The sequence below is a fragment of the Peromyscus leucopus genome, chromosome 15, assembly GCF_004664715.2.
Source record: "Peromyscus leucopus breed LL Stock chromosome 15, UCI_PerLeu_2.1, whole genome shotgun sequence".
In the NCBI taxonomy this organism is placed as follows: domain Eukaryota; kingdom Metazoa; phylum Chordata; class Mammalia; order Rodentia; family Cricetidae; genus Peromyscus; species Peromyscus leucopus.
The window spans coordinates 29,036,207-29,324,564 of record NC_051076.1 but is presented as its reverse complement, the minus strand read 5'-3'; the positions used below and the strand labels follow the sequence as shown (position 1 = coordinate 29,324,564).

Below are 288,358 nucleotides of genomic sequence, written 5' to 3'. Positions count from 1 at the left end.
CCCGCTAAGGATACAGAGCCCCTCCTCCAAAGCTATCCTTATGCAGGGCCCAGGCTTTCTAGTTTCCACAGCTCAGGCCTACATAACTGTTAAAGCTTTGAATTTAGCCTGACTGTGCTCACCAGAGACCTAAGCATGCATACTTATGTCAGAAGGGCCAGTAACCAAAAATGTGCTAAAAAAATACTCCACAACAAAGATAATCTAGACAAAACCCAAAGGCGTAAGCCAAAGCCTGGGTTGTAGAGGGAGTGTGCCTATGAGGGACCATGATTAGAACTGGTCCATTGTACAGTTATACAAAGAAATCTTTTCTCTTTTATTAGCATTTCTTGAGTTTCTCTTTCTCCAAAAGTAAGTTAGTCAATAAATATCTGAAATGAAGTTTTGATAATAAGGGATTTACATTAAAAAAAAATAACTATGAGATACTTAGTGTCAAATACCAGGCCAAGAATTAGAAGACCTAAATTCAGAGTCCACTTTCTTTCTCCCTCTGCAGTGAGCAGATCTCAGTTTTCCATCCATCTCAGAGTCCTTCTCTATCAAAGAAAAGGATTAAGATGAATGACTTGAGGCTCTTAAGTCCAGTGCCACTTAACCAACCATATCCTAAGTCTGGAAGCCCAAAGCTATCTACCAATCTACAGACCAAGTTCACTATGTTTGTTTAAATTGCAGCCCAGTTGAATCTGCTCATTACTTATCTTAGTGTTTGGTGTTCATGATCTTGTTCTGCACAAATTCAGAAGTGATGTCTTCTGCAGGAGCCAATGCTGACATCAAGTGTCTCTGATATGATGCCATCACCAGTGGCATGCCTCCATATAGTGACCAGCAATTGGATCTGTGAAATCACCTCCATTCCTTCTTCAAAGGTTGCCTACAGGATTCTGCCTTGCTGCTGCAGTCACTCTGCTCCTGGTGTCTTGGGATGCCAATGAACCACAGATTTTAAGGAAATAGCATTCAGCCCTTCCTTTACCACACCGATTAAACTGAAGGGCTGGACATGATTTTTTTTTAATGGACTGGGCTGAATTTCCAGTTGCAATTGTGAGAATCTCTAATCTCCAACCCGGGCTGCATGTCCTTCAACACGACATGGCAGTGGCACTTTCTATCTTTAGAGTTCGTTATCTCTTACCTCACTTCATGGAAGCTCTTGAGCTCTTCAAAAGATCAGAAATCTCCTCAGGCCCACTCAATCAGTACAACACCTCTAAATCTGAGGGTGGTACAGTGTAGACTCAAGCAGAATTTTCTTAATAGTTAGGGAAACATAGCATGGCCTGTGATAAATATTCTCTTCTAGAACTCTGGAATATAATAACTTGTTAAGTATTTCTAAATAGGAAAATCAACAAACCAACTCACAATTCACCACTGTTGCTACTATTACCTAATTTAAAGTATCTGTCCTGGGCTTCTAATTTCATTAGGATTTACCTTAGAACTGAGAAGGTATTCCCCAGGATCCAAGAGGATTCTTTTTGATTACTCTCTTCTAATTAGCATCTCTTTCAGTACAAACTCTTGATGCCTCCACCCCAGGAGCACTAGACAACATCTCTGTGTCTTTAGATTAAAGAGATATTTATGAGACTCTCCTGGTCCCTTCTACTTTACCATATTCACCCCACTCACTCCCAACGTCTTCCCAACATGCTGCCATACTCACACACAAGCATATATTTGCTAATTATCAAGTGTGTAATTGTATGGTATAGCTGCTTCTGCCTGTTATATTCAGTGAATGTGTACATTATAGAGTAGTCTGCAGTGACTGGGAAAATTTGCTTGAGTACAGTGTATCCAAGAACATGTACTAGCAAAGAAGTTGGAACTAAGTAATAGAGGTCAGGAGCTGGAGGGACTTTGTTTATTGCAAAGATAAGGGTTTGACTTGGAACAAAATGTAGCCCAGTGAATGATGGAGGGAAGAACATGGGGCAATTATATTCAGGAGACTAATAGATTCCACTGTGACAGTATAGTACTGACCCAAAGAAAGCCTGAGTCAGAGACAAGGCAGGCACATGAAGGAGAAATCTCATAAGGAACCAAGTCAGGTGGGAAAGGAAAGGGGGTAAAGACATGACCCGTTTTTTCTCATGGTGGTACTTTAATTTTAAACCAATTGCCCTCAGATGCAAATATTGCCACTTGTCCCACTACATCATTTTCATCATCTTCCAGTGATAAGAATCTTGACTTTTATCTACACATGTAACTACTCAAGAAATAGACCATCTAGCTCCTATTGTCCCTAGGTATAGTCACACAATGAAGCTCAAAGTTATTCAAAGATGAGTGGAGCAACTTCCAGGTGCTGACTTTCAAAGTCATGTCTTCAGCTTTCTCTCCTGCCTCCTCCACTGGAATGAGGATGTAGTAGAGGTCATCACGGGCTGTGCAGACAAATACTGCCACCCGGGCTTTAGTTTTTCCCAGAAGCTGCTACCCTAGTTCAGAAATTTAAGTAGGAGAACTACTTACTTGACTAGTAATTTTATACCTCTGCTTTATGCAACTAAACCTGTATCCAAATTGCTATACCTTCCTAACTCATGGGCAGCAAACATTTTGAAAACAATAAAACTTAATTTAAAAATCTGATCCTGCTCAGTTTAGATTAGTGTCATATCTTAGCAGGATACAAGTGATCTGATACTGAAAATTGGAAACTTGGGGAGGGGGCTCCTTACGAAGGGTGAGGGAGGTAAGTATAGGAGGAGGAGGAAGGAGCATGAAGGAATAGCAGGATACAAGTGGTAGTCTGATAAGGGAAATGGCAAAGGAGGGCTCCTTAGGGAAGGGAGAGGAATGTAAATAAAGTATGGTTACACCTAGGTTGCAAATATCTTTAGTAAAAAATGCTTTTGATACCCCCAACACTCAAATATCACAACTCAGTAGCCTGTCTATTACAGAATATTGGTTGTTTACCCTGGTGATCATGTAGAGTCCAATATGGGGAGAATAGCATTGATAGCACAGGAAAAGGTCAAAATTCAACATACAGTTTCTACTGAATTCTATTTTTTTGCACCATTGTAATACAGAAAAATTATAAGCTCAACTTTAATTAGTAGAGGATCATTAGTACACATTTTAACACAAAGAGACTGTACACACAGATGTACAGACCACTGCATTTTAAGGCATCTTGATAAGTTATAGAAGTAAATGTAGCAGGCAGGGCCTATGAATTTAAATCCCACCAAGTCTTCCTGGTCAGTGAATGTCAGAGCTTCAAATAAGAAAGATTATTTTTTTCCCACAGAGAGAAGAGTCTTGAGCTCCTGGAGGATAACTCAAAAAGAATGAAAGAACAGATGTAAGAAGAGAGAGTTTACACTGTATATTGTGATTCTCATTGATCCTTCAGAAATCTATAAAGGGAAATAAACCCCAAAATGCCCTGAGATAAATACATCTCAGCGATCTGCTCAGAGATGAAGTTTTGTGTATGGGCTAGCAAAACAGTTGATGCCTAAGTCAGGAAGAAACAAAGGACAGAAAGAAACATGAGAGCTGTAGTCCCTAAGTAGTTACAGAAATCTGGGGTAATGGGTTATAGATTGGGTAGTCAGGAAGTAAAAGCATTATTATCTAGGTTCCTCTGGACAGATGACCTCAGTAGATAAATGGGTCACTGCCTAAGTGTAAGTGCTCTTACTATCATAATGGAAGCATGAAAAGTAGGTTGCCTTGGTTCTGAAGCAATGTGACCATGTAAGATCCTGACAGAAATACCTTGGACCCAGATAAAAGGGAAGAAGTAGGGCTTGGAGGAGCTAATGGAGCAAGTTTCTCAGCCTTTATAACATGCACATTTGAGAAAGAGGAGTCACTGTGGTACAGCTGCCCTGCACTTAGAGGCTGATTACTGACACTCCTGGCCTCTCCTTCCTGGATGTCAATATCCTCCCCCTGCACTCTAGTCATAGCAAACAAAACTGTCTCTAGATATTGTCAGAGGTTCTGGGATTGGAAAGGGCAGTATCACCCCTCAGCTGAAAAGCATTACAATGTAAATTTGGGGGTCACCACCAGGGTGATGAATGTTGAAACTATGAATCAGAATGGTCCTTTGGAGGAAAGGAAAATAATAATGCTACTTCTGGAAATTCCCACCATTTGGTCCAGGAAAATGGACTTGCTTAGAAAATGGACTCTCCATGACCTAGAGAATATTCCATATATTTACTTTATTAGGAATGTTAGGTGGATGAAGACACAGCTTACATAGAAAAAGTACTTGCCATGTAAGCATGGGGACCAGATTTTGGATTCCCAACACCCATGTAAAAAATCTAGGCAGACATGGTGTTCATCCATAATCCCAGAGCTCAGGAGATAGAGAGCAGATCTTCATGGGCAAGCTGGCTCGACAGACTAGCTGAATAGGTTAGATCTGGGTCAATCAAGAAACCCTGCCTTGGTAAATTAAGTGAAAAATGATATAAGGAGATACCCAAAATCTACCTCTAACCTCCACACATACATGCATGTAGATGTGCTCCTACATTCAAGTGAATATATACATATGCATATACAGACAAAAGCAACACACACACACACACACACACACACACACACACACACCACTTATAATGTTTTAAATAAGTTTACAATTTGGTGTTGCACTGTATTCTAGACAGTTTTTAGCCATACCCAGCCACACACACAGCCATAGGACAGGTCTGCTTATCTTTTGCTGTTCTTTCCATGGCCACATCTTTCAAGCCAATATGAGGTTCTCCTGCTGAACACCTCAATAGCCCTTCTGTTGTGGTTTGAATGTGATATATCCCTATGGGCTCATGTGTTTGAACACTTGGCCCCCAGTTGTTGGCACTGTCTGGGAAAGCTGTGGAACCTTTGGTTTAGAAGATGGAGTCTTGTTAGAGGACTTGAGTTACTGGGGGTGGCTCAGTTATTTGGTAGAGGGGACCCACTTTCTATTTTCTGTCTGCTCTCTGCTTCCTGACTGTCTTAGTTAGGGTTTCTGTTGCTGTGATGAAACACCATGACCAAAAGGAAGTTGTGGAGGAGAGGATTTATTTGCCCTACACTTCAACATTGCTGTTGAAAGAAGCTGGGACAGGAATTCAAACAGGGCATGAATCTGGAGGTAGGAGCTGATGCAAAGAACATGGAGGGGTGCTGCTTACTGGCTCCCCTCCCCCCCCTCCCCGCCCAGAGCTTGCTCAGCCTGCTTTCTTATAGAATACAGGACCACCAGCCCAGGCATGGCACCGCCCATCATGAGCTGGGCCTTCCCCCATTGATCACTAATTGAGAAAATGCCTCAAAACTGGATCTAATGGAGGCCTTTCCTCAACTGAGGCTCCTTCCTCTCTGATGACTCCAGCTTGTGTCAAGTTGACATAAAAAACAAGCCAGCAAAACTGACCCCTTGTAAATTTGACACACAAACATATCACTGTTAAGCCACAGCCCTTCCTTTCTTGTTCATTCCCAAGATCTCACATTGAAATCATAAATAATTTGAGAAGTCCCACAGTCTTTCCAAATTCAAACACATTAAAATTTCAGTGTCTTACCACAGTCCTGGTAGCTGTACCGGAGGCCAGAGTGGTCCTAGGGACCCCAGGGAAGACATGCCTGCTGAACCTCTTTAAGCCTGTCCAACAACCCCAGGCTTTATGCCCTCCTCTGGACCCCATATCCTGCCTACTACTTTGGAAGAAGTCTTTACCAGAGGCCAGGTGGGATCTAGGAACTCCAGGTAAGACACCACCCACCACCTTAAAACCCACCTAATAACCCCAGACTGGACCCTCTCCCCTGGGTTGGTTCCATACTAGGGCCCACAGCCCTGGCAGCCTTACAGGAGGCCAGGCTGATCCTAGGAACCCTAGGTAAGACACTGCCCACTGCCCACAAAACTCCTTTAAAGCCTGCCCACTAACTCCAGACTACACACACCCCCCTAACCCTGGCTCCATGTCCTAGTCTACAGCTTTGGAAGAAGACTTCTGCTTTATCAGAGGTCAGGCTGAATCTAGGGACCCTAGGTCTACAACTTCAGAAGAAAACTTCAGCTTTATTGGAGCACAGACTGGATCCAGGGACCCCATCACCGGCAGCTTTACTGGAGGCCAGGCTGGTCCTAGGGACCCCAGAGGCCAGACCAGATCTAGGGATCCCAATCTTCGCCCCTCCCCTGGGTTCCATATCATGATCAACAACTTTGGAAGAAGACTTTGCCTTTACCAGAGGCCAGGCCAGATCTAGGGAACCCTAGTGTTGCAGAATACTTAACTATGCAAAGATGTGTTGCATTTGTTTATGTTGCAGAATATTTATTTAACTATGTAAAGATGTGTTGCATTTATTTAATTATGTAAAGATGTGTTGCTGTTTTACCTTGCCTTCCTAAGGCACCTGATTGGTCTAAGAAAAAACTGAACAGCCAATAGCATGGGAGGAAGTACTGGCGGGACTTCCAGGCAGGGAGAGTAATTACGAGGAGAAATTTAGGGTTGGGGAAGAAAGACAGGAGACATCATGGAGACACCAAGGACCACCCAGATAGACACAGAGGAGGCAGGAAAGTAGCAGATACAAAATGAAAGAAAGGTAAAAAGCCCCAAGGCAAAACAGATGAATAGAAACAGATTAAATTAAGCTAAAAGAGTTAGTAGGACAAGCCTAAGCTGAGGCCACACATTCATAATAATAAGTCTCCCTGTCTTTATTTGGGAGCTAGTTGGGAGCCCAAAGAAAATTCCAACTACACCTTAGCCCCCCAAATCCCAGAAGGTACACCCTACTGGACCTGAAGACATTCTAGTCACCAGAACCCTTGGCCATTTAGGCCAGAAGACCAGAGAGGAAAGAGAAACCAAGGAACAAAACACCCATCTAACAAGGACAAATGCAGAAATTAACACCTAGAACCACAGCTGAATGTTAGGGAGAATTCAGGGAATCCTGCAGTAGAAGGGGAGAAAGGATTCTAGGAACCAGAAGAGTCAAGAACACCTCAAGAAAACTCACATAATCAACTAACCTGGACTCATAGGGGCTCACAGAGAGCTCACAGTGGACAGACAACCAGGGAGCTTATATCAGACTGACCTAGGCACTCTGCATATATATTACAGTTGTGTAGCTTGGTCCTCTTGTGGGAGTCCTAACAGTGGGCTGACAGAGGCTGTCTCTGACTCTTGTACAGGCTTTTGGGACCCTACTTCTTATACTGGGTTGCCTTGCCCAGCCTTAATACATGGGGAAGTTCTTAGTCTTACTGCAACTTGATATGCCATGTTTTACTGATACTCATGGGAGACCTGCCCTTTCCTAAGCAAAAATGGAGGAGGATGGATTGTGGGGTAGGAATGAAGGGGTGTGGTGGGGAGGAACTGGGAGGAAAGAAAAGAGGGGAAACTGCAGTCAGAATGTAAAATAAACAATTTTTTTTTTTTTAAAAAATCAGTCTCTTTAAAACCAGTCTCTTTTGAAAGTTCAAGTCTTTCATCTGTGTGCTCCATTAAAAATTAAAATTGAATAACTTCTTCAAGAGTGAAGATCTAGAGCACTGTCACAATTTGAACCAAGCAAAATCAAACTCCAGCAGTATAAACAACTCTATGTCCAATTATCTGGAATTCACTCACGATCTTCATTCCAACTGTCCAATGTCTGGGATCCACTCACCATCTTCTGGACTCCTCCAAAGGGCTTGGGTCACTTCCCCAGCTCCACCTTCTGCAGCACACACAGCTTGTCTTCTAGGTTCCAGCTGGCTCCACTCCATGGCTGCTGCTATTCTTGGTGGTCATCCCATGGTACTGGCATCTCCAAAATGCTAGGGTCCTCTGCTGCAACTGGGCTGCACTTTCACCAATGGCCTCTCATAGGCCCTCTTTGTAGTGTCAAGCCTCAAATTCACTGCATGATCTCTTCAGTCCTGGGTCTTCAACTGCCACTGAGACTGCACCTTCACCAATGGCCTCTCCTGGCATCTTAGAATGCCAAGCCTCAGCTGCTTTCCATGACCCCTTCATGCCTTCAAAACTAGTACCACCTGGGTGACTCTTATACATAACCAAGTCTGGCTGCCAGTGTGAGGTACAACCTTGACCACCTCTAGAAAACAGCTTCTCTGTGCTCTCAGGAAACAAATCTCAGAAGATTTCATCTCAGTAATGCTGGTCTCTTTTTAACCACAACTAATATCTTAGCTCCAGCTCACCACCATCAACTATCCAGGCAAAAAGTTTTGCTTTAGTAGTTCTGGTATCTTGTTAATCACAGCTGATTCTTCAGCCCCAGCTAACCAGAACCCCAGAATCTTGATTCAAAATAACAAATGGCCCTGATAGAGTCTTTAAACTTCCCTCTGAAACTTCACAAGCCAGGCCTCCAGTCTCTGTTCCCACAGAACATTCCACTGAGGTCTCAAAACTCAATGGCTTTTCCAGCCCAAAATTCCAAAGTCCTTCCACAGTCCTCTCCAAAACACGGTCGGGTCTGTCACAACAATACTCCACTATGCCAGTACCAACTTGTTTTAGTTAAGGTTTCTGTTGCTGCAATGAAACACCATGACAAAAAAGCAAGTTGGTAAGGAAAGGGTTTATTTGGCTTACACGTCCACATTGCTGTTCATCACTGAAGAAAGTCAGTATAGGAACTCAAACAGGGGAGGAAGTCAAACAGAGCTGATGCAGAGAACATGGAGGGGGTGCTGTTTACTGGCTTGCTCCCTTGGCTTGCTCACCCTGCTTTCTTATAGAACCCAGGACCACCAGCACAGGGATGGCAGTACCCACCATGAGCTGGGCCCTTCCCCCATTGATCACTAATTGAGAAAATGCCTTACAGCTGGATCTCATGGAGGCATTTCTTCAAAGGAGGCTCCTTCCCCTCCGATGACTCCAGCTTGTGTCAAGTTGACCCACAGAACCAGCCACATTGCTGAGGATGTGGTGTGATCTGTCATTTCACATTCCCACCGCCATGCCTTCCCTGCCATATATTCACTCATACTATGAGCTGAAGCAAAGCCTTCCTCCCTTAAGTCATAACAACATGAAAACGAATACTCCTTTCCTCCAACTGGATGATCACTCCATCTCATGGCAATTGCTTGTGTAACTGCCTTACATCCAAATGCATGAGAGAGAAAGCATATTAGCTTTACCTACCATTGTAACTCTAGCATCTAACCTCTGCCTGGTACCTAGGAGATGCTAAAAAAAAAAATCTGAATAAGTAACTTAACAGACAAACTAACCTAAGAGATTGTTGTAGTCACCTTCACTTTATAGGTAATGATTTAACTTGCAAACCTGTCTGTGCTCATGACTATTTCTCTACTTTCAATTGAAGGCATAGATTTTATCATCTGTTTATGAGTAAGGAAACTTACACTGAAAGATGAAGTAATTTTCTTCAAAAGACCAACGTCATATGACTAGTAGATAGCAAGTCAAGACTAAGGTCCTTGCTAATCTAATTTAAATTCCATTTCCTTTCCAAGATACTTTGGAGTGTCTTGTTTGTGTAACAGCATTTGGGAAGTGCACAGCTTCAGGAGCCGCAATTCTCCAAGAATACACTGTGAGCAGCACTTTTGGAGATTATCCATATAGGGGTCCTAGGCCTCCTACTCCTGCATCTCCGGGTCAGGTATAATCCCCACTGCAGAGAACCTGGGCTGTATTAAGTTCTACTCTGCTATCTAGATATGATTCACATTCCAATTAAAATTCTATCTGGATACACAGCTGAGTCCTTCTAGTGTATTCCCCTTCTCCAAACTTCCTCTTAACTGAAAATTGGATTGAAAAACAGCCTCAGAAAGGAAGAACAGGAAGTCTCTGTATTACTGGAAGACTATGTTCTCAAAGGTTATCCTAGCTGTTTTTGTGTGTTTTTTAATTTAGAATTTTTTTCCTTTCCGCTAAAAATATAAAAGCTTATAAGGAGTAAATAGGTTTCCAAGTTAGAGCACAGGAGATCATTTAACACATAGGCTGCATGAATGTCAATAAAAGCATCCTTTTATCCAGGCTTGTCAACAGTGGATAGAATGGTTTCCTACGAGGGGGAGAGACCCAGAAGCTATTTGGAAACTTTCTACCCCAACGTGGCTGGAGAAGCTGAATAAAGTCTAAGCAGAGTAGCTGGACGGTGGAGGCGCACGCCTTCAATCCCAGCACTCTGGAGGTAGAAGCAGGCAGATCTCTGAGTTCAAGGCCAGCCTGGTCTACAGAGCGAGTTCCAGGATGGCCAGGGCTACACGGAGAACCTTTGTCTTGGAAAAAGAAAAAAGTTTCAGCAGAGAATATACTCTGTATAGAGCTACTATCAGAGAGAGGCTTACCACTGACTTCTCTAAGGTCCACAGCATAGTTTCTCAAAGACAGTCTCCATAATATAATGGTCAAGGCCTCTGGGGTATTGCTTAGTGGTGAAGTGCTTTTATATTATGTGTGAAAGCCTGGCTTTTACTTCCATCAACATTACAAAGAAATAACAAAAAAAAATGTAATTGACCACACACCCAGAGCACTGCATGGCATGTCAATATCTAATTATCTAACATAACATTTTATATCAAAATGTATCCATTTGACGTGGGGGATGTGTGAGAATTTTATAAGGATTTCTCTTTTGAAGTTCATTTTCCTTGTAGGTCAGAAAGATATCCAAAGCATACTAAATCCAAAATAAAGATTAATTCTCTCCTTAAACTCTTAGCACTCTGGAAAAAAAATCTCCTCTTTCTTAAACCCTTCCCTTTGCACAAATTCTACACTATCCACTTTGTTCAAGCCCCAAACTGGAAAACTGGTCACTAACTGTTATTTGCCTTCGTCACTTACCCTTCACACCAAAACAATAATAAAGTTTTGTTTCTTCTGCATTACTTCAACTTCAACGTGACCAACTTAGATTATTAATATTACCCGGCATCACTGTTTCTCATCTAGATCATTAGAACAGCTTCTTCACTGGTCCATGGTTATTGTCACCCCCACCCTCCCTGCAGTGTTCTTGACGTTTCCTGATGCTCTAGTTTAGTGATGATCATTGGGATCTCGGTTCATAAAGCCAATGGGTCTAGTCTTGATTCATTGCAAGTGACCAGCTTTCAAGGTGGGGGGGGCACGCAATGGGCTATACATTTGGACATAGGTAACTTGGGTGCTGAAGCTGTTAACTCAACTGATGGAATGCTTCCCTAGCATGCACAAAGCCCTAGGTTCCATCCCTAACATGGCACAAACTGAGTGTGGTGGCCCAAGCTTGTAGTTCCACGTACTCTAGAGGTAGGTGCAGAAGGATCAGAAGTTCAAGGGAGTTTGAAGCTAGCCTGGCTTAGAGACTTGTCTATAAATAAGTAAATAAATTATATAATTTAAAAACCAAACACACCATTGTATTCAAATGTAGAATCATCTTCTAAATGCAATTTGACTACTGTCTTAGGTAGGGTTTTTAATGCTGTGAAGAGACACCATGACCATGGCAACTCTTATAAAAAGAAATATTTAATTAGGGCTGGCTTACAGTTTCAGAGGTTTAGTCCATCATCATCATAGGAGGCCATGGCAGCATGCAGGCAGACATGGTGCTGCAGAAGGAGCTGAGAGTTCTACATCTTGATCCACAGGCAGCAGAAGACTGTGTGTCACACTGAGCACAGCTTGAGCATAAGAGACCTCAAAGTCTGCCTCTACAGTGACACACTTCCTCCAACAAGGCCACACCTCCTAATAGTGCCACTCCCTATGGGCCAAGCATTCAAACACATGATTATATGGGGGCCGTACCTATGCAAACCTCCAAAACTACTATACTCAACTTTTGTAAGACTGTTTAGGAGAACCTGGTGAACAAGCATGTTATAATCAGAGAGCATTTGACTGGCAAGAAGAAGATTCTATGGAGCACACTGCCAGCTCACTATCTATTCTATTTTTTTTCCAAAGCTTGGTTCTTATTTATAATTCTTCCCTTTCCATTCTGATCCCTCTGCCAGGACCCTTCAGACAGGGCTCTTCAGACAAGACCCTTCACCCAGAATCTAGGCTCCCAACCTTATTTCTAATGTATCTCTGTGCTCTATTCATCCAGCTCAACATGAAGAAAAGGAGAAAAACTAGGTGGTTAGTTTAATTTCCAGCAACCCAATTTTCACCAAGTCTTATTAAATTAACAATCACTGGACTCCTGAGATATGTTCCTGTTTATAAAGATGGAAATTTTTATAGTTAAGGAAATCTTGCAAACTGTAATGTCTCCAAAACAGTGTGTGGTGTTTGGGGAGAAGAGAAATTCATCTATGCAGCTCCACTCTGTTTAGTAATCTGACCTAGAATTACCTGTGTTTTTCCATTTATCTTCTGTACCAAGGTGCTATGCTGTCTATAGCCTGCTTCCTACTACATTTTTCAGAAGTGAAATATAGTTTGAGCTACACTGTAGGAGCAATCACTTGCCTATACCAGCTGTTCACAGGCCAAATGTCAGCAAATAGTTAGTTTAAAAGGCTGAATTTCATGAAAAATGGCAGCCAAACCCTAACCGTGGTCTGTGCCCATGACACAGCGGCTTTGTATTCAGTGTGAGGAGCACTAAAAACAGCTTTTACTGCCTGGAATATTGGAATTTTCATTATCTTAACAGACACTTACCATAGGTGGCTGTCACAAGGACTTTGGTGAAAACTGGTTTTGAAAACATCTGGATGATCTGTAATATTCTAGAGTTATAGACTTCACTTAAAATAAAATATAAATAAATATAAATATATAAATATAAATGAAATATAAGGATACAGTGAGGCCTGTAGCCTGTATCATGATGAACAGAGGCTAAGGCTTGCTCTTCAAGTGCCACCATATGAAACCACGTTCGTTTGTTTTAAAATTCCCAGTTGCCTAATGTCAATTAGAATATTGTCACAGGGCAAAAAACACTCCAAAGGACAGAGGCTGCATCTTGAAGGAGTTTACAGAACAGGTTTTCTGAGCTCCAGTGTTCACTCGTGGCTGTTCATGTCCTGCAGTGGCTGTGGACATTGAATACAGAAGTTTGTTTACATTTTTTTCTTTCATTATCATCTTGGATTACAGTGATGCAGTTCACTTCAATCCCTTCCTGACCACTAGCCTCTATCATCTGTGACTGGCTTATAAATATTGTCTGCCCATCCACACACCCCAGCAAAGTCACAGCAACCGTGCTCTAGGGCAGCAGCACCCACTGTCACAGGCTAGAAGGCCACATGATTATGAGTCCACAGGGACTTGTCTGTGAAGGGACAGTAATTGAGAAACCAAGGGAAGGGAGTGGAAGGAGAGGGGGGGTAGGTGAAAGCAGAGGGCAGAACAGAGCTGGAAAGGAGACCAATGTGGGTAAAGTTTGAGGATAAGCTTTCTATGTGGCCAGAGTACAGAATGCTGCTAAGCTAGGAGCAAATTAAACAAAAGAGAATAGCCAGGAGACTGGTTGAATATTGGACCAGACCACACACAAGGCACGGGTTCAATCAGCCATCCCTGACTGGGGAATTTTAGTGGCATCTCTGTATGCAGTGGCTGTTCCTTCTGAGAAAGGAAATTTAGAGTGCCGTGTTTTATCACACACACACACACACACACACACACACACACACACACACACACACACATACACCACTCACATGCAAATCACTGGCAGAGAGCATGCACATGAGTACCTGCCAATCATACACAGAAGTATGAATCCTCCCTGCTTGTGCAATAACACAGCACTCCATCAAAGCTTGAAACTATCGAATCAATCCCCTCCACCCTCTGCCCACCATCCTCCATTCTCCATCCATCATCCACAGCAAGATTTTCACATTCTGAGATAGGCAGGTAGGTAGAGCATGTATTTTCTTAGCTTTTGCAATTATTTCTATATTTCAGCTCTATTGAATAATCACTCTTTGGCAGTCAAGGATCAAAATCTGCAGGGGTGAGATGGGAACAGTGAATTCATAACAAGACCCTCAAATATCTTGATAATCATTAAGTTTGGAATCAGAGGCTTCAGGGAGCACCTGGAGGTTTGCCTTTGAACATCTCTGAAAGATGTGGGACTGAGATAACCCACCTTCTCTCTTATGAGAGAGAAATGGAGCTTGGTCGTGCTTGGGGGTGTCCTGTGGGCCTCGGAAAGCAGTCCATCCATCCAAACGCCCCAGCAAGCTCAGGACAGCGCCATGCAGGCCCATGTGCCAAAGGAGAGGATGGGAGCGAGGAGGGAGGTGAGAGGAAGAGCGGGAGGGAAGTCGGACAGTAGGAAGGAGACAGAATGAATGGGGGAAAGCGTAAACAGTTCTCTTTATTCCTGTCAGCTCCTAACAGCACGCTTGCTTTGCACAGGTGGATGATTCAAGGGAAACTTGGACACGCGAATTTAAGTCTTATTTAAATTGGGATGGCAGCCCCTGGAAGATAGCTGGAAAATACTGTTGATCATAAATGGCTATGCTTGTGAGTACTGCATTCAAACCCAAATATTTGGCATCAAATATTTCAGCAATTTTTTTAAATTCAAAAACAGCGGGACTGGGGGTTATATCTCAGTGGTACAGTACTTCTGTACTTACTTCTGTACAATCCTCTTCTGAAAAAGAAATCAGATGCAAAATTTAACTCCATGTTTTATAAATACCCTATCAGCCTTAATAACAAACACAACCAAAACTTTTACCATCAGTGAAACTGAGAAGGATATTTCTACACACGGAAGGAAAGGAGCATATGAGACTTTGCATTAGAGGCTTGTTTCTTCAGTTAGCCACGGGGCACTGACCAGGATGTCACAGATTGGGGGAAATACATGACATGGGGACTTTTTGGTAATCAGTAGCAGTGTCCAATTAGAGTGCAGATGTCTATGCTTCAGAATGGTCCTGCTACAAACAGACGAGGAAATGTTTCCTGTGCAGAGGTTGAACTGGAAAGCATAAGGTATAGAAGAATGAAGGGAAGAGGAAGCAGGTGTCTTGGTTCTGCTAAAAGAAAAAGGGAGACTTGGGAGTCTCACGTGTCACATTCAGAGGTACGGACACTGGTAGAAAGTTGCAGGGTGTGGAAGGCATCCACTTTCAATCCATGAGAAAAACATTCCTGGCATAAGAATTATTACAGTCTACTTGCTGCTTAATGAACTGCAGATAATGTGTGTGCACGTACCTGTGTGGGCATATGTAAAATCTATTAAGTTATATAGCACTTGGTAGTTCATTGACAACAAATAATAAAGAGAGTCTGTGATGTAGGCGGGCATAATTATCTCCATTTAACAAACAAAAAACTGAAGCCCTGAGAGATTAGTGACTTGCTTAACAACACAAAACAATGGGGTTTAAGTCAAGGTTGAGACCAGCTCTCTTCACTCTTGGTCTTGTATTTTTCTACAAATCCATACTTTTGACTCAGTAGTGAACTAATACTATACTAAACCTTTTTAAATTTGGGGTATCAGCAAAGGACTGGAAGATCACATTATTCATGCCACAGCTTAGATATGGTTTGTCCCCCAAAGGTTCGTGTGTTGTAAAACTGGTGACCAATGTAGGAACGTTGAGAGGTGGTGGGAACATTCAGAAATGGACCTTAGTGGGAGGTGTCTTGGTCATGGAGGCACCACATCTTGAAAGGGTTGTTGTGTCTTTCTCCAGAGACTGGGTCAGTTTCCTCAAGACTCAATTATGCCTGGCAGGAGCGAGTTAGGTCTCCCAGGACCGGATTTGTTACAAGAAGTGGTCATTATTGTATTACATTACAAGTGAGCCAGCTTTCCTTTGTCTCTCACACGCGCTGTCCCTCCCCTCATGCTCAGCCCTCTTTCTGCTCCTCTGCCATCACATGATGCAGAGGGACATGGTCCCTCCCCGGAAGTGGAAGCAGAAGCCTGCCTTCAGTCTGCTAGCTAGAGTAAACTTCATCTCTTTATAATTTACCCAGTGTAGTATTGCATCACAGCAACCCAAACTAAGGCATCCCAGGAACCAACGCACAGGGAACGTTTGAGATTTCCTGGCTACACAGCAGGAGGAGGGCCCCCATGCTGCCATACTTTTGTGCATGCTGCTCCTCTTGCCTGGAACATCTTCAATCCTAAACTCCTTTCCGGTCCTCCCTACATCCCCATTTGACAGCCATCATGTCTTCCAAGACGCCTTCTTAGACCTCCAGTGCTGGGAATATGCCCTCCCTTTATAGTCTAGCAACTCCTAGGGCTCAGGTTCGTCACAGCATATACACACAACGTTGTAAATGGCTGTTTAGGGCTCCTATCTTCCCCTAGGTACAGCATGAGCTCCTAGAGACAGGAAATGTGCCTCGTTACTGATATCCTCTAATCTTGGTATAAGCCTTGGCACATATTCAATATTCAAAAATTATTCTTAGTTTGAATTTTCTGCATAACATTTGCTGGAAGAACGGCGTGTAAGCGACCAAGGCTAGAAACGAGATCTGCCTCCCACAGACAGGACCCCTGTACCTCGCACCAATCCTCTCTACTAAGCGCTAATCTCCTGAGTATGATTCATCACCAGAGCAACTGCCTGAGAAGGCTGTGCCCTTCTCTCACGGAGCCATAATAAAGGTTAGTTTACTTTAAGCAAATGGTGTTTTCTTTCCTCCCTTCTATTTTTTTTTTTACTAGCTATTTTTTTCCTTCTATTTACTTACCCAGTGGCGGTAAGAAAAGAGAAATGACTCCAATTTCTATTTAGATATTTGATATGCAGCATGTTTAGATAAGGAGAGCTATAAATTGCCAGGCAGGCACCATTTGGATACCCAGACTGAGTTCCTTCTATTTTAGATTTCAATATAGCAAAGGAAAGGAGTTGAGGGAAGAATGTGCATACCACATACAGATAGCTATATAGATATAATTTGAGTTTTTAAACCTAAAACTGTATTATTTCCAATCCAGTGTTTGAGTTCATGATCAGCACTATATATACACTGAAAGGAATGTACCTGGCATCACCAAAAAAAAAACAGGCAAATGGCAGCAGTCTCAGAATTCAATGCAGACAGCGCCGTTTGAGCCCTGGTTCTGACCCAACCACAAAGTGGCTATGTGAGCCTAAGAGAAGCGCCAGTTGCTCTGGACCTCTGTTCTGTCACTTGTAAGAGGAGTCCGGCATGGCTAAGACGTGCAAAGTCCAAGCCCACTTAAATCTGCAAGGAGTGGCTTTAACATGCCTGTGTGGTTTGCTTTGCACTGAGGGTGAATCACATGTCCAGTGGGCTATCCCATCTCTGTTGGAGACACGTGCTCTCCCTACCTGAAAATGTGTCCATTCTGTTTCCCATGTACCTATTCTGGAGACCTTTGGTTTTGTTTTGTTTTCTTTTTTCCTTCATGAAACTGAATATTTACATTTCATAAAAAGAAGCCAATTTAATCTGTTTTCAGCAATTTCTCAGCCATGAATAAACCTGCTATGCTCTGAACATCGCCTTGGCAAATGGGTAAATGAGATACTGCTGCTTGAAAGATGATCCCTTGGATTAATTGTATTTCTTGGCACATTTAAAATATTTGGTTCTCAAAATGGATTTCATTTGAGACATTTGATTTTGAAGCAGGTGTGGGCAAACACATGAAATTCAATCTAACTGACTTCCCAGGTTCCTCAGAAATTCTCATCCTCAGCTGACAGATACGCTGTACACACATCCAGACCTACATAGACATCAGGCACCTCACAAGCTTCGCTTCGCTTCACGCCCAGATTCATTGCTCAGAAATGGTCTTGGACCTTCCATTGTTGTCAGAATAGAGTTCAATTTCTCAGCTCTTCCTCTCTCCATCCTCAGCTCTCAACCTCCAGATAGCACTTCCCATGATGCTTTGTGTTACATTGAACTCACCCAAGCCCGATCCTTTCTTTGTATTCCCTTTGCTTTCCCCGCTCCCGTCATTCATATCGTCCCTTGCCCAGTGCCTCTAGCTCTTCACTTTGCAGACATTTAGATGGCATGATGTGCATCACCATGTCAGTCCAGTCTCTGGGATCGCTTGCAGTAAATCACGAACCTTGATTTCCTCACTCGTTCATGTTTTGTTCATTCACTCCTGGATGACTTGGTTGACCAAGTGTGGTTCTAGTTACACAGAGGAAACTTAGAGGAGAATAGCTGTAGAATTTGTAGGTACAGTACAAAATGTAAGTTTAGGCTTTTTGAAAAAAAAATAATAATTTCATGGTAGTTTTGGTACACATGATAAGCACAGGACCCTGGTAAGTACAGAGATAAGTACAAAGATTATATACCTTGGCTCAGGGAAGTCCATTGGTGTGACGTGGATAAGTAAAAACCACCTCTATGTGATGTTAAGTGCTGTGACATGCATAAGCAGAGGATGCTGGGGAAGTGGGCGTGGTTAAGAATGGCTCAACCTTTGCTGGGAAATAGAAGGTGGAAGGTGGTGAGAAAATCTTAAGAAGGAAGTAGCACCTAAATTCACTTGCATACTTTAAACTGAAGTGTGAAAATGTGGGGAGAAGAAAAGAGTAAGAATAAATCAAAACATGAAACAATGCCCAAAAAAAAAGAGGGAGAAAAAGGAGCTGAACACAATGTCCAAATTTCGAATATCCTTGAAGACTCTCAAACACTGAATCACAGAAATAAATGTACGCTTTGACCTAATACACACATTAAAACAAAACTTCACCAAAACACGTATGGTTTATTTTCTCTTTCATAGTGTTACCTAAGTCTATAACCCATAATATGAATGGCCCTGCTTTCAGGACTACCTAAAGTGCTACCTTCTTGCCAGGTCTCCCTAATCCTTTCAGACTTAAGCCACCTGGATTCCTGGGTGCATTTCTGCCAGCACTTAGATTCTGGTGCCCGTGTCATGCCTTATATCACTTAATGATGCTACAACTTGAAGGCAACCTCAGGTGCTTGGTGCCTACCAGCCTCTGCTAAATGCTGTGAGCAGTCTGTTGTCTTCCTCAGTCTTTACTCTGGCCTGCCATTTCTCACCAGTTTAACTACCTCATTCTTGCTAACGAGTTCAAGGAGAATCCTTGGTCTCAAATGAGTAGATCTTTTCCCACAGGGTAGGATGGTACATGGCACACAGGCACACAGCCATGGGGGAAAGGAGGCAGGATGGAGGCCAGCTTGAGCTATAAGGAAAAATTTTTGTCTAAAAAAAAAAAAAAATAGAAAGAAAGAAACAATCAGGCTCTAGGTACACCTCAGTACTGAAGTGCACGCTCACTTAAACCTGCTGGGAGAGGGAAAATCAGTTTTCTCCAATGGGATGACACTTGGGTATGTCAACCACTCCAGGACAGGCCTCATAATTGAACTCCACAGTGTGTGAGTGTGTGTGTGTGTGTGTGTGTGTGTGTGTGTGTGTGTGTGTGTAGGTGGACATTTCTGTCCCACCAACAACTTCCAAACACCCAACAGCCATTTCCCAAATAACTGACCAGAGGCTTAATATTACTTATAAATGCTCAGCAGGTAGCTCAGGCTTATTACTAACTAGATCTTACACTTAAGTTAACCCATAATTCTTATCTATGTTTAGTCATGTGACTTGGTAACTTTTCTCAGTGTGACATTCTCATCTTGCTTTCTCTGTGTCTGGCCGGTGACTCCTGAATCCACCCTTCTGAGTTTGGCTTCCTCACCTAACTTCCCGCCCAGCTACTGGCCTGTCAGCTCTTTATTAACCAATGACAGTAATACATATTCAAAGCATAAAAAAGGATTGTTCCAAGCCAGGCAGTGGTGGCGCACACCTTTAATCCCAGCACTCGGGAGGCAGAGCCAGGCGGATCTCTGTGAGTTCGAGGCCAGCCTGGGCTACCAAGTGAGTTCCAGGAAAAGGCGCAAAGCTACACAAAGAAACCCTGTCTCGAAAAACCAAAAAAAAAAAAAAAAAAAAAAGATTGTTCCATGGCATGTGTGTGCTTTTAATTTGGTTAGAGTTTGGTGGGGTTTTTCTGTTTTGTTTTTTAAAATGTAGTTTTATTTTGTTTTCTTGTTTGGGGGTTGTTTTATTGAGTGTTGGTTTGTTGTTTGTTTTGAGAAAGAACTCCAAGTTTGTTGAGGGAGGGGAGGGATTTGGAAGGTCTTGGAGAAGGGGAAGAATGTGATCAAAACATATTTAAATTTAAAATTTAAAAACTAAGCTTGGGCCGGGCGGTGGTGGCGCACGCCTTTAATCCCAGCACTCGGGAGGCAGAGCCAGGAGGATCTCTGTGAGTTCGAGGCCAGCCTGGGCTACCAAGTGAGTTCCAGGAAAGGCGCAAAGCTACACAGAGAAACCCTGTCTCGAAAAACCAAAAAAAAAAAAAAAAAAAAAAAAAAAAAAAAAAAAAAAAACTAAGCTTGGGGTATACCTCAGTGCTAAAGTACTTACCTACAATGTGCAAGGCCCTTGTCCTTGTCCTCAGTGCCACAAGCAACAACAAAATAGACCCCTTTCCTTGATATGTTCTGGAATTAATATCAAACCATTCTGATTCTTTGTCATCTTCTCTGTGCCTTCTATAGTCTAACATCAAATTCTAGTCAAGGTCTCATACTGTCAAATCGGTCTGTAGAACAGGCCTTAAATAAAAATAAATTGCTCTGACTTTGTGTTTGCAGGTCTTTTCATACTTCAGTGGTGGAAGCGGATTTAGGCTCTTTTTTGTAACCACTGTATTGCTGGAACTTTCACATGTATTTTATTATAAAGACTTTAAGTATACCTGTGAACCAAGAATCCCTGTTATTACCAGTTCCCATCTGATAAATGACCACAGACTTCAGTGTGTCTGACTCAAAGGTCACACTCTTTCCATTATGTTAATTAAATGACAGCAGTGACAGTCTGTGGTGAATAAAGGACCAGCTGGACACAACAGCCAGCAGGGCCACCCTGGGCATGAGTGTTGACTTACCCAAAGAAACCCCGCGGCAAAGCACAGCTCCTTGCTGCCTAGTTCAATGATGTTACACGATGACTTCCGGTCTCCCTTGCTAGCTTGCCACTGATTGTTTGCCCTGGTGCTTTCTCGGCGTCATTGGCCTATTTCCGAGTTTACACTGGATATAGAATGTCAAGTTCTGAAGGTTAGCCATCCCATTTCTGTCCTTTATCTGTTATTTTATGAACCCAGTCTTTTTTATTTCCTTTTTAGTGACAGGAGCAAAAAAAAATTCCTTTGCTTTCCCTGGGAGGCATGTATGTTAATGCAAGCTAGAACAAAGCCCACATGCGCTCAGAGACTTTGACATTGTCCCACTGGCTTATACCCATGTTTAGGGGAAAGAGGCCCAGTTTCCACCCCAGAGACCAAGTTTGTCTATTCCTGCATGATCAGGGGCAGAAATTGCTCTTCTGTGATTCCAGCCCATGAGTGTACTTAAGAGAGAAATATCCTACAGGGCCAGAGCGAAGGCTCAGCGATTAAGAGCACTAGCTGTTCTTGCAGAGGCCCTGGGTTCAATTCCCAGCACTCACAAGACAGTTCACAACTGTCTGTAACTCCAGTTGCAGGGGATCCGACACCCTCACATGGACATGCGTGCACACAAAACACCAATGCATATAAAATAAAAATTAATTTTTAAAAAAAGTAGCCTACGGAGTAAACCCAGGCTAATAAAAAGACTGTAATATGGAGAGAAGAAGAAGCTATGTCTAATTTATAGCAAGGAAATTGGTGCCAGAAGGTGGCATAGTGAGTGGAAAGAACTGGGCATCAGGAGGACTGGTTTCAACAACCACAGAAGGAGATATTTATGAAAGCGTTTTTGGAAGTTAGAATCACGACTCCTGACACTGAACAGCGACTTGAGAAATCAGGGACTTTAATGCCTGATTTGGGGAGCGAAGGCTCAGAGGTCCAGACAAAGAGTTACGACTGGCCCCGGCCAAGCCAGAGTTGCGGCTCATACCTTCGGGTAAGAGGATCAGGCAAGGAAATAATGGATATGGCCTCTAGATACTACCTACTGCTTGTAGCTAACACATCCCTGGTCATGCCTTTACCTATTAAGTTGAGGACACTGGTTAAAATAAGAATTGCATTGAATTAGAGTCTGGATATGTGCTCGGGCTATGAGTCTAAGGGAACCTGATGTTGATGAGATCCTTTCCAAGCTCTGGGATGAGAAGTGGTGTCTACCTCTTTATTGATCAAGATTTACACAGACCCGTGTCTTTTCCAGGCATTGTTTAACTCTGACAGGACCCAAGGTCCTACCAGACAATGCTGTGCTAGCACCAAACTTCACCTCTCTCCCCAGCAGGCATTGCTCAGCCATTGCCTCAGCAGACAGCAATTCCAATGTAGGAAAAAGAAAAATCCCATGGGACCATCTCCATTTGTGTGTTGCAATCTTCAGGAAGCCCAGACCAGCTTCTTCCACAGTTGTTGCTACCCTTACAGGTGCATGAGGTGCCGATCACTTATACCTGCTGTCTGGAATCAGAGAGCAAACAGGAAGTAGGATGGATCTATAAACCTTCAAGGCATACTAAAGGTTCCATAATCTTTCAAAATAGCACCATCAGATGGGGACCAAGAGTCCAGACACATGTGACTAATATGGGGCAGTTTACCATCAAACCCATCAAACCACATGTGCTTAAACTGAGCAAGTAAGTACTGTAATAACAAAGTCCACGTGAAGCTCATCCTGTTGCCTTGCTGCTGTTGTTTGGTTTTAGAGACAGGGTTTCAACACGCAGCTCATACTGGTCTTCAACCTGAGACATGCTCGTCTTACCTTCTCCAGTGCTGGGGTTCAGGTATGTGCCACCACGCCCTGCCCAGTAACTTTTTGTTTTGTTTTTAAATCAGAGGCCTCACAAATGATGCAAAAGATCTTGCATGGAGTTGAAGATATCACGTATCTTGAAAATGCCACCCCTAACAGCTAGCTGTCCCTCTCCTATTCCATGCCCTCGCTTCCTAAAAACACCTGCATGTGGGTAGGTGGAGTGGGGATAATTACACAAAGTTCACATATTCCCTTTCCTTCGTGACTTAGAAGCCTTTAGTCAAATGGGTTTCCATGATGTAAGATATGCAGAAAGGGCACTGAGTGCTCATCTTGGACCAAATATGAATTATTAATGGTGTGTTTGCTAAATAATTCATCAAATTCAGTGTAGCTTAAGGATTCTAATTCAGACAAAATACAGATGTACCCACCCTTTTCCTGTTTTTCACATTACTTTCTAATTTGTTTGGATTTCTTTAGTAAAATTTCAATAAAAACAACCGCCAGTTTACCCACTCAACAATTAGCCATGCCAAGGATTTTTCTGGTTTTCTAGAGACAGAGCAGTGAATAAAAGAGACAAAGCCATTAATAAATGTTTATTGTTCAAGGGATTTTGCTAGACATACTAAGATGTAGAGTTGCCCTGTTTCTGTCCTCAATGGGTGAAATAGATGAAAGCAATGTAAGATCCAGAGACTCATAAACAGCAAAGGGGGCATGCAAATCAGAGATGAGAGGAAATGTTTCAAAGGAAGGAGAAAAGAATTGACTGACTTGTGTTATATTGGGTAGGCAAATTACCAATGCTTGTGTACAGGCTTGATTTGGAAAATCTGCACAGAGTATGCAGACAGATGCTGATTAAATTGGGCAACTGATGAAGGCTTTGGGTATTGAATTTTCAATAAGCAAGTGAGTCATGGAAACACTCCTTTATGGTCATTTACATTGGAAATGTTGCTTTCCAAAGACAATCTATGGACTCAATTAAGCAGGGGGGTAATTCAGTAGATGGCCACCTTAAATCGATGAAAGCTGGAAACACTGGATTATAAATAAATCACCAGCCCTGTTTTCAGAAAACAACCAGTTCATCCATGTAAGAAAATTGAGAGGTTGGGGATTTGACACCAGAAAGCTCATAGAACTCAGGCTTAACTGGCAATCTAGTTATGAGACTGTGCAAGATTAGATAAGGAAGGGAATACGATGCAGGCCTGCTGTGTTGCAAAACTCTTGAGCATATCGTTTATAGGAATTTCCTATGTGAGTGACAGCTATAGTGCAATGTAAATGGTACCTCTGGATAAGTGCATCAGAGCACAGGGACCAGCAGTGAGGAATTCTGAGACCAGCAAACTTAACTGAAGAACGGGTCACTGGGAATAGCTTAATGCAAATGTAGTCTGGAGGCCAGATATGTTGAGTAGAGGTGGGCTTTTAATGAGATAGTGCAAGGGCTATGTAATGTGAGTCCCCCACAAATAACTGAGGGTTCTTTCCAGCCTCGTGTTGAAAGACTGGCTGTGTGCCGTACACGCAAATCATGAATACCTACCAAATCTAAAATATCTCCCAAACTATCCATTTTGAAAACTCAAATCTGGGTAGCAGATGTCAGTCAAGAGCTACCTGCTCCAAATGACACTGTGACAACTTAGAGCAGTTTTAGGTGTGGCCTTTTAGGAAATAAAGTAACTGAACGAGTTCAATTGTAATCACTTCAGAGATGCCCTAGAAAGAGGTCCGAGGCAGAGTGCTAGAGTCCTATCCATGCCTCCAATCAGCTTCTACTTTTTTTAAAACAAGATACAAATTTGGCAAACTGCTTTCCTTAGCTGGAAACCTGGGAAGGAAGCTAGTGGTCTTTACTACAGGATTTGAAGGAAAATTAATTGGACAGTACATCAAGAGTGCTAATCAGATTTTGTTACAACCTTGCTGTTCTAGAAATGTTAGGTGTTTTATGATCATTGGTCTTCTAAAAGGCATTTGAGTCTAAGTACCTGAACATGTGATGTTTAATCTTAATCATCTACTTCTTTAGACTCAGAAGCACCTAGAGGGCCAGCAGGGCACACACGTCAGGGGGTGTCTGCAATGGGCTTCCAGAGACCATTGCACCATCAGGTCTCTGATCTAATGAATGCACTAATCATTTATAGATTTATAGTAGATAATATTATTGAGAGGTAGTGAAAAGTAGGATGACCGATGTAGCTTAAGGAAACAAGTCATTAGGGGCCTGTCTGTTGGGGCTGAATCTCACCCTGGCCCTTTTTTTGTATTCCTTTTCCTCTGCCTGCTGGCCACCATCCTGTGAGCTGTCCTTCTCTACCTGGCCCTGTCCTTCATGATGGGCTGACACATCTGAAGCCGAGAGACAAGTAAATCTTTCCTGGTCGCACAGCTACACAAAAGCAACCAGTGCAGCAGTGTGAGTGTGGGTGCACATCCAGATGTTCATGTACATGGAGGTCATGTGCACACTCAAACCCAGGACATCCCCAAGATGCTCAGAAGCAAACGAGTAATGAGAGAGAGAGCCGACTAAGAAAAGAAGTCAACTAGTCATCACCCTGGACTTGATGTTCCTTACATCAGCACCCCAGTCTATATTTAAGTGAACATTTCTTTCCATAAGGTATTTCATACTGTTTTTTTAAAAAAAACACAGTTTTTTCTATATTAAATTGCTGGAATGTATGTCAAGTCAATATACATCACATGATCTCATGGTAACTGATACTCTATTCAGCCCTAAGGCTCAGTACCACCAAACCAAGGAATATGAAAGTCACTCCCCATACCCAGTGCAGTCTCAAACACCGCCTACTGCAATTTTGGAGTCTGTCTGTAGGTTTGCTGATGGTTTGGCTTCTCTGTTTAGTATTCAGAAAACATTAAGATGTATATTTCTGATGACTGTGAACTCAGCTCTGAGTAGTTATCCCTGAACAAGGATTTTAACCATGCCTACTACAATGTAATCGGGCTTTGCGATTTAGTGCCACTGAGCCTCGCCTTTATTATTAAAAGTTTTCATCTATGGTATTTAAAACAACTACCTTAACTCTGAAATGTTACATTGCTATTGTTCTTTAGCTAAAATATAGTATAATGGTTCTAAAAAAAAATGTTGCTTAAGGCAATGCTTCTCAACCTATGGGTTGTGACCCCCTTGGCAAACTTCTGTCTCCCAAAATATTTACAATTCATTACAGTAGAAAAATTACAGTTATGAAGTAGCAATGAAAATCATTTTTATGGTTGGGGGTCACCACAACATGAGGAACTGTATTAAAGGGTCACAGCATTAGGAAGGTTGAGAACCACTGGCTTAAAGGCATATGAAGAAAGGAGAACACACACACATGCACACGCATGCACACACACACACACACACACACACACACACACACAAGGAAATTATCAGGCAAAGCAATTCTTAAAAAAAAGAACAAGAAATATTCAGATTTATTTCTAGGGGGTGAGGTTTGAGCTTCTGGCATGGTAGTGTTGGCATTGGAATTTCAGAGTTAGTGACCAAAAACATGGAAGAAAAATGAAACAAAACAGGAGAATCGCACTGAGCAGGAGCTGACAGGAAATGGCGAACATTCCACCTGGGGAATCTCCAGTTAGAATGGTGCATAGGCCCAGAAGAAACACCACATTGCAAGTGAGAGACTTTTCACAGAAATGTAATGTGCAAAAAGCTCCCTCAGAGACCCAGACAGTCAACCATGTGGAAGGCACTGCTCACAGGTGTGAAGGATGTCTGCATGTTCTGGACCCAAAAGAGTAAGGATTTTAGGTCAAGGAAGGAGATACTAAGAGCAATGCTAAGGGCCAAATAGAGCCCTACTTTAACCTCTAATATTAATATTAGCAATTTGTGAATGTCTCAGGGAAAATGCTGTGTCTCTTTGGGCCACAAACCACAGCAGAGCTTTCTTGTGTTGTTTTAGGTTTAAGTTGTAATACTGTCAACCTAGAAAAACTGCCTAATAGCAGCCATATCAGAATTACAAGGGCTTCTTTTCTCTTTCTCCCTCATTCACTATTGAAGTACATTGGCTTACTCGCTGCAACCCCAGACCCTTTATCAGTACTTTTTGAAGTGAAAAGAGACTTCGTCCCCTCAACTTTCTGTATGAACTAAAAATAACAGCCACCACTACCCCCCGCCCATCTTTCCTCAGTCCTTCAACTACCTCAGTTAATGCAAACTCAAAATAACTCAAACTCAAAAACTATTGGCTTTGACAGTCATTTTGTCACTGCCCTCGGCTTCAGCTGGACTGGAGACCCTCGTGTCTGACCCACCTAGATTGTGTTCTGTTCATAGACACCAAGAAACCTGCTACAGGGAGTCAACTCTGAGATTGTGTTTACTGAGCTGACAGAGCATGTCCCGAGCTTATCCATCCATTTTTAAGGCTAAACACCCTTTTCTTTAGCAAAGAGCCATATGAAGGAGATTTAACCCAAAGGGACCAGAATGAAACTGCCTCTTATACAAGATGCACTGGAGTCTTTTTTTAAACATCTTCTTTCCTTCCTCTGAGTGAATCACAGTTATTTCAAAGAGAAATTTGTCAAGTGGCCCCATAACTATTTCTGCTTGGTGCCTGTGCGTGGCTACTCTCATTATCTGTCTAGGCCGTGTTTCTTGGGTGAATGCGTCTTTTTAAAAAAAATGCTGTGGTCTGTAGAGATAACGAGAGTCCTTACAGCCACTTCGATGGCGGGTCTCCCACCTCCGTTTCCAGCTATGTGCCTTCGAGAATGCTGCTTCATTTATTTCATGGCCTCAATGTCATCTCTGAAAAGAAAGGGAAGAAACTTCACAGGGTCTCTGAGAAAGTACTAAGCTGAAAAGTGGAGCGCTAAAACGCTATGTACTTTTCTGTAATTTAATTTAAAAATCTACATAGACATCCCTAGTCTGCTGAGAGGCAGAAACGTCACCAGCTTGGTGACCAACATCCAGCAACTGCCTCCGAGCCTCTCTGGTTTCTGGGGAGAGATTATGCAAAGCTTAGCCATGGGCCTGGTGTAGACCAGTGGAGTCAAAGGGAAGAGAAGGACCCAGCCTGAGTTCTGGGAAGGCCCACACTTGATGGTTTTGTGACTCATTATTGGGTCCATAAAGTCCCTGCTAACTCCCCTAGCACTGCTGATTCAGGATGCCTTGTGACTAGTGTCCTCTCTGAATGTTCCAGGGTCTTCTGCTGGTCCCTGTCACTCAATTTGTGGAACCCAGACAGGCAGGGCCACCCATAGCCCTGCATCAACCTTCCCCTCACCTGCTTCATGCTGACTTCATTTTTCGCTCCCATCTCGTGATGAGCAATGGAGATCCTCAGAGCTTTTCAGGTCCAAGACAGTAGACACTCCACACAGTTCATCCCCTCATGAAGTCCCATCTCCCCTGTCTCCAGCAAAATGTAGAGCCCTGGGTCCTCTCTGCAGATGGATCCTCCACCCTGGAATGAGAGTGCCTACTCATTCTTCGCTTTCTCTGGGGCTCTTGCTCCTTTGTCTTCTTCCATCACCTTTTCCCTTTTCCAATAAGTCTTCCGTGATGCCAGGCCTGAGAAACACATCTGACTCACTTTGCATTTTCTCTGCTACTTCTCAAAACTTAGGACTCTGAAATTCTGGGACTTTCTCTTCTTCCAGTATACCATTTATTAATGTTCATAAGGGAAAGCTACCCAAATAAGGAAGGATTGTAAGACCATTGGAAGTGCTATAAGAGGAAGAAAATATTTCAGAATTCTACTGTTCTCCATCGCTTTGAAATAATGTAGTGATAACCTCAATAGCAGTGGTAAACTGTTGGGCACTGCTTGCAAAAGCTCCTAATGGGAGACTATAGATAACTCTGGGTCCTCACAAGAAGTCAGTCAGAAAAAGGAAAACTGAAACATGGAATTCTACAATTAGAAAACCTTCAAGGGTGACTAATTCTCTCTTTGTTTCCAAGCTTTTTTCCACTAAGAATTCCCTAAAATTCTCTGAGGCAGCACTCTGATTTGAATGGTAATATGTACTGTCCATGCATGATTTCTTCTTTTAGTTAATAAATCTGAAATTCAGGGTGAGGCTGGACCGACTGGTACCACACATGAAGGAAATGCTGGCTGAAGTGTGCTGCCCAGGAAGCCTGAGAAAATGGTTTTCATTCCTGTCACACCCACTTGTGTGACCCCCATTCACTCACGGACCACCCCGTGCTCTCTCATAGAGGACCCTGAGCAACAGGGAGGGACCTTCCTGCTCCTCTTGCACCATGTAGCCTTCTTTCTGGAGCTAAGTCTTCCCATAACCATTCCCTTGGCTCGGTCCCCAGTCCCTCTCTCCCCTGTTTTACTTTAGGGGACTGTCATTAAAAGCAGGGACATCTCCCATCCTGACTCATATTCCTACTGACCTGGATCCCAGGTCAGGGTTCATTCTTAATCCAGAAAATTAATTAAGTTGCTACTCTTCTAGCACATGGCAGGCACACTTCAGTTTCAGAATTAATTAATTACTTAATTAATAACCCCAGTTGCAGTGTACGATTTCTAACTCTCCGTGTCTTATCTCACTGCATTTCTCAAGAATTCTCTTACCCTGGCCTTCTGCCTATCAAAATAGTCATCACAACAATTTTTCTGGCTTTGCTTTTAACAGAGACACCTCCTTCCATGCACGCTTGCACAGCTGATGTCACTCAACCGGCTTCCAGCATGAGGATTCGTGATGCTGTAGGAAGAGGCATGACTTTTTAAAGTTTAATTAAAGTCTGAGCTCACAGCCTAAATTCTCTACACCCGGCTTCCGTGATCACCACCCGATATTTAACCTCTCCAAACTCCTATTTCTTTATCTCCAGATGATTGATAACGGTATCAACTGCACAACATTGTCTTGAACATTTCAGAACCACATCTGTTCTGGCCTCTCTGCTGCCTGTCATCTGGAATGAAGACGATGTAATGCTTTCAAAATTAGCTGTTTATTGGCAAGAACAGTGCTAGAGAATGGGAAGCAGCCCAGCGTCCTCTATTCTAATCCCAGCTCTGCTTTAATTAGCTTGGTAGCTGGGGGAAATGTCTTCCGTTGGAGAAGTGGGTGGTGGGAAGAATTGATGTTTCAGATTCCTTATGTTTCCTTGCACGTGTAGGGGGTGTGGGTGGCCTCTTGCCTCCCTCCCACAGCTCACTCACTTTTGACCATGGATGTGCATGCCAATATGGCTCCTGTCTCCCTTGCCAAGGAGAAGGGGTCATGGTTCTGCTCTGTGTCCCCATGTGCACATTCTCCTCCATGGGACAAGACTGATGACTGGGTAAACTGACCTACCTACTCCTAAAAACTCGGTATCAAGAAGTTTGTCTGTTCACAGACACATAACACATTATACTATATTAGAATGTGTCTGCATGTTATCAGGGCTACTTGGACTCCGCCTGACTTGATCTTCATCTTATCTTTTTTTCAAATATTCAGAACTTGGAAAAGAAACAGAGAAAGGGTTCATCTGGACCTTTCTGGACTTCAGGCCAAGAGTTGGCTATGGTCATTTCTCATTTGAAACTTGTGATCTGAGAGAGATAATGAATGTCTGCCTCTCATGTGGTGGTCCATGGAGAGTGTTCAGCAAGGCAATGCTTTCACTTCCACATGCAGCAATATGGAGAGATGAGCTCACCTATTGAACTATTATTTGCTTTACAGCAGAGAAAAAAAAAACAAAGGCACACATTTTTTCCCCTGCAGTTCACATACACCTTCATCAACAGAGGACTCAAAAGCCAGCCCAAGGAGTGATTACCCTCTAATTAATTAAATTATTTACATGTCCCAATGTCTTAAAAGAACAGGGCTCTAGAAAAATTAATCTAGTTATAAGATATTCTCTTGTAAAAGGACATGAGATTCGAGATAGTTATCGATCTTATTTCTCATCTGAACAGATAATTCACTGAGGTGTTATTGACAACTGAAGAGACAGAAGTTGTGGGTCCCAAGTCATAGTGGCTAAAACTAACAGCAGCCACGAGAAATAAATTCTGAAGTTGTCCCCTTCTTTCATGCTTTATTCCGGCTGGCTCCTGTCATATGTGGTGACTTCTCTTCCTGCTGCGTTCATTCCTCTTACACATTTCCTTCATTTCCTTTTGACCACCTCACCAGTGACAAGCCTTTCCACACTCTGGAGTTCTCACCTCCACCTCCACACTCTGCTATTACTAGACTTTCTTTTTAATTAAACATATTTTAATTGATACATCAAATAAACATATTATAGATTATTGTGTGATGTTTCAAGGTGTTCATTTTTAAAATTTAGTTTGGGAGTTTTTTTTTGTTTTCTTTCTATTTTCCTTTTATTGAAAATAGGTTTGTTTTTTTTTCTCACATAATACATCCTGATTACAGTTTCTCCTCCACCTACTCTTCCCAGTTCCTCCCCACCCATCCCATCTGGATCCAACCCTTTTTTTGTCTCTCATTAGAAAACAAATAGGTTTCTAAGGGGTAATAATAAAATAAAATAAAATATGATAATATATTTTTAAAAACCTAATACATTGGAATAGGACAAAACAAACAAAAGGAAAAGAGACCAAGAAAGGGCACAAGAAAATGATATCAACTCAGAGACTAGACCCACTCATTCACATACTCAGAAATCCCATAACACTAAAATGGAAGCCATTATATGTACACAAAGAACCTGTAGGTCTAAAAGATAGATATAACTATATATAAAAATAATAAAAAAATAAGATATATATGTATATATAGAGAGAATATATCAGGTAAAATATCCTATATAAGGATATTTTATATATTATATATAATAAGATATGTATAAAATATCATATATATATTATAAGATATTTTTTTAAAAAAAGAAAAGGCCCTAAGATGGCATTATGAGACAAGGAATTTCCAAAGACACCACTGAGTTTGTTTTCTCTTGGCATCTATTTCTGGGCATGCATCCTACCCTCAAGAGTAGTTTGTTTCCCCAGCGAGACTCCCTTGGAGAAATTACATACATATCCTATTTGTCTGGGTTGCCTCACTCAGGATGATTTTTTTTTTCTAGTACCATCCATTTACCTGCAAATTTCATTTTTTAACAGTTGACTAATAGTACATGGTGTTAATGTACCACATTTTCTTTACTCATTCATCTGTTGAGGGACATTTAGGTTGTTCCTAATTTCTGGATATTATGAATAGAGTAGCAATGAACACGACTGAGCAAGTGTCTCTGTGGTAGGATGAAGTATCCTTTGGGTACATGCCCAAGAGTGGTATAGCTGGATCTTAAGACAGATCAAGCCCCATCTTCCTGAGGAACCGCCACACTGATTTCCATAGTGGCTGTACAAGTTTGCACTCCCACCAGCAATGAATGAGTGTTCATCGTATTCCACATCCTTGCCAGCATGAGCTGTCGTTTGTTTTGTTGATCTTAGCCATTTTGAAGGGTATGGATTGAAATCTCAAAGTAGTTTTGATTTTCATTGCCCTGATGGCTAAGGATGTTGAATATTTCTTTAAGTGTTTCTCAGCCATTTGAGATTCCTCTTTTGAGAATTCTCTGTTTAGAGTTGCAACCCATTTTAAAACTATTGTGTTTTCTTTATATCTAGGTTTTTGAGCTCTTTATTTATTTTGGGTATTAGCCCTCTACTGGATGTGTAGTTGATAAAAATCTTTTCCCATTCTGTAGGCCACTGCTTTGTTCAAATGACAATGTCCTTTGCCATGCAGCAGCTTTTCAGTTTCATGAGGTCCAGTTTATTAATTGTTAATCTTAGTGCCTCTGCTATTGGTGTTCTGTTCAGAAAGTCTTCTCATGTTCCAATGAGTTCAAAGCTATTCCCCACTTTCTCTTCTATCAGGTTCAGTGTATCTGGTTTTATGTTGAGGCCTTTGATCCATTTGGACTTGAGTTTTGTGCAGGGTGATAAGTATGGATTTATTTACATTATTCTACATGCACCTGTCCAGTTTGACCAGCACCATTTATTGAAGATGCTGTCTTTTTTCCAGTGTGTATTTCTGGCTTCTTTATCAAAAATCAGATGTTGGAAGGTGTGCGGATTTATGTCTGGGTCTTCAATTTGATTCTATTGATCGGTGAGTCTGTTTGTGTGCCAATGCCATGCTGTTTTTATTACTATAGTTTTGGAGTACAACTTGAACTCAGGAATGATGAGACTTCCAGCATTCTTTTTTTTTTATTTTTATTTTATTTTAATGTGCATTTGTGTTTTTGCCATGGGTGTCAGGGTCCCTTGAAACTGGAGTTACAGACAGGTGTGAGCTGCCATGTGGGTACTGGGAATTGAACTCGGGTCCTCTGGAAGAAGAGTCAGCACTCTTAACCTCTGAGCCATCTCTCCAGCCCCGACTTCCAGCATTCTTATTGTTCAGATTTTTTTAGCTATCCTAGGTTTTGTGTGTGTGTGTGTGTGTGTGTGTGTGTGTGTATTTACATATGAAGCTGAAAGTTGTCCTTTCAAGATCTGTGAAGAATTGTGTTGAATTTTGATAAGATTGCATTGAATCTGTAGATTGCTTTTAGTAGGACAGCCATTTTTACTATATCAATGCTACCAATCCATGAGCATGGAAGACCTTTTCATCTTCTGATATCTTCTCAAATTTCTTTCTTTGACATCTTAAAGTTTTTATCATCCAAGTCACTTGCATGGTTAGAGTCACCCTAAGATATTTTATATTATTTGAGGCTATTGTGAAAGGTACTGTTTCCCTGATTTCTTCTCAGCCCATTTGTCATTTGTATATAGGGCCACTACTTTTTTGTTTTTGTTTTGGGGTGTGTGTGTGTGTGTGTGTGTGTGTGTTAATTTTATATCCTGTTTCTTTGCTGAAAGTATCGACTGTAGGATTTACCTGAGCTTTGTTTTTAGTCATGTATACACATGTGTGTCTGTGTGTGGGTATGTGTACATGGTGTAGTTACCCACAGAAACCAGAAGAGGACATGATATCCCCTGGAGCTGGAGTTACAGGCAACTGTGAACTGCCTGCGCTGGGTGCTGAGAACCAAACTCAGGTCCTCTGAAAAAGCCCCAAGGTATGTGTGTTGATTAAATCTACCTCCTCTAACATTTATCAATTGGTTATCTTTTCTTACAGCTTTTTGAAATATACAGTATATTTCACTGTGCAACAGCACACAGGGTCCACTTACTCACATCTATCCGTAACTTTGTACCCACTGATAAGTCTCTCCCCCTCTTTTTTTATCCTTAATGTCCCCCATTCAGCCTCTCAGCACCTCTCAACTCCCATGAGATCAATATTTTCTGTTCCAAATAGAAACACAATTAAGTAGTACTTATCCTCCTGTGCCCAGCTTCCTTCACTTGACATAAAGATCTCTGGTTCCCTCCATGTTGACACAAATGGCAGCACTTCATTGCTGTGTGACTGAATAGTGTTCTGTGTGTATAATACCATGTTGTCTCTGCCGATGGCCATTTCAGTTGTTTCTTTTTTCTTTTTTTTTTCCCTTTTATTTGGGGAGGGGTTGTTTCAAGACAGGGTTTCTCTGTGTATCCCTGGCTGTCCTGGATCTCTCTCTGTAGACCAGGCTGACCTCAAACTCACAGAGATCCGCCTGCCTCAGCCCCCCGAGTGCTGGGATTAAAGGGGTGCACCACTACCGCCCAGCTGTTGTTTCTATTTTTTAACCCTTGGGAATAGTTTGTCAATGAACATGAAGTATAGATTTCTCTTCTGGTGGTGAGATATATAGACCATCTTCTGCGTGTCTTGTTTGAAAAATGTCTCTTTCAAGTCAGTTACCCAGTTTTAAAAATCAAGCTATTCTTCTTTTTTCCTTTTTTGCTATTGAAGTTTTTAAAGCTCTTTCTATTTCCTGGGTATTACATTATCACCAGATGTTCAATTGGCTGATGTTTTCTCCCACCATTCAGGTTGTCTGTTCTCTCGGTTGGCTTTTTTCCTTCACAGTGCACAAACATTTTAGTTTTAGTTTGACACAATCCTTGTCTGTTTTTCATTTCGTTTCCTGCCCTGTTGTGTCTTACTCAAAACATTCTCACCTATTCTAATGCCCTGAACTATTTCCTGTATGTATTTTCCTGTAGTAGTTTCACAGTTTCAAATAATAGATGTTAGTGTTTAAACTATTTGGAGTTGATGTTTGTAACTGTCAAAAGACTGTCTTTCATTTCATGCTTTGTGTCTGTGAATAGCCAATATTCACAGGACCCTTTATTGAATAGACAGTCCTTTCTTTGTCATAGGTCCTTGCACTTTTGTCAAAAACTGGTTGGCTCTAGTTCCATGGTTTATATGGAGACTCTCTGTTGATTTATGGATGTATATCTGTTTATCTGCCAGCAACTCACTGACTCGATCCCGACAGCTTTGTTATTTTTGCTCTAGATGGTTTTGGCTATTTGGCTGTTTTTGTGACTCCATACAAATTTTTTGATTTTTTTTTATAGTTCTGTGAAAAATGTCATTGGCATTTTGATATGGATTAAAGCAAATCTGCTAGGCGACCGTTCCACCACTGGGCTGCATCCCCAGCTTTCATTAAATTTGTAGATTGCTTTGGGTAGCAGGGACCTTTTACGAATATTGATTCTTCTACTTCATAAACACAGGGTGTTTTTTCACTTGTTTGTGTCTTCTTCAGTTTCTTTCACTAATGTCTTGCATTTCCATAAGAACTGTCATCTCATTGGTTAGATTTATTCCTAAGTGTTTTTTAACTGTTGCAAATGAGATTGCTTTCTTGATTTCTCTTTCAGACGCGTCACTGCCAGCAACACTACTGATGATTTTTATGCTGATTTTATATGCTGAAACTTTGCTGACTTTATTAACTCTGTCAGGCTTCTTTTGAGCCTTTGTGGTTGTTGATAGATCAGATGTGTCAGCTGACGACTACTTGACCCCTTCTTTTCTAGTTTGGGGGCTTTTTATTTCTGAATGGCCTGGCTAGGACTTGTAGCTCAATTCTGAAGAAAAGTCATTTTTAAAAAGCACCCTTCCTTTGTTCCCAATAGAATGAAATTTTCTAACTTTCCTCCATTCAGTGTGGTGTTAGTTATAGGGACTTTATATGTGCTCTTGTTAAATTCTATTTCTTCTGTATCTAATTCTATTCTGTTCCTTTTACATCTAATTTGTTCAGGGTTTTCATCATAAAGAGATGTTGAATTTTATCAAATGCTTTTGCTGCCTATATTTGGATGCTCATAATAATTTTGTATCATTCTGTTGGTGCATTGTATCACACATATGCAAAACATTAGTTAAGCCATAGATGTGTCCAAGAGATAAATCCCACTTGATCACAGTGAATAATCTTCTCACTAAGTTATTGAATTCAATTTGTTGATATTTTCCAGAGGACTTTTATATCTATTCCCATTCAGGATACTAACATATTGAATTCATTTCTTGCATTCTTGTTTGATTTTGATTTCTGAATAATGTCAACTCTATAGATGTATTGGAAGAATGCCTTCCTCTTTGCTTTTGTAAGAATAACTCAAAAGAATTAATATTGATTCTTTAAAATTGTATAGAATGTGGCAGTGAAGTCATCTGGTTCTGGGCTTTGCTTTGATGGAAACTGTTTTTTGCTATGGTTTCAATCTTCTTACTATTGATCTGTACAGATTTCTTTATGATTCAGTCTTTCTAATACTATTTCTGGCATGGATAATTGGACAATAGCATGTCTGTTACCCAAGGTTTCTATTGAATACCTCTCAATTGTTTTGGTGAAAGGAAGGGCGCTTCTGTTCTGAGTCTCCTCCAGATAATTCTTCCCTTCTATCTTGCAAAGCTCTACGTGAGCTATTTCTAGATTTAAAGTGTCCATCTGCTTCATCCCAGATTCTGATTCATAAGCCACCCTATTTCTACATCCTCCCTATGGGAAATCTGCTCTTAGTGGTGCATTTATCCAATAGAGAAACAGAGATACAAGGAAGGATGATGAGCCAAAGCATCAGAATCCTGGATATGAACATGACCATATCATGACAGTCAGTCTTCCTTGAGATGACAGCTAACTTCTCAGTTTAAATTTCTTTCATATAAAAATGTCACAGTAACACATCAACTTCAATTTGATTCAGCAATATAACAGGAAACCTAAACTAACAGTAGTCTAAATTGACATACACGCCTTAATCCTCATATAGATGTCTAGATAGGCAGTCCAGGAAAAGTTCCTTCTACCTCATTGCTCTACAATTCCCAATGTGCAGTTTGGCTTCTTTATGGAAGAGGGTTTCTCCCACCCCCATGTTTAGGTTATATCTGCCTTCTAGTTACAGATAGGAAAGAAAAAACAGAGAAATAAGTGGCCCTATATAGAGGCATCATTCAAAAGCCAAAAGCAAGAGAGTGGGAGCAGAGAAAATGGTAAAGAACATCCATGAACTCTTTCCTCCATGACAGAAATGCAAAACCAGCAAAGCTTTCAAATCACCTTTATCATGACTCTGGCAATGGACCAAAGGCTTGCCCAATCCAGGAAACATCTCATCAGAAGAGACAACAAAATTCCCAGGACAGCAATCACCTTGGTGTTTTAACTCTAGTCTCTTCCCCCTCTCTTCAGCTCCATGGTAGCTTTGAGAACTAGCAACGTGGCAGCCGCAGGAGACAGGAACACAGAGCTATGGCTCCTTTGAGGTCCCACGTATGTACCTAGGACTATTATTATTTGTCTTGCCTTGTGTTTCTCTAGAAGGTTCTTCATGAAAAGCTGTCTGTAGCTGACAAGACTCAGATGGATCCATCCAGGTGGGGGCAGGAAGCATTTTTCCTAGACTCTTTGATTAAACTCAATTATGGGCAATCATTTACCTCACAGCAATCTCAGACACTGAGTAATAATTATATCAATCAACAAAATAACCAAGAAACTCAAAATGGAAAGTTAGAGAATAAGATGTCAGTGGAGGCTTTGAAAATTTGACATCTTTTTAGGAATATAAAAAGCCACTTGCGTGTTGTCCTAGTTTGACCAATGGAACAATATAAATCTAAAACAATTTGTGTCTTTTTCTTGCTTTATGAAATCCACTGAGTTTGATCAGGGCTATCTTTGTGATCATGGGTTTAGGCATATCCACTGGAGCCTGATAGGTTCACCAGTGAGGACACAACTTAAATGAATGACTTCTCCTCTCCCAGAATCTATCTGTTGGCACCAATCCAGCAGGGAGAAGAAGAGCTTCCCCAGCGCATCCTCCATCCATGCCTAACTATTGAGGGCCAATTCTTGTGCAGACCCAGTGCACATGACAATAGGTGTTATTTTGTGATTTCTGTGGCTGCGTCCTACTCATAACGTAGGGTTTTGCCACCCTATTCCCTATCTCCTGGTTTATAGATATCCCCATCTTTCTTCTGCAATGTTCTTTGAGCCTTAGAGAGGGTGGTCTTGTTCAGGGCTGAGTATTTAACTGTGAATTATCCTCAGCACTTTGAATAGTCATGAGTCTCTGTGTTCACTGCCATTCCCTGGAAAGAGGGGCTTCTCTGATTATGGCTGAGAGCAGTATCTGTCTATGAATGTAAAAACAGATATTTAGAAGGTAGTTTACCATTGTCAATTTAGCTAAACAACAACAGTAGTAGATTTACCTCCTTGACTCAAGATATCCACAGACCTGGATTTTTGGTTTACAGCACCAGGCATGGATTCTCTTGTAGAGCAGGCCTCAAATTCAGAGAGTAGTTGGTTACTCCTATAGCAGTTACACCATTATTGCACAAATGTGCACATCTTGCCTAGCAGGTTAGCATTATACTTTGCAGGGTTCACAACTGGATAAGACTGTTGACGTTTTTTTTTTTTTTTTCTCCCCTGTCATCCTGAACAGCTCTTTCTGGTACTATGAAAGCTGCCCAACACAGAGAAAGCTTCCAGTTTGGTTCTGACTCAACTTCTTTATATCTTTAAGTCAAAGTATATGTTATCTTCAGCCATAGGATCTCATCAACTATTTCTGGTGAGCAACCAAGAAGAACGGCACAAGCTTGTACCATTTGGGGGTTGGCCTTCTGTAATCTTCTCAACTAACAACTCATAAGGAGGTATCCCACTCAAGGCACTATCATTTTTGCATTTTCCACTCTCGCATGGTATGTCCTCCCAAGCCCTTTTTATCATTATCATCATCACCATCATCATCATCATCACCACCACCACCACCACCACCATCATCAAAATCATTATCATATTTTTAACTGGGATAAAGGATACTATGTTTCTATATGGCTTTTTCATACATCTTTCAATTTGGCTAACTCTTCATCCCCACCCCTCTATCCCCATCATCCCTACCCCTCCTTGCTTAAACCTTCCCACCTAGTATTTCCCATGACTACTTTCACATTACCTATGTTGTCCTATTATCCTCTTTTCCTTAAGGTAGCTCCTCTCAGTGGCCTCTTTCTGGTTTCCTTGCTTCTACAGGTGTTCCAAATTGAACACTCAAAATTAAAGATTCAAAGCTAGAATCCACATATGAGAGAAATTATGTGGCATTTGTCTTCTGTGCCTGGTAAATGTCATTTAATATAATTTTCCCAATTCCATCCATTTACTTTCAAATCTTATAATTTTGTTTTAGTTTCAGACTCAATGGGTTAAGAGCTCAGACTCACCTTCATCCCAGATGCCATTGCAAGTGTAAGATCCCTTAGTTACCCAAAATTCCTTCTAAACAAGCTATAAATTTGTGTTTCTGTGTAATACCCATCCTTCAGTTTCAACAATTTGCAGAAAAAGTCACAGGACTCAATGTCATTAGTTAACCACAAAGAGGTAGTTCTAGAACAGCTGATTGGAAGGCAAACAAGATATGAAACTGGCAGCACAGACTCTCCATGCCCTCTGAGTACAACACCGCCCTAGACTTGTGGTCCGTCCCATCATTTAGAGCTTTTAAGAAAGTTTCATTCTACAGGCATGACTGACTAAGTCGCAGGCCATTGGTGATCAACAGCACCTCCCTCCTGCCTGGCTTTGAGGTGCATGGCTGAAATCTAAGTTCCTAATCAAGACTTGACTTTTCTATACCAACCCTCATTCTGAAGCTGTCTGACAGGCTGAGAGCAGACTCACCTCAGGAGAACAAGTAATATTCCTATCACTTGACTCACTCAGGATGTTCTAAGGATTTGAGGAACTCTGCTCCTGGAAGTCAATACAAACCCCAAGTAGCCCCCTTTCTATGCTTCAAGGACACCTTTTGTCAAGAAGAGATAATGTGTCCCCAAACATTCCTAACAGCACAATCCCAAAATGCAGAGCAAAATTCTGTAGCATGAATCTTAAAGAGTCGTATTAGTAAAAACAAACCTGGACCCAGGTATTGGGGTGAATGCTGGAAGATCAGAGAAGCAGAACAAGCCACAGCTTCCTCACCTCAACAGTTCCTCAGCTGATCCTGTTTCCTCAGACTGGAAGCCTCTCAGTCCTCATCCAGAATGAATCTCAGCTGAACTGTTGCTCAGAGTCTAAAAGCTTAACCAGGCTATAGTTCCGCAACCTCACACCTTAAATACCTTTCTGCCTCCTGCCATTACTTCCTGGGATTAAAGGCATGAGTCACCATGCTTGGTTGTTTCCAGTGTGGCCTTGAACTCACAGAGATCCAGGCGGATCTCTGCCTCTGGAATGCCAGAATTAAAGGTGTGTGCTACCACTGTGAAACCTCTATGTTTAATATTGTGGCTGTTCTATTCTCTGACCCCAGATAAGTTTATTAGAGTGTACAATATTTTGGGGAACACAATACCACCACAAAAATCACCAGAATCAAAGAGGGAAACAGATGACTGGACATAATATCTCACTTTCAATAACAGATTTAACAACCAGACATAAGATCAACAAAGAAGTAGAAGATTTAAACAGCTATGTAAACCAGTAAGACTAGTGTGTATCCATGAAGGCAGTAACTCCTCAGTAACAACAGACCATGCAGCCTTCTCAAGGGTATGCAGGACATCATCCAGGCAGGTCCTGAGTTAGCCAAAGAGGCAAAAATATCAAAAGATATAAGGAAATTTAAATCAAATAAGGCATAGTCTTTAGAATTAAATTTGGGGGACTCATGAGAGGTGAAAAATGAAACATGTAACATACTCTTAACTAACCACTAAATCACAGAAGAAATTATAAGGCAATATTCAATGGCTGCACCCATCATATTCTCATGTACCTCAGCAGTGAGTTGCATGGCCAGAACTCTGATGTATAGTGTTGCCATTAGTCTGCAAAGCTATCTGAAAAATGCAGCTTATGTTACTGTTGGGAAGCAAAGCAATAGAAATAGGAAGAGGTATATCAATCAACCTCTGCCACGTAGGATTTTGTGGAGAGCGAATACAATAACACGTAGCCAGACCTTTGCCATTTATAATGACAAAGGTGAGTCACTGCTGCTGCTCATCTGGTCAGGGTGGCCGACATTTCAGCTAGCTCCAAGGCTGACTAAACCTCTAATTGAACAAACATTAAAAAATAGTTTGTTGTATTGATTTCAACATTTGCTGGCTACCATTTCAACCTCAATTCAAGCACAGGAGCATGTTTCTCCACACGGCTGATGAGAATGTGCCTTTCTGAGAGCAAAAGACTTCAATGGTGGGAACTGCCAGACTACAAAAGAACTTTCACAGCCCTTAAGTGCTCTTGCTCTGTGTCAGATGGCCTTGCCTTGACTGAACATAGTTCCTCATTGTCCTGGAAGATTTTAAGTCTTTTTATGCTAAAGAGAAACAGTAAATATAGCAGCAGAGGACTGAATGAAAGTCCTCAGCCTTGATTTATAAATGCAGACAAAACATGCCTGGTGATACACGCCTATAGTCCTAGCACTCAGGAGGCAGAGGAGGGTGAGTTCAAGGAAGGTCATTGTGGGCTACGTAGCAAGAACCTGTGTCAAATATATATATATATATATATATGTGTGTGTATGTATGTATAATTCAGGCAGGGATTTTGAAAGTGTGCAGTCTTATCTTGGGTCTATTCCATAAGATACATACACAATAGCTTTCTCCAAATCTGGCATTCATGCAGCTCAGCTCTCAGAGGAAGCAAGAAACAGCTTGTGTGACGTCAGAGTGTAAAACTATTTCTATATATTGGAAAATTCAATACTTTCACATACTCCCCTCCAGGGTTTCCCATTAAGGTATCCTTATAAAACATAGCATGTCTCAGAATATCCTTGGTATTTGGCCCAGTTCATTCACCACAACTGAGAAATTTCTTCGGCATTCTATTTTATTGTAAAATTTTACATATCTTTAAAATATTGCTGTGCTAGTCTTTATAATAAAATTCCTTCTTTTTTCCCCTCCCTTCCCGCCCCCCTCTGCCACTGTATTACAGGTAGGTATCTTTCTCCCTCTCTCTCCACCTTATTTTTTTGAGACAGAGTCTCTCACTGAACTTGAAACTCATTGATTTGGCTAGAATGGCTAGACCACGAACTCCAGGGACCCACTTGTCTCTGCTCCCCCAGTGCTGGGATTACAGGGGTTATGGATGAGTGCCCCCATATCTGGCTTCTTTGTAGGTGCTGGGGTTCAAACTTAGGTCCTCGTGCTTGCACGGCGGCCACTTTACCAACTGGACCAACTCCCTACCTACCCTGCTTCAATTTACATGACTCCATATAATAAAGATGTTCTGGGAAAATCAGCGTCTACCACTTCCAGCTACGGGTTCACACCACCCTGCATGCCCCCCTGGAGAAGTCTGGGATAGTGCAATGCCAGAATCTTGCTTTCCAGATCCTCACCTGATACAAAGCCATTTTAAAAAACGCTGGGAAAGTGTGCCTGAGGACACTGTTATGGGCAGTTTCTCAGAGCTCACTGCTAATTATTGGGCTCAGCTCATCTGCTGTATTTTGTTGACTCACGTATCCCATGGTGCTTGGAACCATGGTGAGCACATTGGAGGTGTTCTACCAATATTTGTTGGATGACTAATATTGTCCCGGGATCTTGTTTATGAAATCTATTGTTCTAATAAATAATGTATCCCAAAATAAAATATTGAACAGGAGCTATTGGAGGAGGCGGGGGGGGGGGGCCGGTTAGTGCTAGCATGTACAAACAGCTAGCTCATCATTTGTGGAACTGGAAAATGGGCAGGCAGCATGCTGCACTCACTCTGCTCTTGACTGTGAGGATGGGGGGATCAGCTGCCTCGAGCTCTCTCTGAATTCTCTTCTGTGATGGGCTGTAACCTGGAATTCCACACATGGCTTAAAGACTCATCATTTGTGGCTGACAAGATGCTCGCTGTGCAGGCCCGGTGGCCTGAGTTCTACCCCCAGAATGTGCAGTAGAATGAGAGAACAAAATCCTTAAAGTTGTCCTCTGAACTCCACACATGTAGTGGCATCCGTGCACTCACAGTCATATGCAAACATTCACGCGCATACACACACACACACACACACACACACACACACATACACACACACATGATAAATAAAAATTTCTAAAGCAAAATCAAGGGATGTAAGATCCAGTGATATCTGTCTAAAATGAATGCTCACTCCTCTAGGCCTCGCTGACTTTCCTCGCAGGAGGAAACCATTTCCTCCACGGCCAGGGATACCAAAGAGATGGGCTCTGTTTCTGGGAGAAGTAAAATGATTATTTACCCAGCTTGATCCAAAAGGGTGTGGCATTGGAGCATCTCGCACCTCAGTGGGTCTACCTGGGGCTTTCCTCATTGCTCTGTGATGTCCAGCCCAGTGTAGACGCTGCTAACCCTGTGTGAGGATTACAGGGAGCTGAACTGTGCACATCCTAACTGACATCTCTTCCAAATGCAAAACACACACCAGACTTTGAAGGCTTTGCACAAAAAGAACAATGTAAAATATCGATATTTTCATATTGGTTTTATGATGAAAGAACAACATGGCCTTGTATTGTTCACATTTGTCCACTCTTTTCTGAAAAGTGAATTGGGCCCAACTAGCATCTAGAATTTCTGAATTTGATAGAAAACAATAAGTCATTTCAGGTTAATCCATTGACAAATAGCCTCTGGAAGGATTTTGAAAGGATCATAAGCAAATGAACTTTTCATAAATTAAATATATAAATAAGTATGTAGTATCCAACAGTCTAACAGACATGTCACTGTGACTGTTTTAGGGGAGAGCAGAGGATATGAGAATTAATCTAAAAGGAAATAAACTAAGACTCTATATTCATTACTTTTCTCATTATTACAACAAAATGTATGAGAAATGCAGCTTAAGACAGGAAGAGTTTCTTCCAGCTCAAAGTTCAAGGCTATAGCCCACGTGACCCGGAAGGCATGGCAACAGGAGCATGAGGCAGCTGGTCACGCTGAAGTTGGAAGGAGAGGAAAAGAACGATTGCTCAGTTTGCTTTCTCTTTTTACTCGGTCCTGGACAGAGCTTGTGGAGTGGTCAAAACCCATTCCAGATTCAGTTAAACCAGTCCCGAAACGCCTTCACAGATACGCCCAGAGGTTCTTCACCTCAGTGAGTCTAGAGCTGGCCAAGTTGACAGTCAATATGAGCCGTCACAGGACCCTTGCACAAAATGAAAATGGTGGCAAGTCATAAACTGAGGTTTGTCTAACCTTTTCTGCATGTGAGGTCCCAGAAATGAAGTTATCAATTTATAAAAATCAGTGTAGCTAGAGTTTTCCTGCCTGGCCCACAGTCAGGACAAATCTCTGTCATCCGCCAGTCCCACAGCCACTCAGACCCAACCAAGTAAACACAGAGACTTATACTGTTTAAACTGTTTGGCCTAATGGCTCAGACTTCTAGCTATCTAGTTCTTACATCTTAAATGAATCCATTTCTATAAATCTATACCTTGCCACATGGCTGGTGGCTTACCGGCATCTTCACATGCTGCTTGTCATGGTGGCGGCTGGCAGTGTCTCCCCCCCACTAAGCCTTCCACTTCCCAGAATTCTCCTCTCCCCTTGTCCCGCCTATGCTTCCTGCCTAGCCACTGGCCAATCAGTGTTTTATTTATTGACCAATCAGAGCAATTTGACATACAGACCATCCCACAGCAAATCAGTGGGCCGGATGGGCTCGGGGTAAGTGACAGAAAGCTGGAAGCAGAGATCCGAGGCTGGGAGCACCAGGAGAGACAAAATGGGTCAGGAAGATGACAGGCACTCTCGTCTTCTACAAGGTTGCAGATGATGAGCCTGAAGACCAAGCTAACACTTGTTTCACCTGGGGCCACAGGCTGCAGACATTCAGTCCTGGTCTTTGTTCATGAAACAGAGACACAAAAAAAAAAAAATCTTTCTCTGACTTTACATAATGAGACATCTCTGTGAGTTCGAGGCCAGCCTGGGCTACCAAGTGAGTCCCAGGAAAGGCGCAAAGCTACACAGAGAAACCCTGTCTCGAAAAAACAAAACAAAACAAAACAAAAAGAATGAACTTTATTTCACTGGTGGTACTGACCAGAACAAACAGCAATAAAAAGGAATGATTAAAACCACGTCAATCACAACCGGGCAGTGGTGGCGCACGCCTTTAATCCCAGCACTCGGGAGGCAGAGACAGGTGGATCTCTGTGAGTTCGAGGCCAGCCTGGGCTACAAAGCGAGATCCAGGAAAGGCGCAAAGCTACACAGAGAAACCCTGTCTCGAAAAACCAAAAAAAAAAAAAAAAAAAAAAAAAAAAAAAACCACGTCAATCACATTTATACCTGAGAGCGTACAGTGTGTACACAGTCCCCACCCCCCATCAGCTGTTACTCCAGGCACCTAATCCACTAACATTTTCTGTTGGCACTGAAACCATCAGAAGGTGACCATCTAAGCAGCCACTGACTTGCTTCAGAGTCTGGATGAAGGAGGTAGGTAGTCTCATCAGCACCATCTGCTAAGAATTTGCTCATTTGCAAGTTAACAAAAAAAGCAGTAAGATTACGTTGACAGTTTTGTTCTGATGTCCCGTGTTGTGAATGACAATACATCTTCCCAAAATTCACACCTTTAAGTCCTAACCCCCAGTGCCTAAGAACATGACCTTATTTGGAAACTGACTCTTTGCTGATGTGATTACATGAGGCCAAACCGCAGTAGAGTAACAGAAATCATTATTTTTTTAAGGAAATCTGGACACAGAACACACACACACACACACACACAGAGAGAGAGAGAGAGAGAGAGAGAGAGAGAGAGAGAGAGAGAGAGAGAGAGAGAGAGAATGTGATAATGGAGGAGGCAGTAGAGATGACAATTCCACAAGCCACAAGCCAGGGACTCTAAAAATTGACAGTGAGCCACTGGGCACTGGGAGAGATGCCCACGGAGTACATTCTTCCTCAGTGTCCTCAGAAGGGACAGACCCTGCCAACCCTGATCTCTGAACTCTGAAAAGCATGTGAAAATACATTCATTTGTCAAGCCTCCAAATCTATGATCCTTTATTACACTCTCCATAGAAAATGAACATTAGCCCATAACTTAAGCTAGTGAATAACAAAAAGTACCTTACACTGACAGTGAGATGTTGTAGGCTCTGCTTACAAACGAAGTCAGAAAATAGCTTGGCTCCATCAGCTACGAAGCTGAGAGAATATTGCATAACCTTCAGCACCTCGGTCTTTTCAACGGTAAAGTGGGTGTAATAATCATCTCACCTTGTAGAATGAAATTAGCTGATACTGCTCTAAACACACTGCCTGGCATATCCTCTGCACTCAAAAAATATTAGCTATTCTTGCTGACTAGGTACATTTTCGGTTATAAAACACTTTCTTGTGTTTTATTTTATCTTTCTTCAGATTCTGAGAGCAATGTGTTGTTACTTACATTTTATAGCTGGATTGTGAAGCTTACAGATTTAATGAGAAAGCTGGGTAGAACTGAGATCTGGATGTTGGGATCCCATTCGATCCACCTCCTATTTGTGTAACTTTGAACACGTTTTTTCTAACCCCTTCCACATGCCTGTTCTTCTGGACAAGATCTACACAGGGAACCCATAATCACAGGGGTCATTAGGCGCCTGTGTTAGAGCAATGCAATGTGAGGAAGACTGGCCAGCATTTTTTGTCTTGAAGATAAAGGAAAGAAGCCAGGTGCCAATAGCTGGAGTCTGGCCCTAGAAGCTGGAAAGGGGAAGCAAACTGGTTCTTTTGGAATTCTGAAGTCTGCAGAAAGGAAACTAGTTTCCCCTAAGAAATTGTACTATTACAGGACCAGCTTTGCATTCCTGACTTTCACAACAGTTAGATGACAAATCTGCAATGTTTAAGCCACCAAGTTGGTGACAATTTGCTATAATTTGCTACAATGCAAACTAATACATGCCTACTCATAGCTACATCTACACAACTCCACAAAGGACTTCTTCGTTCTCTCTCTCTCTCTCTCTCTCTCTCTCTCTCTCTCTCTCTCTCTCTCTCTCTCTCTCTCTGTGTGTGTGTGTGTGTGTGTGTGTGTGTGTGCGTGAGTGCGTGTCTGTCCGTCTGTCTGATCCTTCCAGTCAAGATTGCAGGGAATAGGAACAAATCTGACCAGCAGCTGGCTCCATCACTCTCCATTACCCCAAACTCCATTCATATGCTTAACATGGGACACATCTCCTCCACATAAGTAAACAATCCATTGTACATCTAAAGATCTGCCCCTGCCTCTTGCTGTCTCTCAGGGTCACTCTGGTGATATAAAACCAGGGGCGATTTTCTGCTTGTACCATACACTAGGATGACTTATCTGTCGTTGTTTCTTTGGTTCCCATAATCAATTAACACAAAAGAAATAGTTTTTCATAATAAACACTTATTCTACAAAAATTCTAGAGACCCAACGTTCTCAATGAACGAACCAGCCAGTTGCACTCTTTTGGAGGCCTTAAGGGACACTCCCTGCCTTCCTCTCTCCTACTTTGTAGTGGCTGTAGATGGTCCTGGGCATCCCCCAGCATCTTGATGCAACCCCCCTGCTCTGCCTCTCTCTTCAAATTGCCTTCTTCTTTGTGCCTCTATCTCCTCTTTTGTGTCTTGTAAGGACACACGTCATTGAATATAAAACCAACAAAGACAATCCAAGACCTTTGCTTCATGTTAAACCCACTCCCCATGAGCCAAATGCATCCTTTTCTTTCTCCTACCAAAGTGGCCATGAGGATGAACAGAACATGTGCGATGCAACAGCAGTGGGTGGCACGGAAGTCCATTTTCTCTGCCTCCTTGTGCCCCATCCCTATTTATACCCAACTGCCAACAAACCACTTACATACTAAAAGGCATTGCTGTAAGGTTCACCCAGCATTATGCTTTGAGAGGTTTGTCAATAGTGCAGCTCGCTGTGGACAATTCTGGCTGCCTGGTAACTTAATCTTACAGTCAGGTGTTTCATCTGTGCCAGGACCCAGTCGACTGCCAGGAGCTTTTTTCAAAAATGATGTCTAGTTCTGTGCTCTAAATGGCTTGACTCTATGCCAGAACCCTAGGCATCTATGTTGTGATTTTCTTATCAGAACTTGATAGAAACCATGCACACAACACAACTGCCTACTGTGGACACCTCCAGTACTACAGAGTCTGTAACATGATGTGACCCAAACAGGAGGACTGCTTGCTGATGCAGCTTGGATTGGTTGCTGAGACTTCTCCTGCTTGAGGATCCACTGGGAGCTGGCAGCCTTCCACATTGCGTGGTAAATAGGTCAGAGCATATTTTCAAGTGTGGAATATTCCACCTTAAAGATGTGGAGGAGCGTATGGGATGGAATGGTTCTGGCTTCATGGGGGGAAGATGGGAGATGCAAATGTTTGTCCTTGTTTAGGAATAATTATCTCACCATGACCAGACTCTTAGACTCCCAGAACCTCCTCTAATAGGGCAGCCTTGAATCTTTGCAGAGTTTATGTCCCATGTTCTAGGACATATTCATGCCCTCATCATACTTTCCACTTCTTCCTTATCTGATATGAACAAACTGTCATGGATAGACTTAGATAGTGTGATGTGCCATCCAATGCCCAGGTGGTCCTCATGCCTTTATAATTGAAGGTTACACACATAGCATGCCCAACACAAATCCTAAGTGCATACAATTGTCTATTCCATATAAATGGGAAATGCTTCTATTTTTATGCCAAGGCTGATAAGGAACCTGGTTGTCAGCTCAGTGGCTGTCTATCATGAGTACAAATTGTGGCAATCTGCTTTAGCATGGCAGATGCAATATAGCTGAGTTAGGGGTAGTCCACTGATATCCATTGAAATCCATCTGAATTCTGTAGAAAACAAACAATATTATTAAGGCTACCACCCACACATCCTTTATGCCCTCAGAGTGGCAGCCGTCCCTCCTAGAATCCAAGGTAGTATTGTCATGGGTGGGATAGAGGATATTTCAGGAGCTGTCACAGGACCATCAGCTCTCTTACGTGTCAGCTCTCATTCCACAGCTTAAAGAGCAAATGTGGGAATTCTGCTACAGGTGTGTCCATTCCAATAACATATAGGAAACTACTATCAAGAGGTCCCATAGACTTAGAGTAGGATTCCTTTCTCAACATTTTCTTCATGTGTCCCAATTCTAATAATGAGGTAAGGCATAAAGTGCTTGTGTATCTTTCTTTACCCAGACTCTGCACACATCTCAGGGGATAAAAGGCGGTTTTCATCAAGTCCAACAACCTGAATTTCATCCCCAGGATCCATATGGCGGAAAGAGAGAACCAATGTCCACAAGTTTTCCTCTGACTTCTACACATGTACTCTGCATGCACACCTCATACCCCGTAAATAAAAAAGTGTTAATAAAACTTATTTCATTTCATTGTTTTATGTATATGAATGTTTTTCCTGCATATATGTCTGTGTACTGTGTGCATACCTGGTGCCTGCAGAGGCCAGAAGAGGGTGTTGAATCCCCTGCAACTGGAGTTGCAGACAGCCTGTTGTAAACACCGTGTGGGTGCTGGGAACCAAATCCAGGTCCTCCGAAAGAGCAGCCAGTGTTCCTAACCACCGACCTGTCTTTCTATAGCCACTAGTTTTACTTTTGACATTGAAACTTTTTATTTTACTAAGCTTTCTTTCTTTGAACAAATTATCCAACTTTTTCTATGTAGCTGTTGATTTTTCTCTTTTACGTAAAGACCAATCAGTGTACCAACCAATGCTTTCTTTGGGAAGTTTTGTGAGTCATTTTTTATGTTTAAAGCTGTAAGCCATCTGTAATTCCAATTTTACTTTCACAGGAAGAACAAGGCACTCTTTTCAAGAGGCTTTCTAAAATATTCTGCATTCCATTAAGTCAGAAAGGAAAGGACCAGATATTCTTCCTAATTCTGCCCCCTTTTGCATAATAATTTCTATTATATTACAAATATAGCCTTTATGGTAGAAAATTTGGAAAATACAGGAAGGCAAAATACAGGAAGGCATAAGAAAGAAAACAAAAAACTATCAAAATAAATCCGCCAGTAAGAGATAATTACTGTGAATATGACAGTTTATTTTTGGCACATCTATATAACCTTTACTAAATCTGGAGTCATATTTTATATATACAATTGATTTGTGATTTTATTAGTTTATTATCAATTCAGCAGGTTGTAGGCGTCTGTCATTAAGGAATCTTTGAAAGCATAGTCTTAAAAGGCTATATAACATTTTACATGCATTATCATAATGGTAACTATGTCAACAATTTGGGAGTCGATCAATAAAAGAAATTAAGAAACCATAGGCTGCAGAGGTGGCTCAGCTGTTAAAAGCTAGGCTCACAACCAAAAATATAAGAAAGCAAAGATTCACACATATTGAAAGTATCTTCAAATAACTTCTAATATGTAATAATAATTTCCACATCTGCCAACTACATTTAAGAGCATTTGCCTCAAACTAGTTTTGTTCTTTCAATCTCTGCAACTTTGAGAGATGACAAATGGTTTATTGTTAAGAGCCCTTTAAATACCATGCGATTGCCTGGAAATATGTCTCTCCAGGGGTGTCCTAGGATTAAAGAAAAAATTTTAAAGTCCTCCAGCCCTCAAGTCTTCTAGTTTTGAGAAAACTACAAAACCAGTTTCCGGTGTCTACTTTTGAACAGAGAATGCAAAGAAAGAAATCCCCATGCCCATGCAGAGAGCTCCATTCTTTGGGTTACTGTCACCCAAAGAGGGTACATGTGTCCTGGTCTTATCTGTCTCTTGAGTAGGGAACCTAAGTTTAGATCCTCAGGATTAGCAGGGGATAACACAGAAGAGAGTTGAGGTTGGGGGACAGGAAGGAAAAGAAGATAGTGTGTGTGTGGCAGGGGGGTGGTCCTCACTCCTGGCTCTTCCTCACAATGGATCTAAAGGTGCACAAAGGCTAGAACTTAGCACAGGCTCCAGTTGAAATCTTGATGATTGATGTGGGAGGACACAGCCCGCTGTGGATGATGCCATCCTTGAGCAGGTGGTCATGGGATGTATAAGAAGGTAAACTGAGCAAGCTATGGAGAACAAGATGATAAGCAGCATTTCTCCGAGCTCTCTACATCTGTTCCTGCCTCTGAGTTCCTGCTTTGGGTTCCTGTCTTTCTTTTCATGAGAGATTCTAAACTGTAAAGTGAAATAAACTCTTGTCTCCCCATGTTGCTTTTGGTCATCGTAGGTAATGCAGCAGCAATAGAAAGCAAAGTGAGACAGTGACTCACTGGGCCAGTGGCCATTTATAAAGAAGGCAATTATGTCCACATAGAATACTGTAAGTGGACAGTCATGAGATGAAGCAGGATCAGGAGGGAATAAATGAAGGTCATTAAACCGTAGCTGTCTCCAGGCTTTTCTGGTGACTAGATTCTTCCCCCTAACTGATGATTAAAGAAGTCACTAAGATCACCGATCTCCCAGTTTTCATCTATAAACTAAAAGGAAGAAGACAGGATAATAAAATCACCACGTGTGGGCTTTGTATGTCCATAATTTCACAGATGAAAGACAAAAGTGTCAAGAAAAGTAAAGAAAATTGGCACAATTATAAACCTAGAAAATAAATGGCAGGATGTCAAAGCCGATATCTGATTGGCCCCTAAAGTTCTAGTCTCGTCTTGAGCAAATGGTTTAGTTTCTGAGTTCTCAGCCACCCCACACTTAGTGTGGAAGAAACAAAAGGAGTCCTGTGTAGCCCGGAGCAGCTCTCAAGCCCCAGGACATATGAGGGTGTTCGTAAACTTGATTACAGCGATGTCCTTCTGTTTGCAGAGTCATAACATGAGAGAGTGTGGCTCAACATTTAATTTAGCCCCACGATTACCTATTTATATCTCAGGAACCCGGCATGATCTATAAATAGAGGATAATAAAAACTTATTGTGAAACTTCATAAATGTAAATTAATACTTGTTACCTGTGTTCCAACAATGATCAACTATCCGGTTAAAATTATGTAAATCTGATCCAAGGACTACAGGAAAACTCTTGGAACAGGGAAGTAACAACATGGTCTCTGCCTGTTATGTCTGTCCTTTCATCCTTCAGTCCCCCCACCCACTGCGGTTCTCAGTTCTTCCCCCTCATTGAGGAAATCGCTAGATCTAGCAGCAAGTGTTTACAGTTGCTTTCTCTTTTTGTAGTCTCTGTCTGTCTGTCTGAATGTGTGTGTCTCTCTGTCCGTCTGTCTGTCCGAATGAATGAATGTATGTATGTATGTATGTGTGTCTGTGTTTCTGTGTCCCTGTATGTGTGTGTATGCATGTGTATATGTTCACATTAGTGGGTGACTTGGTGTGTCTTTCTCATCACCTTTTACTTTGGTTTTTGAGACAAGACCTCTTACTGAAGCTGGAGCTCACCCACTGGGCAAGACTAGCCAGCCAGCAAGCCTGGGGATCCTCCTGTCTCTAACTCCTGCTTCCCCTTCCCCGGTGCTGAGGTTGCAGGTATGCCCCTGGGGTGCTGGGGATGCAGGTGTGCCCCTGGGATGCTGGGGGTGCAGGTGTGCCCCTGGGGTGCTGGGGGTGCAGGTGTGCTCCTGGGGTGCTGGGGATGCAGGTGTGCTCCTGGGATGCTAGGGGTGCAGGTGTGCCCCTGGGGTGCTGGGGGTGCAGGTGTGCCCCTGGGATGCTGGGGGTGCAGGTGTGCTCCTGGGATGCTGAGGGTGCAGGTGTGCTCCTGGGGTGCTGAGGGTGCAGGTGTGCCCCTGGGGTGCTGGGGGTGCAGGTGTGCCCCTGGGGTGCTGGGGATCAAACTCAAGTCCTCATACTTGCACAGCAAGCTCTCTACAAAGTGAATCCATCTCCCCAGCCCCAGAGTTGGTGGTAAATGTTAAATACAGTGTCACCGGATATTTAGATCATTCATCCTCGACTCAGCCCAGACAGCGCAGCAGCAGAGGACAAGGGTGGGGCAGGGAACACGGGAACAGGGAAAGAAGCTGGGCTCTGTCCAAGTACTGACAAGGGCAGTACACTCAAATCAGCCGCCCGTGTGAGAGGAAAGGGGGACAGTAGGCTTTCTTGTCTCTAATGCCACACAAGGAAGTAGGATAGAGAAAACTCTGGAACAGTGGAAAACCCCTGGCCTTTCTGGCCTTTCTGGCTTTTCTGGCCTTTCTGGCCTTTCTGGCCTTTCTGGCCTTTCTGGCCTTGAGGCTTGAGATTTAATTCTGACTCTGTCACTCTCAACCTCAAACCTGAGGCGGATGACTCACCCCGTGCCCTTCATATTCTCACCTGTGAACGGGATGCTTACATGACCATTTTTAGGTATCTTTACATTGCTTGTGACTCTCTAGGATTCTAATATTTGGGATCTTAGCATGTGGATTAAAGATGATTCTGTCTATAACTAATTGATAAATAAGCAGGTATCTTTTCTTGTGAAATTTTATTTTTACTGTATGTGGATGAGTGTTTTGCATGCATGTCTGGGCATCATATGTGTTGTCTGCAAAGGCCAGAACGGATTGCCAGATCCCCTAGACCTCTAGTTATGAATGATTGTGAGCCTCCGTATGGATGCTGGGAATCGAACCTAGGTCCTCTGGAAGAGCATCCAGTGCTCTTAACTACAGAGCCATCTCTCCAGACCCCTAAAAGAAGAATATTTTCAAGACAAGCTTCAGAAGCAAACTTCCCTTTTTTCTGGTATTTGGACTGAATCTTTGCAGTCTGAGATTAAATCACTGTTGTTTATTTTTCCCTCACCTCCTACCAACCTGTGCATATCACTTCTACCACAGCATGGAGACCTCCTCAGACCCCATGCTTTTCTTCGCATCTCCCCTCACAAGTGGTCTCCTCTCTTCAATGGACAGTCGAATGAAACGGGCATGTGCTTTACTCTGACCTGAGGCAAAGCTCTGGGACAGCAGAGATGGTAGCATCTCACCTTGTACCTCACAGACCCAGTGGGACTTAAAGGGGTCTGTATCTGGAAGATTTCCTGTGTCCCTGCCGGCTGGCAGTCGCATCCCCCAAGTAAACACACAGAAGCTTATATTAATTAAAACTGCTCGGCCATTAGCTCAGGCTTTCCACTGACTAGCTCTTACATTTAAACTCAGCCAATTTCTATTAATCTCTATGTTGCCACATGTTCCGTGGCTTTACCTGTGCGCCATTACATGCTGCTCCCTGGACGGTGGTGGGCTGGCGTCTCCTGACTCAGCCTTCTAACCTTCCCACAATTCTCCTTGTTTGCTTATCCTCCCTATACTTCCTGCCTGGCTACTGGCCAATCAGCATTTTATTTATCAACCAATCAGAGCAACACATTGACAGCATGCAGAGCGATATCCACAGCATTTTTCCTTTTTTTTTAAAAAAAAAAAAAGAATATTTTTAACTTTAACATAGTAAAATTACATATAACAAAACAATTTTCAAGCAAGAATTTCAGTTATAATATCTAGTCTATTTTGTATTTTGTAAAATTAAAGAAAATACTTTATTTATCCTATATTTGTGAGTCTAAGGTTTTATATCTAACTTATCTCTTATCATACAGAGCAGTATCCACAGCAGGGATGCTGTGTGCAAAGGTGCATGCAGATTATAAAAGGGAGTGGTGGGGACAAGGGAAGACTTTCCATCAAGGCTTTTACTCTTGCTCAATGCATGCCCCACGGTTATTTAGCATTGATAGACATTTCCTTAAGTCAGAATCTTGCATCTAATAGGACTCTATACCTATTACTTTTTTATTCCTTTTTTTTTTTTAATCTCCTTTCCCTCTTACTATCTAAGAGTAAAATGCTTCTACCTTTGGCTAAAAAAGATGGTGGTGGCCATGTGGCTTTTCTGCTCATAATAACCCATGTTTATTTTTGTCATCTTCCAAGGCAAAGGCTGGTCTGAACAGGAATGGCTCCCATAGGCTCATATATTTGAATGCTTGGCCATTAGAAAGTGGCACTACATGAGAGGGATTAGAAGGTATGGCCTTGTTGAAAGAAGTGTGTCACTGAGGGTGAGCTTCAAGGTTTCAAAAGCCCAAGCCAGGCCCAGAGTCTCTCTCTCTTCCTGCTGCCTACAGATCCAGATATTGAACTCTCAGCCGCCATGTCTGCCTGCACACCGCCACGTGCCCTGCCTTGAGGATAATGGACTAATCCTCTGAGACTGTAAGCCAGCCCCAATTAAATGCTTTCTTTTGTAAGAGTTGTTGGTCATGGTGTCTCTTCACAGCAACAGAACGCTGACTAAGACTCTCCTTTAGATAAAAGGGTTCAGCTGCTCTTTCAATTGCCTAGGTACCATGTGGACTCATCATGGTTCCCGGGTCCATGAAAGGTATAGAAAGAACTAACTCAAGAAGAAACTGAGCACTCTATGCCTTAGCTTCTTCTGTAAAATAACATTGGTAGCAGCACCCTTCCTCCTCCATTACATTCCGACCATTACACAAGGCGATCCAGCTAACGTGCTTCTAAGAGTCTGCCGCGTCGCACAGTAATTACAGAGAACATTCGGTTGCTCTGCTCCAATGGTGGCGTTTTGAGAGAAGAAGACAGGAAATTGAATGGCACCGATGGTCCACAGGCCTCCTGGCTGCTCTGCAGTCTGTGCTGACAGTGGGCAAGCCACCCCTGAAGAAACAAGCATTCTCCAAAAAGTGGCTGGTACAATCAGTCTCCATGACGTGTGGTCATAATCTGAGTGGCTACCATGTCTCAAACCACTGCCACCCCCAACCCCTCTGAGACGGCACTCATCAACCTCCTCTTCCTCTTGGTAGTACCTGGGTCTCCCCGCTGGGCCTCTTCTTGCCCTGCCCAGCAGCTCCATTCACCGCTGTGAAAGGGCAGCTGTGGGGTGGGGGGGAGAGCGGGACTTGGCTTCTCTCCCAACATAAACCATTAGGCAAGCATTAACTTCTCTCTTAATGGGCAAAGCAACATGAAGCAGATGGAAGCCCAGACATGGGTCACTTTGCAGAGAGAGCCCAAGCTGTGGTGGGGTGGCAGTCCTCACTTACGATCTCAAAATTGAAACTTAATTGGCCATTAATGGAATTTATCTAATTAAAAATACTTGTAATTAAGCATGAAGAAGAAAAGAAGCCTCGATTGTGGATCCAGCGAAAATAGAACTACACTGAATATGGTCACTAAGCCCATACTGAAGAACATATTCAGTCATATGCTGTCTTCAGTCACACGATGCTTATGCCCACCACAAGAGAAAGTCTGCTGTTGTAGTACCCCACCCAACTCCTCAAGCTTTCCATTTCAACCCAGAAATTTCAATAGGTGAAATAAGTAAGTCCATAGCGTCCCCTGAGAAATACACACACACACACACACACACACACACAGGGAGGGGGAGAGGGGAGGGGGGATTAAAGAAATAGGCTCAGCTACTAAATAAACGTCCTTGTGTTCTAGAATAGCAAGTGGCAGAACCAAGGATTTATGGCTAACCTACCTCACCATTCCCCAGGTGAGGGCAATTGGAGGAATAAAATCTGATCAGCTGATGAGAGTACAAGGGAGCTATATAAGGTACAGATAAGCACATCAAACTTTGTCTCCTTGGATGTAGCAATCTTCAGTCCAAACATCACAGTATGATTCCTGCCCCTAATGTGAGCCTAAAACACAAGCTCGTTTGTTGCATGACACAGTAGACTGGTGACCAGTGCAGGCTTTGGGGCCAGAATGCATGAGCCATAGCTTGACCGGATTGTTTATGAACCATGTGACTTTTGGGCAAATTGCCTCTCCATAGGTCAGTTTTCCCACCTGTGAAGTGGGGAGAGTAATAGTCCTATAGGTTTGGGTTAATATATATAATGCTTCTGAACAGGGTCTAATGCATAATAAGCATTCATGTTAGCTGTGACTGTTCATCTGCCAAGGTTGACAAGTCCTTCTTCAGAGTCCCCTTCCCTGAGAGGTCCTCAAATCTGTGTGCTTGGTGGCATGTAGGGTTCCATCATCCATGGATATTCTCCCGGTGTAAACATGGGATTGACATGCTGATGTCATCCTGGGGGGCATGCTCTCCAGGAGTCTACAGAATCTTAATCATTTGTCTTTTGTGAGTTTGGCAGGAGAGTGAGCCATGTGCTGGGTATTTGGAACCCTGTCTCATACAGGACATTGTCCCCTGTCCTCTGCCACTTTCCAGATCCACAGATTCATAGCTTTCTTCTTATCACCTGCATCCCCTGACCAACGACTTCATCTACCCAGAATGACTGGGCCATTGCCCTATCCCCTTTGCCCATTCGGTCCTTATGTGGACAAGAAGAGAATGGTGTTGGTAGTTGCCTGAGCTGGGACAGAACAGCAGCCAGGCTGGCAGCACCAAAGGGACTTGGTGGATAACGATGGGAGGTGGTTTCTGGGAAGCAGTGAGTGGCTCTGGCCATGTCCCTGCAGAGGCTGTAATCCTTCGGTGTCCCTGCCCAGCAGTGTGTGGAGCACAGGGCCATTGGAGGACAGATTGGTCTTCCTGGTCTTTGGTGAAGATGAACATTTTCACTATAGACTGGCCTAGCACATCAGGCACTGAGCTCTGACACTTTCTCAGGACAGTTGCCCTTGGCAACATCAATTACTTCTACTACAGCTTCTTTGCATGATCATTTGCACGATCATCTATGATAATCTCAACAAGCCTGGGTCCTTGGATCTATCTGCAGCCATCTCATAATAGAAACATGTAAATCTGAAATCACAGGCACTCCATGTGGCTTTAGATTATTAAAATTCTGAAAAGGGGGCCACAGGGTTCTATCGCTTCAGGGTCCCACTGTGATATTAACAACAATGGCAAACAGATCCAAGAGCCACCGACCATCCCTTTTCTTCTACATCTGGAAACCATTAAGTGAACACACTACTTGGGGCAGTTTTGATAAAGGGAGTGCCAAGGAAATCAGGCCAAGATTCTTATTAATTCAATCAGCTCCATGGAGCCTTGGAACATTTTTGTGCAGTAGAATCATTTTCTACGAAGAAAATAGGCATAATTAAGGCCAACCTCTAGGTAATTTCTTTGACCTTAATGTCTGGTGGGCAGCCTGAGTACCATCATCGGACTCTGGAAAACAAATAAGACTTGAGATGTTATCTCATTAATTCCCAGCGCTCCTTAAATGTGTTTAGGATCTTGTTGGCTTTAGAATATAAGACAGCTCTGCCTAAAGATGCCAGTGACCCATCTGCCACCCCAGCAGGATGGGATAGATGAAGGGCTTTCTAAGAAACCATGAACTTTACTGAAAGCTGTAGCTAGAGTTTTCCTGCCTTGCCCACAGTCAGGACAAATCTTTGTTACCACCCAGTCCCACAGCCGCTCAGACTCAACCAAGTAAACACAGAGACTTACATTGCTTACAAACTGTATGGCCGTGGCAGGCTTCTTGCTAACTGTTCTTATAGCTTAAATTAATCCATTTCCATAAATCTATACCTTGCCACATGGCTGGTGGCTTACCGGTGTCTTCACATGCTGCTGGTCATGGCGGCAGCTGGCAGTGTCTCCTGCCTCAGCCTTCTGCTTCCCAGAATTCTCCTCTCTCCTTGTCCCACCTACTTCCTGCCTGGCCACTGGCCAATCAGTGTTTTATTTATTGACCAATCAGAGCAATTTGACATACAGACAGAAATTTGACATACACAGCAGAAAGCACCGTGATTTAACTAAACCATCCCATTTCATTTTCTACCGCTCCTTCCGGGAACTAAATATTATAATTAATTATTCTTTTTTATTTCTTTTCTGTGCTGGGAGCTTCAATATCCTTGTTGTCGTTGTTGTTCGGCTGGTTTATAATTTGCTTCTGTGGGTTTCACTTGTTGGTTTTGTTTTGTATTTTGGACTTCCTTGCTCTCTGTGGAAATTTCTCTGAAGCCGCCCACCCCGCCATAGAGCCAACCTCCGTAGTAGCTTACCTCAGCTTCTCTCCTCCTCTTCCTTATTCTCCTCTCCCACAGAGCTTGCTTGCCTTGGAATTTTTCTTTCAAAGGTCCAGAAAACTGTCCTTGACCTTCTGTCTGAGTCCATTTGCAAAATCATTTATTATTGAGATTAAGAGCTCCAAGAAAGGATGTAGATTTCTCCAGTAACATACAGCAAATCAGGAAAGGTTCCCCCCTCCCTGCCCCCAAATTTCTCATAACAATCACAGCATGATAAATGTGAACCCTGTCCCCAAACAGGGATCCCACCCACCAGTTTAAAAAAATTTTTTTTTCTGAAATTCATTTTATGTACAGGGAGGAATGGATGTGATTTATCATAATTCATCATAATGAGACTCCTCCCAAGGCAAGGGGCCGCGTGGGTTCCCCTTTGTGTTGCATTGCTGAATGGGGTGCCAGGCACAGGAGATCAACAGTTCCCATTGAAACGACACCACATAAGCCCCTGAGATAGCAGGGTCAGGTCAGCTCTCTCTCTAGCAGAACTGGACTTTGTGTGTGAATTTGGTCACGAAGCCCTCAGGCGCCTCAGGAAAAAACAGATCAGTGGGTCCCTTTGCTTACTCATCTGGAGCTTCCTGTGGCCCCTGGTATCAGTTAACCCTGCAGATCCACCCTTCTGGGTTGGATAAGGACGAGAATATGCAGACTACTAGCCTGTCAAAACTAACCCCCCAGGGAACAGAGGACTCAGCCAGCCGCTTCCTGGCTTCCTTTTCTACTCCCTTCCTCCCTGCGACTTTGAGAATGTTAAACACAACCCAACACTGACAGCCCAGCCCCGACCTCGACTGACATCAGAGACCAAAGTCCGATGATCAGAGATCCCTGCACTGTTCTGAACAGTTGGTCTGGCCACGCTGCCATTCGCTTCCAGAAAGTCTCTTGGCTTGAATCCATCTCTGGCCCATCAGAGGAAATGCACAGACCCACCTCCACTAATGCCCGGCTGGATTAGTCTTATCACTGCACTGTGATGAAACAGACAGCATTAATCTGATCTAGTCCGTTTAGGAGTAATCCCGAAATAGAAGCATGAAGGAGCAAGGTCCAAATAAAGTGGGGCCCTTTCCCAAGTCAATGGTAACTGTTGGGGATCATTCTTGGACCCTGATGGGGATCTATCTTCAGCAGACTCTTAAACAAAGAAAATATTTTCTTCCAAGGGACAACCTGGCCATAAGCTCTCCCAAGAAAGATTTGTTAAGATTTTTAATGACCTAGACATTAGTCTTAGAAAAAATGCAAGCCTATTTTTTGTTTCCCCAGTCTGGGTCACCACGGCTTGGCGGATCTATTGCCTCCAAGGGAAGCGCCCTACAAGACAGAAAACTCAGTTCTTGAGTTCTGGAGTGTGCTGCTCATTTTCATGCAGAAGAATTCCAATATTAAGAAAGCCTGAGGAGGAGAAGATGCAAATTCAGGCCAGAGAGCATTTACGGCATTCTGAGAACTGAAAATTTTTCCCATGCTGTACAGAGGAGTCCCATAGTGCCGGCTGCCATGGAGCATGGCCCCATACCACAGACTCTATCATACAGACACTGGTTAGAAATATACATTTCTGGGCCCGCTTCACAGCATTCTGATTCAATTAGTGCAGGCATGATCTAGAAAGCAAAAACTGTGGAAGACATCCCAGGCAATTAAAAGTATTTCTTAATTTATTTTTTGTGGGGAATGTTGGGGGCAACTTGAGAGGCTGGCCCTCTCCTTCCACCCTGTGAGTCCCAGGAAGCAATCTCAGGTCTTCATTCTCTGTGGCAGGTGCCTTTACCAGATGGACCATCCCACTGGCTGGCCCAATTTTTGGTTTGTTTTTATGAGAAAGGATCTCACATAGCCCAGGCTGGCCTCCAACTCACTATGTAACCCAGGACAACCTTGAAGTCCTCATCCTCCTGCCTGTACCCCTGGATGCTGGGATGCTGGGTATGCACCGCCATGCCTGGCATGCCTCCAAAATTGCAACCACCAAGCAGGGTTAGCAAATGATTCCCTCCTAAGTCTCTGATAACTCCCTGTAGCTGGTATTTGCTGCCATTTCAGTGTTTAGCCACACACCTTTCAAAGATTTTACAGGAAGGCTGATAAGATTTTATAGGAAAGCTGCTACAGCGACCTCTGGGTGCCATGGCCTGGGTTAAACAGCCATTCTGCCTGAGTCTGTGGGAGATGTAGGCTCAGAACCAGCAGATATTTTAAGTATCTGCTACTTATTTTTAAAAAGTAAAAATATCTTCATTGAGAACTGGAGAGGTGTTTAAGAGTCCTTTCTGTTCTTCCAGAGGACCTAGTCCAGTTCCCAGAACCCACAATGGCTGCTTCACAAACCCCTGTAACTCCAGCTCCAGGGGATCCAATACCCTCCGGCCACTGCAGGCACACAGATGCATGAAAATCTATGTGTACACAGGTGCATGAAAATCTATGGAGATATATATATTAAATTGTTTGAAAATATTCTTTTTTTGTTTGTTTGTTTTTTTGAGACAGGGTTTCTCTGTGTAGCTTTGGAGCATTTCCTGGAACTCACTCTGTAGTCCAGGCTGGCCTCAAACTCACAGAGATCTACCTGCCTCTGCCTCCTGAGTGCTGGGATTAAAAGCATGCACCACCACCACCACCACCCAACGAAAATGTTCTTATTAAACCAAGGAAATAAATAGCAGTAAATATCACTAATTTTTAACCATTTATTTTAAAGTGATACCTTGAATAAAACATGAAAGTATTTGATATGATTAATTTTCCCACTCACCCTCAGTTCTTCTCCTAATCCAGTCTGTCTTGTGTTATTACATCCAAAACTTTCTCAGGAATTTACAGTCAACTTTCAGGAGGCTCGGTCTCCAAAGACTCCTAGCTTGCCTGTTTCCAACCTAGGAGATGAGGCAAACAGAGGAGGAGTATTAGATGGTCCTGAAACTAACTCTCTAATCTTGAAATCAGAGGTCCCCATAGTAGATATTTTATTTAAAAAATTAGATGTATACGGAAAGAGAGCGAGGGGCAGATAGACAGAGATTTGATTTCCACACATGGGAACATACAGGATGCCTGCCTGTCTCTGGCTGTATGTGACCTGATGGTTTCGTAAATATTTTCAAGGCCATCACAATAATGGGAAGTAACCTTGATCTTTTGAACTATTGGTAGGGACCAAGGACAAGCCTGCAGGTACACCGATCCACATACTCAGGGGACAGTCTCACATAGATGTTCAAAGTGGAGACCGAGCAAGCTTTCCTGCTTTCACAGGAGAGGGACCAAAGGGAGCCTCAAGTCTGGTCTGAGCTCTGGTCTCTGTGCATTTGGGATCTGGGGAGGTGGGGGTGGGGAAACAGTGAGGCTGAGCACCAGCAGAGATTCCCAGATGCTTGAAGAGTGTGGTGCAAACAGCCTCTGAAGTCCCTTCCATCATCAGGTCCCCCAAAGGGACGTCTCCAGCACTCCAGTCAGAAGCTACGTGCTTCTCCGCACTCTCAGCCAGATGTAAGCTGGCCAAAGGGGGTGGCCATCTGGGCTCAGAGAGCCCATTAGCGCCGTAACAGGCAGCCGAGTTTGATTATAAACACCAGCCTCTCTCAAGCCAGCTGTCTCACGCTTTGAAATTACGCACTTGGAAAGCATCTGGTTTGGGACAGGAGACATCTCTCCCATGGGCTTCAGAGAAGAGGAGGCTGGGAGGCTGTGGCCCAGGCAGCACATGGCTTCTGGCAGAAGGCGAGCAGGCTCTTTTTTATCTCCCACCCTACTCTTTAATCTTAGCATGCCTACCTGTAAGGAGTGTGTGCCTGCACGTACGCAGTTTTGGAGTCATTTTTCTCAGGAACACTGTAGACAAAGAGGCTTCTTTTAAAATAGGAATAGGGGAGAGACTTGAGAATATCTAGGACTGTCAGGCAAAAAGCCATTTGGACTAATAACGGTCACATCCGTAGACAGCCCAGGCCTTAGACGTAAAGGTAGGAGGAGGCTGCTGGGTGTTCCTGGTCCAGACCGTGGGTGAGCATACATGCCTATGTCCACCCCTTCTGTAGATGGTCAAAATGAAGCAAGAAACAGGTTGAAAGTCACACATGAATGGGAATATCAGAGAAATCCCACCTCACTGTTCCATAGGAAAGCCAGAATGAAGGCTGTTCCTCAACAACCATCTAGAATCTTCTCTAGCCTTTGGCCACAACCCAGCCCATGACTCCTAATTAAAAGGAGCACGCTGTTTCTCAGTTATGACAGTTGTCGTCTGTCCCCTTCTCTTATCTTTGAGCTGCTGGAGGAGTGAGATTGAAGACTGTCGATTCTTGCCACCTTCCATACGAAGGAGATAGTATCAAGCGAGTATTTGAAACCGTAGTGAATCAAATTGATCGGGAAACCTCGGCAGATAATACTTTTCCTTTGGCGGGTGGTAAGTGCGTGTTAGGCACATTGCTAATGACTTTGCTTGAATTGTGAAGTGGTTTCTTCAGATTTCAGCTCACACATTCACTGTCTTGGCTCCCAAGGCTGCCTCTGAGATCCGTGAAGGACAATGGCTGAGCTAAACCAGATCCTGAGGACTTGAGTAAAGAAAGTGAACGAAGTGGAAAATTAAGGGCGGTGACAATCGCTGGCCCTGTACAGAGTTTGAGGTGGGGAAGAGAGACAACTCTCAGCGTGGAGGCCAGCAGCACAAAAGAAAGGGACTGCTGGGTCACCTCTGCCTTTGGGAAGATAGACTTATGCCCCCAAAAAAACCCGGGGTGGGGGGATGCCCCTCAGAAGTCTAAAAACTCGGGTATCCCTCAAAATGAGAAGCAGGATTAACACAATCAATTGAAGTGGGATACAAGGGTGCTGGGTGAACCTCCAATTCCAAACTGCAGAGACTGACAAGCCTCCGTCTATAACCCAGGGCACAGACGACAGCTCCCTGGAGGGAGCCAGGGGGACCCTACCCAGGGAGGCTGTCCTGGGAGGAGACATAAACAGGAAGGATGGGTACCCAGTCAAGTGGGAACGGCATCCTCGTGGAGGCCGGGAAGGAAAGGACATCTCAGTTCTTGTTGACATGCACCCCCTCCACTGAGGATGAGCCCCAGAGTCAGAGGGCGAAGCAAGCTTTAGGAAGAACGGGGTGAGGTTGACATAAGGGAAGTGACTTCGAAAATGAAGTCCTCAGTGATGCTGAGCCCCTCAGGCCTCCGGCTGAGGTCAATACTACAACAGCAGCGAGTGCAGACTGTTTGTTTATTTGTTGTTTGGGGGCGAGCAGGTTTTTGGCATTTTGGGTATTTTTTTAAATGTCTCATTTTTATTTTAGGAGCTTTACTCAAAATGGCTTCTGGGGTTCAGAAGGAAGAATTGACATGAGCTTTTAGGCAGGGCCCTCTAGAAATATATATATTTTTTAATTGACAATGAAAGGTAGTCTTTATTTTATTTGTTTCCTCTTGGGGGGGAAGGGGGAGGATCAATTCTCACCACATGATTCCGTGTTTTTCCAAGTGTGATGGCACATGTCTGTAATTCCAGCAGTTGGGAGACTGATGCAGGAATATTGCAAGTTTCAGAACAGCCTGGGCTCCAAGTCCCTGTCTCAAAAACCAATCAACAGTAGTGAGTGAAAAAGATGGAGTTTGAATGCTTCCTGACTTCTAACATGAAAAAATGAAGCTTCCACACAAGTGGCCTTCAAGAGTGAAAAGCCAATTTTGTGAAACAGTATCTTATGTTTCGGAAGAAATAAATCATAAATGGCCACTTGTTAGGCCAAAGATGGCCTCTGTTATGTTCTAACTCCTGGTCCTAGGCTCTGGTCCAGGAGCTTCTGAAGGGTCGGTTCTGCTCACTGAGTAAGTGGTTTCAGAGCGCCATCTGGTGTCAGCATTAGGAACTACAGTAAACTTTCACAAGGCATAACTTAAAGAAATCCTACCGGAATTTCAGCCTTGGCGTGATATGAGGCCTCGATTACTTCTGTAGCCCATGCACCTTAATTCCAATACAAGTTCAAAGTTCAATAGTTCTGCATTGAATGATTTCAAACTGTCGAAGAGTGCAACAGAATCCGGGAGCTGGGTCTCAGCAGCTTTCTTATAGCAAACTCACCCTTAATACGGCTGGGAATTTTACAAGGTCAGAGGAGAAGGCTATGAAAGGTTCCAAGTCGGACTTAGAACTGTGCTCGCACAAGCCAGCCTCTAGAGCTACCGGAAGCTGAAAGAGACAGGCGTAATTCTCTTGAAAGCCTGCAGGGGGCGCGTGGCTGCCGCAGCACCTGGGTTTCAACCTTCTGCCTCCACCACTAAGAAAAAATAAAACAAAAAAAAAAAAAAAAAAAAAAAACATTTCCATCGTTTCAAACCAGTTCGTTAGGGTAACTTGTTATAGGAGCCACAGAAAATTCGCACCGATAGTGCTCAGCACTCAGAGCAGGGGAAAGAGGTGGATGCTTAGCTTTGTGAGTACCGTGGGTGTTACAGGACTGTTGTCACTATGGAGATGCTGCATTATCTAAAGTTACACATTAAACCCATGACCAGATTAGGAGTTTGTTAGTTTAATAAACGGGTGTACTTTGTCTCCGATAAGGGTGGCCACTCCTGTTATCTGATCACTACGCGACTGCAGTTGAAATTTGTTACCAAACACGAGAGGCCGGCCTGGCCAGCCGGCGGCTTTCCTGGCATAGGTCATTCCCAAGGAAGAAAAAGGTACCTTGGCCCCTTGCCGCACCCTTGCTGGAGAGAGCACCCGGTTTCCCAAACCCAGCAAGGTCCCTGGGCATTAGGGCCACCAGGAGAGAAGCTGGGCTCTGAATCCAGAACTAGCAAAATGGGGGAATGTGGAAGTTGGGAAATGAACCGACCCGCAGCCTGTGTGAGCTGATTCACGATGGGACTGTGAGAATCCGACCGACTACGGTTTCCCGAGTTTGAAATACTCATTGGGTATTTGGCATTATCTTAAAAGCTTGCTTATCTTTCCAGTTTCATTTAAGAAGCACTAGTGGGTGTGGGTTTTTTTTAAGCATTTAACAGGAAAGTTAAAGGCTGTTGCATACGTTTCCAGTAGAGTTTATTTAAGTTGCTTTTTTTTTCTAATTAATACTTCACTCAGCAAACGTTTATCGAACACTTATCATGAATGAGGCGCCCTGCTCCATGAAGAAAAATAAATAAATCCCTTCCTTAAAAGAGTTGGCACAACAGTGGAATGTGTGGATGAATGACCCGTCTAGCAGGCCAGGTTATTCGCGGGTCTCGAGGAGGGGACACCTAGAATCAATGGGGGCGAGAGGGAAAGGAGACCAAGCGCGTGAAGAAAGACAGAGTCAGTCTGAGTTGCATCAAGGTCTCGTTTATTGTTTGGGGCTTGAGGCTTAAATGTAGGGCTTCAGGCAAGGAGGGGGAGCAGGGGTTTCAGGCAGGGAGGGGGAGCAGGGGTAGAGAGGGGAGGAGAATGGAAAATTCTTGAGGTCGCTTTGGTCCCTGACCTTGTAGGTGGCCGATAAGCACCCGTCCAGGAAGTTTATCTAAAGCACATCTCATGGTTTTGGCTAGAGCATCTTGTCTTTTTCAAGGCCTGCTGGAGCAAGAGAAAACTTATACAAAGTTCAAGACACAGTTTGCCCAGTTGCCCAAGGTTGGTCTCCAACAGATGAATAGTTGAAGGTACTGGATTTTTTTTTTAACTGCAGTGTATTGACGGCTGTTGTCAAAGGACTTAGTGTGATATTAATACCAAACGTTCTCTGTCCTTCAAATGTGTGAATGCAGTCCAGAGAGAAGACCATGGCTAATGTTCTCTGGAAAACAAGGCCTGCCTGTCTGTCCCCTAGAGACAAACCCTTTCTCTAACAGGAACAAAAAGCCAAAATAGGTAGGGTGCTCAAGAAAAAGGGAAGCAGCTAGCATGTGCCAAGATCAAGAGTCTTGGGGTTCACATGGTCTTCAGAAGATGCAAATATCTCAGGGGAAAATGAGGCAGAGGTCATGTCCTAAAATGTGTCATTTTCTGTCTTCTTTTTTTCCAGACTGGTGTCAGTAGCCAAATGGGTTTTTGGTTTTGGTTTTTTTTTTTGTTTTTTTTTTTCATTTATTTACAAGAATATTTATGGGAGTGCACATTTGCCTCATTTCAAATATAATCTTTAGAAGGAGCATAGCCTAAACATTTGGACAGCCACCTTATGTGTTAGTTCCAGGACTTAATTTTAGACTTTGCCTATATAATAATGTTTATGGCAAACAGTTCTTATTTAACTATAGTCTGTAACACACTAAAGTGATGGGCAATAATCTTAGCCATCTAATTGTGTATGTACATATTAGTCGGTGTGGCAGAAGTTTTGGTTGTCTCTTAATACAAACTCCCCCCTTCTCTAAAGTAGTGAAACTCCAAATGTTTAAATAGCTGCATGGTTGTCCACAAAATAAAAACTTATATTGTCCAGACTCCCTTGAAGTGAGATGTGACCATGTGATTATAAACTGTATACACATATCTTGGGCATTTTCTGAAAAACTTGTATTTAAAAGGGGTGTGTGTGTGTGTGTGTGTGTGTGTGTGTGTGTGTGTGTTTAACCTTCAAATGTCCCATACCCTAATTCCCAGACTCCCAACTGATTTTGTAATTCCTGTTCCAGGTGAATTAATATTTTCCACTATGATTCCAGAAGTACATTTTTTTTTCTTACAGTTGTTTCAACTCTCACTTTCCATATTCGGAGGAAGCAATATCAAAATAATCTGTATTACCTCAGTAACCATCCCTTACCTGAAGAAAAAAAAAAAAGCCTCACATGATCTCACTACTTCCGTTTGAATTTACACTGTGACCATTTTTGTTTCACAGACTGTCGCCTTGTCTTTTTAATGCCAACTGGCAGCTCTTGAGTGTGCCACAAAGCAGTTAGTTGTTTGTGTGGGTGGGTGATGACAGAAGCGTCTGAACTCAAACTTCTGTCTTATACGCCGTCTTCCCCCCCACGTCAGACTCGTAGCTTCGCGAGGGTGTTTTGATTCGCTTTTCTCCAATAGTTTTCCTTGTGCTTAATCTTGTGAGTTGTCACCCGAGAAATGATAGTGTGAACCTTAGTTCATGAATGTAAGATGTTAATGACTGTCCTTAGGTTTCTTTTGGAAGGTAAAAAGGAAAACTGGAAAGCTTGCCTGGTCTACCTTTTAAACCCCCCACACTTTGTTACTGCATACTGGACAGTTTGTTTTCCCAGGTCCCAACTTCACTCATTCAGTCTCCAGTTACATGTATACACACACACACACACACACACACACACACACACACACACACACACACACGTCATTTTCCTTACCCATCATCCCTCTGCACCCTAGCCATATACCTGGAAACTTCCTTTTCTGTCTCAAACACATACCCTGCAAAAGTTAATTTAGCAAAGACTTGATCCTTTTCTTTTTTCTAGTCTGAAACTATCTTTGCTACCCCATGCATAGACTTTTAGGTAGATACTTGGAGTTATGGTTTGTTTTGTTTTCAGAGCATCGAAAATATTCTGTTTCCCAACCTACATTGTTGCTATTGAGAAGTCAGCTAAGAGACTGTAACTTCTTTGTACATTAGTATTTGTCTCTCTTTGCCTGTATTAACATTTCCAAATATAGGAAATTTAAAATATACTCAAAGTTAGAAAGAATCGCCTAGTATATGCATTTATTGGTGCCCAGAATCTAGCTTCAACACTTATTAATATTTTACAACTTCAGTGTCATCCCGTTTCTATACACATAGTCACATATACACTTGCTTTGGCACTTTTTAATGGCGTATTTTAGAGTACATACAAAATGTTATGTCACTTAATGTGTATATCCAACCCTGAAGGACCGCCCCTGTTGACACAACCGCCATGCCGTGAGAACTTAGGGCATACCCTCACTTGGATATTAGACTCTTGTCATTAATGTGTTCATATTAGAAGGTGGAGCCTTCAAAGCTGACTACAGCATGACATGGGTGACATCATGAATGAGATGGGTGCCCTTAGGAGAAAGGCCCCAGTGAATTCTCTCGCTCTTCTCACCGTATGGGGACACCATACGGCTGTCTGAGAATAAGGACTCTAAATTTGCCAACATCTTGAGTCTTAGGTTTCCAGGTAACCACAAGACACACACACACACACACACACACACACACACACACACACACACACACGGGGGATAGATAACACTTTGTTCATAAACTCTCCGGTTTACAGTATTGTGCCCTAGCAGCTGGAACAGAGAAAACCACATGCTGTTATCACACCAAGTACAGTTAACCAAAGGACTTTCTTGTTTTTACATCCGTTTTCTATTCACATTCCGCCCTTTCCCCTTTTCACTGTTGCTTTATGGAAATCTAGATCCAAGCAAGTCCACATACTGCTTTGGTTGTTAGTGTAAGCAACTTCTATACCATTTTTTAAAGTTTTTAGTATCTAACTATTAATTCGTCAGGAAAGCCAGACAGTTTTCTTGAATGACCTGTGTATTCTCCTAGGCTTTCTCTCATTGTTTATTAATTTCTTCGTTAAGTCTCTGCATGGCAGTCAGAACCCAAGGTTATAATAAATCCAGGTTAAAGATGCTTATTCAAGGACATGTCTCAACCCCTTAGTCGGAGGATTCGAGGGCTGTCAGCTGGTCCCTCACTATGAATCCTTTCCCCTAAGGTTTGGGCATGAACTGTTGCCTAGATCTGTTACCTCCAGAAGGCTTCCCACTTAGGTAATTTCTTCTGCATCTGTGAGCTACAGGTGCAAAAATCTTTCCCTCACCAACGCTTTAACTTGAAAATGCAATTCATGAGAGAAAACACAGAGGATACTTGATCCTCTCCATTTATTTATTTTATGGGAAGTTAACTGTTGTCTAAATGGTCTAAAAGTAGCCAGCCTGTGAAGGCTTTCATAATGATCCCCGAGTCTCTTGGATACTGGGGATTGAACCAAGGGTCTCCCATACATTAGGGAGGCACACTGCCATTAAGCTATATCTCTTGCAATTATATTTTTTGGTTTTTAAATTTTTTATTTATGTGTTAGTGTTTGTGTGTGTGTAAGAGCGTGGAGCCCACAGTCTGTGTGTGGAGGTCCAGAGGACAACTTGCAGGAGTTGGCTCTCACCTTTCACCATGTGAGTTCCAGGGATTGAGCCCATGTCTTCAGACTTGACAGGCACCTTTGACCTGCTGGGCTCTCTCACTGCCCATCCACCATCACCCCCAGGTATATTTTAAAACTCAGTTTTATTGAAGTATAGTCTACATCCAGTAGAATTCGCCCATTTTAAAGAGGTTGATAAATAAATGCACCCATGTAAACACGACCATATGCAAACACAGAACGTTTCCTGTGTCCCTCTCCACAAACTCTTGCTCTTTAAAGTGAGCCCACATGCCCCATCTCACCCCCAAACAGCCATTCATCTGTTTTAACCACTTTAAGCTTACATTTGCTGGTACTTGCACGTTTCACATCACAAAGCATGGGGTCTTTTGAAAGGGCATCTTTGTCTTAGCATAATGCTTTGGGGATTAGCCTACATTGTTGCAAATATCAGTAGTTCTATTTCTTTCAGTAATTTTAATGTATAATGCACCACGTTTTGTTTTGGATTTTTTTTTTATTACTCATGTGCAAGCATTTAGACATTTCACTTTTGCATCAATAGGGCAGGATCAACCAAAGGCTGTACAGATATGCAACTTGAATGCGCGTGCTCTCTTTCCCTCTCCCTCCCTCCCTCCCTCCCTTCCTCCCTTCCTCCCTCCCTCCCTCCCTCCCTCCCTCCTTCCCTCCCTCCCTTCCTCCTACCAGTGTGCATATGTCTGTGTCTGTGTGACTGTGTACATTCATTTTTTCTGTTCTCTCAATCCCAGCCACCACCACAGCCTGCTCAGCCTCCATTCTCTCCAGCTCAGAGCCAGCTGGGCTCTGTTTTGCTTGCTTTCCTTGTGTTATTTCTTATTTCACAGGAATCACACAGGCATCACCTATTTCCCGATGTCTGAAAACACTTGGTTGACCCTCTACTTAACGAAAGCAGCAACCCTTCTTGTGCAAGCTGAAGCTCCCTGAATCTTTTTTTTTTAAGTTTTTTTTATATAATCAACTTTACTAAGATGTAATTTATATACATTAAAATCCAGAGTTTAGTTTATATAATTTATATACATTAATATGCCAGGGTTTAGGCATATAGGTTGTTGGCTTGGACAAATGTGTGCAACACATAATCACTACCTCTCTTTCCCCAGAATCTCCCTCTTCCCTTTTCACAGTCAGTCTTTATCTATACCTCTCCATCCAGGAAGCCACTGAGCTGATGATATCTGTGCTGTGAATTAATTGTGCCTGTTATTTCAAATGTTTCACCGCTCCATCCAGGAAGCCACTGAGCTGATTTCTGTGCCATGGACTAATTGTGCCTCCTGTAATATTTCAAATATTTGAAGCCAGTTTCCCCCTTTGCATCTGCCTCCTTTCATCTGCATGGTGTCTTTGGGTGGGGATCCATTCGTGGAATTCCTGTATCCCATTTTCTTCATTACTAAGCAGTATCCTGCTTTGTGAATGAATCACAGTTTGTGGCTCCATTCACTGACTCGCTGACCATTCAGCTCGTTTCCAGTTGAAGACTGCTATGAAGAAGCTGCCTTGAGCATGCCTATGCGAGTCTTTGGCGCACTTAACCTTTCTCTTGGTTAAATCTCTAGAAATGGAACTCCTAAGTCTTGTCTATGTGTTAAATTTTACAAGAAACTGCCACACTGGTTTCCAAGTGCTGTGGATATCACTCTATGTAAATAAAACACTGATGGCCAATGACCAGGCAGGAGGTAGGTGGGACAAGGAGAGAGGAGAATTCTGGGAAGCGGAAGGCTGGGGGAGAGAGACTGCAGCCACCGCCAGGAGAAGAGCATGTAGAGACTCCGGTAAGCCACCAGCCACGTGGCAAGGTATAGATTTATAAAAATGGGTTAATTTAAGATAAAAGAACAGTTAGCGAGAAGCCTGCCACGGCCATACAGTTTATAAGTGATATAAGCGTCTGAGTGATTATTTTATAAGTGGATTGTGGGACTGCGGGGCTTGGGGAACCTGGAGAGAAGCCCTCCAGCTACAAATGGCGCCCAACGTGGGGCAAACTCCAAAGGCCTGGGCGGCTCCCGCCGTCTCCTCCCTAGCTGGCGGGTACCTAAACCCGCCTGCAAAGTTCCATATAACCAGGGAACACCTACACGGTTCCATTCCCGAAAAAGGGAGCAGCTAGTCCTATCTCAATTCCCTAGCTTAGCCCCAGACCAGCGAAAGAGGCAGGAGAGTGCTAGCTCCGATTTCCGCCATCTCCGCCATTCCGCCATCTCCCTCCGACCCCAGCCAAGATCGCCAGCAGGCCCTGTTTTGGAGCTGTACCAACGCCACCTGCTGGCTGAAAAGGGCTACTACACGAAAGGTAAGCATATTGTTTCAAGTAAAGGTACTTGATAATTTTACACCTTAAAATTGACTAACAAATTTTGAGTAATTCGTGTAATATGGCCGACAACATTACCTCACAAGAATTTAAAAACCTTTTTGCCTGTATGATGAATGACATCTTCCTGGAAATATACGACATTCCTAAGGCATATCTGGAGAGAAGCCCTCCAGCAACAAATGGCGCCCAACGGCTCAAGTTTCCACCTTAAACCTGAGAATATTTAATAACCAATTCTAAACAGAGCCAAAAACAGGCTCCTGCTTCTTGTCTCATACCGGCAGCTAGATGCGGCAAAACGCAAGTTTGGACACTGGCGGGTTCCTGGCGGGTGCGTTTGACCGACAATATGGCAGAAATGAGGCATCTGCCAGCGGCAAATTAAGCTGTGTGGTAGATTTAGTCTTTACTAGTATTTAAAAAAAAAAAAAAAAAAAAAAAAAAGAGGTTTCTGGGCTACACGCTTCTTTGATAAAAGCTTAGACCCACTATTTCTGAGACTTGATGACTCCCAGAGCTGGTGGAAAACGTACCACTGCCATGTTGTGAAGCTGAAGTGGGCGGAGCCAGCAGCCACAGTGCCGTTTCGGGCTTACAATGGTACAGTTTAAAGCAATAGGCTCAAGGCTCAAGGTAATATAAAACATAAGCCACATAAAGATGGCTACCACACAGAGAATCTGGATTATGTTCTCTTTGATATTCATAACTAAAGAAAAACATTTGATTACAAAAGCTGTTGAGTTATGCCAAAATGTATATTTTAAAGGTACCTTGACTTCAAAATTTGGATATAAGGATATGTTACTTTGGAAAAGAGGTTCTGCTTTTGTTTCCACAGAAAGCCAGAGGCTGTGGACTTGTTCCAGATTAAGATACATCAGGTTTCACCAGCCAAGACCCCTAAAAGGACTCCGATGACACCATGGCCCAGATGATCCAACATCCAGATCGGTTTCAAGGCAACTGGTTCACACAATACAGCCTCACGGACTACCCCATAGGTCTAAAATTTTCTTTGTATCCCCATAAGATACAGCGCCCCCCTCCAGCAGGAAGTAGTAAGAGATGCTACGCCCAAATTCCCAAATATACCAAGCTGACTTTAGAGGTGGAATTGGCTCACTCCCCCTCTAAACCCAGACATATTGCTTTAAAAAAAAAATGGTTAAAAGATTCTTGTGTCCCAAATCAGAAGAGCCCTCTGGTGTGGGACAGAGAAAAACCAATATTTTTATTTAAAACAGGTTGATTATAAATGTGATCTCTTTCTAAAAAAGAAAAGGGGATATGATAGATAGGAGGAAATGGAGATGATAAGATAAAAGGGTAGATTAATGAACCTACTTTTAAAGAACAACTTGTTTAAAATGTTTTACATTGGTATAGATTTTAGTTTATGTTTAAAAGGTTTTACGTTGGTATAAATTTTGGTTCGTTGATACAGACTTGAAGTTAATTTTGTTATACTCTCTCTATATATATGTATATTTCTATTCTTGTTTGAGGTATTATGTTTATGTAACTCATTTAAAATTGTAATGGATAATTAAAAATAGATTAATAATTAGTCATCTATGATAATCATATCTGTAGCCATGTTAGTTAAGTCTTCTAGGTATACATAGATATATTTCAGATAGATAGGTAATCTTCAAACACTTCATAGACCTGGAGAATATGGCATTTAAATAACTTAGAATTCTGTTGACGTGAGACACAATTGCTCCTGGCTGCACCAATTTGATCCCGAAAGAATGTTGGGCTTCTAAGACATTTCCATTTGGAAGTTTGTCTTTTGGCACAAAATGGCCTACTGGGCAAAGAACTGCCCTTGCCTTGATGGCTGACAGTACAAATGCAATGCTGTCCTTTCTGGACAAGCGGGACACAAGGAAAGCGACCACTGTACTCTGCCAAGACAGGGTAAGATGGTCTCTTAAAATTCCTGCTTCTAAAAATGGTCTGTCAGATACTCTAGGCCTGTAGCCAATTTGAATGCACCAACAATGCTGAGAAACATTAGGTGACTGTCCAGGCTGCCAGCTGTCTTGGTCTACTCTTGCAAGATTCCCGAAAGTTGCTTGCATCCATCTACCATTTCTCAGGTACCATTATGTTCCTTCTCAGGTCTTTGATGTGGTTGAAGACTAGATAGTCGTAATTTCCTCAGTTATGATAAAAGATAAGTTAGCTATAAAACCTTAAACTCACAAATATAAGATAGATAGGACATCTTCTTTAATATTGTAACTATAATTCTTGCTCGGTAATTGTTTTGTTATATGTAATTTTACCATGTTAAAGTTAAAACCTTCCTTTTTAAAAAAAGAAGAAAGGGGAAGTGCTGTGGATATCACTCTATGTAAATAAAACACTGATGGCCAATGACCAGGCAGGAGGTAGGTGGGACAAGGAGAGAGGAGAATTCTGGGAAGCGGAAGGCTGGGGGAGAGAGACTGCAGCCACCGCCAGGAGAAGCAACATGTAGAGACTCTGGTAAGCCACCAGCCACGTGGCAAGGTATAGATTTATAAAAATGGGTTAATTTAAGATAAAAGAACAGTTAGCGAGAAGCCTGCCACGGCCATACAGTTTATAAGTGATATAAGCGTCTGAGTGATTATTTTATAAGTGGATTGTGGGACTGCGGGGCTTGGGGAACCTGGAGAGAAGCCCTCCAGCTACATCCAAGTGATTACATAATTTATACTCAAATAATCAATCCATGAAAGTATCAATTGACCCATATTCTCCCCAGCACCTTTGTTTGCAAGCCGACCTGTTCAGTTTAGGTTAGGCCAGTAGATGAGATGGGGTATGTCATCACGGGTTTTATATGGAATTCCCAACAACTAATTACATGGAGCATATACACTGGTTTTCTCATTTCCCTTTGCATCCTCTTTTAGATTGTCTGTCCTTGTCCTTTGTCTATTTTTGAACAGGGGTGTTGGTGCCGTCATGTGCTGTTTGGGACTGCGCATACAGGCTCTTTGTAAGATAAATAGGCTGTCAGAGCATCCTCCAGAGCTCTGGCATACCTCTTCTCTTCTCTGGCAGTGTGCTTTGAAGAAAAAGAGGTTTATATCACTAGATATAGTTTGCTAACTTTTTTCTTTTGCCTGTTTTTGTCTACTTCCAATTCCTTGCCTAACCTACGTTTACAAAAACATTTTGGTTTTTTTTTCCTTGTAGAAGTTTTGTAATTTTAGCCTTTAAATTAAGACATAAAATCCCTCTTCTTAACTTTTTCATTTGGCCTAGCACAAGGACTGAGGTTGAATTCCTCAGCGTGGGTACCAATTCCTGCAGCACACTCTGTGGGAATTCATTGTGAGCCTTCCCCTCATTCAAGTGTGCTGATGTTTCTGTCAAAAGCAGAGTGACTAGATGTGGCAGTCTTTTCTGGAATCTCTCTTCTGTTTTGTGGTCTTGTTTATTGTTATGCTGGCTCAGTATGATCTTGCTGTAGCTTCAGAGGAGCTCTGGAAATCACACAATGTTGGTCTTCTTTATTCTCCCATTTTAAAATTATTGTGGCCATCATAAGTCCTTTGCATTACCATTTGGATTGTACAGTTAGTTTTCATTATCTACCAGGAAAAAAAAATACCTGCTAAGATCTTGATGGTAATTGAGTCTATAGATTACCGTGAACAGAGCAGACAGCCAGAAATTCTCAACATGACATAGTTCCCCATGTTTTGTAACCACTTTTCTGACTAGTTCTTTCCCTGTGGGTGGTAGCCAGGGTGCCATCCCGGAATGATAATTTCGTGTCTGCAGCCACCATCTTCCTGGATTCTTTGTTCTTTCTTTGCCTTGATGATACTGGACAGAGGCTCCGTGTTTCTGGCCACGCTGTGTATGAGAAGCTTCAGCTCACTTTAAGGCTTCTATCTTCCATGCAGGTCAGACCTTTCCTCCCTGCACTCCATGGGTGTGGAGGAAGAGGAAGAAGGAAGAAGAGAAATGATGGCTTGTCCTCTTCCTCCTCCTCCTCCTCCCATTGTCATAGAGTGGGAAACATTGTGTGTGTGTGTGTGTGTGTGTGTGTGTGTGTGTGTGTGTTTTATGCCTCCATTCCCTTGTCTTTCTGGTCCTAGACAGCGGGGCTGGTTTCTGGCACTGCTGCTGCATTTGGTACTCGAGGCTTTACTCTTTCTCTGCCTCTGTTCGGTTCTGTGTGCTCCTGGTCACCTCTGCTTTAAGATGTGTGGCTTTCTGGGGGAAGTTCATCTTCACCCGGATCCCCTCAGGCCCTGCTCAGGTTTCCATCTCCTCTCTGTGGAAGTATTTCTCCTCCCACGGACAGAGATGCCATGGCTACAGCATGATTTCTGCTCCCTCATAGGGAGTCAGTACCTCCAAGGCACTCTCGTGGGGACCAGGGGACCATGGTGCACACACAGCACACTACGGGCCCTTCATGTGGTTAGTTCTGAAGCTTCTCCCCATCTACACTTTCTCAAGATGACACACAAATTGTATGAGATGCCACAGTGTCATCAGCTCGGGGTCACGGGGGAGCACAACAAAAGTATGGCGTGATGCTGTTATGCACTTCGCCAGTTTTCCCGATGGGGAAATGGAGGGCCAGTCTCCCCTTATGCGGCACCCTGCTTTCTGTAGTAATTATCTGGGAGCCTTCCCCCTATTTGTTTAAATCCTGGAGATGAAGAACTTACGGCATGGGAAAGCTCTGAGAAGGCATCCTTCCCCGCTTAGAGAGTGAACCCCGCTCTCCCCTCTCACCTCCTCGGTAATCTCTTTATAATAGTTTGTTTGCCGGGTGGAGAGTGTGGTAATAGGGGCTGCCTGGCTGCCTTTCATAAACTCTGAGGGGATTAGTGGGCCCCAGTGTTGGCAGCTGTCTTTAGACTGTGGAATATTACTGCCTCATATTTTCAGATGGGTCCCCAAGGAAATAATAGTAGTCCCACCCAGTATCTTCGCCTATAATAAATAGTACAACTCTGCTCTTTGCTGCAACTATCCAAACACAAGGACAAAAGTTGATTTTAAAATCTATCACTTCATCTAATGCTATATCCAATACTTTGAAAATCTAAATAAACTTTGAATTGCACTAAACAAGACTAGAAGCCTGGAAATACTCAGCACAGAGTGCAATAACATAGAATAAGCAAATTAAATGCCCTTCTGTGCAAAAAATGTCTACAGTCATGACTGGGAAGGCAGGCTGTTTTCTTTTGGTTTCCAAGAAGCAGGAAAGAGGGTGGGATGTGGGAAGAATGGCTGGGGGGTAGAGGGGGGGTAGAAGAGAGGAGGGGAGAGGTGGACCAGAAGAGAATGGTAACAAACAGTGAGGGACTCTTTGCTTTCATTCTTGGCTCCCATGGACACCATGAGGAGCACTTCAGGCCTCTCTGGGGAGGGCTGGGAGTTGGCAAGCTTCCTTCATTCTCAAAACATGTTAGAGATGTGGCCTTTTCAAGAGGGACTGGTACCCACGGCAGCATTCCTGACCCAGGGAGACAGGAAGAGAGCAGAGAGCTCTCAGGAGTAGCCAGCATTCTGCCAGCAGCCCTCTCCCAAGGTCCCGCCTCCTCTTTGTGCGGACTCATGCTTCATTCTTTAATGAAGAAACAAGTTCAGTAATGCATACTTAGCGTAGTGCAGCCCAAGAAACGGAGATTTTCACGGTGAGAACCTGGGTCTGCAGGTAAGTGCTACCTACCTTGTTCTCGGTGATGCTTTAGTCTATACTTTACTCAAGCTGACTTAAAAATAGTCTCTTAAGTTGCGCTGCCTTGTGCCTGACCGTATCCTCTTCTCTAATGCTAATCTTTTCCTGAATTATTACCACCGAAGCCTCGACAGGAGCAATTGACTGCTGCTACCCTGCACACATTCTGTGCTGTAGCCCCGAGGGAAGTCCTGGGAGAGACCCAAGGGAGAGAAAAGGTGTGTCTCTTCCCGGGAGTGTTACCGGAGTAGAGGAGGTAGAAGTGTGGGTTTGGATGCTGTGACTTCATCCGACTAGGCAGTTTGGAGTTGACTAAAATTCATTTTCAAACTAATCGGTGACCAATCACCAGAGGCCAGCATCTTGGCCTTGCTCTTTTAGGTGGGTTGTGGTACCCAGAAGACTCTTGCTTCACTGTCTCCAAGCCATGAAGAGGACGGACGGGAACATGGTGAGGGGACCGTTGTATAAGCAGTTCGACTTGGAGCGAAAGAATGCCAGGCAAGCCGAAGCTAGACTCAGCCTCAGACTGCAAAGGCTGGAGGTCATCTGCCTCTATCACGTGAAATCGCTGGCCAGGGAGCAGAGACAGCTTCAGAAAGAACTGCAGCGGCTGCAGCAGGGTGAGGCTCCTCCCTAAGGGGTAATCTGCCCACCCACACCCACACCCACCCTGCTTCCGGTCCTAAGGACACTCTGCCCCAGCTTCTGGTAGTAAGGAGCAGTCTGCCCTACAGGAGGGCAGGATGGGGGGCATAGCAGCCTCCCCTCTCACTGTGGGAAGCAAAGTGCTTGCCTCGTGCCAGGGTCCTTCAGAGTCCTGGATGACCAGCAGAATAAATGCCTCCATGTCCCTCTGGATTTAAGCAGGTCTAACCCTCTGGTCCTCTCTACCTTGTCCCCAAACTTCATAGCTCCTTCTGGTGCCTGGCCTCCAATCTTCTTGCGCTGACATCCCCCAGGCTTCCCTCATTGTCCTGTGTCATGTTTCCAACTTGCTCCCCCTACCTTCCCCAACCCCATTGGATTCTTCACACCACGATGGTCTCTTCCCTCTATCAGAGCTGATTTGGTTTTACTCTTTTATCCTGGCTGCCTTTCTCTTCGGGATCTAGAGGCCATTTATTGAACTGCTAAGGTATAAGCCACTTCCCCTTTTATGAAAGGAAAGTTAAAACGAAAGCCAGGAAACCTTTCTCTGGGATTTTGACCTCAGTTCCCTCTGATGAGGAATAGGGGTGACGGTGCCCATCGTGTGAAATTATCTGAGCTTTCAGTGAGAATTCGGCACAGGCATTTGCTTGGGATTTGACAACTTGAATTACTCAGATCGGCAGTGCAAAGTCGTTTCAGAATGAACCCTCTCCTGCTGTCTTGTTGGAAACCGGTTCCGCTGTGTGGTTTGTAGAAACTGCCGCTCCTCCCTTGATTCATTAAACAATTAAGTTTCAACGTTCCTTCAAAATTATATGGAGCCGGTTAAACTCGGCTTTCCAGGACGTTCCTCCTGACTTAAGCCAGGAGCCAGAACACAGGAGCGTGTGTTGTGTTGTGTGATGGGATGTGGCCTTTTCGGGGGGAAGCCAGATTGTACGCTTAAACACAGAACCTTCCAGGGCTGCACAGTTTCAGCAGCTGACACACGAACCCAAAGCAGCCTCAAAACACTGCCCTGGCAATTCTTTCTAATTTTCAACTATTTCTAATTATAAAATAGTTTCCTTGAAACTTGAACGATGGCCCTGTCTGAACTGAGCTCTGTTTTCAAGTGCCCTGTCTACAGTCAGTGGTTAAGCCAACTTGGAATAAGAACACACCTGGAAAGGCGTCTTAGAAAGCAGCTGGTTGGTTCTCAGTCCAGTTCACAGGACAGCTGAGAGCAGGTGTCCATGCTCCAGAGGGTCGCATTAAAGGCAAGCCTTGTACTGCGGCCGCCCCTGCTGCGTGGAGAGAGTCTGTCTCAGTCACCAGTGTGTGGAAAGTGTCAGGGCCCAGACACTGACAGCTTCAGAGGTCAAGGTCTCCAGGTTCTGCCTCTCACACTGAACAGTCGAGTCAGAGAAAGGAGAAGGAGAGACTGTGTGTGTCCTCTTGGTGTTCTCTAGAAGCTGTCTTCAGCAACAGTTTTCAATAATTTATTGGATGGATCTGTTATCAATGAGATGCAACGATTTGCCCATTGGTGGGTTCCTTCCTGCACATGTTGTCGGCCCTCATCTTAGAGAGCAGGAACAGTACGTGGAAATGAGGCTCAAAATTCAGCTTTCTTTTCACCAATGCCAAGATGGGTTATTCCGGGTCATGTGCTTTTGTTTGCTTGATGGGATGGTGGTTTGGCTGGCTGGTTTGCTGTTTTGGTTTGGGGGGATTACTGCTGTTGTTGTCGCTTTGATTTTTTGTTTGTTTTGTTTTGTTTTGAGGTAGAGTCTTACCACATAGCCCAAGTTGGCCTCAATCTCAGGATCTTCCTGCTCCGAACTTCTAAACTCGGGGATTACAAATCTGTGTCACCTCCTTGGCTATGGGTCAGACTACTCAGAGGCTCAGGTAGAAATTTGAACAAATAAGGCCTTTTCACTTTTCAATGCTTATTTACACTGTCAGAAAGCTGAGCTTTTATAAAACTGATTTTAAAAAAAAAAAAACTGTGCTGTTAGAAATCCCATCAAAATTTTTAAATGCTAAAAATAGAATTATTCACAAAGTAAGGAGGGGATGCTGAAAGCCTCCTGCCCCTGTTAAAGGCTCTTAGGAATATTTCTCCAAAAGAGGTGGTATGTGAGCAGAACCTCGGAGAAGAGTGAAATGATGTAGGAAGAGAGAGATTACAGAGAGATGTGTAGCAGAAGATCGTTGCCAGAAGAAAGGAAGAGTGTGTGCAAATGGATAGGAATGAGTGTGGTTTTCCAGAAAGAGTTCCATGCTGCTGCAGCTCACGTGCAGTTACAGAACTCACACTAACCAGGTGTTGTCTCCAGCCAGAGCTTTACAAGGGCAGATCCCACCCTGCAGGGTCTGGGTGCAGGGAGATTCCATATTCACATTTTAGAGAGATGACTCTAACTAGAGTGCTTATGAGAAAACAGAGCTTAGGATGCAGCCAGAGTAGACCTGATAGAATTCCAAATGCAGACCTTGATGTAAAACTTAAACTAGAGTGTTGTCAGGAGATAAAATTGGGGAGACCAGCTTTTTCAAGACACGTGGAAAAAAGCATCGTCAGGGTTCCGTGACTAATTCCACATCCAAGCATAAAGGAAAGGAGAGCATATTGCCAGGCTCAGGGCAGGCCGTCAAATGTACAGGCTAAATCGGATAACTAGGTGGATATGGCACCACACCACTGTGGTGAGGAAATCAGGGGAAGATGATGCCACAGAGAAAAGATAGGCTCATTTCGGAACCTGTTCACCCCGCTGTCTCAATTGCAGAAGAGTGAGCCCCCTAGGGGAGCAGCTCAAATCCTCTAGTTTATTGGAAATAGGTTTAAAAAAAATGGAAAATGCCTCAAAATAGGTCCAAGAAAATAATAAAGCAAAGGACTCAAAGAAGTGATCGGATGACTTTCATGTGATGTTCACGCCCCGTGTACGGTCCTGTACCCTTATTCCCACCGTCTTATATATTCTAACCTCAGCAGGGTGCCTGTGGGAGGGGAGTGTCCTGGGTTTGTTTGCTGGTGGTTAGATGTATGTCTGTTTGCTATTCTTGGTTGGGATTTCTGGTTTGGGTTTAGTGAGGTGGGAAGTAGCTGTCCTAGTGCTAGGGATTGAACCCTGGGCCTTGTGCATGTTGAGCAAGGATTCTACCACTAAACAACATGCCTAGCCTTAACCACTATAACTTTAAGTGATTCCCATCAAAGCACAAAGCAATGCAAGATTTTCTATTCCGAATGACTCAGTCTTAAATGCCTTGAAAACTAATAGGGTCAGTGTGTTCTCTTCAAGCTATGACCGCAAGAGACCGGGACATCAACTGGAAAAATGGAAAGTACACTTAATCATGGCCCCTGGCAGTGGCAAACCCTTGCCATGGATAGAAGGAAGGCACACAACTGTAGTAAACAGACAAAATGTTCACACCCAGTTGTTTTCTTTTTTTAAACACTTGCGCTTGCCAAGTAAAACATTCAAACAAAGCCCACCAGGGCTGGGGCAGTTGCAACATCTGATCTTGGTGTCTAAATCCTCTCCAACATGTTCTAGGTAAACAGCAGTAACTGCAGGACGCTTTGCTGTTTTCATCCATCACATCAGAGGAGCGCCATGTGTGACAGGAACCCACATCCTAGCTCTCTGAAAGCCCAGATCCCAGCTTTCACTTTCCTCTCCGACTATACTCATTTTCCAGGGCTGCACAGCAAAGTAACAAAACCCACCCAGCTCAAACCCTAGAGCGTCATTGTCTCAACCTGGAAGTCGAAGTGGGAGTGTGAGCAGGGTTTCCTGAGCATGAGGCAGGAGCAGGCTTTCTCTTTGGTGTGTCGACTACAGGTCCCTTTACCCTGCCCTCTCTGCATGTCTAGTCAGACTGCTGCTGTCATAAGGACACCATCACAATGGTCGGGACCCACCATGATGGTCTTATTTTAATTTGATCATATCTATAAAAAGCCTATCTCCAAATAATGTCACAATCTCAAGAACTAAGGGCTAGTACCCCAATAAATGAAACCTAACACAATTCAGTCCACATTAACTCATTTTTAAGCTTCATTTTATTTGTGTGCACATGTGTTTGTGTGTATGTCTGAGTGAATATATGAGTACATGTGTGTGCAAGTGCTGACAGAGACCAGAAGAGGGCGTTAGATCCCTTGGAGCTGGAGTTCAAGGTGTTTGCGAGCCATGGATGTGAGTGCTGGGATCCAAACTCTCGGTCCCTTGGTTGAGCATAGAGCACTCTTAACGGATGAGCTATCCTTCCAGCCATCATTTGTTAATTACCTCATAGCAGATATCATCAAGAAAAGAGTCTCCTCTTATGTGGAGAATGGAATTCAGAAGAGACCAAGAGATGTTGTCACAGTCTCACCACAAACAGGACGGAGGCACCTAGTCCTGGAGCCTAAGAGTAGGTAAGACAAGGAGTAAGTGCTTGGGTATGACACTGAATCCCACCTCCCAACCGATCTCTTAAAAACATGCTGCCTTCTCCTTCCTAGAGAGATACACTTCCACCTCTCACCCTTCACCCCTTTTCTCCCACTTTACCACCTCAACTGAAACCAGAGAGAGAGAGAGAGAGAGAGAGAGAGAGAGAGAGAGAGAGAGAGAGACAGAGAGAGAGAGTCTAATAAGTGGAAAGGCCAAAATGGGAGCCCCTTCCTTTCACAAAGACATTTATTTCTTCCTTTTGATCTCCCCTCTCCGCCAGGGTACTGTCAACCAATATGACCCAAGAAGTTAAAACTAAGATTCAGAGCCCCTCTTTACCTGGCCCTGCCCTCAAAGACACCCTGAGAAGCCAAGAGCATCTGCAATCTCAACTTGACCGAACCAGCTGCTGTGAGGAAGAGAATTCACAAGCCCAGGAGGGAGCATCTGCAAATCCACTTAAGGGCACGGACCCCAATAAGGAAGTCTCTGTCCCATGTCATGGCCAAGAGGTTTCCTCCAAGACAGAAGACAGTCCTACATCCAGCCCAGCTGGCAAGACGGGGTCAGCATCTGCAGATGAGACCAGATCAAAAAATGCCGGTCTAAAGCCACCTGGGGATGCTGGGGACCAAAACCCCCCAAGCTCTGTGGAATGTGCAGGAAGCTTCAAAGGCAATTGCACAAAGCTAACCTTCCCAGAGTTGTTTGCAAAAGCCAAAAATGCCCACTATCTCCGCCACAGGGTGCCCCCTGAGTCTGAGAGGTTGCTTAGCATTGGGGAGATATTTGGACATGGAGACTCCTCACTACCCAGAGCAGGGAAAAGACTGTGAGATGGTACCAAGTTCCTTCCTCCCTGGCTGTGTAATGTAGCCTGACAATAAGATACCATAATCACTGTGGAAATATTCGATAAGCAATGCACAGAAACAGACAGAAATCCATGACAACTTTATTTTAGCATTCTTAGGGCCTCCTCCCTTTTATATGGTCTTTCTCATAATAAACTTTCTCATAATAAAGGCTACTATGAAAAGGAAGAGAGGGCAATATTATGAAAATATTTTAAATGGAGAACCTGAACTTGTCTTGAAGGAGACAGTCTTGTTGGCCCAAAGGTCCGGCTCATAGAGGAGCTGCTTATAGCGACACCTGCTGGCCAAGTGGTATAGCTAGTTGTCTTGTTTTCCTTTTTGGGGGTTCGCATGGGAACCCAGCTGAAATTACTTACTGTCACATGGTCTCCAAATAAAACCTGTTCTTGCCACAGTTCCGAACTCTTTTTGAAGCTCCTCTCTTTCCTTCCCTTTTTTCCTCTTTCCTTCCTTCTCTCCATGCCCCTCCCCTTCTCTCCCCTCCTTCCTTTTCCTCCTTTTCTTCCTTTTCAAGTAGTTCCAACTGGATTTCTCTTTCCCCGTTTTAACATTAATACCAAACGTTTTTGGATCCTAGTGAAAGAAACTAATCTGTGTCCGTTCTTCTCCTCCCTAATCACACTATCTTAAGACTTCTGGCACACTATCAAAGTTATACCAGATTCAGTGCATAACTAACCGCCTCACAGAAAAAAGAATCATTTCCATTTAAAAATCACTATTTCAAGATAGTGTGGTGCCACAGATTTATAAGCCCAGTATCCCAGTATTTGGGAAGCAGAGGCAGGAGGATTTACAGAGGCCAATGTGAGCCACATAGTGAGACTGTCAAGAAAATCTCCTCTTAGAAAAACAAAGACCACTGTTTTAAGTAAGTAGGTCTGCATCACGTGGGTTCCCCTGTAAATGAATTGAGTAAACTTTGCTTCCCACCCAGATGGTCCAAATTTCACACTTAAAACAAATGGTGCCATCTGTCATCAGAAAAAAAAAAAAAAGCAGCTCACGGTTAATACTCTTTAATCCTGTTGCTCACCGAATACATACCAAGTAAAATTGTCACTTCCATCATCTAAGTATTATTTATAATGACTTCATCAGAAAAACTAGCTTGTAGTTAGAAATACAAGGCCAGGTAGCAACTGTTGAATTCCATTTTTCAACCCTATAGCAAATTTGGACACCAAAAAAATAAATTCAGGACCTATATATTTCTTTTGAACCTATTTATTTACTCTGAATTAAAAATTTTTGAGACAAAGGTTCAACTATGCTGTCCTGAGTTGGCCCTGGACGCCCAGGTTCAGTGATCCTCCTGCCTCAACCTCCTGAGGAGCTGGGATTGCAGGCTTTTACCCCCAGAACCTATCTACAATTAGGCAAACATATTTGTTATATTCTAGCTTGAGGCTATCTTGAAGAAACAAAACTATTTATATCAAAAATGACAAAGGACCCAATCTTCTAATACTAAAGCTCCTAGGGATTAAATTAATTTGAATTTAATGACAAAGTATGAATTAATTGCATTTAGTTTAAAAACACAATTTAATTCCCATTTGAGATGCCTGGTATTTAAATTCACAACTCATAAGAGCTCCCAGTTTCCAGCATCTCCCGCTGTCTCGAACTTTCCACACAGCATACCAATTCCAATTGCTCCTCAAAACTCGGAAAAGAGTTTCTTTCTAGTCCTCGTTTTACAGATGAACAGAGCAGAGCAGAATGTGTCCTCTGTCACACTCTCTCCATCTACCTTGGTACCAACTAGTTGAAGACAAAAGTTTGGCTCAGTCTTGCAAAATTCAGTTGTTTTGGCTCAGCCTTTGGTCTTCAATGACGAGGCAATAGTTTATAGTGGAAATAACACACGAAGTCTCCTTTCAGTGTGTTCTGTAATGGAGAAGGCAGGTCAGGGACAAAGCTGGATGGTTCACCAATTATTTACACTGGTCATGAAGATGGGGACCCCCGGTACAGAGAACCCCCTTTACAAAGTGCCCAAGTATTGGGGAGACATGATGTGTCTCCACTCTCTGATGGAAAAAGACTTCTCCTTCACTGTAGTACCCAAATACCTTCCGTGAGGAGGGCATCTATCACCATATTGCCCAAATGCCTTCTATGTGGAGGGTATCTATCACCATATTGCCCAAATGCCTTCTATATAGAGGGTATCTATCACCATATTGCCCAAATGCCTTCTATGTGGAGGGCATCTATTCACCATATTGCCCAAATGCCTTCTATGTGGAGGACATGCGCTTTCTGCCTAGAAACAGAGGCATCCAGAGACTCACAGAAGTGATGACTAGGCCTCTCTCCTCAACCAGCTCTAAGCTGTAACACAGGCTTCCACCAGGAAGACTCAACATTGACCAAGAACAACAAAAAGCAGCCCCTAAGGAAATGGGTAAGGATGGAGGTCGCTGTGCAAGTATGAAGACGTGAATGCAGATCCCTGTCATCTACATAAAAGCCGGGTGTGACCAAACACACCTGTAATCCCAGCACTGGGGGAGGCAGGGCAGAGACAGCTAGATCCCAAGGGCTCATGGGCCATCTGGTCTGCCGGAAATGGCAAGGTTCAGTGGGAGATCCTGTCTCAAAAAGTACAGCGGAGAAGCGATCGAGGAAGGCACTGGGCATCCACTTCTGGTTTCTACCCCCTCCAGCTTGAGTGAACACATCTGCACACAGGTGACCCCTAATGAATGAATACATACAAAAACAGCATTTAAAGTAAAAGTGCAAGGAAGTAGCAGGCCAACAGTAAGTGAAACTGATAACAGCTACTGTAGGAAAAAAATGGGACCCATTCTGTCTCCCCCTCACCAAGCTGAGACTGTTCAGTTTTGAGGTAGAGAGGCAGATGCTGAGTCACATTTACTGTCAAGATTATTAGCAAGAGTTATCAGCAGTTCAAGGTTGAGGCCAGCCAGGTCTATGTGAGACTCTGTCCAAAGAAAGTTCCTTGTCCAAAATTTAAAAAAAAAAAAATGTATTTGTTACATAATCCTCATCTCACTTGTGGCTTGGAGTATGGCTCACTTGAGGTGCCCAGAAAAAACTGTCTTACCTGACTGGACATGACATGAAATAGGACCCTAAACTTCCACATCTTCCCACCACTACTACAAACAGGTTGCTACTACGAACAGGTTGCTGTTCTGATAATAACCATCAATCAATTAGAGTACATTAACTTTAATATAATTAGTCATGTTATTTTGAATGGCTTGAGTTTAATTCTATAAAAATTGTTCCATGGAATTGAGCAACAGGGAAATCTAATCAGACTCTACATAACACACACACACACACACACACACACACACACACACACACACACATATATATATATATATATATATATATATATATATATATCCATTTGACCCACCCTGACATATCACTGTCATTGTCCTGTTCACTGAGGAGAGAAACTCTCTATTCAAAATTTAATCTGTGATAAAGAGAAAATGTGGGTAAGCTAGGTATAAAGCTAGGCCATCGTATAATTGGCAATGGGAAACTTTATGTATACAAATAACAGCAAAGAGAAGCACCCTACGGTTCTACAAAGGCTCACTACAGAGGTTCACACCAGCAAAGTGGTGGCTCAGCAGGCTAGGGGGAGGTGGTGGTTTTAGGACCTGTGGGTGGATGGTGAACCTAACATAGTTTGGATTTGGTTGTGCTTGCTACACAGCCTAAGCTAATCTCAAACTCGAAGTCCTCCTGTCCAGTCTCCTGAGTGCTGGAGTTATTATCTAGTCACCATTACATTTGGCGACCAGATGCTTTTTAAGTTCCTGAAATTTTTGGTACATATTTTACCAGCGTTTTCATCCAGGCCCAACTGAAATAACAAATTCAGTGTCAGGTCCTAAATCTAAAGGACAAGGAGTCAGATAAGATTTGGATCAGAAAGAAAGGTCGTTGGAATAGATATGTAGAAAGAGAACTGGGCAGAGCACAGCCTGGCAGCTTCTCTGGGGAGCTCTGAGGACATAGGACAGACTACCTCACTGCTGATGCTATCCCCAGAAAACAGAGCCTCTAGTGAGGATGCAACCTGCATGTCTGAGCTGGCTGTCCCCATCAGCTCGTCTCTGCAGCGGAAGCACTACCTGTTGGTGTCCTGTTGAACAGTGAACAAAAACCCCACTGTATTGAAAGTCCAGCAGGAGCCCCAGCAACGAAGTCAAAACTGTCCATAATTACATTCCCAGCATTAAGGTGAGTGTCTCTTCCTCTAAGGACTGATTCTCAGTAGACACTCTTTCACTATATAAAACAGATACTGACTTTCCTTTTACCTGGAAACCAATTCTCCTGAGGCTGAAAATAGTTCACACATAGGAGGGTGTGCCCCATGGTACACAAGCTCACAGCTCACCCCTGCTCTGCTGTTTTATCCTAAATACCACAACAGATAAGCATAACCAAGTTTTGTTCAGGGACAGAAGGATCTCTTATTATTCTCCTGGGCCCCAGAGTTGGTAGAGGATACAGGATACAGGATGCAGAAGTTATCCAGTTCAACCCCAGTTCAAATATGTGAAATGACTTCCCAAAAAGAAGTGATATATGAAAGTGCTTATTTTGGGTGAATTTTTATCAGTGAATTTTGTTTTAGAATGGAAATTTGTTCACAATTTATGTTCCAATGCTGCCCCCTAGTGGTAAAGATGCCCCATTCAGGAAAAAATTACCTTGAGAGCCAAGAAGTTAGCTCTAACTTTTGCTAACATAATTTCTCAAAGGTTTTTCCAAGAAAACTTGCTAAGTGCTATTAGGGAAAGACCTAGAGGTGAAACAAGTCTGGAGAACCTGAGTTAGATAATTGGAATCAATTTCTCTAGATGGGACTTCTCTTAAGCCTTTAATACGTTATTAATATCAAGGTGAGCATCCAGAGGGGAAATTAAATGAAGCTGAATTGCCCCAAGGGATATGGCCAGGGGAATTTTGTCCATAAATCATCTCCAAGAACTATGTTGACTCACTAAGCACACTTTAGAAACACTATCACGGAATAAAAGCTTTTTATATCATAAAGATCAAATAGTCAACAGAGATCCCATACATTCCAGAAGGTAGTTTTTCTTAGGGGCTATTTCCCTTTGTTATTCTTGTGTGTATTCCCATTGTATTCCCATGAATAAATTCACACACACACACACACACACACACACACACGCACGCACGCACGCACGCACGCACACACACACGCACGAACACACACAGACTCATTGCAAACAGCTATAACCCATTTAAAAATCTTAGCATAACAGAGAAAGAAATGGTGAGATAAGGGAACCAGAGTCTTTGCTGCTTTAGCTGCTGCTCGGGTTGGGGGTCATCCTCACTTCATTTGACAGGTGAGGAGAATCTGATGGGAGAGATCCGAACTTCAGGATCCTGTATAGATTCTAAATAGGCAGTAAGCAGAACTGAGAATCCAGTCCCTTTCCAAGCAGCTCCAAGGACCATTTACAACATCAACAACACCTCACTTCTTTCCACCCAAGAGCTAAAATAAAGAAGTAGTCCCCAGTCTGAGAATCCTGATGGTTAGTGACATAAACAGATCCCAGAACCAATCCAACTCAGGTGCTGAATCAGGAAGTCACTGTTTTAAAATTATTCCCTAACACCTTTTCTACCACGAGTGATTAACCAAAGCCCCCCCACAGTCATTCCGTAATTCATTCTGAAAGGGGTGCGTGGCTTAGTACTTAGTACTTGTCAGTTAGACAGGAGACATCCACTGAATGCTTCTGAGAAAAATATCCCCATTCTGAAGAAAAAGCAGAGAAAGTGGCTGTTTTCTTCTTTTTGACACAGCCATACCTGGACATGACCTCCTGTCCTGGTTGAGGTCATCTTGCTCTAGGCTGAAGGGGAAGCACAGAAAGCAGCCAATAGTAAACAATCTGAGAACCTGGTAGAGGTCGGATAACAAAGGCTTTCTAATAAGGCTGCCGTGTGATCTCTCGTCTGAACTGGAAGGCTTCCGAGAATGAGAAGAAATACGACTAAAAATAAGCTGGCAAAGAAGACAGAAAATGGGCAAGCCTGGCTATATGTGATTCCAGGGAGCCTGGAAAGCCGAGGCCAGGGCTGGAATCAGGGCAGAGCTATAGGCACAGTCAAAATGAGATAAGTTAAGAGACTGAATATAGAGAAGGTGGTACAGGTGAAGTGGAGCAGATTACAAAACAATGTTAAAGAGCAAAATAGTAAAAATCTTTATGGTGGTATTCTAATTGTACTGAAATATTATTTTGATTGTATGTTAATAAATAAAGTTGCCAGAAGGTAGGTCAGAGCTATTAGAGCCATAGCAAGAGTGTGGCAGTGGTGGCGCACGCCTTTAATCCCAGCACTTGGTAGAAGAGCTAGGTAGATCTCTGTGTGTTCAGGGATACAGCCAGCATTGGAGACATACACCTTTAAGACCTGGAGGGCTGTACATACAGACAGTGATGAGGCAGTCACATGTTTGGGTTTACAACCAATGAGAAGGCAGAACAAAAAGACTATGAAAAGACATACACACAGGAAATAGGTCTCTTTCGGAGAGCTAGAATCATGGCAGGAGGAAGGGTGAGATTTTAGCTCTGAGCTCTGAACTCTTGGCTTTCTCTTTGGTTCTGTGTTTCTTATTTAATAAGATGGTTAGTTACATCTACAAATCTTAGCTGTGATTATTAAATTATGATTAAATATAATTAAAATAAAATAGCAATCTTAAGACCCAGATGGCTGTTTAGGTCTGAAAGGATGAAATCAATAGGTTCTAAGATGGCACATAGATCCATTTTTCAGGACTGGGAGAACATGAAGATCACCTCACTCTGGGGGTTGTAGGCAGCAAAATCTCTGGACACTCTGAGAAGTTCAACTTTCTGGACCTGCTCAGTAGGCATAGATATAAGAGGCCATCTTAATGTAGAAAGGAAATTGGAAACAGGGGGTGACTGTTCATTTTCTCCATCTTTCTAGCATGAGACTAAGAAGGAAAGAATGAAATTAGCAGCTAGGACTCCAATAGGCACTGTGGGCACAGACAGATTGGAGGTAATGTATTATAATGCCTGCGAAGCACACAATACATCAAAGAGAGAGAATCCTGCTCATGTTAAGAACTACACCGTGCCTGGATTTTATATCTCGCTCATATTGTGGTTAGTCAAATCATTTTTCCTTCCAGGAAACCATCCCTCTCTCCCATTGTCTGTTCTTATCAGCTTTAATATAGCTAGAGGGACTATGTTTTATTTAGCCATTCTAGTACACAGCTAAGACGATGTACACAGTGTGGTAACAGTCCCATGGGGTAAAAACACCCCTTGCCCTACTGTCTGAGAAGTCATCCATTTACATGCAAGGTCTTGAGTACAAGCCTCAATCACATACACATACACACACACACACACACACACACACACACACACACACACACACACACACACACACATGCACGCACGCACTACCTGTCCTTCCAGGTATTTTGACTCATATCTATAATCCCAGCACTGGGGAGGTCTGTGACTAGGTCCATTGGAGATATGTTGTAGTCTACATTCCTTTTCTAGGGACACTGCAGAAAGCACCCCAGGAAATAAACATTCCCGTGGTTAGAACTGCTTTCCTTTCCTTTCTTAGCTGGCCTTCCTCCATCCTCCTTCCTGTGGTGATATATTTCGTACCCTAATAAAATTTGCCTGAAGATCAGAGAACAGAACAAGTCACTAGATTAAACATAAAGGCCTAGGCAGTGGTGGCACACACCTTTGATCCTAGCACTCGAGAGGCAGAGATGCATTTGGATCTCTATGAGTTCAAAGCCACCCTGGACTACATGAGATGGCTTCAGTCTAGGAGAGAAGCAGAGCCAGGCAGTGGTGGCACACACCTTTAATCCCAGTACTTGGGAAGTCACACGCCTTTAATCCCAGCACTAAGAAGGAAGTGAAATGGTGGGTGGAGAAAGGTCTATAAGGCGTGAGGAGACAGGAACTAAGGCTTTTCAGAAGAAGCATCCCTTTCAGCTAGAAGTCCTTTGGGCTGGAGCTCGTTCAGACTGAGGAGTCCTAAAGGTAAGAGGTGGCTGTGACTTGTTCCTTTGTCTCTCTGATCATTCAGTATCTACCCCAATATCTGGTTCTGGGTTTTTATTAATAAGACCTTTTAACATTCCAACTGCACTTCTTTCTCCTTCCTTCCTCCGTCCTTCTTTCCTTTCCTTTCTCAGCGTTCTTCCCTTCCTTCCTCACTTCACTTCGTTCCTTCCTCCCACTTCTTCTTTCATTTCTTAACCATCTTTCCTTCCTTCCTTCCTCCCTCCCTCCCTCCTCCCTTCCTTCCTCCCTTCCTTCCTTCCTTCCTTCCCTCCCTTCCTTCCTTCCCTCCCTCCCCCTTTCCTCCTTCCTTCCTTCCCTCCCTCCCTCCCTTCCTCCCCTCCCTCCCTTCCTTCCTTCCCTCCCTCCCTTCCTCCCTCCCTCCCCCTTTCTTCCTTCCTTCCCTTCCTCCCCCTTTCCTTCCTTCTTTCCCTCCCTCCCTTCCTTCCTTCCCTCCCTCCCTTGCTCCCTTCCTCCCTCCCTCCCTCCCTCCCTCCATCCCTTCCTTCCTTCCCTCCCTCCCTTCCCTCCCTTCCTTCCCTCCCTCCCTCCCTTCCTTCCCTCCCTCCTTCCTCCCTTCCTTCAATGCCTACTAACATCTTCCAGGAAGAGCAGGTTTGCACAGGCCATACTCTGGAAAATAAACTTTCTGAAAGATGGGCTGCTCCCAGTTGTGGTTTCTAGGGCTTCATAGTTCTGTGTGCCTCAAGGACAAACAGCCTACGTGAGAGAAGTGGGCTGGCCTGTGTGTGGTGGGCCACGCAGGCTTGCACTGCGCCCTGTGGGCCTGGCCTGTGTGCCGTGCGCCCTATGGTGCTTTCACTGTGCCTCATGGCACCTGCTGAGGTACACTGTCTCAAAAAACACTGAATGAGTTGAATAAAGCTGCCAGATAAATCCCCACATGCTGTGTACTCTGGATCAGGTAAGAAAAAGTAAAGGACCTTAGAAGTGTGAAAAGTCCTAAAACATGCAGTTTACATCTTCATCTCACAAACCCTGCTCTCAAGACTGCCCAACAAGTGCATTTTTAATAATGAAGACACAGTTCCTATTCAACACAGGGATGGGTACCAAAACATCACATTAGAAGAAGATGTGCTGCAGTGGAAGGCAGGTTCCTGGCACCCAGACAGGGGCTTGCGTCATCAAATGCTTGCTAAGTTATTATTATATGCAAGAAGCCATTTTAAGCACATTTCACTGTCACTGAAACTGGAGATCTCTTCAGTGCCACAGGCATGTGTTATGTGTCCACCACATGACAGAAGTCTGGACTATGGAAGAAAGACTCCCCCACAATGCTTGATACACAGCACTGGCCTACTACTCTATACATGCCTTTGCTATGACCAGGGAAGGGATAACGGCCCCCAAGGCAAAATACCCACTGCACTAGCCTCAGGTAAGCACTTAAGACACCAGTCAAGATTGGGACTGAGTGCTGAGCATGAAATACTTTTCCTAGATCCCCATCTTTCCAGAAAGTTCTGCCCTGGGAGAAAATTTTCAAGCTGCACAAAACTTATACTGGTGACTTTTAGCTATTTGCTCCCACATAAAGGTACATCTAGGAGCTGGGGGTGTAGGTCATATGGTGGTATTTTATTTGTACTGAAATGTGATTTTATTTGTATGTTAATAAATAAAGTTGCTTGGGGGTCAGAGCTAATAGCAAGCCATAGCAGAGCTGGGCGTTCATGGCACATGCCTTCTTGGTAGAAGAGCTAGGTAGATCTCTGCGTGGTCAAGGATACAGCCAGCATTGGAGACACACACCTTTAATCTCAATACCATAGAAGACCTGGAGGGCTGTACAGACAGGCAGTGATGAGGCGGTCATGTGTTTGGGTTTACAACCAATGAGAAGGCAGAACAGAAAGACTATATAAAGACAAACACACAGGAAGTAGGTCCTTTTCGGAGAGGTCTCTTGGCTTAAGAGGTTAGCGGCAGCAAGCAGTAAGGCTCTTAGCTCTGATCTCTTGGCTTTCTTCTTTGCATTGACTCTGTGTTTCTTATTTAATAAGACAGTTGGTTACATCTACAAGGTCATTTTGTAGGGTGCTGCAAAACATACACAAAGCCCTGGGTCCCAGCTTACCATTGCATAAACAGGACATGGTAGCACACATCTATAATCCTAGCACTGGAGAGATAGATCCAGGAAGATCAGAAGTTCAAGGCTATCCTCAACTAGATAGTAAATTGGAGGTCATCCTGGTATACAGGCCACCCTGTCTCAAAAAATACATAAAATAAAGGTACTGCTAGGTCTTAAGTGACTTGTTAGCCATTGAAGAATTGCTTCATTGTTTTATAATGGTTTAATTTTCAATTATTTGCTATTTTTATTGTGTGGCATGGCGTGTGTGTGTGTGTGTGTGTGTGTGTGTGTGTGTGTGTGTGTAGGGATGCTCATGTGCCGTGCCTTTTTGGCATGCTACATGTGTAGAGTTCACAGCACTACTTAGTGGAGTCTACTGGCTGGTTTTGTGTGTCAACTTGACACAAGCTAGTCATCAAAGAGGAAGGGGCCTCAGCTGAGGAAATGCCTCCATGAGATCCAGCTGTAAGGAATCTTCTCAATTAGTGATCACTGGGGAAGGGATGGTGGGCGGTGCTGTCCCTGGACTGGTGGTCTTAGGTTCTATAAGAAAGCAGGCTGAGCAAGCCATGGAAAGCAAGCCAGTAAGCAGCTCTCCTCTGTGGCCTCTGCATCAGCTCCTGCCTCCAGGATCCTGCTCTGTTTGAGCTCCAACCCTGACTTCCTTCAGCGGTGAACAGCAATGTGGAAGGATAAGCTGAATAAACCCCTTCGTCCCTAATTCGCTTTATGGTCATGGTGTTTGTTGCAGCAATAGAAACCCTAAGATGGAGTCTGTTCTCTCCTGCCACCTTTATGTGGGTTCAGGAGCTCAAACTCAGGTCCTCAAGTTCGCATAGCAAGAACCTTTACTGGCTGAGCCGTCTCTCCGGCTCATATAACAGATGGCTTAATTTTTGATGACTTACTTTAATTATTGATAATTTAAAAGCACTTATTTTACATCTTAATTTTAACTTGTTAATTTAAAATTAGTAATTAGGTATAACCATAATAGATGCTATGTATAATTATTGCTCATAATTATATATACTACATGTGATTATATCTCATTTTGCACTAATTTATTTCAGTGTTACTCTTAATTTTATTTTAATCTTAGTTGTAGCCATTTAAATGAAGAGTAGGAAAAGGTGATGTTAAAGATAGTCTATGTTTAGCCAATGTCCCAAATTAAAAAATCCATTGCCTTTGTGTGCCTGCTCAACAGTGTATCCATAAGGTAGCATTTAAGTTTTACATGTGGTTAAGCAAGAATTGCATGACCTCTGGAGAGGATCAGGTGATTCACCTTGGACTCAATATTACAGCCCTTGGAAACTCATTATTTATTAATTTTTAATTTATTTTAATAAACACTAAGAATATAACCATGGCTACCATGTACCAGATACTGTAGTCAGCATTTCATAAATATCAATCCAGGACTCACCTCTTAAAAGGGGAACAAGCCTTTTGAACAATGCTCAGGAGAGCTGAGAAAGCTGTGTTTCCATCTTATTTTTAGAACCAATCTAGTTGAGGAAATTATGAATGAAGACTCAGGTCATGTAAGTCAGGATTAGATGAAAAATAACTGAGCAGAAGTTCAAGTCTTCATGGGCCGCGCACTATAATCACACCATGGGTTTAGTTCAGGGGAAAAACAGGCAATCCTGAGGCCTTCTGGAAGGGGCATCTGAGTTGTTTAAGTCTAACATTTTGCTTCTGTGAACCCTGACAATTACTAATAATGTAAGTCCTCTATAGGAATTTTCTAGTTCCACTTTCTATCAGAGACTTTATCAGCAAACTCTTCAGGAAGAACATCCTACCCAGGCTTCATTCTTGCCACAAATGTTAATTTCCACTGCTAACTTGTGTAGCTGAAGAAGCCCCAAAGCATCAACGAGGCACACTTAGATATGTCTATAGAGCTTTTTCAGAGAGATTTGATTGAAGGGGAAGCTCCGCTTTGGATATAGATGGTGTCTGAGTTTGGGTTTCTATTGCTATGAAGAGACACCATGACCACAGCAACTCTTTATTTTTTTTTATTTATTTATTTATTTATTTATTTATTTATTTATATTTATTTATTTTTTCCAAGACAGGGTTTCTCTGTGCAGTTTTGGATCCTGTCCTGGATCTCACTCTGTAGATCAGGCTGGCCTCGAACTCACAGAGATCTGCCTGGCTCTGCCTCCCGAGTGCTGGGATTAAAGGTGTTCACCACCACCACAGCAACTCTTATGAACAAAAACTCTAATTGAGGTGAAGACTTACGGCTCAGAGGTTTAGTCAGTTATCGTCATGGCAGGGAGCATGGTGGCTGGGAGTGTGGTGGCGTAGACACAGACATGGTGCTGGAGAATTCTACATCTTGCACAGGTAACAGGAAGAGAACTGACACACTGGGCTTGAGCATATATGAGACCTCAAAGCCCGCCCCCACAGTGACACACCTCCTCCAACAAAGCCACACCTACTCCAACAAGGCCACACCTCCTGATAGTGCCACTCCCTGTGGGGGCCGTTTTCTTGCAAACCACCACAGATAGCACCATCCCCATGGCTGGAATCCCAAACTGAATAAACAAGGAGGAAGTAGAAAGCCTTCTGAGTCGAAAGCATTCATCTCTCTGCTTCCTGATCTACCCATGATCTCTACCACAGTGTCCTCCCCACCATGACGGACCCTTTGTATCCCTTCAAAGCGTTAGCCAAACCAAATCCTTTCTCGCCCAAGTTGCTTCTTTCAGCTACTTGGTCAATGTAAAAAGTCACAAATACATACTTAAAAGTCTCCATTCTCCCTTGACGATGATGGCTCAGACAAAACCCAAGATTCCCCCAGAGAACAAGCAAGATATTCTGACCCTGCCCAGCTCCAGCTTAATTTGTACAGAACAAACCGGGACAACTATATTCAAAGAAGAGCAAAAGGAGCCAGCTGAAATTACTCCCCACTACCAGAGAGCCAATTACATCTGCAGGACAGCATGAGCACCAGCTGTGTTAAATGGCTACAGAACCCAGGGGCAGGCATGAAAGGATCAAGATCAGATAGTAAAAGGTCAGGATTGGATAGTAAAAGCAGGAACAGGGATATTTAAGCTAGACAGTGCCCGGAAGCGCTAGCCACAACAGTACATACTTGGAAGGAGCATTCTTGGAAAAGCTAAGGATAAGACATAGTAATGGGAAGGCACAGAAGCCAACCGACCCAGCCAGGAGTGAGACACCCTGCAGAAAGTGTCTACATGCAAATAAGGAGTAAAAAGGGAAAACAGACAAGGCATGGTGTCTTAGGATTGCTATTGCTGTAATGAAACACCATGACCAAAGGCAACTTAGGGAGGGAAGGGTTTATTCAACTTACGCTTCCACGTAACAGTTCATCATCAGAGGAAGTCAGAACAGGAACTCAAGTAGGGCATGGACCTTGGAGGCAGGCGCTGAAGCAGAGGCCATGGAGGGATGCCATTTACAGGCTTGCTCTTCATGGCTTGCTAAGCCTCCTTTCTTATAGAACCCAGGGCCACCAGCCCTGGGATGTCCTCTCACATCAATCATCAATTAAATGCCTACAGGCTTGCCCACACCCAATCACATAGAGGCATTTTCTCAATGAAGGTTCCCTCCTCTCAAATGACTTTCGCTTTCGTCAAGCTGGCATGAAACTGTTCAGCATACACATATACAAGGATTGGGCTTCATCACATAGTAGGCTGAAGACCCACACAGGAGAAACCAGGCCTGTTGAGACTAAGACTAAGGCTAAGGTAAATCTGTGCTAAGGGAAGAATCTCCTGATGTAGGTTTAGGCAGGCTTAATTTTGTTTCTTTTCAGAACAAGACCACACTAAGGGAGGTAAAAACTGAACCCTGAATCTTGAACCTGGTTGGGATGAGGAATTCCACCTGAGGAGCAGGGGGTCTGGATGTGGAGCAGGCCAGACCATGAGTTACATGTATTGGAACAGCTTATGTCTCTGACAGATTATTAGACAGAGCCCAGTGCGGACCCCGGGTTCCAGAGGCACCGTCTTATAAGCAAAAAGAAACGAAACCTTTTCAAATGGGCACAGGAGCGAAGAAGGGGGGGTCCCGTGGCAAAGGCAAGATTGCAGACTTCCTAAGTTCACAAGATGGAGCGCCTCGTTTGCTACTTTTTGACAGAAAATGGGTTTATGCATGCCGTCCTCCAAATGGAGCAAGATGCTTAACTCATGGTAGATGGCTGTTTCTGTATGTTAACTCACCCGCCCCAGGGTGGGGGTGGGGACAGACAGGAAGCCAAAAATGCCAGCGACATTGGAAACCCAAGATTTTCTTTCTTCCCTCAGCTTTTCACTACCTACACTCTTCTCCCGATTAATGCTAAATCATCCCGATGCCCCACATGGTTTTTGTAACTGCAGTAACTGGGGCCTGGAGTTTGCTTTAAATGATTGCTGTAGGGTTGGATCAACTCACCTAGAATCCCAAGGGAACAACAATGGTGTAACTGTGGTAAGAGGAAAGCCCCGGTGCTTCTGGGAGCATCCCCAGGCAGCTGAAGGGGTGGCCTAGAGTTCTACAGGCAAAGACAACGGAGAAAAAGATTGCTGGACACAAGGCGAACCCTTCTCTAAATGAGATCTACTTGCCCGGCAGAATAAGACCTGGTAGTATAAATGGATCTTTCACACCTCACCTATTAGGAAAGCACATGGTCATCACTCCTGAATCATTTCTAGGACTTGAGTCTGGAGAGACAGCCATAGAATTCCCAGTTGTCCTCGGGGTATGCACCGTGGGGAAGGAGTCCCCCTGAGTGCATCCTCCACTCTTCGCCTCGTCACCCCAGTGAGCATCATCAGCATGGTGCACACGAAAACCGACTACCCAGCAGGGAACACAGGCTGCAAGAACCCACCCGCAACTGACCCCAGTCCCCTGACCACAGCTCAACCATCCTTTACGCACTACCTCACTCAGGCCCCATTGACCTGTAGCCTGGGTCCTAATCCTGCAGGCGCCCGCAGACCGCCTGACCCAAAGGTCACAGGCTAAGGGGGGCTTCTGGTGGCTAAAACATACCACAGGAACCTGCCACCCATCGTCCTGGACTATTCCACAAGTCCAGTATTACAGGTGGATCTGTTTCTGAGTGGTCGGTCTGTCTCCTGTTTGGTGGGCTAAACTTTAAATTATTTCCACTTGGTCTTCCTCTTCACTTTGAAAATAAAAATCTGGAAGTTGTCAGGAGTAACTCACTCTCTAATACCATCTCGTTTGTTTTTCTTGCCTTTACCCTGAGCAGGTAGCTATGAAAACAATCTTCCCATCTCTCTGTTGTTTTTTCTAACCCTGAGTAGTTTATTTTAGACATATTTAAGCACAGCACAATTTGGTGAATACTTTCTTGGTCATAATTAACTCAATCCTGTGTGCACTTTAGATAAAGCATATGTAAATCTTGTGGAACAGTAAGCTAAATAAAGTTCAGATGTGACATCAAAACTCTTTGTAAAGTACATGTGACACCTTCCATAAAGACAGGTTCTGTAGATTAACTGAGAAAAACAAGCTTATGATAAGGATCTGGGGGAGATCCAGTGTGGTCTCCACCGCATAGTCAACAGGTTATTCAGCAGGTCCACCTCCAGCCTCCTGGGGGGCTAACAACTTATGCATCCCTCCCTTTGAAAGAACAACCCTGTGTGTGTACCATTCCAGGTTCCCCTGGTGATTATCTCTGAGGACAAAGACCTCCCTGCCTTCTACAGTATCTGGTTTACTCATTTAACTCACAATCCATATAGACCTACCTCATCCCTTCTTAGATTATTTTATAACACTATTACTTTTAGAGTATTTTTTGGAAATGACATCATTCTTTGTCCAGCACCCTAAAGACTGGATAAACATGCTTAAGTTCTTTGTATTCTGCTGCTGTGCCTGGAAAAAGATCTGCAGTGAACACTGTTGGTCTAAAGTGTCCTGTTGGTCTAAAGTCCCTCACCTGCACTTCCAAAGGCCAAACAGCTTAGAAACGCTGGACATCTTTCAAATGTTTGGCACACTCCTTTGGCAGCTAAACTCTAGCTGAGCTGGTGTGAGGCTATTTATAGTTTTTATGGTGCTTTACTGTGAATTCATGCATCTTTTTCGCTGACGTACAACTGGCTTTGATTATAGGTTGTTATCCCAACTCCCTCTCGGGCTGTTACAAAACACATTGTAGTGTGTACACCAACTTATCCTTCCAAAGTACAAGCAATTTGAATTTTTGAAGCATATTTAGCACCAAGAGCTTCCAATAGGTGACAGTAACCCTGACACTTTGTATGTATTTGAGTTATATCTTCAGGATAAATTTAGAAATGCTGAATTGCTAAAAGCACATGCACTTTAACTTGTGATAAACACTGTCAAATTGTTCTTCAAGCACTAACTTGCAAGTGCAGATAATAATGATGTGAGAAGGAGGTATATTTATTAGTATAACATAATGTTCTAAGATTAGAAAATAATAACAGAGCCTCAGTAAACTCTAACTTGGTATTCTAAATATTATTCCAAATTAAGATAAATTATAGCTTTTTAAAATTTTGGCATAATAAAAGTCAACTAAGCCTAAAACCTTTTGGTTTTAGCATGATACTTTTATTCAAATAAATACTTGTTCAAACAACTGTTCACATATTTATCAAGAGCCTAGTAAATGTCAGCCATTGATTGAGTGCTAGAAATACAATGAGTAACAACAACAGCTCTTGGAGTTGATCCTTTGGTATGTCAAAGGATAATAAACAAGAGAAACAAGTACAAATTTTAGATAAATACATGATTTTTAGGCAATAGCTTCTTTTTTTATTACATGGATAATATCTCTTATAATTAAAGGTTGGAAATCAACCAAGAAATGGTAAGATTCATAAACACACAGCTTGACACAAAAGTAGGTCATTTCTACTGCACCCTCTACCAACACAAGGAAAACAAAAGTAATTCAACGCTGGTCTATGTCCCTCAGAGCGGAGGCCTCCAAAGTGGCTGGGATCCTACAGGTCAGATGGGAGGCTGCACTCCATCCAGGCTAGCTTGGAGAGGAGCAGGAAAAGGAACTCCGGCAGTAGCCTGCTTCTAGATGTCTATCAGGAGGCTTTCAGGGTAAGAAGAACAGCATTTGGTGACATGCACAGATTTGAGCTTTATCACAACTTTACTCTTTTCCCCCAAATTAATGTTTTTTGGTTTTTGATTCTTTAAGATTGATTTTTATTTTTATTATGTTTTGCCTGCACGTATCCTGTGCACCACTTGTGTGTCTGGTGCCCACAGAGGCCAAAAGAGAACACCAGGTCCCCTGGAACTTGAGAAGAAGATTGTGAGCCACCATGTGGGTGCTGGCAAGTGAACCTGGGTCCTCTGGAAGAGCAGTCAGAGCTCTTAAGTGATGAGCCATCTTTTTAGCCCTCAATTAAATGTTTTGTTTTGTTTTTCAAAAGATTGATAAGGATGGTAAAACTTGAGGGATATGATGAAATTTTAGAGTCAACTAACTATCAAAGACCTCACTGAGGAGTGAAGAGAACAAAATAAAAATGAATAAATAAAAGCTTCTGTTGACAACTACTATATGCAGCATTCCTGCCCATGGAATCAACCACAAGAGAGAAGATAAACTCCACAGCCCTGAACACAATACACCCAAGCATGCAAAATAAATAAATATATTAAGAATAAAATGAATCAAAATTTTGAAACTAAAACCAGAACTGGACACAGAACAAGCAAAACTGACTGAACACAGGAAAGAACTAGAAGAGTAAAATTGTAACAGAAACAAAAGCTGATGTAAAGATGAGAAACACTGTTTTCAACAGAGCGGGGTGGCCCTCCCACACAACACCTGCCAGGAAAGCAACCATGAACTCTGTACAAAGAGAGCAAGCTCCAGTGTTCTAAAGAGGAGATGTGAGCAGGCATGGTGTGAAGGAAAGTCCACAGAACACTCCAGGTAGACCAGGTCCTGGACCATAACGACAACTCAAACAATTTGATACAGAAAGAGGACTCCATGTATGCGACTATACCAGCATGAAGCTAGAAAATCCCAACAGACTACACCTGGAAGCCAGTACCAGTTTTTAAAAGAATTATTATTTTTATGTGTATAGGTGCTTTGTCTGCATGTATGCCTATGTGTCACATGCATGTCTGGTATACATGGAGGCCAGAAGAGGGCACTGGATCTACCAGAACTGGAGTTCTATGTTTGTGAGCCACTGTGTGGTGCAGGGATCGAACCTGGGTCCTCAGGAAGAGCAGCCAGTACTCTCAACCACTGAGCCATCTCCCCAGTCAAGTTCCAACCTTTGAAATCTCTAAAAATATGAACATTAAATAACACTTTTAATAATTCATAAAAGGAAACCTCAACAGAAATTAATAAAGTAATCTAGGGCTAAAAGGATGAAAATAACAACAAGGCAGGAGTCAGCAAACATGGGATGTGGTTAGACCGGGCTGCGAGGGACGTTTATGTCATTAAATGCTTATAATTAAATGCTTACACCAGCCAGGAAGAAGAATTTCTAAATAAGTAACCTAAGTTTTTATGTCAAGAAATGGGAAAAATGGTTTATTTTAACCCAATGAAAGCAGAAAGAAGATAATTAAAACATGCAGAGCTAAAATCTCTATGGAAAATATATAAGCAACTGGGAAGGAAAAAAAAATCAGTGAGGCGGAAACATGGCTCTCTGAAAACCCCAGCAAATGGAAAAACCCCTGCATGGCTGACGATGAAAAGATATCAGCATCAAGAATAAAATAGAGCCGGGCGGTGGTGGTGCATGCCTTTAATCCCAGCACTTGGGAGGCAGAGCCAGGTGGATCTCTGTGAGTTCGAGGCCAGCCTGGGCTACAGAGTGAGTTCCAGGAAAGGCGCAAAGCTACACAGAGAAACCCTGTCTCGAAAAACAAACAAACAAACAAAAAAAAAAAAAAAAAAAAAAAAAAAAAAAAAAGAATAAAATAGGGGGAAATACTAGTGCAGCCAGTTAAAAGAAATTCCAAGAATAACTTGATGCTCCAAAGTTGGCAACCCCGGAAAATGACATGTTTTTCCAGACTCACAAATAACCAAACCCCACACTATTACACTCTCTCAAGAACAGTCTAGATTATGACTACCCAGACCTAGGGCCCATAACTCCCCCATTCCACCCTGCAGTGCTCCATGCTGTCTCCTGGAAATGCACAGCAAACAAAACCAACTACCTGTCAAAAGGGCCGTGGTCAGCCATGCCTTACATGGCAGTATCTGAACCTCGGCCTTCTGCGTTCCTGATCTCTAATGAACCTCACCGTTCTCTACCAAAATGAGGGATGTTCACGGTCCACACAGATCGTCGGTCCCCTCTTCACTGCAGACCCATGAGCAAAAGGGCAAAGAGGTTTCGGTTTACACATGAGAAATGTTGAGTTCACCACGGAGAAGAAGCCTTTTCCAAATGGGGGTTCTGAGGAGATACAGAATGAAGAAAGGACAGCCCCATGCTAAGCTCCACCCTCGTTACCCAAGGATGCGGGGAGTTGTGTGGGGTACAGACTCACTCTCACCTGGTATCTTTACAAAAACATCTTGGTCAGCAAGAGGAGGGAAACTCTAATCAGAAAATTTTCATAGCACAAGCTGTAGGGAAATTATATTTATGTATCATCTTTTGGATTTTTATTCAAAATTTTACTGACTTTATTATATCCCAAGTGATAGGATGGCTTTATTTATGATAAAAAAAATATTTAGCCATCTTTAGCATGTTGATTCATACCAAAGGATGCTCAGGTGTGGCTCTTGAAGTTTTATAGAGAAAAGGTTTGAAAAAACTCATCACCTGACACATAAAAATGAACAATTTCCTCCTATTCCATTGTGTACCAGATGCCAGCAGACAGCTTAGTAGTTTCTCAGTTTGTTTGTTTTTTTACACTTTTTTGAAACACGAATAAATAATTTTCTGCTATACTTTCAGTTCCAGTGAAATATGGTCATGAAGATGTTCATGAATACATCTGCAGACGCTAATAAAGACCAGGCTGTTGGCTCCACTACCTGATAAAAACAGAATGTTTTTACAGAGAAGAAATAACGCACGTGGTCCAAACATACTCACACTTTGTTCCTGAGATTCACTGCGTGCAGTCACGTGGGGACCGCTCAGAGAGACAATCTGGTAAGATTATCGGGAAGCAGCACGTGGAGAAGTGAATAAAGACAGTAGGAAAATGCTCACAGAGAAAAGACAAGGAGCTGGAATGACTACTCAGTGGCCTTGCACCTCCTTGCTGGGACTAAAAGGAGGCTCAGGCTGTACCTGTGTCCCAGTCACTCCAGAATGATCTACTGGCCTCCCAGTGGCCAGTGGAACAGTGGATGCAGGTGCTCTGCAGAAAGCCCCTAGCAATTCCCAAAGGACACTACTCTGGAGGGTATTGACTTGGTTCCTCTACTTTGCCAATCCCTTCTACATGTGTGTACATGCCTGCACACGTGCACACACGGAGTCTTGGGGATCATTCTGAAAGATGGGAGCAGAGATCATCAGGGCTTGTGGTTTACTACAAAAGCATATCACCCAGCACAATGGAAAGCCACGTGCCCCGGCTGGGATGTACAGAAGGTACGGGATGCTCTGGAGAATGTCGCCATCAGCTGGGGTGATCGGATTTTTCAATGGTGATCCTAACGCGTTTTTCCAGGTCCAGCAAGGTTTGATAAAATTTTTCAGCTGTGTCTTCGTCTATGTCCATCTGGAAAACAAGCACAAAGAGAGATGTCTGCAAAAGAAAATTAAAACCAACTGCGTGAAAGCAAAGTGAGGGCGTCCATGTGTGTAAGAGAACCGGAAGCTAGGAGGGGGCAGAGAGGGCCGTTCGGGGACAGCTGGAAACACTAGAGAACCTGAGGACATAAATGCTCATGTAAACTCAGCACCCGCCAAACCTCCCATTGCTTGTAAAGATATGAAATGCGAGTCTCCTAGTACCCAACCAACTTCTAAAGGAAGAGAGGAGAAGGAAATTAAGAGTCCGAGTTTCTACAGATGCTCACCCCCACCCAAAGGGCTTCTGTGTGCGAGAAATAGGAGGTTCTGTCTTAAGTCACTGTTATTTTGCATTCTTTTCTTCCTGCAGAAAATCTTACTTTAAACTGATAATAAGAACCACCTTTCGGCTCCTACAGTCAGGCTCTCTTTTTTCCAAGTCAGCAAACTAGAATCTTCTTACAACTGAAAGGCTAATGATTAAGGATATTTTTTAACATTTTGGACCTAACATTTACCTTATTGAGTTCTGTTAGTTCTGTGTTTTGAAATTAGAAATGTTACAGATCTCTCCTGTTCAATCTCGCCTTTGTTTCTTAAATTAAATTTAGTCCTTGACGATTCTGCATTCTTATTACATTCATCCCCACCCTCTCTTCCTGTCTTATCCCCCTCACCCCCACTGCTCAGTCTTCCTGCTTCCTACCGTTCTGTCTTTGTGTTGTGGCACACTGGCTCTAACCAGGTGCTGAGGAGGTCCACTGCAGAACGGAGCGCTCACCAATGAACACACACAGCAGAAGACAACGACTCCCCCTCTCCCAAGATCCATCAGCAGCCACTACTTCCCCATCCTTAACAGAGGGGAAGTGGGTTTCCCCCAAATGAACCAAAGGCGAAAATAGTTTCTTCGATGCATTTCTTAGAAAAATTATATGAAATACCTGGGTTTGTAAAATTAAACATTGTATCCCCTTGGTAAAGTAAATCACTCCCTGTAAGGTTATAAGATAGCAAATTTAAATAAACCCTGAAAGCCCTAACGTGAGCTTATTATTAATTGCAACAGAGTTTCCCAAAATGTATGTTTTAGATGGTAAGGACTGTGAATTAACCCAAATTTGAGTTTAAAAAACAAGAACAAAAACTCAGAGCATGGAGCATGGTGGTGTTTATCTTCAGTCTCAGAACTCAGAAGGCAGAGGCAGGCCGATCCCTGTGATCCACCTCGGCAGGCCAGCCTGGTGAAACAGGCAGTTTGCGCTGGCTAATGCTGTATCATCTTGACACAAGCTACAGTCATTTTGGAAGGGGGAACCTCAATTAAGGAAAATAATCCCACGAGACTGGCCTGTGAGCAAGCCTGTGGTACATTTTTTTGGTCACTGAGCGATGTGGGAGAAGCCCCGCTCACTGTGGGCAGTGCCATCCCTGGGATGATGGTCCTGCGTGCTATCTTCAGAAAGCAAAGGGAGCAAGCCATGGGGAGGGAGCGAGCCGTGGGGAGGGAGCGAGCCGTGGGGAGGGAGCGAGCCGTGGGGAGGGAGGGAGCCGTGGGGAGGGAGCGAGCCGTGGGGAGGGAGCGAGCCGTGGGGAGGGAGCGAGCCGTGGGGAGGGAGCGAGCCGTGGGGAGGGAGCGAGCCGTGGGGAGGGAGCGAGCAGGTAAGCAGCGTTCCTCCCCGGCCTGTGCTTCGGTGCCTGACTCCAGGCTCCTGCCCTGGCCTCTCTCAATGACGGACTGTGACGTGCAAGTGTAGGGGGCTTAGACAAGCCCCTTCCTCCTCAAGTCGCTTTGTCACAGTGCTTTATCTCAGAACAGAAACCCTAACTAAGACAGGGTTCCAGGCCAGCCAGAGTTACATGGTGAGACCCTGTCTTAAAACAAAACAAAACAACAAATAAGTAATGCATGCAGTAAAAAAAAAAAAAAATCTGCAATCCCCAAGATCAACCATGTCACCTCTGTATCGCTTAACTGTTTCAACATCTCAAAGCCATTCCTGGGCTAACACACTGTGGGGAACCCAGCATGGGAAGACAACAGGAAGGGTCGTTCAACCCTACCTGCCTGAGGGACCACTTCTTGAAAATGTTCTCAAGTCACTAGTGTCCAACACAACATGGACATGAAAGGCTGCTTTTTACTAGCAGGTGACATGGGCAGCAACCCACAAGGCTGGCTGTCACTGGACTCAGGCTACTGCCAAGCTGACAGAGGTCACCTACTTGCTTCAAATCAGTTGTATTTTATACCAATGCATCCTCAGTAATGGGGCAGAGAAAAGCAGGAGACTACAATACCCTTGGCCTGTGACAAAGCGACAGCATGTTCTTATAGTCCCAAGTAAATGTTCTCACTCCCCTGCCGTGCAGTTTTATATGATTTCTCTTAGGGTTCGACTCCAGAAGACGAAATACCAATTTGATTTTCCCTATTCTACCCCTGGCCTCTTCAAAACATCTGTCTGACAAAGCTTATAATAATCTGAAACAGAATGCACATTCCAAGAAATGTTAACGTAGCATTGAAAGATGCTCTATGTTCCACACAACTCACGATGTGTTTATTAAGTCTCCACGTGAGTCAGCACACTAGGGAAGCAGGTACAACCCCTCACAAAAAGCTTCTATGCTGACAGGGGCAGCTGAGGGTGAGTGCTACACAGAACAGGTATGAGAAATCCCACAACAGGACACAGGACCTGGTCTAAAGAGACAGAAGGTTGAGAATGTGAGACCAGAAGGATGAACGGACATCAACAGGAACACAGGTAAGAACGGCTTAGCTGGAAGAAGATAGCCAAAGCTCTGAGGCAGGAGGAAGCAGAAAGCAATAAAACAGACCATGACCATGCCAGAGTGAAGACTCAGGCACAGAAGGTGGGGGCTGATTGGTCAGCATCACAGGCCCAGAGCATCAGAATGGGACAACATAAACAGACTTACCTTTTGGCCCTTGACGTAATTAGTCCCGAAGCCCGTGGTGAAGCTCAGGTATTTGGTCAGAGGATTGAGAGACTCGGGTTTTTGGTGAAAAAGCCACACCTGGGAAGGAAAAGCATGTCAGGGAGAATGCTCCTGCCCCAAGCAGGGGAGATCTGCCGTCGGTACTTTACAGAGCTCCCCCACGGGATCACAAGATTTAGCTCAGAAAGCACCAGCTAGTCTCATTATCTTTGGAAACTGTTGTCATCTTCTGAAGGGAGAATAGAAGGCAGCCTGCTCCACAGCAGACTGTGAGAGAGAGTCTAAGCAAAGAACAAAACGCCCCTCACTCTGCCTGTCGTCCTCTCCCTCAATTCCCACATAAATTCATGTCTCTGACACTGGCTTATTAAGAAAGTATCATTCTTGGCACACACCACAACAAAGCACAGCTCGCTGGGATAGTTTACCAGTGAGAAGATGCATAAGTCCAAAAGATGTACACAGTATAAAAAAGGAGGTCTTCGTCCCTTTCCAATTTTGCAACAACGTAGCTTACGTCTCTGGGAGTAACCCACTCTTCTTCCATGTGTGGGCATGCAAAGAAATATCTCTTCGTTTAGAAACACCTATCTTTCTCTCTTAAACGGAAGCATGACACCCAGAAGTTTTCACTTGACCATCCCAAACTTTCCAATCTGTGCACACTGCGCTGTTTCATTTCCTTTAAAGTACAGAACCCTATCTTGGGCACGGGCTGTAATTTATATGTTCAGCTTTTAATTGAAAGACATATGCAGCAGACTGCAGTCTTTATGAATACAAACTAAACCACGATGGATGTTGAGTACATCTATAAAAGTAATGCCACAAATGCAAGTTCTTGGTGAAGGGGCGTGCGTGCCTTACGATCTGACTCACCTTGCCGTGAGTCTTCACAGAACTGTGATGCAGCGTTCTCATGCCCTTATCATCAGCCACCACAGTCCTGTAGCAAATGTCCTACTCTTTTGCTAATCTGAGCTGAGCTCGGAATTATATATTTAATATACACTTCTCTTAGCATCAATGTGAACAAGCATCTTTTCACATGACTGAAAACTTTCAGAATCTGTGTGTCTGTCTTTTGCCCATGATTCCAATAAGGGCTGCCTTCCCTTCACTGGGATTCTTGATTAACTAAGAAAATATTTACCTTTGTCTAAGACAGATGTTTGTATTCAACCTCGTACTTTCTTTATAGTGGACTCTGGGATCATGTTAACTTTATTTTAATTTCCATTCTTTTAAGAGTTTCCACATTTAGATAAGCCTTCTGAAATATCACATAAATTCCCCATATTTTGTACTAAGAATTTTATATTTTAATTTTGACATCTAAACCTCTTCAACTATCTAGAATATTACTTTGGTGGATGGCATGAAATAAAGATCATAAACTCCCTTTTGGCTACAACCTTGCTGAAAAAGCCCATCTTTTCCCTCTAGCTCTGGTCATTATTATACACTAAATCTCTGTATGTTTATGGGTCAATTTCTAAACTTTCTATTCTGCCCCATTGAAACATCAGATTGTATTTGTTGATGATTAAAATCTTCTTTTAAAATCTGAAATAGCGCCAGGAGGTGGTGGCGTATGCCTTTAATCCCAGCACTCAGGAGACAGAGGCAGGCAGCGGATCTCTGTGAGTTCGAGGCCAGCCTGGTCTCCAAAACGAGTTCCAGAAAAGGTGCAAGGCTACACAGAGAAACCCTGTCTCCAAAAACAAAACAAAACAAAAAAATCTGAACTAGCATGAGTCCTCTGCAGTGCCCCTGCTTCCATTGACTGCTCGGATCTTATTGTATATAAAATAAAGGTCTATATGGGTGAGAAACATGCTCAAGGGTTCCAAGCCAGGAACTGGAGAATTTGGATCTGAATGGTAACTATAATTGTGGCAGCCTCATGTTTGGCCTGTGCCTTAGCTCAATAGCACACTCCCCTCCTGAGGAGGCAAAACTTACAGAGACTGAAAGAGATCCTAAGTGCTCACACGATGTGCTACCATCCCACCCACCCTTAGCAACATCAGTGGGTGACGTTTGAGGTGATCCCCTTCTACTCTTCTACATTTTAGAAAATTATAGCAAAATCATCATAGATTTTGTTTAATGTTTATTTGTAGTCTCTGGGTGTTTTTCCTGCATGTATGTACATGCCTGAAGAGGCATTAGAAAGAACCCTTGGAAGTGGAGCTACAGATAGTTGTGAGCTGCCATATGGGTGCTGGGAACTGAACTGGGGTCCTCAACTAGAGCAGCAAGTAGTATTAACCACTGAGCTGTTTCCCCAGGCCTTCACAATGAAGTTTTTGAACTGTGACAAGAGGATCATGGCGCTCAACCTATCCGAATCGCCTGGTCCCTCAGAGCCTAGATCTAGTTCCACTCTAGTCAAAGTCAGCTCTAACTACGGCAGCCCCAATGGGTCCCAACATTCCCTACTCAATAAAAGGATGTCCTGTTTTCTTGCCTACCTTATGAATTCATTACTTTTCTAAACATAACTCTAAGCTACTTAGTAACAGAGGATTTTTCTCTTCTAAACATATCCCACCATTGATGCTCAATATATATATATATATATATATATATATATATATATATATATATGAACCCAAGACAAGACTTTCCACACCATACATGTGCAGAATGAGAAATCCCTAAATGACTACACATTAACACTTCTTATATCTTAGGAACTATACCAATACAATCTAAAAGCACTTGTCTTCACAATCAATTTGTGTCTACACAGAAAAGCATTTGATTCTTTAATGCTTATCATTCCCTTCATGTTTCCCTCAAACTCAATTTGGTCAAGATTTAAGAAGTGGTCAAGCCTGGACAGCACAGTACTAGCCCTCAGGTTTCTAGGATAAAAGCCCTAAGTGGCTTGAGTACCACCCTTCCGAACTAAGACAACAGAATTCCAACCAGCTGGCATGAAGAACAGATGGCAAGTCTCTTCTTGGACGAGAATTCTGACCCATAAGTAGAGGTCTACGGAGCTCTGGGGCTCTGAGGAAAGGCATTACTAGTGTACAGAAGAAAATAGAAAGGTAGCTCATCAGTAATGCCTGCCATGGATAAGGAAACATACACAGCCAACCATCAGACATCACTCAAGAAAATCCCATTTTCCTAGTAAGTTCTCTAGTTCCAAGGGAGGAGAATCTTTACCTTTTTTTCTTTACATTTATTTTATGTATATAAGTGTTTTGTGCAAGTATGTCTGCACCATGTGCATACCAGGTGCCTGTGGAGGTCAGAAAAGGGTGTTGGATCTCCTGAAGCTGGAGAATCAAACTGGGTCATCTACAAGAACAAGTGTTCGTAACCACAGAGCCACCTCCCCGGCTCCAGGAAGAAAAATGTTTACATAAGACAATAGGGCTTATTGCCCTGTTTGTCCCACAAGACCCACCTCTCCATGGGAAATCATTCACTGTCACCGCCTTGCTTTAACTGACTCTACAGTGTCCTGCCACCTCTCCTGCATCTCCTGGTGCATCTTGCTTCTATGGAAGTATGACAGTCATGCTACCCAACATCCCAGCAGATGCTAAATGTCAAACTTCTGATATCTTGTTTGTAAGATGATACCTACCTTAGTCCAAAATGGAACTTGCTTGTCCAGAGCTTGTTCCATATAGCAATGGTTCTCAACCTTCCTAACACTGCGAGCCTTTAATACAGTTCCTCATGCTGTGGTGTGCCCCAACCATAAAATTATTTTGTTGCTACTTCATAACTGAAATTTTGCTACTGTTATAAATTGTAAAGTAAATATCTGCTATGCAGGATCTCTGACACATAACCCCTGTGAAAGGGTCATTAGATACCAAAGGGGTCGCAACTCAGAAGTTGAGAACCACTGCCCTACAGCCTTTGACCCTGACACTGCTCACTGGCATCAGTGAACTTACCCCTTGCATCACTAAGCCGTTTTATAGGCTATGAAACTCCAGTAACATACGTACCAGTGCTTCGGCTCCATTGTACGGCGTCAAAGTGAAAGCATTTGCAAAAAAGCGAATCTGACCAAGGGAAAACAACAGGTATTAGGCGACTGTTGAGAGCAGTAGCAAAAAGTAAATTATTTCACTTAAATTTAAGAAAGAAAATTTGCATTTATGATTACAGCATTATCAAAAACAAGTCAAATGGAAGTCTGCCACTTAAGAGTTGAATTCTTCATATTTCATAACTCTGAATTTAAAAAACAGTAAGTGTTTACTACTTACCAGCCACATCAGCGGCAGGAGCAATGTCCACACAAAGGGAGGCAGAATTCCGTACGTCAAGTTGGTCATTACCACCCCTGGGCACACCACACTGGAATACAGACCCTGGGGGCACAGAGGAGAGTCACACTAATATTTTAATTTGATGCATAGTGACTCGGTTCAGGGACGCTCGGTAATAAAAGACACACACACATGAGCCGGGAAAACCAGGAAATGGCAAGTCTCCACTGCAGCTGTCCTTGTCACTTAGTAGGATCATTTAAGTCTAAAATCACTTACGAGGATCAGGAGCAAAAGTTAGCAAGGTCAAGTCTATTCTCAAGCAATGTATAGTTTAAAGAATAGCCAGTCTTGATGATGGGAAAGGAAAATGGGGCCTGATTACCAAGATTTTCTATTATTGGTTTAATTAAAGATCAACTCATCAATACCAATAAGTATATAATAGGCCTACTGAGTTTAATTCTTATCTTCAATTAGCTTCTGATTCATTAAATACAGTGGCTAATTTAAAATATACGCTGTATCTCTACAGCAGAGGTTCTCAATCTGTGGGTTGCAACCTCATGGCAAACCTTTATCTCCAAAAATATTTATATTATGATTCATAACAGTAGCAAAATCACAGTTATGAAGTAGCAATGAAAATAATGTTATGGTGGGGGGTCACCATGACATGAGGAATTGTATTGAAGGGTCGCGGGGGTCGCAGCGTTAGAAAGGTTGAGAACCCCTGACCTAGAGGAACATGGCTGAGCTGGACACTCTCGGCATCAGGAGGAACAAAGATCTTCAACTCAAAATCTTTAGCCAGGTCCTTAATGAAGGACTGGTCACTGTGTAAGGACCTATCGTGTGTGTGTGTGTGTGTGTGTGTGTGTGTGTGTGTTGGCATTTATATACACACACACACACACACACACACACATATATAGATATATATGCCAACATATATGGCTCTATAAAGAAAGCCTCAATTAACACAAAGACTGTGGTAATAAGAATCACCCTCTGCCAACCACAGTAAGCCCTACAGCTCTGGAATTAACTTTGCTACATTCTTTATTGCTGTTAGAGTGGCCATTCTAACTCATTCTTGCTACTTTTGCTCTCTTACTCTTTTTTTCCTTTTAAATAAAAAGTAGGAAATGGCCATACAGAGTAGCTCACTCCTGTAATCCTAGCCCTTGGAAGGAAGCAGAAGTTTGGATTTGAGTTTCACCTAAACTACCTAACAGCCCAAGGCCAGTCAAAGTTACACAGTGACACCCTGTCTCAAACCCAGGAGCTAGGCTGCTCTGGGGTTGCGGCTCAGCTGATGGAGTGTTTGCCTAGCGTGTGTAAAATCGGGTGTGGTGGTGTGCACCATCACCAGCTGTACACCAAGTTTGAGGCCAGCCTGGGATACACAAGATGCTGAAGAAGGACAGGGAGACAGAGAGAGAAGACAGAAACCCATAACTGGAGAGCTGAGGTCATAGCTCACATGGTATGGCACCACGCGCAAGGGCCCAGGTTTCATCCCCAGCACCAAAAAAACTAAAACAATGATTAATTTGTTGAAAAAGTAGAATCAAAAGTATGGAAAATATCATTAGAAAGGCTTCAAATGGAATCCCACAATGTAATTCTTTCTTTCTTTCTAATTCTTTCTTGGGAATGCCGAGAAAGAAGAATCATGGGCTGAAAACAAATTCTGGAAGACTTTAAGACAGAGCCGCATCAGCTTACTCGATCTTACTCTCTTTTAAAAAAGATAAAATCCCACACCTTACTTGACAACTAAAATGTAAATAAAATCACAGAATTTTTTATGAAACATGGAACAACTTTAGCTTGACCCTGCCTTCTAAAAAGGGCGTGTCGACAGGACTTGGAAGCAGCTGCGGCAGGTTTTAAACAATGTTAGAAGGGAACTCACAGCTGGACCAACACACTGACTCCAGGCTGTCATGACAACCAGGAAATGCCCATGGGAAAGACAAGAATTCCTGTTAGGATTTTGGACCTGGGCAATCAGTTAATACACAGCAGCAGTGACCTGCAGGTGACCATGGCCAAGTAGGAGCCAGCATGACTGATAAGGGTTCGTTTCCCCTTTATATAAACACACTCCTCAGTCTGTAACCTTACAGAAACAGAGCGATGGAGTCTTATCATCACCTTCCAGAAGGTTTATAACATCTGGTTGCTTTTTAGTCATTGGCATGACAGAAGCTGAAAGGCATGAGGCTTGGTAGGGGAAAAAGTCAGCCAGCCCTGCACGCCACAGTAAGCGCTGCCCATTCACGAGTCGTGTGACCTCTGAGAGTTCTCATCTGAAAACTGGAATAGTAAGAGCTACCCAGCTGCAGTGGGGACGACGCTAAACGACACACACAGGAGGAATAGAGCACCGGAAGTACTTAGTCAGGGGCTGCTCTGTCAGCAGAGGTCTGAGTTCCTGAAGAATGCAGAACAGTAAATAAACTGCATATTCCTAGAAAGGACCAGAGCTGTTTCTCTCTCCCCTAAGGCTTCTGTTACGAAAGTAAGCGGAAGCCAGCCTTGCTCTAGGAATCGCGACTCTGAATGGTTAGCTTCTGTATCTTGAGACAGGCCTTGCCTTCTGGTTGAAATTCCTGTTCAAAGCCACGTTCAGGAGGTCGGTGGCGTATTTGGAAGAGCTGTAGGGTTCCTGGCCTTTGGTGTGCTGGATGTCCTCAAGACTGAAGTTAGATTTCTTTGCATTGCGAGAGGAGGTCCAGATGAGCTGAGAGGGGCTGTCTGTGTGGCAGAGAAGAGGTTCCAATTCCCGAATCTGAGGGAAGAAGACACAGAATAAAAAGCATCACAATCCACCAAGGGGTATATGCTAACAATGCGTAAACTATTGTGTACGTAGACTGGAATTCAACAGTAAATGGATGGGGATATGGCGGCAAGAAAAGGGTTTCTTGTTGCAAGAGGAGAAGCTAAAAGGATTACAGGCAGCAATGAATCCGGGTTAGAGACATCAGCATTTCCTCATGTTGGATTGGCTACATCCATGTATAGATATGCATATACCCGTCAGTTTGTAAACACACATTTATCTCCTTGGTTTTTTAGCTGAGAGGGCCTAGAACTATTCATATCTCAGTAGCATCAAGCACCAGATCTTCATTTATAATAAGTTTATCTTGGTTACATAATAAAATGAAAGAAGAAAAACAAAAAAAAAACTTGTAGGGATAATCATATAAATACATCTAATCACCATTCTATGACATATTTAAAAGTAGTATATGTTACAGAAACTAAAGAGAGAAATTTTTTTTTTTCCCCAGAGACAGGGTTTCTCTGCGTAGCCCTGGCTATCCTGGAACTTGCTCTATAGATCAGGCTGGCCTCAAACTCACAAACTCACAGAGATCCACCTGCCTCTGTCTCCTGAGTGCTGGGATTAAAAGCATGTACCACCACCACTCAGCTGAGAAATATCATTTTTAAATGAAGAACTCTGATGCAGGAAATATATAACCATGAGTCTACATGAATACAAAATTAATTGAATATTTTAATAAAAATAGAAGAGAGAAATTTTCCTCAAAGAAAAATTCCAAACAATTTCTATAGATAATCCATCTTTAAGAAGTTGAAGTTCGCCGGGCAGTGGTGGCGCACGCCTTTAATCCCAGCACTCGGGAGGCAGAGCCAGGCGGATCCCTGGGCTACCAAGTGAGTCCCAGGAAAGGCGCAAAGCTACACAGAGAAACCCTGTCTCGAAAAAAAAAAAAAAAAAAAAAAAAGAAGTTGAAGTTCAACTCCTTCAGTGTGGGTTACAGCCAGTAACTTTCTTCTGAACACTACAGTGTGGAGAAGGAAGCGTGACTTCACAGTAGAGAAGCCTGACAAGCCACCTCAAGCCAGGTGGTCAAGGTCAACCTGGAAAGGTCATAGACTGTTGTCGTCATCATTCTGAGCCAGGCTCTCACTATGCACTGCGTAGCACAGGCTGGCTCTGAACTCTCAATCTCCCTGCCTCCGTCTCCCAAGTGCTGGGATTACAAGCATGTGCCAAACACGCCTTGCCTTGGAATATGTACTCCTGATAAGAGGTGATAAGAAAGGCACTTAATATATACAGTCTTGCCAAAAACATTCTGCAGTCAAACCCTGAGACAAACATCAGAGAAATCTAAATGAGAGACAGTCTGTGAGAAGCCTGGGTAGCAAGCTCATGAGCTGTCAGGGTCATCACAAACAAGGCAAGTCTGTGAAATTCCCACAACAAAGAACCTAAGCAGCCTTGACTATTAAATGCAATGTGGTGCCCTGGATTGAATCCCAGAGCTGATAATGAGACGTCAGAAAACTGGCAACTTAAGTTAGTATAGACTTTACTTAATAACATATCAGTACTGTATCATGTATTTTGACAAATGTACCATACTGATACAGAAGGCTAATAAAAGAAGAAACTGAATACAGGATGTACAAGAACTCTCTGTATTATCTTTGCAAAGGTTTTGTAAATCTACAACTATTGGAAAACATTAGTTCATTAAAGAAAAATCTACCAACATAGCTTCCAGATGTGCCCCATGCCGCAGCAGACAAATAAGTCAAACTTAATCAGGAAAAGTCCCCATAGATGAGACCAAGTCAGTCATCCACTCCTAAGCAACAATACCTCACTCAACCTGGAGCTCACAAAAAGAATCCCCACTCTTGATAACGACCATTACTGTCTGGTCATTATTTTTATATGCTAATCAAAGTAGTGATGGATCTGTTTGTTCAATTACACATGAACCCTGAATTCAAGTTTGTGTTTCATGAACTGTGGTCAGATTTCTAAACCTAACTGAAGTAGAAAGCAGTACAATCACAGCTGTAGAATCATTTTATGTGGTAAGTGGGTTCGGACACCCCTAATGACATGTCTGCCTTACATAAAGACATACTATGACACCTGAGATAACCACCCCATGACCACAGTTCTCATTCGCTTTCCTAACAATTTAACTCTATAAACAGTAGATTCATCAAAATGTAAGACTATCAATATTATTACTGAATGAATTCTCTATCATTACCACTTTTATTTTAATACTGTCTGTTTATTTGTTGGTTTGCTTGCTTGTTTTGAGAAAGGGGCTCACACTGTAGCCCCAGATGGCCTCAATTTGCAGCGATCCTACCTCAGCCTACGTATTGGGATACAGGTGTGAGCCCTCACTTCTCAATTACTGTGAAAGCTGTCCCATAGAGTGAGCCCGAGGCAACATCACAGAACATACTAGATAAGTCACACATCTCATGCTGAATCCGCTATAAATGCCTAGAACTGTCCTTCCGAGTATGGGCACTTAAGAAGAAACCAAGATAAAAGTCAAATCTGTGTCTACTGACAGCATGCTCACTATCCCAGGCCATCTGAAGCCAAGCCCAAGTTGTAGAACTCCTTAGAATAGAACTAATGTTCTTTTTATGCTGTGTATGTACATTGTTTCCAAAGGTGACTGGGTGTCTGGTAATCCACTTCCTCCATTCACCATTCTGAGGCCAGTAATCAGATTTAAACACTCAAAGATTTAATGTTAACCATAAACTAAGGAGCTTCACAAAACAGCCGTGCGTCCATGCATGCCCTCAGGATCACAGTAACAAGTATGGAATTAGTATGACCCAAGCCTTTTTACCAGGATAAAGTGGCCAAAGAGATTGGTTTCAAACACCTCCTGGAACCCGTCAGCAGTGACCTTGTCATTCTGGGTCAACAGTCCTTCCGCTGTGGAGAACACATGAACCACATTTCTGAAATAGCAGAAGACAATAGTGTGATTTTTAATGTTCCTGTAACTGAAAATACTAAAGATGTCACACACACACACACACACACAAATTCACGGGTGTACTTAACATGCTTTCCTGTCCCCCCTACCCCATCAGAACACATGTCAACTACTCTTAGGCAATCACAGCTATGCCAATGAGAAAAAGTCTTCACCCACATAAGTGTTTTTAAGTACTGAAAAAAAAATTAAGCAGGTTGTCTTTTTCACTAGGAATTCTAAGAGCATCAAACAAACTAACAGTGTGTCTTGCTATGAGATCAGCTTAGTAGTGGGATTTGTGCATGTTATTTTCATGGAAGAAAAGCAAAGAGGAAGTGAATACACAGCCCACATCAAAAATCTCTATGAGAAATAAATGCATTGGGTTGCAAACAAGACTTATTTCTGACTCTGGTTTGTGGTCAGCTTTGAAAGCCACTATATTCGTGTGTATCGAGATTCTCTCAGGCAGACCCTGGTTCTCTGCATCCCCTCAGCGTACTGGTCAGAGTGGCTGACACACACAGCGAGGCATCTTCCCATGCAGCCTGACAGGTGCTGGAGGCTGGCTAAGAATGCCACCTTATTTAGACAAATTCCACCAGCAGCCCATTTAGCCACATCAAAAGCTGACAAGCCATCTGATGAGATGGAACACTCCAGAGTTAGAACATTATAAAAACCATGACAACATGCAATGTTCTCCACAAAGATGAGTACTTGACATGTCTACCACGGTACCAACTCCTCCTATCTATATATCTTCATTCTCCTCAGCATTCCCTGACTTAGCAGACACACCAAAGGCAAAGACCACGGCAGCAAAATGAATGCCTTCCTTGCAATCAGTTCATCTAGACCAGTGGTTCTCAACCTTCCTAAAGCTGCGACTCTTTAATACAGTCCCTCATGTTGTGGTGACATCCCCAACCATAAAGTTATTTTCATTGCTACTTCATAACTGTGATTTTGCTAACGTTATGAACTGTGATATAAATATCTGATAGGCAGGTTATCTGACATGCGGCCCCTGTGAAAAGGTCGTTTGAGCCCCCCCCCCCCAAATGGGTCATGACTCACAGGATCTGGAACATGATAATTACCTTGAAAAGATGCTAAAGAAAAAGGCTTTGATATTTAGCTGGGGATTAGGCATGATCCCAGCATTCAGATACAAGTAGTCTAGTCTTTGAAACCTACAAGCAAAATGCCAAAATGACATCATTAGAAAAGGTGACACAAAGCAGCACTCCACCACTAGAACACAGAAGGTCAAAGGACAGAAAACCCTTTCTGAACCAACTAAGATGGCCACACAGGCTATGTAGCACCAGGGTTAAGACAGTTCTTTTTCAGCAGTTCCTCTAGCCACCATGAGTACCTTTGCTCTGGGTGGTTTCAATGGGCTTTCGAGTTAAATCTCTATATGAGAATCCAACTATGGCCCACCAATCAGGCACTGAAGAACCCTCTATCAAACCCACCCTCCTCCTCCTCCGGTGATTTAAGGTCACTGCCATCCCCTGAAACTGTAAATGCCCTGTGGGGGTTAGGTATTCTCAGTGGGCTTGATCCAGAACACACGTCATGGAGGATACAGACTTGAATGAGCCTTTTCAGTTTTGAAACTTCATAAGCCTTTAATACAAATACATCCCTTTGGAACTAGGATCAGAGCAGGCAGGGCGTGCTCCCATGATACTCAGGCAACATCCATGCTCAGAGTATCTCCCAGAATCCTAGGCATCATACTGTGTTCTCTATGTAACCCAGGACAGATCCACAAAAACTGGACCTTGAAATACATACGTGGTTGACAATATGGATTATGCACTAGCATTTCTTGACCATAATATCGAATAACCATACGATTCCAATTATTAAAATGACTATTTGAAATAATGACATTGTTTCCACTATAACCACCACTCACCATGCAAGTAAAGCCAGTGGCACCTCAGATTAATTATCCCATTATCTAATTTACAAACTTCAGTAATAGTAACTTATTTTGCTAGTCATGAAGAAGCAATGCTTAGTAAAATGTGGAAATTTAACTCTGGCTTCAATCGAACAATATAATTAGTGTATTCAAAGATGAAAGGCTTGCCATAGTGTCTCTATCAAGATAAAAACAGCATCAGTATTTCTTATGAGTTCTAACCAAAGAGAATACTGTAGGTGGGGAAAGACCTGGTACTAGACACAATAATGAATTTGCCAACTTGAAAGGGTATTTCCAGGCTCTCTGGGCTCTAAGGTCACTCCCTCAGCCCAGCTCATTTACAGTACACCCATTACCTTCCCATAGTCCCCTGTCCTTTCTCATTGGATTAACTGTAACCCTGCACTACCACAGGAGAAAGCAACCTGTCCAAAGGAGACGTACTTTTGCTTGACTTCCTTTGCACCCCGGACCACTGACTGCAGGCTGCTGACATCCATCTGCACAATGCTGACTTCGGCAGAGGGGTGAGAGGCCAGCAGGGTATCACGAGCAGCTCTTGCTTTGCTCGGGTTTCTGCATGCCAAACACAGGTGGAGCTCATCATCTTCGGCCAGCAGTCGTTTGCAAAGGGCTAGCCCAATGCCACTGAGAAGACAATTCAGGCACAGGGCATGAGTTCAGTGAAATGGTCCTCAATCAAGGCATCTCTCTCTGGCTCAGAAACCTGACTGTGTCAACATGAGCTCCCATGAGAAGCCCAGGCAGACAGAAAATAACCAAACATTATGTGAAGGAAGGAACCAACCCCATAAGTCATTTGATTAGACTCACATCCAGTTGCTCCCCTCTAAAATAGTTCAATGACAGAGGATTGTAGGGTTTGGGGTACCTGTTACGCTGTGATTTAATACATCCCCAGCAAATGCTGTGAAGAGGATCTTATTAGCTGTTTATTATGTCCACATTTTCTTGTGCTGTCTAGGTCCCTCAAAGGCAAGTGTTCTACCTCCTCCTGGTATTGTTGCTATTGGGACAACTGTAAATCCTGATAAGTGAACAGAGGAGCTTTTGCACCGACCCCCTGACCCCAAGGAGAAAGCAGAACAGCAGGGCAGGAGGTTAAACCCTCATCAACTACTAAAGTACAGCAGAATAACCAAGAGAAAGAAAAAGCCTTCAGTGCAAGTAGACAGAAAGGAATACAAATCAGATGGAGAGGGAGACGGAGAAGCCGGGATGTGAAGCATAGTTCACAGAGGCTATAGAGACACTAGGTCAGAAAGAGCAGTATGAAAGTGCCCAGCAGATGGGGTCATTTGCCCAGAACCCAGACTGCCAGCAAATAGAACCCCAGTGTGAGTTGGGAGCTCACATAATCTGGTGGCCCTTCCAGGAGGATCCAAAATATCTGGGCCTATTCATCCTCACTTCAAAATAGCAGACCTTTAGTATAAATATACAATTGCACATACCACAATATATATTAAAGAAACATAAGATCAGATCTGACTTCTATATGCACCTTCCACAAAAAAAAAAAAAAAAAAAAAAAAAAAACAACCACCAAAACCAGTTGACCCAAAGGAGAGGGCATGCTAACAAAAACTCCAAGAGAGACCCCTCCTACACTGGCTTAGTTAATATGGCCATGGTTAGATCAATATTAATTCCTCAAAAATATCAATGTCACCAGCTGGGGGAAAGGTTGGTCGGTCTCATCCTCTGCACATTCTTCGTGGACAAATAAGAAGTCTAGTAGGCAATAAGTAGTCCAAGGGTCAAACCAGCAAGCCTGGAATATCTATGAAGTGGTGACTGCATTAGGACAAGCCTTAACAGGAAACGACTGATCGTTCTGAATGTTCCTGGGGAGGGTACGCGAAGTGTGCTGCAGGAATGAGATCTCCCCATTGTCCTGAAGTCCACCGATGCTGACATTTAAACACTCGGGGTGTAAGACACGCGGCGTGTTTGGGGTTAAAGTGAACCGTGGGCAGCTCCAGTAACTACTAGAGACTAGGTCACTGATGGCGCGATGGCAGTCTGAATGAACCTGCCAGTGAGCACAGGCTCAGCATCACTGGCAGGCTGATCAGTAACTTGCGCTCTTTTCCTTTCCATTTCCATTCTAGTTTTCCTTTATGTTTAATTCAAAGCGCCAGTAACCGAGCACCCAGAAAGGCGAGCATGACCACACCTCTTGGGAGAGCCAAAGAAGGGCAGGGAGGGTCTCTTCGGAATCCCCACTGAAGTGAGTCCAGGGTCACCGACCTGCGCTTCCCCGCACCCTGGAACTTAGCCTGCGGGGTTCCGTAGGAGGCCTCACCTGCTTGCGCCGGTGATCAAAGCCACCTTCCGCATCGTGCACGGCTCGCAGCAGAGTGAATCTGCACCTGCGACCACAGCAGCTCACAGACGGGACCAGGATCCGCGCCCTCGCGCACCGCGACCAATCAAGGCTCGTCCGGGCCCCGCCTCTCCTGCGTCATCCGTCCCCGCCTAGGGCCAGCCAATTGCAGCACGGCATCCTCTCTCCACGCCGGGGCCGGGTGGGGTGAGATAGGCCGAGGGGCGGAGCCGCGTGACACAGAGATCCTGGCCAATCCAGGCAGTCCCCGCCCCCAGTTTGCAGGCGGTGTCACCGTGGGGCGGGGTCTTCGTTCCGGGTAAGGCGAGCGGGCGGGCAGAACCAGAAGCTTCAGAGGGATGCTGGGAGAGGGTGGGGTGCAGTATCCCAAGTCCAAGGTTACTTCCCATCCTTCGCTAAAGCTAGATCTTTGAGGAAAGGAACATGGAGGGAGGGAAGGGCAAATGCATATAAATGACAACTCCCAGTTTTAATTAAGTTCATTTCCTATAAAAGTACCTGGTACAGCTATTATAATCCTTTCTCCAGCTTTCGCTCTTTATAGATGCTTAAAAGTCCCGAGTAACATTGAGTAGAAGTACTAATACTTATGCATAGTACAACTGAACAAACTTCATACCTCTTTCAGAGCTGTGATGACTATGGGTAGCAGCGATCCTAAATGATGGAGATCATCTTTTCTGGGTTTTGATCTTTATGTTTTGATTATTGATACCAACTAACTGCTGAAAGTTAACATGGAGTTTTGATCAGTTCTTCAAAGATGGTATCTTAACAGTATTTTCTAAAAGCCTTGGAGTAAAATTCTCCCTGATCTTGAGGTTCTAAACCCAAAGGATCCTTTTTGCTGTGGTTGTTTTGTTTTTGGAGACAGGGGTGTGTGTGTGTGTGTGTGTGTGTGTGTGTGTGTGTGTGTGTGTGTGTGTGTGTGCTGGGGTTAAAGGCATGTGCCACCACCTCTGACATGTAAGAGAGCAGAGAGAACTATGTGGCTCTCTCAAAGAAAACCCATTTCTTCAAAGAAATCAGTGAGCATAGAGTCTAGAACCAAGCAGCTGTATCCAAACTGCACCCCAGGGTAACTACGAAAGTGACACAAAACTGTAAACATAATTAAAATATTACGAGGTTTATTTTGCGATTTTTTTTAAAGCTCTATGGTGTAGTTCTTAGCGTGAACTTTGTCCATGAAAACATCATATCACAATGACAGGTTGGATGTGTTAGCTAGGGATTCAGCCTCACCACAATCTCAGATGAGAATCGGTGTAGGAACAGCTTTGAATTACATGATGCCCAGAAGACTTCAGAGAAAATCTCTCCTTCTCCCTTTTATCACTTCCATCCTAGCCCAGTGTGGAAATCTCGGAGTTTTTCTTTTGTTCTACTGAAGTTGCTGCATCCAACGCCCTGTGACCTTCAAGGGATGGACTGGACTGTTAGACTAGAATGTTTTATTTCAAAACTAAGTTGTCGCAGGGAGGACACAACCCCAAAACAATTGGAATATATTTTAATCCACAGCTGAGTTGGTTGTTTTTTCATCACTCCAAACTCCTCTTGGGTTTGCATTGTTCAAGGGCTTCTTCTGTTGGGTACCAGAACAGTGTGGTACACAGTGAGTCTACCTATCACTGACAAGCTTTGGTAGATGAGTTGAATAGTAGGTGTAGCAACTCTGTCATTATTCATGCCCCATATAATAAATGTGTCACCATCCTAAGCTCTGACACTGATCTCTGGTTCTTTTTATTGTACAGTAGACAAGGATGAGTGAAGTCTCTTGCTCCAATAACAAAGCATTCTTGGTCCTTATAAACTTTCCCAGAGTTGCCTGCCTTTAATTTGCATACAGGACTAAAGAACAACTGCTAGTTGGGGCTGTGTGGCTTCTCTTATTCATATTTTTCACCCCTCTTCCCTAGAAATAATGCATTCAATCTGGCCCAAAACTAACTCAGGATTTTACCCAATTCATTGATGGTAAACAGTCACGTGTTACCCTGTGTAGGATCCAAGTACTACAGAAGAGAACAATTTACAGACATGTGGCTACTTCTTCAAATGGGAAATAAATATATAACTATACATGGAAATTAGTTTTCTTGTTCTCTGCAACTTAACCAAGCCCCTACACGTGGCTGATGGAAAACTGAGTGGACATAATTTCCATCCTCATTAACAACCTATGTATTATATATGAATAACTTGTCTGTGTGTTTATGGATGGATGGATGCAAATTACCACTCATATCTGCCTTGAAGCCTTGGCAATAGGGGTTGACAGCAGATTATATCTCTCTGAACATCTCCAATCCCCCTGTTTCCTTTTCTTCCATCCAAATTCAACCACTCAGGTACATGAATTCCTGACCTTGGGTCCTGAAATCCTGGACATTGTAGAGACAGAAAGAGCAATCATGAATACTCTGTTTATTCTTTGAGCATTTGTAACCATTCACTTCTTATCTGCTGTGACAAGTGCTGGAAGAAGTGGGCTCATGGTACTCGAAACCTGTTCTGCAGGCTGATGTAAGTAAGGTGTGCTTGGAGTCATTCCATTTTAATCTCTATTGTGAAGACTGAGTCTGGATTCCAGCTGTATACATTTTTGTTGGTTTATGCTCGTGTGATCGGCTATCTGAGACAGATCATGTTTGGATTTAGCAGCGGTTTCTCTTCCAAAAAAAACAAGCAAGCAAGCAAACAAACACCTCTGTAGCAATGACAATAAAGGTTCTGCCGATGACAATGGAAGCGCTGGACTCAGGTTCCCAGACAGGCACGATAGTATGAAGATATGAAATCACAGTGTCTGCTCTATTTGGATATGTCAGAGACATAGCCACGTTAGCTGTCAGCTAATTTCAAACCGAAGCCTTTTCACATGCCCCGCCCCCTTACCAGATGGCCCTAATAAACTGTCCAGACTGCACACGCCTATAGCTCTTTCCCTATATCTCATCACTACTCCACACACAGTGTAAGGAGGAAAGGTACCAGAGACCACCAGAACTGTTACTGCTTAGACAGAAAGAAGGCTCCATCAGCAGCATGACTCTTTAATCACTGTTATTTACAACTTATCATCCAACAGACTTACAGAGAATAAATAAAGAAAATATACAATTGGCGTCATGTTCTATTCCTTTTTCTAATACAGAGGATTTCTATATATATTCTATTTCAGAGTGACTATGATAGTTTTAAGCAGAAATTAAATCCATTTATTGTTTAGCCCTTAACGAGGCGCATATCCACCACAGCCTGTTGAACAAAGCCCAGATGTTGCTTCAACATAGAAGAGTCCACCATACTGCTGCAGGAAGTCAGTCCTCAGGAACAGTTAGCAGACATACAGCTAGAGCAGGTGAATCCTTAAACAGCAAAGAATGATTCAGGCGAATAGTTAGATTACAAACCCTCAGTGTGTCTGCAGGAATGCTCCCAGTTTTCCCTGTTATGCCAAGCCTCTTTTTAAGAAAACACATTTGCACTGATAGCAACTGCCTGTGCTTTCCTTTGACAAATGTTTTCTTGACATACAGTTGTGATTGGAGTTCAGCCCTGCAACTTGTATCTGTTCTCCTATATGACCTGTAGAGGTACTGGCAAGGTGTCTGTAGGAAAAACTAAATGAATAGCTCGTTTCAGAAGAGCTAGATTTGGGGCCAGAGTCTGCTCTCTGCCTTTGATCTAGTGTCCTGTTAGAACGACCATGCATGGCTGTCTGAATCAGTTTCACCATCCCAAAGATACAAGGGTATCCACTGTTTGTAGGACACTTTTTTCCTTTTTCTTTTTCATTGAAAAAAGCCCTCTATGTTTTCACAAAGCACTTCTCCCAAAATTCATACTATTGATACATAACACTGTTTCCATACTTTATTCATTAAAAACATAAGATTCACAAAATATTCTCTTGTGTGCTAGGAACTTCATAAGCCAAAGACAGGTATTATCATGTAGCCCTTAAGCAGGGCAGCTTAAAGATGTCCAACAGAAAACCCAAAGTCATGATCCATGAAACTAGAGTTTCCACTTTGCCCCAGGAAGCTGTTGTGTTTGCATTTAATTTAGCAGCTTTTATCATAATTAAGGATGAACATTTGAGAAAATGAAACTTCTCTGGTACTCTGAAATGAATGTTTTATCTTCTCACATTAGGGGTTTATATTTGTGTTATATTCTATGAACAAACTATCCCTGCTTCCATTCAGTACCACTTAATTCTTGACCAAAGTATAGGTTTACCTTAAAGGCCTCTTGTCACCAACAAAAGTTCCATTCTTCTATTTAGAATTTCCTTCTGCCTAAAAGCCTTTTATAGCGTTACTCTTCTTAAGTTGTTCTTGGATTGTTTGTGGTGTCAAACCAAGGAACTAATCATTACACATGATTGGCATGTAAGGCTAGGGCCATTCTGGGTCCCCCAGTGATGAGCATTAATTGAAAGTGGATTCAGGAAATATGTAGGATATTGTTCACTGGTAAATGAGTTTGTCAATTTGCTGGTTTTTCAATGTTTGTAGAATAATATCCAGATAGAGTCTTTCCTGCTGGGTGCCACCAAGGCCAGGTTACAAACCAACAAAGGTGATGTCCAGTGAGCAAATGTGTACAAGGCAGGAAAACTGGTGAAATCCAAGGCAAGCCTAGACTTCAGTTGTAAAAGTGGCTCAAAGTAGACCATGGTTTTGATAGATGAAAATAGACTGAAATATTACCAGTGGGAGGAAACCAGATCCAGGGTAAGGCCACTCTGCACTGATTCTTTTCTAACTTCTTTCAAGTCTCAGATAATTTGAAAATAAAAAGTTTCTGAAAAGTACAGGACAACTAAATTGTCCCTCTCCAGTCTTTTCCTGCCAGCCTACTGAGCTCCTTAGAGAACAGAGCTCAAAACTGCTCAAAAATCAAGTCCTTACTAGCTACCCAGTTTCCTTCCTTAATTCAGGATGCCAAATAATTCACAAAGTGTTCAATAACAATCATCTGTTTCTAGAATATGAAGCTTCAGTTCAAAGGATTTCCCAGAGTCAAATCTGCATCTTGTCAAAACATTAGGGGCTTACCCCACACAGCACCCAAGAACATAGTCTTCAAAACAAAGAAAAGAGGAGTATGATGCGAAATGCCAGGCCCAGGAATTCAACTTAGGAACAAAGTTGTAATAACCAATGTTTTGCAATGCTCTTCATTTTGTACTTTGGGATAAAAACAGACACTCTTCTGTCTACTGGTGTATGCTCTCAGAACATCTTCCCCCATTCCCTTCATCCAGACACTCCCCTCCTTCTCTTCTTTACTTAAAACACATGGCCTCACTCACATTCTGGTTTTCTTGGGGGATGCCTGGGTGGGACTAAACAAACATGTTTCCAATATGACACACCCCTCCTTTTAAAAATCAGACGAGATTTAGTCTTGTCTAGCTTACACCCATTGTTTCCAGGTTTGCTGTGGCCATTCTGACTCCAGCAATGATTAGCATTATTGAAAGTGGATTCAGTAACTACCATAAGCTCCCCAACTCCTAGATCTTCATACCCAAACAGCACGTAGAACACCAAGTCCAGTGCACAGACAACTTTGGCTTGCCACCAGCACTGGATGTGGTCTAGAACAAACAGGAGAGCAAACTGCCTCCTGTACCCACTTCCCCTGAGATGAGAAAGTCATTCCCTGGTGGCTACATGTTTCTGTATCTGTGAAGACCAGCATTCCTTCCTTAACTCTCAAAAAAAAAAAATCCATTCCATTTCCTATCGTGTACCTGACTTCATTTTAATAAATACAGTCTCTCTCACCCACCATGTCTTCTCTTACTCACCCTCCATTCTTCTCAAGTCACTTTTTTGAACCTCTCTCAGATTTCCTTTTGAGGGTTCACTTTCACGTATCAGTTAATTCCCCGGCCTCCAGCCATCCCTGTTTCTACCTTGCCTGACTTGCCCCCTCCTGTATCTTCCCATAATCTCTCCTTGCCTCTCTTTATGATGCCTTCTTTCTCATTTTCTTCCCATCCTTTCTACACACACGCACACATTCGTGTAACCACTTTTAAAAAGCACTACTTGCACACAGCCCTCTTTTGTTACACACTCTGGAACACATGCAAGTATTTTTTCCACAGCTTTAACAGTGCATGCTCCCCTCAGGGCACTTCTCTCCACTCCAGATCACATAGATGAATTAGTGACATTTGTTTGGCCAACAGGGCAAGATTTGAACATAGATACTGAGGCTATAGATCAATGACAGAACCCCTGCCTAGCATGAGCTCTGGGTTTGATACCCAGCACTAAAAAAATAAATGGACCTGGCTACCAATACATTCTTCAATAAAGGTATAAATTGAGTTATGATTCTCTAAAGGACATCTTGATATAAATGGTTCACATATATCACGATCATGAATAACTTGGGAAAATAACAATAACCCACTGTTTCTCATCGGCTTCTGCTTTTCTTGCCAAAGCCTACTTTCATTCCTCTAATTTAGATTTGAGCTACCTGTTAAGTCTATATGGTAAGCCCCTACCACCTACCATGTTGGGTCACTCAGGTTGGTACAGCTCAACTCTACAAGTGTAAATAAAAACTAAACCTGTGTCTATAATACAAGGGTCTCAGTGCCAGAAGGTAGATCCTTCTTCATATTAAAAGAAAGAAAGAAAAAAGAAAAAGAAAGGAAGAAAAGGAAGGAAAGAGAAAAGAGAAAGAAAGAAAGAAAGAAAGAAAGAAAGAAAGAAAGGAAGGAAGGAAGGAAGGAAGGAAGGAAGGAAGGAAGGAAGGAAGAAAAAGAAGGAAGGGGGAGAGGGAGAGAGAGGGAGGGAGGGAGGGAGGGAAGGAAGGAAGGAAGGAAGGAAGGAAGGAAGGAAGGAAGGAAGGAAGGAAGGAAGGAAGGAAGGAAAATGGTCTCTGTATATATGATGGTACATATTTGATAGCAATCTGGAACAGATTGGTTCCATGATGAAAAGTCAGGGAAATTTTGTTTTAAAGATGACTTTTAAGTGACAGGTAAAGAGAGACAGTGAGTTGGATCAGAATCCTAAAGAGTGCATAGTCAAGAGTTGGGAAAGAAACATGTCTGGCCCTAGAAATATCAAATGAGATCACGTGTGGAAATACCTGGTCTCTCTAGAGCAGATATGATGCAGGCGTCAGTGTAACTACAATGTGGTCTCTCAGGAGCTCTTTTTACTGGCCACTATTTTCTGAGCAAGAGAGTAACTGGACCTACCCCAATCTCAAATCTAGTTCTCCAGCAAGCACAAAACATAGCAGAACTCCAAGAGATTTCCATTTCCAGGCCGTCTAGTTCAGGTTACTCATTAGACAGAGAAGGAAACAAACTTATGGAGACATTGAAACTTGGGAAGATGGCATACTTGGCTTGAGAGAGGAAGAGGGCCGGGGTTCCCAACCCAATGCTCGCCTACCTCTCTAATCAATGACCCACAGTTAGTCTCGGGAAAGACTAAAAGCTGAGAAGGATACAACAGCTGCAGGGAAGAGGAATTCGCTGACTGAATGGAATCTGCAAATAAGTCTTAGAGCCACACCTATGCTGTGTCCTGGAGCCATACTAAAGGCACAACCAAGAACGAGGCCGGCTTCTGAGAGACCACAGAGCAAGCTGACTGGATAGACAGGAGACCACAACTATTTTACCTCAGCTTAGGGAGCTTATTCAGTAATCTTTTCTTGGTTTTCCTCTACAGGACTTAGGTTTCTGTATTCTAGTTTCCTGATGAATCTGAGAGTCTTTAGAGTATGAACACTTAAGATCTGCTCTTAGGCGACTCCTCTAGATTGTGTATCAGTTTCCATGACTCCTGAAACTAGAACCTCCTGCTTGGCTGCTGGCCACCATCCCTATGGCAAAAGCCCATTCAGTAACACTGAACGGTCAACCTTTCATCATCCCATACAGACACATGTATCCGGTGGTCAAGAACCTCTTTCTTGCATACTTCTTCAACTAATAGCTGAACGTTTTCAGAGATGAGAGCCTCCCCATCTCTGGGGAAGCCCATTCACACCTGTGTGTTCTGATTCTCTCCATATTTCCGCAAATAAAGGGTGGAAATCAGCCCTCCTATACTTTCCTTTCAGTGGTCTAGGCCAACCTTTAGGGAATACTCAGAATGGATCTACTGTATGTTGTACATGGCATCGGATACTTCTGCCTGAGAAGTTCAAATCCTAGCCTATAGGTCCCACAAAGGCATCACATATTGAAAGAAATAGAACTGGGCAAGATGAACCAAAGGAGCAGCCTTAACATACCAAAATGTTGGGCTTTTACTTAATAAAAAGTCAAGTTGTCACTGAAAGACAGGGGTGAAAATGGTTAAGATAAAGACCCTCACATGGGAACAACAAATAGTACATCTGCTATTCGTCGTCCATGGACCTCCTTTCCTATGACCCTGTCCACTGAGAATCCTGTGCAACCTTTCTTTTCTGTATATAACTACTGCCCTTCGAGCCTTACAACACACTTTTTCCTGCCCATATGCCCTGTTTCACAGTTACACCCTGATCTCTGCCCATGAATGAAGAAAATATTCATTCCAAGATACAAGATAGAGCTTTTTAACTTTCAAGTACATGTCACTCACTTTGAGAGGAGAGAGGCAGGAGAGAGAGAGAGAGAGAGAGAGAGAGAGAGAGAGAGAGAGAGAGAGAGAGAGATTGATTTAAGAGTGAGAGTGGGATATGTCCAGACAGAAAAACATCCATCAGTTATGGAATGCCAAGTCCTGCAATTCTTCAGAGCCACCAAGTATTTTCCTTAAGCCTAATCTCATGCTTCCCAAAACATTCGTATTCTTCAAGTTTTTCTTTCTAAAGATATTTTATAGAAAGAAACATGGAAAAATATTGTAGGATCTGCACACTTATAAACATAAGCATAACCTTTATAAATTATCTGAGTTTCTAGCCTTTATGATCTAACACTTTGGTATATCAAGTAATATTTTTACTAAATTTTATCTGCTCTATTTTTTTCTCTTTTAGTTATTTCAGTACAAAAAGAAAGTATATATATGAGTCAGTGGTAGGGGGTAGGGAAGTGTACTGGAGGGGACAAGAGGGCAAAGTGAACAATTCTCTGTCTCTCGGGTCCATTAAATGTCCAGATGGAGTGGCTTAGATGTGGGCTAGCGGTAGGTCTTGTGGGGAGGACCTGGGCCACAGGAACATCGGCAGGCGTGGATGGCATCACTCATCCCCTTGTTGAAGAAGCAAAAGGTGTATTTCTTGGAATGATGGTCTGTGCTTGGTATCTCTTCTCCAACAGCTGAGCATCAGCTTGTACACAGAGTCGGGGCAAATGGCTGGCTGAGGGAGATAAGTCTTTGGGAACAAAAATTTTAAAAGAGAAAAATATGTGTTAAGAGAAGGAGGAGGAGAATAAATTGTATCATAGTTTGATTTATGCCCTCACCACTTCATTGAACTCAGCAACTGAAGTGAGTGTTCTATCTGTTCTTCCCATCCATGGAGTTCTAGCTCATCAGCCCCTTTCTCATTACCTTGCTCTCTTCTAGTTCTCTCAGGCAATATTTCATGGTGGGCCATTCTGTGGGCCCTATCTTCATGCTGAAGGTGAAACCAATGCAAAGGGAGCTCAGATCGTCAATTTATGAGCATGTTTCTTTGTTAAGCCAATACAGCAGATACAAAGTATATTTGTAACTTCAGTTCCATAAAGTATTTGAAGCTTTACTGCAATTTTAATTGGAATAAAATTTCAGCTGATGCAGAAATTGGGATGCAGGTCACATCCTTGTAATGCCTCTCATTGTTCTCTGTGTTTCCCCTTCTCTGTATCGGTCTCAATTAGAAGAGGTTAGATTGCACTAACAGGTATGGTCATTGTGCCCCAATCCCAGTTTAGGATGCTACTCTGAAGTTACCAGTTACCATCTCCACAAGGAAGATGCTCCTCTGATAACTCCCAGTCCATCTTCTGTCTTCTGTATGTCATTACCATCATCTCCCTACCTATAGTCTTAATACTCTGCTATAGTGATAGATTACTGAACCAAACTTAAATTTCCTATGCTCCCTGAACCATCAAGCTATCATTGCCTTTGCTGAACACATATCTGTACCTAGTTCATCATTAATTACTTCCCATTGCCCTGCCTTACCCCATGCAACACCAGCCTGTATCATGTATTATAGGAGCTGGGCTCTACCCAGAGTCTAATAGCCACATATGCCATCAACTCCTAATATACAGGTAAAAAGGCCCTTAGGCAAAAGCTTTGACTTCTGTTAAAATAACAAATTAGATGGAATATCAAATCAGATATAACAAAGTTTAATTCTGCGAGTTATAAAACTATGATTATAAAATACCAAGCATTTGAAAGACACTATTACCAATAAGGGTATAGCGTAATGGGCATTCTCATATATTACCAGTAAAACTTAAAATTGTTGATCTCTTTGTGAAGTGCCCACTACAGAACTTTAGAAAAGTTATAGAAGAATGCCAGGTGTGGTAGTAGCAGGCCCGTAATCCTAGTATTCAGGAGGCTCTGGCAGGTGTTCAAGGTCACCCTGGGAATGTAGCAAGACCCAGTCTCAAAAGCAACAACAGCAATAACAACAAATTTTACTATAATTCTAGGCCATTATTTTGATGAGTAGGATCCATTTTCTAATTGAACACACAACTCTTAATTGGCTATGTGTCTTCTGAAGGGTGGTCTGAACACATTAATCTAGGAAGAGAAACTTTTTTTTCTTGGTCCATTGCATATTTCATAAAGACAAGGGCAAATATTTGCTTCATCACAGTAAGAGAGCAGTTATCTCCTGTGTCCTGTGCTAGGTTTTATGTCAACTTGACACAAGCTAATGTCATCTGAGAAAACCTCAATTAAGAAAATGTCTCTATAAGATCTGGCTGTAGGCAAGCCTGTAGGCCATTTTCTTAATTAGTGATTGATCGGGAAGGACAGGTGGTCCTGGATTCTTAAGAAAGCAGGCTGAGCAAGACACGAGGAGCAAGCCAGTAAGCAGCACCCCTCCATGGTCTCTGAGTCAACTGCTGCCCCCAGGTTCCTGTTTGAGTTCCTGCCCTGACTTCCTTCAGTGATGGACTACAATATGGAAATGTAAGCCAGATAAACGTTTTCCTCCCAAACTTGCTTTTGGTCATGGTGTTTCATCTCAGCAACAGAAATCCTAACTAAGATACCTCCTAACTAGGATAGGTGATTTAGAATTCTTACTACCATACTATCTAAAGAATATTGAAATAAAAATGAAATTGCTGGCCCGTTCTCATTTTTAGCATGCACCACGTATTATTCTTGTCCCTCTCTCATCATTTGCTTGTTTAAGTCTAGTTAAGCCAGAAAGGACCCACTTTCATCTCCTGCAAAACCTTTCTCCAGCTATTACCATCTCTGTGTTGGAGATACCATGATGTAAGGTGTGCTACAGACAGACCACTTAGGGGACTGCAATGCTCTGGTTATTAGCAAGCTTTAAATCCTAGGTCTTACAGAAGCATTAAAAACTTGACCAACCAAAGAAAGCTTGATATCTCAGGAAATCAGGACTCCTTGTTAGCTTGAGGACTTAATGGTCCATAAGTTCCAAGAGGCTCCATAAGTAGGCCTAGAGGAGCCTCCCCAGAGAAGGACCAGGGTACACCAGTCCATTTGTGGATGTCCAAATGCAGACAACATTGCTCACCACCCCAAACCAACACCACATCTTATTCTAAGATTTTTTTTTTTGCCACCCCACAGACTTGCTGAATAATCTAGATCCAGGAATAGATTGGACATAAACAGAACTGTGTTTCCATCCTTGAGCTGGGGCCTTCCTACTAAGTTCTTTCTCCCTCTAGATCACCTAAGTCCACATCCCAACAGTTCATACCTGCCTCCCTTGGTCACGGAAGAACTCTCCGGTATTCTCAATAACCTGCTCATCCGACAGCTGGGAGTAGGGCTGCTCATGGCAGAAGGTGAAAGTCTCCCACAGAGTCACCCCAAAGGCCCACACATCGCTTGCTGTGGTGAATTTGCCCTATTAAAGGAAAAGAAGAGAGAATCGGAGCAAGCCAGGCACAAAAAGAAAAAAGAGCATGTTAAACACATGCTCATCATCTGGAATCAATCTTCCTCTACCCAAAGCAAGGAATGTGGCAACCGGCAAGATGTGCATGGCGGAGCTGGAGATAGCAATGTGACCTTATTGGAAAGCAGTCCATTCTCCCATCCCTGTGATCTCAGCTTAGTTCTGCTTCTCTTGGAGAGGATAGCCAAGAGCTGAAAGGATGCAGACGGTAAGCCAATGGACTCTGGGTGTTAGAACTGGTACCTGTAGGCTACTGACTCTCTGAACACTAGAAGGGCCTTCTGTAGGATATGGGCCACTTAGGAGAACCACCGAGGGAAAGCCTAAATTAGCAGGGGAAGTCAACTGTTTTGATGGTAGGAATAAAAGAAGATGCCTGGAGTTAAGCCTGGCAGATTCAGGACGCTCCCTCCCCTATTCAGTTCTAGCCACAGTCTTAAAAGATGACTTGATCGTTAAATATACATTTTCTATTTAATAAAGATAGTGACATGGACATGTAGAGGGCATTGACTTTTAGGTCAGAAAAATAAGAGGAATGGTTCACTAAATTACCCTGGTTAATAGAAGTCCTTTAATAATGCAAAAACTGGAGTAGGAAACATGGTCCCCTGAATGTAGGCCAATATGTCATTTTTTAAGGCCACAAAGCAACTTTAAGTTTAATTAAATGCCTAGTCATGTTAGAAATTGATAAAAATAAAGGCTCATATATATACATATATATATAATATGTGTATATATATAAATGTCATTAGGTTTTTATAAAATGGCATATATTATGCATCATTATTTTTGTTTAATCTTCTTTCTTTTTTTGTTTGAGACAGCTTCTCACTATCTAATCCATGCTTATGTCTAACTAACAACAATTCTCCTGTTTCAGCCTCCCAAGTACTGAGACGACAGACAGAAGTGAGCAATTATCTTCTTCTGCAGGACCTGAGGTCAATTCCTGGCACCCACTCCCATGCTCGAGGGGATATGACTCCCTCTTCTGGCCTCTGCAACCACCTGTCCTTCACATGCACATTCCTACCCCTACACACACACACACACACACACACACACACACACACACACACACACTTGTACAATTAAATGTATAATTAAGATGATGGCACACACCTTTAATCCCAGCCCTTGGGAGGCAGAGGCAGGCAGATCTCTGAGTTTGAGGCCAGTCTGTTATACAAAGTGAGTTCTAAGAAAAAAAGTGAGTTCCAAGACAGCCAGTGCTCCACAGAGAAACCCTATCTTGAAAACCAAAAATAAATAAATAAAAATTTAAGAACATACACACATAGAAATATATGCACAAAAAAATTCTCAAAAGCAAAAAAAAAAAATTCTCAAAGACAGTATTCCAAAGCATTAACTATACTTACTTTGACGGGAAGATGATGTACATTTTTCCATTTCAAAATTAATTTGTAAATCCTATATGAATATCAGCTCAAAATAAGTAGATGAACTAGACATGAACAAAATCAAACTGAACTCGGGTTTTTCTCTGAATATTACGGAAGATAATCCAGGTAGCATATTAGGAAGTGAAAGCTCATAGTTTACTCATCCCTTGAATGAGTTGAGTGGCTATAAAATCAGCATTGAAATGGCCCAGATACTCATGGCCAGCAAAATCAAACTCTAAGAGAGGCATCTGAAGTCATTCATCCATGGTGCAGAACACCAAGAATTAGGTAAAAACCGTAAAATGAAAAAATAATAGATTCAACAAATAAATGGTAAAAAATAATCAAAATTTAAATACACAGACAATTCTAAATAACTAATAAGAAGCATAGTCATGAATTTAATATGGAAAAAAATGTTTTGAATCATAAGTTTTTAATGTATAAGAGTTTTATTTATTTATTGGATTTTCAAGACAGGGTTTCTCTGTGTAGGTGTGGCTGTCCTGGAACTCACTCTGTAGGCCAGGCTGGCCTTAAACTCATAGAGGTCCGCCTGCCTCTGCCTCCCGAGGGCTGCGATGAAAGGTGTGTGGGCCACCACTGCTCCAGATAGATAAGGATTTTAATGCCCTGAATTAAGACCATTCGATTAAGAGTAGACAGGGAAAAGGATACTGAATTCCTTATACTTTTAAACCTTCCCTTTAAAGTTTCTATAATGGTGTATTACTTTTTTTCATCAGAAATAGGCAAGTCTTGAGTAATAATAATAATAATAATAATAATAATAATAATAATAATGCCCAGAGACAATCCTCTCAAATCAGGGAAAATATCCAGGTCTGTAGAGCTTGCCTCCAGTTTGTCCCAGTCTCCTACCTGAGCAGCAGGTCAGCCGCTGGGACAGGGCTCACAGATGTAGAAACTCACCAGCAAGATGCTTTCCCAGGACATCCAGCGGATGGGGAGCACTGCCCGGCCCTGGATCCGGTAGTAGTCACCACTGTACAGGTTTCTGCTCATTCCAAAATCCGCTATCTTGATGGTGTAGTTCTTGCCCACTAAGCAGTTTCGTGTGGCCAGGTCTCGGTGGACAAAGTTAAGGGATGAGAGATATTTCATACCAGAGGCAATCTGGGTAGCCATAAACTTCAGGTTGGCGTAACTGAGGGCACACAGAAGAAAGAGAAAGCAGCTGTGGAGGGGTCATATTCTAATCAACAAACCAGGGTTGAGCCATCTATATCCTGCCCCTGCTCTTGAAAGAATCTGCTTGATTTCCCCACAAAGCAGAGCTGCTCCATCATTCACTACCCACTAATTGACTTCCCATGCTACCACTATGACAACTGGAACCTTAAGCTTTACCACTCCCCATTTTCAGGCCCAGGAATTACTCTTATGAGCACAGAGAAAAGACAGAAGACCTGACTTGTTTACCTGACTGTGGCGTTGCTAGAACAAGAACTCAGAGGCTCGTGGCGGGAAAGAAACTGATTGAGATCTCCATTTTCCATGTATTCCGTGATCATGCAGAGCGGGTCATCAGTGATACACACAGCTAAGAGACGGATGATGTTTGGGTCCTTGAGCCGAGACATGATCTTTATCTCCTTAAGAAAATCATTCCTTTGGAGGATGCGATTGTAGATAAAGTCAGAGGGTATCAGAGTCAGAACTGAGCAAGGAAGGATGCACAGTGGTGTCCATTCCCACCCATCACACTATGCCTTGCTCCCCTTTGGAAGATCTTTGAAATGACAGACAAACTGGTACCTAGAACTATGGCATTCAACTCCTCCTTGAACACAATGGACCTTTAGTTCATTAATGAAATGTTTTCAAGGACAAGCTTGATGTGTCACTTTTATATTCCTCATATGTGGCAAAATACCCACTACATAGAAAGTTGTTGATACTACTGACTCAAATACATGTTGCTTAAAAACTACCTTGCAAATACAGCTCTTCACTAAAAACCAACTCAAGGGCTTTAAGATATTTGACTCTTTCAAAAGCTACGGAATCACACTATTAATGAAATGAAGATACTTTTTACAAAGTGGATAACCACCCTTTCATTATCTGATCATTTCTTTTTTTCTCCTACTGGCTTTTCCCAGTGCCATCTGCACCAGCAGTCAGCCACAGCATACATTGATTTGGTGGCCTGTTCAGAGTTGTTTGAAAGCTGTGATGATAAACTCAAATCTTTTCAAAAGTACTCATTTGGCCAAAACTTGTAACTGTTTGACCTCATAGTGACAGCCACACTTGAGTTGTAAATTGTCAACATGGAGCCAATAACCCACATTCCCAAAACTGCAGGGGCAGATCAGTTAGAAGTCTCCGGTGAGTTTTATAGGAAATCTGCACTGAAAGTCAGACTCTGTTAAGATGAATTCTTGGAACCCATGTAGCCCTGACTCAGTGTCTCCTCTCTTATATTCCTATGAATCCCAGACCATGGGTTTTAGTGACTCATGAGGACCGAGAGTTTAGGCCATCACTACCAACCAAGAGTGAGAACAAGTAGATCCAGCAAATGTCATCAACCCAGAAATACATTGTCCTATTTCATACAATGTCTTTTCCTGCCTGATACTTTCTTCTACCAATGTGCAAAGACTAATATGAGGAATATCCCTTCTCTCTTCGGGACCCAGAGAGGGTTGCTTTTCATTCATGTTAATATTCTCAAGCCAACACTCTTGGTTAAAATGTGAAAGCCCACACAGTTCCATTTCCTCACCTTTCTCTTCAGTTCATATCCTGCCCATTGTAAGACTTTTAACGAAACCTATCATTGTTTTTGGAATTTATGATAACTTAGGGACTAGGAATAATAAACTTCCTCTTGGGATGAATATCAGTAAAATAAATCACAAGAACACACATGGGAAGATGCATGTGGTATCCAGATGTTCAGGTTTCTCTGGGTCACAAACAATTAGTTTTCTACCAGCATGCCTCTCTGGGTGAGGATTAACTCACCACTACTATAACAGAAAGGCTGTCAGAGAACAATATGGTGGATGGAAACTGAAATTCATGTAGTAATGGATCCCAGAAAAGATTAGCCATTTAGGAAACCTGTTAAAGGACTGTGGATCCTTTTGCTCTGAGGTCCATGGATGCGTTTCCAAGTAGAAGTAGCTTCTCATTGTGAGGGGCTGCTGAACATAGAAGAAAAGGAGCATAAAAGAGACAAACAGGATGAGACTGTAAACAGGGGTGTGAAATAAAAACAGGAGAACACAAAGATGTAGGCAGAAAGGTGTTTGCCATTGTGAAAAGTCAGCTAGAGGAGAGTGACGTTCAAGTCTGTCTGGGTATCATGAGTGAAGAACGCATTTGGGCTGTTGTACGCACTGAGTGAAGGGATTGAGGAAATAACTATATAGTGAATATAACATAAATATATGCATTTGTGTTTGAAAGGGATGGAGAAAAAGATGAGCACTTCCAACCACATTGGAAGTATAAAGTGTAAGAGTGGGCTTGTGAGGATAGCCCACAGACCTCCCAGCTCAGTAGAAGAAAGAAAAATAAAAGCTCAGGAATTTCCAGGAATATTTCTAATCCTCACCATGAAGCAAGCAAAGGAAAATTCAGACCACAGACCTGGCATTCTTGTTGGCATCTGCTCGGAGCATCTTCACAGCCACCAGGACAGGCTGGTTGGCACTGACATCTAGGGCAAAATCTTTGTCTTTGAATTTTTCCATTCCCTCCACTTCACAGAGGTGAACCTAGACAAAAGTCATCTAGTCTCAGCATCATCATTTCTCCTGAAGATGGCTCAGTACTCCTGCTGGGCATGTCCTGGAGATAAACTAACTCTTCCAACTCAGGCGAAATAACAAGAGGCCAATACGAGGCTCTGGGCGACATATCTTTGATTCAAGTAATTGATAAAATTAATAATGCTAACGTGCCCAGCTAATATAACATGTTGATGCATTGAATGGAATATTGATAAAGGATGGAATGGATCTACAATACAGTATTTTATCACAGCATAACTCCTCTAGAAAATATCATTTGGAATAACTGTTGAACTTTGACTTGAGAAAGTTAATCCCTTGGTCATAAAAAAAAAAAAAAAAAAAAAAAAAACCATAAGGCAGTTTCCTAAGATAATCCCTTGGGGTGAGGAAAATGTTGTAAATTATGCCTGTATTAGTACTAGTATAGTGGGCATAGGATTTCAACCCAGGGAACAGAAGAAGTCCACATACCACCACAGGTGGATGTCATGGGCCCCTCTGTCTCCTCTAACACCAAATCTACCCAGAGGGAGAATATTTGATCCATACTAAAAGTCAACAACATATTCATTTGAAAAATTGTATTTGGGGCTTAGATTACAGGATTAAAGGGATTCCTATTACAGTTGCAACATTGCTCTGAATTCTCTGAAGTCCTATGACTTCTACAAGAGTGAAAAGTTTAATATTCCATGCATCATTCTGAGGTCCACTAAGAAGAAGGCTCCTCCTTATCTTTGTGGTGATTCATTCCCTAGTGGTTAGTTCTGGAATGAAAGGCAGGGCGAGGTTGTTTTTTGGGGTTTTGGGGGGGTTGTTTTGTTTTGTTTTGCCATTTTGACATATAACTCTCATTAAAAGGGAAAAAAATGATAGGAAGCAGCAGGGTGTTCCTAGATAATCCATAAAAGATGATGATATCCATGAGCCCTGCCCTTGGTAACCTACCGTAAACAGTTTTTGAAAGCATTGAGTATTTTTCAGGATATCTGAACTCTGGTGACTTACTTGCCTTAAACTCTTCTGTGTAGGAATCAGATGCCCCAGGTTATGCACAAAAGATGAGGTTGACCACTAACTATCCATCCCAAGAGCGATGCAGACAAATAAGGAGTGGAGACCTTCTGCTGCGAACTCACTTCTAGATAGACCCTTGCACTGCCATCATTTTTATCCACCTACTTCCTTCACCTCAACAAGGACTGGGGGGTCTCATTCCACAGATGAACTCACCTCCCCAAACTGGCCTTCTCCCAGCTTCTCCTTGAACGTCAACAGTTTCCTGGGGAACTCTTCCACGGCCACGTCTTTTCCCGAGAGCAGGTCCATGGTGACAGCCGGCACTGAGTAGGTGTTGCCGCCTGTCACTCCCTGGAGGTTCACTATGTCGGCTTCCGCATAGTGGGGCACGCCCTCAGGTCCGTTGGGCTGGGCTGGCTTCACAACCCCGCTGCAGCCTGAGAAGACACGGGCACTGACTCTGGTCCCCAAGGGCAGCTACGGGGATATCTTCAAGAAGAACTATCTGAGGAGATAGCAAGCATCCGGCCTCATGGCAGCCTAACCCACTTCATAGTCACTGCCCTGGGGCCAGTTGCGCTTCCTCTAAACACCTTTCTTTTGGACTTCAGGATGTAGGCCACCATTTTGCTCCTCGCCCTCCTCACAAGCCACCATCATGAACAAGTGCCCTGACTAACCCTGTGGAATTGTGTGGCCACGCCTTAGGAAGTCTTATGCTGTCCCAGGACGGCAGTCTTGAAGGTTGAAGGTTTAATAGCAAATTTCCTTAATTTCAAAATGCTGACATTAATTGAACAGCACAGGTTAGGGAAGAAAACAACCGTAGATTGAATGTATATGATCTTGTTTAATATGTATGATAATTTTAGAAAATTAAAATATGATTGGTATGGGAGATTTTTTTTTTTGGCCTTCAGGAAATCGGTTAATTACTTCAGTTCTGTTAAGGAAATGAATTCATACATAATCTTTACTCTTGCTGTTGCTAGGGAATTAAATGAATTCAGTGTTTTCTTTCTATGATTTTTTTTTTACCCCATCGGTGATAAAATGGATGTTAATTTCCCTTCGTCTTCTGGCAAGTTTGTTCCTTGATGAGCCTCAATTCTTCCATTTGGTCCTATCGGCCGACTCGGGCCCTCCTCTCCCACACATATGCCCTCTGCTACTAACCTGCTCACTCCTAGGCTGATGACCTCAGAAAGCTGCAGAGAATGCCAGAGCTGATCAAGCATCCCCTCTGACGTCACCCTATAGCACTTTTTAAAGGGGACTGGGATTTGGAGCAACTGGTACTATGTATCTTATTCAATACTTTTATTGAGAAAAGATAAAAAGATAATTACCACCAAAATAAAATCTTATGCTAGTGGAGTGAATATTTACCAAAGAGAAGTCAACAAAAATTAAATGATTCAATTATTCAGAGAGCTACCCATAGCTATAGAATGCTTCATTTATCTTTTTCCCTCCAATGTAATTTCCAGTCCAGAATTTACCCCCGTGAAGTCTGGTGTCGAGTGAGTACACCAGCTAGACCTTCTCTCCCATTGTATACAGAATAAGCAGGTTGCCTGGGTGAGACCACCCAGCTTCTTCTGGGAACACCTTAGTGATACTTGGCCATTTTTTTGTAGGTCCCTCTGAACATCTGATGTTAAATCTAAAAGGAAGGGTCTCAGAACAGGCTGGAAGCAGCAGCAACCAAATCTAGAGATGGACTGTAGATTTCTCCAGAGGCCAGCATAGACATAATGGATTTGGTTAACCTGCAGCAAGAGTGTTATACCTACATCATGTGAATTGAATTTTTTCCCTCTGTCCCCTGCCCATGATTTCATTCTTACCCGACTCCTCCTCCCCTGGAGCAAATTCTGGGAGCTTTCGGATGAGTCTGGATGGCTCCTGGTAGTCAGGACGAAGGGGAAAGATTCGATCATAAGTCGAGTTGGACTCCTGTTCACTTGGTGATGAGGAGCGGTTGTTATTGAACATGCTGGACTCGCTGGGCAGGGAAAGGCTGACTGTCATTTCGTCATCCAGCATCCTCCTGGAAGCCTGAAAGGCATGGATGGAGAGGATTGTCCCTCTCTCTCTAATCCAGCCCTCCCTCTCAGTTTATACCTTCAAACCCTTGGGAAAACTGCAGCTGACAAAGACGTAGTCTGGTTCCATAATTTACTGAGTTACAGATACTTAGCAAAGTCCCTCATTTCCTCAAGGCAGAATTTAGCCTTCTAATTCTTGCATTGACAACATTCATCAGGTTTCCCTGGAGCATTTATCAGCATCATTTACACAACTCTATAACAGCCAATCAGTCGCCAAATACTTTCTGTTTTTTAGAGGTGTATGAGTTCTATTAAATAATGTATTTTGTCAACTTATCCTCAAACCCTTTGATCTGGGTCATCAAAAACTGAAATGTCCATTGACTCAGGAGTTCTAAAACATGCTAAATCAACAGTGTACCTGATCACTGTTTTATAATCACAAGCATTATAGGTTAGAAGAATACGCTAGCTTTTACTAACCCCAAACAGAATGGTGAGTTACATCTAATAAGAGAAGACAAAACAGCAAGTAACCAGCTCCTACAGCATACTGTCTAATGTAACTGCCTGCCCAATGAACTGTTAGCATCTAACGGATGTCATATTTGAATCTGTATGATGTTGTGGTTGACTTTCTCAAAGAAGTGTTACTGAGGACACCAGCAAAAGTATTGACAAGAAATGTTATGGATTAAAAATATGTGTAGTAATGCTGGTCAAGTGTGTATGTGCACATAAAGTTTTTCCACACACACAAAAAATAATTTAGATGCTATTCTAACAAGAAATCCAGAGCACAATTCCAGGGTACTGTGAGTCATTGTACAAGGTGATAGAAAGAGTAGAAAAAGTAGCTGCAGAAAGAGTTTCTTGAAGGACTTAGTTAAAGATCCAAAGGCAAAAGATGCTGCCCTCCGTGCTGTTGGGAGAGTTGCCAGAAATAGCATTCATCCCCAGATAATCAAGACAGCCCTGCAGCTTTCAGAAGAAAGACCCACAGAAATGTGGTAAATTCTAGATCAAATAGAGAGAAAAAATGCAGAGCAGAGAATGTAGATCCTCTTCCTTCTTGCAAGTAAAATGTAGCCCCCCTACTGGACTGCTCACTAAGAGCATATGTTAGTCCTCCACCCCTAACTGAGGAGCTATGACAGCTGACGGCTTCTCAGGGAGGGAGAGTCAGGTTTCTTTAAGGTTGTGACTTCTGCTAGGTTGACTACCATCCAGGGGATGGTCCCACACTGTGACTACATGCATAGCACAAAATGGACATACAGGTTATAAAGGAGAAGGAGAGGATGGATCAGAAGTTGGAAGGAGTAGGAAGGTGACAAGGAGATCTGGGAGGAGTGGGGATGAATATGATCAAAACACATTGTATAAAACTCCCAAAGAACTAATAAAAATATGTTTTAAAAAGAATATATGATGGGTGTGGTAGCACACGCCTTTAATCCCAGCACTCTGGAGGCAGAGGCAGGCAGATCTCTGTGAGTTCAAGGCCAGCCTGGGCTACCAAGTGAGTTCCAGGACATCCATGATGGGTACATAGAGAAACCCTGTCTTGAGAAACTTTAAAAAAAAGAATACATGTTAGCTTCAAGCAGCCTAATGGAACTTGTCAACCAGTTTCTTCCACCACCGACTCCCCTTTGCTACCTTCTAGTTGGGGTTACCCATTTAGAGATGAGTGCATTTCAGCTTTCAGAAAGAGGAAACTGCTTAGTCACATCCCACAGGATCCTTCAAACATATCTACACCATTGAGTGAATGCTTTGTGTAGTCTGCCTTTCAACTGCAGATTCTGTTGATGAGTTGAAGGCTTTGTTTTGTGTTTTTTGTCAGATGGTAAGGTCTTTATGAGATGCAAAGAGATTTTTCTCTCCTATGAAATATTCCTGCCCCTAAACCTTAAACGAAGCCTCAACTAACTTGGGAGCCTGAATGTGGAGCAGGTCAGAAAGGACCGCAGGTGATTTGCTAGGTTGCTCCTCTCACATCTTAAGTGAGCCCTTTCTTTCCTGTCCTACATACAAAGAGTTCCCGAGATTCAAGACCAGTCTCATGGTGTTCTGCCTCTCTTTCTGTACAAGCCTTGGGCTCTGAAGTCTATGTCTTCTTTCTAGCCTCTGCGGAGACTCACAGCCTAGAGATTCTATGACCCATATCCATTGATGGGAGCTCACGGACCAGAAAAGCCGAAGCCAGAAACATTTTGATAGATCCAAAAGTCTATCTTAGCAGCAGTGTCCACTGAGGGGTTATTTTCCTTATTAAAAGCCAAGAAAAATTATAGATTCTCATCTTTGGTTAAGTGTATCAATTTTGAACAATTGAAAAACAAAACAAAACAGAAGATAGAGAGCAGGTCGTCCCCTGAGTATGTATTATCTCATCACAACAAGCTAAATCTAGTCCATCTGATTATTACTTGGTTTCTTATAAAGTAACATGTGTGAGCTGGATGTGGCATTGCATGCCTGTTGTGACACAGGGTGTGTGTGTGGGGGGTGGCAAGAGGATCACCACATGCTCTAGGCCAGCCTGGTCTACAATACGAGGCTATCCAGGCCTACACAGGGAGACCGTCTCAAAAACAAAACAAAAAATGTATGTGAGAAATAAGCCTTTCTATATGAAAATATTAGATATATGTGACAAAAAATATGCATGCCATTTGAGTCAGTAATTTGAGGAATTCGGGGACGTACAAGCATAACCTTCAAGTACATAAAGAAATAGAATTCAGATAATGATCAATTACTTGGTTGTTAATGAGGCTAAATGTTTTTACACACACACACACAGAGTGGTGTTTAAGCTTCATTGTCAACTTGATGGACTTTAAGTCACCATGGAAACATAATTTTGCATATGTAAGCAGGTGTTTGGAGAAAGGGCAAGCTGAGCAGGGAAGACCAACCCTGAATGTAGGCAGCGCCTTCCCAGGCTGGGAGCCCAGACAGAATAAAAAGAAGACAGCAAGCTGAGCACCAGCATTCATCTCCGTTTTTGACTTGTGGGCACAATGTAACCGGTGACTTCCTTCACTGCCATGACTGTCTCCCCTCTTAAATCATGATATAAAATAAAGCAATCCCTATGTTGCTTTTTGTCATCTGTTCGGTCACAGCAACAGGAAAAATAAGTAATCAGACCCAAAAAAACAAAAAGACAAACACACGAAGAAGAGAAAGTTCTTTAGAACCGTCGTCAGAAAGTTTAGCAGGACCGAGAGTGATCCCTAACCTCGGCTGTCCATCAGGATCGTTGCTAAACTGAAAATACACGCACAGGTGCCTTCACCCTACCTCAAACCCAGCAAACCAGATTCTTCATGCGAAACACCCAAGTTGAGATTTAATGTATTAGGAAGAGTTTCCTGGGGTTTCTAGGAAGATTCTAAATTCTTCATTCTGAAAATGAGAAACTAGGCTTAGCTAATTATTTTTCCGGCTCACTTCAACAGCCTTCTCCATGCCTATGCTTCTCGGTAGCCTCAGGCAACTCATTAGCCTCTTAAAACTTTGTGGACTCTGGCACTTTTGGTGTCATGGCGGTGTAGAAAAGGGAGGCACGGCTTCCTGGCTGTTCTGCACATTCTCACCTTTTCTAGCATCTTCTGCCAGAACTGCCTCCACAGGATGATGACGATGATAGCCAGCAGGATGAAGATGATGGCAACCAAGCAGCCAATCAGGATCCGAGTGTTGCTATCATCAACCTTAAGCATGGGATCTGTGACCAAGAAGAGAAGGCAGAGAAAAGAGTCATTTTCCACAGGGCAAATTAAAAGCAGCCAGGACAGGAGCAGAGCATGGAGACGGACCCTGTTCCTTCAGGAGAATTCCAGAAGGTGTCACCCTCACATTTCTGCTTTTGGTCTATCTCACTTTATTACTTGGCTCCTATTTTCTATAGACCTCCACCATGGGTCACCACCTCCCTCCCTCTCTCCATGTCTCAAACAAGATAGTGAAGAGATTTGCAATCCCACAGTTTTGCCTCTCTATTGCAACAGTCTGTATGTATAGGCTCTTAATACTCATGACAAATAGGTAAGGAATGAGTTCGTTCCACTCCCTCCATTCTTTGAGACAGGCAGGGGTAGCTGAGACTCCTTTCAAGAGATACCCAATCACATGTTTCCAGATTGCTGGCTATGAGAGCCAGTGACTTCCTCAAACAAAGAATGCACCTTTGCATACTCATCTCCAGAGAGATGGAAAAGCAGTTTGTTTCATGAACCTCTCATTCATTGAGATCCCTACTATGGGTCTCACGTAGAAATGCCCCCTTGTTTTTTTTTGTTTTTTTTTTTTTTTTTTTCCCATGCTTCTTAAGCTTTCATGCAGCAGTTGGAACACTCTAGATTCTGCCCTTCTCAGCTGAAGAAACTCCTGAATGGTCACAAATGAGAGTAACTTTGGATCCTTCACTTTGGAGGTAGACTGTTCTTCCTTTAGCACACTAATCTTCATCCAGAGCCACATGGAATCAAGCCACTCACACACAAGGAGGTCTTTGCAATTTCTACCCTCTTTATCTTCCAGGAGGTGTCTTTCACTTAATATTTTACAATTAATAATCATACATACCATAGGTTGTGGGTGCCATAGGAGAGGTGGGCAGGGCTCCAGAGTTGTTATACATCGCAGCATCTGTTACAGAACAAGAGTGAATTAGAGCTTGGAGCAGACAGCCAGGCAGTGGCTCATTTGAAGGTATTCTGAGACCTAGCACACTGTAAAATCAATATAGTGGGTTACTGATAGTGCTTTTTTTTTTTAAATAAAAATACCCTGGGTTATTATACATGTATTAGCTCATCACACTGTAGCCCATAAACTCAAAAAATATCATGTCAAATAGAAACAAAATAAAAATGAAACCATAAATAAAGTCAATAAAATATAACTATCTGTACAAGTAAAGGTAACTTCTCTGGTACAAAAAAATGTTGCAAATATTATATATTGTCACAGTATTAAAAAGTTAACACATGCTGTTTCAGAGAGCTGCGGTCATAGATTATCATAAAATATGCATGGAGAGAAGGATCTAAATTCAACAATATGCAGAGAGAATTCAGTAGCTACATGGGCAAGGAATAGACCTAGTATGAAGACACTCATTTCTTCAATGAATTAAGTTACTTTCTAAAGGGATTTTCACTATGCTTTATTGCCCTAGCTCTTAAGGCTTCATTCATCCCTAAAGATAGAAAACTGGCTTTAAAGTATCCTTTACAGTGATGCTGCAGTTCTCAAAAACATATCCCAAAGTGTGTTTTCCAGATTGATGTTGGCAACTAATTTTTACCTCTGATTGGTCAAGAATTAAAGTTTGAATTTCTCTTCTACAAGTTATTCCTTTAACAAATCCTAATTTTTCTTCTTACCATTATTAAACAAATAAAGAGCTTCTGGTGTCAACTATACTTGTTAAATTAGATCCTCAAGAATCTAGAAAAACTAAGATTATCAAGACACAGGATTTGAAGCTCAAGAGACTCCCAGGAATAAAAAGCATAGTCCAAGCTTTGCTTGGCCAAAATAAGAAAAATATACCAACTGCTCTGCCCCAAATACCCAAGGATAAGTGGACATCTGTGTGCTTACCCAGATTACCCAAGTCCAGTGGGTGTCTCTTTGTTCCCCGCCCCGATTATTATTACAATATAATCACCACTTCTTTTGAGCATATAAATTTCTGCTCTGAATAAATTATATGAAATAATTAGTCTGTTGGCTTTTGTTTGTTTGTTTGTTTTCGAGACAGGGTTTCTCTGTGTAGCTTTGCGCCTTTCCTGGAACTCACTTGGTATCCCAGGCTGGCCTCGAACTCACAGAGATCCGCCTGCCTCTGCCTCCCGAGTGCTGGGATTAAAGGCGTGTGCCACCACCGCCCGGCTCATCTGTTGGCTTTTAAATTGCACCATTGGCATAAACAAAATGTAGGTACCAAACCTGTTTTCTAAATATATACGCACACTCTTCTCCTAATAGCCTAATGAACCATCTTGAAAATGTCTTCTTTCCAGAAAAATCAACCAGAAAGGATATGACCTTCTAAAGCATGGCTAAGTCACTCTCTCCTTCTCTAGCATCTTACTTTATGCCTTTGCTTGTCTTCTGGGCCTGATGTGATTCTCACACCTTTAGCACTATTCGTGACAAGTCCATGGTTTTGTGCCCCTCTCTTCCTGATTGCTTATACTTGGTTTTGGATTACTTCTGAAAAACCATTGAATAGATTTCTGTTTTCCAAACTAAAACTGAATGACAAGATCACAAATTCCTTTTAACTTTTCAAGGTTTAGTATAGTTAGGGTTTCTATGAACTCTACTATTTGCTCGAGGATATATAGTCATTTTTAGAATTTACTAGTAAATGTCATGAGTTGTTACAATGACATTATACTCAAGAAAATATTTTCTTAGATGTATTCTAAAATGCTAGTAATAAACCAAAATATGTTTCAGATTTGCTTTCACATATTACAGCCAAAGAAAGAATAAATAAAGATGGCAAAAGACTAGTAATAAAGGTGAGTGATGGAAGGAAATCCATTGTTCTCTTTACTTTTGTACATAATGGTTAGAGATTTTCATTTGAATACTTTGGTAGTGCTTACATGCTTTCCATCAATAGTCTTAATTTGTATAGCTTTTGGCACATTGTATTATCATTTTGAAAATCTTTTGCCATAAACCTCTTCTAGACAAATGTGTAAAAAGAGTGTAATTAAGTTTGTACTGCCCCACTCTCGTTCTTTATAATTACATAAATTAAAACTAGAAACACAAAAGATTCTCTCTTTCCAAAGACTGTGAGGCACCTGGTAACCCCACTCCTCTCAGAGACCTACCAGGAAGCAGCCTGCATGTCCTTCCCACCCCCTGCACCAACCCACTCTCTTCCCTGTGGGGACCAAGGTTTCCTACCTGATTGGAAAGTGATCTCACTGAACATCATCCATGTGTCGGCAAAATGGTACTGGCATTTGATGGCACTAGCCATTCGGTGGTGGAGGGGCACTGTGACAAACCGAGCGCTGGGGTTCACATCATCCAGGACGAGGGGAAAGGAGACGGCAGTGGGTTCCCACTCACTGGCTTCAGAGCGGAAGTAGCACTGGACCTCTTTAAAGATCTTCACACCTTTAGCAAACATATTGTTGCAGTGGACCTGGCAGAAAGAAGGGCATGTGAGAGACAGGCTATCCCTGCTGGGTTGCACAGGAAAACAGCCCAACTAGCCCAGGAAACCTCTAGACCTGCCTATTTCTCTGCATACTACCCATAATTCAGTCTTCTGGATAGTAGCAATGATACCCAGGTCATTCCATATAAAACCTTTGATGCTGACCCCATTTCCAATTGTGTGCTCTGGCCACCTGGCTCCATGGTGCCAGGCTGCAGTGTCCTCTCCTGATAAGGGAGGACTAGATTAGCATCTTCCTAGGTCTTTTCTCCATAGGAATTCTCTTGGCTCTACAGTCTTCTCAATCACACTTGCTATCTGCCCACATTTGAGCTATTCTGATCTGAGATGGTGAGCCAACCTGACATCCAACTTCCTCCCAGATACCTTCCAAACAAAGCCAGACCATTTCTTTTCAGGAAGGCCCTGTGGGAAACGCGAAAGAAAATCACATACAAACAAATACAGTTTCATCTTTCTTTATGGAAATCTTACTTCAAATGCCATGGGTTGGCATTTCCAGCCAGAAACACAGACTTAAGCAAATTAAGTTTAAGTAAAACCATTCAGATGGGAGCATCAAATTTTTCTCACTGATAATTTCTGAGATGAGACTAAGAGTCAATTAAAAGGTAGCTGACATCCACTCTCCCGACCCATGATTCTTTCTGTGGGATATTTGTTTGGCTTGTGAAGTCATCAAGAGCAAAAATTCCACAACAGGCCTTCAACCACCCACAAGAAAAAAAAAGGTAACGTGTACATTTGCAACCGACTCAGGTTCCTTACAGCAATTCGGTTCCATCTCCTCTGACTCAGTCTTTCATGGAAAACAGATCTTTGCTGGCCTTTGTCCCTCAAGAGTTTCAAGGGTTGGAAAGATAAGACTGCCATTCCTGGACTCTATTTCCTGTTTCTGTTTTAATGTCTGCTCAGGCTCTGAGTTATACTGTCTAACTTCTTTAATTCTTTCTGGATAGTCAATGCAGGACTAGCAGGCAGAATTCATTTTTAGATAAAGAAGGAAATGATGAAAGAAACGTAATGACAAATGGCTGGACCAGAGGTATCCCAAGGTTAGACCATGAGAGCTACTAGAGGGTGTAAAGCCTCCTAGCACGAGTATGTGCACTGACAAGATGCACATACTCACATGGACTTCTGACCTATGGTCAGTCTACAACACAGTTGGATAAAGAGCTCTAGACATCTATCCCAAGGCCCTTTGTACACCATACCACATAGAAATATAGCAGTCACCTTAACTTTCCATTTGGATTTTTTTTCTCCACAGGTTTTATTGACGAACACATGTGTTAATATCTTCCTTGAGTGAAGTAACCATTCTAGTTTATTGACCCCCCAAGTCGATGGAGTAAGGCTAAGGGCAAAAAAATTAATCAAAGAAATACCTTCTCCAGCTTCAATAGGTTTTTCAGATGTCCTGAAATCTGCAAAGTGTTGGGTAAGTACCCTGCAGGGAAGGTAATAATCTTTCCTACAGATGTTTCAAGAATTCTTCTGGAATGCAAATAAATAGCATAGGATTTCATTCCATGTGGGCTTACATATTTATTTATTGAAACAATATTCTTTGAATGCATAAATAAGGTTTAATGGTATATTTTAACTATTCTTCAAAGCAAGAAATGAAAAATAATTTGCCTCAGAAAGAAACCTGATCTATAAAAGGTATTAGTGCCCTGGAAGTCATCTTTTACTTTCTTTGTCCAGAAAAATTAAAACATGTGGAGGATCTGTTTGCCTAAGAAGACTGTCCTGAAGCTACTCCTTAGAAATTTCTGGCTTCTTAATTTAAGCTCTGGAATCATTTTTATCTGTGATAAACTAACTGAAAAGAATCCTGGAATTTTAGGAAGATCAAAATATCCTGATAAAATATTATTACCTCATGGATAAATTAAAATTCATTTAATTATTTGTTAAACTACAAATCCTCCCTGCGGTATATAGACTTGTGAGTTTATGTGTATGTTCACAAGTACATTAAAGACAAATACAAAAGAAGATCTCTTACAGCACATTTTCGTTGCTATGCATATTCCCTTCTTTTGCCCCTCCCTACTTCCCATCTACAAAAATCTCTGAAGAATAATGTGTTACATGTAATTGCACACAATGTTTTACAATTATGAAAGATCCTCCAACAACAAGCCAACAGTGGGCATGTGTTGTTTCTTCTCCTCATCTTAAATGTTTTGTTCATTTAATGAATAACTGTTAATCCAGTTAAGAGATATCATCCATTAACATCTGGGAATAATAGAGAAGACATGTATTTTCAAACCTAGTTTATATAAGGAAAAACAAATTTGCTTTAAGAGGAACCCTGAATGATGACTGAGGATGCATGTTTCCTTCTTCGGGTCCCATATTATCCTGCATACATTCTTTTTTTTGTTTTGTTTTGTTTTGTTTTTTTGTTTTTGTTTTGTTTTTTTTTGTTTGTTTTTTTTTGGGGGGGGAAGCAGACACTCTCAATAATATTAATGTTATGATACAAGCTCATTCAAGTATTTTACATTTTGTTGTCCTGTTGAATGTGACATCCTAGCACATGGTAAAGACAATGTACGAGCGTAAGGTGGAACCTTCTCTGAAAAGCCCATGACAAGTTTTCCTTTCCTGTGAGAGCTGGGCTGAGTGTTCTCTTCTGCCTCTGCCATCACCATAGCTGGAGGAGAGAGAAGGGCTGGGGAGAATCCAGAGGCCCTTTAACAAGAGAGGTAGCCTGGGGCTCCCATCCAGGGGACCAGGCACCCCAGGCCTCTGGTACACTCCACCATTAGCCTTGTCTTCATGCCCTTTCCCTTGCTTCCAGACCCTCCAAGCAGCTTGCTTTCTTTTCTAAATGTCATCAAAAAGGAGTGGGAAAGAGCAACAGAACACAAACATTTAACAACATGACATGGGCTCAGCACCTCTGTCTGAACCTGGGGTCCAGGCTGGAGCAGGGCCAGACAGCCTTCTCTGTGAGTAGCGCATTTGCCTTGAGGCTCAGAGAGCAAAACACAGTCTGCCCCTCGCTGGGCCCAGGCCGATGACCAACCCTGTGCAGGCAGAGGATGAATGCGGTTCAGTTGGCAGGCTGTCTCTGTCTCAGGTCTTGGATCCCGTGGGAAGATGGTGATGGGGAAGTGGCTCCTGCATACATTCTTTTGCAAGTTAATAATGCCTTTCCTGCTAACCTTGGCACCAATGTGTCCCAAGATAGAGAATATTCTTTACTCAGAATCTAGCATACTATGCTTCCAAATATAGTTGTGAAACCAACAGCAAGCACAGATGAACAGACGAATTTTAATTATATAAGATAATTAATATATTTTTCACTGAGCTCCAGAAACAGATATAGACTGAAGACTGAGTATGGAGTAAGGGTTACCAAGTTTGCTGACTATTAATACTATGCACATGAATATTAACATGGAAAAAGATCAGATAAGTGAATATTCAGGTGGTAGGCCAAATTTATTTGCCCACCTTTTCCTGGGGCTTTTAGTGAGACTTTCTTTTGCACTTTCATAAACAATTAAGAGTTATGCACAAACCATGTAAGACCCTGCAGTCTCATCTTACACTAAACACAAGGTCTTGCCTCCACACCCCTGGGTCCTACTTCTCCCTAACCTTAGAATTCAGATTTAACATCCAGGCTGGTTGTTTTTTGCATGAACTTTCCTTCTTTTCCATTCCCCTTTCCCTAAAACAGACCTGGAATGAGGGAACGAGGGAAAAGGAGGATAATGATTTAAACTACACACCAAGAAATTCTTTATGTTACAACAAAGACATTATCAATGTCAGCATCAAGATTTGGCTCTCTGGTGGGGATTTACTTCAGAGAAAGTGAAATCTAGGCCTTACGTTTCCTTCTGCGGATCTCTTCGTGTATTCGTATTTGCTATGGTCCATTCCATGACAGCCTCTTGGGCAGCCTTTTCCAAGCCTTTGGCTTTCATCCAACTACTCAACAATAGTCACTACTTTCCACTTAACTCTTCTGTAATAAGGCACTGATGAAAAAACTGTTAAGCTTAATTGGATGGCAATGTTTGGTATTAGGAAGGGAGGAAGGGAGAAAAGGAGCAAGTAAATAAATAATAATGGGCCTGACCTAACCTATCACAGAACTAAGAAATGAGGAAACAGCCTTTAAAAATAAATGGGACTTGGCCACTCAGGACAGGCAGGTGAAAGACACCCACAGGCCAGCCTGGGTCCTCGCAGTCCTGGCTGACTGAAGACCTCTACATGCCCACCTGGTGCCACAAGGCATAGAGCAGGTGGGTGCTATTATGATGAGCAAATACATGGTGGAGAAATAGAAAGAGAAACAGAATGATTCCTGTGCTGTGGAAAGAGGCGGAACTGGAGAGGCAAAGATGAATGAGGAGCAGACCGATGTGGGTGGCCTGCTTGCCACCTGGGGTCAGGGTGATGTCCAGCCAGGGCTGCTGCCAAAGGCCATGTCGGGTTCTACGGTCTGACCATGATGACTGGGGTCTGTATTGTCATCCATGACCCATGTTGCCACCAAAGGCCACAAGGATGTTTGGTCTGGGCCACCATCTGTGGCCATGTTGGTGTCCGAGGGTTGTGCGGCTGCCGGGGCCATGCCAATCCAAGTGGCCTGCACTGCCACCCGGGGCCATGGTGTCATCTGGGCCCAGGCTGCTGCCCAGGGCAATGTCTGGGTTGGTGGTCCTGTTGTGGCTGGGGTCTGGTTGATACCCACGGTGGAGTGGGTGTTACCAAAGGGTGCCATAGGAACCATGCGTGTTGAAATCTGAGGGCCGTGCTGAGCTGGCCCCGCCCTTCACTGGCCCCGCCCTTCACTGGCCCCGCCCTTCACTGGCCCCGCCCTTCACTGGCCCCGCCCTTCACTGGCCCCGCCCTTCACTGGCCCTGGGATAGCTGGCCCTACACCTCTCTGGACATTGCAGCAGGAGAGCTGGCTCCACTCCTCATGGAAGAGCTGCCCCAAAACAAATACTCAAGAGGGATGGTCCTACCCTCCCCATGGGTGTGGGAGAACTGAGTCCACCCCTCACCTGAGGGGGGTGGCTGTCCAAGGGGCCTAGACTGACCAGCTCAGCTACCACCCACGGCCTGTTAGCCCACTCTAACATTTAGCCCACCTATGACCTAATGGAACATGTGACCTGCAGAACAATAGCTGCAGGATCTCCATGACTGGGGACAACAGCAGGATGTCTAAGGAGTTTTGGTGAGAGTCCAGTGGTGATAGTGTGCCAGAGGACTAGAGGCCTTGAACCCGACCAGTGACTCATTGTAGTGAACATTGGCAAGAGGGGCAGATTGGACCAAAGGGTACACTGTGTGACACACTGCACTTCCAACACCACTGGAACAGATGAAGAGGTGCTGGAGAGGCGGGAAGGACAGAGGAATGAGGTGGGGTTTATTTTGTTTGTTTTGTTTTTAATCAATTTGGGGGTTTCTCTTGAGGGGATGCTGCAGGTGCATGCTGTGAAATTCCCAAAGAATCAATAAAGAACTATGTTATTAAAAAAAATAATGTGACTCTGAATTCGTAATTGTAATAGTGGAATATATTTTAAAATCTAGTTCTGTTGACATCAGTTCAAGACCCATCAAACATCCCCTTCCTCCCCCCACCCCACACAGCCACTATAATTTTGGATTTCTTTAAGAAAATCTATCACACCTAACTCCACTGACCTTCATAGTGGTGAAATTCCTGATGCGGTCAAATTCAAACATGATCTCGATGTAGCCATTGGTAGCACTCTCATTCCGCCAACCCACGTAGTCATAGCCGGGCCACACATGGTATTCATGGGTCTGGGTAAAATCATCCAGGCCAGATACCCCATCAGTCAACTGGCCTAGTCCTTCAGTCATGCTGCCGTGGAGGAGTCAGGCCAAGGGAGGGGGAGACAAGAGAGGAGCCTGGAGTTATTCTCGCATCCACAGAAGAAGTTTTCACCCCACTGCTTCACCCCCTGGATTTTGCAAGAGATGATAATCTTAGAGATGGAGGGATTAGAAGAAAGCAATCATTTTATACCAGTGACTTCTTTCTCTGAATCGGGTAGTCCAAGAAGGGTTGGTAACGCTTCAGACAAGCATTAGTCATTGGTGGGGCAAATGCTATTCGTTGTGGTATTTGTGCTGTTCATTAATTCTCTCATTGATGAATTAATTTAAATGCCTTGGATAATAGTGAACTATCAAGACACCATATTCAGCTGATGAGCATAGGCAAGGACACAATGGTAACAGAGGTTTTTTCATATAAATTAATAAGCCAGCTGGAAGCTGGGAGTGAGAGTTTAGTCTCCACACCTAAGCTAGTGGAAGGGCAGTCATCCTACAATATGCTTCCTGAGTCTCATGAGCATTTCTCTTTCTTAATCCCTAGAAAGTTCTATTGTCTGCTCTGAACCTCGCAATATTCGGACCTCTTTCCCATGCTCGGTCCTTGCAGATAAAGACTGAACTGAGTATGGAAACGCTCATCTGCCTTTCTGTTAATTTTACTGAAAACCTGTAACTTCTCTTTCATAAAAACACATAAGCATACAATGAGGATATGGTACTGGAAATGTTTATAGCTGTTTGAAACACCTATGTCATAGAAACTGCCAGGACATGAAAGTACTTTGAATAAAATAAGGAATTTATAATAAAAAAAAAGACTGAACTGAGAAAAAAAAGGTGTTAAAACTGGGCCAGAAGAAGAATTAATGATTGGAATGGGTAGGCACATGTCTTACCCAATTCTAAACCCCAATGTGTCTCATAATATTTTTCTACCACACTTCTCCATCCATCTGCTTCAGGCCTCTCTGCTGCTCCCAGCTCCATCTATTGCCATACACAGAGCAATACTGTCCTCTGCTGTTTCCTCCGCACCCTTCTACCCACCTTTCCCTACTTCTGTTACCAGCTTATCCTGAAAGCTTTTCTTATGTATTGTAAACCCTAAAAGTTTTCCTTTTCACAGCTTCTAAAGTATCATACTTATGGAATCCATTGTTTCTTAACTCTGTGACTCGACCGATTTTTATACTTATTACTTTGTCTCTATACCTAAGTTAGCTATAATGTTGGAACAAAGATCCTCATTTCAGGGTCAAAAATATAATTCCCACACTTACAGCCATATCACAAAGTTTAGCTCTTGCTTTGTATAGTTTCTTCCTGTCTGCTGAATTATTATGTCTTCCAAAAGTAAGCTACAAATTGGAGATAAGTACCACATGGTTTGCCCCATCTAAGTTATCTCACAGTGTATCACTCATGAGCATAATACTGGTGGGTTGACTGATTTGTTGATTCGTGATCTTATCATGATAATTTTTTTGTTATGGCCATTTCCCCATTCTGGTGACTACTTAAATCTCCTAGACTTTACCTGTATCCAACAGCTCCATCATAGACAGAATCATTCAGATAAATGATGGAGCCTCCAGGGAGTACAAACTGCTGTCCAGCTGGAGCATTGTAAGACACCAAGCCATCTGCCAAAGGAAATAGAGTGGTCAGTGTCTCTGGTAAGGAGATGTGCCTGCTGCCTGATCAAATACCCGCAAGAAGATACTTGAGCTTCCGGGGGTGTACAAGCTTATGCATCATGCTCGCTGGGGCTCTATTTGGGCTCATTGTTGAGCATTGTTGGGAGCACACTCAATGACAGTTACCTGAGTGACTCTGAATGTGTCCTTCCAGGCACAGGGCACCAAACCCTGGGTGGATGAGTGTGGCTTATTTTTCTCTTTTAACCAAAGAGGAATCATTTCATCCCAAGGATGAATGACTTCATCCCTTTCTGAGTTGATGGCCAGTGTTCAGTTCCCAGGTCTTGGAAGTTTCCATATGGTGCATAAGATCTCTGTGGTAGAGACTTACCTAGCCAGACACAACCATAAAGCTCAACCCTCATGCACACGTTCATGGAGTGGTCAGTGACAGGGATAAGGCGAACAAATCTGGCTACAATGGGCGGCTCCAAGTCCTTCAGGAAAACATCATAAGGGTTACTGTTCCCATCTAGCACCTAGGAGAGAAAAGAAAAAGAGCAGAGATAGTATAAAATCATGCTCACCTTTCTTCACTCATCATGCATTTGATGGAGACTTTGCTTTTCATTCATGAGCAGAGTACATTCACTAAACTCTCCCAGCAGAGCTAGTAGATCCTCTGTGCCATCTCCTGAACCTCGGGTCACATTTGCAATGGCATGTCAGGTCTGAACATACACGTAACTGAATACAGTCCATTTGAGCAGTTCTATTATGTCAATATATGGTCCTAGGTTCCCCCAGAACATGGACATTTTCCTCTTACCTGCTTCCCATGCCGATTACGCCAGGAGATCCAGCGAGTGCCATCTCGACTGTAGTTGATCTTGTACATGGGTGCAAATTCAATGCCATGACCCCCTGCATGGCGTCCCTGGGTCCCCACAAGAGTGATAAAGTGGAGGGTACGTAGGTCAATCTGCAGAAATTCTTTCAGATCATCAGGTCGCACTGGAATCTCAGGGCACCAGGCTCCGTCTCCTTCTTCAGAGTCAAGCCTTGGGAAAGAAGGGCAGGGGAAATAGAGAATAACTGTGAAACAAGAGCCACTCACCACCATAGTGAGCAGCTGTCCTGTGCCTAAGGAGACAACAGAAAACAGCAGCTTAGTCTGCAGGGACTTTTTTGGACCTCCCTGTGTCTGATTGTCCTAACCATTCCCATTTGTGGTCAATTGCCTGTCTCTGAAGCACCAGGAAACATCATCCCAAGGGAGCTGGGGGCTTCCAGCACACATATAACCTTTAGGTTTCAGAGGACTCTAGGGAAATGAAACTCTTTCCACTGCTGTTTCTTTATGAAGCTCTTTCACCATCCATTTCTCAGTCTCAACCCCCAAAGCTGGCCATTCGTGGTTTGGGGATCAAGTTATGGCAGGGAGGAGGGAGGAATGGTAGGGTCTCCAGTGTGGGCCATGCAATGCAGCGGAATGCTAGCCAGCAGGACGGGCATGGCCACCCAGCCATGAGAACTGTGCGGAAGGTAAGGGTGAGGGTGGAAAGCGTGTGAGTGGAGCGGCCAATATCCTAGTTTCATTTATTACCCCAGGCTGGGCTAGCACTGAACAGCATTGCAAAATCACTCTAAGGTTTATCTGGGAACCTCTTAGTGTTTTCCCTCTTCGTTGGAATGCTTTCTTTCCTCACAGATCTTACCCACTCATTTCTTGCTTCTCCCTAACTCCACCAGCCACCCCTCTAGTCACCCAAACCCTAAGATAAATATGATGAGGAAGGCCTGCTGGGGTTGATTTCCTTATGGGTGATTCCATTTTAATGAAATTGATACTAAATTTACACCAAAATAATTAGGTTCTAGCAGGAAGAGTAGACATCAGTCAGCAGACTAGTTTCTAAGTTTGGAGTCTATCCATTTAAGGGACCTTGGGAATTACCTCCACCACATAGAATTTGCTCTGTTTATGGATGAGGATGGCCCTTCTGTGTGAGGTTTCCTTGAGGGAGGAAAGAACTTACTGGAAACCTCAGCATCTGGTTTAACCATAGAAGCCCTGCACAGTGACATTCCCGGTACCTCTTGAAAAGCAAGCTTCACTCACTGGCAGCATCCTACATAACCTACACCTTCCCGTACCTTCAGCCTTGGCCTTCCTCCTGCAGCAGCCCACAGTGAGGTCAGGAAAAGCAAATCCACTGTCTATCAATGACCCTATTCACAGTGGGTGGTGTGGCTCTGAGGCCTCTGTGGTTGGGAAGAGGTTTCCAGGCCAGTAACTACAGCCAAGGCCTGGCCTCCCTCTGAAACATTCCAAGCAGCACAAGCCCCTCACATCTCTCTTCCAGTCTCAGGAGCGCTCACCAACTCCATCCCTTCCCCCCAGCACTGGAGTCATGGCTGTGTGTCCATTTCTCCCAGCACGCAGGCCCTCCTGATGCAGCCGTCCTTACCTCCCATATCTGGCAGCCGTGGATTCTGACCACTGGCTCGAAGCTGTGATGTCCTCATCTGGAATGTGGCCTCCTGACATCCCCAGAGGATAGCGACATATGGCTGGACGAAGGAAACAAAGAGAAGACAGAGAATGTGCTTTCATTTTTAGGCCAGCACCCCCAGGAAGGTTGAAACTAGTAACAGGACAGAAAATAGAAGAACTGAAATCTCCCTGTGTCTCTCTATGACCCCAGTTCAGCCACTCTATGTTACAGAACTTCTTCCCAACCCTAATTCAAACACCTTTAGACCTCCAAGAGTTAACCAACAGCCAGACTCTGACAACCAGCATACTATAATTTAATGTGCCAATTTCTTATTTTATTGAATAGTAGCCCAGTAGCCCATCCTCAGTTCCTTACTAGCAGATTTGCATATTGAATCGATTTCCCACAAGTAGCAGTATCCTTGTAGCCCCCCTAAGCTCCATAGCACTCTGGTTTTCTGGGGAGCTGGTTGTATGAGATTATGAAACAAACCAATCAATTGCCCTGTGTTAGCATTGAGCAAGATGGGCCCTAGCTAAACTCAGGACTTTCAGGGGTGGGCTTCCCTTTCAACAAACAGAGACTAAAATAGAACATAGGAAATTCCCTGTGGGAAACACCCAGCTGCCAAACAATGAGCACCAGACCAGAGGACCACCATTTCTGAAAGCTACAAAGCAAGGAAGAGCCCCTCACATGTTACTGTCCTAACAACGCCCAGTTACGGCAGGGGAGTGAGGACTCCCGCAGGATCGTGGGAACTTCCTGACTTACAAAGACAAAACAAGTACAGTTTGAATACTTTGAAGCCGCCGTGTTCTGTGCAATAAAACAAGATGAGCAGGGAAAAGGAATCATTACAAGGAGGGAAGAGAAAGGACTCATTTTCAACAGTATTTTTCCCAGACGTATTTTTTTTTAATCATAAGACTCATATGAAGCCACAAATGGCCTCGCCAAAACTAGAGCATTCTTACAAAAGAAGAACACACCTGGAGATATTAGGAGTCTAGACTTCAAAATATATCACAAATCTATAATAATCAAAACCATCCAGTGCTTAAAAAAATAATATATATGTGTAGATCAATGAGACAGAATGGGGAGCCCAGAAATAATCTCACACATATAAGGTCAACTGGTCTTCAACATAAGTACCCCCAAAAAAGCATGGGGAAGGAGAAGAATAGTCTTGTCCACTAATATGTAGGGAAATGTGGACATCCACATGCCCAAGAGTGAAATTGGACCCTTCTGTTATACATTTTTAAAAAAAAAACGCATAGGGGTTTGTCAGACTGGCTTACAGGATCAGAAGCAGAATGGTTCCTCAATGGCCATCTGTAGGCAGCAGAGAAAAGCGAGCTAGGGGCCGCTCAGTCTAAGTCTGAGAACATTAAAGTCTTGGAAGAAGAAGCCAGCGATGCAGCTCCCATCTAAGGGAGCTGCAAAAGCCCGAAGAACTTCAAGTCTGCTTCCAACACCTGACAGCAAAGGCCACCTGCCCAGGAAAGGCCAAGTCAACCTGAGAGCAAGAACCAGTTCCACCTCTGCCTCTTTTGTTCCATCTGGCCCTCCGCCTGTGGCATGGTGCTATCTACATCTGAAGATCTTGGATCTTAACTCTAGTGTATCTGAAGCTCAACCCGAGACCTGCATGTTGATAAAGATCCAGAGTTAGTCTGTTGTGGGTTTGGACTCAGAGTTCTGCTCCCAGATCCCATCTATCCTGGACAGAGAACAAGGCTACGGGGTTTTGCTGGCAGCCACAGACTAGAACATCACAGTCAGTAGGCTTTCAGTCCCATCCATCACACATCTCCAGATGCCGGGCTGTCCACATAATGAGAACCTCTGCGCTCTGGGACATGTGAGGTAAGCCAGACACTGGGAAAGAAGAGCCAACAAGGTGAGTCATGATGTTATCATAAATAACGTCCCACTGAGGGGCCTGCTACTCCTTGGGACAATAACCAAGACATTTTAAGCGGCCATTGCCTCTACAACACAACTCAGTAGGACTGTATTACCTGGAAATCCTTTTTTTATGTCATATCCTGATTGACTCCTTGCAAGAGTTTTTCCCTATTGAACAGATAAAGAAAATGAAGTAAAAGAGATTTGAAGTATGTCTGACAGCAGACAGAGGGGAGAGACAGAGACCACATAGGATTCTCTGCTGTGAGGTGTCAGAGGACTGCTGAGTTCTTCCCAGGCTTAAAGACAAAGCCCTGGAGAGTCAGCCAAGGGGAACCTACCTTGAGTCATGGTGTGCCTGCCTGCTGACACCACACAGAAAAGGCTCCTCTATAAGTCTGATCATCGCTTGCTTTATGGCAGCCTATCTATCCATGTACTGAGTTAACAAACGTGCTTATTAACGAGTGCTCTTGTATTTACACAGCTGGTCAGTAGTGCGTAAGACACAGAAAATGATTTCTCTCATAGACTTCCATTCTGGTCCAGGGCACAAAGGTAAGATGATAGTTTTCTGAAATCAAAGAGATACAAGTTGCTTGCCTACTTGACAGTTGCTATTACTGTTTCACCGAGGCTAACAAAGCTAGCAAAAATACTAAAATACGTGTCGGGATGTAAAAGTAACAGAGATTTCTTTTTTCTATGACGCTTGCACCTCTTGATCCCCTGTGAGACTGCAGGCCATTTTGAGCATAGTGATCATGGTGGATTCCTTGCCCCTTTCAACACCTGCCAACACACAGCTCTGATTAAGTGTTCAACGCACATTGGGCAAACAGGTAAGTATGAAAAGGTAGCAATACGGATAAATGGATGGAAGGATGAATGCCTGGACAGAAGGATGGAGACAACGACCTACACATTAGATCTTGGCATGCAGGAGAGGACTAATCTCCCAGGTGAGTCACCATCTGTGGGGTCCAACAAGTTTTTGTGAAGCAGAAGCTTGCCCAGCTGCCTCTCAGCAGGCAGGGTCAAAGTTCATCATCAGAGGCGGGTGCATTATGGGTAGGAGAGGAAGAAAAGCCACAGCACAGGTCTTAGTCAGTACTACTGGGTAACTAGTCACCGAGATCCACTGAGGAAGATTTTCTGGAATTTGGTTTAATGAGGCTCCAGTGACAGACCTAAGGGATGCAGGAATCTTGTTCTATGCCACGATGTGGACCTCAGATCAATGCCAGAGTAAGTGCTGGGCCCCAAGTGTCACAATAGACTCCCATTTATTAGAGCATGATATTGGCCGGGAGGTGGTGGCACACGCCTTTAATCCCAGCACTCAGAAGGCAGAGCCAGGCAGATCTCTGTGAGTTCGAGGCCAGCCTGGTCTATAAAGTGAGTTCCAGGAAAGGCACAAAGCTACACAGAGAAACCTTGTCTTGAAAAAAACAAACAAACAAACAAAAAAAAATAGAGCATGATATTTTCCAATGGATGACAAAAAGAGCTGAAAGTACTATAATACTGTTATGTGTGTGCATACCTATAATAAAGTTTAACTTAGAAATTAAGCATAGTAAGAGATAAATAATAATTAATAATAAAATAGAACAATTATGATATTTCATGGTAAAAGTTATGTTTATTTTGTTTATGTGTACGTGTCAGCATGCACACATGTGTATGCAGGTACATGTATGCACTGAGGTCTGAAAGGGGTGTTTAATCCCTCTGAGCTAGAGTTACAGACAGCTGTGGGATGCCATGCTTGCTATGTAGGTGCTGGGATCTGAACCTGGATCTTCAGGATGCACAGCCTCTGAGCCATCTCTGTATCCTCTCTCCCACCTTACTGAACCGCACTCACTCTTCCCAAGATGATGCAGTGCTTATAGAAGGAGACGAAGTGAGGGGAATGGCAGGCATTGGATGTGAGGGAGGGAGAGGAGTCAGGATTTTATCATGCAAGTCCCAATCACTACATCTTAAATTTGTGAATTAGTTCAGACTTTGTTCATCTAATATTTTCAGACTATGATTGACTACAGGCAACTGAAACCAAGCAAATGAAAACCACTGAAAAGGAGTGACTAATGTTTCAGCCATCCTCAAACAATGGGAGTTGGGCTAGGGATAATCGGGATCAAAGAACACAAGGTTGAAAACAGGGAATCCAGAAACAAAAGCTAGTTAAAGTAGCAACGTAACATGTAAGCAGGGGTTCTCCATGACTCAGTGTTCCCAGGGGCCCACAGGAAGGGCAGAGGAAAATGACTAGCTGATCTTGGATGGCCTTTCTCATCCCACTGGGTCTTTGGAACCAGAAGCAGCCTTGGCCGGGGGAACCCAACGTGGCACTTCTCCGCAGCCCCAGTGTGGTTTTCCTATTGAATCTGCCTATTTTGGGTAACTCGTGGAAGGGATCCTAATGGCCAGGGAAGACTCAGCCTGCAACATTAGCTCCAGTCCTAGACGTCAGACTCCTTTCTTTCTCCTAATCCTTTTTCACCAGACCCCACTCCCCTGTTCACTCTGTATCTAGAAATGCAAAGAAACCTGTAAAGAGGGCAGGCAGCCTGTCACACGGGAAGCAAGAGTCACTGCAGCAAAGATTTTGCTTGCTGAGTTGTCTTGGTGGTTTCCGGATGCTTCCGCTACCCACCAATCTCCTGACGGAGACGCCAAGAGACTCCTCCAGTCTCCCAGAGTGGAAAACTACTAGCATCAGCTGCAGTAGGCCCAGCTGAGAACTCTGTCCATCCCAAGCTCCAGTCAGGGTTGGCAGGCAGACTGAGGAGAAGCAGCTGCCACCAGGCTCCGGCTTCCCAAGAATTACTTTTCATACTCTTCCTGCCAAGGCCGTAAGCCTGAAAGCATTGCTTGTTCCAAGATATTTACCACCCCATGGCCAGCTCCAGCCCGTGGGCTCCTCATCAATGAGTATCCTATATGCAGCTTCCAGGAAAACACACAGCACACGAAAGGCCTGAACACAGAGGTATGACCCCTGGCTCTCTCTTGACAGAGAGAGTTTATCAGGTTCTGGGGTGAGGTAAACTAGTCTATGGTGTAATGAAATATTAATAACTGAAAAACTTTAGAGCCAGGAAGGAGTCTTAACTTACTGAACTAGAACTCTATATTTGATATCAGAACCTGTGAGTCTGAGAACTGAGTTGCTCAGAGACTCATAGATGACCAGTGTAACAGTGACTGAAATCCAGTATTCTCAGCTCTGGTCCTCCTTAGACAACCCCCCCCCCCATTCTATTTCTTCTAATTCTGGAAAGGACAAGCCCAGTTAAAAATGTCACCTGAACCCTGCTTCCCACAGACATCACACAGCTCAGTCACACTGAGACTCTGCCAGGGTCCAAGCAAGACTGTTCGGGTTGCCTTCTCCAACCTGTGGGCTTGTTCTTTTGGCACATAGGCCTCTTTCACAAAGACCACTTTTCCCCAGTTGATACCCCCTTAGAAATAATCCATATGTGATTGCTCTGAGAATTCAAAATAGTTTCCAACAACAATTGTTAAAGACTTCAAGAAAGAAAATCTAAATGCATGGGCTTCAGAGTATGGAGGTACAGATTGGATGGTATGCCCTTCCTAGTTACATACATAGGCCAGTGTATGGGAAAGAAGTGGTTTTTGCCCCAATAAGGAGGCAGAAGCTATAACTGGGTAGAAACAACATGGAGATTGGAAGTTTATAGGAAACACGGCATGTGGTTCACCATATAATAATTCTGTTTCATTTAACATCACTCAGGGAATCCCACAGGAGAGGAGGAGGGAGGATTGTAGGAGCCAGAGGGGTTGAGGACACTATAAGAATATGGCTCACAAAATAAACTAAGTACTCAGAGGAGCTCACAAAGACTAAAGTGACAATCACAGACCCTATATGAGTCTGAGCTAGGTCCTCTGCATATACGCTATGGTTTCGTAGCTTGGTGTTCTCGTGGGACTCCCAACAATGGGAGTGGGGGTGTCTCTGACCCTTTTTGCCTGCTCTTGGGACCCTTTTCCTCCTATAAGGTTGCCTCATCCAGCCTTGACATGAGGGTTTGTGCCTAGTCTTATTGTAACTTGTCACACTGTATTCAGTTGATATCCCGGGGAGGCCTGCTCTTTTCTGAAGGGAAGCAGGGGAGGAGTGGGTCTGGAGGAGAGGAGGAGTGGTGGGAGAAAACTGGGGGGAACCGAGGCGGGGAAACTGTGGTCGAGATGTAATGTAGTTCTCTCAAAGAATAAACTAAAAAAAAAATTCTATGTTTCAAACTTGACTCTGTCCTTCTAATATGGGGGCTGCAGGACTGGTTACTACATCCCGTCCCTTTGGGAACATCAGCTTCTCCATCCTTTGTTATGGCTTGAATGTGAAATGCCCCCACCGCCTCATGTATTTAAACACATGTTCCCAAGCTGGTAGCACTGTTTTGGTAAGCTTTAGAACTTTTGGGGCTGTGGCCTACCTAGCAGAAGTAAGTTGTTAGGCCTCAAAGGTAGTACCAACTTCTAGTTCCAGCCAGAGCTTTTTGCTTCTTGATTCCACAAGATACAAGGAGCATCTTCCATATGCTCCCACTGCCATGAATTCTGACATGCCTTCCCCGTATGATGGACTACACCTTCAAAACCATGGGTCAAAATAATTCTTTCCCTTTCATGTTGCTCCCATCTGATATCAGTGCCATCCTTAATAATAAGCAGGGTTGTTACAGAAAGTATATATAAAACAAGAATAATTTAGCACATTCTATGGGATGTAATAGTGCTCAATAATGATAGGCAGAAGGGAAAAGGAAGGGGATTATGTGTTTTAAATATTACATGCAATCTTGCTTAAGCAATGTGAAAATTTTGTGACCTTTTAAGCGTGTGTTCTCTGCTTAATCATAACAGTGGTGCTTGTTTACGGCAATGTATAAGAAACCAGTCCGTTAGCATCCTTCCAACCTTAGAGCAATGATGCATGGTAATATTTAGGTATTCTTGATTCTCTGATTATTTTTATTATGGCTCTTTCTAATGAAAGATTTCAGTTGGCCTCCAGAGTTTCATGGGGTAAAAATAAATAAGGAAATAAATAAGGCGTGGGAGAAAAGAATAAGATAATAGTAAGGTAAAGTTAATATCCAAAGTCACATTTTCTTTTGTATGTTAGGTATCAAGGCCAGGCCTTGTATGCAAGCCAGGAAAACTCTTGAGTGTGGTCTCAGCCATACTTTGTTATACCCTTCGCTGATGGGAGCTTGCCTCACTTTGGTTCTGAGCTGCTTAGAAGTCAACTCAAAACAGTGAAACAGCCTGGTGAGATGGCTCATGGGTAAAGGCACTTGCTATGCAAGCTTGGTTACCTGAGTTCAATTCCCCCAGAACCTCCCTGAAAGTGGATGAAGAAAATCAGCTTTTCAACGTTCTCTGACCTCTATATGTGTGCCATAGCACATGCATCACGTACGCACACAAACACACGATGATGATGATGATGATGATGATGATGATGATGATGATGACAAAATAGTAATAACAATGAAATGCATTTCAAGTGAAACATAACCACTTAAGAAAAATCATAGTGACGACAGAGGAAAAGTTAACTTCTGATTCCTGTCCCCAGGTAGGGTAGGGTAATAATCAATGTTCCCCCACCAAGAGTACCTGGAAAAACTGGGTAAACCTCATAAATACTCTACTCAACAGTGCCTGATTGACGAGGCAGGGGGAGCAGAAGAGCTAAGACCTTAGAGAAGGGAGCAATCTCAGAGAGGAGAAAGAATCCCTGTAGTCACTTTCAGCCTCCAGCAGGCTGGGACAGGGACAAGATTATTGGTGAAATTATTAAGGCCACTCCACGTAGTTAAAAGGGAGGTTTATTTTGTGGGGTAACTTACAAGTGAATGGATAGTTTACAGAGTCTAGGAAAGGCGTGGCACAGTCCGGCAGTGTTCTCTGGAGAACTCTGCTCGGTCTACCTCCAGAGTCCAGGGTCCAGGAACCAAGAGAGCCGGCGCATCTAGATCTCGGGCCTTCAGGGCCCTCTCTTGGCCCCGCCTTGTAGGCGTGACAGTTACCAAAGCCTCATTGGGGTTTGGAACTTCCAGATCAAAGCTGGAATGGCTACCCACTACACAAGATGCTAATGCTGACCATGGCACCTGCAGAGGGTTGCTCTGAGAAACAAAAGCAGGGCTGATGAGAATCTGGAGTGAACTGTACACACTTCCACTTCCACTCAGCCATGTGCCTGGTGCCGGGCCTAGTAGAGCAGGAACGTGAAAGCCAAAAATTGAAGACTTGCCAGGGAGAAAACTCACGGGGTTCTGGAGATACTCTCAATGATCAAGAATTCAGCCTACCAACTATGCGAAAAGAAGATGTGCGGTTCTGCAAATACAGACAGATCCAATTGCTCCACCAATGGCCAATCTGGATTTGGGTTCATGGCCTCTTACAGAAGCCAGAAAATCCAACAGCATGCTCCAAGAGCTAGCCAGCCCAGCTTCTAGAAGCAGGCCATGCCAGATCTATCTGCTACACTATGGAGTTTTCAGTAGCTACTCATAACAAATAAGGTCTAGAAGTATCCCCAAATATATGTAAATCCTTTACTCTTGGCATGCTGAGGGAAGAATTCCAGTTCAATCTTTTGGGTACCGTAACCTGCTCTTAAGATGTAAGGTCTAGTGAAGTGTGTTTTCTGTGTACAAACATTACTAACTACAGAAAATCTGTTTTCTCAGGACAGAAATTGGACATTTGTTTTATCTAATCAAGAAACACATCAGAGTCAGGCATGGTGGTACACACCTATAATCCCAGTGCATGGTAGAAGTAGGAGAAGGCAGAGCTGGAGTTCAAGGCCAATCTTAGCTACATTGAAAGTTTAAACCTGCCCCAGGCTATGTGAGACCCTGTATCAAAACAAAATCGAAAAGAAAAGACATGAAGACAGGAGGGAGTAAATGGAGGAATAGGGAGAATGAAAGACAGACAGACAGACAGGCAGGCAGGCAGGCAGGTTTACACCTGCAGTCTAAGCACTTGGAAGGCTAAGGCTGGATGGTTTTTATTCGAGGCCAGCCTGGGTTACACAGCAAATTCCAAGATAGCCCTGGCTATATAGTTTGACCCTTTCTCAAAACCAACAAAACAAAAACCCAGAAAGACAAAGGCGAGAAGCACACCAGTAGCCAAAGACAGAACAGAACGTGCTGCCATCATTCGTTTAGATGGGGGGTGGGAGAGGGACTATCTATCACTATTGAGAAAGTTTCTAATGTGAAATCTATTACCTGTCTTAAATGTTGATCAAACATGACAAAGAGAATGCATGAAAACCCTAGCTTTTCATTTGCCCCATCTTCACAGACATGGCTTATGCCATACCAGGGTCATTAATGATGACCCAGAGGGTGGACTTAGTTGCCTTGTATCTTTGCTGTGGTTGTAACACTTGAAAGAGGGAGCCTGAATTCATCCTTACAAATGTTCAGAGTGAGAGGTGTGCACCAAACACAACCACAACCTCCTTTATTTATAACTCTCCAAATATTCTTCCCGTAGACCAGAGGAGGGGGAACTCAGGCATTGAGGAATAAACAGAGCTCTCCTTGCTTCTGTAGGGTCAAGGTTGCTCTACCTCTGCAAGTGGAAAGGGGGTACCCCCATTCAGACCTGAGGAGACTGGGCATTGGCTACAGCTGGGGGAGCCTTAGTTCATCCTACCCCGTGGGATTTACTCTATGCACTTAGCATCCCACTGTTAAAGGAATCCCATCCCCATGGCCTCCCTGTCAGCTTCTCCAACATCTTTTCAAAGCCAAGCTTCACATGACACAATTTACATTTTTTTCATGCAGTAAAACACAGAGAAGCTGCAAAGTCCCTTGACTTTCATTTCTACCCTCCCTGTCCTTATTACTCAAGTATTTACTGATTGTCTTCATAAGCCAAGCGCAGTGGCGACAGGCACCCCTCATGGTCATGAGTGTGTGGGAGATCATCACCACAGAAAAACAGATAAAGGCCAAAGCCAGAAACATCTCCCAGTCGGAAGAAAAAGTTGCATGCCAGTTAACAATTTATCACCACCCACATAAGCCCATAAAAAATACACACACAAACCTCAAAGATTTAACTACTGTAACTTTTGTTTCCCTTCAACTGTGCATGTGTCCAAACCACCAGAAACTCTTGAGTGGCTTATTTTGCTACATTCATGCTCTACAGAGACTTGCTAACGGCAAGAGATAAGTCAACAATGACGGTACCCTAGAACAAATACACTGTATATGCTTTATCCCTTTGGGGTCAGGATGACCACAGCCCAAGGGCTGGCAGAAGCCTCCTTCTCCACTAACAACTCAAGTCTTTCTTGAAGACTACAGGAAAAGTAATGGTCTCTTGTAACTCCTTTTCCTACTCTGTTATCAATGAGGTACAAACTTGGTGTGTATGGTGTTTGGATTATTTCGGTTCCCTTCTCTCCCCACAGTCACAGATGGCAAGTCAGCATTTGCATACAACTTTCCAACGCCCTTTCATCTTCACTTACTAATTCACTACTCCCCGGGGAGTAACCTTGTGAAACGCAGACAGTAAAGTTACATCCCCCACCTTATAACTGAGCAAAGCCCACGCTGTTTGGGATTTGTTTGCTCCCCAGAGGCCCATGTAATGTGAATGGAACTTGGTCAATCTGGAAATAGATGGAACCTTTAAGAGGTGAGGATTCTGGGAAGTCCTTACATCATTGAGGGCTCCACCCTCGGAAGGTAAGGTCATTCTCACAGGACCCCATTGTAGGTTGGTATCAAAGCCCCAAACTGGCCCCATCCAGCTTTCTTCTTCACACACTTCTGCCCTTGTATCCACCATGCTTTTGAACCTCCCAAACTGTGGTAAACAAACCTGTTTTCTTCATAGCATTTGTCCTGTCCTGGGTATTTCATTACATCAACAAAGAGCTGGTGACTAGAATCACCAGCTGAGGTACAAAGCTTTACTTTGGTGTTTAAGGTCATAACGTTGAACAATGACAGAACTACAAGTAGCACTTGACCCTTGGTCTCCAGGGTCACCGTCTATTCACCACTCTGTCACCACACACCGCTGATAGCAAACCATTGCCACACTGTCCGAAGCATGATCTCAAAGGTCAGCAAGACCTCCAAGTAGAAGAACAATCCGGGGGTGGGGGGGTAGGGGAGGCGTGAGGAAGGCTCTTACTGATCTAAACTTTAAACTTTACAGTGTCCTGGTCTCAGAGACATTGAAATGTAATAGCACAAGAAACCTGCCTCCCAGGGAGAGGGATACAGCATGGACCTTAGTCCTGGGTGAAGGAAAACAAGAACTGTGGTCATGAAATATTTGGCATACACCAAAGATTTCGAAGTTATGTGTAACCTGCTTATTGTGCCAACTGGCACACCTTTGCCCATGTGAACTCTCACTGACAATCATTCCTATCTTCCTGTTTTGTTGTTCATGTGTGCCTCCATGCCTTTTCTTATGCTCAACTGCATCGCCTCCCTCTTGTCACCTGGCCTGGCAAATTTCTTTAGCTTTAGCTCACTGGCACACCTTAGCATTTCAACCAGCAAGACACTGGAGATTTGACTTATTTGGGCAACATGTGGCCATGATTATAAATATACAAATAAGTTAGCTGGGCGTGGTGGTATGTATATATAATCCCAGTTGAGGCAGGTAGATCTAAAGTTCAAAGCTAACTTGGGCTATATAGTGAGCTTGGGGTCAGTGAAAGCAATTTAATAAGGCCCTTCATCAAAAAATTAATTAAAGTAAAAAAGACTGACAATGTAAGTCAGTGGTTGAGCATTTGCTAGCATACACAAGGCCTTAAATTTAATCTCCAGCTCTCTCTCTCTCTCTCTCTCTTTCTCTTACACACACACACACACACACACACACACACACACACACCCCTACACCTATTGTATATCTTAATGACACCAGCTTCAAGGCGTTGGAATTTCTGTCATCTCTTAGAAAAGGCATTGCTAAGCAAGAATGTTGTAAAGTAGGAGTGATATTTGACCTTAGACACTTCAGTAACAGGAGACACTGACACCCTCTATGTTCCTGCCAGAATTAAGGGTCCTCCTGCAGTCTCCTGGACTCTCAACATAAGAGCCCTAAGCAAACTCGACTTCACAGGTGGTGGCAAAACCCTAGAGGCCCAAGAGAGGAGCTTTGTGTGGTACTCTAATTGCAATCCTGTGATTACGATCCTGGCCCTGAGGCTTAGCCTAAGCCTCCAAGGGCTCTGACTCTGCTGACCACGGGAAGAGATGTTCTATCCTCTTGTACTTCAACAACCATCTGTCTCTTGAAACCTTGAAACCTGAGACATAGAGTGTAAAACAACAAAATACAAGCAGAACTTGAGAGTATAGAGAAAAATCCACCAGAAACGGCTCCCCCAAAAGCTGTTTTCACAACAAATACACTTAGAGATCCTTCATCCTAAGATGTAAAACCCAAGAACCACCCCCAAAAAAGTATATTCTACATAATTTCAAATATAGAAGACAGTGTAGAATAATAAAATTATCAATGAAGTCTGTGATCATCATGATGTAATAAGTAAAATTAAGGAAAGGAAGACCTGGCATCTCTTAAGCACATCTCATGTGTTGGGTGCTATGCCAGGTCCCTTACATGCATTATCTTGTTCTTCATAATAGCCTTGGGTAGTGACCAATGATAGACAGGAAGACTGAGAATGTTCAAACAAAAGTTGCACACCTGCCAAGCTCACTCATACAATTAGGTCACAGCCTAGCACAGTGGCTCTCAACCTTCCTAATGCTTTAGCCCCTTTACACAGTTCCTCATGTTGTAGTGACCCCCAACCATAAAATTATCTTCATTCTTACTTCATAACTGTAATTTTACTGCTCTTATGAATCGTAATATCTGATATGCAGATGTGAAAGGGTCATTTGACTCCCAAAGAGGTCACAAACCATAGGTTAAGAACTACCAGCCTAGATCCCAAGTGAGCTGTGGCAATTCACTTTCAAATCCTGTTTCCTCCCACCATTTTGTCTCTGTGAACCTGTGTACTAATGAATTTTGAATGTCAACATGCCATAATCTAGAATCACCTGGAAGATAGCCTCATTGAGGAATTGCAGAGATCAGGCTGGCCCGCAGGCATGTCTGCAGGGGACTGACCTATTTGTGAGTTGAGCCAGCCCAGTGTGGGTGGCACCATTCCCTAGGCAGTGGGTCCTGAACTCTATAATAATGAAAGAAGCTAGCTGAGCAAAACCAAGCATCAAGATGCATTTCTTTCTTTCTTTCTTGGCTGTGAGTGTTAATGAGACTAGCCAATGATGGACTATAACCTACAACTATAAACCCAACTTCCTCTCCTGTGTTCCATTTGTTTAGGGCATTTAATCACAGCCACACAAATGGCGTAGCCACAACTCTCAATTTCCTCATTTGTAAGACTCGATTAATCCAGTCTTTCTTGAGCATTCCAAAAACTGGCCACAGAGTCCTTTAACTATCCAGTAACTGAACTTCTTTTTTTACAAAATGCACTTTTGCCTCCACAAATCAAGCTTGAGATTCAATTTCAGTGGTTTCTCAGGCCCTCGCATCCGTGCACACCCAGCTGGCCCATGACTCAGGGCTCCTCTGCATTGATACTCTGTGGTCTTGCTATCTGCAGAAAGCAGGGGAGCTTGGAGGTCAAGGTCTATCATCCTGCTAGCACTAGATGGGATTCCATCCAGGCTACTCTGCTTAGCCTATTACCTCCAGTTACCACCTAATGTTTGTGGGCCTCCATCCCCTTATCTGCAAACTGGAGTAATAGTACTGCACACCTATTATCTCAATCTGAAGATTACATTGTTAACACTACTTCAAATAGTACGAGGAGCATATAGCATGGTCTTTGAACATCAGTTGGTGGTTTGGTTGAGCTCTGCAGTTTTGTCTCTTTTCCCCTGCTCAGTGTAATCAACAGAGCTCAAGGGGCAGTTGATCTTCTACTGTCCCCAGAGGAAGATCCTTTTACTGGAAGGAAGGATAGAAGAGGCCACCCAGGACTAGACTTGACAAACAAACATGCAAGAAAGAAAGAGCCCGTCTAACATTGCTCATATGAGAGAGATTCATCCAGGGGCATCTCCTTCTTGCTTTTTATATTCCTCCCCCTCAGGGCTCTATTCTAACCATCAGAGAGAGAGAGAGAGAGAGAGAGAGAGAGAGAGAGAGAGAGAGAGCATTAGTTAAACTCTCAGCATTTCTCTTGAGACACAAACACTCAGGAAACAGAGAAATGGAAATAATTTTTCATCTTGAAACTATGTAGAGGAGATAATAGACATCAGCCTTGATGGAAGTCAAGGAACTGGGAGTAAGTTGACAACTTGGTACTGAAGGGACCCAGAGCATCCCCACTGTTGGCCCAGAAGGGCTTCTACCTCAGAACTTCCTCATTTAGCATGACAAAGAGATTAAAGCTCCAGGTCTGAGCTCTGTGTAATCTTTTTAGCCTTATGCTATTCTTTAGCTTCAAGTTGAGCCTCAAACTTAATTAACTTATTATAAGCAAATTAAATAAATAAATAATGAACTAATGAATAAATAATAAAGCTAAGTATTTTTATAAATTAACTTCAAATCACTCAACAGAATTTTCTAATCCCACCCAAATTGACTTGCTGACTTATGAAAATGATTTTTTGTGAAATTATTAGTATAGTGGTTTACTGGGTATGGATTGCCATTAGCCAACTTCTGAATTATGATTCTGCTGTAAGATGCTGCCCTCGGGCCTTCCAGTACTTCCTCCATCAGATTGGCAACTGTTAGGGTTGGGTTCCTAATGCACCACTGAAACTGAAAGATTGTTAGCACACCATCTATACTGCAGGGCTGTAACATACTGCATCTCAGTATTCCTCATGGAGACTTCTAGAGCCCTACCCTGCAGCCCCTCTGGCTACTTTGAACACTGCCATCTCTGGAAATGTCAGTGACATCACCAAATTTACCAACTCGTTTGCCAAAGCTCGGCTACTTGAGAGCCCAGTGCCTTAAACTGTGGGTCACAATCTCACATCGAGTTTGCGGGGAGCGGGGGGCGTAACTGAATGTAAGATTTGTAAAAGTATTGGCAACAATAAAAGGCTTTTGAAAGTACAATGATGAAGATCAATTCAAAATCAAATGCATACCAGCTGTTTGCTTCTGGAAGTGCTCACCCATGTTGCACCATGCGTCATCACGGGAACCTTGTGCCTTAGCCACAACCCACACACCTCGCACTGAGCATGCTGTCAGTGCCAATGGACTCTGCCTAAAGCCACAGGGCTCAGATTCCAGACTATCGTGCGTTATGAACTGCAGTGTTTCTACTGTATTCCCAAGTTTTTTGCTCTTATAGAAACATAATGATTTAATTATGGGAGGAGCCTTACCATTTCCCCCATCACTCCTCGGTGTATAAGTATCCAATTAGTATATCTTGAGCTAGTATTATGTTAGGATGTCTGACTTTTTACATTGCTATTTGAGTTGCTGACTTCAGTTTCAGTTTTTTAACAGTCATTACATGAATTTTGGCTCGTGACTGATTAGGATAGGGTTTCTGATATCTTCTGACATGGCCTTAAACCTATTTCTGTTAAGAGTTGGCCATATAATAATATTTGCTGATAATAATAATATTTGCTTATAGCCCAAGTCTCTCTACTATACGATGTGGCTAACCTGTGTGGAAAATCTAAAGCCCAGAACTTATTGTCACTGAGCACCTTTATCTACAATCAGTACTTTCAGTAGCTTCAGTCTTTTGGGAAGTACCAGTCGAGACCCCTGAAAGTCTCCTCTAAATCAGTGAGTATTTATTCTGTGTCTACTCTGCATCAAGCAGTGGCTAAACTATGCAACTCCATGAGCGCCGAGTTCCACGACAACCATTTAACACTGAGGAGAAAGAAAAACTTCTTGTCTGCTTTTTACACCTCATCTCCAGTTTCACTTGGTAAAATGGAAGGGGATGGCAGAGAAAAGGGTTAGTCCTTCAATAAGTGCCATGTTCCTAGGAAACCCTTTTAAAATAAAGACATCTACTTCTTTGTGCTGGTGGAAAGAGCCGACAGAAATACCTAACAACAGAACAGGGAGTAAAATTGCCTTCAGGCAGCCTGTTTCCTCCTCAAGGACTGTGACTTGTATTCTAATAAAGGAAGCTGGTCTCCCTGGTTGAATTGCTTAAATGCCCCCAAGTATGCCAGCCTCCATGATGAATGACACCCAGCAACTAGACATTGTGTGCACTCTTTGCCCTCTTCTTTGGAGACCAGAGCAGAAAGACCGTTGTAGGAGGCAACCAAACTTTGTAAGTTAAGAGGGCTACAAAGCATAAAAATAAAAAGGTGTCCAAGTTAAGATCTGAGGTGCCCCCACTGAGCACTTCAGATATAATAATGGAAAAAGGCATTGAATTCACTCATCCAACAATTCTTTAACTTTTTAAAAGGAGTTTTGACCGTGTTGTGTTTCCTATTAAGGATATAAAGAATAGTGCATGAACATGGATTTGGTCAGGGGAGGCACTCTCGCAAATGTACCATTATGCTAGTATAAAGACAAAATGAATGTACCCTTGAGAACGTAATTATAGCTAGCTCAAAAATTGAGCTCTACATACTATTGTGGGAGGCTAAGTGGGTAAAAATCACTTTGGAAAACTCTATGGCATTACTAAGAACATTAAATAACATGTTACGAGTGACCCAGGAATTCCACTTCTGGATATAAACTCAAGAAAATTGAGTATATATCCTTACCACAAACTCTGTGCAAGAATATGGAAGATTTTTTCACAAACAGGCCCAAACTTTAAACTATCTAAGTTCCCACCCATAGTAGACTATGTAAATGAAGTATGCAAAGAAAGTAATATTATACAACAACAAGAAAGGGCCGTCACCCACGGCATGTAGCCACGGAATAAATGTCATACAAAAAACGGTCAGTTTAAGAAGCTAGGCGCAGTATCCATGTATCATATGCCTTCCTTTACATAAAGTACAAGCAGGCAAAATGAGTCTTTCTTTCAAGAAAGCAATATAATGGATGTCACGAGGGTAGGGCAGGAGGAAGAACTCCATGATGCCTCTGTTTCTTAAATGTGAAAATGTCACTCACTGCCAGGGCCATCCAACCTTTGACATTGCCATACAATGTCATCATCTACAAAGTTCACATTCAAAAGCAGCACAACCAAAAAGATCACATGCGGGGGAAATGTCATGTTTTATATAAGTGTACGCTTTTGTATTATCCCACATTCACAGCTACCCTCTGCTTCAGGTTAGACATGTCTGAATGGATTTGTAAATACCTATCCAATTGAACACATAAGTTATGTGTGCTTTTATATGTTTATATTTGTCAAAGAATAAAAATATGACTTAAAATCTTTATATTTCTCTTTACCATGTGCATTTTTTGTTCCTATGGACTCTGCGCATAGCTATATGACTTGCTTTGACCACTGAGGTTCCCCACCTCAGTGCTGGGAGTTGAAACAGGGTCTTAGTGAACAGGCAACCACCAAGCTACAGCCCTCATCCCTGCCAGTACGGTCTTAACAAACATAATCTGAGCAGTGGATTGAAAGATTGTTTGCAGATTCCAGCTCATGCTCTTATGCAATTTCCATGAAAACATAACCAGGCTAGTCTGCTAGAGGAATCCACAGAGCAACAGCCAAACTGCCTCTCATCAGGGCCAAGGTAACCCTACATGAGGCAATAGCCAGCTAAATCCCAGATAGGTACATGCACTAAGACAGATCAAAGTACAGTCCAACCAAGCACAGCAGAAACCATCAAACTATAAGTTTGTAAGCAAAATAGACACTCATTTTAAGTCACTGAGCTATTGAAGATTTAATCAACATTATTGTGTAACAGACAAATGACATAATCATATGCTTTAGGTTAAAGCTAAAATATATATGAACTAGAACAACATACACAAAAAAAATTGACTCAAAAGATTCATCTCATATCTCTGTTTTGAGCATAGTCACATCCTGTGAGAAAGAGACACTACCTGGGATCCTGGGAACCTGTCATTCCACAGAGTCAGCGTTCCAAAAGTATAACAGGATGGTCAAGTAAAACCCAGGCCTAGCATCCAATGGACAATCCAACCAAAAGAAGCTCCCTGCTGCATCTAAAATTTCTCTCCCATTTTCCCCAAAAGGCACAGCAGCAAATAGCCATTCCTTCTCCCATTAAAAAGAAAAGTGGCATTTAAATTGCTCTGCTCAACATAAAACCTCTTGTAAATAGCCGACACATTCTATATGGATAGGGAACAGATACGACTTTGTTTCTGACTTGGCCACATTTCACCACTCTAGTGAAAACAACTGATGCTGTGGGTTCCCTTGGCAGAACTCTTCCTAAGATAAGCACTGACAGGCATGGGCAGGAACCTGGTCTTCAGCATCCAACTGAGACGTGGCTGTGTTACCTGGATTAACCTGAGCTTTTGCAGAACCCAGGATGGGCAAGAGCAGGAGCAGCACCAGGGGCATTCTGGGAGTCGGGATCATTTCAGAAGACGGAGTTGGATCTGGAGTCTGCAGCCCGCCAATAATGCAAGGAAACAGAAAGAGAGGGAAAAGAAATGAGTAATGCAGATTTCACCAACACACGTGGACACGATCTTCAGAGATGATTTTGGATTCTTGCCATGTTTATTTCCATATTTAAAACTTCAGTATACCCAGGGATTACCTAATGCAAGAGTTTTCCAATTCTATTAGGATTGGAATCAGCCAAACTATACACAGGTAGCAACATATAACTGAGGCAAATACCGAATGGTAACAACAAAATAAAATTTATATTTATAATGTCTTCTAATGTTTTCATATTATCAACATTAGTTCCAACATTAAAGCAAAAAGAAATTCAGTAACTTTAACCTGTTTTTAAAGCTCCATAAGTTCAACATTTGTCTTGATCCATTAGCTTCGAAGTGACATGCAGAACTTTGTAGCTTACTCTTTTTTAAGTTTCCTCCAAATAATCATGTGACAATGAATTAGACGTGCACATATCAGTATATATCCAGATTTAATTCAAGAGAGGCATGGGTAGTTACATGTGGAAAATTTTATAGACATTTATATGTATACAAGTGTATATAATACATATCCATTGACCCCTCACTCCATCAGCTAAAAGGGCCCAAGGGCAAAGTATTCTGGCAGTGTCCATCCATTGGCCATGAAAACCAAGTGCCAAGATCTAGGTTTCTAATCCCATCTCCCAATAAAAGGAATCAAAGTTCCTTAGGAAAAAAAATGATTAATTCTAAGACTGGGTCAGGAAATCCATAAGATAAGCCTAGAATATATGTTGAATGCACACACACACACACACACACACACACACACACACACACACACACAATGAAGTACGTCAAAAGAACATAAGAGTCAGCTGAAAGATCTCCCAGTAATCAAAGCTGAAACAATTTGATCAGCAAAATAAATAAAGGCATGTTAGATTATAACTCAGCGTATAAAATAAATATCCACAAGTCCGTGCTGATGTAAATAAATGACTGAATAAACAAATGAAAGAGAACAGCCCATTTCCCATGAAAAGGGATTCTAAATAATTTATGTAGCTAATCTACTTTTAAGGAAGTGGAGTCTCACCCTCCCCACTTTCAACTCCTTATGCATAAGTTGCACACAGTAACTTGCTTCCAAAGGATTCAGCATGAGCCTGGAGAAGGGGAGGAGAGCATCTTCTCAGTGGTGAAATCTGCCAAACTACTTAGTGTCAGGTACTGTGGTTACATAACATCAGCACTGAAATGTCATTGTGACCGTGCCTGTCCTTGATAGGGTTTGATGGGAAGGCACTTGAGGTCCGTGGACCCAACCCACAAACCACGGCCTTTGTCTATTCATGAGGAAACCAACAGGCAAATTCTAAGTGAGGGACTTTCTACAAGATTCCCAACTGATGCTGAGTGCTGTCAGTCAACCAAAACAAGAGAACCCAAGAAACTGTCACCACAAACGGGAAGGAAGGCAATACGGACACTAAAGAAGATGTAATGAGTGACACACGGTATGGGTCCTGGACTTGAAAAAGGACACCAGGGGAAACGGAGGAAGTCAGAGTAAGTTGTAGCAATGCGTCGATGGTGGTTTTCTCATTTGACAGACAGACAGTAGTGATGTAAGATATTAACTCCTGTCAGGTACACAGGGATTCGATGTACTGTCTTCACAAAGATTCCATAAATATAAAACTGTTATATCCTCCAGATAACACTGATAAATGGCGAAGAGAGAAATCCCTGTAAGTTGGACTGAGTAGAGAAGACCTCCAGAAGACATCAGTGGGTTCCTGAAAGATAGGCAAGGTTTGAATGGGTAGTAAAAGAGAGGGAGTAAGAAGGGGGCTGACACAGATGAGCAGGGGGCACTTTTTAAGTAAAAGAAACTTTCTGTGATGATTTCTAAATGGTAGTATGTTGATACACTTGAAAAACTTTTTATTTACTTTTGTTTGTTTACGTGTGTGTGTGTTGTGTGTGTATGCACATGTGCATGCATCATGAAAAGACTACCTATAGAAGTCAGTCCCCTCCTTCTATCACACGTGTTCTAGGATTTGAACTCAAGTCATCAGACTTGGCAGCAAGTGCCTTCACCCCCTGAGCCATCTCATCAATCCCTTAAAAACATCATTTTAAAAATGTCTACATTAACTTATTAATTATGTGTGTATGTTCACATGAGTGCATGTGGCAGTATGAGGACTATTGTGGGAGTCCATTCCATATAGGTTCCAAGGCTCAAACTCAGACCATCAGGTTTGGTGGCAATCACCTATACCCACTGATCCATCTCAACAGTCCTAAAAAAAATTAAGTCAGATATTCGGATGGTTTTCTTTAAAGAAAATAGAGCCAAAGCAAGTCCAATGGAAGGGATAAATGTATCTCTGTGGGATGTGGTAGGGCCTGAGAGATCACCAAGATGATGGGCATGTTTTCATTTCACAGACTTGGGTGTAATAAACACCTGTCTCAGTAGGCTTTCAGAAACTCCAGAAGCTGGAAAATAGGCTTCCATAGAGTCTCCCAGAAAACACTCCCAGAAGGAAAATCATATAAGTAAGTGTTGCTCATGACCATGATCTAAGGATGTCCTTCCATAGAGATCTGTGTTCTTGTGTACAGCCATCTAGGAACCTCTTATTAAGAGTTTCTGGCCGTACATTTCTACACTTCATAACCCTTCCCAGTCCTACAAAGAATATCTCCTACATCTCATGTCTTCTTCTCTTTACCAATCCACATGCCAAATTTACCTCTGTGTTATTATAAAGTTATCTGTTAACCATTAGCTTCTTCTACAAACTATGTATTCAGAGAGGTCTTGTTTTGCTTTCTTTTTCTTTTATTTGTTTGTTTGTTTGTTTGTTTGTTTGTTTGTTTTTGAGACAGGGTTTCTCTGAGTAGCCCTGACTGTCCTTGAACTCACTCTGTAGACTAGGTTGGCCTCAAACTTGGAGATCCACCTGTCTTCACACACCTCCCCACCCTCCACTAGCCAGATGTAGTTTTTAACTGATAAAACAGACTTACTAGGTCATTAATATATATATATATATATATATATATATATATATATATATATATATATACCAATTTCCCTTTTGGCATTGTTGCTTGATTTCAGGTTGTAAATCTCCAAAACCAGTGATGATTTTTCCCCCTTTTCTTAAAAATCAAAGTGAACAACCAGCCCAGAAGGATCATAACAAATCTAAACATCCTGTCCCTGTAGCAAATGTGTCTAATGTTCCAGGGAATGTTGCACTGATATTCACTCAATGGAGTGTGCTTTTACTGATAATGTAGCTGAGGAGAAAGTGGTTAATCTCCAGGTTACAGCACAGATAAGCAAAACCAGCATGTGGGTCTGGAGTTCCCTGACTCCAGAGTCCACCTGATGTCACTGCCGCTGCCATCCTTCCCTTTGTCTCTCATTCTATTCTATCCTTTTCTCAAGCCTCTGCCTCCCTTTCCAGCTCAGTTACAATGAGGCTTCTCATTTATTTCTTCTATTTTTTTTTAGTTTTATACTTTTATTATTTTCTAACTTTCTTTTTATTTATTCTTTGTATCTTTCACATCATGCATCTTGACCCCATTCATTTCCCATCCCTGTGTATCCACCCTTTGCCCTTGCAGAACCCCCGCCACACACACACACACAATAAAATTTAAGAGAAAAAAGAAAAAAGAAGAGAAAGAAATGGGGGAAACACCCCATCATGGAAGCTGTAGTGTGATATAGTGAGTCACATAGTTCTATTTTCTTTTGCCTAAGAGCCTGTGTCAAACTTTTTCCTCTTTGTTTGCCCAAGTCTCTATTCAATTGTCACTTCTGCATCAAAGTGTTCTGGCTTGGTTGCTAATGCACTAAAAACAGTATTTCTATACAGTAATGACTGTGGTGTCAACTATGTATGGTTACTGTGACTACTTAGTGTCCTTTCTGTAAGCTCAATGTTATTGTGTTTAAAACACTCAACAAAGAGGCTTGACAAATACCATTGTTGACCCAAATGCTCAGTGATTATATCTGGTTAATTTGAAATGTTTTGCCCTAAAAGGAACTTTTTTCAAAGATTCCTATGAGCAGAAAACCCCTCTGGATGAATTGTCTCAAGGATTTCAAGGGTTCAGTATTTAGTCATGTGGCATATGCATGGAGCTCAAAGCACATGTGGAGATGTTAGCAGCTGGGAAAGTTGTCTGTGAGTTTTTGTGACTAACAACATGAACCTCTTCAACAATTTATTCAGGTCTGAAAAACTAAAACACAAATGCCCCTGGTCAGAGTATTGCCTTTTGCTCATTTATTCATCAATTATTTTTTAAATGTCCCCTCACATGGGATACATACATCTTAAATGTCAGAGCAGGGCTGGGGAGATGGCTCGGACAATAATAATGTATGTACTCTGCAGGAGCATGAGGACCTGAGTTTAACCTTCCAGAATCCATGTCACTGAAAGACACTGGCACAGCTGTAAGTTCCAGCACTGAGGAGGCAAAGACAAGAGGATCCAGAACCAAATCCGTGAGTTCCAGACACGGTGAGAGACCCTGACTCAAAAAAAAAAAAAAAAAAGAAAGAAAAATGAGAAGTGTGATCAAGGAAGGTATCCAACACTGACCTCTGGCCTTCACACATACCTTTGTGAACAAAAAAATAAAAATAAACAAGTCAGACAAGATCACCATCCTCATGGAGCTTATAATATGCAAATAAATAAATAAATAAATAAATATAATGAATAGACACACGGAGCTTATAGTATGCAAATAAATAAATAAATAATAAATAAATAAATTACAAATAAATAATGAATAGACACAGGTGGCAACTGACAGGCCCAATGCTCTAAATCATTTCTTCCTCCTTCAACCTTATAATAAACACAACACTCTGGGGTGTGAAGAGGATCCCTGCAGAGTAAAGAAAGCAGCTGTACGTGAGCTATTACAGGAAGGTGTGCAGTAACCTCCTCTAAGCCTGCAAGTGGCTCAGAGACAGACAGACAGACAGACAGTGAAGAGGCTGGGCAGCCAGGAGTCATTCACGAATAAATAAGCATTTGACAAATAAACAACTGAGAAAATGGGACACAGAAAATCAGTAATGTTTCCAGTGATTCAGCAGCCTTTTCAAAAGCAAAACCCAAGGCATATCCACAACTCACACAAAAATAAAGAGCCCAAAATATAAAGACAGCACAATAATTCCCACACTTGGGAGGCAGAGGCAGACAGATCGCTGAGTTTGAAGCCAGCCTGGTCTACAGAGAAAGTTCCAGGGCAGTCAGGGCTACACAGACAAACCCTGTCTCGAAAAATACCAAAGGAGGGGAAAGAAGGATCTCAAGAAAGTACGTGAACTTTCCATAAACTAAAGGAAAGAAAGACTTGCATGGAAAAGTATGGAAAGCGAAATCAAAAGAAGAAAAAAAAAAGATAACATTTTCCACAAAAATTCAAAACATCCTAGGGATAAGAGGAAAAGATATCATAAACTTACAGATAAGCAGTGAACAAAGGTAAATATTTGAAATTATAACACAAAACAACTTCTGTTGTAAAAAGCCACTAGAAACATGGGTGAAATGAATAAAAAACAATTGACAAAGGGAACAGTATACTGCATCAGAAAGTATTTGAACTCAAAAAAGCCAGAAAGCCAAACATCAAAGCAGTCCCTGAATTGATCTCACAAGCTTGCCCAGTGTGGTGATATGAGATTTGATAATGATGTGGTGAAATGTGTGCTCCACACTGGGCCATTGTTCATGAATTAGAAGACAGCTTAGCTAAAACGGCATCGCATAGCTTGCTTGTTATTTATTCCAGAGAAAGAGTTGTGTGTAAACACAGTGTGAGTTTACCAACAAGTGCTTTGCAGCATGTTTTCTGAGTAACAAAAACTTGGGGAGGTATCTATCAACAGAGGGATGCTATAAACTATACTGTTCCTAACTGTAACATACTTTATGACGGTGAAAAAGAATGAATTCCAGAGACTGGAGAGACAACTCAGCACATAACAGCATTTACTGCTCTTGCAGGGGACTCAGGTTTATCTCCCCCACTCACACAACTCACAACCCACTGTAGCTCCAGTCCCGCGGGATCCAGTGCCCTCTTTCGGCTTCTGTGGGCACTACACATACAAGGTACATATACATGCAGGCAAACCACTCATACACATAAAATAAATAAATCTTTAAAATAAAAAGAGTGAATTGCAGCTATATAAGGGTCCCATGGCTTACCACTCACGACATGTTGTTAGGTGAATGAGAAGGCTGCAAAGTCTCTGTGAAGCATGTTATATATTTTTATGGACACACACATCTATATATTCAATAGAAAATCTGAAAGGTGAATCACCACGCTGGTAACAGTGATTTCCCACAGAGCTGGAGAGGGGAGATGGAGTGCAGATTTCAGCGAGAGGACTTGTGAATGACTGCCATATGAAGACTGTCTTATTTATAATAATTCAATTGTTTCATGTCTATGTGTATGTGCTGTATGTGCATCTATATAAATGTTTGCATGTATAAGAAAATGCACATTTGTGTGTGTACATGTGTGTAGAGAAAAGAGGTTGACATCAACTGTCTTCCTGGATCATTCTTCACTTTGTTTACTGTGGCAGACTCTCTCACTGAACAGGAGCTCAATAATACAGCGAGTCTGACTAGCCAGCTTGCTCCAGGAATTCCCTGCAGGCACTGAAATTTCAGGCAGGCTGCCACACCCACCTGACTTTTATGTGGGTTCTGGAGACCCAAACTTCCATCCTTACACTTCTATGACAAGCCCTTTATCCTCTGAGCCGTCTTCCCAGCCCATCGTTTGATTTTTAAAAAGAGAATGTGTTCTTGGTTCATGTCACTTATAATAGCTTTTCTAACAAAAACATAAAAACATTATTCCTGGCATCAGGCTATCAGGATATCAAGATACTTTCCAGACAATCCTGGATATTCCAGAATGGGAGGTGTTGGGGCAGCATGGCCTGTACCGTCAAGAGTCACTTGAACTACTCAGAGATAATATTGATCTGTACATCTGGCATGTGGGAGCAGAAAATAGTCGAGGATCATCTTGTGTCTTTCTCGTTTAGAATGTTGAGTCTCTTTCAAATGCACCATGTCATGGTCCTCACAGTCATGTGGAGGGGAATTACTATCTTCCTTCTCCAAAGCTGGAAAGCATGGTTGCTTCACCCACAGCCTGGAGAGTCTTACTTGGTCTGGCTGCTGTTTCCCACCCACCACTCTGAGTCCAGTTTACATCTTTACCCATCTGTCTTGTCTACCAAGTCAGATGACGAGTCACCTAAGACCAGGGATCCTGCTTTCCCTACTTCAAAATGAAGGTGATTTTTCTCCTGCCCTGGGCCATTAAGTTAACACCGGTTCCAGTTCCCCTAATGCCAAGGTCAGCATTTTTCTGCCCAGAGCCCAACACTTTCCAAGGGACATCAGTGGACCTGTGGCTCAAGGAGAATATGTGGCAAAGAATCCCATTTTCCCCTCTCTTCACACTCAAAATCCTCTCCCCTTCCCCGTGTTCAATGAATACTCCTAATTGAGCATAGAGGAAGCCACAGCTTGCGACTTCCCATAAACTCTGCAAGATCTGGAAGATGATTAGCTCTCTACCTCTTGACAGTCCACACCAGGATTTAGACATACTAGGAAGTCAGGAAGAAAAATGGAAGGTCAGCCAGGAGTGTGGCAGCCACACCCAGAAATGAGCAACTCTTCGGGGTGGGAGGGGGAGGGGAGAAGAGTGTGGTAAGTCCAACTTCTTACTAATCATCTCTGAACCCAGAAGAGCTTACAAAGGCCTCTCTCAACCATAGTCAAAGCCAGCCACTTCACCGAGAAGGGTCAAGTCTGTTCTACAGAAGGATCTCACAAGATGGCTCACCCTTGGACAATCCTAAGGCTCCTTCACCCAAGGATTATCCACCCGAGAGCACACTTGTCTCTGACACCTGTCTTAGGAAGTCAGAGCACCTCCCTAGGAACAAGCTTCACAGTAGGGGTCAGGTAAGAAAGAGAATAAAAAACCTTGAGACACAGTGCTGAAATTATTGCTGAGCTTCTGAGTGAGCAGAACGCTAATGTCAGCATCTCATTCATATGCTCCATGATCTCAGAGCCAGGTGGGGCTACCTGTGATGGTGGAAGCTGCATTCTTTGGCAGTCCAAACGACAAGCACCACTGTGAAGTCCGTTCTTCACTATAGAACTAAATACATGTGACAGATAATAGATGAAATAGATGGGTGAATAGATGGATAGATGATGATGATGAAAATAGATAGATAGATAGATAGATAGATAGATAGATAGATAGATATAGATAATAGATGATAAATGTTGACTGATAGATGATAGAAAATGATAGTAAATGGTGGGTGGATAGAAAAATAAATTGATAGATGGTTTATAGATAATAAATGAAAGGTAGATAGATGAAAAATAGATGATAGATAAGTGGAGGATAAGAGAGAAGATAGATAACAAATTAAGATAGATGACATGTAGAAGGCAGGTAGGGAGGTAAACAAATTTAAATGAGAGAGATATACATATAAATATATACAGAAATTCCTTCATAAACATAACTGTAATAAGTAAAATTAATTTCTAAAAATCACCCCCTCATTTCCAGGCTATCATAATGTGAAAAGCAGGCAGATGTACTTACTAATCATCTCTGAACTCAGAAGAGCTTACAAAGGCCTCTCTCAACCATAGTCAAGGCCAGACACTTCACAGAGAAGGGTCAAGTCTGTTCTACAGAAGGCTGGTGCATCCAGGCAACCCTTGGAGTCTTTTGGCATTATAACATGTGAAGTTTAAACAGCTTTGCTCAGGCTGGAGAGATGGCTCAGCGGTTAAGAGCACTGGCTACTCTGTCAGAGGTCCTGAGTTCAATTCCCAGCAACCACATGGTGGCTCACAACCATCTATCGTGGGATCTGATGCCCTCTTCCAGTATTGAAGTTGTACATACACATAGAGCACTCGTATATAAATTTTTAAAAAAGAAAATGCATTTAAACAGCTCTGTTCTTCCCAAGCCCCTCAGAGAGAGCAAAACTCACAGATGTAGAGTTCTTTGGGTCTTCATGTGTGAATATTAGCAAATCACATCTTTCTCTCTGAATCGGAACTGAAGAACTATCCATCCCACCTTAAGAAACATTTGAGCTTCCTTAATATGTAAATCATCAAATGCTTATCCCCATCACAGAATAGTTCTTCCAAAAGAACTTTGCGTGATGATTTGGAATAACGGATCCTACAAAGTACAATTAAACTAACATTTGACATCTTAAAAGTGTTCCATCTACTACTTATCAAAGCTGCAAATCATGGAGTGAGTTGCCAACCCTGCTAAAGGAATCAGGACTAGGCATCCTTAAACAGCAAATCCATTCAGTGCATTCAAAATATGATTCAATGCACTAAAATCCAGTTTATAACCAACTGTTCAGGTATGTGGCTTATGTTCCTAACAGAGCATGTCCGGTTTAGCTGGTGGCCCTTCTTCCAAGACTGTCCATTGTCCCAGACCCAATAGCTAGGGACAACCTGAGATGATGCTGGCTTCAGTGAAGAATTAGCAGCCACAGATTTCCTTCAAGGCCCTTGACGCAGCCAACCTGTATCAAGGACCACAGAGGAAGTGCTGCCTTCCAAGAAAATCAGCTCTGCCCACGTCCCTGGGAAGTCCAGGGTGTGGGCAGAAATGAGATAAAAGGATTTCAGGCAATCGGGCACAGGCACATATGTACAGATACAACTGTACGGCACCTATGTGTACATGTGTGGGAAATTGGGCTTTGGTGAGGAGGAATTTCACACTCACATATTTAACTCAGAGGACATTGGAGGTCATTCAAGACTTGTTTTTCCTCTCTGCTGAGTAACTTCCATTTCAAATTTAACAAATATGAAGAGTCATCTTTGGAGTATCTCATATTCAGCAGACAAATATGCAGAAATGACTTTGGTTTGGGCAAAAGGTCCCCAGACACATATACACACAAACAACAAAATTTGCCAAACATCTTCATGTTTATCTTGATTCCTGAGGATGTGTCAAAGTCTTCCTCACTCCCAACTTCCCCCTGGGTCTACTGGCCTTGTTCTTCTCCATGTGATGCCCAAATCCCAGAATCACCCAATACATGCTTAAAGACTGAAGATGTGACTCGGGTGACCTGGGGTGACCCAGAGTGGCCTGCGCTGCTTGCACGGAACAGCAAGTGCTACTTCTGCCTTTGTCTGGGGAGTTTGTTTCCCTTTACCTCTGTATTTTCATCTGTAAAATGGAGACAACTAGAATTTGTAAAGTAGTTGAAGGAAAGAGTGATCCAGACAGCTTTCAGTACCTCATTCCCCTTCTGGGAACAGGTGATAGTAAAGAGCAAATTCGCTGCTGCAGAAGGCGCCCCTTTTCCTGGGCAGAGAGTGGTCACCAGTCCTAGACCCTTGTGTGACATCATCCACCTATTTTCATTTGTATATTGCACTCCATTGCAATGTTAAACCTAAATATTGTCACAAGATTTCCAGGAGGAAGAGGTAGATAGCGGAAATACAAAACAAGGGTAGAGGTCTTTCCAAACACAAGACAGTGGTCAGCACTGCACAAATGCAATGTCCTTCGGCTTGCCAAGACCTTAGACATGACCTTGCTAAGTCCTAGCAGGCCCTGGATCTTCATTCACAAACACACACACACACACACACACACACACACACACACACACACACACCTCACTTCCAAACATGATCCTGCATGTGAATCTCGTCCTACACAGCCTCTCTTGTTTTCTTTCCCCATCCCACCCATACCCCAGCTCCTCATGAGCAGAGGGCTATCTCTCCAAAGCTTGGGACACAGGAGGGTCAGCATGAGGGACGGTGGCAGGACGGCTTGGAAGATGCCAGAGGAAGAACTTTCTAGTCTTCAAAACCACAGAACCACAGCAGTGAAGGCTTTAAGAGACCTGAGACCTTGTCTTTCCCAGTGCTCTCCAGTTACATGACCTTTCTCCAGGACCCCAGAGGCAGGGTCAGACTTCTCCTCATCTAGACCGGCTGTCATTCCCTATTTGTCTGCCTCTCCTGGCCCAGCTACCTGATCTTCCTTCCTAAATTGTGGAGCCACACCCAACTTCTTTAGGTTTTGTTTGCTTATTTTAAAACCAGAATGGTTACTAGGAAAACCTCTATGGTGGTGTTAAAGTGTTTCCATAGACCGTTTTTACATTCTCACTGAGTCTCATGCCTAATTGTTCTCCCTTGAATATAAGCTTAACGGAGTCGCATCTAGCAAAATGAAGGGGTAGAAAATGATGCTTGTGAAAGTGTATCCTTAAAGGCCAGCTGGTCTCAGTTGATTGGCTTGATCTGTTTGGGAGGCAACTAGGCAGTGGGACCAAGTCCTGTGCTCAGCGCATGAGTTGGCTGTTTGAAACCTGGGGCTTATGCAGGGACACTTGGCTCAGTCTGGGAGGAGGGGACTGGACCTGCCTGGACTGAGTCTACCAGGTTGATCGCAGTCCTCGGGGGAGGATTTGCCCTGGAGGAGGTGGGATTGGGGGGTGCACTGGGGGGAAGGGGAGGGGGTGAGAGGGGGAGAACAGGGGAACCAGTGGCTGATATGTAGAACTGAATGGTATTGTAAAATAAAATAAAAGGAAAAAAAAGAATTACAGTTATAATATTAAAGAAGATATCTATCTTAAAAAAAAAAAAAAAAAAAAGCTGGTCTCTTCCCTAGGACTGCTACCCTGGAACCCCAGCCACCATGGTTGTGATGAAGCCGGGACCACATGGAGAAGTCACATGTAGGTGTTCTCGCTGAGGTCCCACAGGACAACAGTATCTATTCTCACACTTGGGAGAGAGGAACCCTCCTAGGCAAGCCCCCACCACAGCAACCTCCTGCAACTTTAAGGCAGGCCCTGAGCAAGACCAGCTTAGCTGAGCCTGGTCACCTAAGCAGAGCCATGTGGGAAGTGATGATTGTTGCCTTGTCTCACTAGGTTTTGAGGCAACCTAGTGTCAAGCAAAGAATAACCTACAAGAACTTGCTCCAGGAGAGCTCGCCGCCTGCCACTAAGTGACGTGTCCGTTTCTTAATATTGCCTAGATTTTTAACTCATCACCAGTGTGTTCGTGGTCTGGAAACTTAGAATGAGGATTTAGGTCATAGGGTAAAGGCGTCAAATGGGAAAGAGTGACAAGCAAGGACTCCGGGTGGTTGATAACACTGCCTTCCTTGCTCTTGAGGTCTCAGTGGTGAGGCCAGAAGCAGCATCTGGTCCACTTTCCATTACATCCTTCAACCTCTGGGTGGCACACTCGATGCTCCCCCTCCCCCTCCAGGCTGCTCCTTCTCCATCACTTTGTCTGAAGATGAACTCTCCAGGCTTCTGTAGAACGCTGTTATCTCTATCTCTCACCACCTGGGCTCCCCTGGACCTTGGTGCCTTTGTCCTCATCTGTGAAAGCGAGGGTAATAATGGCACCTGTCCCTAAGGAATGTTGTAAGGACAACACATAAGAAGGGCTTTAGAAAGCTGGGCGGTGGTGGCGCACACCTTTAATCCCAGCACTCAGGAAGCAGAGGCAGGTGGATCTCTGTGAGGCTAGCCTAGTCTACAGAGTGAGCTCCAGGACAGGGAAACTCTGTCTAGAAAACATAACATAATATAACATAACATAACAAAACAAAAGGGGGGGCTTTAGAACAGTGTGCATGAATGTGAATAATTATTTGCATCTCTCTCTCTCCGTGTGTGTGTGTGTGTGTGTGTGTGTGTGTGTGTGTGTGTGTATGCATATGTATGCCTGTGCAGGTGCACGTGTTCATGTTGGTGGAGGACAGAAGTCAGTTCAGTGTCAGGTGTCTCACTCAAGCACTCTCCTCATATTTTGAGACATGGAGTCCCTGAATCAGAAGCTTGATGATTCAACTAGCCTGGCTAGCCAGGAAGCACCAGACATCCTATCTCTGCCTTTCCAGTGACAGGATCACAGGCATGTCTTAGTCACTGTTCTATTGCTGAAGAGACACCATGACCAAGACGAGTCTTAGAAGAAAGCATTTAATTGGGGCCTTTCTTACAGTTTCAGAGGTTTTGTTCATGATCATCATGGCGGGGAGCATGGCAGCATGCAGGCACTGGAAAAGTAGCTGAGAGCTACATCCTGATCTGCAGGCCTGGAGTGCAGGCTATGGGTCTGGCATGAGCTTTAGAAACCTCAAAGCCCACCTCCAGTGACACGCTCCCTCCAACAAGGCCACACCTCCTAATACTTCCAATTTTTTTCAAACAGTTCCACTCACTGGTGACTAAGCATTCAAATATATGAGCCTAGGAGGGCCATTCCTATTCAAACCACTATAAGACATGTGCCTTTTTCTTCCTAAGCATCGGTACTGGGGATCAAACTTGAGTGTTACTAAAGGAAGTTACGACACCATTGTCTTCTTTAGATCCCCAGTGCAAAACACTGAGTGTGGTGATAATCAGTGAGCGCATGGGGCCAGCTGATAGGGTGGTGTGGAGTTCCTTGATAACCTGAAGTGTCTACTGTCCCGTTGCCCTCACTGCCAACAATGGAGAAGACAGAGAACACTTGGTTCTTCTACTAAGCACTTCCGTCCTTGTAGCACACCCTAGAGGCGATCATATATCTCCTCCCTTGCTGGATCCATTGATTCAGCAGATAATCTCATGATAACCTGTACCCTACGATTCCCCAGTTATGTCTGTGTCTGACTGTGAGTCTTGTGAGTCCTCAACAAAACTTTAAGTGTCTCAGGGGCACAAATATCTTGCTCCTTTAAGGTGTTGTTGTTGTTGTTGTTGTTGTTGTTAGCCTAATGATAAACATTTATGGAGCACGTACCAGATACCAGCTCATGGGCTAAGCTTTGTATAATACACTTTCCTCATTCAGTCCAGAGCCCCTGAAGGATTCTGGACCAGTGAGGACAGAAACAGAAGCTACCAGCAAACCTCCCTGTGGGCCTGAGTTTTACCTCCAGCTCTACCACAGATCTCCCTAGAGTCTGGACAGGGGTGCAGTTCCCTTAAAGGGCTGTGCTCCCTCTTCACCGAAGGAATTGGGATAAATGAGAGCAGAGGGATTCCAAGCTGCCTCTCAGCCCCAATGCTCTAAAGTTTTTAAGTAATATTTTAACTCATTTTTAACATTTTTATACATGTACACCCCTACTCCACACTTCCGCTCCTCCTGTCCTCACATGCCCCCCTCCTACCCAAACGCCCCCTTCTTTTTTATATAGCCATTAATTCAAATTAATGCTGCCTGCATGCATATGGTTGTGTGGTCATCCACTGGAGTATGTGCATCCACTGGAGCATGGAGATATATATGGAGTATCAATGTCTATGTCCCCAAAGAAAAACAATGCCCCTCTCCAGCCATCAACTGCATCCTAGTAGGGGCGGAGCTCCTGGAGTCCCTTCTCCATTCATCCTGGGATGCTGATTGGCTTGACCTAGTGCAAGTTTTCTGCAGGGGACCACAGCTGCCGTGGGTTCCTGAGCGTAACGGCCATGTCATATCTAGAAGACAGCATTTCACAGCATCCCTCCAACCCATAGCTCTTACATTCTCTCTGCACCTTCTATGATGTTCCCTGAGCCTGCGACGAGGAGGGTCTAGATATAGCTGTCCTGTTTAGGGATGGGCATTCTACAGTCACTTGTTCTCATCACTTTGACCAGTTATGAGTATCTGCATTACCCACTGTCCACTGCAAAAAAAAAAAAAAAAAAAAAAAAAAAAACAGCTTCTCTGACCAAGGTTGTTGAAAGGTTGTTGATGCTCTCTACGATGCCAGTCATGGCTCCAAACATTGTATAGGGCCCATCATAGCTTAGCAGAGTCGACCTCAGCTCAAGAGGGATGTGGTTCCTATCCATCCCAGGCACATGCCATCTACCAGTAATAAGAGCTTTGGCTGCTCTACACATCACAAAGCACCAGGACAGCCTGGTTTCATCAGAACTCCTTACCCAGTCTACAGAGGAAATCTCTGCCAGACCCCGGCCAGAGTGGAGATGGTAAGAGACACCCACAGTCTCTTTCGGAAACCCATTGGCTCCTGTCTGGAATGAAAATCACCAATGGTGAAGGCTGCTAAGAGTCAGTCTGCTAGGCGGCCTGCAAGGTCACTCTGGGACAGAGAGGAAACCCTGGCTGGAGTCAGATTTGAGATCTGAACTCACCAGGGAGGAGCTGGTGCCAAGCCTGAGGCTGCAGGAACCGCGGCCTCTCACCTCTGGGAGAGACAGCGAAAGTGCAGCCAAAGATCTCCACAGAAACAAGGCTAGCTAATGGCTCCCTCTGGGTCCTGGAGGCATCTTCAAAGCAGAGCAAGCCATAGTCCAACAGGAAAGAGATGCAAGCCTGCAGAAAGGATTGGAATTGGAGACTTGATCTCTCCGAGCTGTGCCTTGGGGCATGTCTTCAGGAGGCTGTGGCAGACCTAGAAGCAGAAGCCAAAATTATGCCATTTGGTTCACCATAGAGAGCCTGTAGTAACCTCATCGGGTTAACTGGTCCACGGCTGTTCAGAGGTCTCATAGACAGTGCTGAATGCTGGGCTGACTCTGAAACCCACGGTGAAATCCCAGCCCCCTTGTTTGATGGGATTGGAGCATGTGACAAGTCACTCCATCGGGACGGAGATCTTTTGGTGCTGTTTATAAAAGCATTCTTCTACTCACTCCTCTTTCAAAAGACTCCAAAGCTAGGATTGGGAACTCACACCTAGAAGCCCAGCACTCGGGAGGCTAAGACAGCCTGGTTGCTGTGAGGTGGAGGCCAACCTGGACTACATTGTGAGACCTTATTTGAAAAACATAAAGAAAATAAAAACAAGACCCTCTAGAGCTCCCCTCACCTGCTCCACCATGTTAGAAGAGTTATAAGGAACTATCCATAATGATACCAGTTAACAGTCCTAAAACAGTGAGATCTTCTGACCTCTGACGCTTGGTTCCTCCCTTGTTTTGTTCATCTTCAGACACTTCCTGCCCCCAACCCCCCCCAACCCCCACCTCATCTCCCTGAATCCTAAATGATTCATCAGGGTGCAGAACGCTACCGAAACACAAATCCACACTGCTCAGAGTTTCTCTGGTTTCTTTTTACTGTCCCATACTGAGTGATCAGCTACAGAAGAGAACACATTTGTTTAATTGCACAGTATAAAGTTTCCCTCTCTGTTCTCAACGCTAGCTATAGGCAACTGGATGGCATGAGCTGTGTCTGCCTTGTTCTCCACAGTGCCCTAGAAGTGCTTCATAGACTCAGGTCCCCGTCACAGTGTCTTCTCCGCACTGTCCCTTCTCATGCCTTGCCAGGACCCCAAGTCCCAACAGTACAGGGCTCAAGTTCCATGTCTTCCAGGATTTGAGTTAGAATGTACATTTTTAACATGTTTGGTAAGAGAATTATCACACACTTAGGCTTCTGGGTAAATACTTCTTCTTGTGTAGAAGTTTACCTGTACACGATGGATACTTAGCCGAACCACGTGAAAAGCCCAACACTCTTCCTAGAGTCCCAGCCCCAGCCTTCCTAAGAAGAAACTCCTCCAGGGGTGGATCTTCAGATAAACTGCATGATGTGCTTGACCCAGCTCTCTGAAAGGGATGTGATGTGTAAATGAGTACTAGGTCAGAGTCCTGGAGTCCACCAGAGACCTGGTAGGTATGGTGCTCACAGTGACCTGAGCCAGGGTAGAAGATCCAGGCATGTGAAGAGTGGTAAATGATTATGTTATAGGTAAAAAACAGAATATTATGCAAAGTGTCGAGTGAGAGGTGGGCTGAGATCACATAGTTAGAATCTTACAATATTGGAAAATTGGTAATGGATGGTCTCAGGGCAAAGTCATAGTTACAGCTCCTGGGATGGCAGCCACCTCTGCATGGCCTATGGTGGTAGAGAGCTCTCTCCTGAGGAATAATGTTTGTTTGCAAAAAGAGCATACAATCGTTTGCTAAAGTTAAGACCGGTGCAGAATGTCCCTCTCCTAACAGCTTCCAAACCAATTGGTCGGACATGGTTAGGTAAGAATCACAGGGATTAGGAGCTCTTTCTAAGACTTGTCTAAAGCAGTTGTATGCAGATTCCAAACTTGCAGCATTTAGGTTTGAGAATTTTAGAAAGAAGATTGGTCCTCTTGCTTTTATGTGTGGGTTATAAAACTAAACCTAAATTCCTTCTTCCTCCCTCTCCACCCTGCCCCTCTCTCCCTCTCCAGTACCGGGGGTTGAGTTGAGAGCTTTGTTTAGGGTAGAGAAACATACCACCCCTGAACCCCCACAACAGGTTTTCAATATGCTTCATATTTTTAGGCTTTATCTCAGTAAGTGACCCAAGCTGGCCTTGAATTCACCCTTCTGCCCAGGAAGCCTTCAAAATGTTTGATCCTCTTGCCTCTGCCTCCTAAGCAGATAGAAAAACAGGCCTGTACCACCTGGCCTGGCTTAAAGCTGATTTTTTTTACCTTCATGAAATTGGTGACATTTGTGGGAATAATTAGTGATTTTTACAAAAGGAAGTTGAAACAAACTTAAGAGAAATTGAAAATCCATTTCAATGAAATACAGAGAACAGCATGGTGGTGTACAGCAGCCAGATGGACAGTTTGCAGAAACCAAGTCATAGAACCACAGTCACCTTCACACAATTCCCCAACAACAACAACTCCTCTATAGTCTTCAAAGGTGTCCATTAGGGCAACTACTGGGGTCAGGTCTTTGGGACAGAGTAAACCCTGTTTCTTTCATGAGTGATACTGGGAAGAAGGAGCAATATCCAGGAATAAGGCAGAATTAAGTGAGCATCAGCAATGCCTTCTCTGATGCCTGGGCAGCCTCAAGTGTGCACCCAGCAACAGCAGAGGACCACCCACTCAGGACCTGGCAGAGCATCTTTCTGACAGCTTCTGGGACTCCAATCCCTTGGCTCTTCTTCTTGAACACCTTATCCCACCAACCTCTGCCACTGGATCTTTCTGCCAGCCTCCTGTTTCATGGGCGATGTGCCCTCAGGAGGACACGTCTCAGGCAGATAGACGAACAGACACGCTACAAACATCAGTGACTAACAAACCAGCAGATTTTCTTTTCAGTCTCAAAGAGGATGTCTTTCATGGGTAGTTGTGGTCACTATTGTCAATGAGAACAGGCTCTCAGGGTTAGAATGTATAAGCCTAGCCCATCCGATCCTACATCCCTACCATACATCTTAACTCAGTGGTTGAAACGTGGGCTTTAGAACAAGCTATGTGGCCTCCAATTTCAACTCTGGCCTTGACTGCCTGTAGATTGTAAGCGAGCTGGTGAATGCTCATGCCTAAGTTTTCTAGTCCGGAAGTGGAATGCTACAGCAGCATGGTCTGGTAGGACCTGCCTCAGGACTAAATGAGTTAATCCTTAAAAACAGTGCTTGGCATCAAATCTTGCCTACTATTATTACAACTGGAGCTGTTTAAATGACTGGAACCAATCTCATTTCACAGCAGATGCATTCTGATTCTCCCTTGTACATGGCAGAGGCTCATACATATTAAACAATCCTGACATTACAACACACCTTGGCAGCAAAAACAAACACACCAAAAGCAAACAGAGAGCCCGTCTTCTACTCTAATAAGAAGCAGTCCATGTTAGCATTCAGGGTTGTCAGAGCAAATCTCCTACCTGGACTTAATTTTCTCAAGTAGATCTAGTCCTACATACATTAGAAATGTGGGACACTTCAGCTGGTAGCAGCTGATCTTGGGGGACTCTAGAGTTCCAGTGTTGCCTGTTGAGGGGGTTCTTGGGACCTAGATTTTATGACTTCTCTAGGAGATGGATTTAGCCCAACATTTGGGCTGTTCTCTAAACAGCTAGGGGCAGGCCTTGGCTCTTTCAAATGGTCTGGAATTCCATCCTTTCTAAGAAACACATATTCTAGCTGGTAATCCCAATCCATGAAACCCAACAAATTAATGGAGAAAGAGTTGTCACAAATGTGTTCTTTCTTCTTTTTTGAGCTCCCTTGTAAGAGCGTGATAAGATTTTGAATGAGAAAAGACCTGCAGAGAAGGAAGGGAGGCACAAGGAGAGGGATCCAGCATAGCGAGGCAATGGAGGTGCTGGGCCACAGCAGAGCAGAGATGTGGGCTCCCTGATTGGGAAGTGAATCTGCAGCCCCAAACAGAAGACTAGCATAGTCCACCTAGGGGCAGGGTGAGGAGAGCGCCTTTTCATCATGGAGGTGACAGCCTTGCCTGAGGAGGGAGCAGGGGCTGGGAAGGGGGCTTGGAGGTCCATACCTCCCTTTCAGGAGGCAGAGGTGTGGGTGGAGAGGAGTGGGCGGAGCCTCCCTGAGGTTGTGTCCTGGCCCCCTATCAGGAGGGTGTATCTTTCCATTTCCTTTTGGGTCTGCGGATTGGTGAGTTGCATGTCCGGCCATCACCTCCACCAAATGTGCGTCCAATCAGTATCATTTTTCAAACCCTTGCCCAGATCTGGCTAGGGGGGCCAGCCGTGAGAGCCAGAGACAGACTGAAGCAGGCAGGATCCCAGAGCTCCGTGGCAGGCTCAGCTCATGAAATAAGACACCCAGAAAGAGAAGCCGAAGGGAAAGTCACAGCCAAGCAAACACACCCTCAGCCTTGAGCTCTGAGCCCAGAGGCCTGAGCGGGTGGAGAGCCTGCAGGCAAGGGTGGCCAGATGTTCCTGTTCAGTTCCTCTACAGGATCATCGTAAGTTCTGGCCCGCCCACATTTCCAAATGCTGCCACAGTGAACTTCGGCTAAGTGAAGCCTATTTTGGTGTTGTCTGCTGTAAAAGATGCCGTCTCTGTGTCCCCTGTGGGTCTTTTGCTCTGCTGGACCCGTGGAATTCACCTTGCCCTTCTCCCCTGCCCCTTGAACAGCACCGGAGGCCGATGAATGCACGGTGTTACAGGAATCGGCAGCAATAACCGGAAGGAAGATGTGCGTAGCTCCAGAATGAGTTAGCTCAGATGTTTTCCATATGAGAGATGTAGAACCTAATGACAAGGACCTGGTCCATTTCAAGCCCAAAATACCAAAAATACCAGGTTCATTAGCTCAGTGACCCACTGCGTGACCCAGGACAAATCACAACCTCTCTCCACCTTAATTGATCTGTAAGATGGGATGATGACCTGGATCTCAAATGACAATTGTTAGAATTAAGTAATGCAGTCTGCTTCACACAGTTTGACATCTGAGTGGAGCAGCTGTTCAGTAAACGATGGAGATGAGCACAGTACCTGATGCATTCATCTTTTTTTTTTTTTTTTTTTTTTTTTTTGATTTTTCGAGACAGGGTTTCTCTGTGTAGCTTTGCGCCTTTCCTGGGACTCACTTGGTAGCCCAGGCTGGCCTCGAACTCACAGAGATCCGCCTGCCTCTGCCTCCCGAGTGCTGGGATTAAAGGCGTGTGCCACCACCGCCTGGCATGATGCATTCATCTTTACAACTCTCCAGGTAAACCTGCTGAAGGGAACTTGCAGAGTCGTTGACGCCGGCTCCACAGCACTATGATTACGTCCCTACATCCCCATTCAACTCTCTTCCAGTCTCCTATTTCACAATGATTAAAAGCTTCATTTCTCACTCTATGCAAAGACCTTTCTCCTGCTCTCCAGCCTCTGCCCCCTCTCAGATGTGAAAAGCATCCATTTCTATCTGAAGGGACAGTGACAAATTGGAAGGAATATCCACTCTGTTTGCCAAAAACTTGACAGAACTAATAAACTTGCAGAATATTTTTCTAGAAATTAAGTCTCAGTTCTAGAAATGAGTCACAGAAGGATATTGTACTGGAGGCAGAGCAAGGCACATGGATCTCTAGGTCTGAATTATTTTTCACAGATACAAAGTTCTATAAACTGAAATTTTACATGTGACTCAGTGAGGGGAGATGCAATGAATGTGCTTGAAGTTTTAGGGAACATATAACTACCAGGGATAAAAGAAAGGCATAAAAATAACCTGGCTTTTATGAAATATGTTGTTTGGGCTGTAAAATATTCCCGTTAGCTATGAAGAGATTTCCAGGCTCTTACAAATCATAAAGATCCAGGTCAATATGCATTCACTGAATGGTGAGCAATTTCTCAGGGCCAGTAACTGTGCTAAGTACCCAGGATGTAAACTAACATGGTTACTGCCTGTCCAGCCCCTTAGAGCAGAGTTGGAGGTTCAGAAAAATAAAATCCTATTATAGAGTGATGTAAGGAGGTAATGATGCTAGCCCATTGAACATCTGGCCAAGTTCAGAAGGGTGAGATAGCTTTGCAGATGAAAACACCTCCCAAGATGAACCCTGAGGGGTAGGTAACCCTAATGTCACAGTGAGCAGGAGGGGAAATAGCAGCAGCCTGGCATCCCCAGGCTTGGAGGGTTAGGGGCTTGGGCAAAATGAGGGGAATAGAATCTTTGTGGTGTGACCTGGCCTTGGAGTGTGCAGCACAAGCAGGAAGCAGGAACTCCAGACAGGAGTGGAGGTCACAGCGCCAGCATCAGATCACAACAGGAAGCCACTGGAGTCCTGGCAAGGGAGCAGCACGGTCAGATGACTCAAAATCAGAGGAGGAGAGGCAGAGTTAAGAAGTCATTGCCCAGACAGGCGATGGTGGTGGAGAGTGGGGGGGGGGGTTAATGGCACACAAGACGGGACATGGTTTGCTTTGACTAAGAAGGTGAAGGAGAGAGAGTCAGCTATGCCAAGGATGGGACTTATTCCCTCCTTTGGAGGCTGGAGGTCCTAACAATGGGTCTTTGCATTTACAGTTCCCTCTGCTTGGAATGTTCTTGCCCACATGCCTTCTAGGCAGGCACTCTCTCCCTGTCTCTCTCTCTGTCCCTCTCTGTCTGTCTCTGTCTATCTCTGTCTCTCTATCTCTCTCTCTCTCTCTCTCTCTCTCTCTCTCTCTCTCTCACACACACACACACACACACACACACACAAATAAGTAAATAAATAAGTAAGTGGTAAAAATGTTTCAGATTTCAGAACTTCACGTTAGGAATACTCACATACGTAACCAAGCGAGCACTCCCTAACTATCACAACTAGAAAGGCTACCCGTCTCCCACAGTCACCACTCTCTTTGCTCAGTCCCAGAAGAATCCAGTAAACTGACTTATGGATCCTTGTATATATTTTTTTTTACTTTACATGCAAGAATTTTTACTTGTATTCTTTTAAGTCTGAGCCCCCTGACTCACAGTTATATCTATGAGATATGTTCATATTATTATACAGAACGACACTCTATGCTTCTTCACAGATGTATGGCATTCCACCTGGTGAATAGTCTATAACTTACTCTCAGCTATAGCTCAACAAATGGCTGTTCCAATTTGGAGTCATGGGTTGTAAAATCCACAGTTTCCTCAACAAACACTGTCATAGGTACTATGTTCTGTGATAGGCACCAAGAGATGGGTAGGACCAATGTCTGGGGAATTGCTGGCAAATGTTCAAGAACGGGCCCTATGGAAGAGGTAGTCAGCCCTGATGTGTAGCTTTTGGCAAATCTACAGTATAACTGGTTGATTTGGACTACCATCATGATGTCAGCGGGCTGCCAGAAGTTTTGAATATATGAGAACCATCCCTTACAAGCCTGTTAAGGCTGGTCCTGAACCTTCTGCTAATGTCTGCTTTCAGAGATAAAAGAACAGATAGGTTCTCCAAGGGACAGTGACTCAGCTATGCGGTGAGCACATTCAGTGGTTCAGATGAAGGCCGCTGGGATGGTAGGGAAGACTTCTAGGGAGTTGGAATCAGTGGCCCTCCAACAGCCTCTCTGTCTCCAAGCCAAGAGGAAAGGCCTTGGACTGCCTTTAAGGTTCCTGGCAGACGAGCTACAACCCACCCGCCTAGGTTTGTTCCCACACTTACTTATCTTCTACTCTAGCCATTCCAGGATGCTGTTTCTGGTCCTGAGGGCAAATCCTTCCCTTGTTCCAGAAGGTTCCTCATTCAGAGGGTGCCTTCCCTCCCCTTCCATGTCGCTGCCTTATCCAGCCTTCCTATGCACACCATTCCACCTCACCGAAAACACGACCATGAAGGGCAAGAGTGATGCCGTCACCGTGGGCTTCATTAAAGCCATTTGGGTTCATCTAGTTACCGTTAAAATGGGAAGGGCAAACAGCATAATCCGGGGACTTGTTGACATACTTCTGTGCAATAAGGGCTTGAGTTCAGAACACACAGAGGACTCTCCCAGCCTAGCAGGCAAAAGTAAAGACGATGTAGAGCAGTGGAAAAACAACGATCACTGTCAGTAAGAGTGAACACTGGTACAATCCTTCCATAAACCTTGTGGTAGTGCTCATTAAAATTGTACATGTGGCAGTGTTTGTTGAGAAAACCGTGGATTTTACAACTCGTTGCACTGTTTTAAAAAGTCCGTGCAGGAGCTAGAAAGATTGCTCAGCACGCAAGAGCATATGCTTTTTCAGAGGACCCAAGTGTAGTTCCTAGTATTTATCTTGGGCACTCACAAACAACCCACCTATAACTTCAGCTCCAGGGGATCCAATGCCTTCCCTAAACTCCACAAGCCCCTTCCTTCATGAGCACGTACACACACCCAAACCCATATACACATAATTAAAAATAATAAAAACAAACATTTAAAAAAGCTAAAAGCCCAAGTAAATAAAATCTTCGAGCGATAATCATGAGGCCTCTGTTCTCCCCTCCTGCAGTACAATCAGCATGTCCTGCTCATTTATTACACACAGTGATTGGTCCCTGAGGCTTCCCAGGTTAATCAATGAAGGCTTCAAGAACATCACGAAGTTTCGCACACCTAAGTGCAAAGCAGTGTGTGACAGAAGCCAATCCTTCCAGTGGCCAGACCTCTGGAGATACTTTTAAGCCATCTGCTGTCCCTAAGAGGTCTATGAAGCAGGCTTTCCCATGAAAATCTAGAGCAAAAACAGCCAAGCATTTCCTAGAGCCAAAAGCACGTCTAGCTCACAAGGCCCTGAACAAGAAGCCTGTGAGGCTGCTGTGTCATCTTCCTGGGCATGTCCCTTGCTACTCCCTCCCCAAACAGGATGGGGAAATGTCAGACGACTCTGAAGCACATGATTCCCATCACTGATGTCCCAGGAGGGGGATGAGGTTGTCAGAAGAAATGAGCAAAACTCTTATTTGCTGCACAGTTTCCAAAGCCAGAACTGGGTGAGAGAATGAATATAAATTAAACAGACTCAACCCCAGCATCTCAAAGTAGTTAATGCCGTAACTTTAGATCCCTTTGTTCTAAAGGGAGAATACCATTCAATACTGCTTAACCAAAAGAACGCAGGCTGTGACAGGGAGCAGAGGAGGAGAGTCTCCTAAGGAAGAGAAATGAGGCTTCTGTGATCCAAACAAAGATTACTCAACATTATAATTGTTTTCATTTATTTTTAGTCATCATAAGCCGCTTACTTGGAAATTAAAAAAAAAATTAAGGAAGGCATAAACTATGTTTATAAGTATGTTTATAAACAAGACAGGCACGGGGTTCCAAAAGGATGAGAACTACTCATCTATTTTGATGCTCATCTGTTACAGAGGAGGGAACTGAAAAATCCAGCTATGAGATCTGGAAGAATACAGAACGAGTGTCTATGAATCATTTAGCTTATAGCCAGCACTAATAAGCTCCAGCACACAGTAGGTCTGTTAGAAGAAGCTATTGAATAAATGAATGAAGAGGTATGAGTCAGCCTCAGGAAGAGTTGGCCTGCTTATCCTAACCCAAGCACAGAGATCCTCCTCCTGGAGAGAAGAATGGGTAATTAGGAAGATGGGGTCTGGAGCCAGGCTGCCTTGGCTCCACAGAAACAGCTCTCTACTTGCCAGTTGTGTGGCTCTAAGTGGCTTTCATAATATCCTTGAACTTTCATTTCTTCTTCCATAAGATGGGGGCCATAACAGCCTGGCTCCTTGGCAGCAGTCACAGCACGTGGCAAGATGGGACCACATTTTGTGTCCTCTGTCCTTGCTAAACGCTTTGAAAAATTAGCCTGAGAACCAACCTTGGGGTATTATTTACAGACAGTACTGTATTTTTTTTTCCTGATAGTCTATCAACTACAAATAAAACCAAAGTCTACCAAAAACTTAAATAACCTAAAAAGAGCAAGGCCACTCTTTAGAAAAGGATATTGTCTGCGCTATAAAGTCTCCACTGGTTGTCCAGGAACAGGTGAGCCAGTCTGGCAGTCAAGAGCCTGGAGTGGGAACCATAACGCCTCTGCTTAAGTCCCATCTCTTCTCTTTGTTTCCTATCTGACCCAATACAAACGACGTCCCCTCTCTTTGCTGCTCCGGCTGCAAAGGAGACTGGTGACTTGCAGTTACCCCATAGGGTCATGGCAAGGACTAAACATTGGCAATTTGTTAGAAGGACAAGCGTTAGCCATCGCCAGGCATGATAGACAGCCGTGCAAGTTCATGGGAGTTTCCATAAACCCAGCTGCATGATGGAGAGTGATGTTGTCTGGGGACTGGCCATCCTCACAGACCATAACACATCTGGAGCTGGAGCCACGGTTCCAATCTACATGCAGCCCTGACCCAGAGCTGAGGAGATGCACAAATAACCAACAAAGCCAACACTGGTTACTGGAATAAAGTCCTATGACAACCGGCTTGAATTATGGAAGTTGGGCCACACATCAAAAGTGGAGGCTTTTATCTGGAGAACATTTGAGGGGAATCTAGGGGCCTGGGTCTTTGAAATCAGTAGAAACAACATTGCAACCTGTTGGTGTAAGACCACATCATCCAAAGCCAGCCAAACTAAGATGGGCAAGCAGGTGCCTAGGGACCCACTGGGAGGAGATCACTCTCATGTTACCCTTCCACCCTTGGTACTTTCCTGGGTCTTCTCCAGCCAGGGTTCTGGCATAAGCACAACCCAGTTCAGCCCAGGACAACTTTGGGACTCGTGTGTACTGACGCACCCTGTGCCCCTCCTCTGTGAGTCATAGCAGTCTTCCTTACAGGCAGATTGAAAACCCACATGGATCTTTTTTAATAGAGATAGTGTGTAAATGTTCTCCAGCTAACAGAGCCTAAAATCAATAAACTTGGAGATTTTATGGAGCCAGGGTTGCTTGTGGTTAAGATCTTGGAGGTTGAAGCTGCCTTCCAGTCTTGCCTGATCCTCTTGTTTACTTTGAGGCAGATATTTAACCTAATTATGTCTCTGTTGCCATATCAATAAAATTAACAATTGTATTTACCGCACATGGTGCCCACAATATTAAGTGAGTTAACATGTGCAAGCACTTTGGAGGTACCCAGAAAACAGGCTAGCTATGATTGGCATACCACTTACACTGGGTGGGGAAAGTATCCACACAAAGGGAGAGAAAAGAAGCATCACACTGGATAAAACAAGAGGTTGTAGCCATTTGTGTATGCTGGTGTTTCTACTGTAAAAATACAAAGTCTCATTTGTTTCATTTTAATAAAATATGTTTATTAATTATTTCAAATTTTCATATGATATATTTTTATCATAATCACATATTTTTCTCCCACTAACCCCACAAATCCAACTTTCATACTCCTATCCTTCCTGACTTCCTGTTCTTCCTGTCCTCTTTTTATTTAACAACCCATCAACTCCAATTTACACTACCCATGTACCTCTGGGTGTGGGGTCATCCACCAGAGCGTGGGTCAACCTACCAAGGGCCACACCCTTAAGGAAACCTGGCTCTCTCCCTCTGAAACCATCAACTGTCAATAGCTTCTCAGCTAAAGGTGGGAGATTATGAATCTCCATATTAGATGTTGACTGGCTTGGTCTTGTGTGGGTCTCATGTAAGCAACCAGAGCTCCTATGAGTCCATGAGTACAGTGGTCCTGTCATGTCCAGAATACCCTGTTTCACTCCTGTCCTCCTCAACCTCTGTCTCTTACAGTCTTTCTATCCCCTCTTTGGAGATGGTCTCTGAGCCAGGGTGGGCATGGGGGATACAGATGTCCCATTTGTGGCTGGGCGCTCTACTAACTCTTATTTTCTACACTCTAATCAGTTGTGAGTTTCTGTGTCAGTCACTGTCCATTGCATGAAGAAACTTCTGTGTTGAGGTCTTAAGATATGCTCAAGGACTCCCTTTACTAAAAAGCACTGTGTGTTTATTTATTACTTGTATATATGATATATAGTTATTGTACTTTTGTATATAGTTTTTCTTATGTTAGTTATCACCTTTTTCCTTTTTTCTCTTTATTAAAATAGAAAAAGGGAAATATGGTGACATTTTATTTGTACTGAAATGTGATTTTATTTGTATGTTAATAAATAAAGTTGCCTGGGGGTCAGAGCTAATAGCAAGCCATCGCAGAAGCTGGGCGGTGGTGGTGCACGCCTTTAATCCCAGCTCTTGGGAGGCAGAGCTAGGCACATCTCTGTGTGTTCAAGGATACAGCCAGCATGGAGACACATGCCTTTAATCTCAATACCAACCATAGAAGACCTGGAGGTCTGTACAGACAGGCAGTGACTAGGAGATCATGTGGTTGGGTTTACAACCAATGAGAAGGCAGAACAGAAACACTATAAAAAGACAGACACACAGGAAGTAGGTCTCTTTGGAGAGGTAGTGCAACAGTGACAGTGAAGGGTAAGGTTTTTTAGCTCTTAGCTATTGCTCTGACCTCTTAGCTTTCATCTCTGTATTGGCTCTGTGTTTCTTATTGAATAAGACAGTTACTTCTACAGAGACCCTGTCCCAAAGCAAAAGCTCTGTCGACTGCCCCTATGACTTCACATTCGTAATGCTGCAGTCAGTCACTGAGTCAGTTCCTAGTCTAGGTTTCCAAAACAAACACCTTTGGACTGAGTTGGCCTGGAAACTTGGGAATCTGACTTGCAGTTCCAAAACGCTGTGAATGAAAACACCAGATGGTTAGCTAAAGCTGATAACACTAACCAAGGAAAGGGCACTCACAAGAATGATGCACCCCGTTAGCCCATTAATACTTAGTGTGCTGCCCTGAGCCTTCCATGATCATTGTGACATCCAGTTCTAAGGCCCTAACTGCTGAAGTCAAAGTCTCAGAATATAATCCCAACCCTGACTCCCATGATAGGTTAGGCACAGTTCACTGGTTCTGGTCTCTAGCCATCTCCTCCATCTCCACCAGAGATCTCAGTCATAACAGAGTACAGGTCACAGTAGTTCACATCTGTAACCCCAGCACTGAGAAAGGGATGCAGATAGATGGGATAGAAGGGCTCACTGGCCAGCCAGTCTAGCCCAGTGAGCTGCAGGTTCAGTGAGATAATCTGTCTCAAAGCATAAAATAAGTTGGAGAGCAACTGAGGAAGATATCTAACATCAACTTCCAGTATCCTTGAGTACGTGCTTTTGTGTGTGTGTGTGTGTGTGTGTGTGTGTGTTCCATTTTCTTTTGTGTTTTTTGAAGATCTTAAGGACTCATATACTATGAATTTACATGTAATCATCCTTGGGTGATAGACAAGTTGTTTTGGATCACTTCAAGATCTTCCTGCCCACATAAGCAGAAGCATTCTATTGGGAAAAAGGAATCATATTTGAACCTCCCTTAAATTGCTATAAAACCTCTTGTTTCCAGATATTCTCAGAAGTTACCCAACCAAGCTGTGAGCTCCGGGTCTTTGGGAATTCTCAAGGCAGCTCTCTAAAATCCAACCCCATTGCTCATGCTCTCCAAGCCAGCCAATGGAAGAATTATTAGGAAGAAAGAAATGAAAAAATGACACCAAAGTCTTTGGCATCTGACTGCAAATTTACACAGCCCAGTTTTCATGGTGTTTTCTCACCATACTAATTATTTCAGGCTGCGTCATTCCTTACTCTTAACGCAGGAAGGGAGAGTCTAGGTCTCTTCAATTAGATAGAAGAGAAGCAGCACCAGAAAAGGTGAAGTGACTTAGAGTCACAAATGACACAGAGAGTTTAAAAGTGGGAAAGTTACCTGATCAAAGACACATAGTAAAGGAATGGTAACCCTAGGACCTCCACTTGGGCTTCCTGATTCTATTCTCTTCAGTGAGGCTGCACCAAGTTATGCTGTGTGAGATGACTTCTGAATTATATAATGCGCTCCTTCCAGCCTTGTGTCTGATTTTTGACAAAACGGTCATAATTACTGAAGTATGTGTAAGTCTTCATATAGGCTGATTTGTCCCTCATTTATCCTTCTTTTCTAAATTGTTTAGATCCTTGTCCTTTGCACCTAAGTTTTAGGCAAACACTGCTACACCTGAAAACAGTCACTAAGATTATGGCAGGAATTATGTTAGACTTATGAATTGATTTGGAAACTAGCACTCTTACTACGCTATGTCCTCACTATGTTCAGTACTTCCATGAACATAGTACTTCTCTCCAATTATTTGAACTTGTAAATTTTTCTTTTATAAAGCTTTATAATGTCCAGGCATATAAAGTATATTTTGCTATATTACATTTAATTATTTTTGAGTGATTACAAACACTATTATAATTTTAATTTTGGAGCTCATGCATCTGTTACAATTGACTTTTGAACTGGTAAGTTTTCTGAATGCATTTATTAGCTCAAGGGGCAGGGTACTTGATAGATTTGGATGACGATGTGTAGGCAATTATGTTATCTTCAAAATTAGTTTTTTTTCCCTCTTTTCCAATCTTTTCTCTTTTTCATAATGCCCAGAACTTTTGGTATTATGTTTAAAAGGTGTTTGTCTATACTCTAGTTTTAGGGAGAAAGCCCTCTATTACTATATACAAGTTGAGCTGTAGACGTTTATGTAAGTTCTTTATCAGATCAAGTCATTCTCCTCTATTCCTGACTTACTGAGATGTTTTTCTTTATGAATGGTTGTTGAATTTGGCAAATTATTTTGTGCATCATTTAATATAGTCATATGATTTTTATATTTAGCCAATATCGTATACTTGGAACAAAGTTTTTTTTTTTGTTTTGTTTTTTTTTTTTGGTTTTTTTTTTTTCGAGACAGGGTTTCTCTGTGTAGCTTTGGGCCTTTCCTGGAACTCACTCTGTAGACCAGGCTGGCCTCAAACTCACAGAGATCTTCCTGCCTCTGCCTCCCGAGTGCTGGGATTAAAGGCGTGCGCCACCACCGCCCGGCAGAACAAAGTCTTTTAATGTGCCCATTCTCTTCACACATTGGTCACATTCAATTCGCTAAGATTTGTTGGTGATTTCTAACAGTGATTAATATAGCTACTCTGACTTTCTTTTAATTAATATCTACATGAAAGAAAACATTCCTTTTTGTCCAACACACTTGCATCCTTATAGTTCAAGGAGTTTTTTCATATACAGCACAGTAGGATCACATTTTAAAAACATTCTATTAACCTTTGCCATCTTATAGGTTTAAAACAGGTGTCAGCAAATTTTGTCTTTTAACAAAACACATTAGTTCATTTAATCTTTCAAATTATCAAAATACAATCATTTCATAAGGAAAATTGAGACTCGGAGAAATAAAAAACATTTTCAAAGTTAACATCCAGGAAGCAGTGGACTCTTAGCTTAGACTAGTTCCACAGTTCTTTCTGGCATCTCGTCACTTGGCCATCCCAGGGCAGCCAACAAGCAGGGTTGAGTTCAGCACATGCTGCAAGTGTTCTGGTAGGTCCACCTGCTTAATGAGTGCCATCCCTGCTTCAGGAAAAAGTCAAGGTCCGTACTACAAGCCTGACAGGGCCTGCAGCCATGGATTTCAGAACGACTACCTGCTATGACTGTTAGGTTTGAACAGCGTTATCTGTCCTCTTCTCCCTGTCCCAGAGGGCCTGGACATCTGGGCCTAAAGTCACCAGCAGGCCAAGTGATTGAGGTAAAGTCTCTGGCCAATTAAAAAAAGGAGGGGCCAGACTTCATCCTGGACAAACACAGCAGCAGTGTCCAGCTCAAGGGAGGCCCACCAAGATAAACACTGGCCCCTCGCCTTGCAGCCTCACTGTGGATTTCTCCAGGAAAGAGGAGGGAGGGGCCCAACCCAGGAATCGGGGCCAGGCCTTGGGGCTGATCCAAAGCAGACACACAGACCCAACCAGGCACCTCCTGAGGTTATAGCACTAAGCTGTCCTGGATTTGGCAGGCCTTGCATGTATGCTTCAAGGGGACCCAAAATTAACCTTCCTCCCTTGAAACGAAGCAGCTTATCCGATGACTCAGAGCAGAGGAGTGGAGTCTGCGTACAACTCATGGCTCTCCTCAGCTGAAAGCATGCCTGTACTGCCCACGCACGGTCCACTGTAGACGGAATGTTTATCTCGGCTCCAGATTCATACTCTGGAAGCACATCTGCAGTTGAAGGTATTGGAGCTACAACCTTTGAAGATGATTAGGACACCAGGGCAAAGCCCTCATGAATAAGATTAAAACAGGAAACCGGAAAGCGTATTCCTCCCTTCTGCAATGGAACAACACAGTAAGAAAGCTCTGTCTGCCAGCCAGAAAGGCAGAATCTCACTAGATATCAAGCCCCCTGGCACTTTGATGTAGGATTTTTGCCACAAGAACTGTGAGAAATGTATTTCTCCTGTTGATTGACTACAGGGCCATGCCATGTGTTCTAACAACCCGGACAGATGAAAATGCTGTCCTACCATTCCATCTTCGTGTACAGTCTCTGCATAGGCCTGACCAACCAAACTCACAAAAGGGAGAAGGTCAAAGTGATCTGCTACCATCACAGAGTAAGCAGAGAACCTGGGGGTGCACACATGAGGAAAATCAGCCAGGTGCTCTGCTCGCACTGTAGAAATCTATCAACCACATCACAGGCAACATTCATAAGACAGCATCTGACCCTTGGGAGCCTTGTGCTGAGCACAGTGCACATTGAACAAGCTGATATGCAGTCATTAGCTATCAGATCCAGGAAGGTCGAGAATCTTTCACAGGGCCATCCTGCAAAAGGGGGAGCAGAGCCCAGATGTAAGCTCTTGTTTCCATCTGGATCTCCTGGCCCCAGACAGTGTTCTGTTCTCCTCAACTCTACCATCCTGTCCTGGATAATAAAAACAGATGCAGACACTTGGGAAGGACAGGGGACTCCTCCGCCCAGATAAGCCTGAATAACTTCCGGGAGGTTAATCAACCAGTCCCTGAGGGAACTTGAGCTTTCTTAGAAATATCTTGCCTTCATCGTCTCAATTTTGTAAACATGGTGTGTTTAGAGAAGATAACTAGAGTGCATCAGATGTCAGGAGCAAAGTCCTCCCCTGCCACCAAAAAAAGAAAAGCCTTCTCTAGGTTTGGATTCCTATTGCTTGCTTACATTTTTGTAGAGATGTTTGCTATTCTGTGTGACATTCCAGGTAAACGTGTCTAAGGCCATTGAACCTGAAGGATACTGTCAACAGTGAGCCAATGCATGTTACTCTGACACCTCCCAGCCCTGGAAGAACCAGCCTGACAAAAACATGTCCATGTTCCTGCCTTTAAACCCTGCTCATGGATGCTCCTGAGGATATGCATGTTTCTCCTCTGTCCCTCAAGATGTCCTGGCTCTGCACCCAGCCTGGAAAGTAGGAAACAGTCTTCCCACCTTGCTAGCCTTTGAGCATGACTTACACTGTTATCTGAGTTGTTCTAGCCAGAACTGCCTTCTATGTAAGATGTTTTAAGGGGAGGTCTGAATTGACCTCTAGTAGAGGACTGGTCCATCCATCCTCCAAAACAACAACAAAAAAAACCCTGTGGTTTTGTGAGAAGAAAGGTGCTCCAGGCAATCGACAGAGACTGTTTTTGAATTCTTCAAAATTGGCTTATTCTGTGACCCTGGGTCTATGTTTCTCCATCTAGGAAAAGAGGAGTTAATGAAATTATCTCTGTGGCTCCTCCCAGCTCTAAGTCCTGCAAGGCTCAGTTTCTAGCAATAAGCTGGGAGGATTCATTAGTAAGATGCTGACGTATGAGAGAGGATGCACCACAGCAGTGCAGTGCTAATTATAGCTCCTTTGCAGTGTTGACTGTGTGTCCAGCATTGCTCTCAGCATTCCACATGCACTGCCTCGGTTCACACAGCAGCCCTGTGATGGGGCTCTTAGGATCTCTGACTTACACATGAATAAACTATGGTTCAGAGATGTTGCTTTACCTGACCCAAATCACATGACTGTCAGCTAGTTGGGCTCCAGAGCCATGCTATACAGAAAGACCTGTCCACGTGGCTGTCTCCCCCTAAAGTGACATTTACTGATTTAGGGGTTCACCAAATTTACTCTCCCTCTCCCTTACAAGTTTGCCCAAATTCTTCATGGCTTTATGGTCCCTTTTGTACAATTTTTTAAAGTCTTTGTCCAAGCCCTGTCTTGGTTACTTTTCTATGGCTCTGAGAAAACATCATAACGAAAGCAATTTACAGAAGAAAACATTTCATTTGGCTTAGTTTCGAAGGGTTACAGTCCATGATGGTGGATCAAAGGAACAGCTGGGAGCTCACAGCTTGATCCACAAGTAGGAAGCAGGGGTGGCAGGGAGCACACTGGGAATTGTAGAAGTCCTTTGAAACTTCAAAGCCTGCCCCCAATGACATACCTCCTCCAATACGGCCACACTGTCCAATTCTCCCCAAAGAGTTCTGCTAACTGGGGACAAAGTATTCCGATATATGAGCCTATAAGGGCCATTCTCATCCAAAGCACCACAAGCACCAACATATTAAGTATAAAAAAATATATAAATGGTGGGGGGCGGCTGGAGAGATGGCTCAGCAATTAAGAGCATTGACTGCTCTTTCAGAGGACCCACATGGTAGCTTACAACTGCCTGTAACTCCAGGATCCAACACTCATACACAGACATACATACAAGCAAACCACCAATAAAACAAATATATATATATATGTATATATATATATGAAGAATCTATGAATAGTTATATTTCAAATACATATGAAAGCTAAAAGGTGAGGGAGTGAAATTCATATTGAGCATAAGGAAGTATCTAAATAAGCAACACAGTTGCTAGAGAATTGAAATTTGTACCCCAATACTTTCTTACTTGGTTAGTTCTTTGACAATTCCCATGCATGTATATAATGCATTCATGTTACCAATGCCCCCTTAGCCTCTTTTATCTCCCATCCATCCCCACCTCCTCCCTAATTGTCCCTTTGCCAGACTTACGACTTTTAATTTTACTTTAACCAGAACCATCTACGTTTCCTTTGGGTTGGAATTATTCACTGGAGCCTGGTAAATGAGCAAATGGTGATACAACTGGAGGCAATGACTTCCCCTTTGTCCTGAGATATACTGGTAGTAAATGGTACCTTGGTGACAGGTAGGGCTTCCTGATCCCCACCATTACCCATGCCCAGCTGATTATGGGATCATTCTTGTGGAGACCCCATGTGGTCACCTGCAATTGGGTAGTTTGTGATTACAGTGGTTGTGTATTGCCCAGAAGCTGGCATTTCATGCTCTTTCCCCACACTTTCTAATCATCGTATTCTTCCCATCCACCTCCTCTGCTGTGGTGTTCCCTGAGCCTTGAAGGGGATAATATAAAGATGTCTTGCTTATGGCTGAACTCTTAACTGTCACTTATTTGCAGCAGCTTAGACAACCATGAGTCTCTGCAACGACTACACTTGACCAGTAAGAAAGGCTTCCCTGAGAGGGCTCAGAGTGACAAGCCCCATATTCTTGCTCCTGCTGGTTACTGGAGTTGAAGGCTCCTTGGGAGGTGCTATTCAGTTCCAGGATGTTAAATAAAAGACTCTGTGGATGAATCATCCAACTTGGAGAGTGGTGACAAGTCAGACGGGAAGAAATACTACACAGAGCACAGGATCCTCTGTGTTTCTTCTTCCTCCTGGGTTGCCCATGAAACTGAGAATCCCAGTGGGAGAAGACACAAAGAGCCTGAGAAGATCAACTAAGATTTATTCATGAGGTTCATCTAAGCCGTGGCCAGTCAGTTAAGATCCTTCAACCAATAAATTATTCATTGAATGTCAGCCTTTTGCAAGGCAATCTGGAGATGGAGGGTCCCTGCTCTTTTGTTTAAACCTACCACAGTAGCTAACACAGAGTGGAAAGGAACAGAGTCTAGACATATTTGAAGATTTCTACCCTGTAACAGCCACATTTGGATGTGACTTCCTCTGCCATAGAAAGCATCCTGCCTGGAGTACTGGGGAACACAAGAAAAAGGCAATAGTTTGAGGAAAGGGAGTCTCTATCCCAACCCACCTTGGACTTGGATCTCAAGTGAGATCTTATCATTCCTTATGCGCTCCTGGTCCAGCTGACATTATTCAGTGTTGGATCAAATCCAAACTAGCCATGACTCTGGGATAATGTTTTTTTGTTTGTTTGTTTGTTCTCTGGGATTGATCGAAAACCACCGCACACAGAGGAAGAAGTTCCCTTGTAACTAGATGGTGCCCGTTGATGTCCAAGGAGAAAGGCATTGATTTTTCTCTTTTAAGCAGGAAGTGCAGAGCTAAGAATGATGCATCATGGGGAACAGAAGCCTGTGAACATCAATGATAGCAGCACAGATGCTTTTGACAGGCAGTCTTAGCTGTGTGACTTGAAAGTGGTGTAACTTTAGTGAGCCTGATTCTGTCATCTGTAGAAAGCAGGTGACAATATTTCCCTCCTAGCATTTCCTAAAAGCATTCTATATGATGTCCATAGCCCAGCAGCCAGCACACAGTAGGCTGGTAGTAAGTAGTAACTGCTATTCTGCTGTTGGTTCTAAAGGTATGGGAGGTGATATTGAGACTTACATTCCAGCTTAATGAGCTGCAAAATAAAGTCCAAAGTTTCTTAGTTTATTCAATACACATTAACTGAGAACATACTAAGAACCTGAATAAATTAGATTCTGGAGGCAAAGCATAAATAGCATACTTTGCCCACCTTGCCTAGCAAGAGGAAAGGATCCTATATAAATTAATAACAATAGTGCATCATAGAGGAAAGTGCTGTGTGAGCCTAAGGCTGGCGTACTTTACAGCTTAGCATGAGTCAGCATGCAAGTGCTCTGCCAGGTTCTGCAGAGTTAAGCCTAGTAGTATTTTATGAGATGTTAGGTGGAACAGATGAGTATTAGATAATTCTTGAATGCTCATTTATGACTCATTCAGGCACACACACACACACACACACACACACACACACACACACACACACAGAAGGGGTGCGGAATGTTTCTACTGACTTACCTGTAAGACACACCTTTTGTGTACAGATTCACTCCAACTTACACACACACATATGCTCGTGTGCACACATGCAATTCAATTATGCTCATTCTCACATCGTAATCCATCACTACATTGGGATTTCACCTCTGCTTTGGCCTTTCTGCCCTTTCCAGGCCCTGTACTTCTCCCTGGACTCTGTCAGAGTCTGAATCCTCCCTGTGGATGCTCTCATTTCCCTGCATACCTAGCTTGCCTGTCTATCCATGCTCATAGCTTTAGTACTGTTCCCATCAGCCCATCCTCTGTTTTGTAAACAAAGGTATCATTTCAAAACTCCAAGCTGACCCAGACTTTCTCCTTGATAAAGGAAACTTGGCTATCAACCTATCACTTACTCTGGCGAACACGGCTGTTGTGGAATATTGCTTTAATTATGTAAAGATGTGTTACATTTGTTTCTGCTGCCTTTGTTAATGATTCAAAGATGTGTTACCTTTGTTTGTGTTGCATTTGTTTAACTATGTAAAGATGTATGGCTGTTTCACCTTGCCTACCTAAGGCTCCTGATGGTCTAATAAAAAGCTGAATGACCAATAGCTGGGCAGTAGAGGGATAGGTAGGAAGAAGGACAAGGAGAAGGAACAGGAGGAGGAGAAGAAAAAGAGAAAGAGGAAGGAAGAGAGGGACATGCCCAGGGCCAGAAGCCAGCCAGCCATGGAGACAGCAGAAAAGTAAGATATACAGAAAGAAAGAAAGAAAGAAAGAAAGAAAGAAAGAAAGAAAGAAAGAAAGAAGGGAGGGAGGGAGGGAGGGAGGGAGGGAGGGAGGGAGGGAGGGAGGGAGGGAGGGAGGGAGGGAGGGAGGAAGGAAGGAAGGAAGGAAGGAAGGAAGGAAGGAAGGAAGGAAGGAAGGAAGGTAAAAAGCCCCAAAGCAAAGCATAGATAAAGAGAAACAGATTAAAGTAAGAGCTAAGGTAAGGCCGAGCATTCATAACTAATAAGAAGTCCCCGTATCATGATTTGGGAGCTGGTTGGTGGCCAAAAAATAAATAAATAAATAAAAAAGCCTGGTACACACAGCAAACAAAAAGAACACAAGGTCCTCATGGCCCCACTTCTTCCAACATCTCAATTGTCTCCCAACCATTTATATCTCTTTATTGAATGAATATCAGCTAAGGGCCTCGTGTGCAAGCCTTTGGGCCTGGCTCAGGCTTTCCAAAGCAAATGGAAACAGCCCAAGTGTCCATTGATGAGTCAACAGACCAGGGAAACGTGGCTCCTTAAATTCACAGGCCATCTCCAAGCTGTAGGATTTTGCTCGTTTTGACTGGTAAGCTCACCAGGGACTGGAGCTGGGGACCTGACTCGGGTAAAACACTTCCCTCACAAGGCCGAGGACTTGAGTTTGGATCCCCCCAACCCACGTAAGAAGTCAAGTATGGTGGCAGATATGTAATCCCAGTAACAGCAAGATGGGAAGTGGGGACAGGCAGATCCCTGGAAGCTTGAGGGGGGCGGGTTAACCTAGTCTGCATACTGAAATCCCATGACAATGACAGACCAAACTGGGGGTCACCTGAGGAATGACACCTACTGACTGTCCAATGACTTTCATTCCCGCCTGCTGTGCACATGCATGTCCCCGTACACACACACACACACACACACACACACACACACCTCTTTTTATTTGCATTTGGCCACAGTTGTCCTAGCTGTTCCTTCCTTTCCGGTGACTCATCAAGCTTTGATGTCACTACGTTTTCCAATTAAGAGATACAGATTCAACATGAATCGGGGGGGTTCTTCTCTGCCTTCCACAGTCCCGACTTGGCCTATCAGAAATGAGGTAGACAATCTACAGGGGGATGGAGGCAAGGTGAGACTCTCAGGTGAGGCCACTCCCAGGCTCCTGACCACTGCTCTCTGGGAAGCTTTTTACATGCACAAGTTTTTATGGTGTATTAATGTTCCTTGTGCCAGGTGGTGGTGGCGCACACCTTTAATCCCAGCACTCAGGAGACAGAGGCAAGCAGATCTCTGTGAGTTTGAGGCCAGCCTGGTCTACAGAATGAGTTCCAGGAAAGGCTCCAAAGCTACACAGAGAAACCCTGTCTTGAAAAACAAAAAATAAATAAATAAATAAATAAAAATAATGTTCCTTGTAAGATAAGATATGGGAAAGAATTTAGAAGTACATTTGAGCTGATTGTTATGTCTCTGAAATTAATGTCTTTATACCTAATTACAGAACTAAACTGGACTATTAGAGCCCATAATTAAAGAATGTACGCAACAATGAAATTATAGTGGCCAATGCTTTGAGAAAAATCCTAATTATACTCTGTGAACCTGAAGTCCCTGGCACAGCCTCACATTGCTATTTTCATTGCAGAAATTACTCCAGTGAGCTCATCTCCATAGTTTACTTGTCTCTGAGTATGCTCATTTCATGGGACAAAGAGGCCCTGAGATGAGGCTCACTGTGAACTTCCACATAAACCAGGTGGCCCAGTACACCTTTATAAGAACAAGCCGCACACTGGTGGAGGGGGGCTGGGGCTGGGGAGATGGCTCAGTGGGGAAAGTGTTTGCTGAGCAGAGTAGGGACCTGCATTTGAATCCTCCAGAACCCAAAGAAAAGCCAGCGATACAGCACACGGCTTTTAGCCTTGCATTTCATCCTTTTATGCATCTTACTGCAAGATGAAAGACAAAGAGGAGAATCTCTAGAGCTTTCAGGGCAACTGTCCCGCATATGCAGTGGGAAACAAGAGAAACCTTATCTCAATAAAACAGGAAGCAGAGGCTGACACCAGAGGTTGTCCTCTGACCGGCACTCACGTGTCATAGCATGCATGCTGTATATTCACACACATACACACACACACACACACACACACACACACACACACACACACACACACAAATACATAAAGTAAAAAATAAAAACTATTCGTGTCTCATTATGACGACAGAAGGAATAGGGATTTGACCAAATTTTCATTTAGAAACATCATCAAAACAATGAGCTGGTTAATAAACTAAAGAGTTTACTGTGGTGATATTGCATTCCCCAAAATATTGTGCACCCTAATAAACTTATCTAGAGTCAGAGAACAGAACAGCCACTAGATACAGAGGCCAGAAAATGGTGGCACACATGCCTTTAATCCTAGCATTCTGGAGGCAGAGATCCATCCAGATCTCTGTGAGTTCAACGCCACACTGGAAACAGCCAGGCATGGTGACACACGCCTTTAATCCCAGGAAGTGATGGCAGAAAGCAGGAAGATATATAAGGCATGAAAACCAGGAACTAGAGGCTGGTTAAGCTTTTAGGCTTTTGAGCAACAGTTCAGCTGAGGTTCATTCTGGATGAGGACTCAGAGACTTCCAGTCTGAGGAAAAAGGATCAGCTGAGGAATTGGCAAGGTGAGGTGAGGTGGCTGTGGCTTGTTCTGCTTCTCTAATCTTCCAGTGTTGACCCCAGTACCTGGCTCCAGGTTTGTTTTTAAGACCTTTTAAGATTCCTGCTACAGTATATGCATTGATGTACGTATATTTGTTTAGCATATAAATGGTGATTTGCATGGTGTGTGTGTGTGTGTGTGTGTGTGTGTGTGTGTGTGTGTGTGTGTGTAGCTCCAGAGGAATGTGAAGAAAGATAAATGTTATGGTTTATATATGAAATGTCCCCCCTTGGGCTTACATGTTTGAGCAGTTGGTCACCAACTGGTGGCACTGTTTGGGGGTGCTTAGAACCTCTGAGAGGAGGGGTCAGCTGGAGAAAGTGGGTCTCTGAGACGGTGGGCTTTGAGATTCATGGCCTGGCTCTACTTCCTTCCCCAATTCTGCCACCAGTTCCACGGGGATGGGATTGAGCAGCTGCCACCACAGAGTCACCTGCCAGCATGCCTTCCTCACCATGAGGGCTGGATTCCCTCAAGTTCCAAATCAAAACAAACCTCGACTCTAAGGTGCTTCTGGACTGGTATTCAGTCATTGGGAGAAGCAAAGTAACTAATATAGTAAGTATGATGGGTAGCATATGGTTCATGTGGCTCCAGCCACTGGTTTGTGAGTGATGCTACAAACAACAGTTCAGAAATATAGTGACTATTGAGTCATAGAAGCAAGAGGCCAAGTATTGAGTGTCCTAGCTAGTTTTTTGTTTGTTTGTTTTTTGTTTTGTTTTTGTCAACTTGACACAGGTTAGAGTCATCTGGAAAGAGGAAGCTCAGTTGAGAAAGTGCCTCTATCAGATTGTCTGTAGGCAAGTCTGCAGGGCATGTTCTTGACTAACTATGGATGTGAGAGGACCCTAGCTCACTGCAGATGGTGCCCTCTCTGGAGCCATAGTCCTGAATAGCATAAGAAAGCAGACTGAGCAAGCCAGGGAAAGCAAGCCGGTAAGCAGCATCCCTCCATGGCCTTTAGTTCCCAACTCCAGATTCCTGCCTTTAGTTCATGCCCTTACTTCTTTCTTCAAGGATGGACGGTAACATGAAAGTCAACCTTTTTCTCCTTGAATTTGGTCATGTTTCCTCACAGCAATAGAAACCTTAACTAAGACAAAGAGAAACTGTGGAGGAACAGGGAGCAGAGAGAGGCTCTGCCCCATGGGAGTGCTGTGATCTCAGAAAGTTTTAACTGCACACGTGTTGACTCATCCCATCCCACCACAGCTTTGGGAGAGGAACGGTTTGTTGACAGATAGATTGACCACAGCACACGGTGAGGAAGAAGATGCCCAGGTGAACCGGGAGTTAGGTAGGTGGGTTGGATTTGGAACTGGTGTCTTAACGTGCAGAGCTCAGCAGCGATCTCCTAGAAGATTAGCAGTGATGGACAGACAAGCTCTGCGGAGCGCGAACTCTAGGAGCTCCGGGGCAAAGCCTTCTGAGCTACAGAGGCAGGACACAGCAAGCAGAGAACAGCAGAGATTGCAGCACTGTGGATGCATGCCAAGTGTCCAAGGCCATCACAGCCTCGCAGGTGAGAAGGGAGTGGGGGAAAGAGAAGCGGCCGAGCGTGGGTAGATGAGGGAGGTGACTGCACAGCTCAAATGGCGGAAATGGGAGACCAGACACCACAAAGCTGGTGACTGGGCTGACAAGAGAGCTGATGAAGCCGTCAGAGGCAGAAAAGGGAAGGAAGGACGTAATGGAGAGTGAGTCCTTCACAGAGGCTGTACCTTTGACACACCTAAGAGCTTGCACAAAGAGGTGGCTAGCTTCAGATCGAAGGCGAGCACCTGAGAGGACAGGCGGGCCAGAGAGGCTGGTCTGTGAGAGAGAGAAGCCTGTGAAAGGAAGGGCCTGAAACCTAGGGCAGCCTGAGAAGGGCAAGGGAGGGGACTTGGAAGAAGAAGTTTGCTCAAAAGATAATGACTCCAGAGCAGGAGAGGTATTGGCTACTAGTCACTGCTTGCAGAGGCTCCGAACCCCCCCCCCAGGCTGCTCCCCAGTTCCTCTATCACAGTCACAGATGGCAGATGCTAATGGTTCCTTCAGTTGCTCTCCATTCAAACTGCTCAATAGCTAAGCTAGAAAGAGGTAAGAGTTGCATGTGTCTAGTTCACTACTGATTTCTGATAGCCTTCTGCCTGAACGGCCACTAAGTAAATATGTCCTGCTTGTGCCATAAATAAGGACAGAAGCGGGAAAACTGGGCTGGTGGTAAGGCAGGAACTAGAGGTCATTCTTGGCCCTCTTCTCTTTCTCTCTACCCGCTGCCTCCCTCTACCACACCTCAGCCCACTTCTCAGGGCAGCTCTCAGAACTCTAGAAGACATCCTTACATGGTGTGTGTGTGTGTGTGTGTGTGTGTGTGTGTGTGTGTGTGTGTGTGTTCGTGTGTGTGTGTGTGTGTGTTCGTGTGTGTGTGTGTGTGTGTGTGTGTGTGTGTGTGTGTGTGTGTGTATTGACAGAGTGCAGAGAGGCCAAGCCACAGCCACTCTTCCCTAAGAGCCCACACCTCTCATTTACTGTGAACCTCCTGGCACGCAAGTCAAAGATTTGATCCAGCAATTCAACCGCCATACCAAGCATAAGATGTTTATTAGGGCCAAAGGAAAAAGCAACATCGCACTGTCTGGCCCCACAGGCCTTGGACCAGAGTCAAATCCCCAAAATTAGTGTTCTGACTCCTCTACTAACATAACCGCTGGCTTCTGGCAAATCAGAGCGAAGCCACTCACCCTTCCTAATCATGTGAGCCAGGACCAGCAGATAACAGAAGCAGCCAGAATCCCGCTCTTGTCTAAAGCAACTGGAGCCAGAAGCATGAGCAAAGCTGAATCCTGCCAATGTCTTTGAAGTCTTCAGATTTGTGTTAGCCAAGTCGTTGGTGGCTGTGATGGCTATTCTTGGTTATCAAGTTGACTACATCTGGGATTAACTAAACTCCAAGGATGGAGGGCACACCAGTGAGGGATTGTTTTTGCTTAATTTGTAGTAGGAAGATCCACTTCTCATCTGGATCTTGAGACACCTTTAGCCTGGGCCACACCTTCTGCTGGAAGCCTGTATAAGGACATGAAAGAAGGAAGCTTTTGCTCTTTACCTGTTTTCTCTCACCTTGCTAGCAAGTTCATTCCTTCACTGGCATTACAGCCTACTTCTTTGGGATTCCTGCATCTACTGAAGACCAGATGAGACATCCAGCCTCATGGACTGAGCAATTTCTAGATTCTTAAACTTTCTGTTGATAGCCAATCATTGTGATTAGTTGGACCACAGCCTATAAGTCATTCTAATAAATTCCCGAGGAGGGGGGGGAGAGAGAGAGAGAGAGATTCTATAAGTTCTGCTACTCTGGAGAACCCTAACTAATACAGTGGTCAAGATAAAACCAGAGGGCAAAGACTTCTTTAGTCAACAATCATCATCATTTGCCCATGTGACTCCCTAACTGGAATGCTGTGGCCCATTACTTGGCTGATATAGTGTTGCTGAAGGGACTTTGTGGGTGTAATTGAAACATAATGAGTTGGACATTTTCAAAGATGAAGTGGATATGTCTTATCCAATCTATCACAAAGCCATAACTTTAAAGCACATCTGATACTTCTCTGAAGAAGAAATCCCACCAGTGTTCTGCAATCTCAGCCCAGGCCAAGAGTCGCGGCCTTTCTTCCTGAAAGTTTGCCCCATGCACTTGGACTTACCAACCATCCCTCATAATCACATGAATCAATAATTAGATATTTTGATATATGCATGCATTGGGTTATGATCAAATAAGTATATCCATCACCTTAAACTTCTATCATCTCCATGTAGTTACAGACTCAGTCTTTGCTTTGAGTTCTTAAAGTACATACCATTGTTCATTATATCACCCTCACTGTGCAAGAGAATACCATGTCTTATTTATCTAACCTAATATTGTAACTCTTGACCCACGTTTATCCTCTCCCACTATCATATCCAATAATGCACTGACCAAAAATAAAATGAGAAATGTAATAACAATAATTATTGGGAGATTACTTGGACCCAGATGCTGTTCTGGATGGCAGCGATGTGAACAGGAGCCAGTATCTGTGCCTGTGACTAGTGAGGGCCAGAATGCCCACCTCACCTTAGATGCCTCCCACATAGCCTGAAACCAACCCATCATGAGGAACACAAGGCTGTCATGAGCAGCGCTTGCCACAAGGCTTCTTAGAGGTGTATGTAATACCCGAATCGTCCTCTCCCATTTATCTTACTGGTGGCAATACTAATGGTGATAAGGAAATAAGATATACAACACGAGCAAAATCTTTCCAGTTTTTTGCAAGATGGGAGAGAGAAAGGGGAGGAGGAAGAGGGACTGAGGGGGAGGGAGGGGGAAGGAGGGTGTGGGGAGCCCACAGCTGACTCAGTTTCCCATATTGAATCTGAAGCCTATTCTGAGTCAATAGAGTTCAGGCTTGCTTGATCTAGAGCCGTGAGAAAGTCCTGATTAGCCCGCAGAGCCTCCTTGAAGGGCTGTGAGAAAGTCCTGATTAGCCCATGGGAAGGAACACACTATCCAGCTAGATGCAGGCTGCTGATGCCAGCCAGAAGTACATTGAGATAAAAAATGAAACTGCCTGCTCCTTGACGCAAGGACAAGGTAGACAGTGGTTGAATGCCTGTGCTGTGCATTGTTCTACCTCTGTCCTTCCAGACTGTATATAAGCTGGCTGTGAAATAAACTCAGGACTGTCCGGCATTGACCGGCAGTTCTCTTGACTCTTCGGTCTCCATCATTGTGTCTACAACCCACACGTCTCCACCCAGCTATCCAGTAGTGGACTGGTTGGCAGGTTCCAACAGGAGGGGGATGGAGAGAGCACGTACTATAAGAACACATCTGAGCGAGGATGTGAGGAGAGGGTGGCAAAGAGTGGTCCTCAAGCAGAAGGACTTCCAGAGAAGCAGGTTGGAAACCATGGAAGGATGTAGAAGGACACAAAGGGGATGCCTTATATACTTTCTTCTCTCCAGCATGCCACTAAGTCTAGCTCAGATCGTTCAAACTCTGACTCTAGCCATGCACAAACACATAAGCTCTTTCCACTCATCTACACAGATGGAGTGGAAGAAATCTACACCAAAGAGGATCCTTTTAGCTCACAGAGAGAATCTGTTTTAGAGGTCACAAACTTGGGGGAGCTATGGTTTGGATTTGGAAGTCGCCAACGGGCTCGTATGTTTCAACACTTGGTCCCCAGCTGTGGTAGAAAGTTAGGGAACTTTTAGGAGGTGGACTCTTGCTAGAGGGAGTGAGCCACTTCGAGGGACTGATAATCCAGCTCCATTCCATGTCCACTCCCTGCTTCTTGAGTATGAAAGCAATGTGACCAGTCACCACAGGGCTGTCTGCTGGCATGACAGACTCTATTCCCTCAGACTGTAAGCTGAAATAAAACCTCTCTTACGTGGTTTCTGGTGAGGTATTTAGTCATAGCAATAAGAAAATTAATGCAGAGGGTACCAATTGAAATATTAAAATTTCTAAATGTGGGGAAATTAGGAAGAAAAACAACAGTTACAAAATTTGACAAATAACTGGCTTTCATGATTATCTGTTTGGAACCAGAGCCCCAAAAGGATTCCACATTGTAAACATGTAGGATGGAGCCTAAACCAACCTCACAGTGGGATTCACAGTGGGATTCATATCTCAGCACATATGGAATACTATTGAGATAGACTTTTCTAGAAATATGATGGACTGAGAAAGTTCATGAGAAGTTGCTAATTTTAAGAAAAAAAAATAAGCAAAGCTATAAGTCCAGACTCTGTATGACCTGCCTCTGACTGACAGTGGGGTGATAAAGCATTCATGCGTGATAGCTCAGTGCTCTGGAGAGGGACCTTGTGGTAAGACTGAAGAGAATATGTTTCATTTAAAAACATTCTCTGTACCACCCGAAATGGGGCACTTACATCATCCCCTCAAAGGCCCAGGAAACACTGTGGAAGAGGGCGCAGACAGGCTGTAAGTGGCAGAGGATGGGAGCAGTGCTGTGAAAGACCCTTCTAGATAGGACATGGAAGTAACAATCATGAGCACACAGCAGCTGTGGATACTTGCACGAGACCTGTGCAAGACTGTGCCTTTCAACACTCCATCATGGATAAGAGAAGTGCAGCCAGGTGGTGGTGGCACACACCTTTAATCCCAGCACTCGGGAGGCAGAGGCAGGCGGATCTCTGTGAGTTCGAGGCCAGCCTGGTCTACCAAGTGAGTTCCAGGAAAGGCGCAAAGCTACACAGAGAAACCCTGTCTCGAAAAACCAAAAAAAAAAAAAAAGAGGTGCTCATGAGACCCCTTCCCTCTCTGAGGAACTAATGGGAGCTAATGGCTACCATAGTCCTTTCTTGCAGTCTAATGAAGCTCTGCAATCCTTGTGAGGAATGATATGGTTAACTATACAAAGAACATGAGATTACCAAGACAACCAATTAAATTGAAACACATTTATCAAAAATATCAGAAATACGCATGGTATAGCATAACATAGCATAACATAATGTAACCTTTTCTTTCAAAGGTCATGGATATTAATATTCCCCTCCTCAATTCTATCACCTTGACCTCTCATATAAATCTCAGATTTGAAGACTTTTACTTTATAGTCCATTCACTCGCCTGTCTCTAGACAAGTCCATACTTACCACCAGTAAATAAGTATTGGGCATGCAAGTAAATTTAAAATCTCACCAGAGATGGAAAACTCAAAATATCCTGTAGTCACTTAATCCAAATCCTAGAACATTTTAGTTCCCCAAACATTTTTTCTAAATTATATATTATTTAGATTCCACTTATTTTTAATTTATAGTAAGTACAAAAAACTGAATTAAACTAGAATGAATTCAACTTTACCTTTCCACTATAAAAATTTTTACAAAGCAAATCATTTATATAAATGAGGCTACAGGAAGAGCTTGAACCATTTTAAGACAGCAAACTGTTTCTAGAAGCTTTAACCAGCCTCCCAGGGGCAATGGCCATGTGTGTTGAACTAAAAGGCAGGATGCCAGATTTGCCAAAGGACATTTTCCCCGCCCCCAATTGGTGAATTTTCATGAAAAAAAAAAAAGTCTGAAACCTATTACACTTGTAATAATAGAAATAATTTAGTAAATTGCTTGTGCGAGAATAAAATTTTAACAAAATAAATACTAATTTTTAATAGTTTTTAATAGTACAAACATTTCCTGATCATTATCAGCTGAGTACTTGAAATCAGTACTTCTCATAAAATTCTGTGCCTATTGGTGTCCATTATCCAGACTGTAACATAAGTACCCCAAAGGACCTACCCTACATTTCCTTAAGGGTTTAAATTATGAAAGGTCTGTTCCCCCAGTCCATTACCACTCCTGAAAACAAACGTTTCCACATGAAGTGAAAGGCCCTTATCCAATAGTGAAGTGGTTGTGGTGTGTCCTTCACCTCAAGAGAGATTTGTTCAAGTCTCGACTCTGCCTGCAAATAGGACCTTATTTGGAAATGAGGTCTTTGTAGATGTTCTGAAGATTCACCTTCTGAAAGAGATACCATCCAATGGATCTTTATGAAAGAAAATGGGCAAACACAGGGAGGAGGCAAGGTGGCCACACAGTCAAGACTGGATAGGTGCAGGAGCCCTGAGAAGCCTGGGGGTGATGGTGCGCTACCTCCCTGGATCCTCCAGAACAATCTTGGCTCTGCTCACATCTTGGTTTTGCATTTTCTCCAGAACTGTGAGGCTGTAAGTTTCTATTTCTTTAAACATTCAGCTTCTGCTAACTCATTATAGAATCCCTGGACAGCTAATAGAAACAAACTAATCCATTGGTTTTTCTTTTTTTTTCTTCAGAAATATTTTCTCAGAGGACACAGGCTAAGGTTTCGTGTGTCTAACATTCACAGGCTTAACTTGGGATTTTAAAAGTCAAAGGCTAAGCTTGAATCTCCTTGCTACTGAACCTTCATCTCAAGGGGCTTATCCATACAACTTTACCTACAAACAGGCTTTTGGTCATAGATGATTAGTTGCCAGCTGATTTACTAAATATTGAATTAAGACAGTGTTTATCTTGATTTCTGAATTTTTACTTTGGGTATCTTTAAGTCTGTACCCAAGGCACATCACTCACCCACTGTCTTGTCCCTGGCCCCATCTCTGTCTCCCTAAGAGTCTCCCACTCTACCTGGTAGTTCTCATTTTGTCCACACTGAATTACACCCCTTTGTCAAACCTCCCTCCCATGCTCTTGACTTCTGAGTGATAATGCTTGGTCTCTGGTGAAGAGCAACTGACTGAACCTGTGAATTTTAATAACAAAGCTGGTATTTCTGGTAGAGAATTGAGGAAAGTGCCAATCAATGCTGCTTCTAACCAGATGCCTACAGGCCCTCGCTAGACACTTCCCTTGAGGATGGGAATAGTGTCATCGTTGGTATGGGCATCCTTTGACATTTTCCTGCTACACCCATGCAACTGAAGCATATGTTCCCAAAGCTATAATCTATGGAACTTTAGGGATATAGTAGGAACTGTAAGGTTAAGGCAAGCAGCCATCTCTGCAGCATTAGAAGAGACAACAGGAAGGGAGTGTTAGTTCACATTATATAATTTTAAGTGGTGGGCTAAAGTTAGTGTAACAGTGATTTAAAGTATTTTTAAATATTCCCCCAAAATTTTTTTTTAAAAAACTAAAGGAAGTAAAGTGCTTCTTAAGTACCAACTCTCCAGCTGCAATCATGTGTGCTAGGTGATACATCCATTCTACTTAAGGCAAGAATATTTTTAACATCATTGAGGATTAACCCAGGGTGCCATGAAAGCTAGACAAATACTCTACCATTGAGCTATATCTCTGGTCTTACTTTTACTTTTTATTGTAAGAAAGGATTTCACTAGCTTGTCCAGGCTGGTCTTGAACTCACTCTGTAGCCCACTCGGCCCTAAACTTGTTATCCTCCTCGGCCTCCAGAGTAGAAATGTCTGGGCTTCCAAATATGTATCACCAGAAAGGAAGCATTCTTACCTGCTAAGTCTCCTCCTCCACACACATACATGCACACACTACTAAACAGTTGGAAGAACTAGCCTCACAGTAGTTAAGGATTTATACTAGCAAATCAGAGCCATGACTCATCACCCACTCTGCTATGGTGCTGAACCCTCTCTGTAGTCCACACGACCCCTGTTCCCATCAAAGCTGTTCATCCTTTGTTTGCTGCTCATTCATTCATCTTACAAATACTTAAGGAATGCCCACCATTTGTTTTGCATCATACTTGGTCCCAGAAAAAAGAACAAGAAAAGATTTCTATACTTAAGCAATTCAAAGTCTTCTGTGCCTCTAATAAGAGGGAAGATTTAGAGATGTTGCATCTCTGTCCTAAAGACCATTTAATTAGGTCCTCCCACCCCCACAGTGTTATATTCTTGGCATGTGCTATGGCTTTAATGAAAAATGGTGTATGTGAGTGGCCAAAATTTCATACATGACCACTGTTAATTGAAACCACTGGGAACAGATCAAGAAGGAAATGGAACATGACTCAGGAAGTGTGGCATTTAAAAGGTGGAAGGGAAAGGCCACTTCAGACACCGTCATAGCCTCTGAAGAGGCATGGATGAGGAAGGGGCAGAGGTGGAAACAAGGCTCCCAAAGCTCTAGAACTGCTGGAAACTTTGGTGAATACCCTCAGGCTCCCTGTTTCACGGGTACACTGTGTGTGATCCGAGAAGGAACAGACCTGCCAGGACCACACAACTGAGCCAACCTGGTCATGTTGAAATTAGTACTAGACCACTTTACAGTGCTTAACGCATGCCCTGGGAACGTGCTGTCCCCCAGAACAAACACAAGTTCCAATATGGGAAGCCAAGCACCATCCAAAGAGCGAATCTGAAAGAGCTTTGGAGAAAATACATGGAAGGAAGTGGGGGGGGGGTTGACATTGGAAACATCAGCTGGGATTCAATTCTGAAAGTCTGTGGAAACCATTCCAAGGAATGTGGACCTTGTTTTCCATGAAATTCACAGAGCACTCCATAGGTTTGAGCAGAGTCCAAATAAAAACCCTGCATTTTGTTGTTGTTATTTAGCTAGGATTGGGTTGATTTTTTTTTTAAGAATTTAACTTTGAGCAGGAAAGATGTTTCAGAAGCTTTAGAAAGAAAAAGACCACAGAATACAAAGAAAGAAGAAAATTCCCCAGGATTTTGTGTGTTCTCTCTTGAAAGAAAAAGGACATTTCATCACATCTTCCTGTCTTCAAAAATTATATAAGGTTTATGTACTCCTTTTACTTCCTTTTCTCATATAAAAGTAATTTATGCACATTTATGACAGTTAAATCATATAAAGAACTACAATGTATCCCTAATCTTCATGACACTTAATGTGATGGCTAATCTTTTTTTTTTTTTTTTTTTTTTTTTTTTTGTCATTTTTCCAGACAGAGGGTTTCTCTGTGTAGTTTTAGTGCCTGTCCTGGAACTTGCTCTGTAAACCAGGCTGGCCTCGAACTCACAGAGATCCGCCTTGGCTCTGCCTCCTGAGTGCTGGGATTAAAGGCTGCGCCACCACCACCTTCTGGCTTGGTGGCTAATCTTGATTATCAACTTGATACACCTTGGAAGAAGGAAACTCAGCTGAGGAATTGCCTCCATCACATGCCTATGGGCATGTCTGGGGGGCATTTTCTTGATTGCTAATTGATGCTGGAGAGCCAGCACACTGTGAGTGGTGCCCCTCCAGAGCAGGTGGTCCTATGAGCTCTAAAAGAGGGGGCTGAACATGAGCCACGGAACAAAACAATAAGCACTGTTCCTCCATGGCTTCTGCTTTAGGGCCTGCCTCCAGGCTCCTGCCTTGAGCTCCTGCCCTGGCTTCCCTCAGTGATGGACCTGCAGGCTTAAAAAATCCTTCCCCTCCCCCCAAGTTGCTTTTGGTCATGGTGTTTTATTATAACAATAGGAAAGCAAAGTAGAACACTAACATTTCGAGATATCTATGCATTGGTTTTGTACTTTTTATACAACTTTGTAGTTTTTATTTTTATGTCATATAAAACTACAAAAATCATTGGAGGTTTCTCTATCTCTCTCTCTCTTTCTCACACACACACACACACACACACACACACAAAACTGTAACCTCAAAATTAGCAACTGACATTATTCTTTTTTATACACACAAAATGTTGTAATAAGTATCTTTATACATAAAGCATTCATAAAACTAAAATTCTTTAATCAAACAGTATGGATACTTTTTAAAGTCATTCATACATCTTGTCCGGTTGATTTCTACTTTTTATTACTTCATACATTAAAAAAATATACAATTCTAGCATCAGAAAGAATTAGAGATTGTATTGAATGAAAGTAGATTCTCCTATTTTGATAGTCTTTTATTAATTAATAAATATTCCCTATGTAAAGAAAAGAAAAATCTCCATGAAATTAGTTCACAGTAGGGGAGGGGCGGCCGAATAGCTTTGTCGCTCACTCCTTGGCTGCTCTCTGAACCCCATGTTTTTCTGTCTTCCCAGCAGTACTACACCCCCTTTCTTTTCTCAGCAGCCCTCCCAGCCTCCAGGATTTATGGAGGGGAATTCCACTGTGAGTTTCCTAGCACAGGGCCCAAGTGTTCATCCTGAGGCTTCCGAGTCTGTCCTTGCCCAGGGCTTTGAGAAGTACAATTTCGCAACAAAGAAGGTTAACGGTGCTTTGCTGATCCTAATGGACTATGGGTTTCCACACTGTCTTCCCTTGGGTGCTGTCCCTGTCTCTTGTTCTGTAGCCACAGGAGGCTGGCCTTTGCCCATCCCAGAGCTGGTACGTCTGTAGTTACCCACCCTCCGGTGTAGTTAGAGCCCCTGCCTCTCTCTCCTGCTTGGCATCGTTCAGCTGCAAACCCCCCTGCTCTCTCCCTGGGCACCATCCAGGCACCTGCAGCTCCCAGCTGCTGTCCGTTCCGGTCTTTCTTACACATTGCAGTGAAATCCAGTTTTCCTACAGCAAACTTTCTAACATCTCACAGTGTCCCTCAAACAACTACACCAATTCTTTGTCACCTACATGGGAACAAAGGTCTAATATTATGCAGTGGTTTCATAAAAAAAAAAAAAAAGATCACATGCTTTTAGGTAAGTAAACCCAGCATGAAATGCTGTGGGATCTGTAGGATGGGGTCTTCTAGACACAAGGAGTATTAAATTCCTTAAGGAATTCCCTGAGGGCTCCCTGGAAGAAATTAGGTAGTCATCTATGCAAGGAGTCTTAATTCATTCCTACAATCTCTCAGAAGTGTAGAGATATGAGTCAGAATCTAGAACTGAGGAGAAAAGAGGGTTCTCCACTCGTGCCTAATCCACCTTCTCAAAACATCATATGTGTGGTGACCTACACAGACAGAAATAAAAAAAGGAATTTAAAGTCCCAGGGCTATAGCAGATTCCCACAGAATCCCACACCAAACCTCTTGGGCTCCAGGTAACTCTGCCTCCTTCTCCTATGCCTACCTCCTTTGAAATTTTGTTCTAGAAGAAAAGCCAGGCTAGGACACTCAAGACTTGCAGATCAGAGCAGAGTGCCCCCATCCTCAAATGGCTTGGGGGAGGGGGGCTCTCCCTCCTCCTCCTCCCACGACCTCCGGACTCTGCTGTGTCTGTGGAACAGATGCCTGGTTCAAGCCGCTCCGCTGCTCCTTGACTGATTTCTGTCATGGTGTATACAGTCTCATACACTTGGCGGACACAAGCGGCTATTCTCACAACTGTGGGTGCCATCATCTCACAATTGGAAAAACCCCAAAGAAGACACAGGTGGTAGGATTTTCCTGGGAAGTTCAAAGAAGGAAACATCTGAATCTACCTGCCCAGAGGCCAGACCAGAAGTGTGTGTGTGGGGGGGGGGGTGTAACTGCCTTCCCAATAGAAAACACAGGTGACAACCAGCCTGAACAAGGGTTGCTTTTTCCTTTTTATTAGTGTGTGGAGGGGTGGTGTGTGTGTGTGTGTAGGGGTGGTGTGTGTATGTGTGTGTGTGCTGACATACACATGCCTCCACACATATGTGGAAATCAAAGGGCAACTTTTGGGAGTCAGTTTCTCCTTCCACTGTGGTTTCTGGGGATCAAACTGAGATCATCAAATATGTGTGGCAAATGCTTGCATCCACTGAGCCCAAGCATGCTTCTCCTCAGAGTTTCTTCTTGGCTCATTCCTCCCATCTCTCTGGAAGGAAGAAACAGGAACCCTGTGCCCCATAAAGCAGGAACTTAGAGTAGGTTCACGCTTGGGTAGCAATTCAGTGAACATTGCCGGCAAGGGAATGCTTAACATTATTCCCCACAGCTCACGACTGGGGCTAAAATATTCAATATGATATGAAAAAGTGTACGGCGTTGAGAGCTGAAAGTATGAAAATAAGATTTCTTGCCAGCAATCCACGTTCTGCTCAGAGAGCAATAGAGTTTATGGCTGATTCTTAAAGAAAGATCAAATCAACGATAACAGACTGGGATCTTAGAAAACACTAGCTCAAAGTACGCTGTGCATACATATATAGTGTTGGGCCCCAAGTATAATATTTCCCCAGAAAGTTTATTTTTATGACATCTCAAACCTCATTCAGAACTACCTGCACTCATCAAGTCAGACACCAGGAATGAACAGTTCTGGGAGTAAAGTCATCCCCTCCCAGAGCAAGGACAGTGCAAATGCTGAGTCCCCAAGATGGCATCCAGATGTCCTCTCCCAGCCAGCCGTCCCGGCTCCACTCCCTCTGGCAGCTGTGTTCTGCAACCTTACCCCCACTCTCCACCCACCCTCTGCTCCGAGGAGACTGCATTTCCTCTCTCCTCCTCACCTCACGTGCCCAGCCAGGACTCTCTGGATCCTTGTGGCCCAAGTCAGCTCCAACAATAACAACTGACCATACTCTCCCTTCTACATGCTGAATTCCTTCCTAGCTCCAAGGTTTGGCTCAAGTTCCAGGCCTTTCAAGTGCGGCACATTTCTTCTACAATATTCCAGAAAAGGGTGCCATCGTCACCCTCTTTCCATCTCCGCCACTCTCTCGAGTGTATATAGCTTCTCTCTCTCTCTCTCTCTCTCTCTCTCTCTCTCTCTCTCTCTCTCTCTCTCTCTCTCTCTCTCTCTCTCTCTCTCTCTCCTTCATCTCCCCTTTGCCCATGAATAGCTTAGCTGGGATTGTCTCTTATTTACGGAGTTCAGTGTCTTTCCTTCCGACCACTTCCACAATTCCTCAAAACATCACAGACACTCAAGAGACATTGTTCCCATTTTACTAAGTAAGAATAGCATCCAAAGTTCTTGAATCTCAGCAACAAGAGAACTTATTGACCCCCAGACCACCAGTTCTTCTGGTGCTTCTGGTGCTGACATCCATCGTGAGCTGACACTCTTTGGAGCATTGCTGGAGTTCTGCGTATCCAGAAATGTCTGAATCAACCTGGGAGTGTTTTGCCTCCATCTCCCCCTGACAGATTTGCTTCCCTCCATTTCTAGTGGATCCCCTCACTCTCTGGGGGTCCACTTTTGAGAGCTGTGGATCCTCTAATTAGTTACTCCTCCGGATCCCAACCTTGTCGGAAATGATCCTGACACAGAGCTTCATCTGCATCATCACCGTGTTTCATTTATCTCAGCCACAACTTACTTGGTAGCCAGCAGATGGCTCCCAGGTTCATTTCTATTCAACCTTCAGTCATTCCCACTTCCAACACCCCACACAGTGCTGTCTTCGTGCCCTAGAGCAGCACATGTGCTCCAAGATACATGGGACCACTGTCTCCCACCACAGATGAATCGGAAACAAACCATACCTAGGTCTCTGTGATGGGAAAGAGCTTCTAAGTCATGAAGGGAAAAATCAAGCCGCAGTTGAAAATTCAAGGAGAAATTCTTGTTGGCAGAGCTCTCAAGCAGAGATGATGCAACTGTGTCAGTCTGAGTAGAGCTTAGCAAGGACCAGTTTCCTGTTTCCTTATTACTAAGATGACCACCTATTCAGCATCCATACTGAAACGTGCAGGAAAAAGAGCTGTCCACGGCTCATGCCGAGCCCACGGCTTTTTGATAGCCTTGCATCGTGGGTTCTGACAGAGGAAGTTAACTATAGCCCTGAGCTCTGCTTGCTTGTGTGGTTAAAGCACAGGCTTCACAGCACAGAGCCTGGTCCCTAGTGAACATGAGAGCTCCCAAGGAGACACTATCAATTGCTACAGAACCTGGGTGTTTAAGATGTTTGTATAATGAAGGTATAAGTGACCAACTTGTCTTACCTCTCCTTTCTCTCTCTCTCTCTCTCTCTCTCTCTCTCTCTCTCTCTCTCTCTCCTCTCTTCTCTCTTCCTCTGTCTGCTCACTCTCTCCTTATGTCTTCCACCTTCTACTCTGTCCTTTCTCCTGACTCTAATTTTCCCACTCTCTCTCTCCACTATCCATCCCACCCAATAGCTCTCCTGTTATTTCTGGCAGCTCGAAAGAACTTGGATTGGTGACAAAAAGGACCTGTACCTGAAGGAACCAACCTACTTCAGAAAACTCCCAGGTACCACACTATGAAAGTGGTGGGGGCCGGAGGGAGGGGGCGACAAACCGAGCCTCATGTCACAGGGCTATATTTAGCATATGACTTCCATATTAAAATAATGGCTTCTGGAAATAGTTATTTCAGATGGGTGGTAGAGGAAGGACAACCACAATGATAGCCTCTGAAAGGTAGAGAAGAATGAGTCATAGATAAATAATGCTTGAAAATCTAATGGAACAGAGAAAACCTGCAGTAACTTCTGATTAGTGGCTAAGCACAGCTATGAATTATTCATTCTGAACTATTACTGTGGAGGCTCTGGTTAAGAGTTTGTCGAAGGAAGGATGAAAAGAAAGGAGAGCAAGAGGGAGACTGATAAGACTGTGGAAAGAATTCATTACACTATGACTTATCACCACAAGGAGGGTAAGTAATAGTGAGGAGTTTCCCTGATCAGAAAGAGAAAATTGTACATAGTCAAGAATCCCTGTAACAGAAAAAAAAAATCTCCTGAGAAGAAAAAAAACACGAAATTTTCCCTGTACTCAGGAATCATTTGCCTCACAGTCCCACATGATATGCTCAGTCGTTCCCATACTCAACAATATTGCAGAAAGGGTATTGTACACAGGCAAGTCTAAGGCAGGTCAGGGATCCTCACTGGACAGCCTCCAGGTGCCGGGTGGGATGCAGGCATGAGGGAGATGGTGTGTCTTGGATCAGTGAACTCCAGCATAGGAAGGACTCAGAACCAAGACTGTCAAGGCAGTGAGGCCGCACGGTGTAGCCTCCACAGGCCTGGCCCTGTGCAAGGTCCCAAAGATACACCTGCAGCCATGAAAGAGGCGTGATGCTGATATCAGTGAGCTCTATGATACAAAGATCTCAGAATCATGAAGCTGCCACAGTACTAGGCTCACTGGTGAGACCTGACCTGCCCAAAGAGTGAGGTGAGAAGACTCACAGAGACCAGAAGTTACCTCCGGCAGACCTCCTTGACATAGGGGGAACTCCTGGTAAAGTCTCTACAGTGTAGCATGCTTCTCTTTTTGCCTCGAGTCCTGGCTCAGTGTACAAATCTTCCCTCTCTCTGAGGTAGGTATTGCAGTTATTTATTCCTCTGAAACTGTGCTACAGAACACAGCTCTAGAGCCCAGTTTTGGCTGTTCTAAGTATTGTTTTCCTGTTAAGTCATTCAAATTACTGTTGAAAGAAAGCAACTTATGAAAAATGATGAGATTGTAATATTAGAAAACACACCCAGGAATCTAACATTCCCATGAGTACCGGGATGGGCTGATCCAGCATTAACCAAGAGAGATGGCGTTTCAGTGTGAGTCACACCCTGATCACCGCGACTTCCAATATCATGTGGCAACAGAGCTACAGTGACTGACTACTTACGTCAATGGGTGCAGAACATTCTCTGTAGGACAGAATCCTCCCAAGCAGAAGGCCTCTGCTCCTCTTCAATTATTTCAGCTTTAAAAGAAGTCAAGCAACAAGCCTCAGAATTTTCTAGAACATCGAATGTCAGGCCACTTGTAGATTTCCCTTCATGGAAAGGGGGAAAGGAAAAGGAATATTTTATTACAAAGTTTTGTTTCATTCACATTTCGTCCCTTCTTAACATCCCCATTCACAGTACACAACAAAGCTTCCAAGCATCTGAGTTTCTCTGATGGGACTGGACACAATCCAGAGAACCTCAAGGGAGTTTCATTTCTATCTCCTGATATTGAGTGATTTAGAAATTAAAACAGAGAATTTTAAATTTATTATATATTCCTTGGTAACAATTATGTTAACATAAATATTAATTGCTGTGAAAAATAAATTTTTCCCAGAAAATTTTGTGAGAAGAACAGCATCATTTTACATTTTTTGAGATCTCAAACATCTGGCTTCACCAAAAACAGCTGGATTATCATATCTGCTTCTGGATTCAATTTGTTGCAGTATCACATGTCAGTTAACCTCTGGAAAGCTCTTCCATGTACTCACAAGAGAATGAAAGGAAGAGAAATCAAAAGACATCTTGGCACTATCATGAAAATAACTATCACGTGGATCTTCCAACTGAGCCTCAAAGACTTGAGGGGATCCCATACAGCATCCCATGTGAGAAAAAAAACTCACATGTACCTCAGACTATCACCCTCTACCTTAGATGCAACTGGTTATCTGTTCTGATAATCAGTTGTCTAGGAATACTCCACATGTATGTGGATTTCATATATATACATGTATATGTTTGCTATGAATGTATAGACTTAAGTTTATAAGGTCAAGTGGCTGCAAACTATTCATTTCCTCTGTTGGTTCCTCTGTTTTACAAGTTGGGGCAAGTTCTAAATCAGCCTCCTTTGTAGTTGCCTCTCTTCCACTGATCCCTTGTGAATCACTGAATGAGTATGTGTGCACGTATGCATGTGTGTGTGTGTGTGTGTGTGTGTGTGTGTGTGTGTGTGTGCCCTATCTGGTGCCTATGGTTTGGGTGGGTTACAAAATGACTACATAAGTGTCATTTCCTGATAGGCACACAGTGGCCACACCAAGTAAGAACAAATGCCATGAGGCTAAAGACAGTTTTCCTGCATCTTCTGGTTTCCTAACAAAGCACACAGCTGAAATCTTCCAACTCTGAGGAACAGCTGAACTTTGCCTTAGATCCCTGTCACTCCACAGCAGGACTTATTACTAGGGAAGAATGTCTTAGAATCTGGGGCTAAGTGAACAGAGCTGTTTAGAGACAGCAGCCTCTCTTGAGACATACTCTCCTATCAGCATTATGTTGACATGAGGGGAGAGCTTTCTACTTCTGAAAGCTCTTTCCCTATAGTACTGAGATGGCAAATGGGTAATCCTGTTGGCTCACAACTTCCCTGAAATAGAAGCCAAGGAAGAACCCAACTCCTACAGTTAACTGGTTATTCATTGAATCCCTCAGATGTTAAACTCTGCTCACATCCACAGAGGCAGATATGGAGATACAGTACCATTCCGTCTTAGTTCTATTGCTGCAATCAAACACCATGACCAAAAAGCAATTTGGGGGGGAAGGGTTTCCCTGGCTTAAACTTCCAGATCATAGTCCATCATTGGAGGAAATCAGAACAGGAACTCAAGCAGGGCTATACCTGGAGGCAGGAGCTGATTCAGAGGCCATGGAGGGTGCTGCTTACTGGCTTGCTTTCTATGACTTGCTCAGTCTGTTTTCTTATAGAACCCAGGACTATCAGCCCAGGGATGGCACCATCCACTCAACAGCTGGACCCTCCCCTATTGACTACTAATTGAGAAAATGCCTTATAGCTGAATCTCCTGGAGGCATTTTCTTAACTGAGGCTCCTTCCTCTCTGATGACTAGTTTGTGTCAAGTTGACACAAAAATCAGGCAGTACAGGCTCCACGAAGTAATCCTGTGACCTGTACACATGTAGCATACCAAAAAGGCATTGCACATGAGCATCCCTACACACACACACACACACACACACACACACACGCATGAACGCATGCACGCGCACGCATGCAAACACAAATAATAATAATAATAATAATAATAATAATAATAATAATAATAACAAATAATTGATAATTAAACCACTATAAAACTAGCAACGGGGGTTAGGGGAGAGAAGTCTGAGCTCCTTGCCTGCATGAGATTAGAAACACATCCAACACATCCTTATTTGTTTTTTGTTTTTTGTTTTTTGTTTTTTTGAAGCTGGCAAAACCAACAGAAGGCTTTGTTCATAAAGAAAGACCTAACATAAATAATTCTGTTTCCTAAGGAGAGAAAAAAGATAGATATTGCCTGTAGAAAGGCAGAAAATTGAGCCCAGCATTCAAGGGAGTATGGTGCTATCCATGCATGGATTGATCAGCCACCTGAGGCAGGAACAGACATTTGAAGTGGGTGAGAAGACCTACGAAGGAAACATCCGAAGGCAGTCTTGCCCTGGGTAAGCAGGGGGAGAATACCCATGGGTCCTCTGACCCATCGCAACGTCCTTATTTTTGCAGATGACCCCAAACCCAGAAGGGTAATTTATCCAACCTCTCAGAACAGCTAAGAGACTGAGTGACTGGGAATCGGAATGGCCTTAGCATCTGGGATACTGTGAGAGAGGCCTGAGAACGAGCTGCAGACTCCCTTTGTCTGTGCCGTAACAGTCAGCAGTGTCGGGCCTGGTCATGTCATCAGCTCAGGGGCTCAAACCACATCTTATTCATCATCTTGTCACTGTCCCCACTACCTCTCCTTTCTGTCTCCACCACCAGTTATTACAGAGCAGAAAAATCACAGATCACTTCCCTCTTCTCCACATACATATGATCTGAGACTTCTGGGCTTGGGAGGACCTTAATAATTCATCTAATGTTAGAGAAAAAAATACCTATGGAAACTGGGACTGAGAGGCTGAGAGTGACTTTCCCCAGACTGTCAGTTAGTAGATTCCAGACCCCAGTCCCAGCCTCTGGTTTCTTTCCTTTACACTACAAACTCCTAGTGTATGAGGCTGTCTTAGTTAGGGTTTCTATTGCTGTGAAGAGACATCATGACCACAGCAACTTTTCATGAGTAGGAAAACATTTCATTGAGTAGCTTACAGTTGTAGAGGTTTAGTGCATTATCATCATGGTGCGATACGGTGATGTGTAGGCAGACATGATGCAGGAGACGGAGCTGAGAGTCCTACATCTTGACTTGCAGGCAACAGGAAGTGGTCCGTCTCACTGAGTACAGCTTGAGCAAAGGAGACCTCAAAGCCTGCCCCCACAGTGACACACATCTTCCTACAAAGCCACACCTACTCCAACAAAGCCATACCTCCTAATAGTGCCAAACCTTTGAGGGACTATTTTCTTTTAAACCACCACAGAGGCTTATTTCTAAGATACACTCTCCAGTGACTAATTTCTCCAGACATATGATAGGCATTCCTCTCCCCTCAAGGTGTTCCTTCCCAAAAGAGCTCATGGTTCGTTAAGCTTGTGAAGTGCTACAATCTACCCTCTCTATGATAAGTAACCCTCTGTGGGGGAGGGGTATAGGTATACTGTAAGTGTTTCTGCGTATGTGCATGTTCATGTCCATGTGCATGGAGGTGCATGGAGAGGTCAGAGGTCAGTATCAGTTGCCCTCCTTAATCAGTCCCCACCCTATTTTTTGAGATAGAGTCATTGAATCTGGAACTCACTGATTTGGCTAGACTAGCTGACCAGCAAGCTCCAAGGATCCTGTCTCTACCTCCCTGGTGCTGGGCTTATAGGCATCTGCCACCAGGACTGGCTTTTGATGTGGGTGTTGAGTATCCAAACTCAGGTTCTCACGCTTGCACACCAGCACTTTCCCAGCTGAGCCATGCCCCCAGCCCTGTGGCAACACTCTTGTTCCCATAGGAAAAGAAAGAAACCTGTCTAATTCTCTACAGTCGTTTCCAGAGTCACTTGACCCCGGGACTCTCGGCCTTTACCCCACTGCTTTGTTATCTACTAACATGTCTCAACTTTCCAAAGGTTGTGCTTTGGAAAACATAATCTAAGTCTCATTAGTAAGAATGCCTTTTTATATCCCAAGGAAAACATCCCCACGGAGTGGTCCTCTTGGCGGGGACCTAAGTAGGGAAGCCATGAGACACAAAGGAAGAGAAACAATAGTCACCATCTGTTCCAGAGCCATGTGTACTGTCAGCAGAAAAGGATGAGGTGGCCACACACACTGTCATCTGGAACTCTGGTCCTAGGCTAAAGACACTCCACTCCAACCACAGGTTCTCATCTACTCAACATCAGCTAACGTGATTTTCCTTCTACTTCTATTCTCTGTTAGTAGAGACACTGTTATACCAGGCCCTTCCATGTCTGCTGTAGCTTTTTGCCATCCTGACCTAAAAACTCTGGACCTCTAAAAGAAGCTTTCTAATGAATGTCCCCACCTGACTCCTTCTCCCCTTCAATTCCCCTCAGAAGATGCTGTCCTATTAATCTAAGACAATGTTGCATTTGTTTTCAGAGAAATGCAATGTTCAAAACTCTGCAACAAGCAAGGTCTTTTGATGACGTCCTAAGCCATACCTGTGCAAGACAGCACAATCCATGCTCCCCCAGCAAATTCCCATCATCCTGGCTCATCTGCTGATACCACCCTCATCACTCACGCAGTGCGGCTGTTGAGCTCTGCATTCTGCTCTGTTTCTGCCTCTCAGATTTCTTCTGGTTCTTACCTTCCACCTCCACCACAAGTCCTGACGTGGGGCAAGCACCCCACCCACTCCTGCTCTCGCAGATACTGAGTCCTACTTGGCACATCTTGCTCTTTGACTGATGCTTGCATTTCCCAACTCATAGTAAGCTTGGGAAGGCAAAACATCAGGCATTGTTAAGTGTACTTAGAAAGTAACCAGAAATTTCTCTTGATGGATAAAAGAGTTCATATTCATTTCATGACTATGAGTTAAGCAGACAAGTTGAAGCCTACAAAACTTCAAGTCAAAAACTAGGAAAACTAACCTCTTTGGAGGACTCAGAAGCATTTAGAATAGATCTTTCTAGTTAAATTGACCTTAGAATTTGAAAACATTGAGAAAACATATTCCACCCCATCTTAGCGGATCCGGGGAACGTCACTAATTTGTATAAAGACAGAGCTGAGCTTTCTGCCGCTTTCCTGCCAGCTTCATGCTGAGCTCCAGGAGGGAGGGTCTAGACAGGGTGTGTCAGGTGACGAGTCTCCAAACAGTCCCAGAGGTTGGTCTAAACAAAATTCATCCCAAGAAGACTCCCATGGCAGCTGCTCTTTCCTTCGTTTATTCTTTTAATTGTATCCCTACCATTTTGTATCAATACGTTAAGTAAGATATGAGGATAGATTTTTAAAAAGCAAACAAACAAACAACAGCCAATCCTGGTACCTGAGTCATCTGTGGTCAAATGCAGTTTTACTTACAGTGTGTGCAGACCCACAACAGATCCACCTGAGGGAGTCTGCTAAAACATATACAGGTCCCCTGGCTAGTGTGTGGAAATTTTTACTCATTGTCCAGAAAAAAAGTCTGAGACAGAGTTTTTTTAAGCATTATAGGTGATCCTGGAGCATATTGAAGCTTGAAAGCCATATGAAAGACTGAACCAGTTTGTTTTTTTTTTTAATAGCAAGTATATTAGGGGTTAATTCTAAAGCAGCTATGCTCAGGAATGGGGGGGGGTTGTCTTGTCTAATAAAGTGTTTGCTACACAAGCAGGACCTGAGTTCAATATCCAGGATCCACATAAAAAGGTCAGGTCCACACTGGCTTGCACTTGTAATCCCAGTGCTGGGGTGGAGACTGGTACAGTCCTGGAACTCACTGGCCAGTCCATGTCACCTGCTTGGTAAGCTTTAGGCCAGTGAGAGATGCTATCTCCAAAAAACAAGGTTTTTAAAAAAATTTTAAGCCAGGCAGTGGTGGAGCACGCCTTTAATCTCAGCACTCAGGAAGCAAAGGCAAGTGGATCTTTGTAAGTTTAAAGCCAGCCTAGTCTACAAAACAAGAATATCTGGAGCTGTTACACAGAGAAACCCTGACTCAAAAAAACAAAACAAAACAAAACAAAAAAATTTAAAGATAGATGGCTCTTGAAGGACACCTAATGTTAACCTCTGCCATGCACACGTACACAAAATCATTATGCTTACTTGCAATAAAAGACTCACCGTGCATAGTGGAGACATACAGAGAATGAGTAGTTAATGAAATTTGCATAATGCAATGATAAAGGTACAGGTTCAAATTCTAGACCAGTCACTTCCATGCCACGTGCCTGACATTTCTTAGGGTCTTATGTCCCAGGGCAAAACAGGAAAAGTCCCCACTTGGCCAATCTATAAGGTTTCAAGGAGACTCTCTATGGGAAATGCTCAACTTAACCTCAACGCACAATAGCACTTGTCACTTCCTAATTATTGGTGATATTTGAAAGCAGATCAAAACCAGGTTTTCCAAAAAGCACCACGCTTGCCTCTGTTTGCTTTTCTGTTGCTGTGATGAAACATTGGCCGAAAGCAAATTGATGAGGAAAGGGTTTGTGTGGCTTACAGCTTCTGGTCCATCACGGAGGCACCAACCAGACTCAAGGCAGGAACCTAGAGGCAGAAACTGATGCTGAGGCCATGGAGAAGTGCTGCTTTCTAGCTTGTTCTCTATCCATGGCTTGCTCATCCTGCTTTCTCATAGGACCACCTGCCCAGCAGTGGCACCACCCACAGTGTGCTGGGCCCTCCCACATCAATAATTAATCAAGAGGATGCTGCACAGACATTCTTACAAGACACTGTGATGCAAACATTTTTTTTCAGTTGTGGTTCCTGTTTCCCAGATGACTGGCTTGAGTCAGGTTGACAAAGACCAGCCACCACAGAACCCAGCTGTAGTTTTATCATAATGTGGCTTTTTTTTTCAGTGTATTCTTTTTTTTTTTCCTTTAGTTTTTTTTCCTTTAGTTTTTTTTCCTTTAGTTTTTTTTTTCCTTTAGTTTTTTTTTCCTTTAGTTTTTTTTTCCTTTAGTTTTTTTTTTTTTTTTTTTTTTTTTGAGACAGGGTTTCTCTGTCTAGTTTTGGTGCCTGTCTTGGATCTCACTCCATAGACTAGGCTGGACTCGAACTCACAGAACTCCACCTGGCTCTGCCTCCCGAGTGCTGGGATTAAAGGCATGCACCGATGCCTGGCTTGTCAGTGTATTCTTGAATTCCACAAGATTCCTGGGATCTTTAAAAAACGTTACGTCAGCCGGGCGGTGGTGGTGCACGCCTTTAATCCCAGCACTCGGGAGGCAGAGGCAGGCGGATCTTTGTGAGTTCGAGGCCAGCCTGGGCTACCAAGTGAGTTCCAGGAAAGGCGCAAAGCTACACAGAGAAACCCTGTCTCGAGAAACCAAAAAAAAAAAAAAAAAAAAAAACGTTACGTCTTCAGTTCTCTATTTTGACATTTAGTACAAGAGATAGCTAGGTGCCGTTATCCATTTAGTCTTAGCACCTGTCTTTTCATGTGTGCTTATAGTTGTACAAACACCAAACAAAAGCCAGGTCAAAACAAGAGCCAATCTGGACATAGAAGAATCAGTGGGAGAACTGAGTCATTGCTTGGCACGAGGCGGTTTAATCTACTCAGCCACAGCAGCCCTGCTGCGAGCAGATGCGTGATTTGGAATCTGACATCTTACATACCAGCAAGCCCTGGCTTCTAAGCAGAGAGCTGGGGCATAAACACACAGAGTGGAATGATTTCATCCCCGGTTCTACTAGTAATTGGGTTAAATGCCCAATGAGTACCGGTCTCAATATCACCACAATGTTAACCTTGTCTTCAAGTGAGTAAGCAATTGTGATACTTTATCTTAATTGTCTGTTTGTCTGGATTTGGGATCTCCTAGGGGTCACACCACTCAGGGGATTTCCAGGAAGGGTTAACTGAGGAGGAAAATCCCACCCTTAACATGGGGATCACCATCTCATAGACTTGGGTCCCAGACTGAATATAAAGGAAAGATGGACAGATCGAGCAGAGTACCAGCATTCATCTCTCTTTCTTGACTGTGTACGCAGTGTGACTGCCTCTCTCACACTCCAGCCCCCAGAAACAGAGCCACACTCACCACCATGGCTACCCTGCCCCCTGCCATGATGGACTGTATCCATCCAAGGAGATGATAAGCCAAAGTCGGCCTTTCCTTCTTTAAGATGCTTTTCTTGGGTCTTCAGTCACAGAAATGAGAGTAATTAATGCAATAGAAATTAATTAAGAAATTAAGTAATTAATACAGAGAAATGAGAGTAATTAATACAGCAATTTAGTAAATGGTGGTAAATTGATGCCCTTTAAAACTCACATTTAATGATTAACACTACTGCATTTTGGTTGAGATCCAAGTTTTCTGAATTTATAAACCTTTGAGGCTAAGACAATTTGTTCAATACTAGCAAGCCTTTCCTGCCTAAGTATTAATATGTTTAAATAACTAACCCGAGTTACAAGGAAAAGGACACACTGTTCAACTGCATTCACGAACTGCCTCTCTAGTGATGAATTCCAACAGAACCGCATCATCTCTCACATAACAACTATGCTCTTACCTGAAACTATCAGTTGTTTTCAGTTTGATTTCACTAATACATTTACTTTAGCTTTTGGTTGCCTTTGGGCAATAAGCACAAGAAGTGTCTATAGTACCTAGTTTCATATCTATACATTTCAAAAATAAAAATAAGATTTTTATTATATCTGGGTGAGTGTTTCCTTGCACGTGTGTTTGTGGAGCATGTGAGTCCCTGGTGCCCACAGAGGCAGAATAGAGGACTGGAAGACATGAAACTGGGGTCACATATGCTTCTGGGCTGCCGGATGGGAGCTAATAACTGAACTAGTGTCCACTGGGCCATCTATCCGGCCCCAGATTTACACATACATTAAGAGCATATTAATAGCATCACCTGAGAAGTTGAGGTATTTTCTTATAAAATAGATTTATGCACTATTCATGTCATAATGGCAAGTTGGACAGTGTTTCCTGCGAACTGAGTCGACCTCTCTGACCACCTGTGAAAAGGCTGTCTCTCTTCTCTTCCTTTATGTTTTATATTCGTGAAGACACGGGTATCTTTCTTCAATTTTTACCATTTATACAGAATTTGAACCCAGAGCTCCCAACAGCACACTCACTGGATACCCTGATCTAGCAGCATAACCAATGAAGAGAAATCGAGTTCTTTTGTGTTCTCAAAAACAGCGTATTGAGGCTTTCAATACTCCCCACTAAGAATTTTCCCAACAACAAATCAGAACTGTCGTAGGCATATAAAAAGCCCTTAGGAAAAAAACCACATGATCATCTCCTTAGATGCTGAAAAAGCCTTTGACAAAATCCAACACTCCTTCATGATAAAGGTCTTAGAAAGATCAGGAATACAAGGAACATTTCTAAACATAATAAAAGCAATTTATAGCAAGCCAACAGCAAACATCAAATTAAATGGAGAGAAACTCAAAGTGATACCACTAAATTCAGGAACAAGACAAGGCTGTCCACTCTCCCCATATTTATTCAATATAGTACTAGAAGTTCTAGCTAGAGCAATAAGACAACAAAAAGAGATCAAAGGGATACAAATTGGCAAGGAAGAAGTCAAACTTTCACTATTTGCAGATGATATGATAGTATACATAAGTGACCCCAAAAACTCTACCAGGGAACTCCTACAGCTGATAAACTCCTTCAGTAAAGTGGCAGGATACAAGATCAACTCAAAAAAATCAGTAGCCCTCCTATACACAAATGATAAAAGGGCTGAGAAAGAAGTCAGAGAAACATCACCCTTTACAATAGCCACAAATAATATAAAATACCTTGGGATAACACTAACTAAACAAGTGAAAGACCTTTTTGATAAGAACTTTAAATCTCTAAAGAAAGAAATTGAAGAAGATATCAGAAAATGGAAGGATCTCCCATGCTCATGGATAGGTAGGATTAACATAGTAAAAATGGCAATCTTACCAAAAGCAATCTACAGATTCAATGCAATCCCCATCAAAATCCCAACACAATTCTTCACAGACTTGGAAAGAAAAATACTCAACTTTATATGGAAAAACAAAAGACCCAGGATAGCTAAAAGAATCCTATACGATAAAGCAACCTCTGGAGGCATCACCATCCCTGACCTCAAGCTCTACTATAGAGCTATAGTAACAAAAACAGCTTGGTCCTGGCATAAAAACCAACATACGGACCAATGGAATCGAATTGAAGACCCTGACATTAATCCATGCACATATGAACATCTGGTTTTTGACAAAGGAGCCAAAACTATACAATGGAACAAAGAAAGTATCTTCAACAAATGGTGCTGGCATAACTGGATGTCAATATGTAAAAGATTACAAATAGATCCATATCTGTCACCATGCACAAAACTCAAGTCCAAGTGGATCAAAGACCTAAACATAAATCCAGTTACACTAAACTTAATAGAAAAGAAAATAGGAAGCACTCTTGAACGCATTGGCACCGGAGACCATTTCCTAAATAAAACACCGACAGCACAGACCCTGAGCACAACCATTAATAAATGGGACCTCTCAAAACTGAGAAGCTTTTGCAGGGCAAAAGACACAGTCAATAAGACAAAAAGACAGCCAACAGATTGGGAGAAGATCTTCACCAACCCCACATCTGACAGAGGATTGATCTCCACAATATATAAAGAACTCAAGAAACTAGACATCAAAGCACTGAACAGTCCAATTAAAAAATGGGCTAAAGAGCTAAACAGAGAATTCACAAAACAAGAACTACAAATGGCTGAAAGACATTTAAAGAAATGCTCAACATCCTTAATCATCAGAGAAATGCAAATCAAAACAACTCTGAGATACCACCTTACACCTGTTAGAATGGCTACGATCAAAAACACCAATGACAACCAATGTTGGAGAGGATGTGGAGCAAAGGGAACACTCCTCCACTGTTGGTGGGAATGTAAACTTGTACAACCACTGTGGAAATCAGTATGGCGGTTTCTCAGAAAATTAGGAATCGAACTACCTCAAGATCCAGTCATCCCACTCTTGGGCATATACCCAAGGAATGCTGCTTCATACCATAAAGATACATGCTCAGCTATGTTCATAGCAGCACTATTTGTAATAGCCAGAACCTGGAAACAACCTAGATGCCCATCAACGGAAGAATGGATGAAAAAAATGTGGTATATATACACAATGGAGTACTACTCAGCAGAGAAAAACAAGGAAAGCATGAAATTTGCAGGCAAATGGATGGAACTAGAAAAAATCATCCTGAGTGAGGTAACCCAAACCCAGAAAGTCATGGTATGTACTCACTCATAGGTGGATTCTAGATATAAAATAAAGAACAATCAGACCACAACCCATAGAACCATAGAGGCTATATATATAGCATGGAGGTCCCTAGGACGACTGTGGCTTATAATAAATTTCAGTTTTACTCAATTATTGAAAAAAAATAGCCAAATGAATGGAAACACATGAACTATGAACCAAAGGTTGAGGGGCCCCCAGCTGGATCAGGCCCTCTGAATAGGTGAGACAGTTGATTGGCTTGATCAGTTTGGGAGGCAACTAGGCAGTGGGACCAAGTCCTGTGCTTATTGCATGAGTTAGCTGTTTGAAACCTGGAGCTTATGCAGGGACACTTGGCTCAGTCTGGGAGGAAGGGACTGGACCTGCCTGGACTGAGTCTACCAGGTTGATCGCAGTCCTCAGGGGAGTACTTGTCCTGGAGGAGGTGGGAATGGGGGGTAGGCTGGAGGTAAGGGGAGGGGGTGGGAGGGGGGAGAATAGGGAAACCCATGGCTGATATGTAGAACTGAATGGTATTGTAAAATTATATATATATATATATATATACATATATATATATATATATATATCCCTTAGTCTATTTTAAGAAGCCAGTAAAAACTCACTTATGGGTTATGCCAGGAAGTAATTTACAGAGAACACCAAAGATACGTATGGTCCTTACTCAACTGGATGATCCTGACAAAAATTTAAAAAAAAAAAAAATCCGTGGAATCCCAAGCAATGAGATGAGCTGCATGGACAACCTAAAAATGGAGCTTGTGTCTTAAGAAGAGTACTATTAAGCTGAAGTGCAGGGCAAAAGGACGCTATTCAGAGTATGGGGGGGGGGGGGACCACGAGAGTGTAGCCCATATGACTCAAGGCTTTACTGTAAAGTGACTGGGTGTGGGTGCTAGTTCCAGACAGTGGTTAGCAGGTGTATAGGTGTGTGTGTGTGTGTGTGTGTGTGTGTGTGTGTGTGTGTGTGTGTGTGTGTGTGTGTGCTCACGTGTGGACCACAGCTCATGTGTGGTGGTCAGAAGCAAGAGTTCTTTCCTTTCACTATGGAGAGTCCATAGGGAGCCAAACTCCGGTGGTCTGGTCTGGCAACAAGCGCCTTTACCTGCTGGGCCATCTTGGCAGTTCATATAAGAACATTTTAAGCACAAAGAAGTGAAAATGGTTGTACAAAGTCTCGCTATTAAAACTTTGCAAAGTTAAAATCAGAATTATACCCACTAACCCTTGGCCTACTGTACTTTCAACCATAAGATGATTTTAAGTGAGATTATCTGTCTGTTGTTAAAGCTAAAATAACTTAAATGATTGCTGCTTAAGTAATAGTTGTCACATGTAAAGAAGATTTTATCTTATCAAATACCCGCTGGAGTGCTCAAATGCCTGCTATGAGCCTTTATCAATAATCTTAAAGTTTTTGCTTCAGATAGCTTTATCAAGTAAAATAATAATAGTCAAATTTAAAATACAGTCAGAACAATGGTGCTACTTACCAGAAACACAAAATCATTGTGAAACAAAGGTAACCCATGGCTATTATTATATTACAATTCCTTCCTTCAGATAAGAAAGAGGTAAACAGGATAGAATCATGGTGTTAGGACTTATGGGCTTGGGGAAGAAATTTATTCTTAATTACATGTTTTTAGAGCAGTTCTAGGTTACAGAGAACCTGAGCAAACATTGGAGGTTTTCCCATCTGCTACCTGCGCTCACATGAGTTTGACCTCTTCTGCTGCTAATGCCGTTCCCCGCCACTGTCAACAAACCTACAGGGGCAGGCCACTGATGCCCAAGGTCATAGTCTGCCCTAGAGTTCACTGTGGAACTCATGATCTATGGGTTTTGACAAATGGATAATAACATGTATCCACGTATCACACAGAATAGTTTCAACACCCCAAAATCCCACCTACTCATCCCTCCCTCCCAGTTCCTGGCAATGGCTAATGTTTTTACGATCTTCGTGGTTTTGTCTTCTCCAGAATATCATGCAGTCAGAATCATACAGAATGTATCCTGTGAAGACTGGCTTCTTCCACTTAGTCGTATGCATTTGAGTTTTCCCACAGCTTCATAGCTCATTATTGATTAATATTGTTGAATAATTGTTTTATTTATTAATAAAAAATTATTAATGTATGTATCTATACATATTCTTGTGTGTCAGCCAGGGCCTGTGCATATATGTGTGTGCTTGTATGTGAAGGCCAGAGGTCTTGAGTATCATTCTTTTGTTTTGCTTTGTTTTGTTTTTTCAAGACAGGGTTTCTCTGTGTAGCTTTGCGCCTTTCCTGGAACTCACTCTGTAGCCCAGGCTGGCCTTGAACTCACAGAGATCCACCTGGCTCTGCCTCCCGAGTGCTGGGATTAAAGGCATGCGCCACCACCACTCAGCTTGAGTATCATTCTTGAGTATCACTCTTTGGATGTCCTGCCTCATTTTTTGAGACAAGGACTCTCTCTTCATACCTGGGACCCATCAATTCAGCTAGGCTAGCTGTCTAGTGAGCCCTAGAGATCTGCCTGTCTGCATCCCTCCAGTTGCAAGCACACTCCACCACTCCCGGCTTTTATAAATTATTTTAATAATAAAATATTTGTTAAAAAGTTATTAAAACTATAATTTATTTAGTACTGCTGTTTTTAGCACTGGGCAGTGCTCTATGGTCAAGATGCCAGTTTTTCTGCTGGAGGACATCTTGGTTACTTACAGATTAGGACAATTATAAATAAAGCCGCTGTGAAAATTCATGTGCAGGCTTTGCGTGGCTACAACCTTTCAATTCATGTAAGCAAATACTAGAGCCTGCACATGCTACAGCCTAGAGTGAAAGGGCACTTAGCTTTACAGGAAACTGCATGTGTGCCCTGCATTAACCCGATTTGCAGTTCCTCAGTGGTCTGTGCGGCTGAACATCTCACATGCTCACCTGTCCTCTGTTTGTTTTCTTTATTGTTGGGTCCTTTGTGTTTCTTCGAGAATGTCTTTTGCAAATATTTCCCTCTGTTGTGTGGCCCGTACAGTTGGGGCTGAGGTACACTTTGCATTAACTTTTGTGAAGGATGTCAGGGATGGTCTCGATTCGTGTTCTCTAAGAGAAAAGACTTCCTTGTCTTTGCTGTATTGCTCTTACTCCTTTGTCCTCTTTGAATGCATTTATGTGGGTCTTCTTAGGGCTCACCATTCTGCTCACACAACCATTTGCCTGTTCTTTCCAAGTGCTGCACTGTCTGGATTACTATAGCTTCACAGAGAACCCCAAAGCCAAGTGTCGCCAGCCTTCCAACTGTTTACCTCTATCAATATTGAGTTAGCTATTCTATTTTGACTCTCCATATAAACTTTTTAAAATTAAACAGGGTATCACCATATAGCTCAAAGTGACCTTGAACAGGATCCTCTTGTCTTGGCCTCCCTAGTGCCAGGATACAGGTATGTATACCACATTTAGTACTCGAATAAACTTTACCATCCATTTATCAATATCCACAAAATAACTTGCAAGGGCTTGGGTTGGCATTTGGACTTTTTAACTTGGAAAGGCAATTTGTTTCTGTAAAAACGGTACATCATGACCCAACCAAAGCTAGCAAGCAGCAGTTTGGATTTATTTTTAATTTCTTTTCATGTTATTTTTACCTCATCATCACCATCTTAATTTTAAAGCTACATGACCCACATATTCTAAAATCAGAAAAGCATCTGAGCCAGGTGTGGTGGTGCACACCTGGTAGGTCTAGCACTGGGTAAGATGAGGCAGAAGTGTCTCCCTGAGTTCAAGGTCAGCCTGAGCTACATTGTTAAGTTCCAGGCCAGCTTGGGCTACAGAGTGAAAGTCTGTCTCAACAATAAGCAAACAAAAAGAACTACACCTGCTCACCCAGTAATATCTAACACTTTTCTGGAGGATTTAACTTCCACCCTCTTTTCTTCAGATTGGCTGGTGCCCCTGGAAGGGTATTGTGTGGACCTCTATGTTTTACAAGCCTCTGTGAAGTTGCAGGATGGCAAGGCATTTAGGTACAGGTCCCATGAGGACCCCAAGGTGTGAGTTCCTTTTACAAACCCCAGTACTAACTCATTTTACTCTCCATGAGCAATGTAAGTGGCATATATTAGTGTGATGGTGTTTTAAATCTACCAAAGTCACCCCCACACACAAACACACACACACAAACACAACATATCAGAACAGCCCGACACAGACACAACAGCAATAACAACACAAGACGCACCGCACGATAGCACACATAGAACACCCACACACACTACGCACACACGCCACATAAGACACCGCGCCACAAGCTGCACACATACAAGCACACACACGCACACACACCACACACACATGCACACCACACACACGCACACACACACACCCCACACACACACACTCCCACCTTGTTGTGACGTGTTCGAGTTTGCTTTCAGTCTCTGATTACTTGGACTGACAAGGCATGGTGGTACGAGGCGGCAGACGAGTGGCTGCAACACAAGGCTGCGTGAGGGATAATGATCCACCCCGTCAGGAGGAGATGCTGATCTTGGTAGGGGTTCTTGCTTGCACTCGCGTTCCTCTATGCCCAGATAAAGACTGCTTGGTATTAGCTTTCGGAGGTTTCTTCGCCCACTCGAGGCGCTGTTGAGTCTGAGTTCCTCATAGGTTCCGTAAAGACAAAAGACTGTTGAATTCTAGCAACCTTCCCGATCATTCACCGTCAAATACACTCAATCACACACTGTGATTCAAGACGGGCATTGTTCTGCTCGATTCATCTCAGCTCTAGCACTGGAAGCATGGAAGCAAAGTATATACAGCAGCTATTGATAAATCAGCATGAGACTTTAAATCTAGGAATTAACATTATAAAAGCCACGTTGAAAATGGAAAAAAAGATGTCGATGCTCTTTTGCTTTATAGATCTCCATCATCACTAACAAGAACGTGAAGTCTTTCATAAGCGCATCAATACTGGAACTAGTTGATAAAAATGTTAAAAATCCAATTGCCAATGCTCTCAGGAGAGTTAACTCTGTGGTGGAGGATGGGGGATGAGACGAGGACTGTGTTCCAGTGTTCCTAGGAATAAAGCGTGCTCCCAAAACTAAAGAGCTCTAGTTGATATTTAAGAAGGAAGATTGTCGAATAAATAAAACACAAATTCAGTCTTTTCTTTGTAGATATTGGCTCTAAATCGATTGCACCGCTGAGCCATTCATCGAATAACTATGACGCTTGAGATTATTGAATCATAGTTCAACCCAACCTGATTAGAGCACAAAGACTCATTGCTAATTCCTGAGATAGCAAGTTTCACAAATAAGTGGAATTGTCAAGATGCATGTGTGGAAAGTGAGCCCAGAGGCCTAAAAAAAGTTACTTGATCTGTCTAGTAACTGGGGACGAGGCAGTGATGGTTGGCCTATCCATTTGGCAAGTGTTGGGGCTTCAACAAACATAATGGGCCAGGTGAATGTGAGCCAAGAATCCATGTTAAAGAAAAGAGCTCCTGCACATGGCTTGCAGATTTCCGGTAGCTGGGGAGATTAGTGTGAGAGGGCAGGTTCCAGGAGCTCACTACGCTGGACGCAGCTACCCTAACCTGAGGGAGAGAGAGATATATAACACAGCCATGATTCATGGAGTATACAAACAACAGAAAGAAATGAATGATCAAGAGAGAGGTCATAACAACTATTAGACTGCAGGAAGGTCAGGTTCCGTGACAGAGAGGAGAAAACAGGACAAAGAAGATAAGGAATAAGACGCCATTGAATGCACGGAGAGAAGCAAACAACTTGCTGAGGAATTATCTAAGTCAATGATCAGAAAAACAAAATTAAGATGAGATGATTGGACCAGATGATGATATACAGACTCATTAAAGATAGAACTCTACCTTTTTTATCAGGTAACCCATTATAAATTGTAATAAAATAAACCCGTGAGTTAAAATACATTCAATCAGAGAAGAATAAGTTCAATGAGAAACCTTTTGGTCTTGACAGGGAGAATTCAAATTATCTCTGTTTAATGTTATTTAATGATTTCCTACATCCTACTATAATTTTAATAATGATAATTATTCATATTCATGAATTACACTACAACGTCATCTCCTCATTCAAATTTATTCGTGCTTCCTAGGGCCTCTAAGACCCAGACACATGATGTGAGAGATGTGCGTCAACTGGTGTATAGGAACACTTGTTATACTGCAGCTCAGAACTGATGTTAATTGCTCCGTCAGCACCGTAAATCAGGCAGCACAGACCCATGACTTTCAGATCAGAGGATGCAACGCTCTTCTGACCTCATGTTCAATGTAGGACATCATATGTACACACAACACACACACACACACACACACAAAACCACCCGAAAATTCGTTGTGGGTTTTTCATCTCGTTACAAAAGAACCCCTAAATCTGATCTTATTTATTTTTTTTTGTGGTCGAGACAGGTTTCTCTGATGTTTATTGCTTTATTTCGTTGCCTTCTATTCTTTTGCTGTCTGTAGTACACATGGCTGTTGCGCTCTGTGATATTCTATCGTAATTATTTCTTGCTCTGCTTTCCTGCCTTCTCTATATTATCTGATTTATGCTTGTGCACATGGCGGCCACCTACACACCCCGGAGTCTATGGTATAGGCAGCTTCGGTTCGGATATCAGAAATTTTGTAGACACCTGGCCTCTAAACACGACTCTTTGCCAAATGTTCACATTGGCGATTGTCTCTTATGAAAGACAGCAGAGAGGGCATTCTCATTCGTATATAGCTTGATATGAACGAAAACACTTGATGACAGCTTCCCAATCATTACCGATTATTTCTGAACTTATCCCTCTGACGCCACAAATAAAATAAAACGAGAGATAAAGAGTTCATAGGACAAGACAAATGAGATTGTTAGCTCCCATGGAAGCAAGACTCCTCAAATTAATACATGGTGAAGAAATTACAGTTGCATGAGATCATAAAACCTCATTATAGCGAGCGACGAGCTCGGAAGTTCGTTTCTGCATCTGACATCGTACTCTTTGTATCCATGATGTGTCTACACACTGTATGATTCTGACTAAATTGGGCAGTGACGCAGAGGCGCTGCATTTACGCTTCTGGAAGCAGAAGTATTCAAGGTGGTCTTCGTCAGAGGATTGTTAATGGATAGGATCATACGAAGGTGGTGTTACAGAGACAGAGGAGGATATGAAGCTTAAGTTATTCCTCAACGGATGCGTATGAGATAAGTGAGGGTTCAGATCAGGTGGTTGTGTGTTGCATCAATGGTCACTTTAAATGCCCAGCATCTTACAGAGAGCAGTAGCAGCGGAATGTCATTGATGTGAGTATATGAGCAGCCTGGGTCTAAGTCAGAGTCAAGATCCAGAGACGCGTAGGGCCCGACAAGAACTAACATAATGAAAACTACGCTGTCTCTTCATATAAAAAAAAAAAAAAAAAAAAATAAAAAAAAATAAAAAAAAAAAAGCTTTTAGGTTTCTCTAGAAACGCATCGGTGTAGCCTCAGCTATAGTTGTGAAAGTAGCGTCTGTATTTCACTGCCTCAATCTTTATCAATGATTCTTCCCTTGTACATTCATCTTCCGAGGCCCGACATCGACTGCGAGTTAGTCAACCTTGCCCCTGTGTTTTACTCAAGCGCAAGAGGTTTGAAAGTTCTCAGCGGCCACTTGGGTGTAGCAAGTAGAAGTTATATTATTGCAAATTGTGTCTAAATCGGAGAGCACTTGGATTCATGTGTGCACTTGGAAAGATACTTACGGAGAAAAGCTTTGGAATACGTCACGAATATGGCTTAACGACGTTAAAAGTAACTAGAGCAGAAACGAAAAGATATTAGAATGGACATTAGGAAATAAAAGACGTTGTTATTATATAAGACACTGAGGTATATTTATTGGAGCGATGTGCAGATGCGTTGGATTATATTATATTTATTTCTAGTATATATTATTATCGCATTAGTTTTTGATTTTAAGGTGTTTATCGTTAGAATGATATCTATTCTGTCTTTATTATATGTCCTTTCATTTATTGCCTCTCTATATTGTCATTTGTGTTTTTTCGCATAATCGTCTGTTCTCTATATATGTTGCGTTAATTATCGCGCGCTGTCTGTTATTTGAGAATTTATCGAGAACGGATTTTATTTTTTATGTATTCCTTTAGTATCTTCATTTATTAGTGTCTCTTAATTACTGTTAATCTCGAGTCTCCTAATTAAGAATGACCTGTAACGATTCATTTATATTTGCTCTTTTTAATTTTTTTAGTTGTTGTTTAATGTATGTTTCTTATTTGTTTGTATTTTTAGCTTGTCCATCGTTTTATCCTATCTAGTGTGTGCGTTTTTGTATTTTATATCTTGATCTTATTTGATTGTGTCTTGTTAAGTAGCTTAAATCGGTAGGCATCCTTCCTTGTCGTCCAATTACGAGCTTATATACTATATCTTGCTTCTTATTTCTCGCTAATCATATTGTATGTGCTTTGTATCTTGGTATCGTGATTTCTACTGGTATGGTTTCTTTTTGAAATCTTCCTAGTCGTCTTGTATGTTTGAGTATGTTCTAATCTCTGTGATTCTGTTGAATATTTTGGTTCTATCTTATTTCATGTCGCTGTATATTTTTTTTGTGTCTCTTGTCTTTGGATTTCGAATTTATGATTGTCAATGTTATCTGAGTTCTATTTATGGCGCTTGTTTCGATGTTTTGCATTTTGCATGGCCGTCAGCTGCTAAGCGCTATGCATATGTAAGATGATATCTCTACTGGTGTCCTCGGTTTATTGACGCTATGTATCTTTCTAGTTTTCTTCTATTTGATGGTGTAGTCTTATATTTTTTGTGTTATATTGTTATTTTTTTTGTGTTGTCTCGTTTTGTTGTTTTTGTGTCTATTCGTTTCTAGCTGTGGGTGTGCTATTTTGTTGTCTTATGGTACATTTGTGTGTATTGTGTGTGTCTATTATTGAGTACCTTGTGTAATTTGTTTGTTCATTCATAATTGTAATGTATGATTGTGTATTTCTTGATGTTTATATTGCTTATTATATTGTGTGTCTATGTATGATGTGTATATTTATTCATCTGTTTGCTGTCTTATAGTATCTTGACTGTTTACTATGTATATCTTATATCTCTTTTGTTTTTTCATGGTGTATTTTTGATCAATGGTTTACGCCTCTTGATAATTTCTCCAATATTTTTCGAATGTTTGGCAAGATGCTGAGCAAATGGGTCATTTCATCCGTGATGTGTGTACAAGTGTTTTTATATATGATATAGTAATTAATTATTAATTTCATGAAGTGATGTGTGATTTGAGCGCAGTAGCAGTATATTCTATCTTGTGTATACTTACTGGTCGACTTTATATTTGTCATGTCTTTTTTGCTTTTCTTCTCTGATTTCGCGTGTCTTGTCTCTTTGGTACCTAAGTGTATGTACTTTAGTGTTCGCCTGCTCAAGCGTTTATGATATAGAACTTTAGACAATCATGTTGCTCTATATGATTTTCGAGTTTATTAATAGCTACTGTGAGAGACATAGGAGGTCGGTGTGGTACTCTCACGTGCGCCCCACTTTTCTTAGGGACAGCTGAGTTCTACCTTCTTTTTTGTCTATCTACTACTACTCTAGTATATTGTCTGTCAGCACTTGTATATATTAGAAATATTTTGTATTGTAGATTCTGTAGTGATTTATTATCTTGTCTATATGTTACTTTCTATCTATTGTATAATATCTCTTTATGATATTATTTGCTATCATATGAATTGTATGTATCGTTCTCTGAGGATTGATGCTTTTTTTTAGTCATCCGATTGAGCTTTTAATGTTCTCTCTGCTTTCTGCATCCTTGTATATGTCAATCGATGGCGTTCTATCTTGTTTTTGTGTTTTTGATATTGGGTTTCTTTTATTCTTTCTTATTTTTTTTTTTATTTTTTGTATTTTTTTAATGAGGTATATCATATATGGGAACACGTCTAGAGTAGTAATATCTGTGATCTATTTTCTCTATTGAGGCTATGATTTGTTTCTCTATTATAGATAGATTGGTCTCTGTATGTTGGCTGGTATCGCTGTGTGTGTTGTGTTAAATGTTTTATCTACTCACTATTCATTATATTATCTAAATACTTCACTTTCTATGTTCTCTCTGAAATATCTCACCTGTATAATATTCCATCTATCTGTGTATTTATGTCTTATATCTTGTTCAAATCTGATACAATAACAGGTGATGAGAGAGGAGACCTCCGGTGGAGAGGTCTTAATTGTCTCTTCATGATGTATGTTTCACTTTGGTTCTCCTATTTGAAGAGAGGGAAAGAGGGGATGGTTTAGTTCTCTTGCGTGGTTCGACTGAGTTTTGCATTGTGCTATCTCTATTTTATCGTTGTGCATTGTTTTTCTATATTTTCTCTTCTTTTATTATCTTTTACTATTAAACAAACTCCAGACCGTAACAGGAAAAAACGCGACACACTGCACACAAATCACAGCACACACACGAACAGATGGATGAAAAAGGCCGCCGCGCGATATCTCAGAGCTGCAACAGCAGGTTCCCGATATCAGCGAATACCCTCCCAACAAGTCTCGCCCAATGGCACTGACGGCTCATCGTGGAAAGCAGAAAGGAAATATAATTGCGCAGGAGAGAACGCTGCGGTGCGCTCAGATACACGCTCTCGATGGCATTTTATACAATTGTACATCAGAGTTGAGTATATCAGCAGGGAGGCCCAGTCAATGGCTTAGGATGCTTTGCGAGTAGGGTACATGTCTCTTCTATCAGGGAAAACTTGAGACGCATTCTTATTCCCCATGTCACAAACACAGAGGAGCTGGAGCGTCGTCAGAAAGCCGTTTCGAGGTAGAATCGCCAGAGTAACTATACCCTGGGTTAGACCATGACTGTGATAATAGCTGGACTTCTCGTCATTAACACAAAGCTATAACAGACATCCCAATAACCATGGAAAGTAACCCCGGCAAGCTGACACGGACGTAGGGTAAGTGTTCTCAACGCGCAGTTCAACTTGTTCCTTACCTGTACACTTGGCACCGTCTGGTCACTTCGCCAGGGCAAACATGTGGGCGAATTTGACTCAAAAGAGGCAAAGATCACATCTTGGAACAGTTGAGGTGATGGAAGAATATGACCGCGAAACAGTGAGACTGGAGAGCCAGGGGATGTAACCACTTTTAAGCGCACTTAGTTTGTGTGTTTCGTTGAATAGTATCTTTTCAACACCTCTATGTCTAACAACCCTTATCCCCTGGAGTAGGAATAACCTTGAACAGCATCGTGGAAAACCAATAGAAATAACAGGGGAATCTCTCGAGTGTGAAGGATGGTCAGAATGAGGACTCAAATGTTAGATTTGTTTATTTCGCCATCGAGTGGCGAGCAATTGCACAACACAACACAAAACACACACACACGACAAGGCGCAGAAGGGCACTAGCTGAACTTACTGCTCATATCTTCTTCTATTTCTATGCTGATCCCATCCTCAGGATCATGTTCCTCTATTGTTTCTTCCAAATCTTAAAAATAAGCCAGAGGGAGAGATGTGGATTGCAACGGGCACCCACGCCACCAGCTGAGTGCGTTTTTCCAATCCGCTTCTAACGTGCTGTGAGAGCCTGAACAAGTCAGTCCTCTGCTATCACTTTTGAAATTTGTTTAATGAGAGGGTCAGAAGAGATGGGCGATCGCAAAGACCCTTCATCCTGCCGCTAGCTAGGAAGGATGCCGAAAGCTGAGCGGTTAAAATGGTGCTGAGAATGGCGCGCGCACGGGTCGGGCGTGTGAGCGGTGTCCGGCAAGGGATCTCCTCAAATGCTGGCCTGAGTATTTGTCTGTGACTGGGTTCTGAGTAGAAACCTCTCCCTTATAGATGGGCGCGTCTCGTGAATTCTGGCGGGGCAGTGAACTCTGGTCTCGCAACTGCATAAACAGCACCCCAAGTGCTCTGCTGATTAAAATATAGGAGAAGCACCTATGCTAGCCGACGATAGGCATGAGATTACACCCGGGTAAGTGATTTGTGTTACCTTGTTTCTATTTGGCATCTGATCTCATTCTATTTCTGTACTGCATTAGCCTTCGCTAGTTCACTGCTGTCTTTTTACTCTCTTCAGTCCACTCCCTAAGTCTAATTATTGGTTAGATTATTATTGTCTACTCGCTTCTATTATTGCCGCATTAGTCCTCTTCTCACCGCACTAGTTGTCCTTCTTTTCCAAATAAATCACAAAACGATGCATGAGGTTTGTGTTCTCAACCAAAACCAGGCCGTTCGAGACACGACACTATTGCGAGTTCTGAAAACAGCTCCTCGCGGGCCGCTCGCTCTTCTCAGCAGCCCAACTCTGCGATCCGCTGCTGTTCGCTGCCACATGTTCAACTCTGCTATAAGCTGTTATTGTACTGCAGCTGCTATGGCAGTGCATGTACATTCGCGTCGGCTTCTGTATGGTTATTGGTGAGCGCTTTTTCTTCGCCCCCCCCTGACACAAACCCAGACCCCAGAAACGTGAGGTCTTGCCGTGGGTCTCTGAGTCTGAGACCTAGCTCCCGACATCCCTCCACTGATTCAACACTGATCTGTCGGCCCGCGTTTTAAAACTTCGTTCTGACCCAAGAGAATGACACTCATCACTTTCGTTTTTGAACAAAGAAAATGAAAGAGAGAGAGCAATAAAAGAGAGAGAAAGAGGCCATCCAGTCACTCGCCTTCCATCGAGTGGACGCCGCAGATTTTTGAATAAAGAAGAAACTGGTCTGTATTCCAGATGTGGTCCTGCCACAAGCCAAAAGAGAAGAATTTGCGATGGAACCACGTTCTTTCGCCACTTTGCCGGTGATGGAGCCCCGTGGTAGGCATACGATCCACAAAGGATGATGACAGATGCCGTTGAGCAGGAGAAACCTCGAACATCTGATGGATATCTTGGGGTAGCGGAGCCAAGCGGGGATCACCAGAGCTGCAATGTATTATTGCAAGACATGTTGCTTCTCATTAGGAAGGGGTTGGGAGAGGGAAGAGAGGCAAGTCACCAATTCAGAGCTGTTTTCTGTTATAGGACTATGTATCGCGCTCTGTACCCAGAGGACACACGAGCAAACTTAATAGAATTTGAGCGAAACATCTCATAAGAAGAAATGAGTGAGGACCATGAGACAGACTCAAGACGTCAGCTACTATCGTGCCTTGCTCGCAGACTCGACATTACCCTGTGCCCTGCACTCTGCCTCCGAGAAAAGGGAACTGGGTCCCCTATTCACATGGCGATGACTCCCACCCTCATTTGTCTTACGATTGAGCTTGAATCCAGTCGGGTTTGAGAGATTTCTGACATTCTCGGATCACAGCGTGTCGTTGGGAGGGCCTCTGAAGGTCAACATGCTGATTGGAGATGATCATCTTGTGCAGTCAAGTTGGTTGAGAGCTTCAAGAGACTGAAGGGTCCCTACGCTACGGCATTGGATTTCGCACTCGGGATATGGACGAAAAGGTTTGATTGTATGACCTTCGCTCTCTACAACATAGGCCGCTACCTCTGTACCAAACAGAAGGAAAGAGGAGAAGTGAAGAGAAGGAGGGACAACGAAGGGAAGGAAGAGATAGAGAGAGAGGAACGAAGGAAGAGGACGGAAGGGGGAAAAGCCGGAAAGGATGCAGGAAGAGAAGCAGGACTAGGCAATGAGGCAGGAGGATAAAGAGAGTGGAGAGCGTAGGAAGTCGGGAAATAACTAGAGATAGGAATTACGCAAGCTACGATATCTGATATGGTTAAGGATTTAAAATGGGTATGAAGACGCAGGAGATGTTTCTTCGTGTGGTTACTGCAGAACAGAGAGAGTAAGAAAAAAGAATCCGAATCCTACTAAGATTGGCTCGGATACCTTGATGATTTGAGATAGTCTCTGACCTAGCTGTGTAAATGGGTGAAATGAGAGAAAGAGCTACAGAGAGGGAGGATGGTTCACGGTATGGCGAAACGTGGTGTATCTAAGAATGTTTTCTTGCGACTGGAGATTTATATGGTTCGTTGATCGCGTTCTCAGGGCCGACAGCTGAGTGGCTGTCCGTGACAAGGTCATGTAGTTGAGATCGATTCGATAGCACCGCCTTGGTAGAGGCGCGCACGTCAGGCGGCTGAGCGTGGAGGATTTTATTGCCACTCCTCTCACATCGTCGCTTGTCCTAGCTGGGCCCGGGAAGTCGAGATAAGAGAATATAGAGGTGTGGGCGAATTATTTTTAGGTAGAGATAGCGCTATTTGAGTGGGAGGCACAGAGAATGCGTTTGCGGTGGGCAAAAAATGACATATAGCGATAGGCATGGCCGGGATGCGGGGAGGAGGGCCGTGCTAGCAACCATATAAGGACTGATAAAGGCTGCCTGAATATCTGTATAACATTCAGTAGCTGCACGCTGCGCCAGACGTAGTTCTGGGGAGGGTACTACAACGTGTGTTGAGTAAGCCGCGGCTCATAATCGTGAATGGGCTGGCTGTATCAGCTTCACTGTATGAATGGAATCTGCTAGGAAGTAGCTGATTAGAGACATCATGTGGAAGTGGTATGTAGGTGACAGGGGAGAGACCTTTGCTGGGCTCGCCAAATAACTAACAGTCCTGTCTATCCACCCCAGTTCTGGCCTTAACTCCTCAAAGCCTGGGTCACTCTTGAAGAAGCCTAGGACCTTAGGATCTTGATTTTCTGTGTGTATAGTGACCACTGGGTGAGCAGAGCCATGGAAGGAAGCAGATGGGCCCAGGTAAGTTCAGAAGACTTAGCCTCCCTTTGAGAGCTAGCCTCTTCATAGTGACACCTCTTCCTGTGGGTTTCTGAGCGAGGGCCAACTCTTCCCTGCCCTCATTGGAGTAGACGGCAGGAAAGGTAGGACTCCCAGGGAAAGGGTACGGTATATCTCAGTGAGTGTGGGGCTTGGCTAGTGACCCACAGAAAGCCCCATGGGCTGTATAAAATTAAGATTCATGCTGTCAGTGGTGAGGCACTCACTCAAGGCTTGTAAGCCCAGCACGGGCCAAGAGTCAGAAAGCAGCTGTGGAAGCCATGTTCCACAGCGGGAGAGGACACTGAGAATGAGCAGGCTGTGCCAAGGCCAACCCCACAGACAGCAACAGACGGAAAAGTACAACCGGCGAGAAGAAAAGTAGAGTTAGGGTTATTTTACAGAGATAAGGACAGAACAGAGATGAATCTCTTAAGAGGACCCTTCCAACAAGGTAGAGCATATGACATCAGGTGTGAGGCAAGACATTTAGTTCAGTTTGATAAATACTTATAAAAACCATTGGTCAGACACTTCACTGGGTGCTTGCCAGAGGTATTCACGGACATCTGGCTGAAGACACATGCTTGGACTCTGTCTCCCCACGTCTATGAACCATGTTTGGTGACATCACAAGTTAAAGCCAAGAAGCAGTGGAACAGCTTTGCAAAGACCAAGCCTAATAAAAGACAGGTATCTACGGATGTGTGTCCTCAGATATCAACATTTACACAATGCTACTACAGGGGTCAGACTGTGGGCGGATGTGTGCGTATCATTACTCCTAAGCCAGCATTGATGACTTCAAAACCCAGATCCCCTGCCTGTGCCTGAGGATGGATGACCAGCCCCATCAGGGTTTTGTTTGTCTTCAGACCAAGGAGACTTCTGGGGAAGAGTGAACAGGACAGAGAGAACCAAGAGGTTTTGAAAGGTGCAAGTTTGGGGTCTGAAGAGATGGGCCAATAGGCCAAGTGCTTGCCACACAAGCATGAAGACTGAGTTTACATCTCTACATCCACGTAAAAAAAAAATAAAAAAAAAATCTGTAACTGCCCATAATCAGTGAGGCCAGTGGGCCCAGAAGGATCTCTGGGGCTTAGTTCCAAACTTAGCCGAATCAGCAAGCCCTGGGTTTAGTGAGAGACCATAACTCAGGGGGAAAAGTGAAGAGCTATTGAGAAAGAAACTCGACATCAACCTCTGGCCTCCATATTCACTAGTCTACACACTCAGACACACACACACACACACACACACACACACACACACACACACACACACACACGATGAGAAAATGCAAGTCCAGCTAAGTTTTGCCTAAGGTAAGGAGTACTCAGAGAAAAACATGCTGTGTTTGTCATTCAAACCATGACATCACCCCAAGTTCCCTGTTGTTCAGGCTAATTTGAGCCACATCTCAGGTCTAATTGAGAACTCTAAGAAAGAGATACTACCAAAACAAGAGCAAGGAAAAGCTAAAAGTAATATTTCACGTAAGTGCCCTTTACAGCATTAGGAGGAATTGTTTTTGAGATTCTTTTTTTAATGAGTGTTTTGCCTGCTTGTATGCCTCTGAACCACATGTGTGCCTAGGACCCTGGAGCATCAGAAGATGATGCTTGATCCCCTGGACCTGTGAACCACCATATGGGTGCTGGGAATTGAACCTGAGTCCTCTGGAAGAACGAGTGATCTAAACCACCAAACCAGCTCTCCAGTCCCAGAATAATCAGAGTTGAGCCTCAGTTACCCATGATCTCTGGTGGAGCCAAGAGGGCTGAGAGTCTTTGTCATTTGGAGAGTCATTGCTGGGCTGGGAAGAAAGGAGGTAGCAAATGTTACTTAAGAGCTCAGAGCACCAACTCATGGAACACAAAAGAAAATTCCTGAGGACATTAGAACCATTTGACAGTTTGGGGTAAGACTGGAATTCCTGATGCTGTGGGAACAGATGTGGAGAAGCACTGTTTTATTACTCTTTTGTGTGCAGATTTTACTCCCTGGTTTGTTTGGCTTGGGAAACATGAGTCATAGCAATCAGAATTATTTATATTCCATAGAAGGTAATACATCTTAGTTAGGACTCCTTTTCTACACTGAAAATGAGAAGCAATGCACAATTCCATTAGCAGAGTCTTACTAAAACTAGAATCTCTCTATGTGGGATGGTAAGGATGCAGTGGTCCAGTTGGGGGCGTGACTCAGTGTAGAACACTTGCCTAAGTGTGTGCAAGACCCTGGGTTCAATTCCCAACACCCCCCCCAAAAGCAGTACCAATTAAAGAAACATGCAAATGACAAAAGACTTTTCAAGAATTTGTTGTCTTAGTCTGTAGCCAAGATCGAAGTGAACACAAGTTCTGAGATGAAAATAACTGTCGTATCTCACCTGGGAATATGTAGGAGCTGAATGCCTGTGTGCTGCTTCAGGAAGTAAAGGATAGAAGTAAAGGAAAGTTAACGTGTCCATAAAAGGATATGTGCGTTTTCACAGACCTTGTCTGCCAATGACCTAGTCCAGGATTTCTCTCTGCCTTCTTGTTTTCTCTTCTGCTTTCTGTGCACATTCATTTCTTCCCTTCCCCTACCGTGAAGCAAACCCAGTTTGTGTGTGTGTGTTTCTTTTCATACGTATCTGAAGGTGGTAACCCCAAAATAGTACCTTCGTTCTTAAATTTATGCCTCTTCACTCCAAGTCAACATGACAAGATGATTGGAGTATTTGAAGCCTGATTCCAGACCCTTGGGGTGCAGAACTTGTTTCAGTCAGGCATGCTTCACATGTTCATTTGAAGAGCTATCAGAAGTGATGTGTGACGTCCTAGGATCCACATGTTCAAGGGTCGGCACACACAGGTAAGTCAGTTATCAGAAAACACAAGACATAGTAAGCAGACTGCCAAATTGTTTCTACAGTAATAATCACTAAAGACTGACGATGCCTGGGCTGTAGAAACATTACACCTCCACAACATGAAATCAGAGAATATAGGGTACAGTCGAGTTGGGTGAGAGGGACCAAAGGAAATACTGCTTCTCTTAAAAAGCAGAATGCTCTAAATATCTAAACAGCTGCATAGACTTTTCGGTTTCCTCCTGGGTGTTTGCTCATGATTATCCAATCTTCACAGGCTTATGACCTATCTGTACACCCGTGTGCACCAAAGCATGGATACTGTCTTTCTACATCAACGTCTTTCAAAGATCAATCTAGCTCTAAGATTGTTGCCTTTCTAGTCCAAGTCTTCACCCTGTATGCTAGTAGACATTCTTCTCCCTCATAAGGAATGATTGAAATTCAAATACCTAGAGAGCAGAATCCTTAACTGGTTATAAAATAAGGAGCAATATGAGCAGACAACTTTTTGGGTTGTGAGGATCTAATGAGATAATGAATAAGTATTATATAATATATATAAAATATATAATACATGAAATAAAATGTGCTAAGTGTTCACAATGCGCCAGGCACCCTGTTAAGAACCTTACATCTATCGCTTCATTTGATGCACACAGGATTTCGTTGAGAGGGTACCCTGACATCCCCTGCATCCATAGAAGGAACTAATGCACAGAGATACCAACTTGCCCACGCCTGTGCCTTTTGGAGCTAGAATGCATGTGTGTACACATGTGCTTTGCTGAGGGAAAAAAAAGTGTGTGTACGTGGTGAATAGAAAAGATTGAAGAGCACTTGGGAAATCATTTTCAGCTTTTCAGAGATTGAAGTCATGTTATCTATATGGAAACTCTTTTCCTTTCCCAGCCTTTCCACTCCGGAAACCCATCATTGACCGTCTCTTTCCCCAGGCACTTCTTCCAGAGAATGAAATGGGAATTAAGAGAGAATTTCAAATGGGGCTGTCTGCTGACTGTTCTGTGGAGCAGAATACAGAAGAAGTTGGGGTTAATGATGAAAATGAGATTCCCTTTGCCTTTGTTTTGAACAATGCCACCTACAGTATGTCACAGTTTAAAGAGTGCCTTTGCAGACATGACTTCATCTGATCCTCAGACAGCCCCAATATGTACTCAGTGCAGACATTAATGTCCTTACGTTACACATAAGGAAAGGGGGGCCTGGGAAGCAGTAGCTCTTCACGTGAACGTTTTGGCTGGTCAACGACAGCAGCATCTGAGCTTTCGTCCAGTTCTTTTGATGTTGAGTATTCCCTCTGCCAATTGGTGTCAATAGCAAACCTTCCCAGACCCTCTAGACCAGATGGTCACCTGATTCTAGTGGACACACCTACTGGTTTTCCTGCCTTCTGCCTTTTCTTTCCTCTCCTAGCAGACCTCCCGAGAAGAAGGGTGAAGAGACAAGACCAGGAAACTGGGAACCGTAACTTGGAGTGTTGGAGCTGTTTGCTTCACACCATTATCCTAAAGAATATGACCCTCCTTCTGGCTATGAGGCTGCAGCCGAAAACCAGCCTGTTTTAAAACATCTCCAGGGAATAACATCTCTCAACAGCTTGGTTGTTTATCAACACTCATGGTCTGCTTTCTACGTATCCCGAATCTTTCCCTACAGCCATTTGTACCTTATCCTGCAATCAGAAAAAAACCACCTCTCAGCACCTCATACGTTCATCTGTCACAGCAAAACAGAGTTTGAGGAACAGCAGCGTCTTCCCGGCTCTGTCACAGTTTGGAGCAATCATTGTATACACAACCGTAACCTTCTTTGTGAAGCGTGAAGAACATCAGCTGCCTCCCTTCCAGGCTGGGTTTTTCCAGTGTGTGGAGGAGAAGCGACAGTCTCCACGGATCTACTTGGGATCCAAGTTTGTAAATCAAATTGTTTCCCCCGCCCCCCCCCCCTTTTTTAGGCTTACTTTTAGAGACTTGCACGACCTTCCTCATCTACGTCCAAAGGGCACTGGGATGTGTGCAGGGATAATATCTGTGATTGTCACCTGGATGGGGGAGCTTCTAAATAAGTATTAAAATCATGTTGTCCTCTACAGCGTCTCAATTTAGAGACTTTACACCGTTTTGCTCTTTGTGCGTCATTCCATCCCGTTGCCCTGAGTTATACCATAAACACCACCTCCTTGCTTCTAATATACAATGTACTTCACGGCAGAAAAGAATTTATGGCATCAATGTTAATTTTCACATGTGTGCAAGTCCAGTGTGGTGTGTTCAGCAGAACTCAAAGCCCCTTTCCGTTTCTGGTTCTGTCCTTTTAGGAAGGCTCAGACGTTAGACTTCCAGATGGAATCGGTATTCTCCAAGGCCCTTCATGTCCAAGACAGAGCAGAGTTGCACAAAATGCTTTCTTTTGAACCCTGGAAGAGATTTGCTGCTGGTAAAATGGGAAAAGCCAGCAAAGCATCTTGGGCCTGTGAGGAATTATGGGGGTGGCTTGAGGGGTATGATCTTGAGGCTAATCTTGGTTGTCAACTTGACTACCTCTGGAATCAACTCAACCAGAAGGAGCTGGGCATCCCCTGGAGGGGTTTTTCCTGATTGTACTATTTGAGGTCAGAAGACCCACCCTAAATCTGGGCCACACCTTCTGGTGGCAGGCCACATAAGGATGAGGAGAAAGGAAACTTTTGCGTTTTGCCTGCTTGCCCTCACTTTCACTGGCGACTTCATCTATCCCTGCTGTTGAGGCCTTCCTTCACTGTTTTTAGAATCTACTTCCCCAGGGTTCCAACACTGATGAAAGACCCACTGAGATATCCAGCCTCGTGGACCAACAACTACTGGGCTCTTAGCCTTTCCATGGAGAGACAGCCGTTGTTGGACTAGCTGGACCACAGCCTGTGAGCAGCAGCTCTAATTAATCCTCTCTTAATATGGATTCATTCTAACAGTTCTCTTTCTCTAGAGAAGCCTGATTAATATAAGAAGAATGGGGTCAGGAGAAAGTCATTCCATGGGGTCAGCAGCATTGGAGAGCTCTGAACGCTCGCATTTTGCTGAGTGCCCTTGTTTCTTCAGTGGAATGAAGATTAGAGGTAGAGTTAAATTTTCAGGGGCTGGAGAGATGGCTCAGAGGTTAAGAGCACTGGCTGCTCCTCCAGAGGTCTGGAGTTCAATTCCCAGCAACCACATGGTGGCTCACAACCATCCGTAATGAGATCTGGTGCCCTCTTCTGGCCTGCAGTCATACATGCTGTATACATAATAAATAAATAGATCTTTTAAAAAAAATTTTCATGAAACATCTGGGATATGCTTGAGAGAGCTAATGGAGATGAATGGTGGGATGTGTCATCAGTCTTCAGTCCCATACTCACTAAAGCTGGGGCCCTGGGATTCTCACCTGGAGACTCGGTACTCCCTCCCACATCCTTTTAGAGTCAGTCTGAAACAAACATCAAGACCGAAATCTGATCTTGACTCCAAGGTCATCGTCATTACTAAGAGCAAGCCTCGCAGATGCCTGAAGATCTCCATGGTCCACAGTGACCTCATTATCACCCTCATTCATGCAGGGTGGACTCCCTGGACCTGTGCTTACAATAGGTGACCTCTACTTCCGTGGCTGTAACTGAAGGGATCATGAGTAGAAATCGAAAGTGAGCTGTTCTCCGGCTTCTGTTTTATAAAATTAAAAAAACGGAGCAGAGACAACCCACCACTCATTTTGAAAGAGGTGAAACCAACCCTAAAGCCATAAGTAGAAATATTCTCTGTATCATATAGACTGGGAGTCAGGCAGAGGAAATAAGTCCCCAGGATGGGGAATGAAGTAACCTGCAGGAAAATGATGCTAATGAGAATCCTGGCAGTTTTCCAGTTTCCTCCTAAATTCTCCCCAGATAGAAGGGCTATCCCTGTCCTAGGATCCATACAACACTCTGAGTCCTTATAACACTGATATATTCCCATTTGCTTCTTAAACACTGACAAGAGAATGTGTGTAATTTGAAATCAGACACCTTCCAAGTCTCTGCACTGGTGTGTTTCCTAACATGGCAATAAGAATAAAAGGTAGCTATTACTATTCCAGTTAAGGACTGCAAGAAGACTCATGTCACTGTTCCCCGTAACTCCTTGGCTACCTGTTGATCAACTACTCCCTTGCCTAGACTCCTGACTACTTTTCTGTTTTGCTCAGTAGCCAGAGCTCTGTTTCTGGATTAGTAAGAATGTAACGAGATGACTCCGAAGTGAAGAGTGCTTGCTACCCACTCAGAAGACCCAAGTTCATTCCCAAACCCGTGTTTCATGGCTCAGAACGACCTGTAACTCCAGCCCCAAGGGCTCCAATGCCTTCTTCTGGCCTCCATGGGCACCAGCAGAGAGAGAGAGAGAGAGAGAGAGAGAGAGAGAGAGAGAGAGAGAGAGAGAGAGAGAGAAATAATAAAAAAAGTAATAAAATTAATATTTTTAAAAAATTTAGCGGGGGGGGGGGGGGGGGGCCGAAAAGATGGCTCAGTGGCTAAAAGCACTTGCTGCCCTTCCAGAGGACCAAGGTTTGATTCCCAGCACTCACGTGGCAGCTCACAACCATCTGTAACTGGAGTTTTAGTTTATCCAGTGCCCTCTTGTGACCTCTGTGGCCAAGTGACATAAAGTGTTACATAGACACACGTGTGGGCAAAACACCCAAACACTTTAAACAAAAAGAAGAAACTTAGAAAAACAGACACCACCCTGAATATTTCAACAGAAGCTGAGGAGAGTTATCACGGGGAATTTGTTGCACAGCTGCTGGAAGGCTAACCAGGATAATTATTAACTTCAGACAGCAGTTAACACCCTAAACCTAGGGGAATCACAGCAGACAGACTGGACTGAGGAGCTGGGAGGAGGGCACACCATGAAGTTAGAGCTTGACCTTTGAGGAGGTCCATACATGCTTTCTCCTGGCATCGTGAGTTGACGTGGGAAGAGAGAGGCTGGTTCTGCAAACAGGAAAAAGGGTAAGGCTGGAGCAGACCACCACAGTGGTGTGAGATGCCAGTGCTGGGGAAAGGTGCCACATCTGGAGCAGTGGCGTTAATATCAAGGACCTGAAAATGACTGCTTTCTTTTCTTCCTCCTCTCGGCCCCGCCTCCTGCCTCCTATGCTCACAACCCAACGGGGAGCCTGTTGGAGAGAGAAACCCTGAGTCTGGTTTGCAAAATCCCAGCTCTGTCATCACAGAGCAGAGCACAGAGGCATGAGTTTAAAGGTGAGACAATAGGCAAGTTCCCACCACTCTTTTGGGCCACTTGAACACACCATCTCCACCCTTTACAACCCCTTATCCAGACTTCCGCCCGTATGACCTCCTTCCTTGGAGGCCGTGCTTTGCTGTGCTCACCAAGCCTTCTGATGACTGTCCCTCATCCAGTGTTTCAGATACCAGGTCATCTCACAGAATTTCAAAAGCCATAGCCCACCCTGGGGAGCTCTATCTTACTCTAACTAATCAGATTATATCAAGGGCCAGTTAATACTTCTCAAGCATTAACTGCCCTAATCCAGAAAGTATCAGCAGATATTTTCCTAAACAATTACATGACTCACGTGTCTCTGACAAAAAAGGATCCAAAGACGGAAAAAGCGGATCTTTCCTATAGGTCAGGGTAGTAACTCCCAGGATGCACAGGTCTCCCTGATAGCCGCCCCCCCCCCCCCCCGCAGAGGCACATTTGCTCTGGTCCTTCTGTCTTCTATCATTGGCAAGTTTCATCTCCCCTCCCTCCTGCCACACCATGTTGAGTATTCCAATAAGCATTTCCTTCACCAGTGTCTAAACTTTTTTCCTAATTTTTTAATTGGTGTAATAATTGGATATACTTATGGGGTATGGTGTGATGTTCCAATGTATGTATACACTATGTCATCAAAGAACAGCATTTAGTATAGCTGCCACTTCAAACATTTATCATTCCTTTGTGCTGAGAACACTAACATCCTCTTTTATGGTTATTTTTGAAATATACCGTATGATATGAGCTATAATTGGCCTGTCCACTGTATGACCAGAACTTGTTCCTCTGTCTCACAATAATTTTGTAACTGTTAGCATCCTCTTCCCCTTGTCCCTTCCCAGCTCCTCCAGACATCAATGACTAGTCTTCTACTCTGTACTCCTAACACACAAGTTGTCTTATTGTATTTTATTATTGGTGTGTGTGTATGGGTGATGTGTGTGCATGAGTATGTGCATGTCATGACTTTGGGGAGTCAGTCCTCTACTCCAGCCTTTACATGGAATTGAACTCCAGGCGGTCAGGCTTGTATAACAAGCACCTTTACCCACCAAGCCAGCTTACTGGCCTCACCTAAGCACTTTTTAAATAACTGATTTAATTTTATTTTATGTGCATTGGTGTGAGGGTGTCAGATGCCCTGGAACTGGAGTTACAGACAGTTGTGAGCTGCCATGTGGGTGCTGGGAACTGAACCTGGCTCCTCTGGAAGAGAAGCCAGTGCTCTTAACCGCTGAGCCATCTCTCCAGCCCCACACCTAAGTATGTTGTAAGATACCACAAGTCAATGGAGTGTCTAGTCTCTGTCTTTCTACGCCTGGATTGTGTCACTTAACATGGTGCCTTCCAGATTTGCCCATATTGATGGAAATGGCAGGCTCTTGTTCTGTTTATGGCTGAGTAGTATTCCAGTGTGTATAAATAGTCAAAATTTTGGAAGGTAGTATTACTCTTACCTGTCTATCCCTTTGTTTTCGCAGCTCACAGTGGATGTTCCATCCTAAGCCCCACTATAATACATGGTAGAAAACAGATGACATGACTGAGATCTCGGTCAAGTTGTAAAGTCTTTAAAGAGGATGGGAACTCTTCTGTGCACAGTGGCATGGTGCTCTGGTCACCACCACGATTCCTAGTGAGTATGGATTTCAGTTCTGCTGTGTGCTGTCAGCTTGATTACGAGGAAGACATCCAGTCTCTTTGTGCCTCATATCCCTGATACATGATCTGCATGGTGGCTGTGAGAATTCACTGGGCTCATCAATGTTCTGAAGTAGCTGCAACAACATTGGTATCATACTTATATAATATACATTGGAATCATACCGCCAATAAATAAATGTTAACTAGCTAGAACATTGAAAACAGGGGATTTATGTTACACACGTGTGTGTGCATCTATACTTAATGTATACTAAATGTCTATAGAAATGCATAGGATGAGCATGATCAGGAAATTCAGAAAGGTCAAACACTGGGCAACTTAAGTTTCTATTGAATAATCAGAAAGATTTCTTCCCTGGGCTACAGAAAAACATAAATAACATGAAGAGGTTTTGAAGCGCATTGAGTCCAACTCCTCCTTCATTCTCTCCCCCCCCCCATTGTCTCTTCCATAGTATAGAAAAGGAAACTGAAGTTTGAACCAACATGGGGGTACATCTGTATAACCCCAGGATTTCGGAGCCTGGGGCAAGAGGATGGAGTGTTTGAGACCAGACTGGCTACATAGTGAAGCCCTATCTCAAACAAACAAACAAACAAAGCAGGGTGAGGGACTAATGGCTTTAGATTACTGTGGTTAACAACAGAGTAGAATGGGGAATGAACCTAGGGCCTTCTACAAGCAGCCACAGAATGCAGACATCTTGATTTCCAATCTAGTGTACAGCAACCATCTCAGAGAAAATGTCGTAAAGATGACCTGGTCAGTTGGTCTAAATCTAAAGTGACTTACCAAATCTGAAGTAATTTACCACGGGGTAATAAAGGAAAATGAGGGAGACCTCTGGTGCTAAGGGCACAAAGGAACACAGCTCCACCACACAGACGCCCGTCTCTCACCCCCAGTTCTCCAACTATTTTATTTCTGCTCTGGAATCGGTTTAAAAGACCATGTTGCTAGAAGCAACCCGCAGAATATTTGATTCTGAAACACAATATTGTATAATCAGAATGTTCTCCAAAATGTATATTCAAGGATAATGAAAAAAACTGCACTTCAAAGAAAAATTTAGAAGTAGAAAAGAAGCAGCCACACCCCCTACCCTCCAAAAAAAAAAAAATCTGTGGAATGATAAAAATACAGGCTACACTTTTAATTTTCCACTTTGGAACTTTATCAAATGATATAATTTTGGTGTGTCCTATTTTATACTAAATGGTCTCCGTTGTATATGGGAAGCCGGATGAGGTTTCCACGAGGGCTGGCTGTACTTGCTCTCAGAGATACTAAACAAAACTTGGTTACCCAGTAGGTCAGATCGTGTTTCTGAATAAACAACTTGCTGGTTAAATATAGGCTCTGAAAGAGTCCAGCTCACCGCTGGTTTGCTATTGTTTGTTTCTTCACAAAGGAGCGATTATTTGGGACAGGAGGGATGGAAGAAATAAAGGAAGTCTGTTTTTCTGGAATAATATCAAAGGACTTAATTTGCACTTTTCAGGGGAGAAAAAGAACCAAATGGAAATAAAATTGGTGTTCTGGGTTTAGGGACCTGAACAGACTCAATATTGATGAAAGAAACAAAAATATTTTATGAGAATGTGATAGTATCAAAATTCAATTGAACATTTGAAAAACTATTAGGAGGGAAAATATCGAAAACAGAATTGTTCTCTCTCTGCTGACTGAAAATTGAGGGTTTTTTGTTCCGCTCGGTCTGTCAGTTTGACAGTGTGGTGGACATCCGCTCTCTAACGGAATGGTGTTCTCCCCGGAGAATCTATTGACTGTAACAAAGAACAGACTACATGGGGACATTTTTTGGAAGCAGCAGAAAGTGGAGCCTCTGGGATTTGTCTTCCATATTCTTACGAGGGTGTAGGGCAGCTCTGGCTCTCACTTAACCACTCATTACATCCCGTTTGGTATGCACTTCGAGCCTCAAACAATCACATTTCTTAGATAAGCATTGGTTCTATGATTTTGGTCTAAACCATGAAATTCGATGCTTGAGTTTACCCACCAATAAATATAAAAGGCCTGTGTGATTCTGCCTTGTGTATGTCTAAGGGGATCGTCAAGGGAAAACAATGTTTGTATCCTTTAAATTGTTTAAGCCATTGGTCTCTGAGTGTGTTGCTATACACCAGCTTTGTCCCTCATAGAAATCAAAGTCACTGGCTCAGCCACAAGACATGTTCTGTTGTAGATAAGACACATGCTCACAGGCCTTGAAGTATGTCTATAAAGTAACTTATCTGCGTGCTGTGGTGTAGCTAGCACTTTAGATGGAAAAAAAATTGAAAAACTGAAGATGTTAATTCAACTATTTCCAAGATAGTCAGCATCCATGTGCTTTTGACCTATCAGCTGAGACCACAGTGAAAAGCCAGCAAGTGGGAAGAATCTGCATCCGGGCAGTAAATACCTCTAAAAAAAACTGCTCCACGAAACAAGAGTGCTGCAGAAATGGTTAAAATCAACTTTCCAGTCAATTGTAACAATTGAAGGGATGTTGACGAAAAGCCTCTAAAATTAGGTAAGGAAAAGAAGCTTTGCAAGTGCCAACTTGCCCTGTTCTTACTTCTGCTGCCCATCTTGGCAGCACCCTTGTAAACCAGATAGAGAAGTCCATGCCTATAATCTCAGCTTTCAGGAGGATCAGAAGGTCAGTGTCATCCTTGGCTACATAGCACTCTCAAGGCCAAGCCTGGGCTGTATGAAAAATGAAGTTGGGGGATATTGCTGAAGAGATGGCTCAGGTGGGAAAGTGCCTGCCACGAAAGAATGGGGACCTGAATTCAGATCCCAGCAGCTGTATAAAAGCTGGGAATAGCAGCATGCACCTGTAGTCTAGAGGATCCTGACCCTTGCTGGCCAGCCAGTCTGGACAGTTGACTAGCTCTAGGTTCAATGAGAGACCCTGCCTCAAAAAACAAGGTGGAGACCAATCAAAGAAGACACGCAACATGGGCCTCTGGCCTCAACACACATCTTCTCACACACACACACACACACACACACACACACACACACACACACTCTAGAGCTTTCATCTGAAAATATTGCTCAAAGGTAGACCATTTGCTTAGCATGCACAAAGCCCCATGTTTTCTCCCAAACCACTAGAATAAAAGATTCAAATGAGCAGCCTCAAAACCATCTCTGTGAAAAAGAGCTACCCATTGGCCTCTAACTAACCCATTAATGCCTCTGGAGTCGGCAGGAGGTTGGGACATCTTTCCAAAGGTACGACCTGTAATCCCCACTATCTTTCCTCCCCATCTGGCAGCTGTCTGGAAACTCTGCATTTTCAAGAGTTGTCTTTCCTTGACCTGACTCAGATTTCACTCCATAGGAAACTATCTTTAACATGTTTATCAAAAACATGCAAAGGCAATGGTGTAACATTATAGTGACCTATGGCAGCAATACACATTGAAACAAACAAGAAGCTGGTCAAAATACTTAATAGAAAAAAAGGATAATGATATAGCTATAATGGACATTGAAAAATTCCCCACTACTTTCTTAGGGATCTAAAAGACTAAGAAACCGCCAGGCAGTAGCAGCGCTCGCCTTTAATCCCAGCACTCACGGAGGCAGAGGCAGGAGGATCTCTGTGAGTTTGAGGCCAGAGTGGTCTACAGAGTGAGTTCCAGGACAGCAAGAACTACACAGAAAAACCCTGTCTCAAAAAATCAAAACAAAAAAGACTCAAAACCAAGCCCATAAGTATGCCTGGAAACTGTGTATCTTCTCAACTCTGACTAACAAAAGATACTGGGCAAGCAAGAACTGAAGAGGAGAGGAGTTAGAAGTGCATTGAGCATGTACCCCAGCACTCACATAGAATCACCAGCAGAAAGTAAAGAAACATTTGGTTCCAATTATCTAAAGAAATTTCACTTATGACTGGCTACTAAGTTAACCTAACAGGAACACTAGTGGCCATGCATGCAAAGAATGAAGACTATTAAATTAGTAACAAGGAGGAAAAGGGAAATGTGACTTTCAGGATCACTATGTTGCATTATATTAATCGTCCAGTATTTTTAATGACTTACGCACAACCAAAAAAAGAAAAAGAAAAAGAAGTCCATGTAAGAGAAAAAAGGTAGTTGATAAAAAAAAAAAATGGTTCCTAAGGAAGTCCTTACTAGTAAGGACTTAAAGCAGATATCATAAATCTTCTCCAAGAAATAAAGAAAAAATCTCAGTCCAGATTGTTATATGATATTTTGTTTGTGTTCTGACAAATAAAGCTTGCCTGAAGATCAGAGGGTGGAGCTGGCCACTAGCTAACCATAGAGGCCAGGCAGTGGTGGCACACACCTTTAATCCCAGCACTTGGGAGGAGGTAGCAGGAAGATCAGGAATTCAAGCCCACCTTGGGCTACACAAGATTGAACCAGTCTAAAAGAGAAACAGAGCTGGGCAGTGGTGGTACACACCTTTAAATCCCAGCACTAGGGAGGTGGAGACATAAATATAAGGCAGATGGAGATAGTATCTTGTCCCCATTCAGTCTGAGGATTAGTAGATACAGGATCTTCCCCATTTTGGTCTGAGATTTTATAGAGGTACAAAGAAGTCTCTGGTGGCTGGCTTCTCTGATCAGCTTTCACCCTTGATATCTGACTCCGGGTTTTTATTGTTAAGACTAATTAGGATTGTACTTCCTCTGGTGCCCAACATGGAGCTTGAACCCACAACCCTGAGATCAAGAGTCTCATGCTATACAGACTGAGTTAAAGGCAAGTCTGAAAACAATGTCTTACCAAATAAGCCATATAAATAAGAAGCTATTTTTTAAAATAATTAAATAAATCTTTTAGAAATGAAAGGTACTACACATAACCAAAATTAAAATTTTATAGACAAAAAAAATTCAGTTTGTAAAGTGTTTGCAAAAAGCATGAAGATTTGAATTCATTTCCCAGAACCCATCTGAAGAGAAGCAGGGCACATATATAGATGGTATGACCCTATTACTGAAGAAACCACTCATTTTGGTTGCAGGACATAGAGAAATCAAAGTGGAACTAACCATGGAACTCCCTCCCTGCTAGCTAGCTTTCAGAGTACCAGAAGATGCTAAGCAGGCAGCTGGAAGAGAAAAGATATCAATGTTCTTCCTCAGCACTAGGCCTGCAGGCTACAACACTGACCTGCTCAGGAAAGGTATGTATACTGATGCAATTGTGGCATTACTGTTACAGAGTAACCAATCACTTTGCCATAGTGAGGCCTGCCTGTTCCACAGGAAAGAATTTGTCCCTAGTACTGAAACCTGGTCAAAAACTCATGACTGGAGAGACCAGAGGCCCTAGGTGTGGGGAATCTACTATTGTTGTTTTGCTAAATGGTCATGATATCAAAATATTTGTTTTTTATACTCACAGACCTGGGATACTCTCAACCTTGGTCGGAGAAGGTTTTGGGTTTTATCTTGGTTAGTGTTTCTATTGCTGCTACAAAACATCATGACCAAAAAAGTAAGTTGGGGAGGAAAAGGTTTATTTGGCTTACACTTCAGCATTGCTGTTCATCACTGAAGGAAGTCAGAACAGGAACTCAAACAGAGCAGGATCCCAGAAGCAGGAGATGATGCAGAGGCCAGGGAGGGATGCTGCTTACAAGCTTGCTTCCCCTGGCTTGCTCAGCCTGCTTTCTTATAGAACCCAGGACCACCAGCCCAGGGATGGCACCACCCTCCATAGGCTGGGCCCTCCCCCTGTTGATCACTAAATGAGAAAATGTCTTACAGCTGGATCTCATGGAGACCTTTCCTCAACTGAGGCTCCTTCCTCTCTGATGACTCTCGCTTGTGTAAAGTTGACGCACACCACCAGTTAATACAGGTTTTGTTGTTGTTCATTTGTTGTAGCTTGCAGCAGTTAACACAGAGATTTATAACTAGTCACAATGCTAAGAATAAATGATGGCGAGTGTTCAGCTCTCCACAAGACATCTCTATCAAGTCTGCACCCAAGGCTCAGGGAACACTGCAGAAGTAAGAGTGAAAAGAATGTAAGAACTGAAGGGTGGATGTGGATGCCTTGAAGTGTTGTCTTCTGGACATGACATAACAGCTGGACACATGAACTCACATTAGCTGTGGTTATCCACACAAGATCAAGGCTGTCAAAACTCCAGCACGGATGGGGTAAAGACATGGTCCCCACCCTAGCTGAGAAGCTAGTGGCCACTGATAGGTGCTGGTGTAGGGAGAGGCATTTTTCTTTGTGTGTATGGCTGCTGGTAAGGTGCTCCAGCGGATGGCCTCCAATCTGTGTACATGTGGACAGCACTAATTGTACTTAGTGGGTTATCTGGTTATTTTTATTTAAAAAAAAAAAAGCCATGAAAAGGCCATAAAGTTGGAAAGGGACCATCTTGAGGGAGCGACCCACAAGGAACTGAAGGAAGAAAATAGTGATACAATGGTGCTGCCAGATGCAGAGTGGGTCCTCTCTTTAAGTGGTTAAACCTCTTTGGGAATGTCCCTTCTGGTAGAGGTGTGTCTCCTAGGTAATTCCAAAATCCACTCACATTGACCATGAAGAGTGACCGTCACAAAGTCTACATATTTTAAGTTCTTTAAGCTCAAGAGCCAACACTGGGAGATAGCCCTGCTAAGCAGTGCACAATTCCCTGAGAATGGTTAGTACTGGGATGCCACCTACCCTAGAGTGCAGGGATGAGGCTCAGGGCTGCAAAGAGAGAATGGAAAAATGTATGAGATACACACAAAAGTTAAACCCTCCTCCTTAACCCAACAGTCAACACCTCCAATCCTACCTGAACTGCCATGGGAGACACCAGAGCTGCTTGCAAGAAGATTGTCAGCAAGAACAATCATTGTCAGGAGAACCAAGCAGAGAACAGAGAAAAAAAAGGGGGGCACTAATTTGAAAACAGCGTTTGGTGGCGAATGTACATTGTTGCCCAAGGGTATTGGCATCCAAATTCCTCAAAATCCTGCAGTAAAGTTGACCAGGACACAAGCCTTACTAAATATACCGTCCCATTTTTTCCTTTGGAGCTATGTCATAAATACAAATAATTATATAAATGGAACAAATATATTTATTATTTTATACATAATCAACTAATTCAAACAAACAGAAATCTGGAGAAAAGAGATCATGATCGCAATAAAAGTATACAAAAGATACCTCAAACTTTCACTGAAAGGAATGCTAATGGCACTGTGTACATGAAGCAAAAATAATCTTCTACATAAGAATCATAATTGATTAAGAAAAAGCTACTAGAAATTAAATCAACATTATAAACAAGATTAAAAGTTCTAGAGTCTAGAGGATGGGCTGGAGAAATGGCTCAGAGGTTAAGAGCACTGGCTGCTCTTCCAGAGGTCCTGAGTTCAATTCCCAGCAACCTCATGGTGGCTCATAACTATCTGTAGTGAGATCTGGTGCCCTCTACTGGCCTGTAGGCTTAAATGCAGGCAGAACACTGTATACATAATAAATAAATCTTTTAAAAAATAAAAAGTTCTAGAGGGGGAAAAATGAGTGTTTGAAATTAAAAAAGAGCAGGGCAGTGGTGGTGCATGCCTTTAGTCCCAGCACTCAGAAGGCAGAGGCAGGTGGATCTCTGTGAGTTCAAGGCCAGCCTGGGCTAGAGTGAGTTCCATGAAAGGTGCAAAGCTACACAGAGAAACCCTGTCTCAAAAAATAAAAAGAAGTAAAAAAGCATAATCATAGTATGACTGACTCAATTGTGAGACGTATCTATATAATCATAATCACTTAAATGTTAACACTGTCTTAATTGAATTTCATGCTACATCCATTTTAAGAAGATTCTGAGATAATAAAGGGGGTGTAATAAGTTTAAAAAAGGTGTAAAAGAAGCTAATTCCTCATCTAAAAAATAACAAAAAGTTAATGAGTAATATCTATAACTATATTTCTATAGAATTATAAATATCTATAATTCAATAATCTACCCATTTATTCCATCATTCCTATATCCTTTTCTTTCTTTTCATCCCCCATGAATTAACAAATCATAATCCAAATGCCTGAAATACAAATGTATGTACACATTGATGTAAACACCTGTTAGTCAGCTTTCTGCTGGTGTGATAAAATGATAAGGAAAACTAAACTTAGAAGGAAGATCTTCTTTGGCTCACAGTTCTGAGGTTTCAGTCCATGGTTGCTGAACATCATGGAGGGAAGCACAGGGTAGAACAAAGCTTCTCACCTCACTGCATCCAGAAAACTAAGAGAGAAAGAGAAAAGGGCTAAGGTCCCAATATCCCATTCAAGGGCATGCTCCCAATGATCTAACTTTTGTTCCCTAGGCCCTACCTCCTAAAGTTTTTCCTACCTCTCAATAGCACCAAAAGCTAATGATCAAGGCTTCAATGCTTGGTCTTTGGGCGGTATTTAAGAACCAAACTATAATAATACTAAAATAAAAAGCTACAAGAATTTAAAGTGGGGGCCAACAATGTGGGCCAGAAGGAAAAGGTACTTGATACACAAGGCCAATAACCTGAGTTCAACCCCAGAACCCACATAAAGGTGGAGGGAGAGAACCAACTCTACAAAGTTGTCCTCTGACTTCCACATGTCTGCCATGGCACACGTGTACACACATATGAGTGTACACACACACACACACACACACACACACACACACACAATAAGAAGAGGAAGAGGAGGAGGAGGAAGGAGGAAAAGAAGGAGGAAGAAGGAGGAGGAGAAGCAGCAGCAGCAGCTGGGAGTGGTGCATGCTTTTAATCCCAGCACTCAGGAGGCAGAGACAAGCAAATCTCTGTGAGTTTGAGGCCAGCCTGGTCTACATAGGGGGTTCCAGAACAGGCTCCAAAGCTACACAGAGAAACCCTGTTCATCCACCCCAACAACAACAACAACAACAACTATAATAATAATTTTTAAAAAATTAAAGTGGTTGCTGTGGATGATTGATTGATAAATAAAACACTGATTGGCCAGTAGCCAAGGCAGGAAGTATAGGTGGGACTAGCAGAGAGGGGAAGCCTTGGAAGTGGAAGGCAGAGGCAGGAGATGCTGCCAGCCGCTGCCATGAGTACCAACATGTAAGATACTGGTAAGCCACGAGCCATGTGGCAAGGTATCGATTAATAGATATGGGTTAATTTAAGATATAAGAACTAGATAACAAGAAGCCTGCTGCGGCCATACAGTTTATAAGTAATATAAGTCTCTGTGTGTTTACTCGGTTGGGTCTGAGCAGCTATGGGACTGGCGGGTGAGAGAGATTTGTCCTGACCATGGGCCAGGCAGGACTGGAGAAAACTCCAGCTACAAGTGGTCAGTCATTTCCAGAGAATAAGACTTTGGAAAGTAGAGCTTGGGTAGGGCAAGGGATTAGAATTTCGATATCATCATTTAATTTTCTGGATACAAGAAAAATGATACATTCAATGAAATGACAAGTCGTATTTTAGTTTTAATGAAATTACTACAACTTCTTTGGGGTCACTAGGCTTCAAACCCAGGGCTGTGCAGTCTAGGCACTCTACCACTGAGCTACACCACCAGTCCCCCCCTCCTCTGAAAAGGACTTTTGCTGAAGTGAAATCTAGAAAAGACATTCTAAAAAGGAAACCTCACCAATTTGCATAATCCTTGCTATTTCTCTGTCATAAGCTCTATCCTTAGTCTTCTTCTATGGTCTCTGCTATTTAAATCCCACTCAGAGTTGAATTACTCTCAGTGAACAGTTGGTGCCTAAATTCTGACCCCAGCTCAGATCTAATATCTTGTCTGAACTGTTACTAACTGGAAGAGCATCCTTAAGGGAGTTGCTTCTTTTAGAACCTCAGTTAGTTATATGCCAGGCAAAGCACTCAAACTAAGTACTCTAGTCTCCTACAATTGTGAGAAGCGACACAAAGACACACCTGTGGAGTGGGGTGACAGGGGAGGGGCAAGTTGGTTAGGGCTCAGAGGTGGGCTCTGGGAGGATTCATGATAACATTCATAGCTACAGAGAGAGCCAGAGACCCAGGTTCTAGGCCCAGCCAAGGCTCAGAGGCTGTTCATCTGAGCATTTGTTTATACTGCCCTCTGCTGCTCAGACATAGGCCTTCCACAAAAGCCACAAAAACCCAAGGCCTGCCAAGACAACCACCCTCCCGCCTTTCGGGGGGAGTAAGGGGGAGAAACGCCGCTGACTCACAGGAAATAGTCTATAACAGTCAGAAGATGTGAAGAGCCAAGCCTGCCAAATACATTCTGCTCAGGACTTCGAATATTACCCTCATATTTTAGGTTTGTTCATGACAGGGCTTCATGTATTTCAGGCTGGCTCCAAACTCACTATGTATTTGAGATCCTCCTGCCCCCATTCCTCAGGGGCTGTAATCACAGGGGTGCATCACCACATGGGGACTGATACCCTTGTATTAGTAACCTCAAGTTTTCTCTACACTACGCCCCCTGGCAGCTGGGTATATTAAAAGTAGGTTAAGTCATGAGGGAAAAGACAAAAGCTAGATTGTAGAGGATTCCAGAGAGTTCTAAAAAATAAAAAAAAAAAACCCTATACACAGATGTGTCCAATCTTCTAGACATTATGACACAATGTTATCATCTACCAAGTTTATACTTAAGAACAAGCAATCAAGTTACAAGCTTTTCCCCAATAGCTTTTGATTAATAAATGCTAATTGAAAGAGGACTCTTAACCTTTAATTGGATCTCATTTGAATATGTAGATTTTTGAGTTGAGAATGAGCCAATAAACAAGGCAGCTAGTCTCTCAGTTTCTTCTCTTCAAGAGTAATCTCAGTTTTCCTCTGCAGCCTGAGATTGTAGGTTGATTGTTTTTCTTCCAAACTCCTGTATTTGAGTTAACAAGATTTCTATTTGAGCATTTCCCATTTGCTCAACGAATGGGTTTGGGTAGGATCGTGTGCTCTCAGGCCCTCTGTTCTACTGTGACATTATTCTGACCAGTGCCAAATCCAGACTGCCAAGTGCACTACTCTTCGGTATGTCTTTTATGAGCAGATGGACATGTGCTGAGAGTGTAGGAATCTTTCCCTTGAAACAATTAGATTCGCCTAAATATAGCCAGAATACAGCCCGATTCCCTCAAATGTTATTAATTATTCCCAGAAGTGCTCTGCTGTTTTACACACACACACACACACACACACTTTCCTGATAACAAGGAAGTGTCACCCAGGTCCAGGAACAATAATTGGCCTTTGGCTGATGTTGCATAACCTTGTCAAGAGTCCCATATTTCACAGTAGCCCAAGTACAGCCCTGGCTACATTGTCTGGCCCTTTCTCTTGTGCTATAATCCTTCCCAACTAAGATACCAAAAGCCAAAGCTTGCCAACTTGCCTTTTCCTCCAACTATTGATGGTGAAGTTCACCAAAATCAATTTTCATCCCTTCCCTCGTGGCTTTCCCATTCCCTCCTCAGCACACAGAGTTTAACTCTTGTAAAACACAACTGTTTCCTCCCGTTCCTCTTTGAAATTCTTTAGACTGTAGTCAACATTTTTCAGAATGCTGTTTGGATTGGACTGTGTGGCAAGATTTTAGAGCCAGAAGACTTGGATTTTAACCTTTACTCTTCCATATACTAGTAATGAAATTTTAAGTTATTTGACTCCATCTTTGACCAATGAATTATAATGCATCTTTAAAGAAAAATGCATAAGGGGTAAGATATTTTTCTTCTTAAGTGAGGCATAGCTTCAAAGGATGAAAACAAATATTAACTGTTTGGCTTTAGGATTTTTTCCTGTGTATGTCTCCATGACCACTTCCCAAGTACATATTATTATGAAATATTCCTCGACACTGTCTGAATATATGTCTCTGTGGTTGGTTTAATAAAGCTGACTGGTCAATAGCTGGACAGGTAGAGGTTAGGTGGGACTGGCAGACAAAAAGGGAGGATGAAGAAGAGTTGCCATCTCAGGAGTTGCAAGGGCAAGGAGAGGAAGCAGGAGATGAACTTGCCATACTCAGAAAAGGTACTGAGTCACGTAGCAGAGCATAGATAAGAAATATGCTATTGGCCGAGCATTTACAATTAATAGTCTCAGTGTGGTTATTTCAGAACTGGCTGGCGGGACCAAAAAGTCCACCTACAGAGTATTTATAAAACCCAGTCAGCCCCCTGTGCTCCTTGCTCAACTGACATCCCTTTATAGGACTTTGCTATTCTGTTTTTTCTATCATGAATTCAGTTTGCCAATTCTTGATCATTGTATATTTGAAATAATGTTATTGTTACAAGGTGAAGATTTCTCCTTAGTTGTCCTCTCAAATGAAAGAACTGGAGACAATTTAAACATAAATTTAGCCAAGCCATGATAGTACAGACCAGAGACCAGAGCAGGCTGACACAGAGGCATTAGCATCCCACTGGCCTGTGTTGCTAACTTCTCAAGTTTATTTGAATATTAAGTAGCAGGTGGTATACATTTATTTTCCTGTTAGAACTTAGTGATCTAAGCCCTATTTATTAAGCATCTATATTCCCACAGTGATGAGTAGATGTTAGTTTTATGTCAACTTCATTAGGCTACAGAAAGCCTAGAGAACTGGTCCAACATTCTTTCCCAGTGTCTCTAAAGATGCTTGGAAAGGGGAGCAGAGGAGGAATGGAAAACATTGGCATCTAGAACTCTGAATCTAAGCAACCAAGAGGCTTATAACTAAGATTTCTCTGAGTCATTTTAATCTCAGAATATTTGAAAAGCACCTTGGTTTACAACTTTCTTTGTTGTTACAATAAAAACCTCATAAATACTTCCACATTGGAACATGAAATTTGGGGTCATCTAAATCTGTATTTCCGGGCTATGATCACTCATATTTGGCTCCAGAATAAATTCTCTCTTAAGCCCTTTGAGGTAAAAATCGCCTTGCGTCAACAGACTGAACTGCAAAAAACACCTGTCTCAAGCAGTAGAAATCAGAATCCGAAGCTAATGGAATGGCTGTATTTCACTCTAGGTTATGCATGTTGTTCTCACCTCTTCACCAGCAGACCTGAGACGGGACTCTGCAGCAGTGAGTCGTCAAGAGAAAATGCTAGAATAAACTGGGGCTAGAAAACTCTGAATCAAGGTCGGGCGGTGGTGGCGCACGCCTTTAATCCCAGCACTCGGGAGGCAGAGCCAGGTGGATCTCTGTGAGTTCGAGGCCAGCCTGGGCTACCAAGTGAGCTCCAGGAAAGGCGCAAAGCTACACAGAGAAACCCTGTCTCGAAAAACCAAAAAAAAAAAAAAAAAAAAAAAAAAAAGAAAACTCTGAATCAGTACACAGCAAAGATCAGCCTCATCCATGTGGGAACTATGGGGGCCTGACAGTCCAAAAAGACTGAGGGAGCATGCATTTGCTGTTTGAATTGGGACAGCCATCCTCTCTGCCCCAGGACATTCCTAGTTTTGTGTGGGACTCACATCATTGGTTCTCTAGCTTGACTTTGGATTGGAATTATACCACTGGCTATCTCAAGACTTCAAGCAGGTCACAGACATTAGCTTCTACAAAGTCATGAGCCAACCTGTCAGGAGACATCTCTATATAACTCTTGACAGCCCATCCACCTCCTCTCTGTCAGTCTCCTAGGAGTGGTCTCCCTGGAAAACCCTAACATGGTAGAGTTCTTAAGGACTCTTGCTGCCAAATGCAAGTTGATGATGATCAATCGCTTTGCTCTTGGTGAACTTCTTTCTTAGCACTGAATTATCTTTACACTGTATTATTTGAATTTTCTCTTTCAATGAAATGAAAACTGGTATGGCTTGTTTATCGAGACAGGGTTTCTCTGTGCAGCCCTGGCTGGCCTAGAACTCACTCTGTAGACCAGGCTGGCTTCAAACTCAGAGATCTGCCTGCCTCTGCTTCTGGTATGCTGGAATTAAAACATGCATCACCACTGCCTGGAAAAATGAAAACAGTTAAAGAATGTACTCTGTACTATAAATTTTTTATGACTCTATAGTGCTGGATAGGTGATGGGCACTTAGACCTCATTGCCTGACTCATGCATCACTTCTCAGTGTGCTTTTCCTTTAAAAAAAAAAATGCTGCAAGTCAGGCAGTGGCGGCTCACACCTTTAATCCCAGCACTCAGTGGAGGCAGAGGCAGGCGGATCTCTGTGAGTTCAAGGTCAGCCTAGTCTACAAAGTGAGTTGCAGGACAGAGCAGTAACATAAAGAAACCATGTCTCAAACAAAGAAGAACCAAAAAAAATGGGTCTTCAGAGGCTGAACAAGAACTCCTGGGAGCCGGCTGTGCAGCAAAGGTTAACTGGCTAATTAGAACTTCGATGGTGTGGAAGGGTTGGGATGTTGCAGGTCCAGAACATAGTTACAATTATCTTATTTATCTTGGGCTATCTTTAGCGCCTAGGTCATTCCTCACCTACCCTTGTTTCAGATCTAACATCCTGTGACTAACAGATTTTTTTATAAAAAAAAACCTTTGGAATGTATTAACCTAACAAAACCCTAGTCTAAGCAACCAAGAGGCTTATAACTGAGACTTCTCTGAGTCATTTTAATCTCCAGAATATTTGAAAAGCACCTTGATTTACAACTTTCTTTGTTGTTACAACAAAAACCTCATAAACACTTCCACATTGGAACATGAAATTTGGGGTCATCTAAATCTGTATTTCCGGGCTATGATCACTCATATTTGGCTCCAGAATAAACTCTCTTAAGCCCTCTGAGGTAAAAATCGCCTTGCGTCAACAAACTGAACTGCAAAAACGCCTGTCTCGAGCAGTAGAAATCAGAATCCGAAGCTAATGGAATGGCTGTATTTCACTCTAGGCTATGCATGTTGTTCTCACCTCTTCACCAGCAGACCTGAGACGGGACTCTGCAGCAGTGAGTCATCAAGAGAAAATGCTAGAATAAGCTGGGGCTAGAAAAGGAAACCTCCCATGGCTAGAAACCTCCAAACCTGGAGATGGAGGTCAAGATCGACCAGTCTTTTGTTCATCTTCCAGCGGATGCCACGCAACACCCCCCCCCCCAAGCGTGTATGTGCACTGTCACTACCAATCACATTATCATAGTGACAGCTGTGTGGACTCGCAGTAACTATTAGTTCTCACATAAATCCTTTGCTGTCGCCAAATGATTCCAATTTCTGTTTTAGAAACACTTTATCCAGTTCTGCATTTTCTGAAGTTGAAGCAGGATTTAACAAGAACTGCTTGTGGTAAGTGGTGCTTTTCCTCATAATTTCATGTCTCAGAGGCTATCGGACACTTTCCTTACTTGATATTCCCTTATCATTCCACTCTAACAAACATCATCATCCAGGTTCTGTGCTGCCGTGTCCCTGGGATGACTGGTAAACTAAAGACACGGATAAATGACGAGTCAAGGTCAGAAAAACTGAGAATGGATCCCACACTCGGGTGCTAAAAACTCAATCCATTTTCATTTTGTTCCATAAATCTCTTGAAAAACTCAATAGATAATAGCAAAATTGGGCTGTTGATGAAACAGAAAATATACTAGATATACTATTTAGACCTTAGTTTTAAAAAAATGCATAAGCTCTGTAAAAAAAATGACATTTAATGGTGGGTGGTGGTGGTACACGCCTTTAACCCCAGCACTCAAGGGAGGCAGAAGCAGGTGGATCTGTGAGTTTGAGGCCAGACTCATCTACAGAGTTGGTTCTAGGACAACCAGAGCTGTTACCCAAAGAAACCCTAAAACTAAAACAAAAACAAAATGACATTTAAGGGTTCACACAGGGTTCATCTTATGGTAGCTTATTATTGGAACATAAAATATGTTGGTCTCCAGATATAATTTTTAGATGTTAATTTTTAGGGTTTTTTGTTTTTGTTTTGAGACAGGTTTTCTCTCTGTAACAGCTTTGTAGACCAGGCTGGCCTCCAACCCACAGAGATTTATCTGCCTGCCTCTGTTTCCCAAGTGCTAGGACTAAAGGTGTGCGCCACCACGCCCACCTGATGCTCAGTATTTTCAGGCAAAGTGAATTTTTAGACCGAGAACCTTTATCAACAACCATGATATTAAAGATTCACATTTGCCTTTATTTTTCAATCTTCTAATTAAAAAAAAAAAGAAAATCAGAATTGCAGTGATGAATTTGCTAAGTTTTAAGTGCTACAAAATACTGAGTGACAATAAAGTAAACAGCATGCTTTTCAACCTTGAATCCTGGCATGCTGGTTGGATGAGTCCTTTGCTGTAGGTGACTACTCTGTGCATTTAGAAAGGGATCTACTTGATGGTATTGGTAGTATCATCCGTCCCACCTGCCCAGCCAGGTACCAAAAATGTCTCCAGACATGGCCAAG

At 43.1% G+C, this 288,358-nt stretch overlaps 3 protein-coding genes across 6 annotated transcripts; 1 reads left to right on the top strand and 2 right to left on the bottom strand.

Moving 5' to 3' along the window:
* Positions 1-78,148: 78,148 nt before the first annotated feature.
* Ccdc190 (coiled-coil domain containing 190) lies at positions 78,149-84,890 on the top strand. 3 transcript variants are annotated; one of them, XM_037211286.1, is made up of 5 exons: positions 78,149-78,476; positions 78,626-78,718; positions 78,882-79,123; positions 83,457-83,580; positions 83,880-84,890. In XM_037211286.1, exons 3-5 carry the CDS (start codon positions 78,928-78,930, stop codon positions 84,433-84,435), a joined length of 876 nt encoding a protein of 291 aa, XP_037067181.1. In that variant the 5' UTR covers positions 78,149-78,476; positions 78,626-78,718; positions 78,882-78,927; the 3' UTR covers positions 84,436-84,890. The 3 variants fall into 3 exon arrangements, with proteins under 3 accessions (XP_037067181.1, XP_037067182.1, XP_028720323.1); XM_028864490.2 differs by having other exon boundaries at positions 78,150-78,476; positions 83,460-83,580; XM_037211287.1 differs by lacking the exon at positions 78,626-78,718.
* Positions 84,891-101,327: 16,437 nt separating this feature from the next.
* Positions 101,328-122,937, bottom strand: Hsd17b7 (hydroxysteroid 17-beta dehydrogenase 7). Of its 2 annotated transcripts, XM_037211284.1 has the most exons (11): positions 122,811-122,937; positions 120,926-121,129; positions 119,640-119,732; positions 118,402-118,516; positions 115,341-115,535; positions 112,733-112,837; positions 112,469-112,525; positions 108,465-108,563; positions 104,059-105,504; positions 102,997-103,073; positions 101,328-101,848 (listed from the first exon to the last, which is right to left on the bottom strand). In XM_037211284.1, exons 1-9 carry the CDS (start codon positions 122,843-122,845, stop codon positions 105,403-105,405), a joined length of 1,005 nt encoding a protein of 334 aa, XP_037067179.1. In that variant the 5' UTR covers positions 122,846-122,937; the 3' UTR covers positions 101,328-101,848; positions 102,997-103,073; positions 104,059-105,402. The 2 variants fall into 2 exon arrangements, with proteins under 2 accessions (XP_037067179.1, XP_028720180.1); XM_028864347.2 differs by lacking the exon at positions 102,997-103,073.
* A 6,760-nt stretch (positions 122,938-129,697) lies between these two features.
* On the bottom strand, positions 129,698-236,006 carry Ddr2 (discoidin domain receptor tyrosine kinase 2). The gene is made up of 17 exons (XM_028864346.2): positions 235,834-236,006; positions 178,949-179,057; positions 160,448-160,550; positions 158,806-159,037; positions 158,368-158,515; positions 157,874-157,979; positions 156,175-156,358; positions 150,189-150,432; positions 147,840-147,902; positions 146,849-146,979; positions 143,034-143,244; positions 141,397-141,620; positions 140,018-140,145; positions 137,834-138,022; positions 137,324-137,558; positions 134,775-134,924; positions 129,698-132,224 (listed from the first exon to the last, which is right to left on the bottom strand). Exons 2-17 carry the CDS (start codon positions 179,028-179,030, stop codon positions 132,090-132,092), a joined length of 2,565 nt encoding a protein of 854 aa, XP_028720179.1. The 5' UTR covers positions 179,031-179,057; positions 235,834-236,006; the 3' UTR covers positions 129,698-132,089.
* Positions 236,007-288,358: the final 52,352 nt, after the last annotated feature.

Bases quoted from the DNA above. Each gene is read 5' to 3' on its own strand.
- Hsd17b7 (XM_037211284.1), bottom strand. From the start codon at position 122,845: ATGCGGAAGGTGGCTTTGATCACCGGCGCAAGCAG. The intron at 118,517-119,639 runs GTAATTATCATG...CTGCTATTTCAG, and splicing joins TTCTTTAGCATCTTTTCAAG to AAATGTGGTTCATGTGTTCT. The intron at 112,838-115,340 runs GCAAGGCCTGTC...CTGTGCCCCCAG, and splicing joins ACAGGAATTTCAACCAGAAG to GGTCTGTATTCCAGTGTGGT.
- Ccdc190 (XM_037211287.1), top strand. From the start codon at position 78,928: ATGAAGAGGACGGACGGGAACATGGTGAGGGGACCGTTGTATAAGCAG. The intron at 79,124-83,456 runs GTGAGGCTCCTC...ATTACCTCATAG, and splicing joins ACTGCAGCGGCTGCAGCAGG to CAGATATCATCAAGAAAAGA. The intron at 83,581-83,879 runs GTAAGACAAGGA...CCTCTCCGCCAG, and splicing joins GTCCTGGAGCCTAAGAGTAG to GGTACTGTCAACCAATATGA.
- Ddr2 (XM_028864346.2), bottom strand. From the start codon at position 179,030: ATGATCCCGACTCCCAGAATGCCCCTGGTGCTGCTCCTGCTCTTGCCC. The intron at 159,038-160,447 runs GTAAGGACGGCT...TTCTTTCCCAAG, and splicing joins ACGGCTGCCAGATATGGGAG to GCTTGACTCTGAAGAAGGAG. The intron at 141,621-143,033 runs GTAAGAATGAAA...GTGTCTTCTCAG, and splicing joins TCCAGGGGAGGAGGAGTCGG to GCTGCAGCGGGGTTGTGAAG.